General features: G+C 43.2%; 1 protein-coding gene across 2 annotated transcripts; it reads right to left on the bottom strand.

Annotated features, from left to right (window-relative positions):
- Nucleotides 1–48,178: 48,178 nt before the first annotated feature.
- B4GALNT4 (beta-1,4-N-acetyl-galactosaminyltransferase 4) lies at nt 48,179–200,761 on the bottom strand. Of its 2 annotated transcripts, XM_073604683.1 has the most exons (21): nt 200,106–200,760; nt 196,062–196,301; nt 146,555–146,658; nt 146,382–146,474; nt 142,338–142,433; nt 140,241–140,331; nt 133,371–133,471; nt 130,697–130,764; nt 116,990–117,068; nt 111,456–111,522; nt 106,870–107,010; nt 106,575–106,684; nt 96,897–96,997; nt 96,575–96,648; nt 91,406–92,558; nt 90,674–90,963; nt 69,756–69,909; nt 62,114–62,186; nt 61,882–62,035; nt 58,301–58,427; nt 48,179–52,691 (listed from the first exon to the last, which is right to left on the bottom strand). In XM_073604683.1, exons 2-21 carry the CDS (start codon nt 196,210–196,212, stop codon nt 52,574–52,576), a joined length of 3,345 nt encoding a protein of 1,114 aa, XP_073460784.1. In that variant the 5' UTR covers nt 196,213–196,301; nt 200,106–200,760; the 3' UTR covers nt 48,179–52,573. The 2 variants fall into 2 exon arrangements, with proteins under 2 accessions (XP_073460784.1, XP_073460785.1); XM_073604684.1 differs by lacking the exons at nt 48,179–52,691; nt 58,301–58,427; nt 61,882–62,035; nt 62,114–62,186 and adding an exon at nt 65,637–65,765 and having other exon boundaries at nt 200,106–200,761.
- Between the last annotated feature and the right edge of the window lie 87,597 nt (nt 200,762–288,358).

Genomic DNA, 288,358 nt, shown 5'->3' with positions numbered 1-288,358 from the left:
CAAATGAGTACAGACCCCCCACTAAGTACAGACCCCCCTCCCTCAGTATAGATCCCCCTCCCTCAGTACAGAACCCCCCAATAAGTACTAGTATAATCTCAGCTTCCCTTTGCTCGGGCTGGGGGGGGGCGGTCTCAGCTCCGCTCGGCTGTGCTCAGGAGGGGGCGATCTCAGCTCCCCTCGGCTGTGCTTGGGCGGGGATCGGGGGGGCAGTCTCAGCTCCCCTCGGCTCGGGCAGGTTTGGCTGTGCTCAGGCGTGGGGCGATCTCAGCTCCCCTCGGATCGGGTGGGCTCGCCTGTGCTCGAGTGGGGGGGGGCAGTCTCAGCTCCCCTCGGCTTGGCTGTGCTCGGGTGGAGGGGCAGTCTCAGCTCCTCTCGGCTCGGCTGTGCTCGGTCGGAGGGGCGGTCTCAGCTCCCCTCGGCTGGAGGCAGATGGCAGATGGAGCTGGAGGCAGAGCGAGTGACAGCGCTATAGTGGGGTTTGCTCGCTCTGTCAATTTCATTCTGGGACACTGTATTGTCCCGGAATGAAGGTGCCCAGGATCCGGGACAGACCTGCTAATTGTGGGAATGTCCCGGGCATTCCGGGACACGTGGGCACCCTAGTCTGTCCACATTGTAAAATTAATGGTAAACTAAAAACCAGCAATAATGGTTTAGCTACTGAGTCTCCTTATATAGAGTAGTGGTCTGCAAAATTGCAGCAAGGGCTGCTGTTAGAAATCAAGGGACGCTGTATAGTCTAGCCTACCTCACTAAAATGCCACAGCCGCAATACTATGCTGCACAGCCATTGCAGAAATGATACCTTCATCGGTCAAGATCCATTCAATTGAATTGCGCTGCTCTGTATTTTCCTCACAATCTGGGGTCTAAATAATACCTTATGTTTCACATTTGAGACAGAGAAAGGGACTAAGGACATAGATTCATCAGCCTCAGCTGCACTGGACGGTGAATGGAAAGTGCTCTGTGCTGAGTGGCTTCCTGGTTATTCGAGAACTGATTGGTACCCATCGCTCACTGTGTTTTTTCAGAAAAGGGCTGCTAAAAATGACATATTTACTGCCCAACCCCCCCCCCCCCCCCCGATTTTCCACCCTGAAACCGATCGCCCTGTGTGCCCATAGCAGGCAGTGGGAGAGGAGGGAAGCCAGGGGGCCACACAGGGGTCCCAGACAGTAGGTGGATGGGGATGCAGATCCAAGAACTGATCTAAATGCAGCACAGCTGGAGGAAGAAAGAGAAGTAGAAGCTGGCAGTACACAAGGGTGCAAAAACTGGAAAGTTATAAGACCGTCACCATGGGCAGATGTTTAAACATAAATACAGGTAGGTATATATGATGCTATATTTAAGGAGAGGGCAAAGATATGTTAGTCCATGATAGTCCATGTAAAAAGCATAGGGAAATGGAATAATGATATGGGATCCATAACCAGGGCTGCCTTCCAGGAGAACTGAAACCGAGCTCCAAAATCTGAAGGAAAAAACACAAGGGGAAAGGCGCCTCTGGGTGTAGTATAAAACCAATTTATTAAAAAACAATGTGCAAGCAACTCACATTTAGAAGATTAAAAAACAGCATGTAGTGGATTGAGGAGATGATCCATCATGAGAACAGTCCGTCAGGTCGGTCACGATACCCTCTGCTGATTTGCCGAGCGTGTGGCTTGCTGTGCACCGCTGAAGCCGGCCGCGGTGTTGGTTGAATTCAGAGTGAGGCCAGGAACGCAGATGGGAGGCAGGTGCGGGGTTGTGATGTCACTGGAAAGCGACGCGTTTCCTGAGCGTACGGGCTACGATGTCACGGTAGCCGCACTCCTTCATCAAGTAGAAGCTGGCAGTGCTGCAGGGGGATCCACAAGCGTCAGCAATAATGCAGTACAGCCATCCCTCCTGCTCGGCAGGTGCCCGCGCCCCTCTTTTGAACTGATGGGGTCCAGGCCTGGTACAGGAGGGCCAGCTGTACTGCCTTATCAGCGGCCCTGACTGCAGCTATTAGCTTACATTTAAATAGCTCTTGAGGCACGTATTCCTCCTATTGACACTGTTGGTGGGGCACATTTCCTGCCATTGACACTATTGATGGGGCAATATTCCTACCATTGGCACCATTGATGGGGCTCAAATCTCTGCGTACAGAAAAAGCAATTGATCTTCTCAAGAGGATTCAAGATATGATTGCCACTGCCAACCTCAGATTTTATGAATTTGTCTCTAACTGTGACAAGGTGATGAATGCCTCTCCTTCGGATGACCATGCTGTTAGTATAATGCAGGAGCGAGGGCCACTTTATCGACTTGGAAACCGGTTGCGGGCCACAATAAGCATAAAGGGGGGGTGGCAGGTCTGTGTCCACTCTACATATGTAGAGCAGACACGGATGCAACCCGCTCTACCCTAAGGGCCCTCTGATCTGCCCAGACAGAAGGGGACAGATCCCCTTCTGTTTTTTTTAAGGAGATCGGATTGAGTCCGTTTACATCTGCCACTCTATAGAGCTGAATGGAGAGTCCGTTTGAGTCCACCTGAAAAAGACAGGCGGACCCGATCAGCCAATCATGTGAAAGGGGCCTAAGGCTGCTTTCACACTGATGAACAGCGGTTTACCTGCTTCTCAACTGACCTCAATCTTCACTTCTTCCTCAAGATTCCTGCAGCTGGCTGGTACTGCCGGTGGGTACTGCTGACAGGTGCTGGTACTGCTGGTTGGTACTGCTGGCGGGTACTGTTGGCTGGTACTGGTACTGCTGGTGGGTACTGCTGAATGGTACTGCTGGCGGGTACTGGTACTGCTGGTGGGTACTGGTACAGCTGGCTGGTACTGGTACTGATGACTGGTACTGCTGGTGGGTACTGGTACTGCTGGCTGGTACTGATACTGGTGGCTGGTACTGGTACTGCTGGCAGCTACTGCTGGCTGGTACTGGTACTGCTGGTTTATACTGCTGGCTGGTACTGATGACTGGTACGAATGGTGGGTACTGGTATTGCTGGCGGGTACTTCTGGCTGATACTGGTACTGCTGGTTTATACTGCTGGCTGGTACTGATGACTGGTACGGATGGTGGGTGCTGGTATTGCTGGTGGGTACTTCTGGCTGGTACTGGTACTGCTGGTTTATACTGCTGGCTGGTACTGATGACTGGTACGGATGGTAGGTACTGGTACTGCTGGCGAGTACTGGTAATGATGACTGGTACTACTGGCTGGTACTGGTACTGCTGGTTGGTACAGGTACTGTTGATTGGTACTGGTACTGCTGGCTGGTACTGGTACTGCTGGTTGGTACTGTACTGTTGGTTGGTACTGGTACTGATACTGGTGGCTGGTACTGATACTGGTGGCTGGTACTGGTCGCTGCTGTCCCAGATCGCGGGTTCCTGTGTCCCAACCCGCCATCTCCGAACATAATTGTGACAGAAGAATGGAGCTGCAGTAGAAAGCAGAGCCGATGCTTCCTGTCACAGGAGGAGTACATTTAGTATCACTCTGCCTGTGCGCTATACAGTAAGCTCCATTCTTCGCACTAATGCTCGGAGATGGCGGGTCGGGAACCCACGATCTGGGCTTGCCGACCCGTCATCTCAGAGCAAGACATGGCAAGCCACATCGTAGGGCGCCCCTGGTATAAAGGGATTAGAGCTAGGAATGGATCTTCCCCTTACACAATGTAGCCTTGGAATGCTTAGGGATGTACAGTATTTCACAAAAGTGAGTACACCCCTCACATTTCTGTAATTATTTTATTATATCTTTTCAACACTGAATAAATTACACTTTGCTACAATGTAAAGTAGTGAGTGTACAGCTTGTATAACAGTGTAAATTTGCTATTCCCTCAAAATAACTCAACACAGAGCCATTAATGTTCTTAACCGCTGGCAACAAAAGTGAGTACACCCCTAAGTCAAAATGTCCAAAATGGGTCCAAAGTGTCAATATTTTGTGTGGCCACCATTATTTTCCAGCACTGCCTTAACCCTCTTGGGCATGGAGTTCACCAGAGCTTTACAGGTTGCCACTGGAGTCCTCTTCCACTCCTCCGTGACAACATCACAGAGCTGGTGGATGTTAGAGACCTTGCGCTCCTCCACCTTCCATTTGAGGATGACCCACAGATGTTCAATAGGGTTTAGTACTGGAGACATGCTTGGCCAGTCCATCACCTTTACCCTCAGCTTCTTTAGCAGGGCAGTGGTCGTCTTGGAGGTGTGTGTTTGGGGTCGTTATCATGTTGGAATACTACCCTGCGGCCCAGTCTCTGAAGGGAGGGGATCATGCTGTGCTTCAGTATGTCACAGTACATGTTGGCATTCATAGTTCCCTCAATGCACTGTAGCTCCCCAGTGGCGGCAGCACTCATGCAGCCCCCAGACCATGACATTCCCACCACCATGCTTAACTGTAGGCAAGACACACTTGTCTTTTTCCTTCTCACCTGGTTGCCGCCACACACGTTTGACACCATATGAACCAAATAAGTTTATCTTGGTCTCATCAGACCACAGGACATGGTTCCACTAATCCATGTCCTTAGTCTGCTTGTCTTCGGCAAACTGTTTGCGATCTTTCTTGTACATCATCTTCCTTCCGGCACCAGAGCCATGCAGACCAATTTGATTCAGTGTGCAGCGTATGGTCTGAGCACTGACAGGCTGATCTCCCACCCCTTCAACCTCTGCAGCAATGCTGGCAGCACTCATACATCTATTTCCCAAAGACAACCTCTGGATATGATGCTGAGCATGTGCACTCAGCTTCTTTGGTCAACCATGGCGAGGCCTGTTCTGAGTGGAACCTGCCCTGTTAAACCACTGTATGGTCTTAGCCACCATGCTTCAGCTCAGTTTCAGGGTCTTGGCAATCTTCTTATAGCCTAGGCCATCTTTATGTAGAACAACAATTCTTTTTTTCAGATTCTCAGAGAGTTCTTTGCCATGAGGTGCCATGTTGAACTTCCAGTGACCAGTATGAGAGAGTGAGAGTGATAACACCAAATTTAACACACCTGCTCCCCCTTCACACCGGAGGCCTTGTAACACATAACGAGTCACATGACACCGAGGAGGGAAAATGGCTAATTGGGCCCATTTGGACATTTTCACTTAGGGGTGTACTCACTTTTGTTGCCAGCAGTGTGTTGAGTTATTTTGAGGGGACAGCAAATTTACACTGTTATACAAGCTATACACTCACTACTTTATATTGTAGCAAAGTGTAATTTCTTCAGTGTTGTCACATGAAAAGATATACTGAAATATTTACAAAAATGTGAGGGGTGTACTCACTTTTGTGAGATACTGTATATTAAGGCACATTCACATTGCAAGTATGAACTTGTGACAAACCCTTCATGAAACAAGGAGTTTTGTCTGCTGTGAACAGCATCTGTGATTTTCTGGGTTTCATAGCACCTTTTACCATTCAGGGTAAGATACTTCTAAAACAACTTATTTCTGAAAACACAGTTTGGGATACCCTATTACCCAGAGAGAAACAAATTAGTAGGAATCTTGGAAAGAGTCTATAGAACAACTTCAGATACTGCGCTGTTACAGTTCCGCATCCCTAATGAATGCCATTAGAAAGTGTGGGTTTTGACCTCGGTAAGGCTAAGCTGACCCCAAAAATCAGCACATACAATTCCAAAGCTTAAACTCTGTGGAGCCGTGTTAGCTGTTGAAATTGCTAAGCTTATAAAATATGAATCAGACTTTGAAATAGACTCTTTTCACTTTTACACAGACAGCATGATAGTCCTGAAATACACACATAAGAAATTGCAAATTTCCCCTCTGTTTTTACTGCAAATTTCCAAAGCAGCTGTTCAGCAGTTCAGCTGCGAATTAAATGTGGTTCAGATGCAAATATTTGGAGCCGGTGGCCACCGGCATCTTTAACATTAGCTGGTTGTTAAGGAGTGGGCTGGGAAGCTGACCAACGCGTCCTTAACAACAGATGATTCATCAGCTGTCAGCGGGGTTCCCTGCTGACAGCTGCATGTAAAAAAAAAACAAAAAACATTGTCGCCAATAAAAAAACTAAAAAAATGGCATGGGGGTTCTCCCCCAATCCATACCAGGCCCTTTCAGGTCTGGTACCGATTTTGAGGGGAACCCCCATGCCAAAATGAAAAAAAAACCTTCACTTTTATAGGAAAAGTTGAGATTTGCATGTAAATGTACACTATATTGCCAAAAGTATTGGGACGTCTGCCTTTACACGCACATGAACTTTAATGGCATCCCAGTCTTAGTCTATCAATATTGAGTTGACCCACAGCCAGGGGGTGACATCACTTTCTTCAGAGCATTTAAATTAATACTAAAGGCTCACATTTTGTTTGAAATAACAAACATGTATACAGTGAGGGAAAAAAGTATTTGATCCCCTGCTGATTTTGTACGTTTGCCCACTGACAAAGAAATGATCAGTCTATAATTTTAATGGTAGGTTTATTTTAACAGTGAGAGACAGAATAACAACAAAAAAATCCTCAAAAACACTTTTCAAAAAAGTTACTAAAAATGAATTTGCATTTTAATGAGTGAAATAAGTATGACTTAACATGACTTAGTACTTGGTGGCAAAACCCTTGGTGGCAATCACAGAGGTCAGACGTTTCTTGTAGTTGGCCACCAGGTTTGCACAGGAGGGATTTTGTCCCACTCCTCTTTGCAGATCCTCTCCAAGTCATTAAGGTTTCGAGGCTGATGTTTGGTAGCTCAAACCTTCAGATCCCTCCACATATTTTCTATGGGATTAAAGTCTGGAGAGTGACTAGGCCACTCCAGGACCTTAATGTGCTTCTTCTTGAGCCACTCCTTTGCTGCCTGGTCCACGACCAATATTCAATGCCCTGGTTGAGGGAAGAAGGTTCTCACCCAAGATTTGATGGTACATGGCCCTGTCCATTGTCCCTTTTTTTTTTTTTTTTTTTTTTACAAATTTTATTTATTTTTTTCAAAGGGAAAGGTCCATGGACCCAGAATACATTTACAAACATATGTTCAGCATAAGTCAAGTAAAGGTAAATGATGTACCAGTATGTAGCAATCTGTCAAACGTCAAAGAGGAGTACAATGTCTAGTTAAATGATCCATATAGACATCCCTTATCATTTATTTTAATCAAAAAGTATCCCTGTCACTGTGTAACACAGCACAAGGTAGAAAAAGAGGAGACTAGTATAGAGAGAAAGCTGAGAAACAAAACACAAACAATAGAGTGCATAGGTGGGTAATAGTGGGGAAGAGGAAAGAATTAGGGAAGGGGAGGAGTAATGTGACATCTGAACCTATTTCTTCTTGTTTACTATTGGGAGTATATATATATTATACCTCTGGGGTGGAAGTCTGTACTTCTTTTAGGCTCCTACCGTGCTTAACCTTGATCTGCATCTGGGGAGCTAAGTAAGGTCTGGCCTTCATCTGAATATTCAAACATGTTCCAGAGTGACCACGTCTTAGAGTATTTCTCTTGTTGGTTCCGAGCCGAAAGGATAAGGTCTTCGAATTTATTGATTTCTGTTACCTTTCTAAGCCACATCCCAACCGTCGGAGATTGTGAGGATTTCCACATAAGCGGGATGCAGGATTTGGCGGCGTTGAGGAGATGACAAATAATGGATTTTTTATAGGCTTTCACTGATCTATCTGAAACATGGAGGAGAAAAAAGGCTGGGTCATCTGGTATTTGCTGTTCTGTAAATTTCTGTGTAATGTTTTTGACTTCTAGCCAGAATCTTTTAATTTTCGGGCATGACCAGAACACATGAAGTAATGTACCTCGTTCCTCCTGGCATCTCCAGCATCTATCTGATGATGCCGGAAATATTTTGTGTAGTTTTTCAGGCGTCCTGTACCACCTGGTCAAGATTTTAAAATTAGTTTCTTGTGTTTTCGTGCAGATAGAGGATTTGTATGTAAGCTGAATAATCCGTTGTTTCTGCTGAGGACTAAAGGTGTAATTCAGGTCTCGTTCCCAGTCAGCAATGTGTTTAAGTGAGTAGGTGTCTGGAGGAGTAATTAAAAGGTTATACATGTATGAGAGTGTGTGAGAGAATGTTCCTTCTGTGGAGCAGATTTCTTCCAAGGTCGTGAGGGGTCGAGCAAATTTGTTCGGTGGAGGGAGGGATCTAAAGAAGTGTGTGATTTGCAGGGCATTCCAGAACTTTAGTCTAAATGTACCCGTCGGGTTTGTAAGTTCTTGTAGTAAGGGCCATCTTTCCTGTACAAGAAAATGTGAAGCTTGGATATAGCCCGTAGATATTAGTTGTTTAAATTGATCTTCTTGATATCCCGGAGTGAAACAGGGATTCCCCAAAATTGGGAAGAGTGGCGAGTTTTCGGTCGAAATGGACCCTTTTTTGAACAAGAGAGAGCATACCTTCGTCGTATGACCGATGATGGGGTGGTATTTCAAATCTTTAGGTAGGGAGTCATAACACCAAGGTGCTCTAGTCAAGGGGATGGAGCTCAGATTCTGTTCAATCTGAGTCCATAGTTTTAGAGCTCCGTTTCTATTCCAGTCAACCAACCTACCAAGATGGACTGCTTGATAGTATTTATGAACGTCTGGGACTGCCAGACCTCCATATTGTTTAGGTAGAGTGAGTTGTGATCTCTTCAAACGGGGGGGTTTGTGAGCCCATATGAATTCAAAAAACGCTTGTCGTATGTGTCGAAAATATGTGGAGGGGGTATGTATAGGTAGAGCTTGTAGAAGATATATAAATTTGGGCAGTACACTCATTTTCAGTATATTGCAGCGGCCGAACCACGAATGTAGGCCTGATGACCAATTTTTTAGTAATGTCCTCACTCTAGAGAGTAGTGGGGGAAAATTTAACTCGTATACCTTAGATATGTGAGTCGGGATAATAGTACCCAGATATGTCAAAGCCGTGTCGTTCCATTTTAGTTTAAAATTTGTCTTCAGTTGCATCTTAAGTGACTGAGAAAGATTAATGCCCATTGCCTCTGATTTTTGGAAATTGATTTTAAGATTAGAGAGGGTTCCGTATGTATTGATTTCTTTAAATAGATTTGGGAGCGATATCACAGGATTGGTAATGGAAAATAACATATCATCGGCATAAGCTGATATTTTATGTTGGGTATTCCCAATTGTTATGCCGACAATATCTGGATTCTTGCGTACAGCACAAAGAAAGGGTTCCAATGACAGGGCGAAGAGGAGAGGAGACAACGGACATCCCTGTCGTGTTCCGTTTGAAATTTGAAAGGGATCTCACAAGACCCCATTTGCTCGGACACGAGCTGAGGGTTTAGAGTATATTGATGATATCCATTGGGTCATATGGTCTCCAACCCCAATGTATCGAAGTACTGCGAGCATAAAGTTCCAATTCACCCTGTCAAAGGCTTTCTCCGCGTCCGTTCCCAGAAGTACAAGAAATACACATGGAGCCCGAGACGTATTTACCCTTTGTAGCAAGTTAAGCACCTTGGTGGTATTGTCCCTGGCCTCTCTAGTAGGAACAAAACCCACTTGGTCCAAATGGATTAGATGTGGCAGATGTTGTTGGATTCTGTTTGCTAGGACTTTCGTAAATAGCTTAAGGTCAATATTAAGCAGGGAGATCGGTCTATAATTTCCGCAGGCGGAGGGATCTTTCCCTTCCTTTGGAATTACCGCAATATGGGCTTGCAATGTCTCCACAGCGAAGGGTGATGTAGGGTTTACTGAATTAAATAATTTGACCATGTATGGACACAGCGATGGCATAAATGTTTTGTAGTATAGGATGGTAAGTCCATCTGGTCCCGGGGCTTTCCCCTGTTTAGATGATGCTATCGCTCCCTGTATTTCTTCAATTGTAATAGGGTTCTCTAGAGCTTCTCTATCTACCTCTGGCAACTTTGACATCTGTGAGGAGGTTAAGTACTCCTGTATGTTTTCTTGCATGGGGGGGGGTTTTATCTATGTTGTATAGGTTTGAGTAGAATTTCTGAAATTCATGGGCAATATCATGAGGTTTGGAGACTTTGGTCCCCTTGGATGATAATATATGAGGAATGTATGTTGCTAACTTCTGTTCCCTTAAAGATTTCGGTTGCATCTTACCGCATTTGTTACCTGATTCATAGGACCTTTTCCTACATATCTGCATTGAAGCTTTAGCCTTAAATTGTAGAAGGTCATTAATTTGCGATCTGCGGGTAAGGAGGTCTTTCTCTATGGAAGGGGATGGTGATTGTTTATGTCTCGTCTCTAATAGTTTCAGATCTTCTAACAATGAGTTAAGTTGTTGGGTCCGTTGTTTTTTAATTCTCGATCCATGTTTTATCAGTATACCCCTTATGACTGCTTTGTGTGCTTCCCAGATAATACCGGGGTTACAATCTGTCGTGTCATTGGTCTGGAAATAGAACTGGAGCTCTCTAGTGATTTCTGATAATGCTTCTTTATCTTGTAAGAGGCTTTCATTTAGTCTCCACCTTCTAGTCTTTGAGGTTAGAGTGTCAGTGAGTGCATATGAGAGAAAGATTGGTGCGTGGTCAGACCACGTGATAGAGCCTATCGTGGCTGTTCTGACTGAGTGCAGCTGTGAGTGTGGTATGAGGAAGTAGTCTATGCGAGAGTATACCTTGTGAGGTGTTGAGTAAAAGGTATAATCTCTTTCTGTAGGGTGATTTATACGCCACACGTCTATTAATTGGGCTTGGTGTAAGGCCCGATCGATGCGTTTACGAGAGCCAGGAGGAATTGTCGGGTGTTTCGATGAGGAGTCTTCCGAGGGAATCAAAGGAATATTTAAGTCTCCTCCTATAATCAGTTGCCCTTCAGAAAAGTTCATCAATTTCTCAATAGTCCTCTCAATAAAGATGTCCTGGTGGGAATTAGGGACGTATAAATTGGCCAAAGTCACCTTAACATCTCCAATCCTGCCTTTTATAAATAAAAAGCGCCCTGCTGGATCCACCACAGTGTCCAAGCAAGTCCATGGTACCTTACTGGAGATCAAAATAGATACTCCTTTCGATTTCGCTTCTGGATTCGGTGAGTGGTAGGCTAAGGGGAATGATCGATTTCTAAGTATAGGCAGTTTGTCGCTTCTGAAGTGGGTCTCTTGCAGGAGTGCAATGTCTGCTCTCATGCGGTGAAGGTCTTGTAACAGCATGCGCCTTTTTTCTGGGATGTTTAGTCCTTTAGTATTCAATGATGTCACATTAAGAACCTCCATATTAACAACAAAATGGAGGAGAGGGGAAGGAGAATGAGGGGAGGTGGGGTAGGGTATAGAGAAAAGGTTAGAACTGGGGTGACGATGGAGGTAGTGGAGAAGGATAGAAGAATAGAAAAAAATACAAATAAAAATAGATAGAAAGACACTAAAGAATAGCAAGTATGCTAGAACGCTCGTCAGACTCACTCTGACTATTGAGCGTAGGCCTATGTAGGGGAGCGGTTAGACACAGCCGGGGACAGAGCTCCGGCCATCCCCCCCTGCCCCGACCTTATTGAGTAATGAACAAATATATAACAAGTATGCTATTAACATCTCAACTTGAGAACGGTTATATGTAAACATAGGTATATAAGGTAGATAAACATGCCATCTGTAATTTGTAGCTTAAAACAGAACTATAAATGAAGAACGCTCATGTAGTAGTATAAGCATCATTTATCAATATAACTACCCCCGTCTCCCTATTTCTCCTCTCTATGTCACAAAATGGAGGGATCTTTTTAAGTAGTTACTGAGGATTCTGTATGCTGTAACCTTCTCCTATAGGGGGGTGTCGCCAGACTATCATAGAACCCTTGGATAGTGTGTCTGATGAATGGCTTTACTGATAGGGATGGGTTGGGAGGGGGAGGAAGATGACATGAGCTAACTAGTAGTCTTCATATAAAAGAGGACGGGAGTGGGTGTTGCTCGGGGGAGTATGCTACAAAGGACTAATAGGACTGAGATATCTTATGCAAATTCTTAGATTCTAAAATCAAGTATATATCATAACAGCTGTAGATATGTATTACCGTCTAACCTATCTGGCAATATATATAAACAGTAATTCACAAATAACTCCATTGCTAAAGAGAGAAGAGACAAACGTTCGACCTAAGATCGTAGGTATATCCATGGAGTCTTGAATTCTTAACCAATAGAAGTGTACCTACATTGAATTAACAGTTCTGTAGATTTAGTCACAGGAACCATTGTGGGTATAGTGTCATATATATCCCATGTGACAGCAGAAAGGGTATCTCAGATCTTCTCCTAACCATTGTTAGAGTAGAACCACGTATGAGAACACCTGAGACACAGCAGATCTATTTCCTTGGTTCGGGTTCAGGCGGTAGGTCTAGGAGAAGCTCTACTGATCTCCAATTAACCCTAACACCCTCAGAGTACAACCAGTAGCGGGGACTACTCAGAACGTCCGCTTCCATTAGGTGAGCAAAAGGCAGAAGAAAAACAACATAAAATAAGAGAAAAAACCTGTAGTGGTGATCGATCTTCTGATGGTGAACACGGTTCATTTACGATTCCCGAGATCTTTCTCCAGATGTGGTACGTTGTCACCTCCGTGATCTTTGCGGTCGTGCTGAAAGGAAGCCTCTGGATCCTGCGGGGCCTGGACGGTTCCCAGGGTTCGGTAGGAGTTGGAGCCAATTAGGTACCTGGATGGGAGCCGCCTCGAGGAAAGAGAACAAGTCCGGTAAGTCGGTAGGTGTACGCAGGGTGAAGAACGCAGATTCTTTTTTGAAGGTAACCGAAAGTGGGTATCCCCATCGGTATGTGCATCCTTTTTCTCTCGCTAGATCCAGGAGAGGGCGGAGTCGGGCACGGCGCTGCAATGTAGCTCTGGAGAGATCCGGGAGGATCTTAACAACCGCCCCATCAAAGTCCACCTCTCCATGTTCCCAGGCTTTTCGGGATATCATGTCTTTCATAGTATATTTGTGGAGGCGGCATATTACGTCTCTATGGCGACTGGGATCTGAAGATTTCGGCCCCAGAGATCTATGGACTCTGTCCATCTCAATGACGGTCTGTGGTGAGGCTAGAACTTGCCGGAAGATGGCCGTCACTGTGTCTGGGAGATTTTCAGCGCCCGTAGCTTCCGGGATGCCGCGAAGTCGCAGGTTGTTCCTGCGGCTTCTATCCTCTAAATCTTCCGTGTGTAGCTGAATTGCGATCGTTGACTCTGCCTGCTCAGCTTGTGATCGTTCTAAGGCACCCAATCTGGCTTCTATTGTGGAGATGGAAGCTTCTCCATTATCCACTCTATCAGCCAAAGAGTGTATCTCTGTTCTCACTTCTTGTATATCTCTACGATGAGATTCCTCTAGTTTCAGTATCAGTGCTTCAATATCCTGCTTCGTGGGCAAGGCCTGCAGGATTGCTCTAAGCTCCCCATCGATGTGGGGGACATCGTGCCGGGGAGAGGGTCTATTGGCACTGACATTGCTGAGCCGGGTGTAGCGGGGATCTCTGAGAGGGAGGCTGTACTCGGAGAGTGGCTGGATGAGGGAGTTGTCTCTGCTAGTGGCCGTCTGTTTAGGTCTGTGCCGCGTGGAGCTGCAACTATGGCGCCTGGGGATGTATGAATGGCGTTCCGAAAAAAGTGGTGTATCTCACCCTGAGAGTTGCGGGGGCGACGTCCCTGAGTCGACGATCTTGTGCGGTAGCGTTTTGCGGTTAGCATACCGTTAGTAGAGGCAGCATACGGTTGGTTTCGTCAGGACAAGCAAGGGGAGGCCGGGAGCTCACAGAGAACGTGTCTTCATTCAGCCATGTCCAGGCCACGCCCCCCATTGTCCCTTTTATGTGGTGAAGTTGTCCTGTCCCCTTAACAGAAAAACACCCCCAAAGCATAATGTTTCCACCTCCATGTTTGATGGTGGGGATGGTGTTCTTGGGGTCATAGTTGATACCAAAGAGCTCGATTTTGGTCTCATCTGACCACAACACTTTGACATAGTTCTCCTCTGAATCATTCAGATGTTCATTAGCAAACTTTAGATGGACCTGTACATGTGCTTTCTTCAGCAGGGGGACCTTGAGGGCACTGCAGGATTTCAGTCCTTCGTGGCATAGTGTATTACCAATTGTTTTCTTGGTGACTATGGTCCCAGCTGCTTTGCGATCATTGATAAGGTTCTCCTATCTAGTTCTGGGCTGATTCCTCACCGTTCTCATGATCATTGAAACTCCACGAGGTGAGATCTTGCATGGAGCCCCAGGCCAAGGGAGATTGACAGTTATTTTGTTTCTTCCATTTGCGAATAATCGCACCAACTGTTGTCACCCTCTTATCAAGCTGCTTGGGGATGTTCTTGTAGCCCATTCCAGCCTTGTCTAGGTCTACAATCTTGTCCCTGACATCCTTGGACAGCTCTTTAGTCTTGGCCATGGTCGAGAGATTTGAATCTGATTGACTGATTGATTGCTTGCCTTTAAGGGAGTGCTCCTAATCTCAGCTCGTTACCTGTATAGAAGACACCTGGGAGCCAGAAATCTTGCTGATTGATAGGAGATCAAATACTTATTTCACTCATTAAAATGTATAGCTTTTTTGACATGCGTTTTTCTGAATATTTTTGTTGTTATTCTGTCTCTCACTGTTAAAATAAACCTACCATTAAAATTATAGACTGATAATTTCTTTGTCAGTGGACAAACGTACAAAATCAGCAGGGGATCAAATACTTTTTTCCCTCACTGTACCTGCTCTGTGCAATGGTTTTGCACAGAGCAGCCCTGATCCTCCTCTTCTCGGGTCCCCCACTGGCACTCTGGGCTCCTCCCCCTGTAGAATACTTGCTATGGGGGCACTTGTGCGTGCTTGTCCCGCTCTGTTTGTCCATAAGACAAACATAAAGGAGCTTGGCCCGCCCCCACTCCCTCCTCACTGGTTGTGATTGACAGCAGGGGAGCCAATGGCTCCCCTTGCTGTTTCTGGCCCAATGAGGAGGCAGAGAACTGGGACAGCAACTGTTCTCATGCACATTGCTGGATCTAGATTGGGCTCAGGTAAGTATTAGGGGCGGCTGGGTGGGGGCTGCATACAGAAGGTTTTTTACCCTCATGCATAGAATGCATGAAGGTAAAAAAACCTTTAAACTTTACAACCACTTTAATGAATACAGTAGAATAACTTCCTCACCTGCAGTCTCCAGATTGGGTAATACAGGAGCAGCAACACACTGATAAGTAATTCACTCTGCTCATCGTCAACTTGTTTATGGCCAGCACATGTGCATGCAAGGGAGAACCTCATTGGCTGTTAGTGCTGCTGTCAGGGGCAGCCATCAGAAACGTTTGGGCCCCTTACACAGCTGTAGGCCTCACCCCCCCCCCCCCCAGCCTGACTACCAATGTTCCCCAGGGCTTGCCCATGGGCCATCCCACCGAATCCACACACTGGCCACCTCACCTTTACACACTCAGCCACCCCTTCAATCCTGAATATATGTCAGCCCCCCCACACCTGTATATATCTCAGCCCCCCTCACACCTGTATATATGTCAGCCCCCCTCACACCTGTATATATGTCAGCCCCCCTCACACCTGTATAAATGTGAGCCCCCCACACCTGTATATATGTCAGCCCCCCTCACACCTGTATATATGCCCCCCCACACCTGTATATATATGTCAGCCCCACACATACACACATTTGTAAACACATAAGCCTCTGGCCCCTCCCTGTACACAAACAGTCCCCCTCCCTTTCCTTAACAGCCCCTACTTGTAAAGGAGATCTTCCTACCTAGTCCCAGCTCGTTTTCACAAAGCTGACATGTTGCTGACACAGAGGAGCACAGTACAGGCAGTAGAGGGGTGCACATGCACATAGTAGCCAGAGGTGGCAGTAAAGAACTCGATGTCTGAGCTCAATGACACAGAGAGCAGCAGAAGCTGCAAGAACATTTCTATAGTGCACAACACTTATCCCCTTCACCTGTCCTGTCTTCTTCTGGCCCGGGTGGGCCCCTCGGGCCCCGGAGCCCCTTACAGTTGTATCGGCTGTACCCCTCTGATGGCGGCCCTGGCTACTCTGCTAGCGATGACAGGAGGCTGATATTGGGACTGATGATAGTTGTATGCAAAAATACCTAATATTATTTTGAAGCAATATTCAGCTACATAAAATGATGTATAATCTACAACTAGAAAAGAGCAAAGTACACATATCTCAAGACTAAGCAATTTAAACTGAGACTATAATTTAAAATACCTAAGCATAAGTTGCTTTAAGCTCATAACAATCAGTAGGTCCAGAGATAGTGGCAGATACACTATATTGCCAAAAGTATTGAGAAGCCTGCTCTTACACGCACATGAACTTTAATGGCATTCCAGTCTTAGTCCGTAGGGTTCAATATTGAGTTGGCCCACGCTTTGCAGGTATACCAGCTTCAACTCTTCTCGGAAGGCTGTCCACAAGGTTTAGGAGTGTGTCTATGGGAATGTTTGACCATTCTTCCAGAAGTGCAGTTGTGAGGTCAGGCACGGATGTTGGACGAGAGGCTCGCTTTCATCCACTCTATTTCATCCCAAAGGTGTTCTATTAGGTTGAGTTCAGGACTCTGTACAGGCCAGTCAAGTTCTTCCACCCCAAACTCGCTCAGCCATGTCTTTATGGACCTTGCTTTGTGCACTGGTGAGCAGTCATATTTCAAAGTAAATTTGAGCCTTTAGTATCACTTTAACTGTTCTGAAGAAAGTGGTGTCACCCCCTCGACTGTGCAGTCAAAGTGTATGTTAACACAAGATCTTTGTAGACCATCCACTGAAACAAAATCAATTAAAGTATAAAACACCTTGTGACATTTAATCACATCCACATATGCAATGTAGCCTGGTGCAGCCGATCAACATTCCCTCCGCCAGGCTGCTGTGTAAGGAAGAGGAATGCAGGTGGATTTTCTCCCTCTCCCTGCTGACTGAACTGCTTCTGTGCTGCCACACTATGTTTGAGGAGCGTGCAGCACTGGGACATCGATATCCCGCTCACTTTACCCTGGGATCTATGTGGAGAGGTTGTGTGTACTTTCCCACTCGCTCTTTTCTCCCCCCCTACCTCCTTGCAGTCACATTGAATCCAATCAGAGGGTGGGAAAGCAAGAGCCAATAGGAAACCCATGGAGGATTTGCTGGGCAGGCACCAAGGATTATGGGAGCTGTAGTCTGAAAGGGGTGCTGGACCATACTAAATAAAGACTAGTGCCTGTCTGACTTGAATTCCCACCACCCTTTGCACCTGTGGGAGGAGAACCTCATTGTTTTTCCAGGCAAACAGAGATAGATTGGGGCAGTCCAGAAAGGAAAGTGAAAGGTACAGACCTACTGTCAGGGTCTGTGCCCCACATCCAAGGGAATCATAACCACCAGAGAGGAGCTGAGAGGAGCTAAGAGGAGCTGTTGCTGTGCCTGTTCAGTGTTCACCCATATTAGAAGGAGAGGACGGACCTGCATCTGAGTTTGTCAAAGCTGTCTTCAGAGACTGAATTTGAATGACAGGGCTGCTGTGTCTCCAGGATCAGAACTGAGAGACTGAGGCCTGTTTGAAGATCTGGGACCTAGCCTTAGAAACCTGCTGACCATCAGGCCATTGGGACCAGACTAGTCACCTGACAGGAGTGGTGAGCTGAACTACACATCTCAAACACTTGCCACATACAGTTAATGCAATAGAGACTGCTCTTACCCGGCTACTTGTCCACATTCACCACTAACACTGGACAGTGCACCACCTAAAGAAGGGTCCCTCTGAAAGCTGGCCAATGTTAACTATTAGACAGGTACTTAAATGATAAAAACCCATGCACTAGGAGCGCATACTCTCACCCTCTGCTGGGGTTATATGCATAGTGGAAACACACTGACCCTATTATTCTTCTGAGTTAGCTAGTTAGCTAATGTTGTTCTAGAGACTCTAGTTACACCTGTTATAGTTAAATTTAACTTGGTAATAGTCTTTTGAGTATCAGTTAGTGGGTCATTGATCGTTCATCCATTATATTGCTCTTAAGTCAGTATAATTATCTGTTCATTGATTTATGCCTTATTTCATTGCATTGCCTTAATACAATACATTAATTTACCTCCAAGTTACAAGTGGTCTATTTTTGTGCATTATTATAGGGTGGTGGCTAACTAACTCACACCAAAGTTGTGGAGTAACAGAGGACCCACCATCACCAGCTGCTCCTGCAAGGGTAAACGCTACAGAAATATATATAAAAAATATATATAAAAAGACCATGGCCTCCTTTTGTTCACCTTCATTAATTTTTTTTTGCATTTTTTCCTCGCACTTCACCCTCTCTCATAGCCACTATTGCAGTGCTGCCTAGTTTCAGATTTAATTGCGGTGGAATTTATAATGTAATATTTTTTATATGTTACCTGAGGGAGTGAAGCAGTAATATTTCACTCTGTTCTTTTAACTGTTGGTACATGCCAACCATTAATATTGTGACTAGACACACCCAGTTTTTCTGCTGTAGTTACAGTTATTCTTTTTTCTGTATAATCATTTTTTATGTTGCATGCTTTCTATATGTGCAGCAGGTAAGAAGTGTTTCTTGTCCATTGAGTCCACCCTGTAGACGGGGTTGTTTGTCTTAGATACAGCCGATCATTTCTAGTAAATGCCACCCCCCCGCCCCTCCTGTCGTGGTTCAACTTCTTTCTGCTGCGCCGGTCCGTGTTCTCCCCTCCTAGCCCCTCAGCGCAGCCAGCTAGCCTCCTCTCTTTTCCGGCTGCTGGAGAGGTAATAATAAAAAATAAAAACTACTGACACAGTTGAGCCATACTCTCCATTTATGCATGATGGATTGAACAGTGCTCCATGAGCTGTTCAAAGCTTGGGATATTTTTTTATAACCTATCCCTGCTTTAAACTTCTCCACAACATTATCCCTGACCTGTCTGGTGTGTTCCTTGGCATTCATGCTGCTGTTTGTTCACTAAGGTTCTCTAACAAACCGCTGTATTTATACTGAGATTAAATGACACACAGGTGGACTCTATTTACTAATTAGGTGACTTCTGAAGGCAATTGGTTCCACTAGATTTTAGTTAGGGGTATCAGAGTAAAGGGGGCTGAATACAAATGAACGTCTCACTTTTCAGATATTTATTTTAAAAAAAAAAAAACATTTATAATTTTCCTTCCACTTCACAATTATGTGCCACTTTGTGTTGGTCTATCACATAAAATACCAATAAAATACATTTACGTTTTTGGTTGTAACATGAAAAAATGTGGAAAATTTCAAGGGGTATGAATACTTTTTCAAGGCACTGTATAACTGAGATCAAGCCTGGGCCTCTAGACGTTCTCAGGCATATATTTTCATAAAATGTTGGAGGATTCATACCTGTTGCTTGGAAATAAGTGGTGTACAAGTGCCTAATTTGGAGGAATCCCCGACAAATTGTCCATAAATTTAAGGATGGTTGGCAACCCTGAGCGGACAGTGTGTGGAAAGTGTCAGTAGGGCAGTGGATGGTATATGGACAGTGTCAGTAAAGCAGTGATTGATAAATGACTAATTCATTTATTTATTACACTTCTCTCTCTAGGCAGGGGGCTGGGGTGTGTGGTTCCAGAACTTTTCTCTCTGGGGGGGGGGTTAGCGTTGAACTGAGTCTTTGCCCTGGGTGAAAGAATGTCTACTTTCACCACTGCATAGAAGGACTTCATGATGAATCTGCTGCAAAACATTATAAGGATACTGTATAAATGAACTAATTGCCTTATTTAATATTTAGGAAGCAATTTAAAAGATGACACTTTAGTATAAAAGTTGCTTGTTATATTATATAATACAAGGTTAATGTTCATAAAGGCCTCCCGGCCTGGATATCTTACAGGCAGACCTTTCAGTCAGTTGTTGGCAGCATCTGTCAGAACTTGGGGATATAATTATAGGTTTCTGACACAGGCCGGCTTCATATACGTCTTTAGTTATCACACACAAGCCTCTCTGCCAAGAGTATTGTTGTTAGTACAGTTTTCTGTGATGATTACCGTCATTGCTTTCAGAATGCACCCATGTTATCTCAGTGGGTTTTGCAATAATTGCTGCTGAACCTTTTTGTTTTACTGTCCCCTAATTAAAGGTTAACCTTACTTCATCTTTTACCTTCTTACCCTTTGCTGCTCTATGGAGAAACAGCAAGGTCTGTTACCAACACAGAACACAATTTCATATTTTCCACTATAACCTGGCAGCCCAGATAATGTACTACCTTCACCAAGGTTACAGTCAGGTCCATAAATATTGGGATATCGACACAATTCTAATCTTTTTGGCTCTATACACCACCACAATGGATTTGAAATAAAACTAACAAGATGTGCTTTAACTGCAGACTTTCAGCTTTAATTTGAGGGTATTTACATCCAAATCAGGTGAATGGTGTAGGGATTACAACAGTTTGTATATGTGCCTCCCACTTTTTAAGGGACCAAAAGTAATGGGACAATTGGCTGCTCAGGTGTGTGTTATTCCCTCATTATCCCATTTACAAGGAGCAGATAAAAGGTCCAGAGTTCATTTCAAGTGTGCTATTTGCATTTGGAATGTGTTGCTGTCGAATCTCAATATGAGATCCAAAGAGCTGTCACTATCAGTGAAGCAAGCCATCATTAGGCTGAAAAAACAAAACAAACCCATCTGAGAGATAGCAAAAACATTAGGTGTGGCCAAATCAACTGTTTGGAACATCCTTAAAAAGAAAGAACGCACCGGTGAGCTCAGCAACACCAAAAGACCCGGAAGACCACGGCAAACAACTGTGGTGGATGACCGAAGAATTCTTTCCCTGGTGAAGAAAAACCCTTCACAACAGTTGGCCAGATCAAGAGCATTCTCCAGGAGGTAGGTGTATGTGTGTCAAAGTCAACAATCAAGAGAAGACTTCACCAGAGTGAATACAGAGGGTTCACCACAAGATGTAAACCATTGGTGAGCCTCAAAAACAGGAAGGCCAGAGTAGAGTTTGCCAAACAACATCTAAAAAAGCCTTCACAGTTCTGGAACAACATCCTATGGACAGATGAGACCAAGATCAACTTGTACCAGAGTGATGGGAAGAGAAGAGTATGGAGAAGGAAAGGAACTGCTCATGATCCAAAGCATACCACCTCATCAGTGAAGCATGGTGGTGGTAGTGTCAAGGCGTGGGCATGTATGGCTGCCAATGGAACTGGTTCTCATTAATTTATTGATGATGTGACTGCTGACAAAAGCAGCAGGATGAATTCTGAAGTGTTTCGGGCAATATTATCTGCTCATATTCATCAAAATGCTTCAGAACTCATTGGACGGCGCTTCACAGTGCAGATGGACAATGACCCGAAGCATACTGCAAAAGCAACCAAAGAGTTTTTTAAGGGAAAGAAGTGGAATGTTATGCAATGGCCAAATCAATCACCTGACCTGAATCCGATTGAGCATGCATTTCACTTGCTGAAGAAAAAACTGAAGGGAAAATGCCCCAAGAACAAGCAGGAACTGAAGACAGTTGCAGTAGAGGCCTGGCAGAGCATCACCAGGGATGAAACCCAGCGTCTGGTGATGTCTATGCATTCCAGACTTCAGGCTGTAATTAACTGCAAAGGATTTGCAACCAAATTTTAAAAAGTGAACGTTTGATGGATGATTGTTAATCTGTCCCATTTCTTTTGGTCCCTTGAAAAGTGGGAGGTATATATACACAAACTGTTGCAATTCCTACACCGTTCACCTGATTTGGATGTAAATACCCTCAAATTAAAGCTGAAAGTCTGCAGTTAAAGCACATCTTGTTCGTTTCATTTCAAATCCATAGTGGTGGTGTATAGAGCCAAAAAGATTAGAACTGTATCAATGTCCCAATATTTATGGACCTGACTGTAACTCAAAACTCTCTTTTCCAGGTACCTGCTACTTGCTTTTACATAGCAGTGTTAATTTTGGCAGCAAATTTCGATTTAGTTTTAGTCTTCTTATGCCCTGTACACACGGTCGGATATTGATCAGACATTCCGACAACAAAGTCCATGGATTTTTTCCGACGGATGTTGGCTCAAACTTGTCTTGCATACACACGGTCACACAAAGTTGTCGGAAAATCCGATTGTTTTAAACGCGGTGACATAAAACACGTACGTCGGGACTATAAACGGGTCACTAGCCAATAGCTTTCGTCTCTTAATTCATTCTGAGCATGCGTGGCACTTTGTGCGTAGGATTTGTATACACACGATCGGAATTTCCGACAACGGATTTTGTTGTCGGAAAATTTTATAGCAAGCTCTCAAACTTTGTGTGTCGGAAATTCCGATGGAAAATGTGTGATGGAGCCTACACACAGTCGGAATTTCCGACAACAAGGTCCTATCACACATTTTCCGTCGGAAAATCCGACCGTGTGTGCATAGGGCATAAGTCTTAGGACTAAAATAGCATTTTTGTTTTAGTTCCATTTTAGTCTTCTGCAATTGTTTTAGTTTTATTCGTATTTAGTCGGCTAAATCGCCAGTACATTTTAGTCGTCTAAAATCTAATAGGTGTAATTACATTTTAATGCATTAGTTAACATTTCTCTACAATTTCCAAACTCATTATATACTGCTGGAGTGAAAAATCTAATATGTTATTATTTATGGTATTGAGGTATGAACATGCACTACAGACCAGTGTTCATTTTGAAGTCAAATTTCAATTTAGTTTTAGTCTTAGTCTTTTGACTAAAATGACATTTGAGTTTTAGTCCCATTTTAGTCTTTTGACTAAAATGACATTTTAGTTTTAGTCGTATTTTAGTCAACTAAAATAGTATTCATTTAGTCGACAAAATTAACACTGTTATATAGTCCACATTCCAGATGAATATGTTTGTTTGCTCCTGCTGTATAAGTCTGTATATGTATAGCAATGTCTAGTTTGGTTGAACTGGTTTTCATTAGAAATAATAAGCATGGTGCTGAGCATGTGCGATGTCTATCCAGTTCAGGTTATGCAAGCTAAAGCACAAACTGCTCCCCAGTGTTGAATTTCATATGTGTTTTATTCAATGTGTGCCTTAACCACTTCAGCTCCAGAAGATTTACCCCCCCATGACCAGGCCATTTTTTGCAACACTGCACTGCATAACTTTAACTGACAATTTCGTTGGCGTACGACACTATACCCAAATATAATGTTTGTCCTTTTTTTCCTCACAAATAGAGCATTTTTTTGGTGGTATTTGATCACCTCTGCGTTTTTTATTTTTTGCGTTATGAACACAAAAAAAGACACACAATTTAAAAAAAAAACAATATTTTTTACTTTCTGCTATAAAACATATCCAATAAAAATATTGAAAAAATCTAATTTCTTAAAAAATGTAGGCCAATATGTATCCTGCTACATATTTTTGGTAAAAAAAAAAAAAAATCCCAAATATACGTATATCGATTGGTTTGCGCAAAGGTTATAGCGTCTACAAACTATGGTATATTTTTATTAATTTTAATTTATTTTATTACTAGCAATGGTGGCGATCAGCAACGTATAGCACACAGGGTTAGGCAACCTGGGGCCCTCCAGCTGTTGCAGAACTACAAGTTCCATCATGCCTCTGGGAGTAATTGTACCTGCCAGCCTTGCAATGCCTCATGGGAAATGTAGTTCCACAACAGCTGGAGGGCCCCAGGTTGCCTACCCCTGGTAGAGCGAGACTGCTATATTGCGTTGGACATTCAGACACTGACACTTTTGGGGGACCAGTGACACTAATCAGTGCCCATAATGCCAATCAGTGCCAAAACAAGTGCCAATCAGTGCCCCATCTGTAATGGTTGTCAGTTCCCTTCAGATGCCACTCAGGCATGCCTGTCAGTAGCTCCTCATCAGTGCTGCCTATTCAGTGCCACCTATCAGTGTCCATCAGTTTTTTCCCCGAAATTGTCAGTCTGTCTTTGTTTATAACGCAAAAAATAAAAACCGCAGAGGTAATCAAATACCACCAAAAGAAAGCTCTATTTGTGGGAAGAAAATGAAAAAATTTAGTTTGAGTACAGTTTTGCCTGACCGCGCAATTGTCATTCAAAATGCGATAGCGATGAAAGCTGAAAATTATCCTGGGCAGGAAGGGGGGAAAGTGCCTGGTATTGAAGTGGTTAAAGGAAACCTGTCAAGACATTAATACAGTGGCTGACCACTCCTTTGGTAAATTATACTTTCCTGGCTATCATGGTAACCTGTAGCTCCAATTCTTTGAGTCGCAGGAGTAGCATGGCGATATGGACTTCTGACTTTGTGGGTTGGAGATCGAGGAAGCACTAAGGACAGGATAACAGCCAGGGAGCTAGCATTTTTTACTGAAACCAGCCCCCCTCCCATATTTTTCTTATGAAAGATGTACTTTTAATGTGCGTTTTACTGTGCATTACCATGTTTTTGCATGCATTTTGCTACATTAAAAATGCTCAAAACGCAGAACAATCCATACATAAATGCAAAAAAAAGTGGAGACATTTATTAAGCTTGTTGCACAATTGAACAGCGGAGCAGTTAGACAGATTGCAGGATAAATTTACAAGGTTACAGGTTTTTATAAATTTCTCCCTTTGCTTCTCTAAACTAGCATTGCAAATGAGTGAAACCTGACCCTGGCCACGTCCTACTTCATCTGTTTTGAGTGAAATTTTACAATTTACAGTGATAAATCAGTTGCAGACATTTCCATATCTGTCCCAGGTGGCTGTCCAAGATTACAGGTATCACATATACTTTGTTGAAGGAGAGGCAGTCTGATTTGTATCTTTCGTGTCATTATTTACAAATAATGACATAACCAATGAAACCACAAAGCTCCTGATTCACTCCCTGGTTATCTCTCGCCTTGACTACTACAACTCCCTCCTCATTGGCTTACCTTTAAACAGACTATCCCCCCTTCAGTCCATCATGAATGCTGCTGCCAGACTCATCCACCTTACAAACCGCTCAGTGTCTGCTACCCCTCTCTGCCAATGCCTTCTTTGGCTGCCACTTGCCCAACAAATTAAATTCAAAATACTAACAATAAGTTACAAAGCCATCCACAACTCTGCCCCCAGCTACATCACTAGCCTAGTCTCAAAATACCAACCTAATCACCCTCTTCATTCCTCCCAGGACCTCCTGCTCTCTAGCTCCCTCATCACCTCCTCCCATATCTACCTCCAGGACTTCTCCCGAGCCTTGCCCATCCTCTGGAATTCATAGACAGTCAGACTGTCTCCAAACGTATCCACTTTTAGGCGATCCCTGAAAACTTTCCTCTTTAGAGAAGCCTATCCTGCCTCCATCTAACAACTGCACTATTTTCTCCATTAGCTCATCCACCACAGCTATTACCCTTTTGTATAACTTGACCCTCCCTCCGAGATTGTAAGCTCTAACGAGCAGGGCTCTCTGATTCCCCCCTGTATCGAATTGTATTGTAATTGTACGGTCTGCCCTAATGTTGTAAAGCACTGCGTTAACTTTCGGCGCTATATAAATCCTGTATAATAATAATAATCATAACCAACATTCCTGGAAATGTCAGATGCAGAACATTCTTCAGCAAGCAAAGATCTACAGTGTGAGCATCAGGACAGGCAATTTGTTTTCTTTTGAAGGAGGCCTTTTTTTAATTGGTAATCTAGCAACAGTAACTTAAAATACTAAATATTTGGAACTTCCATATCTGAACACTATTAATTAAAGCTAAACTCTAGGCAGATATTAAAAAAAAAAAAAAAAAAAAAAAAACACACAAGTTAAAATTTGAATTCCACGTATGGATTTTATTGTATTGTTACACTGGTCCAGTTTGACCTGTTAAGTCAAGAGTAGGCTGCCCTTCATGTGGGGCTTTACGTATGTGGAGATCCTTTCCCTTGATGCCTTCCACTTTGCTAGGATGAATTGGTTGACTGCACATGCCTTCGTGCATATATAATTTTGTATTTTTTTTTTCACAATTGTATTTTTATTGGGTTACAAAAAGACATATATAAACTCGTTACATAATGCACAATGCACCAGTAATGAAAATGTAGTGTTAACAAACACAATGAAAAAAAAGGAGACAATGTAGAAAAAGTGAATACAGGTAAACAGTGTCCACAGATACAGGGCACAGGGGTGAACTGTATCGCTTATCAAAATTATATAAAGTAAACAACTCATAGGTAGATATTAGAATGCAAAACCAGAGAGCAGTCATTAAGATATAAAAGACAAAGGTTTTTATGGAGGGTATAAAATAAGCAATAGAAATCGAATAAGGCATCAATTGGTATATATAGAAATGTGGAAGGGAAGAGGGAATATGAACAAAAATAATGTAATGTTAATGCAATTTAGGATGTGGTGGTTGGCACAGGTGTCCCATATTCCGATAGATCCCAAGGTTCCCAAACTTTATTAAATTGGGGAATGGAATAGTGTACAGAAGCCGTTAAAGACTCCATCCTCTGGGTCTCAGCCACCAGGTGCAGAAATCTGGACCACGAAGGAGGTGTGTTGGACAGCCAGCACAATGAAATAAGCCTTTTGGCAGCTAACAAAATATAAGAGATTAGCTGGTTTGCTTTTTTGGTTAGGCCTGAAAGAGGAAGGCCCAACAAACAATTTAAGGGATATAGCGGAAGGGACACATCCACCACCTTCTGTATAAGTAGGCTCACATCATGCCAAAAGGGTTGTATCAGGGAACATTGCCAAAAAATAATAAAGAACCTGTGTCAGTTCCGCAGCGCCAACAGCGCAGTGAGACTGAGGGATCATATTTGTGAATTACATCAGGAGATTTATACCAGAACATGAGAATCTTATTGGATGTCTCCCCTTGAGTAACACATTTGGAGGTCTTAAAAATAGAGGACCAAATCCTGTCCCATACTGGTACCGTCATAGGTCAGCCCAGTAAATGGGACCATCTTCTCATGTAGTGGTGTGTGGTCTCCGTTAGAGGGGTCAACTCATGGAGGATATGGTATATATAGGATATTAAATGTCATTGGTGAGGGCCCTGAGCGCATAGGTAATTCAAAGGCGGTTGGTTTATCAAGGGTCAAGGTTGGGGATTTAGAGTGAAAGAAACGTCTAACCTGTAAATAAAAATGGAAAAAGGTGGGAGAGTATATCAAATTTCCCATATAAAGTATTGAAAGTATGTAATCTCCGCGTAATGGGATTGACCAAGTTCCGGAGCTGAAAAAGAGGTGCATTAAGCCATGGGAAAACTCTACCCAGGGACATACTGTCTGGAATGAGTGAGTTAAACAGCACATTCACAAGAGGAGGACAAGGTGAGGTGAGGGAATCATTTTTGAGACATTTACGCCAAATGGTTAGGGTAAAGGTCATTGGAGCAGTGCACTGACGTTTAAAGATGAGATCCAGGGAAGGGAGGGAGCCCCAAACCAAGGAACATGGGTGAACAGGGTATAACACTCCCTTTTCAATGGCAGTCCATTGATTCGGTGCGTGCAAAGAGGACCATGAAGTAATAGCCCTTAAATGTGTGGCGTAGTAATATTTAGTAATGTCCGGGGCTCCCAAACCCCCCTGGATCTTAGGGAGAATACCACCAAGCTCGCAATACGGTGAGCCCTGCTGCCGCATATGAATTTTATAAAGCTCCTCTGGAGTGCTTTTAATTGAGAGGAAGGCAAGGCAACTGGTAATGTTTCAAAGTGGTAGAGCAATCTGGGTAAAATAGACATTTTAAGGACATTGATTATACCTAATAGGGACAGGGGATATTTTGTCCAGGTCGACAGGGATTTGTTAATGTCTAAAATCAGAGGAGGAAAGTTAGCAAAAAAGAGGGAAGAATAAGAGGGGGTAAGAAGAACACCCAAATATTTGAGAGAGGTATTGCACCTTTTATAAGAGTATGATTCTTTAAACTGAGATAATAGGGGTGGCGGGATGTGTATGGGGAGGGCTTCAGTTTTGGAAGTATTAACTTTATAACTGGAGATGGCACTAAAAGAAGCCAATAGTTTATGCAGCGAAGGGAGGGTTAGTAATAGTAAGCAAAATGTCATCTGCAAAGAGTGACAATTTATATTCCCCCTGTCGCATGACCACCCCACGGATGTCCGCATGATGCGGATGGACTCAGCCAGGGGTTCTAAACATAAGATAAAAAGTAATGGCGATAAGGGACACCCCTGCTGAGTTCCGTTTGTCATGGGGAAACCAGGCGACAGGAAGGACGACATCCGCACTTGGGCTGTGATAGTCAAATAAAGGGCCTCTAAAGCTTTTAGGAAAGGACTATTAAAACCATATCTTTTTAAGGTGGCAAACATATAAGGCCAACTCAGCCTGTCAAAGGCCTTCTATGTGTCTAAACTTAAAATCAGTGCAGAGCGGGAGGACCTGTCCAGGAGATCTATCAGATCTATCGTACATCGGGTGTTGTCCCCCGCATGCCTGCTAGGGACAAAGCCCACTTGATCCCTACGGATCAGTTTGGGAATAAGCTTGGATAATCTGGATGCAAGGATTTTGGTAAATATTTTATAGTCCGAATTTAGAAGGGCTATGGGCCTATAGTTATCTGGAATAGAGGGATCCTTACCAGGTTTTGGAATAACTGAAATGTAGGAGTGAGAGAAATGTGAATGTGGGGATGTGCCTTAAAGCAGGGAGTCATACAGGGTTAACATGTGTGGAGACAGAATGTCAAAGAAAGTTTTGTAGTAAGAATATGGCAAGCCATCAGGGCCAGGTGATTTATGTAATGGAAGATTCTTAATTATGGACAGGTTCCTCAGCCATTATAGCCGCTACAGATCTGCTACAGATAATTTCGGAAGCTTTATGTTAGAGAAGACTCAAAGTTTTCCTGGGTGAAATTAAAGTGATTCTCCGGGGTCAAACAGTTATACAATTTACTGTAAAATTTGCCAAAAATTTTGGACATCTCATGGGGGCAATGTGCTCTAGATCTGTCTGCCTGCTGAAGAAAGTCAGGGAACGAGTTGAATGGTCGCGGGCACAATTTATTGATTAACATTCTATGGGGTTTATTAGAGTATTCGTAAAATTTCTGTTTCATCCAAAGTAGGGACCTAGCTGCCCTGTCAAGCTGTGTTGATTTAATTTGTTCTCTGAGGGAGGTCACTTTACGTAGTTTCATCACCGTGGGGTCACACAACAGCCTCCGCTCCGCGATTATCAGGGCGGATGTCAAGGACTGTATAAGTCCATCTCTATCTCTCTTCAGCCGAGAACTTTCAGCTATGCATGCACCACGAAATACAACCTTGTGCGCCTCCCACAGTGTAGAAACCTCAGACACCGACCCTATGTTAAGCTGAAAAAAATCTACCAAACTTTTTGCTAGAATAGAATGGGAAACCTCGGACTGTAAGAGATGATCATTAAGACGCCAATGACAGGATTTGGTATAGGCCTGAGAAAGCATAAGATCTAGCATAATGGGTGCATGGTCTGACTATGTAATGGGGGATATGTCAGACTCAACCACATAGGGGAAAAGTGGGGCTGAGATGAAAAAATGGTCAAGGCGTGAGTACATTTTATGAGCTGGGGAGTAGAACGTGAACTGTTTAGCAGAGGGATGCTTAATCCTCCATGAGTCGAATAGTCGATGGGATCTAATACATTTACGGAAAGCATTGGCTTAGGACGTAATCTTTTTAGATGGTAAAGTAACTAAGGAGGGTTTGTCTATCTCTAGTGGGTGACATAACCAGATGATCATAAAAGGTTGTGAGCAGTATTGAGGGGTATCAAAAAGTTTGTTGAGAAAGTCAATCTGGCCTGTATTAGGGGCATAGAGATTGACAAGAGTGAAAGAAGCAGACATATATTCGCAATCTAAAATAAGAAATCTCCAATGAGGATCGACATGAGAATTTTTGACCTTAACAGGGCATGACTTCCTAATCAGAAATGCCACTCCTGCCTTGCCCGTGGAGTCAAAGGCAAGGAAGGAGGTGGGGAAAAACTTTGAGGCAAATTTAAATGAACCTCCTGCCCGGAAGTGAGTTTCCTGGATCATTACCACGTCTGCGCCTGAGGCCCTGAAATCTTTCAGGGCCATCCAGCGCTTACTAATGGAACCTAGACCCTTGACATTATACGACAGGATCCTCAAAGCCATGGCTGTAATCTATTCAGATAGGCTAGAGTAAGGATAGTAAAGAAGAAAAAAAATAAAATATCGACAACATAGAAATAAATGTAGTGCTGTTTGTGAGTATCACTGGTAGTAGCAACTCCTCGGCATCTGAGTGTTAACAGATATACCCTGTAATGAGACCGCTTTGAAGTGAGGGAACAAAAAAACAATGCAATTTCAACCTATAAAGCTGATCTATAAACATGGACATGGGAAAAAAAGAAAACCAACAGAACGAAAAAAAGAAAAAAAAGACTTGCATTTTTGAAGACCTGAGAGGCAACTGCATCTCAGGAAGCCCTGGACATAGTCCAAAGCCTGGTAGGGGCATGCACGGACTCCCATCAGGAGACTCTAGGTAGAGAAATGGGAAGGGCCTGCTGCTCACCTTATGAACTTGGTAACATGTAAAATAAATCTGACAATAGGAGACCTGTTCACAATGAAAAGAAAAAGTCAGCAGATAAACAGGAGCAGTTGTCACCTAAGGTATGAAAACCTCTAATGAAAGTACCCCATGGGATGGAAAAAAATTCTACCCCGAACAGGGAACAGGGTAGACACAAAACTTTATGAACCAGAGCAGCAAACTTTGTTTCATCTGTAACACGAAGAAACGGAAATACTAAAAGCAATGAAGCAAGGATCCAAGTAGAAATGTACAAAAGATTCAAGGAGGTTGTTTGGAGGTGCGTGGATGTTGAGGTAGAGAGAGATGTTTCTTGGATTTGCCCCTAACGGGGGTCCAGATGCGGCTAGGGGTGTTTGGAGGCAGACGAACCTGGGCGACAGCAGGAATCAAGTCTTCTTCCGGAAGGGGAGGCAGGCTGAGGTTTTTCAGGAAGGCTTCACATTCCTGCGGTTCACGCAGGTAATTTTGTATTTTTTGATTTCTTCTATGTGTAGCACACAGACTAGTGATGGATCCTGCTGTTTCTCCTGAGTTCTATTCCCTAGTGGGCGCAAGAAGCTAGGAACACAATAGCTTCCCAGTCTCTCTATGCAAGAACCAGGCAGGAAGTGTCTTTTTTAGATTTACAGTCAGGTCCATAAATATTGGGACATCGACACAATTCTAATCTTTTTGGCTCTATACACCACCACAATGGATTTGAAATGAAACAAACAAGATGATGTGCTTTAACTGCAGACTTTCAGATTTAATTTGAGGGTATTTACTTTTAAATCAGGGGAACGGTGTAGGATTTACAACAGTTTGTATATGTGCCGCCCACTTTTTAAGGGACCAAAAGTAACGGGACAGATTAACAATCATCCTTCAAACTTTCACTTTTTAAAACTCGGTTGCAAATCCTTTGCAGTCAATTGCAGCCAGAAGTCTGGAACGCATAGACACCATCAGACGCTGGGTTTCATCCCTGGTGATGCTCTGCCAGGCCTCTACTGCAACCGTCTTCAGTTCCTGCTTTTTCTTGGGGCATGTTCCCTTCAGTTTTGTCTTCAGCAAGTGGAGTGCATGCTCAATCGGATTCAGGTCAGGTGATTGACTTGGCCATTGCATAACATCCCACTTCTTTCCCTTAAAAAACTCTGGTTGCTTTTGCAGTATGCTTCGGGTCATTGTCCATCTGCACTGTAAAGTGCCGTCCAATGAGTTCTGAAGCATTTTGCTGAATATGAGCAATAATATTGCCCAAAACACTTCAGAATTCATCCTGCTGCTTTTGTCAGCAGTCACATCATCAATAAATACAAGAGAACCAGTTCCATTGGCAGCCATACATGTCCACACCATGACACTACCACCACCATGCTTCACTGATGAGGTGGTATGCTTTGGATCATGAGCAGTTCCTTTCCTTCTCCATACTCTTCTCTTCCCATCACTCTGGTACAAGTTGATCTTGGTCTCATCTGTCCATAGGATGTTGTTCCAGAACTGTGAAGGCTTTTTTAAATGTTGTTTGGCAAACTCTAATCTGGCCTTCTTGTTTTTGAGGCTCACCAATGGTTTACATCTTGTGGTGAACCCTCTGTATTCACTCTGGTGAAGTCTTCTCTTGATTGTTGACTTTGACACACATACACCTACTTCCTGGAGAGTGTTCTTGATCTGGCCAACTGTTGTGAAGGGTGTTTTCTTCACCAGTTGTTTTCCGTGGTCTTCCGGGTTTTTTGGTGTTGCTGAGCTCACCGGTGCGTTCTTTTTTAAGGATGTTCCAAACAGTTGATTTGGCCACAACTAATGTTTTTGCTATCTCTCTGATGGGTTTGTTTTGTTTTTTCAGCCTAATGATGGCTTGCTTCACTGATAGTGACAGCTCTTTGGATCTCATATTGAGAGTTGACAGCAACAGATTCCAAATGCAAATAGCACACTTGAAATGAACTCTGGACCTTTTATCTGCTCCTTGTAAATGGGATAATAAGGGAATAACACACACCTGGCCATGGAACAGCTGAGCAGCCAATTGTCCCATTACTTTTGGTCCCTTAAAAAGTGGGAGGCACATATACAAACTGTTGTAATACCTACACTGTTCACCTTATTTGGATGTAAATACCCTCAAATTAAAGCTGAAAGTCTGCAGTTAAAGCACATCTTGTTCGTCTCAATTCAAATCAATTGTGGTGGTGTATAAAGCCACAAAGATTAGAATTGTGTCAATGTCCCAATATTTATGGACTGATTGTATTGCTTCAGAACTTGGGTAGGGTACAGGGTGAGCCTTGGAATACTCCAAATTTAGTGCAAAATGTAATAGAGGAGACAGTCTCTTTAGGGTGAAACCCCTCTTGAGGCTAGTGATAAGTAAACTACAGGTCAGGGGCTCCAATGCAAGAGTAAACCTGAGCCATCAAATCAGGGGCAGTCTCTCCATGAGTAAACAAGGACAGTCTCTAGGATCCCTTTCAGGCTTGTGCTCCCTGTGTCCTGGGTACGTGAATGATTTCCTGCAGTGTGCTGCAAGTCAGAGCCTCTGTGGACTTCCTGCAATCTGCTCCCATGAGCTTTGCATGTGGGTCCCCCCTCAGCTCTCCTTGAGTGGGGACCCAGATGGCCTCCTCTAAACTTCAGCTACATGACCCAAAGACCTCCACTGCTCTAGGCCCAACCCTATTTATATACATATCAGCACCCTACTGGTCACTTTTTCTCCCAGGGATTGAGGTTGTATAAATATGCAGATCCAAGGTCTGCCTCTTCCAACCAGCTAAATTCAAGAGCTTACTAAAAACCAGGGTGAAGTAGTTAAGCCTGCAACCAGCAGAACCCAGAACACCCAAAAGCAATCAAACTTTTTTTTTAACTGGTTACAGCGGAGCCAAAAAAAAAGTAATTTGCCTTAAAGTGGATGTAAACCCGATTCATGAAATTTGAGCTGGGCACATATCTGCAGTGTTTTGTTATCTCTCTTCAAAGCACTGTATCCCATAGCGGTCTCCTGCTCCGTTCTTCTGTTAGCCTGATAAATCCTGACCAGTTCTCCGTCACATATGATAAAAGCAGCCAGAGTTTTGTTGGGGAGGATGCTATAAATAGATTAGCACTGAGCTGAATGATTCAAGGGACAGAGCTGAAAGTCTCTACCTATGAGGAGAGGGGGTGTGCCTTTCCTCCAATCAGCTGTCTTGGCTGTATGACCAGGCTTCACTGCAGTGTTAAAGGGGTTGTAAAGCTAAAAAGTTTTTAGCCAATATGTGTTCTCTGTGCTATATACATAGTGAATATAGTTGATATTTCTGCTAATATTTAGTTACCTGTTAAATAATTATACTATTTCTCCACTTCTTCGTTCCCTCTCTTGATTCCCTCCTCAACTTCCGGGTTTTGGAGCGCGTTCACTAAAGCTACGTCACTGCATCAAAGGAACTACAATTCCCTTGAGGCTTAGCGGCATCTCGCATGCACAGTGCTGCTTTTTCGCCGTGTCACATAACGAGAACAAGCCTAGTTCTCGTTTCAATATCTGCCTATATATTGTTATATATATATATTGTTTAAATCAATGTTTTCTAGTTGCTGCTGTCCTTTCAATCAAACTCTGCAGCCGAGCCGACAATCCTGAGTCCAACTTTCAATGCAGCAAATAAGGGGGCAGAGTTAAGGTGGGGTTGTGCAGCTTAGATGGTCATTCAGTACAATAACAAGGCACGGGAGGCGGAGCTACAGCATCTTAGACACGCCCACGGATCTCCTGCCTCCCGTGCCTGTGAACGTACACAGCCTCTCCCTGCAGGGATGTAGTCCCAAGGGAGGGGGCGAGCACGCTGACTAACCCACAGCCAGAACGGCTCGGATGATGGGGCAAGCTGACAGAGGAGGAACAGGAAATGAGAAATTCAGACAAAGAAAAAATACATTTAGAAGGGAAATTGAAGGAAAAGGTAAGTGAACCAACAAAGCTACAATGTAGCTTAAAGGAACCTAATTAGAAAATAAAAAACGAACCTTTACAACCCCTTTAAGCCAGGTACACACGATCAGATTATCTGACAAATTTTCGTCCAATTTTTGTCTCATATCGAAAATGAAGAGGTTACTCACCATACGAAAATTCTTGTACGGCTTCAGAAGTGATGTACTGTGTTGAATTGTTTTGTATGTGTTCTTTCGTTTCTGAGAATGAGTAGTCTTGCTCTTACGTTTTTTTTTCGGATGAAAACTGTACTAGTTAAATGAAAATCGGACGTTGTGTTCACACGACAAAAATTTTATAGCCTGCACAGACTTTTGTTGTCTGAAAATTCAGAATTGGCTATTGAAAGCACCATACTAATGATCAGAAAATCAGCAGATCGTTAGTCGGGTGAAATTTTACTTCAGATTTTCTTAACGTGTGTGCAGGCCTTTAACCGGGAAGAGAAAATCTAACATGATGTGCACTTTCTAAACAGTATATAAAGCTGAAGACAGCAGATATACATGTAAAACTTATCTAGGGAGATTTGTTTAATCCCTGTGTATCACCTGAGGCTGTTCACTTCACTGGGTATTTGTGAGGGTTTACATCCACTTTAATCATACAGCAACATAACTAGGAGGGTGCTACTTATACTATTGCTGACATTAGAACACATGGATCTGTAAAAAAAACAAAAAACAATTACTCAAGTTCCTTTGTCCTGAAGAAGCAGGGTTCACCCAGGAAATGCATCAACAGACAGAACTTTGGTTTTGTGTACATTATTAGATCATTATCATGTTTGCGATAGTTGAAATTCTCTTTCATGGATCTTTGTATATGCCAGCAGTATGGCCTAGGGAGGAGGCTCGTCTTGGCCACATCCTGAACCATTGTGTGTGTGTGTGTGTGTGTGTGTGTATGTGTGTATATATATATATATATATATATATATATATATATATATATACACACACACACACATATGGGCTGAGTTTTTTGTTTATGACTGTATGAGTATGGTAAAAACTGGTACACAAGTACCAAAAGTCAGCCGGTTGAGCAGGAAGGGAGGGGTCAGAATATAATAGCATAGTGAAAGAGATCCCCACCTCACACATTATGTTGATGCAGGGACCTGTCAGGTTTTTTAATTCTTTTTTTATTCAACCCGCTGGTTGAATGAAAACAACCTGGCTGTGTAGATCCAGCTTTACACCCAGTTTTATCTACTTTCTGTATAAATAAATTCGAGATTCTTTTTTGTCTTTTTTTTTTTGTCTTTTGGGGTGCTGTGATTGATAATCCAAGACTACCTCAGTCTTGTGCTGTTCTTTGAATATACCATAAACACAGCTCATGAGAGTCTGATGGTTCTGTGCCTTTCCAAGTCTGAATGGCCATTCACAGAACATATTTCATTTCTCTTAATGAATACAAAGCATTGTCTGATTGGAGAGGTGGAGATTATGGCATCACTGCCCCACCTAGTTTAATCAGAGAAGGCATTAACTCATCCAGCTGGTAAAATGTAAACATGTGAACAGAAGACTAGGTGGAAGCCATGCAAATCTGAGAAACAGCTGCCATGAAGCACTGACAGATCTGGTAAAGTGTGCCCTAACATAAAAGGAGTAAAACTTTTTCTGTACCACATTCAGACAATAGAGAGAAATGTCCCTGCTGTTTCTAAGAGGGAAGAACAATGTCCTGATTAAGGTGGAAGGAAGGAGGCCTTGGCCATAATACACCCTTGTACCCATGTAACAGTTAGAAGGACTCTTTATGCCGCGTACACACGTGCGGAATGTCCGACAGAAAAAGTCAGACGGAAGCTTTTCATCGTCTATTCCTATCGTGTGTATGCCTCATCTAACTTTTTTTTCTAAAATTCTGATGGACCTAGAAATGGAACATGTTCTAAATATTTCCATCGGAACCAATTCCTATCGGGAAAACCGCTCGTCTATATGCTGTTCCGATGCACCAAAAACAACACATGCTCTGAAGCAAGTACAAGACAGAAGCTATTGGCTACTGGCTATTGCACTTCTTTTTCTAGTCCCGTCGTACGTGTTGTACGTCACCGCGTTCTGGACGGTCGGACTTTGGTGTGACCATGTGTAGGCAAGACCGCTTGAGTGGAATTCCGTCGGAGTTCCATCGGAGAAACCTTCGGAGTTTATTCCGACAGCAAAACCGGTCATGTGTACAGGGTATTATTGGATAAAGCTGCCAACTCAAAGACCCACCTTGCAGAAGGAATAGAAACAAGGAAGGCAACCTTATGAGAAAAGACAGGAAGGTGCCCCTGATAGGCCTGAAGGTTGGTTTCTGAAAAACAACAAAACCAACAAAAAAAAACAACAAAACCAGGTTGAGATATAAGTAGATAAATCCGCGCTTAGGACTATGAAAGAGCTGCTGCCTCTCCCTAATTAGTTCCCCAAGGGGTCTAATTACATGGATATAGTGGATAATATGGGAGTACAGATGGCGCTGCCCTAATATGTAAAACAATTCGTACTATTTGAAGATCAAGAGCTAAGATCTATATTCACCACATTCAAACTCTTGGGAGCTCCATCACTATGTACCTTAATACGGTCTAAACCACAAGAGTAAGTGTGTATGTGAAAAAGTGGTAATAAATATTAAATAATAGAGGGTTACTCTCCTAACACCTCAGTGAAAAAAGTTGCCTCATATGTTAAAAATTGGGCAACTTATGTGAAAATAGTGAAAGATATAGTTCTATAAGTTAATTGTTTAAATTAATATAACCCCAAAGTTCAAAAGTATTGACAAAATATGGCGCCTATTACGAGGAAAAGATACCTATTAGGTGAAAGCCATATATGGAATAAAGTGTCAAGTGCATGTGCTAATTTATCTCTACCAAATTTTATAAAGCTGATAAATAATAAATACAATTAACCCCAAAATTCATAAGTATTGTGACAGTATGGCGCCTGGTATAAGAAACATTTTTTTTTTTAAAAAAACAACCTTATGTAAAAATAAAGTGTCAATGCAGACTCCAGTGTGTGGCTCTCAGAGTTATTAACCAATGTGTCAATATTAAGATCTCTATTGACGTTCCGAAATCTAATAAATGTTAGATCCCACAGAAAATCATACATAAAATGTTATATATAGAGAATGTTTTTACAGCTGTAGTTATAAAAAGGCCTCTTAAAATATATTATCTATTCAAGACCAGAGTGTTCATATAGCAAGATGATATATAAGCAAAATTCAGTGATTCGACCTCAGGAACAGCAGTAGACAACAGTGACTTCTGTGTGTACATCTGAAACGGTGACTTGAAGTGCTTGCCCCCCAGTGCTCCCCCACTCACCAGAAACAAACACCCCTGCAGGGGTACCGAGCGACAGAGTGGGTGCCTTGGGGTGGTGTAGTTCCGATACTGCTACTCTGCCTCTGTGCTGTGTGATCCCTTGATTGGTTTCAGGATGAGCTGTGCTTTCCAGATGGACCAGGCTGCTTCACCGTTTACCACCTATATCTGTTAGACTCTTCAAGATCCCAGAGAAAGAAAAACAGGGGGCTTCCTTCGTGAAGTATGTCCAGTATTTTATCGCACATAAACATTCCAGAAATTCCAAAACTCCATAAATAAAAGGCTCAAGAGAAGATACTAATATTTAGCAGGCACCGCTATATGCAAGGATGGGACCAGGAACAAGATCTGAGCGTGCGTCCCACCTTGCGTTCCAGCCTGCACTTCCGGGTATGACGTGTGAACGTGACTCCGACTTACGCGTTTCGTCATAGGACGTTTTCAAAGACGGTGTTGACGCCTCACACATTGTTATAGTCGTACGGCTCACACCGCTCCTCCCCAAATTATGGTAGTGTCGCTTGGGGGGTGGGGATGTGGTGGAGCCGCTAGACTTTTCGTGTATACAGCATTAATGTGCATACATCCTAAACATTAGTAAACAATAACTAACCTATTACAGTCTATTAATCATTCCTTAATACTATATACCGATGCTATACATCACATGATTAAGATCTATTGCATACAAGCTATTAGTTATTAACCATTACGTTTAAGTTCCCATTTTTGTGTGCACATTAAAGATGAATTTTGTCACATTTCTTATATGTAATGGCAAAGGTGGTAAATGCTAGTAATAAACTGCAATATGCCAGTTACAGATAGAAGATAAAATGGGAAATAAAATTACAAATAAAAGTTAAAAATTAGCAGTTAAAAATTAAAGTTCTTTCTTTATTTCTACTCTTTTATTTTTACTCTTTTATCTGCTAATTTTTAACTTTTATTTGTAATTTTATTTCCCATTTTATCTTCTATCTGTAACTGGCCTATTGCAGTTTATTACACCTTTGCCATTACATATAAGAAATGTGACAAAATTCATCTTTAATGTGCACACAAAAATGGGAACTTAAACGTAATGGTTAATAACTAATAGCTTGTATGCAATAGATCTTAATCATGTGATGTATAACATCGGTATATAGTATTAAGGAATGATTAATAGACTGTAATAGGTTATTGTTTACTAATGTTTAGGATGTATGCACATTAATGCTGTATACACGGAAAGTCTAACGGCTCCACCACATCCCCACCCCCCGAGCGACATTACCATAATTTGGGTAGGAGCGGTGTGAGCCGTACGACTATAACAATGTGTGAAGCGTGAGGCGTCGACACCGTCTTTGAAAATGCCCTATGACGAAACGCGTAAGGTGGAGTCACGCTCACACGTCATACCCGGAAGTGCGGGCTGGAACGCAAGGTGGGACGCACGCTCAGATCTTGTTCCTGGTCCCATCCTTGCATATAGCGGTGCCTGCTAAATATTAGTATCTTCTCTTGAGCCTTTTATTTATGGAGTTTTGGAATTTCTGGAATGTTTATGTGCAATAAAATACTGGACATACTTCACGAAGGAAGCCCCCTGTTTTTCTTTCTCTGGGATCTTGGAGAGTCTAACAGATATAGGTGGTAAACGGTGAAGCAGCCTGGTCCATCTGGAAAGCACAGCTCATCCTGAAACCAATCAAGGGATCACACAGCACAGAGGCAGAGTAGCAGTATCGGAACTACACCACCCCAAGGCACCCACTCTGTCGCTCGGTACCCCTGCAGGGGTGTTTGTTTCTGGTGAGTGGGGGAGCACTGGGGGGCAAGCACTTCAAGTCACCGTTTCAGATGTACACACAGAAGTCACTGTTGTCTACTGCTGTTCCTGAGGTCGAATCACTGAATTTTGCTTATATATCATCTTGCTATATGAACACTCTGGTCTTGAATGGATAATATATTTTAAGAGGCCTTTTTATAACTACAGCTGTAAAAACATTCTCTATATATAACATTTTATGGATGATTTTCTGTGGGATCTAACATTTATTAGATTTTGGAACGTCAATAGAGATCTTAATATTGACACATTGGTTAATAACTCTGAGAGCCACACACTGGAGTCTGCATTGACACTTTATTTTTACATAAGGTTGTTCTTTTTAAAAAAAAAAAATTTCTTATACCAGGCGCCATACTGTCACAATACTTATGAATTTTGGGGTTAATTGTATTTATTATTTATCAACTTTATAAAATATGGCAGAGATAAATTAGCACATGCACTTGACACTTTATTCCATATATGGCTTTCACCTAATAGGTATCTTTTCCCCGTAATAGACGCCATATTGTCACAATACTTTTGAACTTTGGGGTTATATTAATTTAAACAATTAATTTTTATTTTAATTTAAACAATTAACTCTTATAGAACTATTTCTTTCACTATTTTGACATAAGTTGCCCAATTTTTAACATATGAGGCAACTTTTTTCACTGAGGTGTTAGGAGAGTAACCCTCTATTATTTAATATTTATTACCACTTTTTCACATACACACTTACTCTTGTGGTTTAGACCGTATTAAGGTACATAGTGATGGAGCTCCCAAGAGTTTGAATGTGGTGAATATAGGTCTTAGCTCTTGATATTCAACCTATCACGAATTGTTTTACATATTAGGGCAACGCCAGCTGTACTCCCATATTATCCACTAAAACCAGGTTGAGACCCCACAATGTTGCTGGGGAGTGTATAAAAAAAATCAATGTGAGCAACATCCTATACAAAGCCTTTTATCAAAGAGTGAGAAGCAAGTGCTATTTGGAAAAGATTGGGCAGGGCCTAAGTTTGACCCTTGATAGTACACAAGGCCAAATGCTGATCCAGACCAGATTAAAGAAAAGATCAAAGGCCCAAAGCTCCCTGTTTCTACTAACAATCTTGTCCCATTTGTTGGTGAATCTGTCACCACCTGTGACAAAGGTCTTGTAACACCACTAGGTGAAGAGACCATTCTGGAACCAAAAGCTGATGCCTGAGAAAGTCCTCCTGCCGTATTTCCACACCTAAAATGTGCACTGCAGACAGGCTCAGAATTTGGAGTTCCAACCATACCAGAATGAGGTCTGCTTCCATTTGTACTACACTACTTCTGTCCTCTCTCATGTTTGACGTAGGTGACTACTGTGGTGTTGCAACTATACAGCTGAGAGGTCCAGGATCGAAGAGTCAACTGAAAAGTCCCAGGATGCTGAAGCCAAGCTTCTCTGACGACCTTGTACTGAGGAGGATAGCAAGGAATCCTCCTCAGCCCAGACTGGCATCCACTGTGGGCTTCTTCCAAGATATCAGGAGAAAGGACTTCCCCAATTCCGGTGCCCAAATGAAAATCCACCATGCCAGAGTAAGACTTATCTTGCTGGCTAGATGGAAAGATGAACCAGAGACTAAGTTTGCTTGTTTCTATGCAGCCAGAATTATAGGTTGCACCAGTCTAGAGTGCAATTGTGCATACATTACTGCCTCGAAAGGGGCTACCATCAGGCACAAAACCTTCATGCAAAATTAAATGGTGGGGCATCTCCTGGACCATAGGATCCAAACTTGGGAGCAGAGAACCAGAAACTTGTCTGGCTAAAAGAAGACCCTGGACTGGGTATGTCCAGAATCAGGTCCAGATACTACAAGTGGTGGGTCATTTCTGACTTCTGGAACCTCCACAGGGTCAGCACTGCTTGATAGATTTGGACTGACTGTTCCTGCAGCATGTTCAGGTATACCACAGTGGAAATTCCCTGAGAGACCAGCATGTTGAGTCTAAAGACAGGCCAAAAGGAAGGGACAACAAACTGGTAATTTAGCATGCTCCAGCAAAACTCAGCATTGATGCAGATGGAAAATGGAGACAGAGATAAGTAAACATCCTTGACATCCACAGAGGCCAGAAGATCCTCCGGTTAAAGGGAAGCGATGAACAACCTGACAGATTCCATACAGAATTTTGAACCACTTGAACCAAAGAATTCTTTGCATATGCACCGAAAGGGATACGCAGCCTGGATATTTGGCAAAGTGTGTCTTCTAATTTATCGACACAGTAAGCCATGGGCAAGAGCTCCCGCTATTGGAGAACAGACAGACCCATCAGAATTGATCCAGGGTCTGAGCCACAATCTTGGACCAGGCAGCTAAGGTCTGACAGACAGCCATGGTCACAATAACAATTTGCATACCAGGATAAGCCAGAGAGAACAAGCCCTTTAATAGAGCTTCCAACCTTTTATTCAAAAAGTCATTAAAAACAGACATTTTATATAGTATCCTTAAGCTTGGGATAGATATCAGCGGATTGGGCCTCCTCCAAGACAGATGAGGAACCCCTCCCTTCAGGAAGCACAGAAATTATATGAAGAAGGTCAGAGATGGATTCTGAAGGAGAGGCTGAGGTAGCCTGCTTGCAGCCTCTGCTGTCTGAGAACTCGAAGGGGCTAAAAGCCTATCAATAAATTAAGACATTGTGGCTGAGAACTTCTCTTTGGATAATTAAGAGGGGAGTGCACCAGAAGGAGCTAGGGAAGCCTCTGAGGAGGGCAGCAACTCAGACTGGGGACAGCAGTCAGGACTAAGAGAATCAAGACATTTTAGGGAAAGGTGAAAAACCCGCTCAGAAAAAGTTGCAGTCCGGCACTCGATAGTAATCCATTAAGTTGGTTGTAAACCCCATGTTCCATAAATCTGAAAGACTATCTGTACTTAGTCAGTACCATAGTGTATTAGATCACATCATTGTTACCTTTGTAGATCACTCTGATTTTCGTTATTAGCCTGCAGAATATGTCCAGTTCAGTGGGCGCGTCGTCAGCCTAGAGCTCGGGGTGGCGGAGTCCTGATGTCACCGGACTCCCCTCCCAGCTCTACATGCTGAGATGCAGACCAGTCAATCCAGGGGCAGCAGGAGGAGTTTGGGGGGAGAGAGACCTGTGGATGCGGTGGCAGGAAACACGCCCACTAATCATAGGCCACATAATCACCCCTATGGCATTGCATATAGACCTGGCATACTTATCTTTACCAATAACCTGTTATGGACTAAAGGTAGACAATAGAATGTAGAACTGAAAGGTTTGGTCAACCCAGTCTAGAGCCTGCAGACCTCCACTACAGAGACTGCATGTGTCAGCACACAGGTTAGGCACATTTTTCTGCCTGGATCATGAACAATCTAAATGTATCAAAGATGCTTCCTCATAGTTCTATGACAGTCTAAGATATCTGAGATGCTTTTAGCTTCAAGCATGTCTTGGTAGCCATTCACTGCTAGTATTTTACACACTGAATATGATAGCAATAGGCAAAAAGCAGAGTGACATGCACACTGATGGCTTGAACAACAAACAAACATTTGGAGAACACATGGAATCAAGGCTTAAAACCATATTAAACCTAAAGCAAAAAAAATCATATATTGCAGCTTAGCAGTCAATAGATGTTGCGGCTTCCCCTCTGTTTTCACCTGGTGATCTGGCGAGTAACTGTATTAGGGCCATAGGTGTCAAAACTTTTTTCAAAGAGGGCCAGATTTGATGAAGTGAACATGCGTGAGGGCCGACCATTTTGCCTGACATTAAAATTTGGTCTAAGTGTGCTTGTCCAAGCACTAATACATTGCCCAACAAGAATTCTCTTGCCTTTGTGGCTGTGTGTAGTGAAGAGATTAGCTCGGGCATGTTATTTGGAGATATATATATATATATATATATACACACACACACACACACACACACACACACACACACACACACATATATATACATATATACACATATATACACACACACACACACACACAGTTGTGCTCATAAGTTTACATACCCTGGCAGAATTTATGATTTAATTTTTCAGAGAATATGAATAACACAAAACCTTTTCTTTCACTCATGGTTAGTGTTTGGCTGCTGCCATTTATTATTAATCAACTGTGTTTTCTCTTTTAAATCATAATGGCAACAGAAACTACCCAAATGACCCTGATCAAAAGTTTACATACCCTGGTGATTTTGGCCTGATAACATGCACACAAGTTGACACAAAGGGGTTTGAATGGCTATTAAAGAGACCATCCTCACCTGTGATCGATTTGCTTGTAATTAGTGTGTGTGTATAAAAGGTCAATAAGATTCTGGACTCAAGACAGACCCTTGCATCTTTCATCCAGTGCTGCACTGACGTTTCTGGATTCGGAGTCATGGGTAAAGCAAAAGAATTGTCAAAGGATCTGTGGGAAAAGGTAGTTGAATTGTATAAAACAGGAAAGGGATATAAAAAGATATCCAAGGACTTGAGAATGCCAATCAGCAGTGTTCAAACTCTAATCAAGAAGTGGAAAATGAGGGGTTCTGTTGAAACCAAACAACGGTCAGGTAGACCAACTAAGGTTTCAGTCATAACTGCCAGGAAAACTGTTTGGGATGCAAAGAAAAACCCACAAATAACTTCAGGTGAAATACAGGACTCTCTGAAAACATGTGGTGTGGCTGTTTCAAGATGCACAATAAGAAGGCACTTGAAGAAAATGGGCTGCATGGTCGAGTCGCCAGAAGAAAGCCATTAATACGCAAATGCCACAAAGTATCCTGCTTACAATACGCCCAGCAACAGCACAGATACAAGCCTCAAACCTTCTGGCACAAAGTCATTTGGAGTGATGAGACCAAAATTAAACTTTTTGACCACAACCATAAACGCTACATTTGGAGAGGAGTCAACCAGGCCTATGATAAAAGGTACACCATTCCTACTGTGAAACCCGTAGGTGGAAAGATGGGCTGCAAGAGCATGCAAGGGACTATATACAAGATTTTAGTAATTAAAACGGTATCATTAGCAGTAATCAGCATGTATTTATGAAGAATTGTTCTTGCCAAACCAATCTATTAGCCTTCTATGAGGGGGTGAGCTGCCATCTAGATAAAGGAAAGCTCGTAGACGTGGTGTATCTGGACTTCGCAAAAGCATTTGACACAGTTCCCCATAAACATTTACTGTACAAAGTAAGGTCCGTTGGCATGGACCATAGGATGAGTACATGAATTGAAAACTGGCTACAAGGGCGAGTTCAGAGGGTGGTGATAAATGGGGAATACTCGCAATGGTCAGGGGTGGGAAGTGGGGTCCCCCAGGGTTCTTGGCTGGGACCAATCCTGTTTAATTTGTTCATAAAAGACCTAGAGGATGGGGTAGACAGCTCAATCTCTGTATTTGCGGACGACACTAAGCTAAGCAGGACAATAACTTCTCCGCAGGATGTGGAAACCTTGTAAGAAGATCTGAACAAATTAATGGGGTGGGCAACTACATGGCAAATGAGGTTTAATGTAGAAAAATTTAAAATAATGCATTTGGGTGGCAAAAATATGAATGCAATCTACTCTCTAGGTGGTGAACCTCTGGAGGAGTCTAGGATGGAAAAGGACCTGGGGGTCTTAGTAGATGATAAACTCAGCAATAGCATGCAAGACCAAGCTGCTGCTAACAAAGCAAACAGAATATCGTCATGCATTAAAAAGGTGATTAACTCCAGGGATAAAGCGATAATTCTCTCACTCTACAAGACTCTGGTCCGGCCGAACGTGGAGTATGCTGTCCAGTTCTGGGCACCAGTCCTCAGGAAGGATGTACTGTTAATGGAACGAGTACAAAGAAGGGCAACAAAGCTAATAAAGGATCTGGAGGATATTAGTTATGAAGAAAGGATATGATTTCAATTTACAAATACCATACTGGTGACCTCACAATAAAGATAAAACCTTTTTGCGGAAGGGAGTTTAATAAGACACGTGGCAATCACTAAAATTAGAAGAAAAGAGGTTTAACCTTAAACTGCGTAGAGGGTTCTTTACTGTAAGAGCAGCAAGGATGTGGAATTCCGTTCCACAGGTGGTGGTTTCAGCGGGGGGCATCGATAGTTTCAAAAAACTATTAGATAAGCACCTGAACGACCGCAACATACAAGGGATAAACAATGTAATACTGACCTATAATCACACACATAGGTTGGACTTGTGTCCTTTTTCAACCTCACCTACTATGTAACTATGCAACATTTGCAATCATAAGCCAGGAAGCTGCGCATGGGACGTACTTGGACATTCCAACATGACAATGATCCAAAACACAAGGCCAAGTAGACCTGTCATTGGCTACAGCAGAATAAAGTGAAGGTTCTGGAGTGGCCATCTCAGTCTCCTGACCTCAATATCATTGAGCCACTCTGGGGAGATCTCAAACATGCAGTGCATGCAAGACAGCCCAAGAATTTACAGGAACTGGAGGCTTTTTGCCAAGAGGAATGGGCAGCTTTACCATCTTAGAAGATAGAGCCTCATCCACAAATACCACAAAAGACTTCAAGCTGTCATTGATGTTAAAGGGGGCAATACAGGGTATTAAGAACTGGGGTATGTAAACTTTTGATCAGGGTCATTTGGGTAGTTTCTGTTGCCATTATGATTTAACCACTTCCATACCAGGCCATTGTAAGATGACGCCGGCAGGAACATTTCCTCCCTCCGGGTGGCCATCATATGACGTCCTCCGGTTCTCGACGCTCCTGCGGGCCCCCATTCATTCCAATAGGCAGGGGCGTTTTCGGAGCACTAAATACAGCGCTACCAAACTGCCCCAAAGATGCTGCTTGCAGGACTTTTCGTAACGTCCCGCAAGCGCACCGCCCCAGTGTGAAAAGTAACATTTAAATAAATGGTAGGAGGTTTTCAGGCGCTTAGCAGAGGCTATTTCCAGCGCTAAAGCGCCTGAAAACCGCCCCAGTGTCAAAGGGGTCTAAGGTATTACAGTAGATGAGGGAAGGGGAGTTAGGGGGTTGAAGCAGAAGGTGCCCAAATTTACTACTGAAGGGTTAGAAGGCCTTTAATAACAGGGTCAGTGAACAATTAAAACTGCTGCTAAACATCAGATACTGCAATTGTGTAAAAGGTTAGCTTAATCTGTTACATATAATCCCCTGCTATCAATCCTAAATCATGTGTGATAGGGTGGTCTGATTCCTTGTGCCCCTGCTATTGAACCTTCTTGCTCTATGACAGGGGGGCCCAACCTTTTGAAGAGCTAGGGCCATTTAAGCAACTTGGTAACCAGTGGCAGGCCACAATGAGCAGAGCGGGTGGATGACAGATCAGTGTCCACTCTGCACAGCCGGCTCTACTCTATGGGTCCTCCAAACGGATCAGACAGAAGGGGACGGATCCCTTTCTGTGTTTTTTTAGCAAATCGGATTGGAGGTAGGCAGGTGTAAACAGACACAAGTCAGCATAGAGGTGAATAGCGGGTACGATTGGGTCCGCCTGAAAAACGGATGGGCAGACCCAATCAGACGGATCCTGTGAAAGGGGCATAAGGCTACTTTCACACTAATACGCTGTGGTTGCACCACGAGTACAGCGCAGTGCACCTGTGGCTTTCCTGCGGATTACCTGCAGTTTGCTGTAGTCTTCTATTATATCCTGCAGGTGTGGTGCAGAAAGCACACCAAACCTGCATGTAATAACAGAAGTCTATGGCTCAGTGCAGGTAACTCACAGGTGCACTGTGCTGCACCTGTGGATCAGTTTGAAAGCAGCGCAGAACTAGCACAAATATGCCCATTGCTATGTGATTTTAATTTAAAAAAAAAAAACCTGACCTTTAAACACAATCTTCACTTCAGGAATCACCCTGCAGGTATCGCTGGCTGTTGCAGTCAGGAGCCAGTGCTATACAGGAAGCATCCGCACTGCTCTCTACTGCAGCCGCATGCTTCCTCTACTACAGACTCCATTCTCAACACTGATGCTCTGGGATGGAGGGTCAGGAACCAGCAATCTGGGCTTGCCGACCCCCCATCCCAGAGCAGGAGTTTGCGGGCCACATTAGAGGGCCTGCAGGTCAGAGGTTGGGCACCCCTGCTCTATGATCGATCACAAATAAGATTTAAAATGTCCAAAGCAGACTGTTGGTTGGGAAACATTTCCTGGGACTGATAATTTGATCTATTAGGCATTTTGTCCAAGAAATAAGGGAGGATTCAAGGAGTTTTGAGAATACTGCTGGTACTACAAAAGGGCAATGCCATATTATTAGCTACATCAAAAAAACATGGACTTTAGGGATCGGCTGCTACATAATTACCCCTAGATAAAAACTAAAGCCCTGAGCGGGTAAGCAATAATCTCTTGTATAACTTATTGTAAAGAAATGCAAATAAAAACTGCAAGACAAATAAAAGCCAAACTGAAAACTTTTATTTTAGTTTAAAAAGAAAAAAAATATTTAAAACTTCTAAAAACCTCTTGCTACATTTTAATTTCACAGAAATCATTGTAAATGCTGAGCATAGCTAGATCTGAGCAGGAGATGACACTGTACAATAATCTAAGAGGAACATATTTTGGATGGGATTATTCCTCTGCCGTTATCCCATCTAGCATGCTGCAAACATAGCAACTAGTATAATGCTATCCATCACCTGGTTCCTAGAACGCCAGGGAATCTTCTGTAAACATGTACGTGAGCTTGTATCGTTTATGTAATTGTGACTTTCCAAAAGGTATTAATTTAGATATTTTTTATTTATTTTTTTACTTTTTTGCAAGATATGTATATGCTACTAATAGGCAGCATCAAGCTTGCTGTAAACAGTTTATCCAAATTGGATTAATTCAACTATGGAGAAAATGCTGGTGGGTTGAATCACTCACAGGCTACTTGTATCTGTGCTTGTCCTGTATCAACCATGGGGTTCACAATTATGAAGTCTCCCTGATCCAGCAAAACGATTATCCATCTTGCTGCATTCTTCAGAATATAAAACAAATATATAGTGAGGATCTCCTGTAATGACTGAGTGAGACAATCAGACCTGGTTTTCCTATCACAGAAATCTTGCTACTAGAGTCCCCAAGAGATACAAGCCAGATGCAATTCAACCCACAACTATCTTCTCAGCATTAAAATTTCAAGTTTGGATATATTGACCCTTTATATTAGAGAAAAAAAATTCCTTGGAAAAAGTAAACATAATAATTCCTATAATTACGATTGTCTTACTTTACCTATAATTTCAACTTAAGTCCAGATAAACTTACCAAGGCAAATGGCTTCTTACATACAAATAGGCCTGGAATGCATTTACTTTTGCGGCATGCCGAACGGTACATGGCATACAATGTTCAGGCCCCACCTGATGCTCCATGCCCAATAGGAAACTCCTGCATCCAAACCTGTGTGTATGAGGCCATAAAAGTAAGATTTCCTATTAAAAGAGTAAACCCTTTTAGCTTACATTCAGATTTATCTATTAGGCACATATTTGGAGATACATATTGGGGGTACTTCCACAAGCAGGGCATTCTCATTTTAGCATGTCATTACATTAAAAGGTATCACAGACTAACTAGGAGATAATCTGATTTTGTTATGCAGGGTGCATCCCAAGTCATATCATACAGTGACACCATGTGGTCATCTTTGCTCACTGGTAAGAACACCAGTTATATGCAAAGTGCGTACCTTTCTATAGGTGTCCTTTTGAGACACCCAGTGGTCAGTTTGTATACTGCAAGGAATTTTCCTACCCTTCATTCAAGTAGATTTAATATGATGAAGATTTAATGCTATTAAAAAAATGCCCATACTTTGCTAATTGCAAGTAAATTTGGTTTGAATTATTTTTACAACTCTCTTTTCCACATGTGTGAAACAGACCCTTAAACTTTCTGGCAGTAGGACACACTGAGTTTTATGCAATAACATATCTTAATTGAGACACAATGTGCACAAAGGAGCACAAAGACTAGAAGGTGTGTTGCCTTGCCGCTCTACATTATCTGCATGAAGTCTGTGTGGGATTATGGAACTTCTGTTTCTTCCCACAACACAGACATACAGGCAGGTAAACAGACTTCGATCTACCTTGCCCTACTGTGTGTGCTTGTGCATAGGTATGTGCATGCACGCATGGTATTAGACTGTAAACTCCTGTTAGTTCAAGTGCTGATGCAATTGGATTAAAATGTTCTCTGTAAAAGGATATGTGAATATAAATAAATATATAACCTACAGCAGCCAAACAGACATCAGAATTCATTAGTTAGTCCAGCTAAAATCTAATCTACAGTTCTACTTTGTTAAAAGGATACCAGCATTGCAAAGCTGTTTTTGTAGAAAAGGATGCCTTATGGCAGTCATCTTAACCCATTCCAAGTACTGACCAATTCACTGTCCTGAAACAAGAATGTGCTCATCAAGTGTCCCAATACTTCAATGGCTGAATGCTTTTTTCAGGTCAATGACTTATTAAGCTATGAAGATAGGATGAGAGCCCCAAACCCTGTAACTTCAAAAACAACTCATGCCCTGTACACACGGTCGGATTTTCCGACAGAAAAAGTGCGATCGGTTTGTGTTGTCAGAAATTCTGATCGTGTGTGGGCTCCATCTGACTTTTTCCGTTGGAATTTCCGACACACAAAGTTTGAGAGCAGGCTATAAAAGTTTCCGACAACAAAATCTGATCGGTTAAATGCCGATCGTGTGTACACAAATCCAACGCACAAAGTGCCACGCATGCTCAGAATAAATTAAGAGACGAAAGCTATTGGCTACTGCCCCGTTTATAGTCCAGACGTACGTGTTTTACAGTCACTGCGTTCAGAATGATCAGATTTTCTGACAACTTTGTGCAACTGTGTGTATGCAAGACAAGTTTGAGCCAACATTCGTCGGAAAAAATCCATGGATTTTGTTGTCGGAATGTCCGATCGTGTGTACAGGGCATCAATCTATTCAGATTCCCATCATTCCTAACTGTTCCATTCCCTTTATAGTGGTTCTTTAGCCTCTTTAAAGAAAAAAATACTGTAGCTTCTGATTATTAATAAAAGAGCACTCACCTGTCCAGGGGTCCAGCACCGTGCTCAATAGAACTGCTTCTTCACTGGTCTTCAGGTCACTGGTGCCCGCATGTTTACTGTGGGCAGCCAGCTGTGACTCCTTGCTGTTTCACAGCTGACTGCCCATTGTGCATGCATGAGCTGCTCTATGCTTTGTGAATGGCCCCACAGCCTTCTGGGACCTGTCACGTGTTCCAGAAGGTTGCAGGCAGGGGGAGAACTTCCAATGGATCGCTAAGGCGATCTGACCAGAAGTGGGAGCAGGTACCTGTCAAAACTAGGTACCTACTCTCCTCCCAAACCCAAAAAAGTGCCAAAGTTAGAAGAGGAGGGTATGAAGCTGAACTTCCTCTTCAGGGTTAATTCCCGCTTTAAGTTGACTGCAGTTTCTTCACAAAAAATACCCCAAAAAAACAGAAAAAGCCTTCTTTGAATAATTGACATATCAAAAGGACAAACTCCTGTCTGTTTTGCATCTCCTGGCCCCTCCCCTCTAGCCCTTTAAACCACATATACCAGTGGTTCTCAACTCCTCTCCTCAGGACCCACCAACAGGCCAGATTTTAAGTATTACCTTGGGGAGATGCAGAGTAGAATACTGCAATTACTGAGCAGCAAATGATATCACCTGTGATTTTTTTTCAGTTATCTTGCAAACCTGGCCTGTTAGTGGGTCCTGAGGACAGGAGTTGAGAACCAGTGACATATACAAAGACGTTACATACATGTAAAATGTAGTATGTTTGTACCAAACAATGCATCTATGGACACCATATTGAAGGAATAAACTATTGGTTTGTGGCCTTTCAGTATATCACATTGCTTATGTAGAACACATCACCTTACTTCTGCTGATTAAGCAGGCCTGCACTGATATTCGTGCAGCAGTAGGTGGTTTACAAGGTGTGCACCTAAATGTATTATTTGGCACCACATTTTTTAAATGTGTTACATCTTCATTTGTATATATATATGCACTATGGGGGAACTACTAAACATCCACAAAGGACCCTCACCTACCCCAAATACAATGAAATTGTGATTTTTCTAATTATTAAATAAATATCTTAATGAATAAATGGCATTTCTGTTACCATCTAAAAATCTGACTGGTGATTACTGCAACAAGCAAATGTCCTAGCTTCTTCTGTAATTCTAAAAATTCTATTTCTGTTTGTCTGCAGTTCTATACTGTATGTGTCGTTAAGAAGAATGCATAGCAGAAATGCAGGTGATAATGCACATTGCATTAGTATTACCTGAAACATTTTCCACAGTGTTAAGGAATTTGTTAAATTAAAAGAATGGCCAGAAGGTTGGTCAACACTTAAAAACATAACATAAAAACGTGCTGGCATGAAAAAGTCTTTGTGATAAATAAAAAGGCCTTTTCTCCTGTCTATCCATTCTGCTGTTTGAAAATACATAGCAACGTATCTCCTACAAACAAGTACTGGCAACTTGCACTCAGCTTGTGGGGAAAGCCAATTCCCCTATTCAAGTAGACATACTTGAATAAATTATCTTATTAGTCATCTCCTGCAGAGTATCACAACCTACTCAGCTCAACCAGAGCAGCCTGCAGTAAAGTGCAGAGCCAAGCCCTGCAGGTTTCTCTGGCGACACCATGGTTATTAAACATAACAGCCACCCCCTCTGGACGAACACAAATTGGGGAGGGGCCCAAAAAGGGACTAAAGGTCACAGAGCCATTTGGCGCCACGTCAGTCCTTGGCAGCGGTTTCTTGGCTCTGTGTGTTCCACATGCCTCTCTTGGAGTGATAGTAGTGGAAGAAGTTCCTCAAACGCAGTCGCTCAACTTCAAGCCCATTCTGTAGCACCCTGTAAAAATTTCCAGACACAGAAGTTAACAATGCATCCCAAGAGTTCCCAATCATTTTGCTAAATTATCGGGGGAAAAAAAGAAATTAAAAACACCAAAGTTTAACACTGTTAAGCTAATCATCAGTTTTTGAAGGTGACCATGAGAGAATGACACTGACAGCACGTTATAGGATCATTCTACACTCTATATGCTGGAGGATACTGATCTACCTCTATTTAAAGTGGAATATTTTCCTTAAAGCGTAACGCCACATTTGTTGAGAAAAAAACATTCCCTTCCGGGTGATCTGTGTACATTACAAGGATTATAACAAACTATGAAAGTGGTTTCATATTTACCAGTCAGCTGTGGCAGCTGCAGGACACTAATGAGGAAAGCTACTGGGCCTGCATCCCTTTAGACGTAATTTCCTATTGGGAGTATCTCACCAAAAATGACATTTTTGTTTGCAAGGGATGCCTGAAATATGACTTGTATATTAGGCAGACTTCTGAGAAAATTGGTGAGCCAACCATACAAGCAGGAAATGAAGTTTCCGGGGAGTGGTCAGTACACATTTTGTGTACAGAACTCCTCCAGGTAGCCATATTACATTGCAGTTTCAGAAAATTACAGCGGCAGCAGATTAAAAAGGAAAGTTCATTTTTAATAACATTCAATTACAATATGACTTGTGTCGCAATTGTATACACTATATTATTTTTTGTTTATTATTATTTTATTTGCTATTTTTTTTTCCCCCCACGAAAGTGGAGTTACCCTTTAATTTGTCATGTTGTGTACTAGTTCATATGGGAGTTTTACTTTTCTTCTTGTTAAAGTAGATGTAACCCGTAACTGAATGACGTAGTTTGCTAGAGCACTGTATATCAAACCGTTGCCTTTTTTTCCCCTTTTAAAAATATAGAATTCACTTTTTTTTTTTAATAATTGATTACAGCTCAGCAATGCTGTTCTTGTGCGGCCTCGTCCTGTCCATATGTATACCTTCCAGGCTATGGTATTTCTCAGGCTGGGTTCACTGATGGTGGACCATTCCTTTGTAAAGCACTTTGAAATGACCAATTGGCACCACTGGCACAGGAACAAAGTGTTGTCATCCTACAGTAAAAGGTGCCTGAACACACACACTAATTAATATATATATACACACACACACACATAGATATGTGTATGTGTATATATATATATATATATATATATATATATATATATATATATATATATATATATATATATATATATATATATACACACATATACATATACATAAACACACAGTGGGTATAGAAATGAATCACCCCCCTTAAAATAATCACATTTTGTAGCTTTGCAGCCTGAAATGAAGACAGACCATTTTTGTTTTATCCAGCTTTATTTACTAGTGTAACTTATGACATCCAAATGAAAGATAGAACACCAAACATGTCAGAAAAAAAAAAAAAAATAAATAAAAAACAGAATCACTGAGTTGGAAAAGGGATCACCCCCTAATATCAGTATTTTGTTGAACCACCCTTTGCTTTAATTACAGCCTTTAGTCTGTTGGGATATGTGTCTCTACTAACTTTGCAATATTTGTCCACTCTTCTTTGCAGAACTGCTCAAGTTCAGTTAAATTTGATGGTGACCGTTTGTGGACTGCAGCCTTCAAGTCATTCCACAGATTTTCAATGTGGTTTTAGTCTGGGCTCTAACTAAGCAATGCAAAGACATTCACCTTTTCTCCGTCAACCACTGTGTGGTCATTTTTGCTGTGGGCTTTGGGTCATTGTCATGTAGGAAGGTAAACCTTCTTCCCAATGACAACTTTCTGGCAGAGGGCAGCAGTTTTTTCTCAAGAATTTGACGGTATTTTGCCCCACCCATTTTTTTTCTATCCCGACAAGTGCTCCAGTCCTTGCTGCAGAGCAACATCCCCATAACAGGATATTACCACCTCCATGCTTTACTGTAGGAATTATGTTATTTGGATGGTGAGCTGTATTGGATTTCTGCCAGACATATCTTTTAGTGTTGAGGCCAAATAATTAAATTTTAGACTCATCTGACCATATCACCTTTTGCATTCAGGGTGGTCAGATGAGACTAAAATTTTATTATTTGGCCTCAACACCAAACCATTTGTCTGGTGGAAGTCCAATACAGCTCATCTTCTAAATAACATCATTCCTACAGTAAAGCATGGAGGTGGTAATATCCTGTTATGGGGGTGTTGCTTTGCGGCAGGGACTGGAGCACTTGTCGAGATAGAAGAAAACTGGATGGGGTAAAATACCATCAAATTCTTGAGGAATATCTGCTGCCCTCTGACAGAAAGATATCAGTGGGAAGAAGATTTACCTTCCAACATGACAATGACCCAAAGCACAAACCAAAAATGACCACACAGTGGTTGAAGGAGAAAAATGTGAATGTCCTTGCATGGCCTAATCGGAGCCCAAACTTCAGCCCCATTGAAAATCTGTGGAATGACTTGAAGACTGCAGTCCACATACGGTCACCATCAAATTTAAAAGAGAAGTATGGGTTGTTTTTCTTTTTGTATATTAATACTTACCTAGATGGATGCAGCATCAGACCAATGCTGCAGCTGTCCCCCGGCGTCTCTGCACTGAGAACCGAGCCACCGAACACCAACAAACACAGCTGATGGCTCGGTTCTCTCACATCCCCAAGCGGAGACATGCTGACTGTCAGTCAGCATCTCTCCTGCTCTGCTCCTCCACGCTCATTGGAGTGCTGAGCTGTGGAGAGGCAGAGAGTGACAGTCTCAGCGATTCGCTGAGAGGCTGATACTGCCATCTTTCCAGGCAGCTGGCGGATCCAGACTTTCTAAGTCGGGAAGACGCACTGCCTTGCCTGATTGCAATGACGTCAGCGGAGAGTGGACTTCAGACCGCTCTCTGCTGAAAACAGGTCACAGGAGTGCAAAATGACTTGCACTACTGTAACCCTTACGAGAAGCCCAGCCTAAAAAGCTCAGGGTGGACTTCTCCTTTAACCACTTACAGACTGTAAGATTTTCTTGCTTAATGACCAGGCCATTTTTAGCGTTATGACACTGCGCCGCTTTAACTGACAATTGCACGGTTGTGCGACGCTGTACCCAAACAAAATTGATGTCCTTTTTTCCCACTAATAGAGCTTTCTTTTGGTGGTATTTGATCACCTCTGCGGTTTTTATTTTTTGCGCTGTAAACAAAAAAAAGAGCGACAATTTTGAAAAAAATATATATATTTTTTACTTTTTGCTATAAAAAAAATTTCCCCAAAAATGTTTTTAAAAACAAATTTTCTTCATCAGTTTAGGCCAATATATATTCTTCTACATATTTTTGGTAAAAAAAAAAAAAAAAAATTTGCAATAAGTGTATATTGACTGGTTTTCGCAAAAGTTATAGTGTGTACAAACTATGGGAAAGATTTATGGCATTTTTTTTTTTTTACTTTTCTTAACTAATAATGGCGGTGATCTGCGATTTTTAGCGATACTGCGACATTGCGGCAGACAGATCGGACACTTTTGACACATTTTTGGGACCACTGACAACTATACAGCGATCAGTGCTATAAAAATGCAACGATTACTGTGTAAATGTCACTGGTAGGGAAGGGGTTAACACCAAGGGGCGATCAAGGAGTTAAATGTTCTCCCTCGTGAGTGTTTCTTACTGTGGGGGGATGGGACTGACTAGGGGAGGAGACATATCGCTGTTCCTACTTACTAGGAACAAATGATCTGTCTCCTCTCCCCTGACAGAACAGGGATTTGTGTGTTTACACACACAAATCCCCGTTTTGGCTCTCGTGCCTACGATCGCGCGGCGGGTCCCCTGCCATGCAGCGGGCACATGCGTGCCTCCGGTGGCTCTTGAAGGGGACGACGTACCCATACAGCATTTTGCAGGAACGTGCCACTTTGCCGGCGTATATCTGCATGAGCCAAACGGTAAGTGGTTAACTGAACTTGAGCAGTTCTACAAAGAAAAGTGGGCAAATATTGCAAAGTCTAGATGTGCAAAGTTAGTAGAGACATATCAACAGACTAAAGGCTGTAATTAAAGCAAAAGGTGGTCCCAAAAAATACTGACATAAGGGGGTGATCCCTTTTCCAACTCAGTGATTCTGTTTTTTATTTTTATTTTTTTTTGACATGTTGGTGTTATATCTTTCATTTGGAGTTATATAGGTTTCCCCAAAAAGAAGACCTACCCTGAAAATACGACCTACTGTGACTTTCGGGGAGGGCTGCAATATAAGCCTTACCCCGAAAATAAGCCCTAGTTTAAAGTGGTTATAAAATCCTAGAATCCACTCTATTACAGTATTATATAATGTAAACTGTGTATGTTTCTCTAATCTAATTGTGCCAAATACCTTAGGTACAGCGGCGCTCAGCTGACCTCCCACTGCTCCCCAACTCTTCTCCCAGCTGTCAGCGGGAGATTTCGGAGGCCCCTCCCCCCCTCTGCAGTGCTCGGAACGGGGAAGAGAGCTCTGGCGGATCACGGCACAATTATATTACTTTGGTACAATTATATTACAGAAACATACATAGTTTACAATATATAATACTGTAATAGAGTGGGATTCTAGGATCTTACAACCACGTTTACTCGGTTCCACTGGGGATTCCTGACAGGCAGGGAGGGAGAGGGGGAGAGAAGACAGCACATGACATAAGATCTACCCTGAAAATAAGCCCTACTGTGTCTTTTGTTGCCAAAATTAATATAAGACCCGGGCTTATTTTCGGGGGAAACAGGGTACTACCTGTCTCCAGGGAGAAACGTGAAGGTGATTTCTCAGCCAAAGTGAGATACAAGTAAATGCCCTACAGAGGCCCATCCCTTCCTTACTCTGTGCAAAACCAGCAGGGGAAAAAAAAAAAAAAAAAAAAGCTTGTCTGGTGCTCCACATATATTTATTTTTTATTTGTTTGGAATTCAGCTTTAGTACAAGAATGTAACAAGTTAAAGTTCTGTTTTTTTTTTTCAGCTGTCTGCAGTAAATGTAATAAAATATACTGAAAAGTCACACAATGTTTTCCAGGAACAACCAACTGCCTGGAACATTGTATAGCCAAAATAAGCATTAGCAGATGACTTAAGTTTCAACAGAAAGTAGCCTAGCAGTGGAAATACTTAAGTCTTCACTGTATAATATAGTTTAGAATCCAAGTCTATAAAAAAAAAATGGAGGGAAGTTTGCTGAATTAACTGCTTACAGTTGAGCTTGACATAACCAGGAACCAGGAGGTGGAAAAAAACAAAACTTCAGTCAAAACGTTGGTGGGTAATGGTTTACGCCTCTGGCGACTTTTACTGCCGTCTATAACAGATGGCAAGGGTCATCAAAAATGGGGAAATGGTTGGAGAGATTTTCTCAAACTTCCTATATGTGGTTACATGACCAGGAAAGAAGTGAAAAATCTCACCAATGGGGTCACAAGCAGGATTAAAAACCTAAAGAGATTCTAACCCCTCCCACACTATATCAAAAACACACACACATTTTATAAACAGTAACAAAAAAAAGCAGCAAAATGCTTTAAGACAGATGTAGCAAAAAAGCGAGACTGCCCTATAAAACTGCATCGCACCTGTCCAGAAGTTCCCAGTCTTCTCCTCCCCATCGGTCTTTGAACTCTTCTGTATTCATACCTCCAATACGATCAAAATCCGACTTGTAAATCCCAAAAAGGCCAAAGCCATTAACTTCCCAATAGCCTGCAGTCATAAAACAAGGCATGAGTACATGAAGAATGTCAATGTGATATACAATTAAAGATCAAATACCGCACAAAAATTACAGCGGGGAAGAGGATGATGAACAGTCGGAATTTTATAACCAGCCCTAGGAATCATATTTGCATGATAATAAATTTCTCATGTATACTGCACTGACCTATTCTTAAATGGAGATTGGAGATTGGAGATTAATAAATTCTTTGCTCCACACAGGGTATTCCAAAGACTATTTCATTAAAGGGGCACGAAATCAACTCTGTGTGCTGAGTTCAGGAAATTGCAATAAAAAAAAAAACATTTTCTGCATGATGCTTCACAATTAAAGTAGAATTCAATACAAAATCTAACTACTTGTAAATCTATCCCCTACCCCTCCCTAACACCTACAGGCAAGTTGGAAGGCGGCTCTTTTGGCGGGAGGGCTTGGCTCTGAGGTGAGTGGTGTTCTCGCGAGCATGTCCTAGCTGCACTCCCCCTCCTCGGTGGGGGCCTCGGGGGGTATATGACAAAATGCACGTAGGGAGGTTGACGTGCTGATGTCATCGTGCTATCCAGTGGACAGGTGTTCGCAAGCCAGCCGGCTGTTTCTCTATGATCGTTATCTCCACTTTCTTGTAAGTGCAATTTTATTAGTTTTAAATAAACCTTTGTTACGTTTTACACTATGGAGAGTCTTCTTGCTTTTCTGGGTAACGTCTGGTCCATCGTTCTGATGGTTGATGCTCGAGTCTCCCCGGTCCTTCTGGTGTCCTATTCCAGTGGCCCTTCCTGTGGATTTTCAACATCTCCCCGGATAGAGGCCCTGGCTGGGTAAATTAGCCGCAGGCTTACTAAAGCTTGCCTTTTGGTAAGCGCGCATTCTATGTGGTGGAGGTGCACTGTCTTCGAGAGGTGTATTTCGAAAGAATCTACACTGATGTTTTTTATGGACTGTTGACCAATTTTTTTTTTGTTTATTTATAGCGCTGTCACATTGAATCCTACTTTCTGTACATAGGCTTTCAGACATCCAACGCACTATTCCATAGTTGGAAGCTACGGATATGCCTCCTCCGATGCCTAGCAACCAGAGGAAACAATTATGCTGAGCCCCCCCACCTCCGAAAATGTCAAATTATATTTTCGCTGTGATGCCATGCTTCTCAGCCATGGCAGAAATTATACCCTGCGCTATCGCCTAACACTAGTTCCAACAAATATGTCAACAATATGTAAAAGTGCTGACATCAATATTGAGAAAAATAATAATAATTAAAAATAACGTGATAAACTGACAAAATTATAATATATTCCAAAACTGTATATAGAGTTTTTTGATTGCTGTGATGATAATTTCTGTGTTAAGTGTCACATTCCACAGACAAAATAAAAGTAATAAGCAAACTTTATAAGAGTTAAATATTTGGTGCCACAAACGTGAATCATGAAGTGCTATAGTGCATATAACAGTGACATTCTAATCAAACACAGATCAGTCCAACATAATCGGTATATAGTCCTTATTAAAGGTATAATGGTGACTTCATAAAACCGTGAAAATAATGTGTTGCAGTGTCCCACCCTCAGGCAATGGCCGCTCACCTTACAGCGTGTGACCTCACAATTAAGTTCAGTCAAACATGCAGGGATTCTAAGTTAGCTGTATGTATCTAGACTGCTCACTGATGCTGTGTCCACTTAGTCAAAATTCCCACTTGGTCAAAGATCCAGCAAGCAAAAAGTGCAAGCTCAAGGATTGTTGCTCATAGCACTTTATGATTCACGTTTGTGGCACCATATATTTAACTCTCATAAAGTTTGCTTATTACTTTTATTTTGTCTGTGGAATGTGACACTTAATACAGAAATTATCATCACAGCAATCAAAAAACTCTATATACAGTTTTGGAATATATTATAATTTTTGTCAGTTTATCACTTTTTTTTATTATCATTTTTCTCAATATTGATAAGACGGCACTTTAAAAGTATTTGTTGGAATTAATGTTAGGAGCGCAGCATATACATTTTTTATTTATATTTTACACGACTTTATGGGACGTAATCAGTGATAGCAGCTGTCGATCATTATTACTCGTCTATTATATTTTGTTTTCTATATATTTTGTCACTTTTAAAACAGGTAGCTCGCAAGATTCTCATAGTTTGTAGAAATGATACCGTCATTGATAATTACCCATTCAATTGAATAGCGCTGCTCTGCAAGTGCCCCGCCTCCTTGTGCAAAGCATGCAGTTGTGGTGTGCTAGTGTGGGTTTAAAGCAGGAGGTGAGAAGGCAATATAAAACATTTGAACAAGGCCTTCATTTTTTTTTAAATCAGTTTTTAGAATTTTACTTTTTTTTTTTTTTTAGAATTCAATTTTTTAAAATGTATCTATACTGCCCTGTTAGGGGGGCTTTGGTGAAATTTCAGGGGTCTAAACCAGTGGTCACCAAACTGCAGCCCTGGGGCTGGATGTGGCCCTTTCCTTACCTTTATCCGGCCCTTTTGGTACTATTCTTAGAAATGACACCAAGTATTGGGCACTATTGTTCCTAATGACACCGTCGATGGGGCAAGTATTGGGCACTATTGCTCCTAATGACACCATCGATGGGGCACTATTCCTCCTAATGACACCATCAATGGGGCACTATTCTTCCCACTAAAACCAATGATGGGGCATTTTCTACTTCCACAGGCCACAGTCAGGCCCCCCTAAATCCTCAAGGACAGTAAACTGGCCCTCTGTTTAGAAAGTTTGGAGACCCCTGGTCTAAACAGACCCCTGATGTCTCACATTTGAGAAAGAGACTGAGGACAGATTCATCAGTCCCTTTCTTCGCAGCCTCTGCTGCACTCGATTCACAAGTGTCAGCAATAAGGCAGTACAGCTGGCTCTCCTGCTCAACAGGTGACCGGGCCACACTTTAGAACCGATGGGGCCCGGGCCCAGTACAGGAGGGCTGGCTGTACTACCTTATCAGCAGCCCTGGCCACCCCCTACAGGCCTGATACCTCTAGCGAGAAGTGAAAGCAGTCAAGTATAGGACTTAGCAGGATTACTTGAGCCATGCAGTAGAAGAAGCAGCTCTTTGCAGACTGGCTCAGCTTCACCTTATGTTCCACAAAACAATCAGACAATCAGTCTTTCTAACCTTTATCATCCCTTTCTCCTACCAAGATCGGACTATGGATATCAGGTGATCCAAATCTACTGGTAGCATGCTTGATCCAGATCAGTTAGAGAGTAAAGCCAGAGACAGTCATGTAACTAGCATTTTTAGGGGTCAGCAAAAGCTGCCTCTGTGTGTTACCTATTAAAGGCTTTCTTTATGCTAATGTAGAAAAAAGCACTTCTACTTTCCAAAGGAGTAAGCATTGCACATCAGAAAAAGGTGGCTAGAAAACGCACTGATAGAAAGTAATTTAAGCAAAAATATGCTCTCACCTCTGGGATTCATTGGGGAGCTACCGCAGCTCAGCCTCATAACGATCGGAGCAAAGGCCAGACGACCCTCCACGCAATGCTTTCTAACACTGTCCAGCACTGACAGAGGGAAATGTATGTGCAGGTCACACAGGAACACAATACTATGATTGTCCTGGAAAACACACACTCATTTATAGTAGGGCAGTAATATGCTTAGGATTCATTTATACTCCCTTGAAATGTCACAAACCTGTATAGTGTCAACTCCAACCTGTAGTCCTGCAGCCCGCTCAAAGTTTCCACTTCTCTTCAGATACTGATAGCTAAGAAGTAAATTGATAGCATTAATACAGGTGGCATTGTGACTTCTAAAGTCCAGGGGCTTCAAATCTGCATTTTGATATAGACATCTGCAGATAATCAATGGCTTACTTTATGCAGTGCATAAAAAGATACTTTAATATTTGAAGAAAACCGGTCACCTCTATAGGATAGCTCTTTATGTAGTATCTTGTAGTACTATGCAAGGAGATAAAAACGAAGGTTTTCAGTGCATGGTTTGGAAAAAAGACAGCTTTTCAACAAAACAAATATCTACGCTCACGGTTTGTGTAGCATACATGCACAGTCCTGGTCACTTTGCACCCAGCTTCCAGTTTGTACAAACTATGGAGAACCTAATTGCCTCCTTTCATTGCACATATACTCCCACTTCTTGGGACAGGTGACATACAATAGAAGTGGAGTTGATACCATCTGACAGCTGTTCTAGGTAACAGGAGAAATCAATGGGCTTTCACAGGAAGGAAGAAAATGGCATCATTCTTACAAGTAGGCGTGAGTTTTTTCCTCTGCCAAGTTTCATCTAGGCATTTCTTCTTCAGTACTTACATGATATTAACTATATCGGCTTCTGCTATGCTTAAAGCAGAACTTCACTCTAAAAGGGAAATTTCTGCTTTGTCTTCCTCCCCACCTCCTCTACCACATTAAAAAAAAAATTATTATTATTTTTGGAGAGCGGGTACCAAGTTTTGATAGGCACCCACTCGGTTCGCCCCGCTCTGCCACCAGCTTTCTGGGAGACATCACAGGTCCCAGAAGGCTGTGGGACTATTCAGAAAGCGCAGCGTGGATCACACATGCACAGTTGGAAGCTGGCTGTGAAGCCGCAAAGTCACAAGTGGCTTCTCACAGTAAACGAGTGCCGATGCTGGGGACTGGAAAACTGTTTGGGGGAGGACATCGCTGGATTTCTGGACAGGTAAGTTTCCTTTTATTTAAAGTCAGCAGCTACAGTATTTGCAGCTGCTTACTTTTAATGCTCTCTCTCTAGGGTGAAGATCCTCTTTAAATGACACACTTGGTAAATAATAAAGTTGACTTACAGTATCTAGCCACACCTGCCTTTATGGCAAAAAATAACAGGACACCCCCTACCCCCTCCCCCACACACACACACAAATAACTGTGTTCAGTTTTTTTTTTTGTGAACAAGAGGACAAGGATTGTGGGGATGAGGCCCTTCTCCCCATCAACATGGGGACAAGGTGCTTTGGGGGGCTACCCCAAAGCACCCTCCCAATGTTGAGGGCATGTGGCCTGGTACGGTTCAGGAGGGGGGGCACTCTCTCGTCCCCCCCTCCTTCCTGCGGCCTGCCAGGATGCATGCTCGGATAAGGGTCTGGTATGGATTTTTGGGGGGACCCCACACCGTTTTTAAAAAAAATGTTGGCGCGGGGTTCCCCTTAAAATCCATACCAGACCTGAAGGGTCTGGTATGAAATTTGGGGGGACCCCCACGCATTTTTTTTTTTTAAACTTTGGTTCGGGGTTCCCCTGTGGGGGAATCCCATGCCGTTTTTATCAATGAACTTTTATGTGTATTGCCGGGACCGACAATTCATTATAGCCGCGAGTACTTTTAAATGACTTTTTTCCTTTAGAAATGTTATTTTGCTCTCGGACTGTTGTAAACACGGGAAACATGCACCACTTTACAGGCATACTATAGACACCCCCCAGGTACGAAATTTAAAGGAATATTACACTTTTATTGTTTCACTTTAAGCATTATTAAAATCACTGCTCCCGAAAAAAACTGCCATTTTTAAAACTTTTTTTTTGCATTGATACATGTCCCCTGGGGCAGGACCCAGGTCCCGAAACCCTTTTTATGACAATACCATGCATATAAGCCTTTAAAATTAGCACTTTTGATTTCTCCCATAGACTTTTAAAGGGTGTTCCACGGCTTTCGAATTTGTCACGAACACCCCAAATTGTTCACTACTCGGCGAACACCCGATGTTCGAGTCGAACTTTTGTTCGACTCGAACAACGGGCTCATCCCTACTGTGGATACAAAGTGCAACATTTTATTCCACAGTTTATCTCATTCATAACAAAGCGATGCTTATGAAACAATATTATTTGAAACTTTTCTGCAGCTTTTGTTTGCTGCAACAGTTGCCAGAGACCAGTTAGGTGAAGCAGTAAATGCTCTGACCGGATCCAGATTGCAAAATGATCACCTCGTCAGACCAACAGCCATTCGAGCTGGAGCACCCACAATGGAGGAGAGGAACTGTTCATATGCATATGTCCAGAAGCCTGTGAACTTGTGCCCAGCATATGCACATTTAGTCCCCATTCACCCTGGTGCAGCTTTGAAATTACGCTGCTTCATTGCAATTTCAAAGCTGCACAATAGTACGAATTGCACTGCCAATTTCATTTAACAGAAGTCTATGTAAGTCACAATGAAACTGATAAAAAGTAGTGCAGGAACCTTTTTCATAAATCGCTGAAACATTAGCTGTTAAGCCTCGTACACACGATCAGATTTTCTGATGGGAATTGTGTGATGACAGGTTGTTGGAGGAAAATCCGACCGTTTGTACGCTCCTTAGGACAATTGTTGTCGGATTTTCCGCGGACAAATGTTGGATGGCAGGCTTTAAAATTTTGCGGACAATAGTCTGTTGGATTTTCCGAGCGTGTGTACACAAGTCCATTGGACAAAAGTCCAAAGTACAAACACGCATGCTCGGAAGCAAGGACGAGCCAGAAGAGGCCGGTCTTGTAAACTAGCGTTTGTAATGGAGAATTAAGATTTGTGACGCGGCAAATTGAAATCTAGAAATGCAGCGCACATTCTCTTCTTCTTTAATGGGATAATAATAAAGTTGCTTTGCTGGTGACACCGATGGAGTTCTGCCAAACTTATTTTAAAAGGCTTTTATTTTCTAGTGATATCAAGAATATTATTATTATGCTTGTTTTTTTTTTTTTTGGGCAAGTTACCACAACACCATTATCCCATAGTTTTTAAAGATACAGCTATGTTGGTGTCCCTTGTTAATTTTACATTGCATTTTTTTTAAATGTAACTGCCTACTCCCAAACTGTCATTTGAAGTAAAACACATAGCCAAGTATTATTCTACACAATTTTTTTTTATTGTGCATTAAAAAAAGAAAACAAATAAAATTAGACATGCTATCTGCCAATAGAACTTAACCAAAAAGTGCATTCTATGAATCCAAAAATATAGAAAATATACCAAATCAAATAATTATTCAACCAAAAAATAAAATAAAAGCCTCATGCATGCGTCCTGCTTTTGGTCAACAATGCCAAGAGTTGGTGAAAGCAGGGGTCGGTCATCCGGAGATAATTCCGAAAATCATCCGGATTATTATCCTGGAGCTCCTGCAGCATAAGCATATGACATAATTGGTCACGATTAATAAAGCAACCAATTTTTGGTCCAAGAAATCCTCCTCCTCCTGTTCCTGGACTTGGGTCAAAGCAATAACTCCAAGGCCAATAATAATTAACATGTTATCTCCTCCGATTCCGCAACATGTCTGGTTAAAGAACGGCTGTTCAGAAATGAGCTGAAAAGCACAAAATGAAAAGCGCAAATCAACACTCACCAAACATCTACTAACACAAAATTAGCAGAAGGAGCCCAAAGGGTGGCGAAAAAGAGCTGAAAAAAACACGTAATTTGTCACTACGTTCGTGTTTGTTGGCTGACAATTCCTTGCCATTTGTATGCAAGACAAGTTCCTGGCCAACGCGCTTCGGACAAAAGTGCAAGGTTTTGTCTGCGGAAAATCCGATCGTGTGTACGAGGCTTAAGAAACACGAAATCTAACTGTTGTGACCTTTCAGTATTTTTGTGAATTACTTCACAGTACAAGCAGCTAATAAGATCAGTGAAATTAATAATTTAAAAATTGCTCAGAAGCAGAAAGGAAAAAAAAAAATAAAAAAAAAAAAAAAAAAGGTATACATTTTTTTTTCTTTTTGCATTAGGCGATACAGCACCAAATACCATAGTTATGTGTAATAGTAACAAATGTTGCTATGGAGAAAAGCGACACCACTCGCTCAGCTTGTTCTGCACTCTCCATCCTTCAGAGAGCTCATATTACTACTCCCCCAAAGCCCAATCAATTCTGTGAATGAATGATGAAGATCCTGTCATTCAAACTCCACCTCCATTCACAGAACGCAATGCATTGTGGGAGAGCAGTAATAATAGCCATATTAAAAAAGGCAAATAGGGCAGAGGAGAGCAGGCAAAAAAAAAAAAAAAAAAAGGAAGAAGAAACACTAGACACTAAACTTCAGCTTTAAATTTCCATAGTTTTGGCACATATGCACTTGAAGTCCTCTAGGAAGTATATATAATGTAGCAGATATACAGCAAATAAAACAAATTATTTTTCATTTTTATTTGGAGATAACAGATTCACCATGAGAATTACTATTCACTTTCCAGAAGCTGCATGGAAATTTTCAACCTCACAATGTGTGAGAGGCCACATCTATCAAAATGCTACTATATGTAATTCCTAGATGTGTCCTTGAGACACAAGTAAAATGATGTTGTAGACTAGATTACGTGACTGAAAGTAAACACAGAACTCCAGTGTTTTGGTCATTTAGCAAAAACTAGTAATGTATACATGCTTAAATGAAGTTATGGATTTGTGAACAAAATTCAGAAGATGCTACTAAAAATGATGCTGCTACCACAAATGTAATGTAATTTACACTATATCTGCTACAGCAATATCAGCTACAGTGCTGTGAAAAAGTAATCGCCTCCCCTGCTAAATCATGAATTAACTGTAATTAACCACATTTTTTGGAATGCGGAGTGAAATTTTACTTGCCACACCCAGGCCTGATTAGTACCAGACCTATTGAATCATGAAATCACTTAAGGCCCCTTTCACACTACCGAGACTTCAAAGTCGTGCGATTTTGCCGCAACTTTAGGGAATGCCTGTGTAACTCGCATCAAAGTCAAGGACAAAAGCAGTGCAAGGTCTACTTTGAAGTCGGCACGACTTGAAGTCGTACTAATATGAATGGTTGTCATTGGAAATCATGGGTAACGACTTGTCGTGACTTTGTAGTCCCAGGTCGCAGGACAAGTCATACAAGTGTGAAAGGGGCCTAAATAGAAGCTGTCTGACAAAGTGAAGCACTCTAAATGGCTTTGGGACTCCAGCAAACCACAGTGAGAGCCATTATTCACAAATGGAGAAAACTTGGAGCAGTGGTGAACCTTCTCAGGAGTGGCCAACCTACCAAAATTACTCCAAGAGCACACCGATGACTCCTCCAGGGGAATCAAAAAAGAACCCAGAACATCTAAAGAAATACGGGCCTCACTTAAAGTGGAGTTCCAGTTATTTTACAAAAAGTGTAGCTGCTGACTTTCAATAAACACACACTCACCTGTCCCATGATCCAGTGATGCGGCCGCCCGGCTGTGACAGGTTGTGGCTTCACAGCCGGGTGTGCATCACAAGTGTGGGCACCCAGCTGTGACATCTTGCGGCTTCACAGACAGGTGCGCACTGCACGCTGTGCCTCCTCAGTGGCTGGGCAATCTTCTGGGACCTGTGACATGTCCCAGAAGATTGCAGGGAGGGAAGGGGAGAGGAGAACTTCCGCTCGAATCGCCTAGGCAGCCCGAGCAGAACTGGGAGCTGGGTACCTGTCAAAACTAGGTACCCTCTCCCCCCCCCCCAAAAAAATGACATGCCAAATGTGGCATGTCAGGGGGTTGGGAGTCCTTAAAGTGGAACTTCCACTTTTGGGTGGAACTCTGCTTTAACCAGGCCATTTTTTGCGATACGACACTGTGTGTCATTTTGATTGACAATAGCGCAGTCGTGCAACGCTGTACCCAAACAAAATTAATGTCCTTTTTTTCCCACAAATAGAGCTCTCTTTTGGTGGTATTTGATCATCTCTGCGGTTTTTATTTTGTGCTATAAACAAAAAACATATTTAAAAAAAAAAAAAGTCGCAATAAGTGTATATTGATTGGTTTGCGCAAAAGATATAGCGTCTACAAAATAGGGGATATATTTAGGGACTTTTAATTTTTTTTACTAGTAATGGCGGCGGTCTGTGATTTTTAGCAGGACTGTGACCTTGCAGCTGGAAAATCTGACCCCAAGTGATACTTTTTGGGGACCAGTGACATTACAGTGATCAGTGCTAAAAAATGCACTGATCAATTTATAAATGACACTGGCAGGGAAGGGGTCAACACTAGGGGGCGATAGAGGGGTTAACTGTGTTCCCTGGGTGTGTTCTAACTGTGCCGGAGATGGGCTTGCTGGGACCACACAGAGATCGCTGTTCCAGATCACTAGGAACAGCAGATCTCTGAGTTGTCCCCGGTCAGAATGGGGATCTACTGTACCTTGTTTACATAGGCAGATCCCCATTCTGCCTCTCTGTACCGTGATCGCGGGTGGCCGGCGGACAGAGTTGCCTTGCTGCAGTATATATACGGAAGGCGGTCGGCAAGTGGTTAAGGTCAGTGTTCATGATTTAACAATAAGAAAGAAACTGGGCAAAAATGGCATCCATGGGAGAGTTCCAAGGCGAAAGCCACTACTTACCAAAAACACAGACTTACATTTGCCAAAAAACATCTTGATGATCCCCAAGACTTTTGGGCAAATATTCTGTGTACTGATGAGACAAAAGTTGAACTTTTTGGAAGGTGTGCATCCCGTTACAGTTTCAGGATCTGGACTTGCTATCATTCATGGAACCATGAATTCTGCGCTCTACCAGAAAATCCTCAAGGAGAATGTCCAGCCATCAGTTTGTGACCTCAAGCACACTTGGGTTATGTAGCAGGACAATGATCTGAAACACCAGCAAGTCCACCTTTAAATGGCTCAAAATAAAAAAATCAAGGTTTTGGAGTGACCTAGTCAAAGTCTGGACTTAAATCTGATTGAGATGCTGTGGCATGACCTTAAACAGGCCATTTATGTTCTAAAAACCTCCAATGCAGCTGAATTAAACAGTTCTACAAAGAAGAGTGGGCCAAAATTCCCCCACAGCGATGTGAAAGACTCATTGCCAGTTATCACAAACGCTTGCTTGCAGTTGTTGCCGCCAAGGGTGGCACAACCAGTTATTTTAAGGGGCAATTACTTTTTTTACATAGGGTCAGGCAGGTTTGGACAGCTGTTTTCCCTTAATAAAAACTGGATTTTGTATTTGGGTTATCTTTGTGTAATATTAAATCTTGTTTGATGATCTGAATCATTTAAGTGTGACAAATATGCGTAAAATCAGGAAGGGGACAAATACTTTTTCACAGTACTGTATATCAGTCATATAAACTAGAAATCCATGTCAGTAAATGCCTTATTAGTGTAGCCATTAAGATAAGGAGAGAGAGGTATGGAGGAGCACAGCTGGGTATTTACTTGCCAAGTCCTATTACTGTCCATCAGGTCAGGAATGTGGTATCCTGCCAAATAAAACTTTAATACTGTCTGTGCTTCTGACATGCCAACACTTGTCAAACAAGAACTATAGAAAACGGATACCTTGGCAATTTAGCATGGCGTAATGCCTGCTCTACATCCATATCGTCACTGTCGTAATCCACCAAGATAAGACTGAACTGGGCATCATGGGTCTTTAAATACAGGAACTCAAGATCATTGATAAGTTGCTGGACCCAGCGAGCTTGGTTCTTCACTGTAAAAACCAAGAAAACAAAAAAATCAATACAAAAACAAAAAACAATCTTTTCCAAGTGCTAGCAGCACTGACCAAGTGACTGAGTGGTTCCACAAGTGTAGCCAAAACAGGTTCATCATAATAATGTGTTCTTAATCTCCAAGTCCAGTTGCAATTGCTGTAGATATGGAAGTCTGATGGACGTTGAAAGCACAAAACAAAGCATTGTGAACAGGGTTAATTTGATTTAAATCAAGACGATTTAAATCACTAGTAAAAAGGCATGATTGAAATCATCATTTTTAAAGAGCAACTGGCATCACTGTCCTGCAGCGGCTTCTCCTCTGACCCGCTGTTGACTCACTGACAGTCCTTTTCACTTTAATGGGGACGGCTGGTGATGCGGCAGTGATACACCAAGGTAAGGGACGTGGCGGCAGCAGGTGAGTGGATGCCCTCTAACAGGCGCTGCCATGATGGATCTGAAATGACAGGTGCTCTTTAAATGTAAGGACTCATTCTTGCTGGTAGTTAGAATCTTTTTTTTTTTTTTTTTCAAATAACTTTTTTTTTTTTTATTATAATATTTTGCGGTACAGAAGTACAAAATATAACAAAGGTAATAGATGAAATATGTCTGTCATACAATAAAAGAAGGAGAAACAAAGAGTACAAATACACTAGGTTCTCTCTCTCCTCCCTCCTTTCCTTTAGCTCCTATTTTATTTTCATCTTCTAGGTTGCTTATAACTAAGCGAAAAACTGAAACACTCGTAGTAGAGTAGAAGGATAGTGAAAGAGAGGGGGAAAAGAAGAAATGAAAGAAGAAGGGAAGGGGGGTGATTGTATAGTTCGTTTACTTTTTTTATGGTGGGTCCTCTCGAAGATGCCACAGCTCCCATACTTTATTATGTATCTCCAACCTGTCCTGTATCCGGGCTGTCATCTTCTCCATCAACTCCACATCTTTGATTCTAGTGTATAAGGTTTCAAGTGTGGGGGGGAGGGTTTTTTTCCAGTGTAGAGCAATAAGACAACGTGCTGCTGTGAGGATGTGTCGTATGAGTTTTTTTTGTACCTTGGGGATCTTTAATTGTGAGATTCCTAACAGGAAGAATTTGGGGGTCATAGGGATCTGTGTCTCCAGTAAGCGAACCAAAAGTTGTCGAACCTTATCCCAAAATGGGGTTATCAGTGGACAGTCCCAATATATGTGGAGGAGGGTCCCTCTGTCTTTTTGACATCGCCAGCAGCGATCTGAACTAGACGGGTATATGGCATGGAGGGTATCCGGAGTCATGTACCAGTAGAGGAGAATTTTATAGGTATTTTCTTTATATAGAGTGCAGAGGGAACTTTTTGCTGCTTGTGTCCATACCGCCTGCCATTGCTCCATGGGCAGTTCCTCCCCGAGAGCCTTTTCCCATTTAATCATATAGTTATGTTTACCTTTGATTTCTAATGGATAGGCATTTAATATTTTGTAGATATCAGAAATTAACCCTTTCTGGGCCGTGCCTGCCAGGATTAGAGTTTCAAAGGGTGATGGGGGGGAGAACTGTAGGTCAGGCGCTATGGACATGGCATAGTGGCGTATTTGCATGTAGCTGTAGAACGTTTGTCGCGGTAGGTCAAACTTAGTCTGTAGGTCAGGGTAGGATAGCAGCTTGCGGGATCTGGGGTCTACAAGGGCTCCGTAATGGAAGAGATTACGTGATGTCCACGGATATGACATCTGGTGGGTGAGGCTGTCTGGAATTTTGGGGTTACAGACGAACGATGTTAGGACTGATTTATCTGAGGCCAATGTGTGTAAGCGGGATAGTTTGTGCCATAGGCGTCGGAGTTGGGTCATAGGTCCCAATAGTCTTTCGGAGGGCACCTCTGCCCCCGCACTCCATAGCAGGCTGTTAGGGTGGGTTGGGGCTAGCCATATTTTTTCTATCTCTATCCATCTGTTATAGGATCTTTGCGTGAACCATGATGCTATCGCTCGAAGTTGGGCTGCTTGATAATATTTGGTAAGATTGGGAAAGGCAAGACCACCGTCTGAGCGTGCTGCCATCATAACTGATTGAGGGATTCTGTGTCTCTTATAATTCCAGGTGAATTTAAGCAGATCAGATTGGAGTTTATTCAAGTGCTTGGGGGGGATAGGAATTGGTAATGTTTGGAATAGGTACAATAATTTCGGGAGGATCGTCATCTTAATAGATGCGATCCGGCCCAGCAGGGAGATATGGTGTTTTTTCCAGCTAGTTAGCAGGATTCTGATGGAGCGGAAAAGGGGGGGGAAGTTCTCCTGATACAGGGTGTTAAACTTTGGGGTGATATGTATTCCTAAATATTTCAGGGAAGTGTCTTTCCAGTGATAGCTAAAGTTGGTTTTTAAGTGTGCTGTTTCTTCGTCTGGGATATTGATTGGGAGGGCTTCTGATTTAGAAGTGTTAATTTTATAGCCTGAGAGGGCTCCGTAACGACTAAGTTCTGCATGTAGGTTTGGGAGAGAAATTCTGGGTTGGGTCAGAGTGAGGATCACATCGTCAGCGAATAGCGAGATCTTGTACTCCCGACCCCTTACTGAGATTCCCCGTATATTTTGGTTGCCTCGGATGGAAGCCGCCAGTGGTTCGACGCATAGTGCGAATAGTAATGGTGATAGTGGGCATCCCTGTCGAGTTCCGTTGGTTATTGGGAAGGTAGTTGAGATGGCAAAGGGTGTTCTGACCTGAGCAGAGGGCTTGAAATATAGGTGTTGTATGGCTCTCATAAAGGGTCCTTGGAACCCCACATGCTGTAGTGTTGCAAATAAGAAGGGCCACCCCAGGCGGTCAAAGGCCTTTTCGGCATCTAAACTAAGCAGCAAGGATTCTGATTTCTCTCTATTTGCCACGTCTATCAGATCAATCACCTTTCTGGTGTTATCTCCCGCTTGTCTAAGGGGGACAAAGCCCACTTGATCCTTATGGATAAGGGATGGGAGAATCATGTTCAAGCGGATTGATAACAGCTTTGTGAAGATTTTTAGGTCCGAATTCAGTAAGGCGATGGGTCTGTAGTTGGCGCATAGGGTGGGATCCCTATCTGGTTTAGGTATCACAGTGATAAATGATCGCTGCATATCAGGGGGGATGGGAGAGTCTCGATAGAAGGCGTTAAAAAGTTTGCACATATGGGGTAGAAGGATAGGGAGAAAGGCCTTATAGTATTCATAAGGCAGTCCATCCGGACCTGGGGCCTTGTGTGATGGAAGGGTTTTAATGGTTTGTTCTATTTCTTCTTCGGTAATCGGCACGTTTAAAGTTGCTAGATCCGATGTTTGTATTTGTGGAACTCCACTTTGTGCAAGGTATTGCTGCATGTGTTGATGTAGATCGGGAGGTAGGGGTTTACTAGGTATGTGAGGATTATTGTAGAGTTCTTGATAGTAATCCGCAAAAGTATTGACAATGTCTTTGGGGTGGGACATCAGAGATCCTTGTTTATTTTTAATCTGGTGTGGCGTGTTCACATGTGCATTATCTCGTAATTTTCTCGCTAGTAGGGAGTGGGCTTTGTTGCCCTTGTCGTAGTACTTTTGTCTAAGCCTAATGATAGCCTTTTCCACTCGTCCCATTGCCAGATCACTCAGAATAGATCTCAAGTGTATGATTTTCTTGAGAAGGGATAATGTAGGAGCTTTTTGCAGTTGAATTTCTAACGTTCTAAGTTCTTTTTCAGTTTGAATTTTAGTGATTTGGGCATCTTTTTTCATGGCAGATGACAGTGCTATACATCTGCCTCTAAGTACTGCCTTGTGGGCTTCCCAGAGTATGGGAGTGGATACATCAGGAGTGTTATTCTCTGTGAAATAGTGTTTCAGGGTGGTGACAAGTTCCATTTGCGATGGGGGATGCTGAAGAAGATATGTATTTAATTTCCAATTATAGGGTCTACAGTGGGGAGATCCTATTGCCAGCTTGAGTAAAATAGGCGCATGGTCCGACCACGACATCGGGAGTATCTGTGCCTCTCGTGTGTTTCTAAGCGTGTGGTTATTTACAAAAAAATAATCGATACGTGAATGTGTCTGGTGGGGGGCCGAGTAAAACGTGTATTGTCTATCGCCAGGGTGGAGGGCCCTCCAGGCGTCAAAAAGAGCATATCTTCTAGTGAGTTTACGAAAAAGCCTCGAGTCTCGGAGGGCTCGAGCTGATGTCGCCCTGGGGCTCACCACCTGGCGATCCATTAGTGTGGAGTGGAGTAGGTTAAAGTCACCCCCTATCACCAGCATCCCGTGCTCGAGTTTAAAGAGGCGAGTGAGGACTTTGGACAGAAAGTTGTGTTGTTTAACGTTGGGAGCATATAGGGCGCAAAGGGTGATTGCTTGTTGTTGCCAATGTCCCTGTAGGATAACAAAATGGCCGTGTGGATCACTGTACTGAGTTGTACAGGTGAAGGGGGCCCCGTTCTTAATGAGGATTGCAACCCCCGCTCTTTTGTGTAGACCTGAGGAGTGGTATATTTGGGAATATTGTTTAGAGGCGAATGTAAATGAACCCCCTTTATCAAAGTGTGTCTCTTGGACCAGAACGATGTCTGCCCCTGATTGTTTAAATTCTCTCAATGCCAAGTGTCTTTTTTTATTGGAGTTTAGGCCGTGTACGTTTAGTGATAAGATCTTGGCCATGATACTAAATGAGTGAGGGGGTATGCCTTACCTGATGTGGAGGAGAAGTTTCGGAGGTTGTAGGTCAATGATACGCATTCCTCGAGAGGAGAACCACACAGGCTCCACCGATTGTGGAGTATGTCATACGGTAGTGGAAGGATGGGTGGGAGAGGAAATGAAAGGAAAGAGGGTGAAAAGAAGAAAAGGTGATTAGTACATGCGAAACATTTATAAACTTGTATAGTTAACATGTCTCGACCTTGAGAGGCGAAAGGGCCTAGGTCGATGTGGGATTCCAGGGATCCTCCCAACAAAGGTCCCGAGGGGCCCGTCGGTCGGATGCACTGGGGCCCAAAATTGGTTATGTAGAACATGAATTGTAAAACAATTAACATTGCTAACATATAACCAGGAGAGGGGTGACTAGGAGTGGGAGTTCCTAATCTCTCGGGTCTCTACTGAGACATGCCCATTTTGCAGACTAAGGTATAAAACTAGGGCGCACATAAGGGGGGACTAAATTTGCTACATTGTCCAGGGCTAGATCTCCCGCGGGACCAGGCGGGAAAAAAGAAAAACTGTTCATCAATAGATGATATAGAGTGCGGGGACCTTCACTGGAGTCAACCATTCTTTTGCTTGGCACTCTTGCGTGGTGCTTCTCTGTTCCGGGATCGGTTGGAAGAAGGCACTTTCTGCCATATTGTGGGTGGTGCAGGCGGGGCGGTGATCAGATCCCAGTCTGGGAGTCGAGGGACGGAGATTCCGATGGTTTCACAAAAGGTGTCTATGTCCTCCGGGTATCTTAAGACAGCAGATTTGCCTTGGGTTTTGGCTGTAAGGCTGAAGGGGAATCCCCAACGATAGTTGATGTTTTCGTCCTGTAGTAGACGTAGCAGTGGTTGGAGTAGTCTTCGTTTTTGCAATGTGATCCATGAAAGATCTGGGTATAGTTGTACCTGGGCATCTTTATAGGTTACTTTGCGGGCTAGTCGGGCTTGCCTCATGATGTCCTCCTTCAGGGGGTATGAATTAATCCTGCAAATAATGTCCCTCGGTTGTGAGGTGGAGCCCTTGGGGCGCAGGGCTCTATGAGCCCTATCCATTTCAATAAAGTTGGTAATGGGTTCACCTAGGAGATTATTGAACACGTCTTGTAGTGTATGTTGAATGTCCTCTGGGCCTTCGACTTCTGGTATCCCCCTCACTCGTATGTTGTTTCTTCGTCCCCTGTTATCTAGGTCCTCTAGATGCCGCTGCATTTCTCTTAACATAGTGTGGTGGTCTGCTCCTTGGAGTTGGGTTCTGTGTACTGCCAGTTTAGTTTCTTGGATCTCTTCTTCAGCCATCTCCACTCTGTCTGCTAAGTGTTTAAGTCCTGACTGAAGTACTTGTATTTCTGAGCGACAAGTGGACTTTACGTCTTCTATCAGCTGTCTAAAGTCCTCTTTAGTGGGGATCGCCTGTAAATACGTTTGCCATTGCGGGGGTATCGATTGGTTGTGAGGTGGTACCAGGTGAGCCTGCTCTGAGGTTGTACGTGGTGGTAGGGGGTCTGTGAGCTGCTGTGCAGATCTGGACGGGGGATCCCATGGTTCCCACGATTCGTTCCAGAGTGGAGTTGGAGCGTGTGGGGGGGCCCGTGCTTTATCCAACCTCTGGGGGTGGGGGTCTGGTGTACTCACTTTTTTAGCATAGGTGGTCTGTGGTATTGTCTTTGCTGTGGGTGAGTTGTTAGCCCATGAGGAGGTTAATTTTTGCGCTTTTAAGGGTGGTGAGTCAGAGTCCCTGTGACTGGAGGGTGCTGGGCTCAGTGCAGGCTCTGGTGGGATTCGGGTGACTGGGTACATGGGATTTGGCAGAGCTGGAAAGTCCGCAGAGAAGTCTGATGGGGTTGGTGAGCATGGCTCTGTGCTCTGCATGCAGGGGTCCGATGCTGTTCTCAGCAGGCGAGGATATGCCTCTGAGCATTGTGTATACTGCTGCGGGGGGAGGGCCATCATGGCGTCCTGTGCGGCCTGTGGCGCTGCCTCATGGATGGCGGGTTCGGGGTTAGGACTCACCGTTCCTGACTGAGGAGACTCTGCTGCGCTGCCCGTCTGGGCTGAATCACGGTCCGTGAGCTGCCTGTGTGGTGAGTAAGGCGATGGGGGGATCTGAGCGGAGCTGCGCGTGTAGGCCGCGGATGTGTCCGGCGCCATCTTGGCTGGTCCGGTGGGAGGCATGTCCGTCGGCGAGAAGTAGGACCGGAGGTCCGTGGAAGTTCCCGGTGGGGGTAAAGATGATCCCCTGGCTGCTGTGGATCTAGTGGTCCTGGATCTGCCCATGTGCGGTCAGCGAAGCGTCCCCTATGCGCTGTAATATCTCGGGCTGGGAGAGAGCAGGAGGATTAGGCTGCCATCCAGAGCGGCTTCCGGTCACGCCCCCCCTAGAATCTTTAATATTTGCAAACAAAATGAAGGTTTCCTGTTTAGAATAATAAGCGGTCAGAGTAGTAAAACAGCGATATTAGAACCAATTTTAGGTTAATCACACATAGCTGGAGAACTACTCAAATTCTTATTTAATTAAAACAATAACAATGCCAGTGCATGTTATCTCAACTTGCAGAGCTTGGATTCATTGAACGAGTTTACCAAAAATTAGAAATTAGTGGCGAATATACAGCCTCATGCTACATAACTAAGCTCAATTCCATGCTGAATAAACCAAAATTATTAATGTATCTTAAATAGAAAACTATCAATTTTTACTCCAAAAGCAATTTATTAAAATAAATTTAATAAAAATCAAAAAAATCCGATTTAAAAAAAAATAAAAATTGATTTTTATCCACCCCGATTGTAAAGCATATTAATTGTTTATTTGGGAAGCAAGAACTTCCCATAAACATTGGTAGATAAAAATCTGGAACATTCACATATGGTGCCGCAGCTTTATCACTGCATGAGAGCATTGCAAGGCTAATGCATTTCCAGGGTCCTGGCCCCCTTCATCACAGCCCAATGAAGAAGGCAGGACTCTGGAAACCTGCCAGCCTTATTTTACATCATTAGACGTGGTGCTGATTGATCTGCTGCACCACATGTGGTTGTTACACGTTTTTATCTACCAATGCTTGAGAGCATTCCTTTAAGTTTACCTTCCATACTAACAGTTAACATGGTTTACAATACCAGTGTGCTTTGTGTTATGTTTTAGGGCCTATTCAAACTGCCTGCACATAAAACCAGAGTGGATTAGTGTGAGGGCATCTCAGTTTTTTAAATGCCCCAGTTGAAGTCCCATTGGACGAAACATGTCGGGTACATAGCCTACTAGGCACCATACACTGCGTCTGTTTTTGTCCGTACTTGTGATCACATTTTATGTACACATCTTGAGTGATGTTTTGTACCCTTTTTGTACATAAAATTTAATATGTTGTTTTGATCTGCGCTTCCTTCTTTTTTCTTCTATTACCCTTACTATTCTCTGATGGGAGGAGAACTACATGTACCAGGAACATTGTGGTTGAGTTTCTCTTTTCCTGGATCACTGTCTGGTCAGATTGCTGCAGGTGTATGCTTATACCAGTCCAACTACAGGAGTCCGTGGCCTGAGATCCTGACTGCCATCTATGCCTGTTTGACCCACCGCCACTGGCGTGTGTGTCCACCTCTGAGGGTAAGAGTACCTACCCCTTAGTGTTTAATTGCACTTTTAGCACTACCACTTATTGTGTTTTTCCCCTAGGTGCACATCTGGGGTACACTAATGTTTTTTAGCGCTGCACTTCCTCCTTTCCATCTCTCAGTTTTAGCAGCAGTGAGCTATGGTGAGGGAGCGGTGTAATGCACATTTCATCACATCACAGAGTTCCTTCTTTTTTCTTTTGTCAATTTTATTTGAAGTGCACAGCAGCGTGGTGCATTGTGCTGCTGTGCGGTGACATGCAGTGCCTTCCTGTGCGCTGTCATAAAATTCAGCATTTCTACATTTTATTGCAGCAGTAAGCATGACCTCTCCAGGCTGCAATTTCATTGCAAATAGGGAACATAGATAACAATTGTTTTCCATGTGTCCTATGGGTGACTGGCATTCTTCATATAAAGAATTAGCATAGAAATACCCATGAACATGGGAGCTTAAAGTAGAAGTTCAGCTTAAAACTAACTATCTCTAAATCTACTGGCAGCCACATTCTAAGACTAACCTATCTAGCCCTGTAAAGAAGAAATCGCTATACATACCTTTTCTGAAGCCGATCCAGTCCAGTCTCATGCTGAGCTGTCAGCGGTGGCTTCAGTGCATGGGAGTGTGTAGAAGAGGCAGCCGACAATGGAAGCCCTATAGCAGGGATAGGCGACCTTGGCCCTCTAGCTGTTTTGAAACTATAAGTCCCATGAGACATCGCAAGACCTCAACAATCACAGGCATGACTCCTAGAGACAGAGGCAAGATGGGATTTGTAGTTTCACCACAGCTGGAGGGCCGAGGTTGCCCACCCCTGCCTTATAGTAACTTTATGGGTGACGTCACTTCCCAGGCATTTCCCAGCCATTGTCGATTCTCTACTGCACACAGAATCTGCTGCTAGAGACTGGACCGGATCGGCTTCACAAAAGGTTTGTATAGTGATTTTTCTTTAAAGGGTTAGTTAGGTTAGTCCTAGAATGTGGCTGCCAGTAGATGTAGAGATAGTTATTTTTAGGTTGAACTTCCACTAATGCCGCGTACACACAGCCGGACTTGCCAACAGGCTAAACTCCGTCGGCATTTCCGATGGAAAGATTTAGAACATGTTCTATATCTGAGTCAGTCGGAAATGCCGACAGAAAAAGTCAGATGGGGCATACACACGGTCGGAATGTCCGACCGAAAGCTCCCATCGGACTTTTTCTGTCGGGAAGTCCGGCCGTGTGTTTGCAGCATAACTCATTTCAAGGTTCCAAAATCTATCCAAAATGGTTCGAAGCCTAGTACAAAAGACCTTTAAAACTTGACGACAATGTTGTCAAAGCAAATTGCTAAGATGTCCAAACCTCATACAGCCACTGTAAATCTAACTCAATCAATCTTAAATAGTACGTTAGTTCCATTATTTAAACAGCTCAATATTCCAGTCACATTACAGACAAAATATCCTTTCACAGAATCGTGAGTGAAGTCAATCCATTCATCAATCAGATGTACTTATAAATCCATATACCATTTTAACTGCTTGCCTCTAACATTCACGATCCATAGAGAGGTAGTTATGTCCATGCTTTTTCTACACAAAAATTTATACTAGACTGTATATAAACACAAATCGTGACAACATAGCAATAATAATGGTCTAGTATACAGCAGCAAGCAGGAATCAAAAGACAGATTACACGGGTGTTGAAGCAAACACAAAGCTGGCAAAGCAACACTGACCGAGTTACTTGACTTTACTCCCTATCATGTTAGTAATAAGCAGTGTGTGGGTATAAGTGACTTTTGCACTGCAATTTGCTTTTATGCTGTGATTTTAGCCTCTTTGGTGCAGTTCATATCCACAATAACAGTCCTCAATCCAGCTCATCCCAATCGAGTCAATTGCTCAACAGCTTGTGATTAATGCAGCAAGAAAGCATTTTGCAGACAAATAGTTAAAGGAGTATACAGTCTGCAGCCTTGTTAGCAATAAAGCAGATATAAATGCTGCCATCTTCAACTGCCATGCACAGGGTAATAGCAAAATAGCTTGGAGGTGTGCCCTTAATATTCATACATTTTTCGATTGATCTTAGTAATGCATTTAATGTTGAGATTTATCACCTGATGTTCCGCCAATAATTACCTTCATCAGTTCACCCTCGCAGGCAATCTGGCAGTTGTGTAAAAACGTCAGTCACCACACTGTGTGTAAAATGGGTCCTTGTACTTTAATAAATGTTAAAGCTGCTCATGCCATTTTTCCCAAAATAAACCTCATGTAGTAACCTTTCCTGGCTGGTTTTATGCACATTTGAAGCAGATGAACGACCCTTTCACTAAGTCTTTGCACATATGCATCTATGAGGAATGGCTTTTTTGTGCCGAGAGCAGGCTCTTAGTGCACTCCTAACACTAAGCTGTCACAGACAGCCCCTGATCATTGGGAGCTTCTGATCATTTGACCACAACCAATCACATGATTGGGAAACCTGCCTTCTGGCATGCAGATCCTTTGAAAGGGCTGCAGAAAGGGGAAAAGTGCCTTAATCCTTTTACGACCGCGTAACACATTTTTTTGGCATCCAGGAAGTGGCCTTTAACCCTGGGTGTCGCATATACAGTGCTCTAAAAAGCATTTTCCCCCTTCCTTTTTTTTCTGCATATTTGTCATACTTATGATTCAGATCATCAAACAAATTTTAATATACACAGAGATAACCCGAGTAGAATACAAAATGCAGTTTTTAAAATGATGATTTCATTTATTAAGGGAAAAAAGCTGCCCAAACCTGCCTGGCCCTATGTGAAAAAGTAATTGTCCCCTAAACCCCCTGTTGCATAACCAAGTGCGCTTCAGCTGGAGGTAACAAACTGATGGCTGGATATTCTCCTTCCAAGATTTTCTGGCAGAGCGCAGAATTTATGGTTCCATCAATTATGGCAAGTTGTCCAGTTCCTGAAGCTGCAAAGCAGACCCAGGCCATCACACTACCACCACCATGTTTGACGATTGGTATGATGTTCTTTACAGTGCCTTGAAAAAGTATTCATACCTCTTGAAATTTTTCACATTTTGTCATTTTGTACAACCAAATTTATTGGGATTTTATGTGATGGACCAACACAAAGTGGTACACAATTGTGAAGTGGAGGGAAAATGATAAATGTTTTTTTAAAGTTTTTACAAATAAATATCTGAAAAGTGTGATGTGCATTAGTATTCAGCCTCCCTGAGTAAATACTTTGTAGAACCACCTTTCGCTGCAATTACAGCTGCAAGTCTTGTTGGGTATGTCTATACCAGCTTTGCACATCTAGAGAGTGATATTTTTGTCCATTCTTCTTTGCAAAATAGCTCAAGCTCTGTGAGATTGGATGGAGAGCGTCTGTGAACAGCAATTTTCAAGTCTCAATTGGATTTAAGTCTGGACTTTGACTGGGCCATTCTAACACACACACACACACACACACACACACACACACACACACACATAGGAGCCGAGCCAAGGGGCTGGACTGAGAGACAAGCCGAGAACACAGGACATCCGGCTATGTCTATCTCGGCTGCGCTCGTTCCCTTCTCGGCAGGGGAAAGACTGATGTGCAATTGCCCACTAATCATGCTGCAAACAGCGGCAAATTAAAGCAGATAGTCACAAATCATGCTCCAATGATGGGCAAGGCTGCAGATGGACACTGATAAGGCTGCATTGATGGGCATTTAAAATGTAAGTTTTTTTCCTTAAACTTCCCTCCTAGACTTGGGGTGCGTGTTATACGCCTGTGAGTGTTATGCGTCGATAAATACGGTGTGTATATATATATATATATATATATATATATATATATATATATATATATACTTTGATCTAAACCATTTAATTGTAGCTCTGGCTGCATGTTTAGGTTCTTTGTCCTGCTGGAAGGTGAACCTCCGCCCCAGTCTCAAGTCTTTTGCAGGCTCTAACAGGTTTTCTTCTAAGATGCCCTGTATTTGGCGCCATCCATCTTCCCATCAACTGTGACCAGCTTCCCTGTCCCTGCTCAAGAAAAGCATCTCCACAACATGATGCTGCCACCACCATGGTGGGGATGGTGTGTTCAGGGTAATGTGAAGTTTTCGTTTTTCCGGCACACAGAGTTTTGCTTTTAGGCCAAAAAGTAAAATTTTGGTCTCATCTGACCACAGAACCTTCTTCCACGTGTTTTCTGTGTCCCCCACATGGCTTCTAACAAACTGCAATTGGGACTTCTCATGGCTTTCTTTCAACAATGGCTTTCTTCTTGCCACCCTTCCATAAAGGTCAGATTTGTGAAGTGCACAACTAATAGTTGTCCTGTGGACAGATTCTTCTCCCACCTGAGCTGTGGATCTCTGCAGCTCCTCCAGAGTTACCATGGGCCACTTGGCTGCTTCTCTGATTAATGCTATTCTTGCCTGGCCTGGTAGTTTAGGTGGAAGGGCATGTCTTGGTAGGTTTGCAGTTGTGCCATACTCTTTCCATTTTTTGATGAACAGTGCTCCGTGAGATGTTCAAAGCTTGAGATTTTTTATAACCCAACCCTGCTTTAAACTTCTCCACAACTTTATCCCTGACCTGTCTGGTGTGTTCCTTGGACTTCACGCTGTTTGTTCACAAAGGTTCTCTAACAAACCTCTGAGGGCTTCACAGCACAGCTGTATTTATACAGAGATTAAATTACACACAGGTGGGCTCTATTTACTAATTAGGTGACTTCTGAAGGCAGATGGTTCCACTAGAGTTTAGTTTGGGGTATTAGAGTAAAAGGGGGCTGAATACAAATGCAGACCACACGTTTCAGATATTTGTAAAAAATCTGGAAAATCATTTATTATTTTTCTTCCACTTCACAATTATGTGCCACTTTGTTGGTCTATCACACAAAATCTCAATAAAATACATTTACATTTTTGGTTGTAACATGACAAAACCTGGAAAATGTCAAGGGGTATGAATACTTTTTCAAGGAACTGTATATGCAAAAGCCCTGGGGAAAATCAAGTTGTTTTTTGGCAAATGTGAGATGAGCCCTTGTGTTCTTTTTTGGTCAGCAGTGGCTTCCGCCTTGGAACTCTCCCATGGATGCCATTTCTGACCAGTATCTTTCTTATTGTTGAATCACGAACACTGATCTTACCTGAGGCCTGCAGGTCTTTATATGTTGTTCTGAGTACTTTTATGACCCCCTGTTGGAGTCATGGTTGTGCTTTTGGAATAATTTTGGTAGGCCGGCCACTCCTGAGAAGGTTTACTACTGTTCCAAGTTTTCTCCATTTGTGGATAATGGCTCTCATCGTGGTTCGCTGGAGTCCCAAAGCCTTAGAAATGGCTTTGTAACCCTTCCAAGACCGATACATGTCAACTACTTTGTTTCTCATCTGTTCTTGAATTTCTTTTGACCGTGGCATGATGTGTTGCTTTTTTAGCTCTTTTAGCATGCTTCATTTTGTCAGACAGCTTCTATTTAAAGTAGATGTAAACCCTCGCATATACCCAGTGAAGTGAATAGCCTCAGATACACAGAGATGAAACAAATGTTCTTACATAAGTTTTACATGTATATCAATGGACTTCGGCTTTCTACATTCTTTAGAAAGTGTACATCGTGTTAGAAATGTTTCTTCCTCTTTCAGCAGTGGGAGGGGAGTCTGACACGGTGTGTGAGCTGATTGTAGGCAAGGCACACCCCCCCCCCCCTCTCCACATAGGCAGAGGAACAAAGAAACTTGCAGAGCTGTGCTGTGAATACATAAGCTCTCTGCTAATCTATCTCTAAGTTACTTCCCCAACACAAATTTCCAGCTGCTTTTAATCTCATGTGTCGGAGAACTTGTCAAAAGTTATCATGCTGATCACAGAGGAACGGAGCAGCAGAAAGACACGGGACTTAGGGCATTGGAGCGAGATAAGTAAACACTACAGCTATATGTGCCCAGGTCATATTTCATGAATGGAGTTTGCAACCACTTTAAGTGATTTGTGATTTCTTGATTCAACAGGTCTGGCAGTAATCAGGCATGGGTGTGGCAAGTGAAATTTAACTCAGCTTTAAAAAAAAATGTGGTTAATTACAGTTCATTCATGATTTAGCAGGGAGGGGGGGGGGGGTGGCAATAATTTTTTCATATAGGGTTAGTTGGATTTTGACAGCTTTTTTCCCGTAATAAATGAATTCACCATTAAAAAAAACTGCATTTTGGATTTACTTGGGTTATCTTTGTGTAATGTTAAAATTTGTTTGATGATCTGATTCATTTAAGTGTGACAAATATGCAAAAAAACAAACAAAAAAATACTTTACACCACCGTATGTGTTCCTCTGTTTGTGCTGGAAGCATGCTCAATCGCGCCTTCCAAGCACCAAGACCAGGCTGTCAGTAACAGCCCTGAGTCTTCTACCAACGATCAGGATCCGGATGAACCAGATCCATATCACATAATCGATGTGATAGCCTCTGAAAAGATATTACACTGATCATTCATTCTGTAGCCCTTCCCTGTGTTGTCTCTCCTCTATGAAGACTTCTTTGCTAGTGAGGAGGAAAATAAACTATGTATCTACACCTCCTTGCTATATATATATATAAAAAAAGTTGAAAATAATAATAATATTAAAAAATATATATATGCACAAAAATGTACAGCCGTGGCCAAAAGTTTTGAGAATGACACAAATATTAATTTTCACAAAGTCTGCTGCCTCCATTTTTATGACGGCAATTTGCATATACTCCAGAATGTTATGAAGAGTGATAAGATAAATTACAATTAAAGTGATTGTTAAGTCTTGTTTAAAAAAAAAAAACAAACATGTTACACTTACCTCCTCTGTGCAGTGGTTTTGCACAGGGCAGCCTGGATCCTTTCCTTTTTGGGTCCCTCTTTCCTGCCCCTGGTCCCTCCCTCCTATGGAGTGCCCCCACAGCAAGCAGCTTGCTTATAGGGGCACACAAACCGAGCTGCAGATCGATGTTTCCATTCAGACACAGAGCTGCCATTCGGCCCGCCCCCCTCTCTCTCCCGATTGGCTAACAGACTTTGAATGACAGCAGCGGGAGCCAATGGCGCTGCTGCTGTGTCTCAGCCAATCAGGAGGGAGAGTCAGGGATGGCCGAGGGACTCGCTGGACAAAGATGGGGCTAAGGTAAGTATTAGGGGGTGCTGGGGAGGCTGCTACACACAGAAGGCTTTTTATCTTAATGCATTAAGATAAAAAAACTTCTGTCTTTACAACTCCTTTAATTGCAAAGTCCCTCTTTGCCATGAAAATTAACTTAATCCCATAAAAAACATTTCTATTGCATTTGTGAAGAAGGCTTTAGGGCGCCGAAGAAAGTCCAGTAAGTACCAGGACCATCTCCTACAGTTTATTCAGCTGCGGGAGAGAGCTTGCTCAGGAATGGCAGCAGGCAGGTGTGAGTGCATCTGCAAGCACAGTGAGGTGAAGACTTTTTGAGGATGCCCTGGTGTCAAGAAGGGCAGCAAAGAAGCCACTTCTCTCCAGGAAAATCTTCAGGGACACACGGATTTTCTGAAAAAGGTACAGGGATTGGACTGGGGTAATTTTCTCTGATGAATCCTCTTTCCTATTGTTTGGGGCATCCGGAAAAAACCTTGTCTGGAGAAGAAAAGGTGAGTGCCACCATTAGTCCTGTGTCATGCCAACAGTAAAGCATCCTGAGACCATCCATGTGTGGGGTTACTTCTCAGCCAAGGGAGTGGGATCACTCACAATTTTGAACACAGCCATGAATGAAGAATGGTACAAAAACATCCTCCGAGAGCAACTTTTTTCAACCATCCAAGAACACTTTGGCGATGAACAATGCCTTTTCCAGCATGATGGAGCACCTTGCCATAGAGCAAAAGTGATAACTAAGTGGCTTAGGGAACAAAACATTGGAATTTTGGGTCCATGGTCAGAAAACGCCCCAGACCTTAATCCCATTGAGAACTTGTGTTCAATCCTCAAGTGGCGGGTAAACAAAAAAAAACCCCACAAATTTTGACAAACTCCAAGCATTGATTATGCAAGAATGGGCTGCCATCAGTCAGAATGTGGCCCAGAAGTGGATTGACAGCATGCCAGAGAGAATTACAGAGGTCTTGAAAAAAAAGGGTCAACACTGCAATTATTGACTCCTTGCATTAACTTAATGTAATTGTCAATAAAAGCCTTTGACACACTTATGAAATGCTTGTAATTATACTTCAGTATACCATAGTAACATCTGACAAAAAGATCTAGAAACACAGAAGCAGCAGACTTTGTGAAAACTAAGATTTGTGTCATTCTCAAAACTTTTGGCCACAGCTGTAATAGATCAAAGCTTGACCTAGTTTAGCGAGTGTAGGTTTCAGTGTTCGTGACAGTGTGTTTTAGGTAAGAAAAGAAAATAAACAAAAAAAAGGTTATATTGCTTTTTGGCCCTAGTACGGAAAGAAAGGATTATACACACACACACACACATTTTCACTGTTGTCAATCACAGCCTGTAAGGAGAGAGTGGGGGAGGGGCTGCGCTGCGTTCTGTGTGTCAATGGACACAGAGCATGGCTCAGGATTGAGTCCGCAAGTGTACCGCTCATAGCAAATGGCTTCCTTTAGGGCCATCGGCAGAGGGGAGAAGCAAGGAGTGTCAGCGGGGGACCCCAGAAGTAGAGGTAGACCGGGTCTGCTCTGCACAAAATCATTGCATAGAGCAGGTAAACAAACATGTTATTAAAAAAAGTATATTTATAAATCGCTGAAAGTTTAAAAAAAAAAAAAATTATATATATTTTTTACTATTTTGAGTTAGTTTTCCTTTCATAATACACAAAAAAAGTCGGTATATATTTTAACATTTCCCACCAAATGAAAGCCCAATTTGTCTTAACCACTTAAAGACCGCCCACCGCATATATACTGCGGCTCTATTGCGTGAAGCGATGTACCTGTAAGTCGTTTAATGCAATAGATAGTGTGGGCGCCCGCTGCACGACAGAAGCAGCCGATGCACGTGCCCGGCGGACCTGATGTCCGCCAACCACCCGCAATTGCTTCACAGAGAGGCACAACAGGGATCTGCTGATGTAATCAAGGCAGATCCCTGTTCTGACAGGGGACAACATGGAGATCTGCTGTTCCTAGTGATTAGGAACAGCGATCTCTGTGTTGTTCATGTCAGCACTTTCCCCACACAGTAGGAAAGCACCAACAGGGAACACATTTAACCCTTTGATTGCCCCGGTTAACCCCTTTCCTGCCAGTGTCATTTATATAGTAATCAGTGCATTTTTTTAGCACTGATCACTGTATTGGTGTCCCTGGTCCCCCAAAAGTGTCACTTAGTGTCATATTTGTCCGCCGCAATCCCGATAAAAATCGCTGATCACCACCATGACTTGTAAAAAAAAAAAAAAAAAAAAAAAGAAAAGTCCATAAATCTATCCCGTAGTTTGTAGACGTTATACATTTTGCGCAAACCAATCAATATACGCTTATTGGGATTTTATTTACCAAAAATATGTAGAATACATATTGTCCTAAATGTATGAAGAAATTTGTTTTTGTACATTTTTTTTTTCGATATATGCATTATAGCAGAAAGTTAAAAATATTGTTTCTTTTTTTTTTTTCACAATGGTTGGCATTTTTTTGTTTATAAAAATAAATAAATAAAAACCGCAGAGGTGATCAAATACCACCAAAATAAAGCTCTATTTGTGGGGGAAAAGGACATCAATTTTATTTCGGTACAGCATCGCAGGCCTGCACAATTGTCAGTTAAAGTAACGCAGTGCTGTATCACAAAAAATGGCCTGGTCATTAAGGGGGTAAATCCTTCCGGGGCTGAAGTGGTTAAAAAACACAAGGAATATTCCGCCTGGATACACTAAGTAGTTGCAATGAAAAATAAAAGTCTAAATACTGTAGCTGCTGACTTTTAAAATAACTTACCTGTCCAGGGATCCAGAGATGTCCCCACCTGAGCCGATTCTTTAATCGGCTTCAGGTGCAGACGCCAGCATCTTAGGTAAGGGAAACCTGAACTGAAGCCTTCCTGCTTCACAGTTGGTTTCCTACTGAGCATTCGCGAACCACAGTGCACTTTATGAATGGTCCTGCAGTCTTCTTGGATTTGTGTGTGTCGTAGAAAGCTGCGGGGGGCGGATAAACATCCCCGCAGCAATCTAACCAAGAAGTGGGAGCGGGTGCCTGTCAAAACCAGGTACCTGTTCTCCCCTCCGCCCCAAAAAGTGTCAAATGTGGTAGTGGAGGGAATGGGGGGGGGTTTGCAAACAACCAGAACTTCCCCTTTTGGGTGAAGTTCAGCTTTAAGGTTTATTTTGTCCCTTGTCATGAAGGGTTTAAAGAGGACTTTCCATAACTGGAGATCATAGATGCATGGTTAGCGGCTAGCGGAGCTTATTAAAAAACAAGGCTGTACTGTTTTGTGCGTTATATGTCCATCAGATTTCCTTATGTGCAACAAGAGCAGTTTAGTACAGTTTATCAGTCCTTAGATGTGATGGTTGTGCACGTTTCCTTTTGTTTGGGTTTTTTAAAACGTTATTTTCACCTGGTTCCCTGGTTGGTCTTGCTAGTAACACACTTGCGTTTACTGTACTGCATTTATGATGCCTTTTAGGACAGGAATACAAAACATCTACCCAGGCCCACGCACTGCAATATCAGTGATTTAGGAAGAAGTTGTTCTATAGTCCATATACTAGTTTGGAAGTGCTAATAACAATGTTTAGGATTTCAGTGCAGCAAAGGAAGGAAGTTAGATCTCGGAAGAAGGATCTTTTTTTGCACTTAACAGATATAAAAAATACTGAAAGGGTTTTGTAACAGAACAAAAATGAGTATTCTCATTGCTAGGGTTTTTAAAATACTGTTTTAAAGTCTGGCCTCCTCCTCAATCATTAAATTTCCCATTTGTAGCAATAACAAAGAACATAAGTCTTTGGTATGACTTTCAATTCCTTATGCCGCGTACACACGGTCGGACTTTTCGTCTACAAAAGTCCAACGGACGCTGACGGACTAAAGCTGGCTGGTAATCCGATCGTGTGTGGGCTTCTCCGGACTTTCAACGGACTTTTTTAGCCTAAAATCCGACGGACTTTAGATTTGAAGCATGCTTCAAATCTTTACGTCGTAAGTACGACGGACCCCGAAGTCCGCTCGTCTGTGTGCTAGTCCGACGGACAAAAACCCATGCTAGGGCAGCTATTGGCTACTGGCTATGAACTTCCTTATTTTAGTCCGGTGTACGTCATCACGTACGAATCCGTCGGACTTTTGTGTGGTCGTGTGTAGGCAAGTCCGTTCGTTAGAAAGTCTGCTGCAAGTCCGCCGAAAGTCCGCCGGAAGTCTGTCGGACAGGCTGTCGGACTTTTGTAGACGAAAAGTCCGACCGTGTGTACGCGGCATTAGACGTGCATTACTTCGGACTGCAGTACTTAGGTTGCGGACGATCAAGTTCTGTGTATGTTGGCCATTGTCTGCCAGCGCCTTGAGATAGGTCAGGCTATGTTATGTGGCAGCATACTTGTAAAAACGGTCCAGGTCTGGAGAAAGCAGAACAAGTAATCTTGGCTATGTTTTCCAGGATCAAATTTATCCTGGAAAACAATCTGCAAATAGATGGCTGATACTGTGATTTCCACAATTGTAGAATTAAGGAGTTTGCTGCATTTAGCGAGGTATTTGCGAATGTTTCTATGGTTTCATGATGTTGATGATAGTGTGATGTAATAGGAATGGGGCTGGATGAAAGGGCAGCGAGACACCAGTAATGTCACTTATAGGGTGATGTACTTTGGTCAACCCACGCTTTGACTGTAAGGTTTTGGTTAATGTCAGTTTCCCATTCTTGGTAATCGGGTAGGTCTTTGGGGGATGCGAATTGGGACTGGTGAGGAGTATAGGGTCTCAAATGGTGTGAGAATATGTGCATAGTGTTGTTGAGGATTTGAAAGAATGTTCACTATGTCATTAGGTCGCCCCAATATAGTGCATTATGGGTACTTGGGTCAAGAAATGTGCCCTTCCCAAAGAACGTCCTGGCCTTAAGCTCGAGAGCCAAAGGCTGTGCAGATAGGGAGGTTTTAGTCTGGCTAGGAGAAAACCCTGAATTTCATTGCAGCAGAATTAGCTCGATATGTTAGATGTTGCAAGGTTTTTGCACATTGAAGTAAACACCTTTAGGAGTACTCCTATGAGGGGTGGAGATTTATTGCTTTCATATTATCAACTAACTCACGGGCTAGAGCAGATCTGTGTGTTTATATTACTCTTGATCATGCGAATGAAGGGTTCAAGAGAAATCATGAAAGATTAGTGGGGAGGGACAGGGGGCATTTCCGTCTAATGCCACTGTGTACACTCAAGGCTTCTGACAGGGTTTTGACATGCAGTACTTTAACCAAGTAATAGCAACAAACTTACCAGGCACCACAAAGTGCACTGTAGCACGAGGGTTCCAGGTCAGGCTGACAGGCCGGCAGAGGATTGGTTTACTGAAGACAGGAGGGCTGGGAGAAATTTCAGGTGGTTCTGCAGGGGGACTTTCATCACTATCCCCTCCTGTACCACGGTGGAGAAGGAGGTACACATACTCTGCCAGCCTTACTTTCCTTCTGCCTCTTTCTTCAAGCTCCAATTCTAACAAGTATCTGTTCCCCCGAGCTGAATCCCGGCGCTTCTCCACGTTGATTATACGGAGTAAAGTATATATCCTAAAAATTTGTCACAACAGAAATGCGAGGAACAAAGGAGGTTTTACAAATCACAGTTATATAAAAGGAACTCTTGCTTGCCATAAATAAAACAGCTATTCTCCAAGCTCCCTGTCATTAGAGACTGCAGAGTTTTAATTTTTCAATCAGGCAGACTCTGGTAGACTTGCAGTGAGATATAAGAAGCAGTAAGCAACAAAGAAAGCAAAGCCTGAATCAGTAATGAATGCATACAGCAGCCCTCATGTACACAAACAATTAAAGATCCTATTCAAAATTTCCAGCTGTCCCCCCTGCACATTTCAGGTGTCTAAAAGACATTTGATAACCACAGTTATAAACCTTACCAGAGTCAGAGTTTGGAACTGAATAAATAGCATCGGTATGACTTTACATTGAATGCAATAAGGAAAAGCTCTGTTAAGGCCAACACATCACTTACCCTCCATTCTTCTCATTGAGCTTCTCCATGTACTGAGCCACCACATCCACAGTTTCAGACTCCGAGAGTTGCAGGTTACCACTCACATTACAGCGAAGGTCATTCCAGTCCGACCTCAGCATTTCAAAATCAACATTTCCAACACTGAATGTACGCTGCCAATTAATGGCATCTTCTGGCCACAACTGACGTGGCTCTGTGTCCTCGTAGCTGTAGTCCTGTAGTTCTTCTGGTGGAGCTTCTGAAGAAATGAGAGAAGGGCCACCAGGAAGACTAGGTGAGGTAGGGATGGGTAATCCTGGAACTTCGGTATGACCTTCCCAGCTAAATAGTCCTAATTCTGAGGTATCAGGTGGAGTCCAGGCTCTGGACCGTCGCCCCCCATTTGGCTCTTTTGGGGGTGTAGGGATATGAGGGTGCTCACGGTGTTTAGATGTTCTGTGTGGTTTAGGTTTGGGTAGCAGCATCCCTGGGAAGACTTGACCTCGAGTCTTTCGAACTCCAGAGAGGAGTCGCGTCACATAAACTTTATCCTGTTCCTGTTTTATTGAAGTCACAGATTTTTCCTTTGATATCTGCTTCATGGTTCCCTCTACTGCGGGGACCTCCAACTTACTTTCCTTGCTAGGCCTTGCTTCTACATCTATGTGCTTCCCTATAACATCTGATCTTGCATATATCACTTGTTCTTCCAAATTCTCATGCCGGTTTTTAAATTCTGCCTGGTCACCTTTGTTCTTGCTTTCAGACCCGCCTCTAATCTTTGCTTTACTTTCTAACCTGCTCCCTTTTGCCCGATGCTCAATTACCCTTCCTTCCCGTGTTCTAAATGCAGACTTGCCCCCTGTGGATATAGGATTACTTGTCGTTCCTTGCCCACCCAGCAAATGTGTTCGCTTCTTCCCATGCCCCCAGCGAGCTGCAGGGGGGCTATCCCTCGGTGCCCACAGCAAAGATCGAGTTCTCAGAGAGGTCTGTGTGCTGTCATTTATTATAGGCATGGAATCCCGGGAATCATTGTACAGATCATTATGCTGCACCTGACCCTCAATGCTGGGTGAAGTAGGGTCACCTTTCTCCTCTTTCCTTTTTTTCCTGAGTGACATGCCAGGTAGCAGTGCCCCCTCTTCGTCTTCATCATCATCCATGAAGTCTAAGATAGAAAATATGAATTAGAAAACATCGCATCACAAAAAGCAAAAGCATGTCTTTGATGGGTAGAAAATACGAGTAGCTTGATAAATTGGAAACTTGCCCAAAAATGAGCATGAACATGCCCAAAAATATACAATTTTTATTTGATCATGCTGCTCAGTCCAGACCAATTGTCCTCAATGGTCAATTACATGTCCAGGTATTTTGCACAGTGACCAGAGGACCAGATGAGCTTTCGATACATCAATCCCTTTGTCTAAATCTACAAAAATATAATTGTTACAGGGCAAGCCAATTTTAACTTTAGACCATAAAAAGTAAATAAATGGGTCATTTAAATACAAATTTGTTCAAGCAAAGTTGTGAGAATGAAAATTTGAAAAGCTATGTTTGCCAAACATCCCAATTTAACAGCAGTCTGTTACTAGTAAAAAATGTGCAAGCACTGGAACGGTCATCTTGGCGCTACTGCAAAATAAGCATGCTGCCAGTCAGGGGGAAATCACACACCGTATATAATTGTATATAGCAAAATGTATGACTTTACAAAATAAAAAACTATTATCACTGAGAACTATTGTCACTGAGTTAATACTAGCACTACATTTTTAGCTTCCATGGCCTATAAAGTTTTTAAGAACACTGTGAAAAAAATACTATAAGTACTGTCGACATCAACATACTTCAATATTACGGAGTTTTATAGAAAAGAAAAGCCTCATTGGGGCCACATCTTGTTTCAGTTGTAATTATTTAACCACTTCCGGACCGCCTTACACACATTTACTGCGGCAAGGCGGCCCAGCTGTGCGAATCAACGTACCCGTACATCGCTTTGTGCAGTCGCCTCTGGGGGCACGTGCCTCGATTGGACGAAGGGGGAGCGGGTCAGGCGGTTGCAAAGTCCGCCAGCCACTCGCAATCGTTCCCCAGAGAGGCAGAATGGCGATCTGCCTATGTAAACGTTCTGACATGGGAGATCAGAGATCTTGGGTTCCTGCTAAGCAGGAACACGGATATCTATGCTCTTCCAGTCAGAGCAATCTCTACACAGTTAGCAAGTACCCCCTAGGGACACAATTAACCCTTTGATCGCCCCTGGTGTCAACCCCTTTCCTGCCAGTGTCTTTAGTACAGTAACAGTGCATATTTTTAGCACTGATCACTGTATTAGTGTCACTGGTCTCCAAAAAAGTGTCAAAAGTGTCAGTTAGGCGTCCGATTTGTCCGCTGCAATGTCGCAGTCCCGCTAAAAATCGCTGATCGCTGCCATTACTAGTAAAAAAATAAAATAAAATAAAAAGTCCATAAAAATATCCCATCATTTGTAGACGCTATAACTTTTGCGCAAACCAATCAATATACACTTATTGGGATTTTTTTTACCAAAAATATGTAGCAGAATACATATTGGCCTAAATTGATGAGGAAATTCGATTTCAATCTTTTTATTGGATATGTATTATAGCAAAAAGTAAAACAGTGTTTTTTTTTTCCAAAATTGTCGATTTTTTTTTTGTTTATAGCGCACAAAATAAAAACCGCAGAGGTGATCAAATACCACCTAAAGAAAGCTCTATTTATGGGGAAAAAGGACATCAATTTTATTTTGGTACAGCGTCGCACAACCATGCAATTGTCAGTTAAAGTAACGGCGTGCCATATCGTAAAAAATGGCCTGGTCATGAAGGGGCTAAAACCTTCCAAGGCTGGAATGGTTAAATAGTTCTACACCAATCCAAACAGATACAATGCTGGAGTGGTGTGTGGCCCATACACTGAACTGTAACTCAAAATTCAACTGAATATGGGTAAACTGCACTCCTGAACTAAATAATAAATTCATATTCTGACCAATAGAATACATTTAAGCTCATACTCTATGCATGTATACATGCACACATATTCTATACATTTATATGTAGCGCAATCTAAATAAAACACTAAATATTCCACCTTTAAATAATATTATTATTATTATTAATATACGCGATTTATATAGCGCCAACAGTTTACGCAGCGATTTACAGTGTATAGGGGGGACAACACAATTACAGTACAATACAAAAGGTACAGGAGGGCCCTGCTCGTAGAGCTTACATTCTAAAGGAAGGGGGTGGTGGTACAAAAAGTAATAGCTGCAGAGAATGATTTTGTGGGGGTGGCTCGGGGATAGTTGTTAGGTGGGTGTGGGATAGGCTTCCCTGAATAAATGAGTTTTCAGGGATCTCCTAAAGGTGGACAGGGTAGGGGCTGATCGGACATACTGGGGCAGGGAGTTCCAGAGGATGGGAGAGGCTCTAGAGAAGTCCTGAAGGCGAGCATGGGAGGCGGTAACAAGGGAGCTAGAGAGCAGGAGGTCCTGGGAGAAGCGGAAGGGACGATTCGGGCGATATCTGCTGATGAGGTTGGTGATGTAGATGGGGGCGATGTTGTGAATGGCCTTGTATGTTATGGTTACCATTTTGAATTCTACATGTCGGGGTAGGGGAAGCCAGTGAAGAGATTGGCAGAGAGGGGCGGCAGTCACAGATCGATTAGTGAGGTGTATTAGTTTAGCAGCAGCAATAATATCACAAGTGTCCTCCACCAATGTGCCGTGATCTGTAATATTTCCTCTTAATGTCGAAGAAATCCCATCTAGGTGTCACATGCAATCTCCCCGTGCTCATATCACACGCTCACCTTCTTTTATTGACCCCAATAATATATTAAGGTCATAACATGCTTTTTTCCCCCCACCATGGGCTGGTAGGTTTCAGCTTGCCTTCCGAATTTTATTTTCCACAAGTGTTAATTTGCCAGCAATATCCCATTCTCATGTAGATATCCATGCAAAAACAAAATGGTACCACATAGTGCTCTCTATATATTCTTAATTTGTATTAAAACTCCCATCAAATGATACTTGCATTAAAAAAGCACCCCAAGTGCTATGTTAACAGCTTAAAACAACATCGATCATGGCCAATGTATCCACATCTCCACAATGATGTATCTCACCGTTGGCTCCTGCTCCCATAGGCGTTACACTCCTATTGCGAGCTTCTTCAGTAGGACCTTCTACCATATGCCCGTTAAATGTATTCCAACGGCCAGAATAAATTAATATTCTGACCAGTAGAATGCATTTAAGCTCATTTGTGAACAAACACGCATACATTAGAGTCATTATTTCTGCTACTCATTTTCATAGGCGCGTGTGCATGAGGCCTTATGATACCATACATAATGAATGTCAATCAACTGCATCTATCCTTGACAATGCAGAATCTTTTCAAACTTACACAACACCTTTATCATGTTTGTATCTCTTTGTTGCGCCAACCAGTTATGGACTCAATGAAGGTTATTTACTAAAACTGGAGTGTGCAAAATCTGGTGCAGCTCTGCGTAGAAAGCAATCAGGTTTTATGGTCAAAGCTTAATTGAACAAGCTGAAGTTAGAAGCTGACTGGCTACCATGCACAGCTGCACCAGATTCTGAGTGCTCCAGTTTTAGTAAATATCCTCCAATGTATGATACAATTGGCATATTCAGTGAGTGAGTATGTTAGGCACCTATTTTATTCCTTAGTGCTGGTTCACACAGGGGCTCAAAAGGCTTTCTGCTCAATGCACCTTTTGGTGATTTTTTTTTTGGTTTGGAAGCTGATCGGTTTTAGTAAATCAACCTTCGAGTAAGCAAATTCAGTGCAGAAGAGGAGTCTGCACAACTGTGTAAGACTGAAGGTAAGGCTGGAGTTCAGCTTTTAATATACAGTACAGTATTGAAACACATTACACAAGGTCATGCAATTTTTAATACATTTTTTGCTATTTTATTGCTTATTTCTTCTTTAAAATGATCTTTGTAATGAAATGGATATCCAACCTATACTGAAGTTAATAATCTAACCCTATACTTTGACAAGATGTACAGAACAGAAGTTTTGGACTGGAAAAGTCATGTGCCATCGCTAATAGTAGTTTAATTTGGTTAGAATGCAGTGCAAGGGGCTATTTTATACTTACGTCTATTGAAGAACAGGAATGGCATCTGAGGAGATTCGTCATCATCCATCTTCATGTATTTATAGAACCCAAACCTAGAGAAAGAAAGAACACAGAATGAAAAAGCTGTACTATTTTAAAAAATGACCAAAGATCAGCGAAACATGCCATGATCAAACTGAAAGCAAGTTGAATTCATTAAGCTATAACCAAAGTGCCATAACGGTTAATATTTTAAGCAATGTAATTATTACCTGTAGCTTTCATGGGCTGTCATTGTTTAAAAGAACAATAGTTATTACAATTAAACCTAAATAATAGAATGTCTAAGTGGCACACTTACTTCTCCAAGTACACCGGAGACTCTCGATAGAAACACTTGTTTTCCGTTTCCATATGTGTAAGGCGGGTGAAGTCACTGGGATAGACAAAAGTAAGATACACCTAAAAACAGAAAAGGGGCTTATAAGCAGGAAAGCAAATTTAAATGCAGTTACATTATTTCATTTAAAAGTAATTCAACAACACAAAAAATAGAGCATGTGCTCATTCAGAAGACACAGATCTCAAAGACAGTCTGCCATGCAGAAAATCCTGCTAGCTGCCACAGAGTAAATTGTACTCATCCCATTTTAGGACTGGAGAAGTAATCACCACAATATAAGATCCTGCCAATGAAAAACATTTTGTCTAGTGTAATTTAAAGTGTTACTAAACCCAGAACCCTGCATTCACTATATCTGGTCTCCCACAGAACATGGAAATGCAATTATTTTAGTACATATAAACGGCTAAATACCTTTTCTCATCAGCAGTATATAGCAGTCTTGTGACTTCTATCAGTGTCCACCCAAACACTGGTTAAAGCTAGTAAGAGGATTTTTCTGACTATCCTATGAGAATGCAAGACCCCTGAGCCTCTGTCTGGACAGTGCTGATTGGCCTTGTGCTGATCACATGCACTCTCCCAAGAAAAGAAAAACCTCTCAAGCAATATACACCAAACTGAGTGTGCAGCCTGACTCCATAGACTGTTATTAGAAAATTATCAGGGGACAGTGGAAGGAGGGGAGGATCAGCGAAGACAGGATCAAACAGCCTTTTTACACAATGTGGAGGATTACCCATTAGGTTCCACAGTGAGTATAACAAGCATGCTTTACTACATATACAGACTGATTTTACTGTTGTGGGTTTAGTAACACTTTAATACAACAGCACAACAAAGAAAAGAAATACCAATAGCTTACATAAGATGTCACACTTGACAGAATAAATCCAAATAGCAGAAAGTATTAGGCATGTAGATAGTTAAAATAACCAGAATACAGTGTAACGCTCCCAAGCTGTACAGTCTGAGGGCAGGGCCGCTGATAAAGCAGTACAGCCAGCCCTCCTGTACTGGGCCCAGTCCCCATCAATTCAAAAGGGGGGCCCAGGCAGCTGCTGAGCAGGAGGGCCAGCTGTATTGCCTTACTGCAGACACTGATCCTCTTCCATCTCGCCCTGCAGAGCTGCCGGCTTCTCGTCCACTCTCTCCCTCCAGCTGTGCTGCAGGGGGATCAGTTCCAGCATCCATGTACCCATCTCCCTATTTTCCTGGCCCCCGTGTGTGCCCCTTTTCCCGGGAGCGTATCCGGCTTCGGTCCCCTCCTCTCCCATCGGCAGCTGCTGCAGGCACATAAGGGGATGTTTCAGGATGGAGAAAGGTGGAAGGGGCCAGTAAATAGGTCACATAATAATGATTTTAAAGTATTGTTAGCAAAAAATATAAATTTGATATTATCTGGGGGGGGGGGGGGGGGGGGGGGGCGGAGCGGGGCCCTGTCATGTAGGCATTATGGGGCCCTGTGATTTCTTCCCACAGACAGCAGCCTATACTTTAAAGAATGGAAAATGATCATACATATTATATTCTGACTGTACAATCTCCTTTATGTCTACTACAAACTGTGTAGTGCAAGATCCTACAAAATGGATATAAATCAAGTTGTTTAGCCAAGTTCTCACATTGCATAGTTTGTGTAAAACGAAAATATTGTAATGATGGATTGAACAATTAGATTGTGAAGCATATGTCCAGCTTTAGAATCAAGAGGGGTGATTTACTAAAGGCAAATAGGCGGTTCACTTTGTAAGGGAATATCCTCTTAGCTTAGTGAATGTGACAAAAATTCACTTTGCAAAGAATACAGAATCAGGTATAAGGAAAATAAAAATACTGTACATTTCCTTGCACATGATTAAATGGTGAAAGTCAGCATAGCGTCCCCACATTCACAATGGTGATTTAGGCCGGTGCGAATTGTAGCGGCAGGAATTTTCAGGTTCCTGCTGCGGCTGTGAGCAGCTAGGTGCGGCCGCCAGCCCCTGTTCACTATAATGACAGGTTGCCGGCAGCTGCAGCTATTTGCGGCTTCCTGCACAGCCAGCAATTGCCTGCTACGATCACCGCTGGACGCACTTTGTGTGGGAAAGGGAGAATGCTGTTGCAACGTGCAAATTCCTTTGCAAAGTGAATAGCCAATTTGCCCTTCATAAAACAACCCAAGCCTCTGTATGTAACAGAATTCAGTTTTATAGTAAAAAGCCATAATCCATTTATGGATCCATTTATCCATTTATGGAGCCGTTGGGAGTACTCTGGGCTTATAAATTGTAAATCACTTTGTGTCCCCTTTTCAAGAACCAAAGAAGCCCATTAACTCTGATTTGTCTTGATTATGGTACATCAATGTGATCTTTATGTACAATTTCTACATTGAGGAGCCATGTACCGATGTATGATATCACAACATAAGGCAGCCCCCTGCTCCTTACATTTTCCCTTTTACCTGCTGTAATGTTATCTTTCCACTTTTGCAAAAGACATTAAAATATTGACACACAAAATGTATTCTGCATAAAAATATGATAAAAACATATGATATGCATAAAAATATGAGTGAAGATTACAAGAAAACCCCCTTTGTGATTGGGTTGGTTAACTATTTCTTTGTGCGGCCGCATGAAGAAAACTCATTTTATCCTGCTGGGACTTTACGATCTGTAGTCAGAATGTAACGGAAGATGGAAGCAAGTACCAGTTTTATACAGGCTGCAGCAGTACAATTAGAGGGTAAGTGTGTGCGTCAGTGGGGGCGTGTCCAAGATGGCGCTGGGAGCAGACGTACCTTAACAGAGCTCCCGTCCCCGGCACCAAATCCTGCTGAAATCCTGGTGATAGAGACCTGTGCGACAGCCACCATCCTGCGGAGTGCTTGCAGGGGGTTCGGGCGATGCCAGCGGGCAAACAGCACGGCAAACAGAGCGATTTAACGAACCCTGGGAGCTCCCGGCCTACGCTGCGGCCTACGACACAAGCAGCCCGCCACATGGAGGCCCAGACGGATCCCCCATCTGACAATGGCATCCAGGCCGGATCGGCAGCGTTTGATGCCCTGATGCTGGCGATCACGAACTGCCAGGCTGCTCTTACTACAAAAATTGAACATGTGCAAACCGAAACTGCCCTTTTCCGCAGGGACATGGACAAGTTCCGAGACCGCGTGGCGGAGGTGGAGCGACGGGTCTCGGAGACGGAGGACTGTCAGAGGGAACATCACACAGACCTCCAGGCCCTAAAACTATGAGTTAAACACCTGGAAAATAGGGCTGAAGACACCGAGAACCGTAACAGGCGTAACAACCTGCGGGTTCTTGGCCTTCCTGAAGGAGCAGAGGGAGAAGACCCGGTGGTGTTTATGGAGAAGCTGCTGCCAACTTTGCTACCCAGAGCTGTATTCTCTCCCCACTTCTCTATAGAGCGGGCTCACCGTATTCCGGCGTCAAGAGGCCCCCCAGGGAGCTCCACCGCGCACTTTCATATTCAAACTGTTGCACTACCGAGACCGGGATACAGTGCTGCGGGCGGCTAGGCTGCAGGGGGTACTCAAATTCCAGAACACAAAACTCCTTATTTTTCCAGATTACACGGTGGAAACAGCGCCAGCGGAAGGCTTTCGACCATGTCAGGGGTATGCTGCGCCAGAAGGGAGTAAAGTATAGCATGCTATTTCCGGCACGGCTGAGAGTTCAAGACGGGGAGAGGATCCAGTTCTTTACATCACCCAGAGAGGCTGCAAAGTGGGCTGAAACACTCCCCGGTTAGCTTATCCCAGGTATGCTAGCCTTTAAGCAATGGCTCAGAGTTCCCCTCCTTATATGCTTGTACACTCTTCCCCGCAGTGGCTACCCTCTAACTGAATAATCCGACTCAGCGGGTGAGTCATAACTTTGCTTTATATAATACCATGTATAGCTGACCAATCTTGGGAATAGCCTACTCTTGTGCAGGTGCTGCTCCTCCATGATATTCCTGCTCTCCCTTCAAGTCCCTTTTAAAAGAGAGAGGAGGAACCAAATAATCCCCCTATCGCGGGGTCCGAGACCTAATTGGGAACCCTCCTCTCAGGCTGACACATACATACACCTCTGGAGAGGTGCACAGGGCGATTATTAACTAAAACTTTTATGGCAGCCCTGCAGATCTACCTTTCCCAAGATATGCTCGTCTGAGCTGGGGTGGACCGGTGGGACTATTCTTCCTATCCTGCTCCCCCCCCCCGCTACACCGTGGGGCGGGGGATGGGGTTGGCGGGGACTGAGATTGACTTCTCACTATTATTTTGACATGCCATTCAGGGAAGAGACTAGACTGAATACTTTTGGAGCCAACGTTCGTCATGATCCAGGTCGGATGGTTACAATTTGCAGCGCCGAGACCTAAGCTTGTGCCCCCTGGGATCCGGGAGATCTACACCTGTTATCCTTGCCGAACTACAGACCTCTTTTTCTTTTTGTGATTTTTTGTATCACATTTTGTTTCCCCCCCCCCCTTTTTTTTTTTCATTTACAGCCAAGCCTGTAGTAGGAGGTTGAGCGCCTCTTGCACATTATCCTCATGTTTGGCTGGGAAGCCAACTTTTGTTTGGGAAAGGAAGCCCTCCTGCTGGACTTTGGGATGGGCGGGGTGGGGGGTGGGGTTGGTGGGTTAAGTTGGTTTGCAGTTGCAAGCCCTGAGTTATCACTTTTTTGTTTTTTTTGGGTTACGACAGTACGATTGGTGATTATCTTGACCAATGTTGCGAAGTGCTTAATGTTTTTAGTGTGCCTGACCGGATCTGGAGGTTTTGATGGGAGAGGCCTGATTCACATCTATTACCCTTTAACATTTATAGACAGTATCTATGTCTTCCCTTAGGATAATTTCCTGGAACACGAGGGGATTAAATTCTCCTATTAAGAGATCATTAGTATTCCAATTTGTTAAATCCTACCACCCCCACATATGTGTGTTCCAGGAGACTCACCTGGTGGGGAAAAAAACTTACAGCCTTAAAAAACCGTGGGTAGGGTATCACTACCATTCTACCCACTCTGCATTCTCTAGAGGGGTAAGCATTCTAGTCCTAAAATCACTCCCCTTCAGGCTTCTCGATCTGGCTCTAGATCCGGAGGGCAGGTTTGTGGTGATACATGCCTTGTTATACAATGTGACATGGGTAATTGTGGGCCTATACCTCCCGCCCCCGGCCTCCCTTCAAGTATTAAATCAGATTACAGCCAAAATAGCCGAATTCTCTACTAATAATGTGCTTCTACTAGGAGACTTAAACCTAGTCCCTGATGCGGGACTGGATAGACTCCTTAGTGCGGGTACGACCAGACAGGGTCTGTCGGACTGGGCACTTACCTATGGTTTTCATGATATTTGGAGGTGGAAACATCCTCAGACCAAGGCATATACCTGTCACTCAGCTTCCCATAGAACCTTCTCCCGCATTGACTTGGTTTATGCGGGAGGTTCGGTTCTTCCTAAGGTCCGGGATGTCAGGATCCTCCCACGAGGAATCTCAGACCATGCCCCGATCCTCCTCGAGCTGGATGCTTCCATAGCCCAGTCAGACAGGCTCTGGCGACTCTCTAGATTCTGGGTCTCGGACGCGGATGTGGAGCAGAAATACACGGAAGAGTTAGAGTCATACTGGCGGATAAACCCCGACTCTGCCTCAGCCTCTTCGGTTTGGGATGCCTTCAAGGTATTCTCCAGGGGACAGTACCAGACCATAATAGGGCTTGTCCGTAGATCACGTAGAGAGGAGCTAACAACCCTTGAATTTGAGGCTCAGAGACAGGAAGCCCTATACGTTAGAGCCCCTGACCCACTAATTTATGCCAGGTTGCAGTCTCTTTTGGGGAAGGCTCTCCTCCTGAGGACGGCGCTGACACAGAAGAGACTTCATCAAAAGCAGAGGATATTTGAGCAGGGAGAGAGATCAGGTCGGTTCTTGGCCTGGCTCTCCAAGGAAAAATCAATGGGAATGTCTATAGGTCAGATCCAGGCTGGGGACGGAACTCTCACCTCCACGCCCAAGGGAATTAATAGGGAATTTGTCTCTTACTACCAAAAGTTATACAGCTCCCAGGTAAACTACGAGTCAACAGAACTACTAGCATATCTTGAGGATATTGACATACCAACCCTTACCCAGACCTATGCTGCCAAACTAGATACCCCTATCAGAATAGAAGAAATACAAATAGCACTTAAAATGATGCAGACGGGTAAGACACCAGGACCGGATGGCTTCCCGGTGGAATTTTATAAAACGTATGTAGAACATCTGGCCACTAGACTCCTCTCTCTGTTCAACAAGTCCCTTAACGACGCACACCTCCCTGACTCCATGAGTGAGGCGGTGATTGTAGTCATACCTAAACAGGGCAATGATCCGACCCAATGCGCTTCCTACCGTCCCAAACCCCCTCCTAAATGTAGACGCAAAAATCCTCGCCAAAATCCTTGCAAACAGGCTGAACATGGTCCTCACGGCCTTGATACATCCAGAGCAGACAGGATTTATGCCAGGTAGGGGAACAGACATAAATATCCGCAGATTGCACACACACATTGCCATTGCCTCACCCGATAATCCGGGAATAGTAGCCTCACTCGACGCGGAAAAAGCTTTTGATTCGGTCGAGTGGGGCTACTTATGGGCAGTCCTCTCTAAATTTGGATTTGGTCCGAAATTCCTGACTTGGCTACAGATGCTCTACGCCCAACCCAGAGCTCGTATCCGCACTAACAGGGTCCTCTCAGAGGGATTCAAGCTGGGAAGGGGTACCAGACAGGGGTGCCCTCTCTCTCCGGCCTTGTTTTCGTTGGCACTTGAGCCATTAGCCATCCTCCTTAGAGCGGATGAGCACATTAAGGGCATTCAGGTTGGCCCAGTGGTGGAGAAGGTTTCGTTATACGCGGACAACTCTATCCTTTACCTAGCAGATGCCTCTGGATCACTAAGAGAGGCCCTCGTGGTGTTTGATAAATTTGGACGTTTTTCGGGCATCCGAATAAATCGATCCTTTTCCCCCTCTGCCAGTCGTTGTCGCGGGTAGATACTGGAACCCCGTTGAGATGGGTGGATGAGTTTACCTATCTGGGGGTAAAAATAGGGAATGATTTGTCAGGTTTCCTAAACAGAAATGTACTCCCCCTGTTAACTCAGCTTCAACAAAGATGCTCTGCATGGAGATCCCTTCCCCTGTCTCCGGTGGGTAGAGGGAACCTCTTAAAAATGATTTACCTACCAAAATTCCTTTATTATTTCAGAAATACCCCAACCTCCATCCCCAGATCTTTCTTCCGCTGGTTGGAAAGTATGGTGATCTCCTTCATCTGGGCAGGGAAACCCCCAAGGATAGCAAAAAATACACTTTATCTCCCATTGTCCGGTGGTGGTCTGGCGCTGCCTAACTTCCTGATGTATTACTGGGCGGCAGTCCTGGTGACAGTGAGATGGTGGTTTTCACAACCTAAACTGAACCCTGCAGTCACCTTAGAGGCGGCCATACTAGGATCGTATGCAGCGCTATCTAATTTGCCATACAGGGGACTGAGGGCTAACCCTGCAGTCACAAGTCTTATGAAGACTACAATTCAGGTATGGAAAGCATCCAGAGCTTCCCTCCTGAACACAAATCTCTCCACATACTCCACTATAGGCCAACCCTATGCTTCCTCATCTCTTTACTATCCCGGATCCGGCAATTTGGGCTGAGAAGGGTATCACCGCGATAAAACATGTAATGCCTCAAGGGGTTATAATTTCATTCAGGAAACTACAACTAGCTCACAACCTTCCGAGGTCTTTTCTGTTTAGATATTGGCAGCTACATCACGCACTAAGGGCCCAATTTCCCTCTCAGATGACATTGGAGCCCGACCCAATAGAGCGCCTTCTGACCTCGGGGATGCTGGACAAACCTCTTTCCTCCCTATATCTTCATCTAACAATAGCTCACGAGGGTAAGAAGAATGGATCATTGACCAAATGGCAGGTAGATATCCTGTCCCTGGGTGAGGAAGAGTGGGAGGAATGTTTAACCACGTTTATACCTTCCATGATATCAGCTAAGGATAGATTTATCCAATTGAAGTTTATACATAGGGCCTATTATACGCCGGAGAGGCTAGCTAGAATCTATCCTACCCTCAGTCCCAAATGCACCATATGCGAACTAGATACGGGCACCTTTTATCATATGGTCTGGTCCTGTCCCAAAATCCGCCCATTCTGGAGTTCGATTGCAGACACTCTGGAGAGGATATGTGGAGTCGAGACACCTCTAGACCCAGTAACTTTGCTGTTGAGTCACTTAGAGGACATAGAGGGAGACCGTTATACTAAATTATGCTTAACATATTCGCTATTCTATGCGAGAAGGGAGATACTCCTTAAATGGAAACAAAGAGAGGCCCCAACTAAAGAGACATGGCAAAAGAGGAGTGTGTTACCATTATACCGTATCACCTATGAGAGCAGAAACTGTCCACAGAAATACGACAAAGTGTGGTCGAGCTGGATTGATGCATGTGGTTAGTCCTAGATCGCGAGTGTGTTTATCCGGAGAAACCCGCGTGGGGGACTCACTCTTTAAGAAGAGAGAATCCGGGAATACCCTATCCCCCTTGTTCTCAGGGCCATATCCTAGTTAAATTGACCGGGGGATGGGGGTTTTCCCCTCACCCCCTTGCCTGTGCCCTTCATACCCCCCCCCGGGACTTGGGGGGGGGGGGGGGGCGGGTGTGGGTTGGAGTGGGATATCTGCTCCTATCTCAGTGTGATACACGAGGGGATCACCCCCCCGATTCAAAATGGTTAATAATAATCCATCGAGCTACACCCATTGACTTCAACAATCTGTACTACACCTTGTAAGATTGGTTTAACTTAACTCATACTGAAGCATTGTTAATGTTATATAATTAATCACCTGGTGCTTGATCCTTTGTACAATACTTTTATGATGTACTGTCTTGTTTTGTGTTCAGAAATAAAAAACTTCTCTGTTAAAAAAAAAAGTGTGTGCGTCAGTGAAGGTGCTGAAGTACTAGATTTTACCAATAGGGGGTGAAGTTAGGATTCACACATCATAGAAATCAGCAAAACAACAGCAGTGCTGTGTAACGGGAGTCCCTTTCAATCATTATGGAGGCCTATTCACACCACATGTTTTGGGCTGTTTTGCTCAATACAAACCCAACACAAGTGTAAATCCATTGTTTCTAACAGGGCCAGCTCACAACAGAACTCTGCATTTAAACGCACCATAACACACTGCAACATATTACAATGCATCACAGTGTACTACGGTTAGGATTAAAGAAAGAAAAATAAAAGTATTTTGGCTCCTGCTGTGAAAAAATAAAAAAAAGACACACACCAAAAGCTCATAAAAAAGACATTTCAATGCACATCGACTTTAGTGCGTTTAACTCACAAGGACGCATGATAAACACAATGCCAGTGGTGCTGCAATGCCAGCCTATGTGCGTGTTTGTGTGTGTGTGTGTGTGTGTGTGTGGGGGGGGTCAGTGCAGGGGGTCTAGAGTTAACATTATTAGAAATCTCCCTTTGAGGTTACAGTCAATTTAGCAAATGCTCTTTTTTGTCATAGTGATACCACATCCACTTACAAACTGCAGGCCTTGATAACGTGCAATGGGAAAATCCTTGACAACATAGGTGGGATTGTACGCACAGGGAACTAGCACATTTTCTACCTTGGATTCCTCGATCATTGGGGCTGGAAATAGATAAACAGATCAGACATTACATTCCTCACAGCCAGTGAAGCGCTCAGATCTACACAGCAGGACAGGAATAAAGCAGACAGCTGGTTAGTCACTAAACAGGTTTGAACACATTTGCCCTGATAGGCGAAATTCTCCTCCTAGCTTCCACAATCTTCTTAACATTTAGCATACTTACTCATATAAAAAGTGTCTCGAGGGTCTGGTTTTAAAATATCAACAGCAAATTCCTCCCTCCCCAGTGGCAGATGGTGGCTTGCAACACTGGAAAGAGTGCGTGGGATGTGGGAAACCTCGTTCATCTTGAGCGATGTTTCATCTGGAAAAAAAGACAAAGGGTAAACCTTTTCGGAAGCTCATAAAAAAAAAAAAAAACAAAAAAAAAAAAAACAAAACTTAGAGGCACTATTTCCATCTTGCTTTTTTATTAAATTACGACTAGCATTACTGTCTGCCTCTAGGTGTGCAATAAATTATAGTGGACCTATAGCGAGACCTCAGATGAGGACAAGGGTTAAAAGTACCCATACGTGACTGTTTACAGAGTTCATTCCCGACTAGCAGATCATATCCTATACTTGCATAGAGTTTCTCTTATGTCACTCAGAGATTACTCAACAAAACATAGTATTCTGTTGAACAGGTGACTCCATTTCAGAAGTACAACTCTATGACTTTTATAATTAGGTCTTTTTTTCTGTAGGCATCTATATAATGCAATGCCATGGCACTGGTCATAAGGTCTCTGCCAGGGGATCTTCCAGACTGAAATTAGTAGTCCGTTTAAGAAACACGACAGTTGTTTTGCCTGTACACTTCTCCGATGACAGCACCCCAAGAGCCATACTATCATTATTATTATTATTATTATACGTAGTTATATAGTAGGTGAGGTTGAAAAGAGACACAAGTCCATCAAGTCCAACCTATGTGTGTGAATATATGTTCAGGTGCTTATCTAATAGTCAATTTGAAACTATCGATGCCCCCGCTGAAACCACCGCCTGTGGAAGGGAATTCCACATCCTTGCCGCTCTTACAGGATTAATATAGTGCCAACAGTTTACGCAGCGCTTTACAATATAAAAGGGAGACAATACAGTTAAAATACAAGAGGATTAAGAGGGCCCTGCTCAGAAGAGCTTACAATCTAATAGGATGGGGCAGGTGGTACAAAAGGTTGTAACTGTGGGGAATGAGCTGATGGAAGTGGTAAAAGATTAGTTGGAGGCGTGATGGGCTTCCCTGAAGAGATGAGTTTTCAGGGATCGCCTGAAGGTAGCAAGAGAAGGGGATAGCCAGACAGGTTGAGGTAGCGCATTCCAGAGGATGGGAGAGGCTCTGGAGAAATCTGCAGACGCGCATAGGAGGGGGAGACGAGAGAGCTTGAAAGTAGGAGGTCTTGGGAGGAGCAGAGAGGACAGTTTGGGTGATATTTGGAGACAAGATTGGTGATGTAGCTCGGGGCAGAGTTGTGAATGGCTTTGTATGTTGTGGTTAGTATTTTAAATTTAATTCGCTGGGCGATTGGGAGTCAGTGTAGGGATTGGAGGAGAGGGTTGGCGGACGCTGAACGGTGGGTAAGGTGGATAAACCTGGCAGCGGCATTCATGATAGACTGAAGAGGGACATACTAGCAGAAAGCTCATGGCCATTAATTACTATTATAACAGAACTGTAAGTTTTGAGGCTGTTTGCACATCGGTCCACTTAGGAGTAAGATTTCAGCTATAGGTGGGTCTGCTTCCACCCGCCTTGAAGTTTTGTGTGTTCCCCATCTACTGCTGCATTATCTATTTAATAAAATCCCTTAAACACCCAACATGGAAGGATGAACTCCTGGATTATGACCACAGAGGAGTGCAAACAAAGGAATATAAACACAAAGATCTTACCACTGGAATCCACTGAAATGTAAGAAACCAGTAAAGTAATTTTACTCTTCAGTTTCTACCAAACAAAATATCAAGTTTGGGTGGACTCATGCTTTAAATTTTACTGCACCAGTCATATAATTTAATTTTGTGCTGCACTTTCTGTAGTAATACTCCCTGCTATTCTCTTATAAGGCATTACATTGGTCTACTATGCATCAGAAATGAGGATTAGGTCACATATGGGAGAATCAGAGCTCCCCAAGCCTAGTCTGCATTACTCATTGGGGTTGATTTACTAAAGGCAAATACAGGAAGTCCCCGAGTTTAGAACGACTCTTATTTATGAACGGACCTCAATGCCGGCCGCTTGTGCTCCATGCTGGTCCTGGATACCTCCAAACAGCTATCTTTCAGCGCCGGACACATCCCACACTGCAGTACTTCATGTACTGCATGGCCAGAAGAGCCCCAGATAACATAACTGCATGCCCAGAAGTGCCCGAAACATCCCTGCACAGGCTGAAGTTACACTTAAAAATGCACTGTTCCGACTTACACACAAATTCCACTTAAGAACAAACCTAAAGTCCCTATTGTGTTCATAACTCGGGGACTGCCTGTAGACTGTGCACTTTGCAAGTGCAGTTGCGCTAATTTTCCCCAAAGCTTAGTGAATGTTGTGACACTTCACTGTTTTTCACGTTATTCTTTAGAATAACCAATAAGGTGCAAGGAACATAAAAAACAGATGATAGAAATCAGCAGAGCTTCACCACATTCACTAAGCTCTGGGTAACATGCGTGCAACTGCACTTTAAAGTGCACAGTCTATCAGCCTTTAGCAAATCAACCCCATTAAGTAATATTCAAGTCTTCACACAGCAACATGTTATATCCTCAGACAAAAGGGGAGGGAATTTAGGGTGGCCAGAAGAGTAGATCCTTTATTGTTTCAAAGATCTCAGACCAGCATATTCCTGAGAGACAAGTTATATATTTAAAGTGACTGTAAACAGGTAGAAGTGCTGCAATGGATCAGTCTTCATAAATTGAATTCAAATTCTGTTCTCCTTTTTATTTTTCAATTGCATGTCTAAAATACTGTTAATCCTGCCAATTCTGGCTTGCTCCTAATGCCCTGGTAGCTTGATTACTCCACTGTGTGTGCTCCTGTACAAGAGCTACACATAGCATGCTTGCAACGTCCTGTAGTCTCAGTTCTATGTCACAAACAGCCCAGAAGAATGACTGGCAGAGAAGCCTGGGATTTGAAATCAAGAAGCTGACAGCAATGCTACTAGCATTTGTGACCTGCTACAGCTACAAAGAGGAGCAGTTTACCAATTCTCAAATGTGGTGGCTGCATTCTTCAGTAACACACTTCCTGTCTTAGGGTGTCTCCATTCTGGATGGAGAAGCAATGCAACCACCGTTGGACACATTTTTGTTTTTAATAATGTTTTAAAGTAGCAGGGTCCCCAACTGATTTACCAGCCCTAAAATTCTGATAGAAATACAAGTAATAAAAAGTTAGAGAAGTGCCAATTAGCTATCACATGTTAAGGAACTCTAGCCAAAACCATTCTCTTTTAGTTTTGGATAGAGTAGGGGGGTCTCTAAACAGACCCTTCGCTTACCTTTATCCAGCCATTGGGGCACTGTTTCTCCCACTAATATGGGGCTTAAATCCTTCCACTATCACCAAAAGATGAGGCACAATTTATCCCACTGACACCAACGATGAGACACTATTCCTCCCACTAATACCAATGATGGGGCCAGGGGCAGACTGACCCTTCTCTCACTTCGGCTGTAGTCCCAGAGCCCGCCGCTGAAGGGGGCCCGCCAGTGCCACCTGCTGGAACTCTCAGGGCTCCTGGCGACTATCTTTTCAGGCCCATTTGGGCCCCAGCGGTGTCTCGGAGGGTAAGGGGGGAATGCGATCACACAGAGCAGGGATCTCCTGCTTACCTGGCAACTGCTGTCTTCCGACGGCCCACCTCCTGGCTCCTTTGACAGATGTCACACTGGCTCAATGCCGGGGGACATGTGCTGTCTATCAATGGAGGCGGGACATTAGATGACAGCAGCCGCCAGGTGTCACAGCAGGAGATACCTGCTCTGTGTGATCCGGCAGCTCTCCTCTCTAACCCCTATGCACTAATCAGGCTGCATTGATGGGCACTGGTGAGGCTGCATTGATGGGCACTGGTGAGGCTGCATTGATGGGCACTGGTGAGGCTGCATTGATGGGCACTGGTGAGGCTGCATTGATGGGCACTGGTGAGGCTGCATTGATGGGCACTGGTGAGGCTGCATTGATGGGCACTGTACTTTGTGCAAAATGTAGGAGTGGGCCATGGGCGAGATCAGGGGTGGGTCATGGGCGGGGCCTGCCAGGGGGCCCTTGCTTTATTTGGTCCGGGGGCCCTGAGTGTTGTAAGTCCGCCCCTGGATGGGGCAGTATCCCTTCTCCTATTGATGGTCCTTTGTTTTGAATGTTTGGAGACCCCTGGGATAGAGTATGGAAAGGACAGAACCACTCACTTTTTACTGCTGTCATGTCTCCATTTGGCGAAATTTCTTCTTACTTTCTGTTCTGGTGACATGACACTTCTCAACAGGGACACAATCACAAATACCTGGCATGGCTTCTAACCCTTCCTTACTTTGCTAAATAATGTACTTCTATAGTTAAAGATTTATATATCGTTTGAAACATTGTGAAGTAGACTGACATGTAAGAATTAAAAAAAAAAAAAAAAAACACAACACACAACAAATTTTATTTTTTTAATACTAAATAAGTAAGCATTTTCCTTGTTTTAGTAACTGTTCCTTTAAAGAAAAAAGGTTACAAGCTCAACCATAAATAGTAGATTTCTACCTGTATAGAGAGACAAGTATGGGGAGTCCACAATCTCAAATTTCATACCAGGGAGAGCTAGACGCCACTGAAATAGAGACAAAACACATTTTAAAAGGAGTACAGGTACGGTGCACGCAATTTACCTATATTCAACCTTCCTTCACATTACTCAAAGTAAAACACTGAGGAATATCAGGTCATTTTGGACAAACACACAAATGAAACTTAAACCGAAATCTTACAATGGTCTAAAATTGTTACACCAATTCTTGTAATACCGCAACTCCTGCTGTGATATGAATCCTTTTGGGATTACTACAGACATGCTAGTAATGACCATCTGAACAAATACATGTTTAAAATGTAAAGCTCACCTGTAATCAGATTAAACTACCAATTTGACCACAAGAGAGGAACCCAGGGGTTTCTGAGATAAGGTTTTAGGGAGACCCGTTCAAACCTCAAATTCAGTTCCTGAAACAGAATATAGCCCTCTCCCACCCCATGTCACACTAATGACTAGTATTTTGGATTGATTGCCTCCCCGGACTAGGGCCCCGTACCAGTGTTTATGTCAGTCTGTCCAACAGAAGCCGGCCGTGTATGCTGGAAAACCTGCAGCTGACCGACTCCCGATCAGAACACAACAGCTGAGTGGGGGAGATCATTCAAATAACCAAATAACCTTGCATGGTTAGTACAGGGTCTCTGACCAGAGCTGTCAGAACTGTTATGCCCCGTACACACGGTCGGATTTTCCGATGGAAAATGTTTGATGGGAGCTTGTTGTCGGAAATTCCGACCGTGTGTAGGCTCCATCGGACATTTTCCATCAGAATTTCCATCACACAAAATTTGAGATCTGGATCTCAAATTTTCTGACAACAAAATCTGTTGTCGTAAATTCCGATCATGTGTACACAATTCCGACGCACAAAGTTCCACGCATGCTCGGAATCAAGCAGAAGAGCCGAACTGGCTATTAAACTCCATTTTTCTCGGCTCGTCGTACGTGTTTTTACGTCACCGCGTTCTTGACGTTCAGAATTTCCGACAAGATTTGTGTGACCGTGTGTATGCAAGACATGTGTGACCAACATCCGTCGGAAAAAATCCATGGAGTTTGTTGTCGGAATGTCCGATTGTGTGTACGGGGCATTAGTGTGTACCCGGCTTAAGGATTGATATCAGGAAATTAACACAAAACACTAGATATAAACACTAAACACTTTATCTCAACCGTAAAGCATGGTGGGGAGGGAAAGGGATAAACTTTTCTCCCACAGGGTACAGCCTGCCTGACCTCATTGAAAGACCAATGAAAGCCAAATTATAGCAGATTGTCAAGGTGTCTATGAACTAACAAATTAACTGTCTCATGTCACAGGAGTAAGGCTCAAAACACAGGAGTGACCAATTCTGTATCGGAAATGAAAGAGCCCTGACCTCATTCCATTGTTTGGATATTTTGGCAGCTGGCGAGTCCGACTGTCAAAAATACCATAGGCGATTTGGCCATCTGCGGTGTAGTGTAGATGAAGAAATCGGTTATAAAATCTATACATGTATAGCCAACTTAAAGTGGTTGTAAACCCCATTCATGAAATCTGACCTGGGCACATACAGGTACATCTCAAAAAATTAGAATATCATCAAAAAGTTAATTTATTTCAGTAATTCAATTCAAAAAGTGAAACTGATTTAGGTCAGGCGAGTTTGCTGGCTAATCAAGCACAACTATACCATGATCATTAAACCAGGTATTGGTACTTTTGGCAGTGTGGGCAGGGGCCAAGTCAAGTGGAAAATAAAATCAGCATCTCCATAAAGCTGGTCAGCAGAGGGAAGCATCAAGTGCTCTAGAATTTCCCGGTAGGGCTGTGCTGACTTTTGACTCGATAAAACACAGTGGAACAACACCCGCAGGAAATATGACTCCCCAAATCATCATGGACTGTGGAAAATGTTGCATTTCATTTGGAAATTAAGGTCCCAGAGTCTGGAGGAAGAGTGGAGAGGTACAGAATCCAAGTTGCATGAGGTCCAGTGTGAAGTTTTCACAGTCAGTGATGATTTGGGGAGCCATGTCATCTGCTGGTGTTAGTCCACTGTGTTTTATCAAGTCCAAAGTCAGCTCAGCCCGCTACCAGGAAATGCTACAGCACGTCATGCTTCCCTCTACTGACCAGCTTTATGTAGATGCTGATTTCATTTTCCAGCAGGACTTGGCACCTGCCCACACTGCCAAAAGTATCAATACCTGGTTTAATGATCATGGTATCACTGTGCTTGATTGGCCAGCAAACTCACCTGACCTAAACCCCATTGAGAATTAGTGGGGTATTGTCAAGAGGAAGATGAGAGACACCAGACCCAACAATGCAGACGAGCTAAAGGCCACTATCGCCTCCATTCCACGCCGCAATGATACAGTAATTCAGTAATGCAAAAGGAGCTCCGACCAAGTATTGGTATAGTGCATACCATAATGTACATGGACATACTTTTCAGTAAGCCAACATTTCTGTATTAAAAATCTTTTTTATTGGTCTTATGTAATATTCTATTTGTCTGAGATACTGAATTTTGGGTTTTCACTAGCTGTAAGCCATAATCATCAAAATTTAAAGAAAGAAATGCTTGAAATATATTACTCTGTGTGTCACGCATCTATATAAACTATATAAGTTTCACTTTTTGAACTGAATTACTGAAACAAATGAACTTTTTGATGATATTTTAATTGTTTGAGATGCATCTGTAGTGTTTACTTATCTCTCTCCAAAGCTCTGAGTGCCATGTCTTTCTGCTGCTCTGTTATCAGCTTGATAACTTTTGACAAGCTCTCTGACAAAGGAGATAAAAGCAGCTGGAAATTTGTGTCAGGGAGGGAACTTTGAATTGACAAGCTCTCTGCTTATCTATCTCTGACTGCAGCTCTGCAAGTTTCTTCTTTCCTCTGCCTATGTAGGGGGGTGCCTCTCCTCCAATCAGCTCACACACAGTGTATGCCCAGACTCCACACCCACTGCTGAATGAGGAAGAAAGATCTGTAACATGATGTTCACTTTCTAAAGAATGTAGAAAGGGAAAGACAGCAGATATACATGCAAAACTTATCTAGGGAGATTTGTTTAATCTCTGTGGATCATCTGAGGCTAGGTTATGCACTGGTCACTGCACTGGTTATAGGAGAGCATTTACAACCACTTTAAAGCAGATTTTGGATAGTATTTTCCTTCACTTGCTGTCCCATAGCCAAAACAGGAAGCAAGATAAAATCCATCCAAAATGAGTGAATCCCTGGCTTTTATCCCCATTGGGATTTTCCTTCACTTTTGAATAATAGAAAATAAAACAAAAAGAGAAGGTGAATCTCCATATAGGGACAAAGACAGCAATAAAAACTGACAGGTGTTCTCCACTCTGTCCAAAACTAAAAAGTTTTGCCTTTAGTTTTACTTTAACTGCTTCAGCCCCGGAAGATTTTACCCCCTTCCTGACCAGAGAACTTTTTGCGATTCGGCACTGCGTCGCTTTAACTGACAATTGCGTGGTCATGCGACGTTGCACCCCTTTTTTTCCCACAAATAGAGCTTTCTTTTGGTGGTATTTGATCACCTCTGCGGTTTTTATTTTTTGCGCTATAGACGAAAAAAGAGCGACAATTTTGAAAAAAAAACGCATTATTTTTTACTTTTTGCTATAATAAATATCCCCAAAAATATATTAAAAAAATATTTTCTTTCCTCAGTTTAGGCTGATATGCATTCTTCTACATATTTTTGGGAAAAAAAAATAAAATAATAATAATAAAAAAAAAAAAAAAAACGCAATAAGCGTACATTGATTGGTTTACGCAAAAGTTATAGCGTCTAGAAAATAGGGGATAGTTTTAAGGCATTTTTATTATTAATTTTTTTTTTTTTACTAGTAATAGCGGCGATCTGCAATTTTTATTGGGACTGTGACATTATGGCGGACACATAGGACAATTTTGACACATTTTTTTGGGACCATTGGCATAAATACAGCTATCAATGCTATAGAAAATGCATTGATTACTGTAAAAATGTCACTGGCAGGGAAGAGGTTAACACCAGGGGCGATCAAGGGGTTAATGTGTTCCCTAGTTTGTGTTCTAACTGAAGGGGGGGGGGGGACTGTGCAGGGGAGACGACAGATCACTGTTCATACTCTGTCTGTTCTCCCCTCAGAGAACTGGAAACTGTGTTTACACACACAGATCCCGCTTCTCCGTGTGTCAGCGACGATCGCGGGAGCCCGGCGGTGATCGTGACCGCTGGGCACTTGCATCGGCTAGGGGGCCAAGCGGTGGGGCGTGCGCCTCCGGCGGCGCGCACCCCCTAGTGGCCACAGGGCATAGCGACATTACATAACGTCGTTTCGTCCAGCCGTGAAATTCTGCCGCAGAACAACTGCGGCCGCTAGTCAGCTAGTGGTTTAAAAGGTGTTGCACTTTTGTTATCCTAGCCACATTTTAGAGTAAATCAGGTTAAAAAAAAAATATACATTTTGTCATTATAATTATGGATTAGAGGAAGATCTAATTGCATTTTAGGAAGATCTACACAAATCCAAAAATATCCGGCTTTTTAGACAAAAAAAAAAAAAAAAACTTTAGCACAAAAAATGTAGTCTGTTTTATTTTCAAATTGTTTTTTATTGAAATAGTGTTTGCTGCTTTACAAAAACAAGAAACAAGTACACTGTTGCAAATATGGTCAAAAGAGTGAGGGCCTACATGAATGCTATCTACGTGTACTGTAATAAAAGGAATAGGCCACCCTGTGTACTTTAAGCTTTATTTGTGAACGTCACAAGAGGAAGCCCATAAATTAATGCATACACGGTATTGTAGACGAAAATGGTGCAACATGCTTTAGAGCAGTGGTTCTCAACCTGGGGGTCGGGACCCCCTCGGGGGTCGAATGATGATTTGCCAGGGGTCACCGAATCCTGGGCTGTTCCTGAAGCTCGCACCGCTCTCCCAGCCTTTTTGCAGCCGCCCAGTAGGGCTCTCCCTGGAGCCCGCGGCCACCCACTCAGCCTCTTTGCAGCTGCCCATTCAGTTCATGGCATGGCTGGGGGGCAGAGACCAGAGGTCAGCTGACTGGTGAGGAATGTGAAGTGGGAGGGGCTGGAGGAGACCCTATCTCCTAATTTCGGCATAGGTGTCACTGCTACGAGACACCACAAAGTCGGAGACACAGTGAAGCCGGAGACACAGTGAGTAACACTACCTGTGATTATAGTTGTCACTAAAAGGACTGAGGGAGCGATAACTGTCTCTGTGGGTTAGGGGCGCAAATTACTTGTCTTGCCTTTGGTGCTGACAACCCACACTACGAAAATAATTTTACTGTTAGGGGTCCCCACAACTTGGGAAATTTTATCAAGGGTCACGGCACTAGAAGGTTGAGAACCACTGCTTTAGAGCAAAGGATATCGATCTGAGTGATCTTTAAAATTCCCCTGAACCTCAAAGATTTCTCTTTTTGCCTGTTTAATGCATTGATCATTGTACTTACTGCTACTTCCACGTGGTCCGAGCCATGGTCGTCCTGCTTGTGAAGTAGCTCAAAGTAATAGCGTCTGGAGCTCATTAATCTAAGACAGAAAATAAGCAGCATTCACAACATGAATACAGAACAGCTCATAAAATTGATCACTCTTTTTGTAGAAGTATTGTATGAACTTTACACACAGCGGTTACATGACATTTACAAGATGTGTTGCTCAACCATGTCTACTGTGAAGGAGCAATTCATAATGTCGCATCAACAACATCAGGGCTTCCAAATACATAAATGAGTTGTTCTCTTCCATTAGTTTTTCTTAAAGAGGAAATGCAGTCTACTCACATAATTTGTAATAAAAACATCTTTGCCATTCTAAAGCTTCCCTCCGACCACTTTGCATATTTTATATATATTTTGATTCTGTGCTTGCCAAATATGCTGCAGAAATCTCCCTCCGCTGAGTCCGGCTGCATCCATTTTAATTGTGTGCAGCTGAAGCTGCTGTCTGTTCACTTCCTAGATTCCTAGAGGCACATCTCCAGATCTGCAGCTCTCATTGGCCTTCTTATGACTCATCCCCTCTCCCTTCCTGGCAAACTCTCAGGAGAGTGAGAGAGAGAGAGCTGTGTATGATGTCATAAGCCTAGGATTTTTTACCAGACAAGGAACAGGAAGTGGGCTGTATAAGGTATTTACTGGCAGAATTTTTTTTTTTACTATCCAAAGTTAAAACAGGGGCAGAAGATTAAATAAATGGAAAGATGAAAAATGACTGAAGTTCCACTTTAAGCTGGCTGTGCTCGAAGTAATACATTGAAGCATTTTTATTCTTCTATTGCAGCCATTCTCAACCACGGTTCCGTGGAACCCTAGGGTTCCTCCAGAGGTGGCTAGGGGTTCCTTGAGCTGTGGCTGATTTACCTCCTGTTTGATGGTGCCTACATACTTCAGAGCCATTGCCACTTGGAGGAGCCAGTGGTATGACACCATTGATCTTTATAGCTCTCTGTAAGAGGGCCATTTTTACCACCACTGTAAAAAAGGCCATTCTTCTCACTGACCACCAAAGTAAGGGGCACTGTTCCCACTCAGCCCCAATGAATGGGTTTTATCAGGGGTTCCCCGAGACCTGAAAATTATTTTAAGGGTTCCCCTGGGGTAAAAAGGTTGAGAAAGGCTGTTCTATTGGGTCTTTGTTGTGCCATTCAAGTGTCACAAAAATAGATTAGGTTATTTTAATTGTATGCGATACAACATTTTACAGCAGCAATAAATACATGTATACTTGTTCACATCTACAGTAAATGCACCAATAAACATACAGTATAACATAACAGTAAAATGTAAGCAAAAGCCTGTGCAAAATATATAAAAGTATTTAAAGTAATGAAAATATTATAAAATTAAGAAAAAGATACAAATTTTTGCATAGAAAAGAAAAAATACCAAGGTGCAGTAAAAAGAGGTATGGAGTTTACAAAAAAAATTATATACACACACACACACACACACACACACACATACATATACACACACACACACTCTCTTCTATACCAGGCACTTTCCCCCCTTCCTGCTCAGGACAATTTTTAGCTTTCAGCGCTGTCACACTTTGAATGACAATTGCATGGTCATGCAACACTGTACCCACACTAAGAGCCTTTTCACACTCGGGTGGTTTTCAGGTGCAATGAGGTGGTTTTAATTCTTTCTCGGCCTCTAGCGGGGGTAAACCCCCCCCCCGCTAGCGGCCAAATACCGCCGCTAAAATGAGTAGTGGCGAATATCGCCACTAATAGCGGCGCTTTACCGCTGACGCACCTCCCGCCCCAGTATGAAAGGGGCCTAAATTTTTATCATTTTCTTCCCACAAATAGAGCTTTTTTTTTGGTGGTATTTGATCACCTCTGTGGTTTTTAATTTTTGCGCTATAAACGAAAAAAAGGAGCGACAATTTTGGGGAAAAAACCTGATTGACACTGATAGGCAGCACTGACGGCTCTGATAGGCGGAACTGATGGGCACTGATAGGTGGCACTGGATAGGCAGCACTGATGAGGAGCTAGTGACAGGCTTTACTGTGTGGCACCGATTGGCACTTTGATGGGGCACTGACAGGCATCACTGATGGGGTACTGACTAGCACTTTTTTGGGCACTGACAGGCTTTACAGAGGGGGATAGGCTGGCAGGTGATGGGCATTGCTTGGCAGCTGATGGGCACCTTTTGATGGGGCTGTACTGATAATCAATGCGCTGCGTCCGATCAGGATAATTAAACTACTTTGCAGCTCTCATTTTGATATACGGCGGGCGGCAAGTGAATACATATACATTATATATATATATATATATATATATATATATACATATACACATATACACATATCTGTCCCTCCAGCACTCACTGGAGCACCGGGATTTGGAGGGGCTGGCTGAGTCTCCCAGTGGATCGCTGAGAGGCTGATCCAGCTGCTGCTCCAGGCATCTGGGTGAATAATGATTGTAATCTGTGACTGAGTGACGTCTGCGGACTTTAGCTTGCTGTTGGCTGAAAACGGGTCACAGAAGTGCAGAACGAAGTGCACTCCGGTGATCCATAGGAGAAGTAGGGTCAAAAAAGCATTGGTGATACTTCTCCTTTAACAGTTTTGGAATCTTGTTATGGAATGACTAATGGATAAGGACTGGGAAAGAAACTTCAATCCATTTATATATTTACATAGTTGGTAAGGTCGAATAAAGACAACAGTCCATCCAGTTCAACCTGACATTTACAAGATGTGTAGCACAACAAAGTCAATTTGAGGCAGGGGCATAGATTTAAACAGCTGAAAGTATATGTAAACCCAATCAGTAAAGTCTCATAAGCTTTATCCCACATTATTGTCATTTTAAAAGTAATTTTCACAATGTTTAAAAGTACAGCATTTACTACAATATTTGGTGATCCTGGTATGGAAGCCCTTGTTCATGTATTTCCTGTTATAGGGCAACAACGCTCTTCCCTCAATCTCCCCATTGTGCTCCTGTGTTGTCAGCCTATTTCACAGGATTATTGTGGAGGCTACAACTGGTCATCTCACCACATCAGGAAACCCCAATGAGTGAGAAATAGTAGGTGACCCTGCGCTACGGTATCTATCAAGTAAAAAAGAAAGTGGCCCTAGTATTGAGGTCCAGTAAATGGATGCCACAGTAATCAAAAAATAAAATTAAAAAAAAAAAAAAGTGTTGAAAAACTGTAGTAGGAAATATATAAAGAAATGTATGTATATATATATATATATATATATATATATATATATATATATATATATATATATATATATATATATATGTATATGTATATATATATATATATATATATATATATATATATGAGAATTATAAAAAAAAAAGTGCTCCAGATGACGTCTTGATGACGAAACGCGCAGGACGGTACCGTACGTCTTTGCATCACTTCCGGTCAGAGCGGCGATTGTTTGTATACAGCGCCGGCTCCATTTTTACTCTCTCACTGCTGCATGTATAATTCTGACTCATTGTGGGTATACATCGACATACTTTTATTATAAATAAAGCTTTTTTAAAAACAATATCACGCTATGGGCATTCCTCTCTCCTGCATGTGACAACTTGGGGGAAAGCCAGCTTTTGATGTGCAGACCATCCAGAATGCCCCAGAGAGCCACACAGTGGCTAAAACTGTGAAGGTCTAATACCCCTGGAGGGTAATGCTATCTGGGGAGTGCAAGGTATTACCAGCACGGAAAAGTCACTTGGCACTATTGTCAATTGAGAGAAAATAATCAGCACAAAATTTGAACAGTCACTGAACACAGTCTGAAGCACAAAGTCACTTTAATCAATGAAACTGTATATCTTCTAAAATAGTTGGACTATTTTTTCACAATCTTTTGTATTCAATATTCAATTGTTTATTATGGAATATTCACTATTTATATTTGTGGTTATATGTTTTGAATTCTGATGCAGAGGATCAAACACACTTATTATTTTGCTTGCAAAAAGTTTTTCTCTAAACATCCTCTAATCCCAGAGGGTGTAACACTCCCAGTCCACTTTTTGCTGCATGATTGTAGTTTTTCATAGTTTTACCTCTCTGACACCCACCAGAGAGTGTAACACCTATTCATTTTGTGGTTTTTTTGGTATTAATTTAATTAGTTTATTACACATATTTTATAATACTAAGAATATTAAATTGCACCATTTGCACACATTTCACCTGTTTTTTTGAAAGGCAGGGGGTGTAACACATTTTACACCAAATTTTCTAATTCCAAGTTGGTTTGAAATCCGAAGTTCACCATATTCTCCAGGAAGAGTAACATCACTACATCATTTTTTTAGCCTAGTTGCCTGACCCAATAAGGCAGAGGGTGTAACACCGGTTTTCAAGGTTCACCTTTTTCAAATTCTGTTTTATTCCTATATTTTGTTTTGTGACATCTCTATTTCTGTACAGAACACGTTAAGCCACAGGGACAGTTAAATTGTTGTTAGGCACTTATTTTTCATTATATTATATTAAGAGTAGAATAGCGCCATTTCTACACTTCATCCTTCATCAGGATACCCACCCATAGATATACTATGTGGCCATCACTGGAGTAGATGCATGTGGGCCGGAAGTAGCTACAGAGGTGGCAGGAGATTATCAAAAAGGGGGTGGGGGGGGATGGAGTATGACCTAAGGTGGAAGTAAAAGGCAAAAACTAACTCTAAATTTACTCCCATCCACATTCGCTACACTTACCTATTTTCAAGCCGCTCCGGTCCGATCTCCAGAGGCGCACTCTTTGTGCAGGAGAAAGCCAACAGCGGCTTGGAAATGCCTGGGAAGTGAAGTCACACATAGACTAAGGGTCCTTTCACATGGGCGGTCCAATCAGGTCCGCCTGTCAGTTTTTCAGGCGGTTCTGATCGAACCCTCCATTCACCTCTATGGAACGGCAGATGTCAGCAGTGACATGTCCGCTGACACCTGCCGCTATCTGATCCGATCCTGTCTGCCAAATAAAGACGGATGGTGGCCCTATTTTCCATCCGTCTGGAGGATCGGATCGTATAAGATCAGGTGAAAACGGACAGGCGGTCCGTTTTCACCCTATTTCCCCATGGGGAGAGCAGGACTCTTTCTGTCTCCGCTCTGCACGGTGAGGGAAGACGGACCAGTCATCCGCCTGTCCAGCGGGGATCAGCAGAGCGATCCCCCACTGAGAAAAGCGGAGTCCGCCGAACTAACACCCATGTGAAAGGACCCTTGCTATAGGGCTTCTGTTGTCAGCTGCCTCTCCTATACACTGAAGATGCCACTGACAGTTTAGACTGGGACCAGGCTGGCTGCAAACTAGGCAAGTATAGCTATCTTTTCTTTACAGGGCTAGACAGACTAGGCTTAGAATATGGGTGGGAGTAGGTTAGAGTTAGTTAAGTTTGACACTTGTTTGACACTCCAGTTAGCTTTCACAGCAGGCTTGTGGTGCCACAGTCCTTTCTCACTCCTCTCATTCTCACAGTAAGCACTCTTCCAGCACCCACTTCCAATGAAGCTGCAAAAAAACAAGGAAGGATATAGATACTGTACAGACAGAACAGTTGGAACATTTTTTTGCTGATAAAGAAAAGTTCTGGTTTAGATTTGCAATTTAGCACACACAGGTAACTCCAGTCCAGTAGACAAAATCATAGACTATTTGTTGCCCTGCTCTTCTCTATAACCCATCTACAAGGTCACATAATAAAGGTGAGCATGTACTGAAATCATTACAAAGTAGGAAAGTACACACTGAAAGCCAGATAAAAGTCAGTGCGTTTGAAGACCTCTTGCATATCCTCTATCAGCATCCGTATGACTCACATAATCGGGTTAAGAGGATTTTATGATTGTAAATAATACCTAGGCAAGGGCAAGGAAAATGGAGAGCAGCAGAAACAGAAAAATAGTAATAAGAGCAGGGAGGGGGGCCAGGCGAGATAAAGCCATTGCCTTTCCTGCTGGGCTATGGGTACATTCTGCTTAGAGACTGCCACAAAGGCTCATTAATCATGGAATTAGATGCTCTGATCGCAACTCCTCATGCAGAGATGGAGGATTTATACTTTCACAAAAATTCTGTAGACACGGGAGATGAGGAAGAGGACAGAGAAATGGATCCGGTCATTTCTGGCCCCATAAAGAATGATGTGAGTGCTAAGAATGCAGATTCAGCTGTCACAATTGACTGGAAGGAAGCAAGTGACATTTTTGAACACAGCCATGTAACTAGAACTGATGATACTGCATTATTGAGTATTACAAGTTTTGCTCTAAAATCAAGGAATGCTTTAACAGAGGAGGACAAGTCTTTGCAGCCAGAAAAAACTGATGAAAAAGTGACAGCTGAAGAGGTTTTGTCTCTTGCAATGGAACAGAGGGATCCCCAAGAGGACAATGCTGCAGGTAGGAGCACTGAATCAAATGAATTACAGCTGGATGGTGAATGCTGGGAACATATAAACTGGACAGAAAATAGCACCGAGCAATGGGATACAGGAACCAGCATGACAGGAGATTTCAGTGATTCATCCACATTATGTGCTGGTTCTCTAAATGTAAGCACATATGACACTAACTCTTTACAAAGTGACTCATGGATAATGCAACGACAGCTGATGGAGCCAGAGCTGCGAACCGATGAAATAAATTTGGTTTCATGTGATTCCTTATCTCCAGGAATAGGTTATATGGAAACATTTGATGTGGGAACTGCAGATATCAGATTGGCGCCGATGGAATCGCTGCACTTGTCCTTAGTAAGCAACAGCAATCTTATCCTTGGTGCAACTGGTACAGGTTCTTCATCTTTACGCTCAATGAATTTAGCCATGGCAGGTGCTGATTGGCACATGGGATCTGTTCCTGTCAAATGCCTACAACTGGGTGCAGTAAACATTGCTTCATTGACACTTGGAACAGTTGGCATCAGCGTAATCCCTATGGTGTCAGCAGGCACAATAGATATAAACCCTTTTAAAGAGAGCATAGGGATGGTGTCAATGGAATCACTTGAAGGGGAGACAATAAGTACAGATTCAGAGAACCTCGTTACACTTTATGCAGACCACGTGAATGTAGATTCAATAACCCCTGAAGGTGTAAGGGAACGCTGGCACCCTCTAGAGGATCGTCTCTTTGCTCTGGGAGAAGCATTGACAGCCCTTGAAAAGAAACTAGAAGGCTTTTCCCCATGCCTTCAAGAAGCAGAAATACTTCTCAATAACATGGACTGCTCGCTTACCCAGCATGCCATGCACATTAATGACATTATGAATGAGAACACTGCCTTGGCACAGCGTATCCTGCAGCTAGAGGAACAGATAAGAGAAGAGAAGCAGCATCATCTGTTTGACAGGGAAAGTGAAGAAGATGCCTAAAGACTAGCAGACTGGAGCTGCATTTGTAGACTAGAATTCTAGTGGTCATATTAAAGTTTTTGTACACCCTGCACAACCACTTTTACCTACAGGTAAGCCTATATTAAGGCTTACCTGTAGGTGCTGGAAATATCTCCTAAACCTCTACGGTTTAGGAGATATTTACAAAAAAGCTGTGCGTCGATGACTACGGCGCATGCAAACTATAGAAAGGGCAGATCGTGCCGTTTCTAATAGGGGTCATGACGTGACTGGCGGCTTTCGCACACATGTGCGGGAGTGACATCACGCATCTCCAGCCAGAGCTGGAGTTCGCAGCCCCAGAAGGAAGAGGGGTGAAGATGGACGCTCGCTGCTAGTGGGGACAGTGGTGACATCGCAGGCTTCGGTTTTAGGTAAGCGACACATAGTAGCCCATTATGCTTTACCTTTGCAGGGAAATAAAGAGGAAGTAAAACCCACCAGGGTCCTTTAAACCCAAAGAAAACTTTATATTGCAGCTTACCAATTCTTAGATGTTATGGCATTTTTTTTATTTTAAGCTCTCTTTTGTTTGTTTTCACCTGGTGATCCAGCTAGTACGTCTGTTTTTCAAGACAAACCATTTAAACACTCACAGGGGTGATTACAATCCAAACCTATCTCTATTGCTCCTTCATCCAAAGTGGAGGCACTCTAATACAAGAGGTGTGTCACTGGCCATATCACCAGGTGAAAACCAAGGGGAAAAAAGCATAAAAAAAGAAAACCAATGCATATATTACATTACATTTTTGGTTTTAATACTTTATTAACAAACTAGAAAAAAGGTTGGGCAATGATCTATATAGGGTCAAATTGTATGCTTTAAATCAAAGATGAAGCTCAATTTTTAAATATTTTCTTTTATTGATAATTAGTGCCAGGTAAATGACTCTTGTTGCTCTTTAGAATTGTGGTGAAAAGATCATTAATCAGAAACGTCTTTCCCATCACTAACTCTATTAGTAAAGGATCTGAAATGTTGTGTGTATTTGTGACCCCTGTCTGTGTCTGTTTTCTACTGAAATTGTATGTCCATTTTTGCTTTGGATACATTAACATTAGGAAAGACTCAGAACTCCCACTGGATTTTTAGGCTTAATGTACACGGGCCGTTTTGAAACGTCTCCTGAATGACTTAACTTGACAGATAGTAACCGACGTTTAATCACTTGCTTACTGGGCACTTAAACCCCCCTCCTGCTCAGACCGATTTTCAGCGCTGACGCACTTTGAATGAGAATTGCGCGGTCATGCAACACTGTACCCAAATGAAAATTTTATCATTTTTTTCCCACAAATAGAGCTTTCTTTTGGTGGTATTTAATCATAGCTGGGGTTTTTATTTTTTGCTAAACAAAAAAAGATGGAAATTTTTGGAAAAAAAAAAATCATGTTTAATAGTTTGTTATAAAATTTTGCAAACAGGTAATTTTTCTCCTTCATTGATATGCGCTGATGAGGCAGCACTGGTGGGCACTGATAGGCTGCACTGATGGGCACGGATATGCACAGATAAGGCGGCACTGATAGGCACAGTTATGGCGGCACTGATGGCCGCTGATGGGTGGCACAGATAGGTACCACTGATGGGGGGCACTGATGGGCACTGGTAGGTGACACTGATGGGCACTGATGTGCAGCACTGCTGTTGCACTGATGTGGACGCTGATGGGTGGCACTGTGGGCACTGATGGGTGGCACTGATTGATGGCACTGTGGGCACTGATGGGTGACACTGATTGATGGCACTGTGGGCACTGATGGGTGACACTGGCGGGCACTGGTAGGCAGCACTGCTGCCTATTGCTGTGTCACTGGCAGGGGCAGATGATCGCCGTGATCAGGACTGATGTCCCGATCACGGCCACCGGTGATCTGTTTTTTTTTTCCTCCTCACACTGTCAGCACGAGGAGGAAAAATAGCCGATTACCGGCTCTGTTGATGTCACATGATCAGCTGTCATTGGCTGACAGCTGATCATGTGGTAAGGGGTCAGGACTGACCCCTTACTCTGATCTGTGATCAGGCAAGTCTCACAGACTCACTGATCACCGAGCGCGCCGCGCGCCCCCTGCAGGGGGCGCGCAGGCCGCTCGTGCACGGGACAACGTCAATAGACGTCGTCCCGGCAATGTAGATCTGCGCTGTTGCCATCATTTGGCAATGGCCCGGATCTGAAGTGGTTAAAAATGTCCATTTTGACGCGTTTAGAAGCTTTTTTGTTTGTTTGTTTTTTCTCAAATAGTCAAAAATTTATCTCCATGAAAAACACCTTTAATTGAAACGCGGCTAAACGCGAGGTACCTCATTTACAAGCGGTTACAGGTATTTGGCGTTTCAAATGTCTCTGAACATCTGTCCTGAACGCATTTTTTTGTTTTCCAAGAAATGCTTCTAAACTCAACTGCCTAGAAACGACTATAAACAACCCTGTGTACATGTGCTCGTAAGATAACAGAGGAGAGTTCAGGGGCAGCTGAAAAAAACATCCAACTGCTCCTAAACGTCTGTTTACCAGCAGCATTGTACATGAAGCCTAACTGCTATTTGCATCTCTGATGGAGATTTACCCTCTCTTCCTGTCAGGGTGACAGCAGTTTCATTAGATACAAACTGAAATAAAATGGGCATCATGGACACCGCAATAAAAAGCTGACTTATATCCTTGCAAAACAGTGAAAATATCCAAACTGTAAAAACAAGATGCATTTAAACATTTTCTGCCTCGTCAGTTGAGATTTAGCCTAGGTTCACACATATGCGATACGGCAATCAGCGTGATATTAGCGCCGGTTCCTGCATCGCATCTCTCCCGCAGGCAGTTCACACTGCACTATTTTCCTGCGAATCCAATGAGATTTCAGCCACAGTCATCGCATGTGATCGGCACTGCAGTGCAGGTGCGAATCACATGCAATGTCTGTGTTCGCACAAGTGTGAACCTAGGCTTAAACTAAAGACTTTAAAAATGATTTTACCTGTAATGTGTGTGGGAACACCTAATGTTCCCACACACATTACAGTGCAGCTTTAGGACAATAAAATATATTTACATGTGTTTTTACAACTAGTATTATGGGTGTATTTTTTAATCATTTTTACTTTATTTTCTGAAAATGGGGCTGACATACCCCCTTTTTTGGGAGGTATTAGAGATGAATTGGCTTCAGTTTGAGGCAAAAAAGTTTTGTGAAAGTTATTGGGTGTTTTTCAGATTTCCAATCAAAAAAAAAAAAAAAAAAAATTCTGACACAAGAAAGAGGTTTTCAATCTTCAACAGTGGAGCATGGTATGCCCATCATTTACATCCTTTCCTGCCAACATGGACTGAAATGGTATCAGATAACTGTGCAAACTGAGGAGCAAGGGGTGAAACCTATAAACCCAGTTTTTTGGCCATACTTGTCTTTTTGGGTCACAGAAGTATATTTACTTTTGTTTTCCTGTGACTCAGATTCAGCTGGTAGTGGGCTATTGCTGACTGGAGAATCAAGAGTGGAGAGTAATGACTGACAGTCACTGTTCTCCATACTAGGAGACCAAGAGCTGAATGAACAACGGTCTTAAAGCGTTACTAAACCCAGGACCCTGCATTCACTATATTTGGTATCCCACAGTACACAGAACATGAACATGCAATTATTTTAGTGACTATAAACTGCTAAATACCCTTTCTCATCAGCAGTATATAGCAGTCTTGTGACTTCGATCAGTGTCCAGCTGAGCACTGGTTAAAGCTGGTAGCAGGAGTTTTCATTCTACTCTGACTGTCCTATGAGGCTACATGACACCTGACCCTCTGTCTGGACAGTGCTGATTGGCCCTGTGCTGATCACATGACGCCCCCCCCCCATCCAAAGAAAAAAAAAAACTCTAGCAATACACACCAAACTGAACATGTGTAGAGTGCCCCCCAAGGCTCTGTACTATCAGGAGATGGACGGGGGACTGTGGATGAAGGGGAGGATCAGAGAAGACAGCCTTTTCACACAATCCAGAGGATTAACTCCTTAGGTTCCACAGTGAGTATAACAAGCATGCTCTACTTCATATAAAGACTGATTTTACTGTTGCAGGTTTAGCAACACTTTAAGCTGGCCATGGATGGATCAAAATTTGGCTGGATCAGCAGGAAGCAAGCAAATTTCGATCAATCTATGGTCGTTCCCAGCAAAGAGAATATTGGGAAATTCACTTGATCAACTGCTTGGCTGATCAAGACAAAAAAACAACCCATCTATGGCCAGTTTTAGAACTGGAGTGGGATAGCTGCAGTGTCAGTATGTATTGTGCAGTATAAATGATTTTCTCCTTTAATAGTGAAGTGCAGCTCACCTATTATTATTTAGTCATTCTCATATAGACACATTCTTTTTTTTTTTCACCATCCTAGTGCTCTTGTACAGCAATTTGAATTAGGCTTTTCAGTCAATAGCAGATCAAAATTAAGAAAGTGCTGGTAAAGCAATGCAATCACTGTGGTTATCTATCCTCTGCTGACAGGTCATTACATGCTGCATCATAACATATGCAGTCATGAGTAACATTTCAGAAATACAAGATGCTTTACAAACACACACATACGTATATATACACACACACTATCTCACAAAAGTGAGTACACCCCTCACATTTTTGTCAATCTTTTATTATATCTTTTCATGTGACAACACTGAAGAAATTACACTTTGCTACAATGTAAAGTAGTGAGTGTACAGCTTGTATAACAGTGTAAATTTGCTGTCCCCTCAAAACAACTCAAAACACAGCAATATGTGGGGTGTACATGTGAGGGGTGTACTCACTTTTGTGAGATACTATATACAGTGCCTTGAAAAAGTATTCATACCCCTTAAAATTTTTCACATTTTGTCATGTTACAACCAAAAACGTAAATGTATTTTATTGGCATTTTCTGTGATAGACCAACACAAAGTGGCACATAATAGTAAAGTGGAAGAAAAATGATAAATGGTTTTCAAAATTTTTTACAGATAAATATCTGAAAAGTGTGGCGTGCATTTGTATTCAGCCCCCTTTACTCTGATACCCCTAAATAAAATCTAGTGGAACCAATCGCCTTCAGAAGTCACTTAATTAGTAAATAGAGTCCACCTGTGTGTAATTTAATCTCAGTAAAAAAAACAGCTGTTCTGTGCAGCCCTCGGAGGTTTGTTAGAGAACCTTAGTGAACAAACAGCATCATGAAGGTCAAGGAACACACCAGACAGGTAAGGGATAAAGTTGTGGAGAAGTTTAGTTTAAAGCAGGGTTAGGTTATAAAAAAATATCCCAAGCGTTGAACATCTCACAGAGTACTGTTCAATCCTTCATCAGAAAATAGAAAGAGTATGGCACAACTGCAAACCTACCAAGACATGGCCGTCCACCTAAACTGACAGGCCGGGCATTAATCAGAGAAGCAGCCAAGAGGCCCATGGTAACTCTGGAGGAGCTGCAGAGATCCACAGCTCAGGGCGGAGAAGAATCTGTCCACAGGACAACTATTAGTCGTGCACTCCACAAATCTGGGCTTTATGGAAAAGTGGCAAGAAGAAAGTAATTGTTGAAAAAAAGCCATAAGAAGTCCTTGTTAGCAGAGAAGCCATGTGGGGGACACAGCAAACATGTGGAAGAAGGTGCTCTGGCCAAATTGAACTTTTTGGCCTAAAAGCAAAACGCTGTGTGTGTGGCTTCACACAAAGGAAGCAATGAAAAGAAAACATGATACTTTTTTTTTTATACAAGTACATGGTAAAACAGACACACATCAGAAAAGAAATGGGGTACCATACACTTAATGAAAAAAAAAAAAAAATAAGAGAGTTTCAGCTGAAACCAAAATAAGCTGTTAACAACCAAGAGACTTTTCTTCCCTTTCATCTCCTCCTTAAAAAGTGTTATAAAAATGATCGGATATTGGAGGCACATTTCTATCATTGCCAAATGACCAATATTCTGCAGACCTTTAGAACACATTTAGAAATACAGATCACAATGGCATGAGTGCAGTGAATGTCACATTATCCAGGTAATAAACAAGATGACAACAGCAGGCTCCACCAAACCCCAGAGAACAGTTGGTAAGTGTTACTCAATTTGGCGACTGTGCAGGTGAACTTTGACGGAAACGAATTTAAAATGAAGTCAACGATTTACCAAACAATGGCTAGTGAATGTCACATTCAACCCTTTAAGAATGTAGCACAAATTACAAATTTTACATATACATTTATCATTCTTCTTTACCTGAAAGACTTAGACATCTGAGAACTAAACTTTGTAAATTCCCCTGGAGCTGTCCACTCCGAACCAACCTGAAATGTAAATAAATATCTTTTTAGAACTTTTTTTTCCCATTTTATAAGTAATTGGTAAACATGCTATACAAAAACTCCAAGCAATGATAAAAACTCCATTAAGACCTGTTTCACACTAGTACGATTTCAGATTCTACTTGAGTCGCACAGAATGGCATAACAAGGGAAATCACGTTGTTTTCAATGTCATCTGTTCACATCAATGCACTTTAGCATGGAACGAGTTTGGAAAAGGTTCCTATACTACTTTGGTGCAATTCCAGTTTGATTTTGGCCCCACAGAGTATACAAACCTTATTAAAGTTGCATCTAAGCAGCACTACAAAAATTGCACTGAAAGTCAGATTAAAATCATATTGCAGTAGTGCAAACAAAATCTTAACTGCAATGAACAATGCTGTTCTGTGTGTTCTATGCCTGCAGTCTTAAAATTCGTATATTAATTTCTACCAATGGCTGCACATCAACAAAATCACAAATAAGAGTGACAGTAAAAGTGAGAGAAAGATGGGGCTTTGCTTATAAAATAGTTGCCTACCTATCGCTTGCATCAGTATCTCAAAGTGTGTGGAAAAGAGTGCCAAGATACTGTTATAAGGCAAGTTCTTATTCAGTACAGTTGAGCTCAATTCACAACTAAGCACTCTGGATGGTGGGTGGAATCGCTGCCTTTGTGCCTGCCATTCCAGAATCATGGCAAAACACGGAACACGTTTGCGATGCCATCATTTCTTAATGGCACCCCAAATTGTGATTTGTCGAGTGGCGCAATCGTGATACAATCTCGCCAAAAATCGCGACTGCAAATGCTCCTGGCTCTGTGCTAAGATTTGGTACATGAGCTTCTTTTGGAGCGGAGGGAGGCCAATACAAATGAATGGTGCCGCTCCAAAAAAAAAAAACCACAAGCGGCTGCAGCTATCACTGCAGATCGCTCTCAGGTGTGAATGGAGCCTCAGGGCCATTTCATACTGATTAATTTTTCAGTTAAAAAAAAAAAAAAAGCTGAAGAAAAATGCATCCCTTTAAGGCCTCTTTCACACGGATGATCCGTATGTCCGTTTTTCATCCATCCGTTTTCGGATGAAAAACGGACATACAGTCATCCCTATGGAGCGTCGGATGTCAGCGGTGACATGTCCGCTGACATCCGACCCGCTCCGATCCGAAAAGTGTAACGGAGGAAAAACCTACTTTTTCCTCCGTTTTCGGATCGGATCGGATGACGACGGACACTACGGACCGTCATCATCCGATCCCCCCATAGGGGAGAGCGGCGCTCTGACAGGTCCGTCGCTGCACAGTGTGCAGCGATGCACCTGTCATCTTCCTGCTCAGCGGGGATCGGCGGAGCTATCCCCGCTGAGCAAGCGGATGTTCACGGGGCGGATCATGACTGATCTGCCCCGTGTGAAAGAGGCCTTAGTCCTATGGAACTCTTCACACTGGTCAGTTGTGTTTAAGTTGCCTTTTTAACAGTCCTGCTTGCTGCATTTTAGGTGCATGTTAGGGCCCTTTTACACCGATTTTTCAGTTAAAACAGGCAGAAGAGTCTGTATTTTTGCGATGGAGCAGTGTGAAAGCTGCCAAAAACGCGACTGAAATGCAACTGCCCAGAGATCCATAGGATTTAAAGGGATGCATTATTCATGCATTTTTCTTCTAAACTGAAAAACTGTTCAAAAACCTATCAGTGTTAACGGGCCCTTAATTAAATTAAAATGGCCAGCACAGTTTAGGGGTGCCAAGGTCACCTTTATCAGAGTTTGAGATTGTCAGACTGGAAAAGAAGGTCTGGGAAAAAAAAGTATGCTAATACACTTTATCAAGGCCAGTCCTCAGTCATTGAACAGGAAAAAAAAGATTAGATAGTCCTTATCTGCATACCTGTTCCAGGTTGATGCCTCAGAAAGTATCAAAGCCTCTGGATCAGCACGATTGCTAGAAAACTGTAATTTCAGCAAGGCTGGCTGGTGCAATGGGCCATTTCACAGTACTGCTATTCGCACTGTGTTGTTATCTAATCCCAAAGACCTTAAGGCCCCTTTCACACTGGGGCGGTTTGCAGGCGTTATTGCGCTAAAAATAGCGCCTGCAAACCACCCCTAAACAGCCTCGCTGTTTGTTCAGTGTAAAAGCCCGAGGGCTTTCACACTGAAGCGGTGCGCTGGCAGGAGAAGAAAAAATCTCCTGCAAGCCGCATCTTTGGAGCGGTGAAGGTGCGGTGTATTCACCGCTCCTAAACCGCTCCTGCCCATTGAAATCAATGGGACAGCGCGGCTATACCGCGCTATACGAGGGGTTTTAACCCTTTTTCGGCCGCCAGCGGGGGGTTAAAACCGCACCGCTAGCGGCCGAATACCGCGGTAAAACAGCGCTAAAAATAGCGCTGTTTTACCGCCGACACCCCCTACCGCCCCAGTGTGAAAGGGGCCTAACAGAGGTATATTTGCAAGTAGCAGGAGTATGTTTTTGTGGCAATTTGTAAGTGAAGGACAACTTTAACTCCAAGCTACCAGTACAATATGGAAAACAAGGTACGGATTCAACTTTCCCAGAGAGAGCAGAAACTTTCTACTCTTTTTTCATTTATCATAACTCACCCTTCCCACGTAGGCTATTAGCTGGGCACTGGATGGACTTTCCTCAGTGCTAAGCCAAAATTCTGAGTTATCTTCTGATGCCACAGCAAACTGGTAATCACCTGAGACAGAGACAGACCGGATACAGAAGAAGATAATACTAAAAATGCTGATGTGTGCAGGGAACAAAGTTGCAAGATAAGAATGTATTATTTATATATGCTTCATCCTTATATAAAAAAAAATGGAACACATTATCAAAGTTTAACAATGTCACAGAGGAGGGAAGAAACTGCAATAATTGTATACAGCTGGACATGCAGACACAAAATAAGCTGACTGTAAGATTCTATAATAGATCAATATAAAAAAATGGAATACATCAGTGAGGTAATGTCAAGACTCACCCTAAATTATGTTATTTATTAAAGCTGAACTGCAGGCTCAAGAAAAAGGATGCGTGTGCATTGTTAGAGCTGCAGCATGATAAATGTGTGCTTTAAAGATCGGAGGCCTAGGAGGAGAGATATCTTCTTCCCTAGATGGTAAAAGACAGATCAGTTTCCTCCAACAGCTCAGGCAGGAGATGGTGTTCTGCAATCCACACCAGTCACTCGCATATCTCACATTTTCAGCTCTCAAGGTGAGGCTTTATAACAGAGAAGTGTGCTTCAAATCATGGTACAAGCCAATTATGCCCTTGGGCCAGCGGTGGTCAACTCTCTTTCTTGGCGCTGGGGCCTCAAGTGTTGCCCCAATATCACCAAAGGGTCACAAATAGCATACAGTAAATGTAATGCTACAAAAGGGTGTCAGACATTGCAGAAAACAGGAGACTGTTCAGGACTATGGGCATGCTGCAAGTGATGTTAAAAGTCTTTAAACATGCTATAGGAGTTGTTGAAGACTCAAGAATTAAGCCTGGTACACAGTATGGAAAAAAAAAAACTGAGCAGCTCGTGAGGAGGTCTCTGTACTAACTATTCGATTCTCCCCACTACTGTTTTGACAGGGGGACTAACCACCCCCCACCCCCGCCAGAACACACCAGTCAGCGCTCACAGCCATTGAATGCCAGAGCTGCTCGAATGCTGGTTTTCCAGCATGCTTGTTCGACAGAAGCTGGTTGTAAGATCAGCTTCTGTTAAACAAGGACCTGTACACACGGGCCAAGCGTCAGCCAGTTTCTACTATACTGGCTGATTTCGGCTGATATTCAGCCCGTGTGTACGGTGCTTTATAGAGGAGAGACATTACATGAGACTGCTGGAGATCACTGCTAATACAGCCTATTTACCAATTCATGTTTCCATATTTGTGCTCCCTACAGCCCACTTAAAGATACTTGTGCCACATCATCTGCCTGCTCCCTGACATGCATGACAGGTACCTGGTAATGAGCATTATCAGATATCAGCTCCATGCGGACAGCAGTCTGTACATCCCTACTGCTCACAGACCCAGCCCCTGTACCAAATACCATTGGGGAAGTCAATCAAAGTGTGTCTGTTGAGGGACAGCCCAATCCTGAAGCGATCTGGAGATAGCATGGGAGAGTGCTAGGAGAGGCCCCCCATACCAGCAGCGCCCACCCCACACTTGCATGGTTTCTGATACATTACTATTGCATTTTTTTGCATGTTTTCTTGTGCCTTCAATTGCATGTGTAATCATGCGGTTTCATTTACTATTTGCTATTTTGCTTGCTATTTAGACATCTAATCTAAAAGTACCATAAGTTTATTTTATAACTGGTAAAATGTCATTTAGGATTTGGCAACTTTTTACAAAAGGACAACCTATGGAATAAAATGAAATCTTAGGGGACACCAGTCATGAGAAACATGCTAATTGCCTGGCTTTCCTTGATATTGAAAATATGCCAGAAAATAAGTCAGAAAGCCTAAATAAACATGAAGCTAGTGAGGTCAGATGTTCTGCATATATTTCCCGAATCAGTTAAAACCATAATTTTTTGATAAAGCTCGATAGTTACTTTATTTTCTAAATTCTTCAAATATGCTAATGAGCCCCTGTGGCAAGGGATGGATTATATGCGAATAGGCCGTTTGGTTATTGACCCCTATCTGCTAGAGTCTGTTTATAGGTCCTAATGTCTACAAGATCACCACAATACAAGCAGTATCAGAGGGCTACCACCACGAATACTGCCCACACACAAATACATAATGTATGCCCATGGCGCGCGTGTGTGTATGTGTCCTGAAAATTTTGCACCCACACTCCAGCAGAACAGAATTAATGGTTTGCCCCACTGAGCAGGACAGAGATCATTTTAATACTTTTAACTAGCCGCTGCAAGGATCCTTAAAAAAAAAAAAAAAAAGTGACACATTTTTTTCAGCTGACTTTTGAAGATAACCGCCATTTGGTAAAAACCCCTGGTAGCTTCCTCAGCGGTAAAGGAAAAGAGGGTTTAGTTCCATTGTCATCAGGCAGATTTCCCTTTACTCTTGTACAGTCCAAGAGGGAGTTGTATATAGGAGTTCACATCCACACTCTGGTGAAGTTGTGCATGGTAGCCAATCAGCTTGTAACTTCAGCTTGTTCAATAAAACCCTGAAGCTGATTGGTTTCTATGCAGAGCTGCACCAGATTTTGCACTCTCCACTTTTAGAAGCTCAACCCCACTGTGTATAGTAATGCCCTTGACCAGACATCCTCAGTAGTTTCCACCCTGAAGCATTGCCTTTTTACATGTTTGAAGCCGATTTGTAAGTGTGTGTTTTTTAAATAGATACTACTATGGGTTGATATGTTGTCTTTAATAGTTGCCATCACGGGTTGACATCACCTTCTTGTCAAACGTATGCAATATCATTACTATCGTTTACTTTTATGTCACTACTTCATAAAATACCCTGTCAGTAGCATCCCCTCCTGATGAAGTGAATGAGTATTCATGAAACGTGTTAAGATTTGAGATGTGCCTCTACTGGAATGAAATAGTTATGTGAATGCAATTACAAATTTGTAATAACATTACTTGGTACATTGAGCATATTAACAATAAATAAATCAGCTTCTTTTTTAGGCAAAAAAAAAAATTCCAACAAGATTTTTCATTTATTGTTTATTAATAAAAGGCTATTTCATTTTAGCTTGTCATTGATAAACCTTAGTTAAAAGTCCCATGGGCAGCTGAACTCTTTTTGTATGTCCATAACCATGCACTCTCTAGATGCTTTTAAATTAGACCTGTACCAACTGAAAGAGGCTGACCCCCTTCTACAAACACTGACTGAATGATTACCAGTGTATGTGGATACTATTGGCAACAAATTGCTTTTAGCCATGCTGAGATCTCATTTATGCCCAGCTAAGCCACTGCCCACTGAGCTGGGGTCATCTGTCTAAGACATGTGATAATTAGTACTAGTTGAGATGAATTCACAAATCTAAAACTATACAGAGCAAAGATCTTTATTTAAAGAAAAAAAGTGCATTATTTTCTGCTATGATTCAAAAATTCCTGCCACATGGCTAAATCTCATCATCAGTTTTTATTTTTTGCCATCTGTGTGTCATGGGAGCCCGTGAGATTTGCTTTCACTTTTTCAAAGGAAATGAGAGGAAATTTCTCCAAAGTAAATAAAAACCCCTCTTTCACAGCTGTCACCAGAACAAGTATTTCCACTGGAAGATTTTCTATTACTGCTCTGGTAGCAACTCACAATTCTGGATTTTGAGCAGGCTCAGGTTAGCAGAAAACTGACATATGTATTTTTTTGAGCAGATTATAGGGAGAGAAAAGACCATTTGAAAGGGTTACTACCTGCCATGTCTATTATGAACAGTGGTCCCCCTTTCTATTATAGACCATAGAGACTTATTTATAGGGATCAGGGATGTGATCGTATGGGACAATGGGTAAGTCGGCATGTTGGAATCTACTTAAAGGCTTGATTCAGTTTTGGGAAAATCAACCCTTTTGGCCTATCTAGATAAACTGAGTAATTCTTCTGTTCTCTAAAACATTAAAGTGTTTTTAAGATTTTCTTTTAAGATTGTTCAAATGTTTGCTGAGTGTCAGCAAACACAAGCAAAGTATTATTACATATGAATGAGGGGGATCCCAGACAGCGCAAAAGACATTCTGGACTATTTCAAGGATCTGACCATATAAAATCCTTTTGGAGGTCCAATCCTTGACGATTTAGACATTTACACTTGCTTGCTGAACGGTGAAGGCCTAAAGTCACTAAAACTATTTGTAGAGGAGAAATACGGGAAAAAAAAAAACAAATAAAGACGCAAGAATATATGCGGTTACAGCAAGAATGCAGCAAACTATCCACAGCTAAACTGCTGTGTGAATGAAGCCTTATGATGCTCTACTGAATTAAACCACTCAACAGTATCCTTGCTCAATTTCAACTTCTGGCTCATCTTCACAGCTGCCAATCAAACCTTAGCCAGAGCCTGATTTTCTGGTACTCTATTACACAGGTTAAACAAAAAATGCAATGGAAATTTAAAAAGGATCTGGAAATCAGTGAATCTCTCATTTATTTAGTGGAGTTCGAAAACTCTCTGTGGACAATTCAACCCTTCATAGTACTGAGGGTAAATGCGTCACCTCATGTGCAAATGTCCATGACAGCCTGACTCCAAATTCCTTCCTAGATCCCCTACCTCCCCTCCTACCCCCCCACTACTTTTCATAGTCTATATGCCATCTACATGCTATATGCACATCCTTTTTTCCTCAGTTCTTCTCCGCTTTCAGTTTTATTACCCTTCTCTGTGGTATACATCTTATTTGCCTAGAAATGGGACTGTGGGGCGGTTCCTTGACAGGGGCTTCCCGTATGATGGCTACAACATTTCTATAGCGGTGCTCCAACTTAGCGGTCAAAAGACAAAATGACACTTCATTCCACACTATGCAATGTGCTGAGGTGTATTTTACCAAGTAAAAATGCAGAAATGCTTTCAATGAACAGAGAATAGTTTTTTAATGCACCCTTGCATTGAGCCTGCGTTAATCTAGGTCAGCGGTGGTCACCTTTCTTGACACATGTGACCTCAAGTCCCAAAATATTCAATGAATGTAAAGCTGGCTATACATTATTCACTTTTGTGATCAGCCAGGTGGCTGATCGAAAAAAACTGGACAGATTCCCCATCCTTGAATGTGTGGATGGGGAAATATTTCCCGTTGAGCTATTGTATTCTGACTTCTGGAATTCTTGGCTGCCAGAATACACTGATCAGTGCTGCAGCCGATGTGTGGAACAAAACACAAATTTTCAAGCAGGCCAGTTCCAGAGGAGTTGACCATTAAAAACGACTGCTCTCGAATTAGAATGGCCATAGATGGATCCAAATTTGTCTGTGCTGAACCAGCCAAATTTCAATTCATCTATGGCCAGCTGAATGCTACAGAAAGGTGTTAGACATGCGACAGAAGACGGTCAAAGTCTATTGGCATGCTACAAGCAATGGTCAAACAATGCAAACAAGCTATAGAAGTTGTTGGAAACTGAAGAGTCCTAGGCTGGAGACATATTACAAGAGGCTGCTAGAGATCACTGCTATTACAGTCCTTTACTAATGCCTGCTTTCATATGTGTGTTCCCTACAGCCCCCATAAAAGATACTTGTGTAACATTTTATATTCCTCAGCAAAATCCATTATAAAAGATCCGGGGGGGGGGGGATGGCATTAAAAGGCAAAAGGGACTTTTAGCACAGAAAAAAGCAAGACAGTAGGAAAGAGATAAACAACAGGCCATTTACTACCAGAGCTCAGTCCCTAAGGCCACACCATCAATACCTTAGGCTGTAAATAATTAAGAAATCATTACAATTCCCAGACTGGAAGAGGGAAATACAGCACTAGAGTTAGAGCCAGAAAAAAGGTAAGTATACTGATCTTTCTTACACAGGTTACTTTAGAATATGTGTTAGGAGGAGGAGGAGCATTTTTAGGACTAGTTAGATAAAGATCAGAATTCTACTTTAACCACTTCCTGCCCGCCAGCCATCATATGACGTCCTTGACTTTGTGCAGGTATATCTGAATATATCCGCTGCTTCAACTGACTCACCGCTTCCATCAGTGAGTCGGAGACAGGATCCGCCAGCCCCGGATGTTTACCATAGAGATTTTCGGCGGACAAGATGGTCGCTGGAGTCTCTGATATTTTCGACCGGGCGCAATGTTATGACGTCACGCCTGGCCTCTGCATTCAAACAAACAGCGCTGCCTAGGCTGGAAAGAAAAATTTAAAGCGCCCCTGTCCCTGTGTGCTCACACACAGAAGCGAACGCATACGTAAGTCCCGCCCACATATGAAAATGGTGTTCAAACCACATATGTGAGCTATCGCCTCGAACGTTAGAGCGAAAGCAATAATTCTAGCCCTAGATCTCCTTTGTAACTCAAAACATGTAACCAGTAAAAAAATTCAAAGCGTTGTCTATGGGTATTTTTAAGTACCGAAATTTGGCGCCATTCCACAAGCATGTTCAATTTTGAAGCGTGACATGTTAGGTATCCATTTACTCAGCATAACTTCATTTTTACATTATGCAAAAACATTGGGCTAACTTTACTGTTTTTTTTTTAAGCACAAAACTGTTTTTTCCCCCCAAAAATGCGTTAGAAAAATTGCTGCGCAAATACCGTGCGAGATAAAAAGTTGCAACCGCCATTGTATTCTCTAGGGTCTTTGTTAAAAAAAAAACATATATAATGTTTGGGGATTCTATGTAATTTTCTAGCAAAAAAATATGATTTTTACATGTAGGAGAGAAATGTCAGAATTGGCCTGGGTGGCAAGTGGTTAAAGATGGCTTTGCGACAAGATTAAGGGAACGCATGTTCAAGGGTTTACAGTATAACATTTTAGTGGGTATGCTCACCATCCTTGAAGGGGTGTAGATACCCAAAAATTCTGAGGCCATAGTTCTTCCACTTCGGTGAAACAGCCAGTTTGGTAACAGTGGTACGCATCTGTAAAAAGGTAGAGCATCACATTATCACAGAGTGAGGCACTGGAAAAAAGTGATTAGTAAGTGGTGCAACAAAATGAAAACTTTGATGCCGAAACCCAAAATTCAGGATGCACTTGGCCAAAATCGAAACTGACGGTAAAAAAAAAAAAAAAAAAGAAAATTATATATATTGTAAGTAATGGTTTTATATTTGACTTTTTAATTAAGATCATGACTTTAAATGAATATTAGGGCTGCAACTAACGATTATTTTCATAATCGATTAGTTGGCTGATTATTGTTTCGATTAATCGATTAGTCGGGTAATAACCTTTAAAAAAGTGCGGTGTATAATTTAATATGTAAAGTTTAAAAAAAGGCAATTTATTCTTAAAAATCTATATGCAGTGCTAAATATAAATAACCAACTATATGATTAGGGAGCAAAATCTCTAATCAACTCTGAGAATAACAGACAGAAAAGATATACTGTATATACTATTGGAGGTTGAATCTGGTAAATATCATCAGACTCAGAGATCACATTTTTTATTTAGACCCCTTTCACACTGGGGCGCATGTAATGTGTCCTGCTCCCATGTAATATGCCCCGCCTCCTTGAAATGTGCCCTGCTCCCACGTAACGTGCCCTGCTCCCACGTAACGTGCCCTGCTCCCACGTAACGTGCCCTGCTCCCACGTAATGTGCCCTGCTCCCACGTAATGTGCCCTGCTCCCACGTAATGTGCCCTGCTCCCACGTAATGTGCCCTGCTCCCACGTAATGTGCCCTGCTCCCACGTAATGTGCCCTGCTCCCATGTAATGTGCCCTGCTCCCATGTAATATGCCCTGCTCCCATGTAATGTGCCCTGCTCCCATGTAATATGCCCTGCCTCCTTGAAATGTGCCCTGCTCCTGCGTAATGTGCCCTTCCCTCATGTAATATGCCCTGCCTCCTTGAAATGTGCCCTACTCCCACGTAATGTGCCCTGCTCCCAAGTAATGTGCCCTGCTCCCAAGTAATGTGCCCTGCTCTCAAGTAATGTGCCCTGCTCCCACGTAATGTGGCTTGCCTCCATGTAAAAGTTTACTTTAAATGTAATAGTAATGCCTTCTATTACCTCCAGTCTATCAGCCTCCACCTTCTCTGGGTTCAGATGCTGATCTTCCCTGCACAGTCTTTATAGTAATTTTCTTTTTAAAACAAACATGTTATACTCACCTGCTCTGGGTAACGGTTTTGCACAGAGCAGCCCCGATTCTTCTCTTCTGGGGTTCCCTGATGATGCTTCTGGCTCGTCCTGCCTTTAGAGTGCCCCAATAGCAAGCTGCAAATTATAGTATAGCATGCCCCTATAGCAAGGTAAAAAAACTTCTGCCTTTAGACCCACTCACTTCCTGCCCAGGACTACATGTCCCATGAGGCATTGCTCCTCACACATTCACATTCACAAGTTCTCAGGCACTTACTGACATGTATGGACGGTGTACTGAGCTGTATGTGTGCTGCACTGTATTTCCTGATATGTAAACAATGAATGCATTCTGTATGCAGGCCAACAAATCAGCTGGCCGATTAATCGATTATGAAAATAGTTGACAACTATTTTCATAATTGATTAGTTGTCGATTAATCGATTAGTTGTTTCAACCCTAATGAATATAAATTAATTGTAGGCCATTATCGGTACCTTTTGAAGCAATGTTAAAAATCCTGCTTGCTGCATTTTTGGTCAGAAAAACAAAACAAAAAACAAAAAAATGCACCAGAAATGTACCTCCCAAATGAAATGCTCTGAAAGTGCAGCAAGAACGCATAAGAAAATGCACCCGTGTTGCGTTTTGATTATGAAAAACACACCATAAGTAAAATTGCTGCAAAATTGCAGGCGTTTTCGGCAGCCATTATCGGCACTTTTTTCTTTCGGCACAATGCTGAAAACCCTATTTTCGACCAATAATTTTCGTTGGCCATAAATTCGGTGCATCACTATGAATAAGGATAAAAAGTAAAATAAACTTACATGAGGATACAGGGGGAAATGCAGGTTTGTCTTGAGGTGCAACACAGACCCACCACACCAGTCCTCAAACACATGGAGGTTGACCTTGCCTTTATTCTGCAAGGGGGAGGAGAAAAAAAAAAAAAGGCAAAATATAAGTAAGCTCCAGTACCATTTAAATAGACAGAAGATATAAAGAATAATCACACCATGACTCTAATTTTCACATAAATTCCTGCTCAGCATGTACTAAACCTGCAAACATACAGTCCAGATAGTTCCTAGTACCACCTATCTGAAAGCATGCAGAAACACAGCTGTACAAATTATACACAATCTTGGTCATCCCAATCAAAATATGTAAGCCTCCGATTATTTGGAAAAGTAAGGTGTCATACACACCCACTTCAGTTTCCAATAGGAGCTGCATGCAGGAAACTGTATTGTCTAGGATAAGAGGCTGCAGATCACAAAATCATTAAAAACAGATTGCCGTTTCAGAGGAACAGTGAAAGCCCTGCTCAAATTGCAATTTTTGGAAATCTATGTAAAATTTAAGATAAACCAGGTAAATGTGCGTTTTTTTACTGACAGAGACAGTGTTTCCAGGCTTTAAGCTCAGTGAAAGATTTTTACTTGTGTGGGCGTTTTATTCACCAACATTTTAGGCAACAGAGATCCTCTGAACTGCTTCCAAAAAAGCATAATGCTGCTTTAGCTGCATGGACACAAGGAACCAACAGTACTGTATGAGGGATTCTTTGAGGTCTACATAACTAAAGGACAGATGCTGTAATTTGTAAGTACAGCCCAGAAACTATGTACAGAAAAATTAGATTCTTACATGTGAATACCAGTTAAAAGACCAAAAGCAACTACTGTAGACCACAATGCACACTTTAATGCTCCACCGTTTATATGTAATGAAATATTTAAAGTTTCAATTGCTTCTTTGAGAGTTTGCAAACTTGTACAGTTCTTGAAAAACACACAAACCCTTTTGCAGAGCCAAGACAGGGTCAATTTTTAGCAGCACTTCAATGCACTTTGCGAACGTGGTATGGAAGTACTATGTGTTTTGGAGTGGAATAATTAAGAAAAACAAAACAAAAAAACAAAAAAACAAAAAAACAAAAAAACAAAAAAAAAAAAAAAAAAAAGGAGGGGGGTTGTTCAGCACTGCAGTGTTTATTTAGACGTTACACTTCTATTTAGTCATAGCCTTGACTAAAATGCCATTTTAGCTTTAGTCATCTGAATAGTTTTAGTTGTATTTTAGTCGACTAAAATCTCCAGTGCATTTCAGTCTACTAAAATCAAATAGGTTCAAAAGAAGCATTTCTCTAGAATTTCCAAACTCATATACTCCTGGAGTAAAAAAAACATCAACATTTAAAAAATATTATTTGGACTATACTGTCCAACAGAGGGCATTATGCTTTTAAGAGCAGAGCCACCATTCTAAGACCCCTTTCAGGCAGTTTTCAGTCATTTTAGCGCTAAAATTAGCGCCTGAAAACTGCCTCCCATTCAATTGAATGGGTGCTTTCACACTGGGGTGGTGCGCTTGCTGGGCGTTAGAAAAAGTCCTGCAAGCAGCATCTTTGGGGCATGTTTGAAGCGCTGTAAAAAATTACAACAAATGGGCAGCGCTTCCAAAGTGCCTTAAAAACGCAGCAAAACTGGTCTTTTTTTGGTTTTCTTTTAAGGTCATGTTGTCAGGTGACCTTAAAAAAAAATGACCAGCTAGCGGCCAAAAAGTTCCGCTAAAGCACGGCAAAAACAACCGGCGCTTTAGTGGCTGTATTAGCAGCACTTCAGTGTCAAAGGGGTCTAAAGTAGCATGAATTTATGTTGCCTAGGCTTAAGGCCCACACACTGCTAATGTAAATAAACTGATTACCATCACCAAGGAATTACAGCAAGAATTTAGGGAAAATTAAAAAAAAAAAAAAAAAAAAGAAGAAGATGGGGAAATTCAAGAAAATGAAGATTCAAAAGAAAAAAAGCACTAAAAACTAAAAGTGCAGAAGAAGAAAAAAAAAAAGAAGATTAATGAGTCGGAGTAATAAACAACAACACATCAATCAGCATTATGGATTACTATTACTAGACGTAAACACAGAAATAATCCTCTTTAACATCTTGCTAAGGGATTATTGTTTATTAATATCTTTTGTCATGCTTGCATGGCTAGATTCAATAAAGCATTACAAAGAAAAGAGGTTTTACAGCAACCAGTTTCCTGTACTGAAATCAGGTAAACTGTAAGCTCCAGTCATAACTGAAGACTTGAGGTGCATTCATAGAATACAGCTCATCCTCTAGGGACAGCTGTAGTGCACCATTCCAAAACCTGCAAGGTGGATTTGATTTAAATCAAGTCACTTTAAATCACGATTTAAATTATGATTTAAATCACTAGTAAAAAGGCTTGATTTAAATCCTAATTTTTAAAAAGCAACTTTCATCTCTGTCCCGCAGCTCCTCCACTGACTGTTGACTAACTGACAGTCTCATTCACTTTAATGGGGACGGCTGGTGATGCGGCAGTGACACACCAAGGTGAGGGACGTGGCGGTAGCAGGTGAGTGGATGCCCCCTAACAGGTGCTACCATGATGGATCTGAAATGACAGGTGCTCTTTAAATGTAAGCAAAAACGTGCCCCTGGACGACGTAACCTATTACGAAACGCGTAGGGCGGGCGACGTGCTTGCGTCACCTTGCACCATCGTGGTTGTCCCAGCAGGACAGGTTTGTCTGTGTGTTCACCGGCCGGAGCACCAGACATCATAGGCGCTTTATCCACTGTTTACATGTGAGTGCAATACATGTCTACAATAAATCAAAGGTTTTACACTATTGGAGCTTTATTATCTTTCATGCTATATCTATCATTTATGAGCTGGGTAGACATGAAGGGATCTGAGTTCCAATAACTTTATTCGGTATCTTTGGATGTCCAATGACCACAAATAAATTGGTAGTGTACATAAATTTGCAAAACAATGGGATAAAGGAATATTCCCAAACTTTGTTTTTTCTCATGATTACTGTGAAATTGTGTGAAAGCCTCAATGCAGTGCATGTTATCTCAGCTTGCAGGGCTTGGATTCATTGAATGAGTTAACCAAAAATGTAAATATTGTAGACTATACAGACTCATGCTATATAACTAAGCTCCATTTCATGCTGAATAAACTAAATTATTAATGTATCTTAAATAGAAAAATATCTTTAGATAGACTTTTACTCCAAATGCATTTTACTAAAATAAATTTGATAAAAATAAAAAAAAAAATCTGATTTAAAATAAAAAAAATCCTATTAAAAAAAAAAAAAAAAAAAAAAAAGCATTTTACTCCAAAAGCATTTTTTTCCACCCTGCCTGCTCTGCTTACCAAAGTGGCTTAAGTGGGGATGTTTGGAAATACCCCTAAAACATGCAGTGTCTCAGATCCTGAAAGCCTGACTTTAAAAGATGGTTCGAGCTAAGAAGTTGTCAATGAATTTTAAACTCTACCTTTGATGTAACTAGCGATATCAGGAAAAAAAAAAAGAAGCAACATATGTACAAAAAAAAGGTATCACAGACAGTACTCAATTTTCTCTGCTTAACACAACAAACTTGGTGAATTTCGGACAGTTGCAGTGTTTGTTGGCATGCATCAGTAGTGTACTGATTGGTTTCACTTGTCTAGATTAGCCCTTTTGGAAAGCATTCCTGATTGGTTGCTATGGATCACTGCTCTTGACTCTGCCTTGTTTGGTTTCCCTGGTAAAGCACATTCACTTTATAGAATAGAAACAGTATTTTACACAGTGAGGAACATTTATTAAACTATAGCATGGGCTGAAAATTATGCAGTTTCTATCTTTGGCTAGAAATGTACAATTTGTGATAGTTTGCAAAGTAGTAGACATGTAGTTGTATTATTATCATCAACATGAACTTACCAAATTGCTATAGGGATGGGCGTAAAGCATGGAAACTGCTGTTTCTTTACACTGTATGTGTTATAAATGTCCCTATGCATTTTATTTGAGGTTTGGAATTACTGACCTTCTTATCCCAGGGCAAGGGAGTATCCGTAAGATTTGCCTCCTCTAGGTTGGCATGCAATCGCTGGCTCCTCTTCCAGCCCACAGCATCCAACTGTGGATTATAATGAAAGTTCTTTAATGACACTCACAAGCCTTGAATTCGCAGAAGCCAATACACAGTAAAGTTCTTACCGTGGAAAGTTCCTCACTGGAATCTCCTGCCTGAGAGTGAGGAGGAGAAGCCTGAAGTCTCCCTGGTTTGCGGGCCGGGTCTGTTCCTTCAAGTCTATCTGCATCTGATGATAAAGTTGTGTTAGAGTCTGCATATAGTCATCTCGACTAATCAAAAGCCAAAGAACCTAAAAGGTTCTGAGCGCACAACTCAAAAACTGCCACAATTTTATTTTGGCCTCTTCAAACTAAAGACACAACCTAATTACTTCCACTCATGCATTTACACCAGTCTTCCTAGCAATATAACTGAAGGACAAATCCTAAGGTTCAGTCTCCCATAGGCAGAAGATGTAGGGGGCATTCAACACACCAACTGCTAAGATCTCCTCCTTGCTCACAGCAAGGACTCCAACTTCTTAGCTGGCATAACATGAATGTGGAACACTGCTCTCATACACTGGCAAAGCAGCTTCTCATCAAAACCCTTCAAGTCACTTCAAAATCACCAAGTCCATATTTGGCTCATAATGTCTCTCCACAAAGTCACTCCTGAGGTGACAAAACAAGTCATACAAAGGGTCTCTCTCTCTCCGCTACCACGAGGGACAGCTGACATTCACAATGGGGATACACCCATTACTCTCTTGAATTATTTCCTGGACTTGTTTTCGATCACATCGATCTACGATTGCTGTAGACTTCCTCCTGGCCATATTTGCTTTCCAGTACTGCTGATCAGCGCTCTACGTAATAAAGTTACTCTACCGGCTTCTGCAAATGATGCCTGTGATCTGAGATAATTCATGGATATGGATGCGGTCTGCTATGAATAGGCTGGTTAACGCTGACAGTATTAGACATCTTATAATTGTATATAAGTTCACATTGCTACTGGAGATAATGGGGCTTTACTAAAGGAAAAATGGAATGATCACATTACAAGGAAATTTCTCTTTGGCCTAATGAATGAGATTAAAGTGGTTCTAAAGGCATGAAGGTAAAAAAAAAAAAACCTTCTGTGTGCAGCAGCCCTCCCGATCCTTACCTGAGCCCCCTCAGAGCCCCCTCTAATTTCCATTTTACTAAACATGTGAATTACAACCTTTCCACCTTTTGTCCCAAATTACAAAATGGTCATGGAAGTTTACTGGATAATTTAGCAACCACCCATTAAAACTTTTGTTAAAGCACAGAATTATACATCTGAGATTAGGCCATAAATTACTTTGTTATAAACTTCTAAAAACGCTGAATATAGTTAGAATTTCCCAGATGAACACGAACAACAGTCATTTTCACAATTCTAAGCGTGGCAGTTTAGTTTTTATTTGGTTTTTAAACTTAAAGCGGACCTCCAGTAATTTTTTCATCTTTCCATTTATAAAATCTTCTCTCTTTGTTGTTTTAACTTTGGATAGTAAAACATTTTTTTTCTGCCAGTAAATACAGCCCACTTCCTGTTTCTTGTCTGGTAAAAGGCCTCATTCACACCTGAGCATTTTGTAGCTTGAAGCCTCAAGCTACAAAATGCTGGAGGGGAAAAAAAATCTATTATTCTCTATGGAGATGGTTCACATCTCCACTCCAAAATGCCAGAAGCCAAATGCCTGAAGCCCAAAAAAGTTCTGGAGCTTTTGTTGTAGCTCAATTCGGGCAGATTTGGGAGTTTTTCTTCTTTTTTCATTGGTGACCTTTTGACCTACACAAAAATCGCAGAACTTTCGGCCTGAAAACGCTACACTCAGATGTGAATGCAGCCTAACCCTCATAAGAGTTTGCCAGGAAGGGAGGGGGGGATGAGTCATAAGAAGGCCAATGAGAGCTGCAGAGCTGGAGGTGTGCCTCTGTGTGTCTATAAAAATCCAGGAAGTGAACAGGCAGCAGCTTCAGCTGCCCACAGTTAAAATGGATGCAGCCAGACTCAGTGGAGGGAGATTTCTGCAGCATATTTGGCAAGTACAGAATCACAGTATATATACAATAATATACAAAGTGGTTGGAGGGAAGCTTCAGAATAGCAAAGATGTTTTTATTACAAATTATGTGAGCAGACTGCAGTTCCTCTTCAAATACTTTTTTGCGCTACACATTACTTTTTGCTAATTAGAATTTATCTATTAGGTATGACTTTCCTTTTGTTTGTTCCCCTTTTTGAATAATTATGCGAGATACCTGAAGCTTCGCTCATGGTTCCCCAGATACATATAAAATTATACCACTTCCACATCTGTCAAGGCAATCATACTAGTGACAAGAGTTCTCTATGTCAAACCCCTACTGGGAAGATACACCAAAAGAAATGTGTTCTCAGCGGCCAACACCATCTATGCTCCCTGGAACTTTGACTAGAATCTGTACGATGTTGTACATTTTCTCACTTAGCTGGCAAATCTCTGTTTGCACTTTTGATCATTGTAAGAGTCTGTCAATTTCCACACAGTACATGACCGGATTTTCACAATAGGCTATTGAATGAACAAAGAACAGGGCTGTGTATAGGCACACAAAGGCATGCTAGTGCTTGAGCCCAACAAAAGTACTGTGGGTTCTGTATAGGGCTGTTCCTTAGTTACTGCAGGCAAGCCTTCCAAATAACCCACGTTCTTGTTTTTCCACTGCATATCATGGGTGGGCACAAGTCACTGCTTTAGGAGCCACTAAATAAAGACACCAGAAGGAAACAGACTGGTTGATCTGAAATATGAAGACCCCACTGCTAATTGCCCAAAGCTAAATTTACGTATTTACAGAAAAAAATTAAAAATTTGGCAACAGTGGATAATCTTGAAAACAGGAGGCAATGAATGAATCACCTTAAAGGGGTTGTAAACCTACATGTTTTTTCACCTTCATGCATCCTATGCATGAAGGTGAAATAACACCTGGCGGTGACCGGCCCCCCAGCCCCCCCGTTTTACTTACCTGAGCCCTAGAACTTGACCCAGGGGGACACGCTGTCTCTCTGCCCGGGCTTCCTGGCTCTTGATTGGATAGATTGTTAGCAGCGCAGCCACTGGCTCCCGCTGCTGTTAATCAAATCCAATGACGCGGGTGCCGGGGCCGAGTTCTGCATTCAGCCTCTATGGACACCGAATGCTGGACTCGGGAGCATGCCCGCAAGGTAACCCCCCCCGGGAGAGCGCTTCTCCTAGGGGGTTATCTGATATGGGGAGGAGCCGCGAGAGCCGCTGAGGGACCCCAGAAGAGCAGGTTCAAGGCCATTCTGTGCAAAACAAGCTGCACAGTGGAGGAAAGTATATGTTTGTTATTTAAAAAAAAAAAAAAAACCCCTTACAATCACTTTAAGACTCTCCCCTGCAGAGACTGGGGGTCTTGGGCGAACCTGCGAACCTTACTGTGTGTGTCTATGGACACACACAGCTTGGCTCTGGAGGGCGTCCACATGGGTGCCCCAATAGCACATGACTTGCTAGGGGGACACTAGGAGGAGAGGAGAGCGCAAGGGGGAGGGGCTGTTAAAGAAGAGGTAAGGGACTGATCTGTGCAATATCATTGTATCAGAGCAGGTGTGTATAAACCTCTTTTTCATTCATAGAAGCGGACGTATGGCTTCTACGAATGGAGCAGCTGGGCAGAAAGTACAGACATAGTTGGACTTTCTTGATGAGCGTCATTGACAGCCCCTTAGTTCTATTAACTAGCACCGCTCCAGAAGATTATGGCGGCAAGGGTGAGGGGGCATGGATGGAGGATAATTTCACCTAGTAAAAGAGGCATCAGCACAAGGGACACATCCTACTGACTGAAAGTCATGTCCCTTGTGATGATCTTTGTTTTTCATTTTGCCTGCACTTAGGGCTCTTTCACACGGGGCGGATCAGTGATGATCCACCCCGTGAACACCCACTTGCTCAGCAGGGATCGCTCCGCCGATCCCCGCTAAGCAGGAAGATGACAGGTCCATCGCTGCATACTGTGCAGCGATGGACCTGTCAGAGCGCCGCTCTCCCCTATGGGGGATCGGATAATGACGGACCGCAGTGTCCGTCGTCACCCGATCCGATAACGATGGAAAAGTAGGGTTTTCCTCCGTTACACTTTTCGGATCGGAGCGGGTCGGATGTCAGTGGACATGTCACCGCTGACATCCGATGCTCCATAGGGATACATGTATGTCCATTTTTCATCCAAAAACGGAAGGATGAAAAACGGACATACAGATCCCCCCGTGTGAAAGAGCCCTTAGGCTTTTGAACTAGAGATGTGGCCAAAAATGGGGTTTACAGCACTGTGCCGATAGAGAAAAAGGTGCAGATAATGGTGCAGAAAATGCGTACGATTTTGCCGCGATTTTACTGTGCTTATGGTGTTTTTCATAGGTCATGTGAATCAAAAACCGCATCAAAAACGTAACACGTGCGCTATTGATGCATTTTCAATGCATTTTAACCTGGAGGTGCATTTTTGGTGCAGTTTTTTTTTTTTAGCAGCAAGTAAGATTTTTAAAACCACAACAGGAGCGCAACAGACCAGTGTGAAGGCATACATAGAATTTAACGGGATGCATTTTTCTTGAGCTTTTCTTGTCCTAAAGGTGACGATATTGGCTGACAAATTCATATTCATATTAATTTAAATTTATGATATTAACCACTTGCTTACTGGGCACTTAAACCCCCTTCCTGCCCAGGCCAATTTTCAGCTTTCATGCAACACTGTACCCATATAAAAATGTTATCATTTTTTTCCACACAAATACAGTTTTCTTTTGGTGGTATTTAACCATCTTGCACGGTATTTGCACAGCAATTTTTTCGAATTTTGTGCTTTAAAAAAAACAAAAACAGTAAAGTTTGCCCAATGTTTTTGCATAATGTGAAAGATGAAGTTACGCCGAATAAATAGATACCTAACATGTCACGCTTCAAAACTGCACACGCTCGTGGAATGAAACTTCACTACTTAAAAATCCCCATAGGCGAAGCTTTAAAATTTTTTATTGGTTACATGTTTTGAGTTACAGAGGAGGTCTAGGACCAAAATTATTGCTCTCGCTCCAACGTTCGCGGCGATACCTCACGTGTGGTTTGAACATCGTTTTCATAAGTGGGCGGGACTTACATATGCATTCGCTTCTGCGTGCGAGCTCACAGGGACAGGGGCGCTTTAAATTTTTTTTTCTTGTTTATTGTTAAATTTTACTTTAATTTTAGCCTGACACTTTCTTTCCCCAAAAAAATTTTTTGATCACTTTTTATTCCTATTACAAGGAATGTAAACATCCCTTGTAATGGGAATATGGCATGACAGGTCCTCTTTACAGTGAGATATGAGGTCAATAAGACCCCACATCTCACCTCTAGGCTGGGAAGCCTGGAAAAAAAAAAAAAAGATCCTGGCTTCCCAGCTGAATCGGCGCCATTTGATTGAATGCAGAGGCCGGGCGTGCCGTCACAACATCGCCGCGCCCGGCCTCCGACGATCATAGAGACTCCAGCGACTATCTGGTCCGCTGGAATTTTTTATGATGAACATCCAGGGCCGGCGGATCCTGTGCCTGACTCACCGATCGTATCGGTGAGTCAGCAGAAGCACCGGAGGGCGGCGGGAGACGTCCCCTCTCGCCTCCCGTAAGAACGATCAAGCGGCAGAACAGCCACTATGATCATTCTTATGGTGCACAGAATCGCTGGCTCTAAAAGACGATATCTGAATGATGCCTGTAGCTACAGGCATCATTCAGATATCCCCGCTCAAAGCTGAGGACGTCATTTGGCGTACGGCGGGCGGAAAGTGGTTAATCACTGCTGGGTTTTTTATTTTTTGCTGCAAAAAGACCGAAAATTGTTTCATAGTTTGTTATAAAGTTTTGAAAACAGGTAATTTTTCTCCTTCATTGACGTGCGCTGATGAGGCGGCACTGATAGGTGGCACTGGTAGGCAGCACTTATATGCACTGGTAGGTGGCACTGGTGGGCTCTGCATAGCAGCAGTGGCACTCTGATCGTGTCGATGACCCCCGAAGCTGCTAATCAGTTTTTTTCTCTTCACACTGTCAGTGTGAAGAAGAAGAAAAAAGGCGATTACGATCTTCTGTTTACATCCCGTTATCAGCTGTAACTGCCATTTTCGGTTTTCGGCCAAGTGCATCTTGAATTTTTGGTTTCAGCATCAAAATTTCCGTTCGGTGCACCTACTTTAAAAACTTTCTAATGTGGTGTTATTTTTAGGCCCCGTTAACAGCATACATGCATAAAAACTGATGGAAAAAAAAACAAAAAAAAAAAAAAAAACACACATGCCGATTTGATCCACATAGAATATTTTGTGCTGGCTCATATCATGCGAAGAGACGTGTATTTCCAAGGTAGGTCTCTGCAAGGACACAAAGAAATCTATGGTTTTCTACTGCATGTGCCCTATTTACACTACAATGTTGATGTCATGTATTTTTTTCTGCATACAAGTTACAGAAAAATACATACGACACCAATGTTGTGGTGTGAACATGGCACATAGAGTACAATTGGTTTCTTTGTGCCCTTGCAAAAACAGGTGCAAAAAAAACAACTCATGTTTCTGCACAAGGTGTGAGGCTGGGTTCACACTGGTCCGACAAACGCTCCGACATTGGGAGCTCATGTCGCATGACGTGTGAAATTTAATGTTTCCCTATGGGAGCCGTCCTAACTGGTCCGACACAAGTCGTTCCGACTTTAGAAATGCTCCCTGTACTACTTTGGTCCGACTTTGATCCTACTTCAGCCTATTGACTATCATTGAAGTCGGATCAAAGTCGGATTGCCGTCTTGCATGATCCGACTTTGGCACGCGACTTGTGCTCAGATGTTCTTGAGGGGGAACTCCGCGCCAAATTTTAAATAAAAAACCGGCATGGGTTCCCCCTCCAAGAGCATACCAGGCCCTTGGGTCTGGTATGGATCTTGAGGGGAACCCCCTACGCCGATAAAAGCGGCGTGGGGGTCCCCCCCAATCCATACCAGACCCTTATCCGAGCAAGCAGCCCGGCCGGACAGGAATGGGGGTGGGGACGAGCGAGCGCCCCCCCCCCTCCTGAACCGTACCAGGCCGCATGCCCTCAACATGGGGGGTTGGTGCTTTGGGGGAGGGGGCGCGCTGCGGCCCCCCACCCCAAAGCACCTTGTCCCCATGTTGATGAGGACAAGGGCCTCTTCCCGACAACCCTGGCCGTTGGTTGTCGGGGTCTGCGGGCGGGGGCTTATCGGAATCCGGGAGCCCCCTTTAATAAGGGAGCCCCCAGATCCCGGCCCCCCACCCTATGTGAATGAGTATGGGGTACAGCGTACCCCTACCCATTCACCTAGGAAAAGTGTCAATTTAAAAAAAAACACTACACAGATTTTTAAAGCATTTTATTAGACAGCTCCGGGGGTCTTCTTCCGACTTCGGGGGTCTCTCCGGTTCTTCTCCACGCTCTCCGGATCTTCTGCCGGGCTCCTCCGCTCTCTTCTGCTCTTTTGCCGCTCTTTTGCTAAAGCGGAGGAGCCTGGTCTTCAATCTTCTGCCTTCTGCCTTCTGCCTTCTGCCTTCTGCCCTCTTCTCCTGATGTTGACACGACGCTCTCCCCGGCTGGAATGCTCTCTGTGCGCTCTGCTCTGACTTATATAGGCGGTGACCCCGCCCCCTTATGCCGTCACAGTCCCTGGGCATGCTGGGACTGTGACGGCATAAGGGGGCGTGGTCATCGGGTGATGACCACGCCCCCTAAAACGTCACAGTCCCAGCATGCCCAGGGACTGTGACGGCATAAGGGGGCGGGGTCACCGCCTATATAAGTCAGAGCAGAGCGCACAGAGAGCATTCCAGCCGGGGAGAGCGTCGTGTCAACATCAGGAGAAGAGGGCAGAAGGCAGAAGGCAGAAGGCAGAAGATTGAAGACCAGGCTCCTCCGCTTTAGCAAAAGAGCGGCAAAAGAGCAGAAGAGAGCGGAGGAGCCCGGCAGAAGATCCGGAGAGCGTGGAGAAGAACCGGAGAGACCCCCGAAGTCGGAAGAAGACCCCCGGAGCTGTCTAATAAAATGCTTTAAAAATCTGTGTAGTGTTTTTTTTTAAATTGACACTTTTTTCCTAGGTGAATGGGTAGGGGTACGCTGTACCCCATACTCATTCACATAGGGTGGGGGGCCGGGATCTGGGGGCTCCCTTATTAAAGGGGGCTCCCGGATTCCGATAAGCCCCCCGCCCGCAGACCCCGACAACCAACGGCCAGGGTTGTCGGGAAGAGGCCCTTGTCCTCATCAACATGGGGACAAGGTGCTTTGGGGTGGGGGGGCCGCAGCGCGCCCCCTCCCCCAAGGCACCACCCCCCATGTTGAGGGCATGCGGCCTGGTACGGTTCAGGAGGGGGGGGGGCGCTCGCTCGTCCCCACCCCCATTCCTGTCCGGCCGGGCTGCGTGCTCGGATAAGGGTCTGGTATGGATTGGGGGCGACCCCCCACGCCGTTTTTTCGGCGTAGGGGGTTCCCCTCAAGGTCCATACCAGACCCAAGGGCCTGGTATGCTCTTGGAGGGGGAACCCATGCCGGTTTTTCATTTAAAATTTGGCGCGGAGTTCCCCCCTAAAGATTCATACCAAACACAGTGCCGGCATTGGCGGGGATCCAAGTCGGATCCCCGTTCATTGAAAGTCGGACACATGCCGGCTTCATGTCGCAGGGCAAAGTCGGATCCAAAGTAGGACGGCTGTCGTGTCGCACCAGTGTGAACCCAGCCTGAACGACGAAGCCTTAACGTTTTAGATTTGCATGGGTACTAGGCTTTCTGGGACAAAGTTTATCTGCTACCTTATACAAATTTTCTGGACATCTTGTTAAAAAACAAAGAACAAACAAACAAAAAACAAACAAACACACACACACACACAACACACACGTGAATAGAGGACATTCAACCTACGCAATACAAAGCCCATTTCACCTTCAAATAATCTTTTCAGTTTAGCTTAGAATGATTATGGATTAACGCAAACTTGCTATAAAAAAAAAACAACCCCTCTGTGTAACTTTATATACAGTTCTCCAGGATTTGATCGGCGTTGTTAAGGCCAGGCCTTAAAAATCCAAAATAAATTTACAAGTCTGCCTGACAGAGGTACTGTGGAAAATACTTGCTGTGTTACACGCTATCTAATGTTTTCCCTAGAAACCCAAGTCCATTACAGTGACATTTATCATCATTCTGACAACTTAAAAAGTATCTGAGTGGCTTAGAGAAGTGTTTTTTTGTGTGCAGTCTATTGATTGTTGTATGTGCTTACCATGTGCCAATGTCCATGAAGACTGGTGAGATATGAACCCTTTTAGGACTTAAAGGGTTACTAAACCCACAAAGTAAATTGTGTATATGCAGTAAAGCATGCTTGTTATACTCACTGTAGAACCTAAGGGGTTAATACTGCGCATTGTGTAAAAAGGCTGTTTGATCCTCCCCTTCTTCCACAGTCCCCAATCCATCTGCTGATAGAAGAGAGCTCTAGGAGGCATTCTGCACATGCTCAGTTTGTGAACAGCACAGTCCAGACAAAGGCAGGAATCGTGCAGCCTCATAGGACAGTCAGAGGAGAATGAAAACTCCTCCTACAAGCTTTACCCAGTGCTCGGCTGGACACTGATAGAAGTCACAAGACTGCTACTGTATATACTGCTAATGAGAAAAGGTATTTAGCGGTTTATATTTACTAAAATAATTGCATTTCCATATTCTGTGCACTGTAGGATACCAGATATAGTGAATGCAGGATTCTGGGTTTAGTAACACTTTAACTTGTTAAAAAGGTGGTCAAAATGTTCAGATCAGTAACAGTGCTGATTGGTCTGCAGTTTGAGGAAAGGTGATGTGCACTTGAAAACACTGATGAAAGGGATTATTATAAAGGTAGCATGAAACCGGTACTCACAGTATGTCCTTATCCTTTTATACTGAACGATGCTGGGTGTAATTCAATCCACAAGTCTGAGAACATCTTGTGGCAAAGGGGAGGTGGTGAATAATGCAGCCATAGTGTTTGTTTTTTAATACTGCTGGGGGGACCAGAATGTAAAAATAAATAAAATCCACCCTTCAGAAATACACATTTAAAAAAAGAAACTGATGCACATTAGTTAAAGCGGAGTTCCACCCAAAAGTGGAACTTCCGCTCATTTGTCTCCTCCCCCCCCCTTCCGGTGCCACATTCCGGGGGGGGGGTAGAGAGAGTGGATACCTGTCTAACAGGTATTCTGTCTTCACTTCCGGGAGACCGGGCCATGTGGCGCATTATGTCAGCGGCTCAGCTCCCTTCTTCATCCCCGGCCAGTAGGAGGGCGGAGCGGTGATTCGCGCATGCGCAGTAGTGCTTATTACCAGATTTCCTTACCGGCAATGGTGGGGGTGGCGGCAGCACTCGACAGCTGATGGAAACATCAGCTGCGTTCCGACATCGCTGGACTCGAGGACAGTAAGTGTTCTATTATTAAAAGTCAGCAGCTGCAGTATGTGTAGCTGCTGGCTTTTACTTTTTGCAGGGGTGGGTGGACCTCCTCTTTAAGGAATTAAATGCATCTCATTAATGTCTGCTTTAGGACTGGTCCCTCCTTTCAGTAGAACTAAATACATCCATACATGTGATTACTGCCATTTGGCTCCCTCTTCCCTGCATTTTTCTTTCCCTCTTCTTGTTGCACCTTTCTGTTTCCTCTTCCCCTCTCCCTGCCCCTTTCTTAATAATTAGGTTTATTGAGGAGTCCCCTTAGGATTTTTTTTGTTCATTGCCTAACACGTCACTCAGAAATATGCCTTTATCTGTCTTTGTGTTGCGGGAGCGGCATTCAGTAATTTCCCATGCTGTCCTTTTGCTCGATTTGATTGTATACCCATGTTCCACACCAATGTAACTTAAAAGTGGTTGTAATGCCAGTGATCCCAATCCCTGCCGGCCTCTCTGTGATAATAAGATATACTACACAGAGTTTGTGTGTTTTTTGAAAATTCGGCAGCTAAATACCTTTTTCTCACATCGCCGATGTGCGGTCACGTGACCACCCGCTGCTCTCCTTCCCTGATCTAATGTCTACAGTAGGAGGGGCTGAGATCTCTCTGATGTCAACCAGATGGTCATGTGACGTGAAAAAAGGGTATTTTCCTGCAGAATTTTCTGGTACAATAATATTTTATTGAAAAAAAACAAAGCCAGAATACCGCCTTGAAGAAAAGGAAGGCAAAGTTGTCCCGCACAGGGAACAAAAAAAAAAAAAAAAAAAAAAAAAAAAAAAAATCACATCTCACGTAAATACAAACTAACACACACACACACACACAATATATAAATATCTATATTTATGTAGAGGCAAACAATAAAAGCATCCGGCGACTGAGCCGGAAGTGGGAATGAGTAACTGGACTCGGAGGTCCAAGACATAGTAAGACTAACAGACAAATCAAAATGGGCAAACAAAATAAAGAAAGGAAAAAACAAAAAAAGAGGGGTGTAGGGAGGATAGGGTGGGGAAGGGTGAAGTGGGGAGAGCGAAGGTAAGAGGGAGCAAAGAGAAAAAAGAAGATGTAGAATTAGGCCAGACGTGAGGAGGAGAGACAGGCTAGATAAAAATGGGAAAGGAGGAGGTGTAGACTTAGACAAGAAAAGAGCTCGGGGCCTGCGGGTTGGGTAGTATATTGGAACTGTCTGGAATACCCAAGCTGGCTGGGGGCAGAGCAGGAGAGCACATGACCACCATACTTTGAGAAACTTAGCATGGGTGTCATGAAGTACACTGGTCATCTTTTCATGTAACATGAGGGTGGTCAAAACGCTCTTCACTTCTGTAATACCAACAGAGGGCTTCCGCCAGGCTCTAGCAATAACACGTTTTGCAGTAATGAAGAGGTAGGTGGCCAGCTTTTGTTGATAGGAGAAGAGGCCAGGGAGCAGGCAATGGAGTAAAGCATGCCGGGTGTCTTTGTGGAAAGGTACATAAAAAAAAAAGGGTTGACAGGAGCCATGAGGCCATAAACCCTAGACCAGAATTCCACCAGTTGTGGGAAGGACCACCAAATGTGTATCTTATCTCCGCGATGGCCACATCCCCAGAAGCATCTATCATTGTACAATGGATTCACATGAGCTATGCGGGCTGGAACCCAATACCAGCAGAAGAGGACCTTGTAGGCCGCTTCCATGGTAACCGTATTAAAAGAACATTTGGCGAAGGATGACCAGGTCTTGCTCCAATCCTCTAATTCTATAAAGGTCGTCAAGTCTCGCTCCCATCTGGAAATGTACGGGTGTGAGTGGGATGAGCCGCCCCCCCCCCCCCCCCCCCCCCGGATAAAGAGTAATAGATAGAGGAGATAATGCCCCGGGTTCCAGGTGAAGTAAGGCAGATGCGTTCAAAAGTCATCATCTGGAATGGGAAGGAGGAGTTACAATGGAGAGTTGAAATCCAGTGTCGAAGTTGGAAATAACGAAATCATTCCGTGGGGGGTGTGTCATAGGTCTCACGAAAGGAAGCTCAAGATGGGAATCCTAAAAAGTGACATACCTGTGAATAGCCGTGAGAGCGGGCCACCAGGCAAAAGCCAGGGGTGGGAGTGGGGCTAACCCCCCTCCTCCATCTATTTCTCTTTATCCCACTACCACCTGGGGGGGGGGGCTCGTCCTGCTCCCACCCATTCAGGAGAGGAAGAAGTGGGAGAAAAGGGGACATTAAATCTCCCGAATAGAGGACCAAGCCCCATAGACGCAAGCTATGGGTCATGAGAGGGCTAAGAGAAGGGGGGCGCAAAATTGAGGGAAGCCATAAAAGAGCCGAGACTGGAATAGGAGCGCATTTGGGGATTTCCAGAAGTACCCATAAAGGAATGTCCAAGGAACAGGGGCGTTGCTAGGTGGAAAAAAGACTAGAGGCTTCAGCTCGATGTCCGAGCCCAATACCGATGATGGGGGGGGGGGGTGGGGGTAAGCTCACTTGCTGGTTGCTACCTGGCTTACCAGTGCCCATCAATGCTGACCACTAAAAACTGACCTACCTGACCCACACTGACATACACTGACCATTACACTGACCTATCTGACCATTACACGTGACGTCAGACTTCATGTGACCGTGACCTCCGGCTCCTCCTACAGCTCAGCCGTAGTGTGCGGCGCCGGCTCGCCCATCCCAGTAGACAGCAGGCAGCCAGAGACAGGAGAGGAAAGCCGCCCGCGTGCTGAGTGGGGAATTCCCGTAATATTAGGGTCAGCACGGAGGGCCACCACCAGAGGCTCCAGGGCCAGGATAAAGAGGGCCAGGGTTGAGAGAAGGGCAAAGAAGAGGGAGGGGACAAGGAGGGAGGGAGGGGGATGGAGGGAGGTCATGAACAAATAGCACTGCAGGAGTGGACCACATCCTCGGTAAGGACACTAAAGAGGGGGGAGCTCTGCCGCCGGACACATGGCTGCACTAGGTCCGTAGGACCATCTGAAAATGAGGAGGGTCACTCAGGGGAAGAGAGGAGAAAGAGAAAAAAAAAAGGGGGGGGGGGGTAGGGCAGAAAACACATGTCTGCAACCCCCTCCCTCTCCCTCAGTCAAGGGGAGGAACAGAGGGGAAGACACTTGCTGTTATCAAAACATTTAACATTACATACCATTAACAAACTAAGGTAACAAAAGCGGAGGAGTAATCCCCGGGAAACAAGCTCCTCTTTGGAGGACGCTACAAGAAAAAGTTTAATTCAACACCCGCGACAGGAAGGCCCCACCCCGCAACACTGGCGAAGAGGATCCTCTTGGGGGGAGGCGACGAAAACCTCGCCAACCGCGTGGCAACCACTGCTAAAATAGGGAAAAGGACAACAGGAGACATATCCAAGAAACCGGAACAAACCCAGCATTTAATCAAACAGTGCACATGTAACAGAGAGCATAGCATAGTGGAAAGGCATGGGGAGCTACGACATTTGCCCATGGGGAGAATATGTACACAAGCCCCCATGCCAAGACCACAGTCACCTAAGGATCAATCATGGTCCTTAAACAGTATTCTAGGTCTCCCTCTCTCCCTCCACTCCCCTCAAAGGGGGTTGGAGCAGGCTCCCATTACTAAGAAAGGGTCGGATAAAAGTGCAGGATCCTCAGGTGGGGAAAAGGGGAAGGGACAGGGCGACATCGATTAGCCACTGAAAGGTCAGCGGGGGGCAGAGGTGGGCGTCTGGATTCCAGGAATTGTGGGGTGAGAAGCTGAGGCTAGAAACATGTGAAAAACTGAGTCAGTCTATAGCGGGTATGTTCTGCAGTAGCTGTCCAATACAACTAGGGTGCAGCATGCTAACTGAAGGACTTAGGCCCAGGTTGTCCAGGGGCTCCAGGCAGTTCAGGAGGATTCGGCCTAAGCTGCCCCGTTAGGGAATGCATGGTTGACAGTCCAGTGTGGATCCAGAGGGGGACAAGGGAGGAAGGGATGAGTGGGCAAAGGGAGGTTGGGTGGGGAAACCGAACCTGGGTGTCAACCAATAGAGAGGTGGATGGCATGTGGTGGAGCACGAATGGGAGTAACATCCCAAAATCGAGGGTGGGGCTCAAAGCAACATAAGGCCTAGTCAGGCTGGGGCAGTAGTACTCACTACTACTAGGGACAGAGTTTATCCAGGGTCAAAACGAGGAGACCCAGTGGCAGATGGTGAGCTGGGGAGAGAGCGCCTCTCCCAGGAAGGGCTTGGCAATTGCGCAGGAGACTTCGGTACGTTGGAGCCAGTCGGGCTCTCCGGAAGACAGCAAGTGAAGCGTATACAGGACCAATTGAGCTTCATCACCAATTGAGGACCAATTGAGCTTCATCTGGGGAGGTCACTACATAGCTGCGGCCTTTGAAGGAGAAAGAGAGCTTGAAAAGGGAAGTCCCAGCGATACCTGATCCGATAAACCAGTAGGGCAGAAGTGTAGGGTTTCATTTGTCTTCGCTTCACAATGGTAGTTTGCGACAGGTTGGCAAAAGTCTGATATTGGTGATCCTGGAACTTCAGATCAGCTCTCTCCCTGGCTGCCCGTAGGAGGGTTTCTTTGGTGTGGTAAAAGGTGAACTTGATGATGATATCCCAGGGTGTGCCCTCAGACTTCTTAGGGCCGAGCGAGCGATGGATCAGATCGAACTCCAGGCATTCTATGGGTATTGTTGGTACCAACTCCTGGAAAAGAACGGTGGCTGTGGAGGTGAGGTCAGTGACAGCTTCTGGGATGCCTCTAAGGCGGAGGTTTCCCCTGCGAGAGCGATTCTCATAATCTTCCAGGCGGAGCAAGGCCATCTCCAGCTCTTTTTTAATGTCTGTGGAGTCCTGTTCATGGTTCTCCAGGACTGTAGTGGCTGCCTCTATTTTGTCTTCCAGGTCACTGGTGCGGGATCCGAGGTAGCTGTGGACAGCTCAGCCTGCAGCATTGTTTTAAAAAGGGCCAGATCAGCATCTCGGAGCGCTAGCTGTGGCTGCATTGGCACGTGTTCCTGGCTGTCACACATGTCTGGGGGCAGTATAGAGTCCTCTGATGGAGACAAGGAGAAGGGATCCAGGCTTGTTGCAGAATTTTCAAAAAACACACACACTCTGTATTATATCTTATTACAGAGGAGCTGGCAATAATTGGACTCACGAATTTCACTGCCGCACAGAACAGCGGCAGGAGGGGAGGGGCGGGTTTTTTTTTCATCACCTCACACACTAGGAAGAGACTGGGAGGGGGAGAAGCGGGATGACGGAGGCACGTAAACTGACCACAGTATCATGGATCAGCAGCCATGATTACCGTGGTCAGCACACTACAGGGGACACAGAACTGGCAGGATTAACCAGATATATTACAACACAGGATGGGACAAGTTACACAGCACAAGCACTATGCGGTTTAACATGCTTTAACCACTTGCCGACCACCCGCTGCAGATGTACTGCGGCAAGGTGGCTAGGCTGCGCAAATCGCCGTACTGGTACGGTAATTCGTGCACTAGCTTTCGTGGGCGTGCGCACTCCTATTGGCCAGCATGGGAGGCAATCAGCAGGTCCAGCGGACTCGATGTCCGCCGGCTGCCTGTGATTGTTCCCCGCAGAGACAGAACGGGGATCTGCCACAGTAAACAAGGCAGATCTCCATTCTGTCAGGGGATGACACTGAGATCTGTCTTCCTGCTAAATAGGAAGATGGATCTGTGCATTTCCCCAGTCACACAGTCCCCCATACAGTTAGAAAACACAAACAGGGAACACATTTAACCCCTTAATCTCCCCTGATGTTAACCCCTTCCCCGCCAGTGTCATTAGTACAATGTCAGTGCATATTTTTAGCACTGATCACTGTAATAATGTCACTGGTTCCCAAAAAAAATGTCAGTCAGGTGAGGTATCCGATCTGTCCGCCGCAATGTCGCAGTCCCGCTAAAAATCACTGATCACCGCCATTACTAGTAAATAAATAAACAAATGGCATAAATCTATCCTCTATTTTGCAGAAGCTATAACTTTTGCTCAAACCAATTAATATACGCTTTTTTTTTTTTTTACCACCACAACCCACAAATATGTAGAAGAATACATATACATAAAACGGATGAATACATTTTTTTTTTAATTTTTCTTTTGGATATGTATTATAGCAGAAAGTAAAAAACATTGTTTTTTTTTTTTTTTAAATTGGCGGCCTTTTTCTGTTTATAGCGCCAAAAATAAAAAATGCAGAGGTGATCAAATACCACCAAAAGAAAGCTCTATTTGTGGGGAAAAAAAAGGAAATTAATTTTGTTTAGGTACAACGTTGCACGTCCGTGCAATTGTCAGGTAAAATAACGCAGTGCTGTATCACAAGAAATGGCCTGGTCATTAAGGGGCTAAATCTTTCCGGGGCTGAAGTGGTTAAAGGAACAGGATTTTTTTTTTCTAGTGTTACAACCTCCTTAATAACATTTTTGTGAAATAACATGTCTGCTTTAACTAGAAAATTACCTTCATAATCAGTAAACAGGAACTTTTCAAAAACATCCCAATAGGAACAAAAAACGTACAAGAACTTACACCAGAATAATAATGTACTCTCTACAAATGGCATCAAATCTGCCATTTTGAACTGTTGTACATGGCACACAAAATTAAAAACCTACCTGGAAAATATACAAAATAGAACATAACTATATAAACAAAATTGTTTCAAACGACTTCCTTCAATTTCAGGGAAAATGGGAAAGGTTGTTATTGCGAGAGACAAAACAAGCTCCGAACAAGCTGGCATCACAATAAGTCAAGTTTATAACTCTCTGAAAATACATAACCCCTATAATCCTGTTCTTACATCCCAACATGCACACAAGAGCTTTATACATCCTATTTGAATTTATCTTTTTTAAGCGTCAATCCGCAATCAAGATTTTCCTAGAGAGCATTTGTCCATCACAGCTTTCCCTAGACAACCAAAGTAGTTTAAATCAGGCCATTACAGAAGAGGAAGTAGGTCACACACAATACCCTCTCTGGAAAACAAAACCTTTTAAAAGGTTTTAAATAGATGATACTTGCAGGCACCTTTGGTTACCTGTTTTATCACATAATTTTATATACACACACATATATATTATATACATATACACACACACACACACACTTTTTTTTTTTTTTTATTATTACTATATACACACACAATCTCACAAAATTTGTAAATTTGCTGTCCCCTCAAAATAACACACAGCCATTAATATCTAAACCGCTGGCAACAAAAGTGAGTACACCCCTAAGTGAAAATGACCAAATTGGGCCCAATTAGCCATTTTCCCTCCCCGGTGTAATGTGACTTGTGTTACAAGGTCTCAGGTGTGAATGGGGAGCAGGTGTGTTAAATTTGGTGTTATCGCTCTCACTCTCTCATACTGGTCACTGGAAGTTCAACATGGCACCTCCAAGGCAAAGAACTCTGAGGATCTGAAAAAAAGAAATGTTGCTCTACAAGATGGCCTAGGCCAGTGATGGCGAACCTTGGCGCCCCAGATGTTTTGGAACTACATTTCCCATGATGCTCAACTACACTACAGAGTGCATGAGCATCATGGGAAACGTATTTCCAAAACATCTGGGGTGCCAAGATTCGCCATCCCTGGCCTAGGCTATACGAAGATTGCCAAGACCCTGAAACTGAGCTGCAGCACGGTGGCTAAGACCATATAGCGGTTTAACAGGACAGGTTCCACTCAGAATAGGCCTCACCATGGTCGACCAAATAAATGGAGTGCACGTGCTCAGTGTCATATCCAGAGGTTGTCTTTGGGAAATAGATGTATGAATGCTGCCAGCATTGCTGCAAAGGTTGAAGGGGTGGGGAGGTCAGCCTGTCAGTTCTCAGACCATACGCTGCACACTGCACCAAATTGGTCTGCATGGCTGTCATCCCAGAAGGAAGCCTCTTCTAAAGATGATGCACAAGAAAGCCCGCAAACAGTTTGCTGAAGACAAGCAGACTAAGGACATGGATTACTAGAACCATGTCCTGTGGTCTGATGAGACCAAGATAAACTTATTTGGTTCAGATGGTGTTAGGCGTGTGTTGCGGCAACCAGGTGAGGAGTACAAAGACAAGTGTGTCTTGCCTACAGTATAGCATGGTGGTGGGAGTGTCATGGTCTGGGGCTGCATGAGTGCTGTCGGCACTGGGGAGCTACAGTTCATTGAGGGAACCATGAATACCAATAATGTACTGTACATGTACATGTACTGTGACATACTGAAGCAGAGCACGATCCCCTCCCTTCAGGGACTGAGCTGCAGGGCAGTATTCCAACATGATAATGACCCGAAACACCTCCAAGACAATCACTGCCTTGCTAAAGGAGCTGAGGGTAAAGGTGATGGACTGACCAAGCATGCCTCCAGACCTAAACCCTATTGAGCATCTGTGGGGCATCCACAAATGAAAGGTGGAGGAGCGCAAGGTCTCCAACATCCACCAGCTCTGTGATGTCATCATGGAGGAGTGGAGGAGGACTTCAGTGGCAACCTGTGAAGCTCTGGTGAACTCCTTTCCCAAGACGGTTAAGGCAGTGCTGGAAAATAATGGTGGCCACACAAAATATTGACACTTTGGGCCCAATTTAGACATTTTCACTTAGGGGTGTACTCACTTTTCTTGCCAGTGGTTTAGACATTAATGGCTGTGTGTTAGTTTGAGGGGACAGCAAATTTACACTGTTATACAAGCTGTACACTCACTACTTTGCTACAATGTAAAGTGTCATTGCTTCAGTGTTGTCACATGAAAATATATAATAAAATATTTACAGAAATGTGAGGGGTGTACTCACTTTTGTGAGATACTGTATATCTGTAGAGTTTACTTCTCTCTACAAAGCCCTAAGTCCCTTGTCTTTCTGTCTAACTTCTGACACAAAAGATAAAAGCAGCTGGAAATTTATGCCAGGGAGGTAACTTAGAGACAGATTAGTAGGTTTGGTCTGTTCACAGCTCTGCATATTTCTTTGTGTATGAGCAGACTTCCTTTCCACTGATGAAACAGGAAGAAACATTTCTAACACCATGTGCACTTTCTAAAGAGTCTAGAAAGCTGAAGACAGCAGATATACATGTAAAACGTATGTAGGGAGATTTGTTTTATCTCCGTGTATCACCTGAGGCTGTTCACTTCACTGGATATAGTGCTCTTAAAGTGGATGTAAACCCTCACCTATACTATAGCTGAGGTTTTACATCCACTTTAAGAGCACTAAATGTCATTTACCTGCTGCTTCCTTCCTCTACTATAAAGCAATCACTTCTTACCAGGTTTCCTGACACCAAGAGAAAAAAAAATAAGATAAGATGACAGGGGACTGAGAGAAGGAACCTCCAGCTGACTGACAGCCTCAGCTCTGTTCTGGTGTGCAGAGAGCTGTGTCCCTTCCCTCCAATCAGCTCAGAGCTCTCCGCCCCCTTTTCTGACAGCTCAGACAAGCTGTCAAAACTCTGCACTTTGTGCACTTTGAATGGATGTAGAGAAGAGAAAACTGCAGATAGACAGGTACATGTTATGTAGGAGGATTTGCTTCATCTCTGTGTATTACCTGAGGATAGTCATTTCACTGGGTATATGTAAGAGTTTGCAACCACTTTAGAAAAGCAATTTTTCTCCCATTATCACTTTTTTTTTTTTTTAAGAGAGAAGGGGAAGGCATTTGAAACTTGGCTCCTGTGTACTGACAAACATCACCCCCCCCCCCCCCCCAACCTTTCTTAATTTTGCTTTAAAATTTCCATGCATAAATAGTTGTAGGCCTCATGCACACTGGATGTTTTTGCAGCTACTGTTTTTGGATTTAGGCGTTTTTTTTTCCTGCAGCCAGTAAACTCCCCAGCATGTTATCCTATGTGTCCATATACACATATGCTGTTATAAGCGTTTTTGGCAGAGGTGTTTTCTAGCTAGAAAAAACCCCAGAACTAGTGGGGTTGAAGAGAAGTAGTTGCCCCCATTTACCAATGAAGTCACTCATATCTACTAATACATGTATCTCAAGTATCTCAAGTATGTCTTTATAGCTTAATTGAGTTAATAGGAATACTGGGCCAAAATGATAAACTCACTTTAGTCCATTTATGTGTTCATTAAAATAATTACATGCAATTTAAAATAATGCTAGTTTTAATGTCAGAAATCATATTCTAATGGTATCCTTTCATAGGTTAGCAGACAGAAATAAAACAAAAAGCAATTCCCACACTGAGAACCAAACCAAACTACAGAAGTGGGCAGTGTTGCCAATCCAATAGGTAGGTAATGGGGATCTGGAAGGGAGAGGTTTTAGGAAACAGTAGCGGGGGGAGGGGGGGGGGGGACGACTGTAAGCAGGGTAACACCAGTGATGCTGCATTTTCGAAGTGTCAAACTCCGGCCTATTCAGTGTAGTAGGACTATGTAAATCGCAAAAAAAAACCATTTGGAATGGTGAACCAGTATATTTTTTATATAAGTATTTAGCTGTTGTAGACTCATAAGTCTGCATGAATATAAGGCTAATCCTTTTTTTTTTTTTTTAATTATTTTTATTTCAGATTTATGAAACAAACAATACAATAACACTTGGTTGCATACAGATCATCGGTACCACGGCAGAAACATATGAGCATCAATCAGCATGAATTGCCCAGTTAAATAACAACGTCAGAATTATTAACACAGTCCTCCTCTAGAAATATTGTTCACATAAAATCAGCAATCAAAAGATGCCTAAGATAACAATTGGCTAAGTCAAGAGAATAAATATTCATTCGAACACTGTAACTTGGTGTCTATTATAAATCTATATTCATTGTGCAATGTTCATTATTTCCATCCATTTGCGCCAGACTTTGTCAAATTTCAAAGGGCATCCTCTGTTAGCATAGGTATCTTTATATAGCGGGAGGCTATCGTTAACCAGGCGTTTCCACTGTACAATTGAAGGGGGGTTAGGTTTTTTCCACTGCATTGCAATGTTTTTCCTAGCATAGAATAGTAACAACCCAATCATCGTGTGTTTGGCTATTGTTGGAAGAACATTTTCTATTAGTCCCAGTATGCATATTTCCATCAATAATGGTAAGTTGGTTGATGCAACTTTGTTTGCTAAATTAAGCACCTCTCTCCAATACTGCTGTACCTTTGGGCAATGCCAGAAAATGTGTGAGAAATCCCCTGGAGCATCTCCAGCATTCCGAGGAATGGTCAGGGTTCATCACATGAAGTCTGTGTGGGGTGAAATAAGCCCTATGCACAATTTTGAATTGCACTAATCTGTCCTGTATGGAAACCAGTGACCGGAAAGGAAAGTCCCAGACATCATCCTAGTCATCGTTATCCAACGCAGGAATATCGCGTTGCCAACGGGACAAGAGCCCATCCAGAGGTGGCAAAGACACATAGACTAGATGCGCGTATAAGCGCGATGTAGGTTTCTCAGCGCAGCCAGATCTAAGCGTCTTCTCCAGCTCGGATTGAGTCAGGATGCAGGAAGAGTGAGGAAATTGTGCCGTGAATGCATGTGCTAGTTGGAAATAACGGAACTGATAATGTTTTGTTAAGTTGTATAGAGAGGAGAGCTGGGAAAAAGAAAGCAAGGAAGTCTGCGACACAACCTGCGATACTAATTTAATACCATACTTGGTCAAGGCTAATCCTTATTATATACAACACTACACCACAAAATAAATGTGTTCATAAATAAATATCATCCAAAAAGTGTTCATAAATGTGAAATGACTTGATCTCACATAGTATAAATACTATAGAATCCCGACATTATATAGAAACAGTATAACTTTTCAAATAAACTGTATCCTTAATTGTTAAAAAGCAACTGTGGCTCCCAACAAGTGGCTTTGCCTAGGCTGCTCTCCCCAGTTGATCAGATTTTGCAACAATTTAACTGAGGAAAAACACAGGGGAGAGGCTGCAACAGAGGGTCAGTCTTCGTTATGAGCAAATTCAAGTACTACACAGCAGATCTGCACGATTCTGGAAAAAATGAGAATCACGATTCTCAGCATAACATCATCTTTCACATTATACAAAAAAAAAAAAAAAAAAAATTGGGCTAACTTTACTGTTTAGTTTTTTTATTTAAAATTACTTGATTTTTTTCCCCCCAAAAAATATGCATTTAAAAGACAGCTACGCAAATACAGTGTGACATAAAACATTAAAAGAAAGAACAGTGCAGCGCTAAAACAAAAAATCATAACACTAAAAATACATTAAAATAATAATATCTGGCAAAGAAGAGCTATATAAATAGTCTCAGTTCATATAATATTAGAGTAAAGGATGACGTAGAAAGATGACAACAAAAAGGTAAATATATTCTCCTCAGTAGATCTCTGATTCAACAGATAGGTCAATCAAGTGTTTCCCACAAGGGTAATTAAGGGTGAAAAAATGCCTCTAAGGGATCCAAGAATCAAAATCCAGCCCCTTCACAGCAGCAGCAGAATGACACTCTCATAGACAGTAGATAGGAACGTGGTGACCATGTAAAATCAACAAAAAGTACATACTGTAGTGCTCTCTCTGACTAAAAGCATCTTTTATTCATGTTAAAAGGTTGCTCTGCTCACAAACACTTTTTATCTCAGTGCTAGGATGCAGAGCGTATATCGAACGTCTCATCGAGATAGAGAAGGTGGCTGCACTGACGTCACGGAGTCCTCCCGCACGCGTATCATCCCTGTGGGCGGGACTTCCTCAGCAATTACGGAGGCTCATGCGTCAACTTTCTTTCATACACACCACCTTGCATAATTAGCATCCGGAGCATGCCCCCCATTGCGTACATTGCCATAACAACAAAGACGCCCAAGAGGCATGATTAGCATCCGGATCCCGCCTCCTCATTGCATACATTGCCATAGCAACAGACGTCCAAAGGGCCAAAAGCATCGTCACATGATCAGCACGCTAATCCCGCTCTGCAAAGAGAGCACCAGAGCTCATTCCTTTGATCTAAAAGAATGTTATATGTTTCATTCATGTAACTAAATGTTATAATGTTTCCTTTTATCTCAGCACTGAACAATGCGGTTTTTTTTTTTGTGAGTGAGTGAGCAGAGAAGGGCTCTACATTTGTTGCATGAATGAATCCTGGAAATGCTGGATTAAGATCTTGAGGTGGGTTGAATCTAAATTGTGATTTTTTAACGATTAATCGTGCAGCTCTACTACACATAGACAAGGTTTTACACGATTACATCCACTGAGCCAGCACCTTCGTCCAGGAAATATGTACTGACCCTGGATCATGCCTGAACAAAAAGGATTCCTCCCCTCCTATTTGAGAGAAAAGCCAATAAAGGTTTTGCCAGGGGAAGTACCGGGATCCTTGAGAGAAGTAATACAACTAAGTAAAGCATTTACAAATTAGTCAGCATATATGCATATACATGTATCTGATATATAAGGTTCACTGTAAAGAGAAATTGCCCGTTTCTTTTTTTTTTGTGAATAGGTATAGTCACCAGTATTTCTTGGGGTCTCCCTGAAACTGAACAATCTTTACCAATTGGATTTTAAAGGTTTTGGGTTGTCATGGAAACACGGATTGGTGATAAAGTGATAAAGCTTCAGTGGAGACCTTTTACCCATGATAACTCTTACAGGAGTGAATTTCCCTTCCTAGGGGTAGATCTCCTCTCACTTCCTGTTGTCTCTCTCTGTTTGTAAGTTTGAGTCATATGTAAGTCGCATTTATGCAAACAGTGGCGGCTGGTGCTCCATTTTGGGGATGGGGGGGGGGGGATAGAAGAAACCAAACCAGTAGTCTGCGCCCCAAGCCCACCCTTTTTTAACCTAATTAGAGCCTCCAGCTCTAATCATGTGCTTCAAGTAAATAAATTTAAAAAGCCCCATTGGAATCCATGTGCCTGGCGCCCTGCATGTAGATTAGGGGCCGGACGCATGGATTGGGAGGGTGGCGCCCCTGTGCTCTGTATGGATGGGCCGCCACTGTATGTAACTCAGGGACTGCCTGTAGTGACTTAGCATACTTTGATGTGCACTGTGTATATGTAGAGGTAGTCCATCTTGGTAGATGGCATGACATTGTTTTCTTACTGCAGTCCAGAGCCTCCAGAAAAGGAACATATTGAGCAGCATAGTAGTGATATCACCAATCTCCTGACACTAGCAGAGTTAGCAGTGCTGAAGATTTCACACTGCAGATATACAGCTAAAAAGGGCATAGGCAGGAGTGTGCCACTTGTTCTACTTGTCCCCTCTTACATGAAAAAAATGTAAATAATCACCATGTAAAACAGCCCATTTAGTTTAACATACAAAGGTTTCATTTCTATACAGATATAAAAAGTGAAAAAAGCAATTATAAATACCCTTTTTCCTCCTCTTATTTTATAAGTGATCACATTCTCTGTTCTCAGCTGCATAAGAGCTAGGGGAGGAGAAACAGCAGGACACAGAGCTTCCCAGGCTCCCGGCTGTGTAGGGAGGGGGGGATGTATTAGAACAAGTCTGATCATCGGAGGAGAGGAGGGCGATCATAGCTGGTCAGTGTGTTCTCCTGCTTAGTGTGGTCAGTTTTAGAATAGGAAAGCAAAGGGAATGACAGGAACACCTGGGATTTCACATAAAGGAAGTAATACAAAGAGAACAGGATACATGTTCATACAAGTACATGGTACAGCAGGCATAGATCAGAAATATGATTGGATTTTTATTTATTATCAGGTCCACTTTAGTGTCTGAGTCACTGTCCAAGGACATCTCTGTTTTGTTCAAGGTTTAGATTTAACCTCCCTGGCGGTATGATTATTTCGGATTTTAGGTGCTGAAAGCGGTATAATTATTTTGCATGGAAATTTGGCGTTTTATATTGTAGGCCTGTAATTCTTAGCAATAACACACTTAAATCTGTCCAAACCAGAGTCTATCCCGGGTATGATGAAGTTTGAAACACAAAAACAAATTATAATATAATAAATAAAATTTAAAAAAATAATAATAATAAAATAAAATTTCCCCACGATTCACTATCGCTCAATTCTGCAAGTGTTCTAATTTACTATCGCTGTTTTCTAGCTGATCTAAAGCCACTTTTGACATAAAGGGACACTTTTTGGTTGCTATGGACAATCTCCAGTTTCCAGGCAGAAAGAACTGTATATATCATATAAAACTGCATGCAGGGCATGGGCCAAAGCACTGGGGACAAAAGGGATGTGAAATAATTTCATACAGTACTGTAATCTGTAAGATTACAGTACTGTATGTGTTATGATTTTTAAATTTTTTTGAATTTGCCGCCAGGCTCCACCCCCGTGCGTCACGCCGCTCGCATGGAACGGAGCCTGGCACAGAGAGGCTTCGGAGGAGACAGAGCCCACGGACACTGCGGGGGACATCGCAGGATCCTGGGGACAAGGTAAGTAACCCAGCACCAGGATCCTGCAATGTAATCCCGAGTGTGGCTCGGGTTACCGCTAATGGGACTGGAATTTAACCCCGAGCCAAACTTGGGATTACCGTCAGTGAGGCTACATCCCACGTTATTGGTGTTTTTTGAATCTACAGCTATAAAGGGTTCATTGTTTCCAAAGGTCCAAAGCTGGGACAGTTACGTGCACAGTTGATCACAATCCATTGAGCAATTAAACTGCTGAAGGAGTATTTGGGTTTCTGAGCTGGGGTGAGCAGAGGACTATAAGGACTTTACTTTCATAAAGATACATTTCCAGGGCCACAGCTCTACAGTGCCTAATGGGCTGAGAAGCTCTGCGCACTGGAGTAGCCCTTTAAACAATTTTTCCTACTCCTCACAAACAGCCAGCTGGGGGTCAATATATAAAGGACCTCCCCCAACCAGTCCACGTTTGCATGTGAATGGAAGGAGAGTCTTACTTTAATCATGAGAAAGTTCTGACCAACTGAAAAAGGACAAACGCAGATTCCTATATAGCACATAACTGGTCACCATAGATATACCTATATACATAAATTCAAGGAAGAATACATAATACATGAATTTGGTTTAATGCATGCTTAAATAAGCAGTACAGAATGAGTTAATAAGCAATCTAAACACATAGGCGGTTTCTTCCTGGCACTCCACAAGAGTGTGAGCGTGCCCAGACTAAATACAGACTGCTCTGAATGAAGCCTTTCATCCAGAGCCCCTCCATTTCCACTCTTGGAGACCTGTATCAGGAGCCATGAAACCCATCACATCTGAATGAAGATAAATCCTTTTACCAGCCTAAGCTTAAAAACACCATATCCGGCCATTCTAAAATCCACAACGTACTTAAAAAGGGTAATTAAAACTCATATCTTCTAGCTAGCTGTAACCAGGTCAGCATTGCCGTCAGTCACTTTGAAGAAACTGTGGCTGAAATAGAAGTGTAGGCGCTCTTTTTACAGCATGCTATCTGCACAATGCATCCAAGTGATCAGAGGCCAATGTTCCTTTCCTGTAACATATCCTTCCACCAACTGCTAAAAAAGGTAAAAACTTTCCATAGTTTACAGACACACCAAAGGCAACAAAATGGTTTCCAAGTAGTTCCAATAGTCATACGATTGAACACACTGCACACAGTGCAGGTTTCTGTCTTTAGTCTCTGGCATTCTAGATATATTGCTTTTTCTACCAATAGTCGCCATTTAGTTTTAGAATTTAGCCCCCTCTCCACTCTGCCTCCTGACACATCGAAGCCTAGCCTTACCTGTGTGTGCTAGAATGTGGTAGAAAAATAAAACTGCGCCATTTTGGAAAAAAAAAAAATGGAAAAAAAAACTAGAGCAGCTACATATAAATGTGACTAAAATTTATAAACAGGAGGTGAATGGAAATGTAGCGCTAATGAGGGCTGTGTGAAACAGCTACACGGTCTAAAAAACGTTAAGAAATAAAAAACATGTAGATAAACATATATGAAATCTAGACACGTGAGTCTTATGGAGTGACAAAGCACAAGTGAAACAGAAAATTAAGGGGTGAATCTCAGATGAGAAATAATGGTAGTGACAACAAATAGTCCGTCAGATGATGGGCAACTTCATGTGAACAATCAAGGACAAGGAAGGTGAATGTCTTGACAACTGGTATCCCAAAACATGAAGAATGTGAAAAAACAAGGAGTCCGTCAGATAGTGGACATCTTCATGTGGGCAATCGGAGACATCAAATATAATGTTGACAGCAGATATCAGAAAGAAGGAATGAAATGGGTACTCTTACCGGAACATGTGGATCTGGATGTCAGCGACACCAGATCAAACAAGCATGGATGGGAGCAGCACAAGGTATCCTAGGATGATCGACAAGGAAACTGGAGCAGGTTCAGGTATCCACAGAAGACGATATTCATCCAATACGTTCATCGCAGATGGAGCAACCCATTATGAGGTTTTGAGGTTTTCGGGTTTAAAGGGATGAGGTGGCAACTCTAAGTTGTAGAGCACTTGTGGCACAGCCCCGTTCACTTGAACTTGGTAGTAGGACTGCCTGCCACACATGACTGTAGTATCATTTTTGCCACACCACACTCATAATGGGTTGCTCCATCTGCGATGAGCGTATTGGATGGATATTGTCTTCTGTGGGTACCTGAACCTGCTCCAGTTTCCTTGTCGATCATCCTAGGATACCTTGTGCTGCTCCCATCCATGCTTGTTTGATCTGGTGTCGCTGACATCCAGATCCACATGTTGCGGTAAGAGTACGCATTTCATTCCTGCTTTGTGATATCTGCTGTCAACATTAAATTTGATGACTCCGATTGCCCACATGAAGATGTCCACTATCTGACGGACACCTTGTTTTTTCACATTCTTCATGTTTTGGGATACCAATTGTCAAGACATTCACCTTCCTTGTCCTTGATTGTTCACATGAAGTTGTCCATCATCTGACAGACTATTTGTTGTCACTACCATTATTTCTCATACAAGATTCACCCAATTTTTTGTTTCACTTGTGCTTTGTCACTCCATAAGACTCACATGTCTAGATTTCATATATGTTTATTTATTTTTTTTTTATTTCTTAACATTTTTTAGACCATGTAGCTGTTTCACATAGCCCTCATTAGCGCTACATTTCCATTCACTTACCTGTGTGTACGCTTTGTAAACACAATGTCACTACTTGCAATATGACTGACACTACTGCAAATCCTATGCTGCATGATCAACCCCTCCGTACTTTAGCATCTAGAAAATGAATTCTTGCTCTTGCTTGTCCTAGGAGGATTTATGTCTTTTCTTCAGCTCTGCTGTGGGAAAGACTAACCTATTTTTTTTAATAGCACATTTTTCTTCTGTTATTTTTATCTTCAAATTGAGGCTCATCACTATAATCACTGCTAGAGCTGGTCTCTTAGATTGCAGCTATCCAGCCCGGGTGTCCTCAGCCTGCTTTTGGAGTTACAGGTCTGGATCTCACTGAACTGTATATACACACACACATGCACTGGGTTTCACTAAGGCAGGCCATAGATGACTCAATTTCCTTGCCTTCAACCACGGGTGGAAGGGAAGAAAATCGCTTGATTCCCCCCATCAACACAGTCAGTGGGGCAATGGGGGACATTTCCCCTCAGAGCTTCCACCTTCCTACAGCTAGGTCTGGGCCAGTGTTTGATTCTCAGCATCATCAAAAAACAGGTTTCTGCTCTTGCCATCTTGCTTTCAAGAGCGTTGGCCTCCCATATCTCAAGACCTTTCTATAGGGAGTCTCTTATGTAGCACCCAACGTTTGTTCTCTTGTGACTTCATAAGATCTAGGTCTGGTTCTCTCTGCACTTCAAAAAACACAGTTTAAACCCTTAGGCTGGGTTCACACTAGAACACTCAGCGGCTTACAACAGGAGTCCGATGCATCCCCATTCACCGTTTCAGGTCCGATTTCAGCCCGAATTTTGGGCTGAATTTGGATCTGAAATGGACCAAAATCGCACTGGAGCCGCTGCGGAGATGTGTGAACCAGCTCCATAGAGCTGCTCACACTCTCCTGCTATACGAATTGGATGCGAGGAAACCCTCATCCAATTCGCATAAGTGCAAACCCAGCCTTAGAAAAATTCTCTCTGCTCCTAATCTACAAGGTGGTCTTCCTCAAAGCCATCACCTCTGCAAGATGAACTAGTGGCCATATCCAGGAAGGAACCTTTTTAGTTTTGCCTAGGGATAAGGTGGCATTGAGGGCTAGGACTCACTTGTTACCCAAGGTAGGCTCTACCTTTCATCTCAACCAGGAGGTTGTTCTTCCACCCCACTGTCTAGCTCCAGTTCACAAAGAAATTGTGAATTGTCTGGATGCTGTTTAGGTGATTAGTTTGTTTCTCAGCCACTGCTTCTTTGAGAAAGACAGGTTCCCACTTTGTAATTACGGACGGACCCATAAGGTGGCCTCTCAATGGCCTAGGCAGACCATCATCCAAGCTTATAGTCTAAATTTTGAGTTGCCCCAGAACAGGAATAGTGGGGAAATCTTTCAGTGTGGACAAACATTTCAGTTGCAACTGTCTGAGGAGAATTTTCCTCACATTGGAAGATATCCTCTCACATTCTGTCCAAAATAAGTTGTTTTTTTATTTATTTATTTATTTTTTTTTGCACAATATGCATAAAAACAGGATGCAATGATTTGCAAAATCTCTTAAACCCATGTTTTATTAATAATACAAAAATAATAATAATAATAATAATAAAACAAAAACACCCCACACAGAAAACCATTTTAGGGTACTGAGTACAATGTTAAGAAAAAAAAACGTAATTTAAAAAATATTGGCAGCAACACAGCTCAAAAAAGTTGGGCCATGTATACCACAATGTAGCATCCCCCCTTCTTTTAACAACACTCTGTAAACATCTAGGAATGGAGGAGACCACTTGCTGGAGTTTTGGGAGAGGAACGCTTGTCCCATTTTTGGCTGATATAGGATTCTAACTGCTCAACAGTTCTGGGTCTTCTTTGCTGTATTTTAGTTTTAAGATGCTACAAATATTTTTTATTGGTGAAAGATCTGGACTGCAGACAGGCCAGTTAAGGCAGTAGTAAACCCATCCTGTGCTATTTTCACCATATCAAGCTTTCATACCTAGTGAACTTGTTGCTCTGTGTAAACCGCTTCCTACCTTATCCCTTTCTCGGTTATCTGTCCTTTTCTAATCAATGACGTAACCGGCGCATGCGCAGTTAATCCCGTTTTTCAGGCAGGCTCTTATTGCTGGAAAATAGTGTTTCCACGTCATTTCCATTTGCCCGACGCCAGCTCAGAGATCCCACGAGACTGTTTCCTGTTCACAAGCTGAGCCTCAAACCGTCAGCGAGCGCTTGGCTTGATAAATACAGCGCATGCGCGAGGTTTGGGACATGGAAAGGGAGTGAGGGCGGAAGAACTAACAGTATTGAACACGGTAGACAGAAGTCAGCATGGCAGTGGCTGCAAAGGAAAAAAAGCTTTACGAAATACAATATTTTTATTAGTAAGAAGCCTTCATATACTATATTTATCGGCGTATAACACGCGCTGGAGTATAACACGCACCCCAAGTTTAGGAGGGAATTTTAAGGAAAATAACTTAAGGAAAAAAAAAAACAGAAAAAAAAAAAAAAAAAAAAAAACTTACATTTAAATGCCCATCAAGCCTTATCAGTGTCCATCTGCAGCCTTGTCAGTGTCCATCTGCATGCTTGTCCAGTGTCATTTGCAGCATTTCAGTGTCATCTGCAGCCTTGTTGGGTCATCTGCAGCCTTGTTGGGTCATCTGCAGCCTTGCGCCGCCGAGAGACACAGAGCCGGTCCTGTGTCTATCGGCGGCTCTCGGTTGCTTTCGGCTCCTCTCGTAGTCCTGTGGGCGGAACCGAGCACCGCCGACATTCATACATAGCCGAGTGTACTCGGCTAGGTTCGGCTAGCTCCGCTCAGAGTCATGCCCAGTCCCTGTGTTACATCCATCTTAGGGCGGGACTGGGCGTGACTGTGAGCGGAGCTAGCTGAACACACTCGGCTATGTATTAATGTCGGCAGCGCTCGCACCTCCGCTCACAGTCAGCGCGGGATCGGCGTATAACACGCACCCGCGATTTCCCCCTGATTTTAAGGGGAAAAAAGTGTGTGTTATACCGATAAATACGGTATTTTCCCTATATGGTGCTTTGATTTAAAGTAACTTAATGAACTTTGTTCTGTGTATTTTCAGGTAGAAGTACGAGAGAGTTTACTACCGCTTTAAGCACCCTGACTATTACAAAGCCATGCTGTTCTCATAGATGCAGTATGCGGTTCAGCATTGTCCTGCTGAAATATGCAAAGCCTTCCCTTAAAAAAACATCTTCTAGTGGACAGGAGCATACGTTTCTCTAAAACCTGGATTTATCTTTTAGCATTGATGGTGCCTTTCCAGATGTGCAAGTTGCCCATTCTATACACACTAATGTACCTCCATACCACCAGAGATGCAGGCCTTTAGACTGAGCACTGATAACAAGCCAAAAGGTCCCGCTCCTCTTTTAGTCCAGAGGACGTGGAGCCCATGGTTGCTGAAAAGAATGTCAAATTTCAATTCATCTGACCACAGAACAGTTTAACACTTTGGAACAGACCATTTTAAATAAGTTTAGGCCCAGAGAAGATGATGGCATTTCTGAAAAATGCTCAGATATGGCTTCTTCGCGTGATAGAGCTTTACCTTGCCTTTTTGGATGGCACATCGAAACTGTGTTCACAGACGGTGATTTTCGGAAGGATTCCTGAGCTCAAGCAATGCAGATGATGATATATTTCAAGTCTTTGCAAATTCCCTAGGAACATTATTCTGAAATTGTTCAAGAATTTTTAGAGATAGCTTTTCACTGATTGGTGAACCTCTGCCCATCTTTACATCTGAGACACTGACTCTAAAGGCCCGCGCACACGGTCAGAAAATCTGAAGTTAAATTTCGTCCTATGAACAATCTGCCAATTTTCTGATCGTTAATATGCTGCTTTTCACAGTCGATTTTCGGCAGACAAAAACTGGATGTGGAGGCTCCAAAATTTTTCTCTGATGTGACCACAATGTCCAATTTTCTTTTCATTAGTACGGTTTTCTGCACAAAAAAAAAATCTGAAGAGCAAGACTAGGCATATTCAGAAATGAAAGAACACATACAAAACAATTCAACACATTACCTCACTTCTGACGTTGAATTCTGTCGTCCGAAAATTTTCTGATGGTTAGTACCCTCTTCACTTTCGATTTGAGACTAGCATCCAACAAAAAACTGACGAAAATTTGTCCAATAATCTGACCGTGTGTACAAGGCTTTAGATAATTTTCTTATACTTAATCCTGTTTCTGGCCTGTTGCCAATTACCTAAATTATGATCTCCCAGCTTTTCCTTGTTAGTACCTCTTGTTGCCCTGTCCCAACTTGTATGAGACTTGTTGCTGCCAGCAATCATAATATTACCTTATTTTTTTCTTAAAATGGTACATTTTTTCAGTTTAAACCTGATAGGTTTTCTATTTTCTGTTGTGAATAAAATATGGGTTTATGAGATTTGCAAAATCATTGCATTTTGTGTTTATGTAGATTTTACACAGCGTCCTAATTGAATTGGGGCTGTACATTTGTGAACTGACTTTTACGGCCCATTCACACCACAACTTGGTACTCTGCAACATACAGCCCACGCAAATACATTGGGCTGAAATGCACCACACGTTTAGGAAGAAGAGTGGATTTTTCAATAGTTTAGTGCAAAACAAAGGACACTGGGCATTTTACAAGGCTATGTTGAAATGCACTATTTTTTTTAAAAGGTATGTTGGGGTGTTATTCACAATGAATGAAAGAAGGGTTGAAATTTAAGTGCTACACTACTGCTAAGAGGTCCAGATACAACTTTATTCCATTAAAGGTCGGGGGTATAATTAAAAAAAAATAGCCAACGTGTTTTGGGGGTCTAAGTGCCCCCTTCATCAGGGCTTGACTGGCAACAAAGTGATACAACTTTATTCCATTAAAGGTCAGGGATACAATTCAATACAGGACCTACAATGGTATTTATTCCAGTGCGGGTTGAAAGCACAGGCCCAATCAGCAGCTTGTTGTGCATGTAGGCTGCCAAACAAGCTGCTGATTAGACTTGTGCTTAAGGCTGGGTTCACACTGCTGCGGTGGCAGACATCGCATGTGATTCGCAGCGCACTGCTGTTCACATCACATGCGATGTCTGTGCTGTGCGATATCAGCCATACAGATAGTATGGCTGATATTGCACCGCATTCGGTCCAAACTCGCACAGGACCCTTTTTTTTGTTCGGACCAAAATCGGATCGCATGGGTGTTCACACCTATGCGATCCGAAAATGTACGAATTGTCAGTTCGCATTGCGATATGCGGGCTGAACTGGGGGTGTCATTAACATTGTATGACACTCCCCAGCAGTTCGCATATGGCAGTGTGAACTGCCGTGCGAGTTGGTGCGATGCGGGAACCCGCAGTAAATTCGCTGCGTTCCCGCACCGCAGCAGTGTGAACCCAGCCTTAAACTCACACTGGAATAAATACCATTGTAGGTCCTGTAATGAATTGTACCCCTGACCTTTAATGGAATAAAGTTGTATCTGGACCTCTTAACAGTGGTGTGGAGCTTAAATTTCAACCCTTCTTACATTACACCACAAGCCAAGGAGAGTGTGGAGATCCTTGGGGTGGGGGGGGGGGTGGAAGCTCAGGAACCAGATCATTTACACCAACATTAATTCCTTTAAGACAACAATACTAGTAAAATAATCCTACGGGTCCAGAGCCATCTATCCACTTTCCTCAACCATTCACAATGACTGGTAAAATAATCCTACGGGTATAGAGCTATCTTTCCACTTTCCTCAACCATTCACAGTGAATGGCACTGCCGTGCACATACGATGAGGAAAAAAAGTATTTAATCCCCTGCTGATTTTTTACGTTTGACAAAGAAATGATCAGTCTATAAATTTTAATGGTAGGTTTATTTTAACATTGGAGAACAGAAGAAAAATATCCAGAAAAACGCATTTCAAAAAACGTATAAATTGATTTGAATTTTATGAGTGAAATAAATATTTAAACCCCTAGCACTCACTTTTAAAGGGAGTGCTCCTAGTCTCAGCTTGTTACCTTTATAAAAAGGCAACTTCCACAGAAGCAATCAGTTTTTAATCTCACCACCATGGCCAAGACCAAAGAGCTGTCCAAGGATGTCAGGGACAAGAGTGTAGACCTACACAAGGCTGGAATGGGCTACAAGACCATCGCCAAGCAGCTTGGTGAGAGGGTGACAACAGTTGGTGCCATTATTCGTAAATGGAAGTAACACAAAATAACTGTCAATCTCCCTCAGTCTGGGGCTCCATGCAAGATCTCACCTCGTTGAGTTTCAATGATCATGAGGTGAGCAATTAGCCCAGAACTACACGGGGGAATCTTGTCAATGATCTCAAGGCAGATGTGAAAAATTGGTAACACACTACGTTGTGCAGGACTGAAATCCTGCAGCACCCGCAAGGTCCCCCTGCTCAAGAAAGCACATTTAAAAGGTCCGTCTGAAGTTTGCTAATGAACATCTGAATGATTCAGAGGAGAACTGGGTGAAAGTGTTGTGGTCAGATGAGATCAAAATCAAGCCTATGACCCCAAGAACACCATCCCCCCCATCAAACATGGAGGTGGAAACATTATGCTTTGGTGGTGTTTTTCTGCTAAGGGGACAGGACAACTTCACCGCATCAAAAAGGGACAATAGATGGGGCCATGTACCGTCAAATCTTGGGTGAGAACCGCCTTCCCGCAGCCATGGCATTAAAAAATGGTTTGTGGGTGGGTATTCCAGAATGACAATGACCTAAAAACAACACAGCCAAGGGAACAAAGGAGTGGCTCAAGAAGAAGCACATTAAGGTCCTGGAGTGGCCTAGTCAGTCTCCAGACCTTAATCCCATAGAAAATATGTGGAGGGAGCTGAAGGTTTTGAGTTACCAAATGTCAGCCTCGAAACCCTGATGACTTGGATAGGAGTGGGACAAAATCCCTCCAGAGATGTGTGTAAACCTAATGGCCAACTACAAGAAACATCTGACCTCTGATTGCCAACAAGGGTTTTGCCACCAAGTACTAAGTCATGTTTTGCAAAGGGGTCAAATATTTTTTTCAATAAATAAAACTAATGCGCAAACCAAGCTACAAAATCAGAGAGCGGCTGCCAACAATAAAAAGTGTTCTCACACAATAAGCAATGAATCAATTAAGTAAATGTGGCGCTTACTCAATAAATCACAAAGTAAATAAGTAATCACAATTCATGAGTGAAAGCAGTGAATGAACATAATAACCAAACATTTCATCAATAAATGCAATAATGCGAATAACAATCCATACAAAAAGTGCTTGCGCATAAAAAAATTGTGCACGAAATAATAATAATTCAACTGGAAAAATCTCAGCAAGATATCTTGAAGTCTTCAGTGGTAACTGTGCAAAAAAGTGTAAAAATCAGTTCACAGACGCGTAGTGACAGTTGCTTCCACCATCCACAACACATCAATAGTGTGCCTCAGCCTCTCACCTCAAATTAAGACCCCTACAGGTCTAGTAGCGCCTTTGTTGTTTGTTATCCTCAATGGCAAATTCAGCTATCTCTTCTCCTTGAAGAATGCGGCCAGGCAAAATATGATCCAATAATCGGGACAGAGATTCTACTTTAACAGTATATCTTCCTTAATCTCCTCCATTCAAAGCTCTCACCCGGAACTTCCTGTCAGGTAGCTAAAATTGCTATTGAGGATAACAACAAAGGCGCTACTAGACCTGTATGGGTCCTCATTTGAGGTGAGAGGCTGGGGCACCCTATTGGTGTATTGCAGATGGTGGAAGCAAAAGTCATTACACATCTATGAACTGATTTTTTTTACAGTTATCACTTATGCCCTGTACACACAATCGCACATTCCGACAACAAAATCCATGGGATTTTTTCAGACGGATGTTGGCTCAAACTTGTCTTGCACACACACGGTCACACAAAGTTGGTCGGAAATTCCGAACGTCAAGATCGCGGTGACGTACAACACGTACAACGAGCCGAGAAAAATTATGTTTAATAGCCAGTGCTGCTCTTCTGCTTGATTCCGAGCATGCGTGGCACTTTGTGCTTCGGAATTGTCTGCACACGATCGGAATTTACGCAAACGGATTTTGTTGTCGGAAAAGTTTAGATCCAGCTCTCAAACTTTGTGTGTCGGAAATTCCGACAGAAAAAGTCCGATGGAGCCTACACACGGTCGGAATTTCCGACAACAAGCTCCGATCGCACATTTTCCGTGGGAAAGTCCTACCGTGTGTACGCGGCATTAAGAGTTTTTGCACAAGCACTTCAAGATATCTTGCCTAGATTTTTCCCGTTGAATTATTATTATTTCATGCACAAGCACTTTTTATATGGATTGTTATTCGCATTATTATATTTAGTGATGAAATGTTTGGTTTTTATGTTCATTCACTGCTTTTACTCATGAATTGTGATTACTTATTGTTTGCATTGTGATTTGAGTAAGCACCACATTTACTTATTTAAATACTTATTTCACTCATTAAAATGCAAATCAATTTATAACTTTTTTAAAATGCGTTTTTATGGACTTTTTGTTCTTATTCTGTCTCTCACTGTTAAAATAAACCTACCATTAAAATTATAGACTGATCATTTGTCAGTGGGCATATGTACAAAATCAGCAGGGGATCAAATACTTTTATCGTCACTGTAAGATGCATTACCACATATAATGTGAAAGAGCTCTTAAAGTGTGTGGGTAGTAAATTCAGTAAGTTGGGGTGGAACTTCCACTCAGATCAAGGTGGAAGTGGAGCGGGTACTTGTCAGAATAGAAATAAACACTCCAAGGAAAAAAAAAAAAAAAAAAAAAAGAAAAAAAAAAAAAAAAAGGGGAAGAACAAGCTTCTTCAAGCTTTTATAGGCATAAATAAAAGCTCAAACGCCTGTAAAAAGCTGTTTTTTTTTTTAGCTGCAGTGTGCATAAGCCCATAGGCTGTAAGATAATGCATTTTACTATCAGTTTTTACCATCTGCTAATCTGATTCAGACTTGCAGGTCTATTTGCTGTACTTGAGAAATGCAACAATTATCTGTAGACTGCGTGACAACCTACAGAGTGATACCACTGACACATCAGTTTACTGTGAATACTCCATATGATCACTAAAATGCGTCACAGAAAAAGGTTATATTACTAGAAAAATATGACTGTAAAATTTTAAGTACTGTGTAATGTTTGCTTAGTTTAACATTTTAAAAAAATGGAAAAAAAAACTAAGACAAATTGGGCTTGCATGCACTGCCTGTGTACATGTGATGGGAAAGATTCTAGCATATTTGAGCAAAATTCACATAAAGATTGGTTTATGAAAAAAAAGATCATTTCTGGTTAACCATAGTAATGTGCGCGTGATGCAATTTTTTCTTCAAGGGCTCAATCATCACAGCCACTATTGTGGTGTGCTGATAATGGTGCCAAACTCACTGTAAAACAGCTGTTTTTTTTCTTCTTTTTTTGTGCATACCGATATTTCCAAAAGCAACATTTCATTAAAGCTGGACTCCAGGATTCTTATCGGTATTGCATGCTTACATTGATCCAGCTTGGTACAAATAAGTATGCATTACTCATGAGGTCAATGCCTCTTCTTTCCACCTTGCCAATGAAAGAATGCCTTGTATTCACTGAAAAAAAAAAACCCCAAAAAAACAAAAAGTAAAAGTAAAAATTTTGAGCATTCTATAAATGGGCAAGCAAAGCGGCTGCTTGCATAGAACCTGAGCTGGAGATGACAGATTGATGTTATCACTGTAGTAGGACCAACTTCTACAGTGATTTACAAATTCCCCAGGAGCCCATCAGGCATGAGCTATGCATAACAAGAGAAGGGCGCATTGACCTAGCACATTACCAAAATATTTTTTTCTATTAAAAAGGATAAAAACAACAAGTTTTAAAATGTGTGTGTGTGTTATATGTGTTTGTGTGTGTATACACACAGAGTGCCTTGCAAAAGTATTCACCCCCCTTGGTTTTTTACCTATTTTGTTACATTACAGCCTTTAGTTCAATGTTTTTTAATCTGAATTATATGTGAAAATTAGAAATATACACATAAAATTATTTTTCAGAAATAAAAAAACCTGATAATTGGCATGTGCCTATGTATTCACCCCCTTTGTTACAAAGCCCATAAAAAGCTCTGGTGCAACCAATTACCTTCAGAAGTCACATAATTAGTGAAATGATGTCCATCTGTGTGCAATCTAAGTGTCACATGATCTGTCATTACATATACACAACTTTTTGAAAGGCCCCAGAGGCTGCAACACCTAAGCAAGAGGCACCACTAACCAAGCACTGCCATAAAGACCAAGGAACTCTCCAAACAAGTAAGGGACAATGTTGTTGAGAAGTACGAGTCAGGGTCAGGTTATAAAAAAAATTATCCAAATATTTGATGATCCCTAGGAGCACCGTCAAATCTATCATAACCAAATGGAAAGAACATGGCACAACAGCAAACCTGCCAAGAGACGGCCGCACACCAAAACTCATGGACCGGGCAAGGAGAGCATTAATCAGAGAGGCAGCACAGAGACCTAAGATAACCCTGGAGGAGCTGCAGAGTTCCACAGCAGAGACTGGAGTATCTGTACATAGGATGACAATAAGCTGTACGCTCCATAGAGTTGGGCTTTATGGCCGAGTGGCCAGAAGAAAGCCATTACTTTCAGCAAAAAACAAAATGGCCTGTTTTGAGTTTGCGAAAAGGCATGTGGGAGACTCCCAAAATGTATGGAGGAAGGTGCTCTGGTATCACGAGACTAAAATTCTACTTTTTGGCCATCAAAGAAAACGCTATGTGTGGCGCAAACCCAACACATCACATCACTCAAAGAACACCATCCCCACAGTGAAACATGGTGGTGGCAGCATCATGCAGTGGGGATGTTTTTCAGCAGTCAGGAGTGGGAAACTGGTCAGAGTTGAGGGAAAGATGGTGCTAAATACAGGGATGGTGAAGGGAAGATATTTTATGTTTAAAGCGTTGAGCCTTGACCTGTCAGGCTAGTAAGGCTCTAGCTTTATTGTCTAAGGCATAGTATTTGGCTTTAGTAAATTTAAGGTTGTTTTCAAATTTAAAGAGTAAAAGTGAGCGGAGTTTTTGTCGCTGTTCTAAGAGCTCACTGGCTAGTTTGTGGGAGGGATTCAGTTTATTTTGGTTTTCACGAAGGGTAATTTGTGAAAGGACCCCGTCAACTTGCTTAGACCTCTGGTTTTTAACATTACTATGGAGTTTAATTAGGATGCCACGCATGTAGGCTTTATATGCCGACCAAAGTACAAACCTATCAATGTCCGGTTGATTGTTCGTTTGGAAATAGGAGTGGTGTTCGATATGGAGCTTTTGAACTATGCTAGGATCAGAGATGAGGGAGGCGTCAAGTCTCCATATTCGGTGTGTTCTAGGTCTGCAGTTTCCCACAGTAAGGGAGATGGGTGCATGGTCCGACCATGTTATGGTTCCAATTTCAGAGTTAGTCACATCCTGGAGGGTGAGTTTGTCAACAAGGAAGAAGTCAATACGGGAGTAGGAAGGTTGAGAAGAGGAGAAGTAGGAAAAGTCACGCTCATTGCTGTGGTGGCATCTCCACGGATCATAGAGATCGTTTGCTTGGAGGAAGGGGTTCAGAACAGTTCGATGGTTTCTAGTCGCGGAAGTAGTATCCAATGTGGAATCTCCAATTACGTTGAAGTCACCTCCAAAAAGAAGCCTCCCCTTTCTGAGTCGTAGTATTTTTTTGTAGAGTTGTTTGTGGAATCGTATTTGCTGTTTGTTTGGTCCATAGACGTTGACCAGAGTGTAGGTGATTTGATTAATGTCGCATAGAGGATCAGGAAACGGCCGTGGGGGTCTGCGATGGATTGATGTAGTTTAAATTGTAGTGTATTCTGTATGGCAGTGAGGACCTCGTTTTTCTTCTTCAGGCCTGAAGCTGAGGAAACTTGGTCGTAGTTTTTCAGGATGAATCTGGGAGTTTTAGCAGAGGCAAAATGGGTCACTTGCACTAAGAGGATATCGGCTTTTTGGGTGTTTGGCTTCTTTGAGAAGTGCAGTTCTTTTCTGTGGAGAGTTTAAGCCCCTGGTGTTAATAGAAACTATTTTGAAAGCCATTCTGGGGGATTAAAATTAGGGTGGATTGATCCCAGGTGAAGGTGGCAATTGGTTGGTGTGGATCAAATCGCTAGCCTTGCTCTAAGTGGTGTGGACAATGTGATTTGTCGCTTGTGTAAAGAAATAGAGATACGGGTGTAGTTTGGCGGAAAGGTTAGTGGGGATGTGCTGGTGCTAGGTTAGGGTGAAAGGTCTTTGATTAAAAAGGGAGAGTTCAGTAACAAAGAGGCCCTGGACTCAATGTGCAGAAAATACTGCAAACAGATGGTGGGGGGAAGAGAACTTATGTCCACAACGTGGGACAGGGATCTCTTAGCAGGCAGGTACTGCATAAAGCCGCTGCAGTATCCCAGCCGTTTGGCTTGTGCAGAGAAGGATATATATTGCAGCCTTCAGGCATCTGGAGGTTCTCCTCCTGTCTCCATGAGGGTTGGAAGGTGAGCGGAAGGGCACGGTGCTTCCTCTGGTATGATATGCCAATTTCTCAAGAGTGTGAGACCCATAGGGAGGGTGCGCACTGCGTGAGTTTTGTTTTGGTGCGTAATGATTAATTTAGTGGGGAAGCCCCATTTGTAAGGGATTTTATGGTTTTGAAGCACTTTGGTTATAGTCGCTAGCTGCCTGCGATTTTCCATTGTTGCTTTGGATAAGTCAGCATACAGTGCGATGTTGGTGAAAGGGTCAGGGAGTCTTGTTGCTCATTTGGCTGCGTACATGACTTTTTCCTTTGTAGTGAAAAAATGAATGCGGGCTAAAACATCCCTGGGAGTGGAGGCAGGGAGGTGAGATGGCTTGGGGAGCCTGTGTGCCCTGTCAATTTCCATGTCACGGGTTGTTAGGTCAGGCAAAAGGGGCCCGCATCAGGGATTGCAGAAACTGAACGGTATCAGATTGTTGGATCGACTCAGGGATATTACGGAATTTAATATTATTTCGTCTGGAGCGATCTTCCAGGTCTGCGATTTTCAGATTAATTAACTGGAGTTCATCGTCATGATCCGCAAATCAATCTACCAGTTCATTATGGGCAGAGAGTAAGTCTCCCATTTTAGTCTCCATGTGTGTAATAATTTGATCATGTTGATTTACAGTCATGGATAATGAGGAGACAGCAGAGGATAAGTCAGTATATAGAGTTTGCCTCAGTGATAGCAGCATATTCTTCATAGTGCTTTCAGAGAGTGGCTGGTCAGAGGCAGGGAAGGCATCTAATACAGATGATGGCTGCGGTGGGGGGGGAGAGAGAACAGGCAGGGAGCTGTGACATGCAGGGATTGCTGAGGCTCATCCGTTCTGAGCCTAGTCTTAGCAGGGCTGGACGTAGTGGGCGAATTGGGGGGAGAGCACTCACCCTGTGTGTCAGATGAACGGTGGAGCCTGGAGACAGCGCAGGGCTCTGACTGGAATGTGAGGAGGAAAGCCGCGCCGTTGTTTCTCAGCCGCTGCCGGCGCCATTTTGGCCGCTTGCCAGGTCTGACGAGGGATAGTAATCCGTCAGTTTCCTGGGGATTTTGGAGGATTTCCTTCGCTTCAGCATGGCCACTCACTGTGTGGGAGTGTTATGGCTGTTTGTGAGGTAACTTCTCCTTCTCTGGAGCCGCTGGAGATGTCGCTGTGGCCGGTTATACTGCGGAGCTGTGAGTCTAGGCAGCCATCCGCACGAGCCTTCAAGCCACGCCCCCCTAAATACAGGGATATTCTTGGGCAAAACCTGTACCACTCTGTATGTGATTTGAGGCTATGATGGAGGTTCACCTTCCAGCAGGACAATGACCCCAAACACACTGCTAAAGCAACACTTGAGTGGTTTAAGGGGTAACATGTAAATGTGTTGGAATGGCCTAGTCAAAGCCCAGACCTCAATATAATAGAAATTATGTGGTCAGACTTAAAAATTGCTGTTCACAAGCGCAAACCATCCAACTTGAAGGTGCTGGAGCAGTTTTGCAATGAGGAATGGGCAAAAATCCTAGATGTGGCAAGCTCATAGTGACTTATCCAAAGCGACTTGGAGCTGTGATAGCTGCAAAAGGTGGCGCTACAAATTATTGACTTTAGGGATGTGAATAGTTATGCACATTGACTTTTTCTGTTATTTTGTCCTATTTGTTGTTTGCTTCACAATAAAAAAAAAAAAAAAAAAAAAAAAAAAAAACACATCTTCAGGAGTTGTGCGCATGTTCTGTAAATTAAATAATGCAAATCCTCAAACAATCCATGTAAATTCCAGGTTGTGAAGCAACAAAACACGAAAAATGCCAAGGGGGTGAATACATTTGCAAGGCACTATATCTATCTATCTATCTATCTATACACACACACACACATACAGTATCTCACAAAAGTGAGTACTCCCCTCACATTTTTGTGAATATTTTATTATATCTTTTCATGTGACAACACTGAAGAAATGACACTTTGCTACAATGTAAAGTAGTGAGTGTACAGCTTGTATAACAGTGTAAATTTGCTGTCCCCTCAAAATAACTCAACACACATGAATGTCTGAGGCACTGGCAACAAAAATGTGAGTACACCCCTAAGTGAAAATGTCCAAATTGGGGCCAATTAGCCATTTTCCCTCCCCGGTGTCATGTGACTCATTAGTGTTACAAGGTCTCAGGTATGACTGGGGAGCAGGTGTGTTAAATTTGGTGTTATCAATCTCACTCCCTCATACTGGTCACTGGAAGTTCAACATGGCACCTCATGGCAAAGAACTCTCTGAGAATCTGAAAAAAAAGAATTGTTGCTCTACATAAAGATGGCCTAGGCTATAAGAAAATTGTCAAGACCCTGAAACTGAGCCGCAGCAAGGTGGCCAAGACCATACAGCGGTTTAACAGGACAGGTTCCACTCAGAACAGGCCTCGCCGTGGTCGACCAAAGAAGTTGAGGGCACGTGCTCAGCGTCATATCCAGAGGTTGTCTTTGGGAAATAGATGTATGAGTGCTGCCAGCATTGCTGCAGAGGTTGAAGGGGTGGGGGGTCAGCCTGTCAGTGCTCAGACCATACGCCACACACTGCATCAAACTGGTCTGCATGGCTGTCATCACAGAAGGAAGCCTCTTCTAAAGATGATGCACAAGAAAGCCCGCAAACAGTTTGTTGAAGACAAGCAGACTAATGACATGGATTACTGGAACCATGTCCTGTGGTCTAATGAGACCAAGATAAACTTATTTGGTTCAGAAGGTGTCAAGCGTGTGTGGCGGCAACCAGGTGAGGAGTACAACGACGAGTGTGTCTTGCCTACAGTCAAGCATGGTGGTGGGAGTGTCATGGTTTGGGGCTGCATGAGTGCTGCCGGAACTGGGGAGCTACAGTTCATTGAGGGAACTATAAATGCCAACATGTACTATGACATACTGAAGTGGAGCATGATCCCCTCCCTTCAGAGACTGGGCCACAGGGCAGCATTCCAAAATGATAATGACCCCAAACACCTCCAAGGCGACCACTGCCTTGCTAAAGCTGAGGGTAAAGGTGATGGACTGGCCAAGCATGTCTCCAGACCTAAAGCCTATTGAGCATCTGTGGGGCATCCTCAAATGGAAGGTGGAAGAGCACAAGATCTCTAACATCCACCAGCTCTGTGATGTCGTTATGGAGAAGTGGAAGAGGACTCCAGTGGTAACCTGTATAGCTCTGGTGAACTCCGTGCCCAAGAGGGCCACACAAAATATTGACACTTTGGACCCATTTTAGACATTCTCAATTAGGGGTGTACTCACGTTTGTTGCCAATGGCCGTGTGTTGAGTTATTTTGAGGGCACAACAAATTTACACTGTTATACAAGCTGTACACTCACTACTTTACATTGTAGCAAAGTGTCAGTTCTTCAGTGTCGTCACATGAAAACATATAATATTAACAAAAATGTGAGGGGTGTACTCACTTTTGTGAGATACTGTGATAGATAGATAGATAGATAGATAGATAGATAGATAGATAGATAGATAGATAGATAGATAGATAGATAGATAGATAGATAGATAGATAGATAGATAGATAGATAATTAGGGCTGGGGAAAAAAATCGATTTAAATCTTGAATCGAGTTGAGAGGTCAAATCAATTCAAAATTTAAGCAAATCGATTTTTTTTTTTTACCGAGCCAGTCCTGAGGCTCTGCGGGCAGAAGTTTTTAGGCGAGGCTCCGGCTTCGGCCCAGTCCGCGAGGCCGGACGCTGCGGACTAGGCCAAAGCCGCGGCCTCGCCTAAAAACTCCTGCCTGCAGCTCCTCAGGACGGGCGCGGTGTCCAAAAAAAAAACAAACAAACAAAAAAAAAAAAAAAACACAACTCGATTCCAATTGTGAATCGAGTTTTTAGAAAATCGCCCAGCCTTATATATGTCTCTCTCTCTCTCTCTCTCTCTATATCTCTACATGAGAGAGATTAGAATTAGATATAGATATATTACACACACATGTCATAAGAAGTAGGAGGAATCGCCTCCAGGTCTGCTGTGATCAACCGATAGTATGGGAAGACCAGAAAGTGTCTGTAATGGCTGACACATTTCAAGGGAGAACCCTCTTCATCAGAGCCAAAATAGTGAATGCATTTGCTATTTTGGATCTGATGAAACAGATCAGCCATTAAGGACGCCATCTGGTCTTCCCATACTATTGGTTGATCACAGCAGACCTGGAGGCTATTCCTCTCACTTGTTATGACACACATATATATGCTTTGTGTTTGTTGAGTAGAACACTTGTATGAAAAATGTATTTTAGTAATGCGCTAGGTCAGTGCGCTTTTCTCTTGTTGCTGTTTTGCAGTATTACAAGGATATCCATTGTCCTGAGGGTGCAGCAAAGCTTCTGGTGCGGTTGAAGAATTGATACACTATATATCTCTAAGCATTCCCCTCGACCGCAGGAGAGCGTTTTTTGGATTACATGAGATATGCATACTTACATTGTGCCAAGCTGGAACAACGCAAGTGTGCAATTCAAGTAATAATTACTGCATGCCATACTTTTTTTTTTTTTTTTTGTGCACACCAGCACAACTCGGTGGTTTGAGCTAGCATGATAGGAAACAAGGCTTCTCGGTTTCAAAGCACTTGGTCTGAATGGGCACTTAGCACATTTTTCATTCACAAGACAGTAAAAGGAAAATAAAATAATTGAGCCCTCCGAAAGAATACAACATGCTGTTTACAGAATAAAAACATGGTTGATATTAAAGGTCATGTTCCCAGAGAAAAATAATGATCCTTTCACCACTCTAGCAATTTACAAAGATCTCATGATTGGACCAGGAAAGTCTACAGGATGTTTTAAATTTGTATGACAGACACTCATCAAATTCAGGAATCCTGAAAGCATATGACTAACAAGAACAGAAAAATGCAGTCAAATTTTGTTGGATATTCAAGCCGCTGCTTTGAAACGTTAGTCCCTTCCAAAGAGTCAGCAGGACAGATCAGCAGGGCTGCACGAGTCTCTCCTGGGCAAACCCACCCCTCTGTCAGTGAGGGGATCCCATAGCCTCACCTCCTCCCAACGGATTCTCCTCTGCCAGCTGGAAGAACCCCGCCTGACTCACAGGCTTGGGCGGGGAAGGCAAGGGGCAAGCCAAGTAAATGTAATAACAAGCCACTGAGACTTCTAATTAGAGGACTCCTCCCACCGCCCAGACCTCTACCAAAAACTTTACAGAAAGCCCATTCTCCAATTATGATCAAAGATCTGCAGAGCTACACAGGCAGCTGCTAAATAAAGTGCTGAACCTGAAACTATAGCTGACCATACATGAGAAGTTTGAGCTGCTTGTCCTTTCTCTTTTAGCTGTGGGTGGCCTACTATATACCAGATACAGCCACCTAGGATGAGAGTCAGAACTGACAGATAGGGATGTTTGGTACTTGTGCCAAATGTCCAATGGAGGGACAACAGCTGCAGTCATATGAGAACTGAATGCAGTCATGTATTAATAAAACAACTTGTCACATGCTATCCTGTACCTTGGAATTAAAGTGTACCTGTGGCTTCTTACCATGGCAAGTTAGCACCCCAAGTATACACCAGGCAGACCCAGGTGCCTGTATTTTTTTTTTTTGGTTTATTTCCTGAAAGCCTAAGTCGAGGGGAATATGTCATACAAACTACCACCAGTGCTCTGATGGTTGGCTCTCCCCAATATTCCTCCCTACTGGCCATTAGGTGTTATGTATGGTCCCACTGGCCAATAAAGTGACATGGGTGGCAAGCCAGAGCCTTTCACAAATGCTTGCCCAACATTCAGGGGGTCATAATAATATACTGCCAGAGGCCACAGGCTTGCTTTGACTATTATCCAATAGACGACAATTCTATAGAAAACACTGGGGGGGGGGGGGGGGGGATTTACTAAAACTGGAGCACTCAGAATCTGGTTGCAGCTCTGCATATTAACCAAACCAACTTCAACTTGTTAAATTAGATTTTGATAATAAGCCTTTTTATGCACAGCTGCACCAGGTTCTGCGTTCTCCCCCGCTATTTCAAACTCAAACACAATCAAAATAATTTACAATTCGATTCAATCTTCTGTACAAACCTCATAACACACAGTGATAAGGCAGCATTCGTATTATAGTGCTTTGTTAACGCATGCAAAATCACGCCACATGAATGTGTATGGTTGCGCCCAAGGTAGACTATTTATTATAATGGTCACTACATGTAATAAATGCAGTAAAGTAGCTCATGCACATTTTTGTGCTTCACGCATTTTTCTGTGTGAAAACCATCTGGGTGCCATAGACAATGAATAGCACCACAACATTTGTTTCTTGCACATTGGGTGAATGCAGGCAAAATCACAAGCAGTGTAAATACCTGAATATGATTTGGAATAATTTGCGTACTAAGATCGCTGTACAAAAGAGCTCAGACTTGGAGAAGAAGAAGCAGAACAAGGAGCATGGTGATAAAAGAGTGGAGTGAAAGAGGGATGAGCTCATCAGTCTGCTGATTCTTCTTCCATATTTCAGTCCAGGACAAGATCTGTGTGTAACCTAAATACCAACTTCACCCCAAACCCCTTTTAAAGCAGAGTTCCACCCATTTAATAGTCAGCAGCTACAAAAAGTGTAGCTGCTGACTTTTAATAATCAGACACTCACCGGTCCAGCGATGCAGGCACACAAAGCATCACTCCTCTCCCCCTCCTCTCTGGGGCGCTGGCATTGTAACTGTGGGTGCCCGGCTGTGGCTTCACAGCCAGGTGCACACTGCACATGCGCGAGCCACGCTGCGCGTTGTGATTGGCCAGGCAATCTTCTGGGACCTGTGACGTGTCCCAGAAGATTGCAGGGAGGGAGTGTGGAGAGGTGAACTTCCTTTTGGCGTCAGGGGAGGAAGTGGGAGTGGGTGCCTGTCAAAACTGGGTACCCGCTCCCCCCCCCCAAAAAAAAAAAAAAAAAAAAATGTCAGGGGGTTACCCCAGTTTTGGGTGGAACTCAGCTTTCATTTTTAATTTTTTTTTTCAATCCAGAGATACAAATCCTTTGGCACATAAAACACCTCCCATATATACATTTCATCTGTATTTAGCATTCTGCCTGGAGTTCAGCTTTAAGTATAGCAATTCACAATGACCATTCCATAAGTAAAGTCACCCATAGTAGAAGAGAAGAATCTGGTTGGCCGCACATCCAAAAGAATCACATTTGGACATATTCAAGACTCTCCACACATACATACAAGGGACATAGCACTCCAGCTAACGCATTTCACGCCAACATCAGCACTTAGTCATAGCTAAGTAACCCATACCTAGCAGATTCCAGCATACCATGGCGCATACAGTAAAAGGCAATGGTATAGCTATGGACTAATGAATGCGGCACAGTGTGCGCTGCCTTTTAAAAGATCTGTTGCCCAACGCTGCCATTTACAGTTGAATGCCCCGCTGCTTAAAGTGGAACTTCAGTCATTTTTTCATCTTTCTATCTATTAAATGTTCTGCCCTTGTTGTTTTAACTTTGGATAGTAAAAATTTTTTTTTCTGCCAGCAAATACCTTATACAGCCACTTCCTGTTTCTTGTCTGGAAAAAAAGCATAGACTAATGACATCATGCACAGCTCTCTCTCACTTGTGAGAGTTTGCCAGGAAGCGAGGGGGTAAGGGGAGTCATAAGAGGGCCAATGAGAGCTGTAGAGCTGGAGGTGTGTGTCTGTGTAAATCCAGGAAGTGAAAGGGCAGCAGCTTCAGCTGCCCACAGTTAAAGTGGTTGCAGCCACTCAGTGGAGGGAGATTTCTGCAGCATATTTGGCAAGTACAGAATCACAGTATATATAAAATAATATGCAAAGTGGTTGGTGGGAAGCTTCAGAATGGCAAAGATGTTTTTATTACAAATGATGTGAGCAGACTGCAGTTCCTCTTTAAATTTGTGCGTTGTAAATACAAACACATTAACAGGCAGAGTCTGAATACTTTTGCCTGCAATACAATTTTCTCTCAAAGGGACCATTGAGTCCAAACAAATGCAAAGTAACGCAGGTCGAATATAGTCTCAGAACGGCCATATGCATTACACCTCGTAAGTAAATAGGAAGCTGCTAACCTTTATTTGACGTGTGCTTCAAACACCACAAGTCATTCCTAGGACAAAATACTTGAAATGCAGGAATGCACTGACCCTTCATGTATCACATCACTCAACAGTAAGATAACATACCACTTAGCAAGAGGAGTGGGTCGTCCCCCCCCCCCCCCCCCCCCAAGTTGTGTATATTACTGGTGGAAAAAGAATGTCAGTCAGCGACAGAACAAAGGAATATTTGGAAAAAATTACCTCTACCGTAGACGAAGGGCAACCTCAGAGCTTTGCCCTGTCTTGCTAGACTGATGTGCAGGTAGGTGACCCAGACTGCTGAGGTAAGTAGCACCAATAAGAGCAGAAGTTTAAACTGCCTGCGGATCTTCTTCAATGGCAACCAAGGCATCCTGCTGGCATCATCACCAGGCACAGTGGTGGGGCCACGGACAGGGCTCCCTTACACACTTCCAGGGCGCATGAAGACAGAGGGGGTGTCTGTGAATATGAGAAGGTAAATACGGTCAGCGACTTCTTTAAAGCAGACAGACAAGAATGTCACAGACTTACACGGGGGACAACGGAGGTTACAATAATATGTAGCAACACAATTTGCTTCTCACTGGATGACTCTAAACCCCTAAAGATCACTGACAGACCAGACACCTGCACACATCTGTCAGTGGCACCTGTTGAACTGGCTTCGGCAGAACTTCAAAATTAATAAAACATCAAAGGAATAGAACTACTAAATATGCCACCAGAAATCTCCAGTCTGGATATCATTTTTTTTGCATTGTAATCTTTAAACATAACCCCCCCTCCCCCCAGCAAACATACACATGCCAGACTTCAAATCAAGACCACAATCAATACCATCAAGGATCAGTCCACCCAAAACCCACTGTCACGGAATATTTCTTTATCGGATTATAATTGTGGGGGCCAACACAGAGTCTCACTTTTCCTGCTGCATTCCCAACCATGTCACATAAATGTAAAAAACACAAGTGAGACACCCCTTTTGATGGCCACAGCAAATGGATGGTCATGGGCGATTAGGGGTTGATCCAGCATTGTCCCACTGAGATCCTCCCGGCTTCTGCCACCGCTCAGTCTCACGCATGTTGTTTATGATGTCATCGTCACGCTCGCTGGCTTTTCTGGGTTCAGCAGGCGGTCCTTCCCCCTCCACTTTTGTGAATTAAGGAGCTATAGCTTCCATCACAAAGTAAGGGAAAATTAAAACCCTGTAGGATGGGATGATGAGTTAAAGTGGACGTTAAGTCAACTTTTTGAACTTGTACCTACAGGTAAGTCTATAATAGGGTTTACCTGTAGGTAAAGTGAATATCTCCTAAACTTGCACTGTTTAGGAGATATTCACATAGCATGTAGCTAGAGACATCACCGACGCATGCGCTCTGAAGGGACGGCATACCCATGCTGTACTTTCAAAGCTCTGTGCCAGTGCCATCACAGCCCTTGTCATTCATACAGCTGGAGCCCGCAAACCCGTAAGGAAGACGGGTAGAAGATGGAAGCACTGAGGAGTCATAACATCGCTGCTCTAGAGCGCTTCCTGTGCACGCAAGTCTGCCATAATGTGCTAGACATGGTTGTCCAACCTGTGGCCCTCCAGCCCCTGCGGAACTACAGGACCCATGAGGCATTGCAAGATTGACAGTTGCAAGCATGACTTCCAAAAGCAGAGGTATAAAGGGGGAGAACACTGGAAGCACCACTTAAGTGTAGTATTAAAAGCTGATTTTAATGGCAAGGCGGTAAGAAAAGTATAGTATTAGTGGTCCCAGGGGCTCCTCATGTCCGGAAGGGGTTCCGGGTGCATGGCTGTGTTGGTAGCAGGTCTGCAGCCTGTCCTGTGGGCACGCTGGTTCCAGTCTCTCTCCTGTAGCCACAGGATGTGCTGCGGACCTGCTACCAACACAGCCATGCACCAGGAACCCCTTCCCCCTTGGACTAATGTTTTTCCTATGGACTAATGATCTCCTTATGATACAGACTTAGTAATAGTGATTTTAAATATTACTATTATTCCTCTTTCTACTACACTGTACCTTGCGCTCACAGTTACGGTTACCATTGTCTCTTTGTAAAAGGAGAGGTATGATGGGACTTCGCATCAGCTGGAGGGCCGCAGGTTGGACACCCATGATAGTGCACACTAGTACATTATGATCTAAACCTGCAGCGGAGCACAATTTTTTCTATCTGGTGGTTTACTACCACTCTAAAGTGTTACTAAACCCACTACAGTAAAATCAGTCTGTATATGTAGTAAAGGATGCTTGTTATACTCACTGTGGAACCTAACAGGTTAATCCTCTGCATTGTGTAAAAAGGCTGTGGGATCCTGTCTTCTCTGATCCTCCCCTCTTTCCAATGTCCCATAATAATTTCCTGATAACACAGCCTATGGCGTCAGGCTGCACATGCTCAGTTTGGTGTGTATTGCTAGAGAGGTTTTTTTCATGGGAGGAGTGCATGTGATCAGCACAGGGCCAATCAGCACTCTCTAGACAGTGGGTAAGGGGCCTTGCAGTCTCATAGGACAATCAGAAAACTCCTCCTACAAGCTTTAACTACTGCTTGACTGGACACTGCTAGAAGTCACAAGACTGCTATATACTGCTGATGAGAAAAGGTATTTAGCAGTTTATATTTACTAAAATAATTGCATTTCCATGTTCTGTGGGAGACTAGATATAGTGAATGCAGAGTCCTGGGTTTAGTAACACTTTAGGCTGGGTTCACACTATTACGAATTGAAAGTGGGTTTCCCTGCATCCAAGTCGCATGTCAGGAGCCTGTGACCAGCTCTCAATGGAGCCGGTTCACACATCTCCAGGACGGCTGCTGAGCAAATTGCACAGGAGTCCTGGGCGTCTATTGGTTGGTTTCATATCTGAATTTGGCCAAAAATTCTGACCAAAATCAGACCTGAAAATGGTGAACAGGGACGCACCGGACACCTGATGTGAGCCCTCCACACAGAGATGTGGACCTAAGGAAGGGGGTGGGGCCAAAATTACATTTTACCTGGAATGGAGCTTTAGACTGGGTTCACACTAGTGCGAATTGGATGTGGGAGGCCAGATATAGTGAATGCAGTTCGCAGGAGATTGTGACAGCTCTCTATGGAGCCGGTTCACACATCTCCACAGCGACTCCAGTGCAATTTGCACAGTAACTGTTTGTCCCTTTTCAGACAAAAATTTGGGCTGAAATCGGACCTCAAATGGTGAATGAAGACACACCAGACCCCTGCTGTGAGCCACTGCATGCTCATATGTGAACCCACCCTGAAAAGAATCGTGGATGATCCTGCCACAAAGCTCCTTGTTCAAGCAGCTACTGCTAAGCTACTTGCACGCCTGGCATTTATCCTGTGTGCTCTCAATTCCAGCGTTTAATGCGTCTGGGGGACACAGGTGCAGGATAGAGTATGCCCCCTCATTCCTTTAACCCCTAACACATATTACACAGGTTCCAAGGCTAATTTAATGCAGATATGACACTGGGTTTAATTACCACCTTAATCAGACACAGAACCTGTGTAATTCATATGTGTTCAGGTTTAAAGGAATGAGGTGGCAACGTGTCCAGCCCAGCTTCCCGCAGCCTGTCAAAGCCTGTGGCCGGATGAAATACGCTGCAGCTGAACCCGGCTGAATGCTGAGTGGTACTCACGTTTAGCAGCGCATCCATTAGCGGGAGGCAAGTATTTTGCATTTCAGGCATTGCAGAGTCCTAAATGTGAGTAGCACTCTGTACAGCAGCATATTTTACCCGGCCACAGACTTTGCCAGGCTACGGGCAGCGGGGCTTGTCGCTGCCCCTGTGACTTCAGGAATTGGACGCACAGGGGATAAACGCTTAGTATGTAAGCAGCTTTATAGGGTGACAACTGTGTCTGAGTAGTTGTGCTCCTGCGTTGTCACCTGTATACATGCACCCCCCACCCCCCGTGGAGGCTGCAGACCGTCATATAGGCATGCTACTGTTTTTTCGATCAGGAACAACGGTTTGCAGTGGATGCCGTTGCGATCACACAACAATCAGAGCTTGTCAGACAGAGGCACCAGGGTGCAAAAATATGCTAAAAAAAAAAAAAAAAAAAAGGAATAAACATTGCATTATGAAAAGCACACATGGCATGAGATGAGACAATGAAGGAAGTATCCAGTGAGGGTTAGATGGAGAAGAGTGTGTGGAATGTCAGGTTTGGGGTGGACTGATCCTGGAAGCAGAGAAAAGATGGAAGGTAATAGAGGGGACCACCTTCAGCAGGCGATCTCCATAGAACACAAGGAGATGAGATAATATCCAGAGACAGATCCTCCCAGGAATCCAGGGACAGAAGACTTCATGAAAGGCTATGGAGGGGACACGCTCCCTTCATCCCCGCACTCAATACTGTCACTCATGTGATGGATGGCCGCCAGTGGAAGGTCACCGAGCTCTCCGGTCACACCGTCTCCCTCACATGATTCGCCCACACAGGGGACTCTCCTCGTCATTCCACAGGTGTCTCCGCCGTCTCTTCCCTCCTCCTCCTCCCTCCCTAGACGTCTCTTTTCTCCTCCATCCTTCCCTCCTCTCCCGCTCTCTTCCAGCTCCTTCCACTTCACAGCGAACCCTTCTCCCCGGAGACTGTGCCGCCCTCCTCCGCCCTGGGTGTCGTCTCCCTCAGCGACCGGCCTATAGCCGTCTCTCGGCACCCCCAAGGCCGTCTCTCCTCAGGAGCATCAACGCTGCAACGCAGCCCAGCTTGAATCGGGACCAATCTAAATACGGGCACGCTTCTTCCAATCAGAGTGCGCGGGTTTGGAAGCTGGCCAATCAAGGAGGCAGCCTAACGGGACCGCAAAGGGCTAGGTTGCACCCCGGCGTCCATCTCCACGCCAACGCGCGCACACCTTGCGGGAAAAAACATTCTCTATGGAGGGGGGGAGAGAAAGGCGACGATTATGCGCAGAAATTCCAGTTTCATTTAGTTTTGCTGTGGATAGTGAAGGATTGTTTAAAACAATATGTAATGAATAGATTTTTTGCAAAATAGGAGTAAATAAGGAAGCATGTTGGTTTTATTTTATTATTTGGGTTATAGGGCCCCCCTATTGAGTAGGATGGTTGTGTCCGAGTGGATGGAAGGAGCCTTTGTGTTTGCAGTGATGCTTACAGCTGATACAGGATGCAAGGCTGTGTGTTGTGTGTGAGGGAAGGCTGTGTGCTGTGTGAGGGAAAAGTGGAAAGATAGTCCTGAGCCTGCTGAAAAAAGAAGGGTTCTGTGCCCCTGGCTTCATTACTGCTACCTCCATACTGTTATTCTGAGTTTCCTAACACTAATCAATGCATATTACAGTTTAACCACTTCAATACCTGGCACTTTCACCCCCTTCCTGCTCAGGCCAATATCCAGCTTTCAGCGTTTGAATGACAATTGCACAGTTATGAAACACTGTACCCAAACTACATTTTATATCATTTTTTTTTGCACACAAATTGCACTTTCTTTTGGTGATATTTAACCACTTCAGCCCCGGAAGAATTTACCCCCTTAATGACCAAGGCCATTTTTTGCGATATGACACTGCATCGATTTAACTGACAATTGCGCAGTCGTGCGGCGCTGTACCCAAACAAAATTGAAGTCCCTTTTTTTCCCCACAAATAGTTTTCTTTTGGTGGTATTTGATCACCTCTGCATTTTTTATTTTTTGCACTATAAAATGGGCGGCACAGTGGTGTAGTGGATAGCACCTTCGCCTAGCAGTAAGAAGGGTCACTGGTTCGAATCCCAACCACGACACTACCTGCCTGGAGTTTGCATGTTCTCCCTGTGCCTGCGTGGGTTTCCTCCAGGTACTCCGGTTTCCTCCCACACTCCAAAGACATGCTGGTAGGTTAATTGGATCCTGTCTAAATTGTCCCTAGTATGTATGAATGTGAGTGAGGGACCTTAGATTGTAAGCTCCTTGAGGGTAGGGACTGATGTGAATGTACAATGTATATGTAAAGCGCTGCGTAAATTGACGGCGCTATATAAGTACCCGAAATAAATAAATAAAGAAAAAAGGAGCGACAATTTTGAAAAAAAAAAAAAACACTGGGGGAGGAGACTGATCATTGTTCCTATATACTGGGAACACACGATCTGTCTCCTCTCCCCTAACAGGACGTGGATCTGTGTGTTTACACACATAGATCCACATTCCTGCTCTGTCAGGAGCGATCTCGGGTGCCCAGTGGACATCGGGGCCGCCGGGCACGCGTATCGGCTCCTCGGTGATGCGGCGGGCGCGCTTCCCTTATACCGGTGGGAAGCACTTCATATGACGCCTGCCCAGGATGGGAGACCCCATCTGTGGATATAATTCTACTCTACAGGGGTAATGAAGTGGTTAATCATCACTGTGTTTTTATTTTTTGCTAAATTAACAAAAAAAAACAAAAAAAATTAAAATTTGGTAAAAAAAATTCTTTGTTTCTGTTATAAAAGTTTGCAAATAAAAAATAGTTTTTCATAAATGTAAGCCAAAATGTATTCTGCTCCATTTCTTTGTCGAAAAGAACCCGAATCAGTGTACATTATTTAGTCTGTAGGAAAGTCCACATACTATGGTGTATATACAGGTGCATCTCATAAAATATAGATTATCATCAAAAAGTTCATTTATTTCAGTAATTCAATTCAAAAAGTGAAATTCATATATTATATAGATTCATTACACACAAAATGATATATTTCAAGCATTTCTGTCTTTTAATTTTGATTACAGCTAGTGAAAACCCAAAATTCGGTATCTCAGAAAATTAGAATATTGCATAAGACCAATAATAAAAAGGGATTTTTAATGCAGAAATGTTGGCTTACTGAAAAGTATGTCTGTGTACAGTATAGTATGTGCTCCAAAAAGATAGGGTTTCCATCCGACAGAATATCCGTCGCTCCATACAACTGTACGGAGCATCTGTTCTGGTCCGCCTAAAAAAAACTGACAGGCGGACCTGAACGGTGCACATGTGTGAAAGGGGCCTAAAGCTGGTCAGCAGAGGGACCCATGAAGGGCTCTCTAGAATTTCCTGGTAGGGCTGCGCTGACTTTGGACTTGATAAAACACAGTGAACCAACACCAGCAGATGACATGGCTCCTCAAATCATCACTGACAAGTGGCGGCCCACCCATTAGGGGCGCCCGGGCACCGCCCCCTCTCTCTAGGCCACCCCCTATATGCCATGGATAGATTTAGGCATAGCCTGAATATACCGACGGCCGCCACAGCTACCCCCTATTCATGCGTCCGACCCCTTTCAGGGCACCAGGCACCTGAATCACAGCAGCCAGGGTTTTTTTTTAAACACCTGAGGCTTCAAAATAGGGTGGGCTTAGGTCGCAGAGAATTCGACCGGCGCCCACCCAGGTGTGTTGCAACAGTGAATGAACATTCGCTGTTGAAATTTTGATCCTCAATCCAGCCAATCAGAAGCGGGTGTGAGACCCGTTTTACCGATTGGCTGAAAAGAGAAGACTCCCGATTGTTTGCTGAGAAGGAGGGAGGAAACGAAAGCCACCTTGATGATCGTGAAAAGCAGGAGAACGGGAGGCCAACGAGCAGGGGAAGCCACCGGTGATGGGGTAAGTGCTACTCCGGGGGGGGGTTGCATACTGTTTGCTGCCCCCCCCCTAAAAAAAAATTCCACCAGCAGCCACGTCACTGACTGAGGAAATATTTGCATTTCATATGGAAATCAAGGTCCCGGAGTTTGGAGGAAGAGGCATAGAATACAAGTTGCATGAGGTACAGTGTATTTTATGAAGTCAGCACAGCCCTATACCACGAGGTGCAATCCTGGAGGACGTCCACCCGGATCAATGAGAGTCCTGCCCAGCTCGTCATTTTGCTATAGGCTGCACAGGAAGTGGTTAAAGTGTGTTTAAACCCAAAAGCAAATATTTATTACATTGCAGCTTACTAGTTCTTAGATGTGATGTATTCATTTCCTTTTTTAGGCTTCCTTTCTTCTATTTTCATCTGGTGATCCAGCCACTAAGTCTGTTTTTTTTTTCAAGAGCACAAGCTCTCCAGAAGAATGTATCAGTTTAGAGACAAACCATTTACCACTGACAGAGGTGCTTACAATAATCAGCTTTTTTGTATTCATGTAAAACCTTTATCCCAAAAGGGGAAAAAAATGTTGCTGTAACTGCTGGTGTTAGGCTGGCCATACATTATACACATTTCTTGTACAATTTTCCTTTAGATTTACCAAAACCATACAATATGAGGTCAGACCTAAACACTTTCAATTTGTATGCAGTCAGGCAGGCCCTTGCACTACATAGCTGAATGGAAATCTAAAGGGAATTGAATAAGACATTTGTATAATGTATGGCCATCATTACTGCAGTGTGAGCTGGAGTTTGGCTTCAATTTGTTAGTGCTTTTAAATCTGTTAGTACATTTAACACTCCCTCATCTCAGACTGAAAATGCTGCTGTATGCTGTGCCTCCTGTGCTCCTTCATCCAGAGTAGGGGCACTCTAATACAGGAGGTGTGTTACTGGCCAGATCACCAGGTGAAAACAGAGGGGGAAAAGCCCAAAAAAAAAGAAAACGAATGCAAGCACCACATCTAATGAATGAGAAGCTGCAATATATTACATTTTTGTTTTGGGTTTAATACTGCTACTCCCTTCCATGGCACTAGGGAGCATTGGTCCCAATGGCTGCTCCATCTCTGCAATAACTCAGCACGAAACCAATGCTGGTTTAAGTGGATTTAAAGAAGGCTTCTTCTAAATTTAGTTTTGGACCTTATTTTCTAACTGCACTGCTACACATGCCCAAAAAAGTCATCATTGTGCACAGGGTGTGTGTAGCACGACCAGTCTCTCTGCTCTGCTTCTGGGAGCCCCCCCCCCCACCCCCACTCTCATATACAGGAACTGTTGATTGTGATTAATCATAACCAGCATTAAAGTATACATAATAGCTCTAGCTGTCAAAAAAGTAATCTGAGGGCCCATTCACACTAGGAACTGCATGTGAATCGCACAGGAACATACTGTACTGTGTGATTAACATACAGCTTAGTGCTGTGCGATTTCAGCTCATTCATTTTGAATGGGCTGAAATGGCACCACAGCAAAAGTAGAGCATTCATTACTATTGGAAATGCATTGCAACTTAATTGCACGGTACTTTTGTACAATGCGATCTGGTGCGGACAAATGCACTGCATTTGTGACCTGCGTTTAGGGTGTTGTCATTTTTGCACTGATACCCACTGCAGATCTCAAGGGCAGGGAGATTTGAATGCGGTGCGTGAAACAGGCATGAAACGCGGGTTTCCTGCATTGCATTATAGTGTGAACGGGCCCTTAAAGTGGTTGTATACCCAAATTTGACATTTTTACCTACAGGAAAGCCTATAATAAGGCTTACCTGCAGGTAAAATTCCCTTTGCATGAAGCCGCTGATATTCCCTTTGCATGCAGCTGCTGACGACAGCAGCGCATGCGCTCTTAATGCTCAGCTAAAGGTCTGGCAGATGCTGCCGGACCTTGCCGGGAAGAAAACTCCCGCATGCATGCGTGGGAGTGACCTCATCGCGGCTGCGGCCACTCACAGCGCCGGAGCCGTGAACCCGGAAGACATGCCAAGGGAAGATGTCAGCTCCCTCGGCGTGGACCGGGCCCACGATACGGGGGCTTCGTTCTGAGGTAAGTATTTCACAATGAGCTAGTATGCACTGCATACTAGCTCATTGTGCCTTTGCCTTGCAGGGTTTTTTTTTCTTTTTTTTTTTTTTTTTTTTTAATGTGACGCTTTAATCAGTGTTTATAAAAAACACTGCTCCAGACTGCGATTATACGAAGGGGTAAAGTCACTAAAGGTTACCGAATGCAATATGAAGCCGTAAAGGTCAGGTGACCCATTTTTCGAAATTTACGCGTGAGATAATAAAAGAGTCAATTCATCAAAGAAACATTTTGAATTTGAGGTAAATACCCTAAAAAAAATGAGATAAATCATTAAAGTCAATTTACTAAAGAACACACACATTCATAGTTCATTATCTGCCGGTAGTCAGTTACTATTTTAGCAATGTACAAAATAACAATGAGTGGGAACTTTGTACCTGCCAGCAAGTTAAAAGTATGCAATGGGGGAGATTTACTAAAACTGGTGCACTAGAAATCTGGAGCATCTGGCAATGGTAGCCAATCAGCATCTAACTTCAGCTTGTTCAATTAAGCTTTGGCAATAAAACCTGGAAGCTGATTGGTTTCTATTCAGAGTTTCACCAGATTTTGCACTCTCCAGCTTTAGTAAATAACCTCCAATGCATCAGTATGGAAATGTTCTGCTCTGAGTTCAAGAATGAGAATAAATTGTAACATTTCTCCAGAGGGAGATGGTTCTGTGAATGAAAGAATGCTAGAATGTTTTCACAGTTTTATAGTATTTCTGTGTGCATTTATTTCTTCCTCTGGTGCAGTGTTGGCATGTAAAAAAAAAGAAATAGTGAAAAACGCAAAAAAAAAAAGTGATACTTATCGCAAAACATAAATATTTAAAACATTCGGTAAATAATGTCCGCCTCCAGGACTTCTCCCGAGCCTCGCCCATCCTCTGGAATTCCCTACCCCAATCTGTCAGGCTGTCTCCAACTTTATCCACTTTTAGGCGATCCCTGAAAACTTTCCTCTTCAGAGAAGCCTATCCTGCCTCCATCTAACAACTGCACTATTTTCTCCATTAGCTCATCCCCCACAGCTATTACCCTTTTGTATCACTTGACCCTCCCTCCTAGATTGTAAGCTCTAACGAGCAGGGCCCTCTGATTCCTCCTGTATTGAATTGTATTGTACTTGTACTGTCTGCCCTAATGTTGTAAAGCGCTGCGTAAACTGTCGGCGCTATATAAATCCTGTATAATAATAATAATAATAATAATAAAAATAATGCATGTTTTTTAGTAAACTGGCTACTTTTGAGATAAATACCAAATGAGTTTATTTTTTATTTACCCCCTTATTGACAGGCCATTTTTTTGCGATACGGCACTGCATTACTCTAGCTGATAATTGCGCGGTCGTGCGACCTTGCACCCAAACAAAACTGATGTCCTTTTTTCCCACAAATAGAGCTTACTTTTGGTGGTATTTGATCACCTCTGCGGTTTTTATTTTTTGCGCTATAAACAAAAAACAAACGACAATTTTGAAGTAAAACCCAAAATGTTTTACATTTTGCTATAATACATATCCCCACCAAAAATGTAAAAAAAAACAAATGTATTCATCAGTTTAGGCCAATATGTATTCTGGTACATATTTTTGGTAAAATACATCCCAATAAGCGTATATTGATTGTTTTGTGTAAAAGTTATTGCGTCTACAAAATAGGGGATTGATTTAGGGACTTTTAATTTTTTTAATTGTTCTTACTGGTAATGGCAGCGATCTGTGATTTTTAGCAGGACTGCGACATTGCGGCGGACAAATCTGATCCTAAGTGACACTTTTTGGTGACCAGTGACACCAATACAGTGATCAGTGCTATAAAAATGCACTGATCACTGTAAAAATACACTGGCAGGGAGGGGATTAACACTAGGGGGCGATCTAGGGGTTATGTTTTCCCTAGGGAGGTGCTTTCTTATTGTGGGGGAGTGGACTAACAGGAAGTAGAGAGAGATCGCTGTTCCGGATCACTGGGAACAGCAGATCTCTCTCTCCTCTCCTGTTGGAATGGGGATCTGCCTTGTTTACAGTGGTAGATCCCCGTTCTGCCGCTGTGACATCGAGTCCATCGGACCCACGCGCGTGCTCCCCCCATGTGCAGCGGGAGCGCGTGTGCACCCACATGATCACATGTTCGGACCGATGTACGAGTACGTAGGTTCGCATAGCCGAGCGTCTTGCCGCAGTATATCTGCGGTGGGTGGTTGGCAAGTAGTTAAAGTGTTTATTACAGTAAAAAAAAAAAAAGATCCTGTTCCCTTAAAGCATGTTATACAGCACAGTGCTTGTGCTGTGTAATTTGGCCCCCTGCAACACCCTAATTACCTGGCTGATCCTGCCTGGCTATACCCTTCCCCATTGTAAACTGACCACGGTGTATCATGGCTGCTGAGCCCTGATACCGTGGTCAGTTTACGTGCTTCCATTATCTGCTGTGTTCCCTCTCTGCTCTCCTCTGTCCTCTCTCTCCTCCCCTGCCTGACTGTCAGCTCTAGACACTGCCCGCCCCCCCTCCTGCTGCTATAAAAAGCTATATCATCTGTATACCATCCCATCTGTTATAAAATTCTATGTGTCCCAGTGCCTGTGCTGTATAAAAAAAAATGCAGATTTCTACCTTATCTTATAGTGTCTCCCAGCGCTCACGTGACACCTTGGCTCTCTTCTCTTCCCCCTACTCCTGACTGACATCAGTGGGGGATTCTTGGCACTGCCCGTTATAGCTGTCAGCTGGGGAGAGGAGAGAGCGCAGGAGACTCTCTAAGATAAAGTAGAAATCTGAATTTTTTTTATACAGCACAGGTACTGGGACACATAGCATTATATAACAGATGGGGTGGTACACAGATGATATAGTGGCTTAAAAACCACTTTGACTCAAAAATTCATGCGGTATAACAGCATAGTGTAATTTTTTGTAAAGCTGAACTTACAATTTAAAGTGGTTGTAAAGGCACACCTTCTGTGTGCAGCAGCCCCCCAATACTTACCTGAGCCCCCTCTCAATCCAGTGATGTTCTTAAGATCCTTGCCTCTCCTGGGACTCGCACTCACTGCTGTATATCACAGCCAGTGGGCCAATCATGAGACGGAGGGGGCGGAGCCGAGCCACTGCTCCATGTGTGACTGGACACACAGAGCCACTGCTCGGGAGTGCGCCTGCTTGGGTGCCCCCAGAGCAAGCTGCTTGCTGTGGCAGCACCCAGCAGAAGGGAGGAGCCAGGAGCGCCGGCGGGGACTCAAGAAAAAGAGGATCTGGTCTGCTCTGTGCAAAATCACTGCACAGAGAAGGTAAGTATAACATTTTTGTTATTTTATATTTTAAAAAACAAGGCTCCTATCTTATATTGCAGTTTATGAACTTTCCCAGTGCCTTGCCTCTCCTGCACTGCCATGTTGCGTAAGGGCATATCTTGATCTGTGCTGCCTGCCAATCATGCTCAGCCTAGTGCCCTAGTAACAGCGGCATGTTAACCAAATGATTCCCTGCTAAAGTGCTGGGTGTGCGTGAATGGGGCAGGATTGGAGGCCATTACTATGGCAAAGTGTAAATCAAATGATACCTTTCTGGAGTGCCAGGTGCACATGTGTGGGATTTGTGGCACACCCAGCGCTCTCATGGGAAAACATTTGTTTTATACTCTGCCATTAAAATGGCACAGCAGTGCTAAAAATCTCATGCATACCGTACAACCAACATCATTCTCACCTAGGTGAAAAACAAGGAAGTACAGGGAACATGAGCAGTACAAAAAATAAAATTACTGGTGTTAGAAGGTTTTTTACTTTAATGCAGAAAATGCATTAAGGTAAAAAAAAAACTATTTCCTTTACAACCACTTTATAACAAAGAAATGTGGAAAACGAGGATGAAGGTCTTCTTTAATTCCAGGCAAGCAGGCAAACACACAGATAAAATACATATACAGAATTAGGGGTGGACTGGCCCATCAGAGGATCTTCAAGAGGGTCCTGAGTATGTGGTTGAAAAATGCATTTACAAGTAACTGGGGTGAGGGGCGGGGGGGGGGTCTGCTATTGTATCTGTCCATGTCATGCCTACCTCTCTACACCAATCAATTCACCCCCAGACACATCATTCCCATCAATTTTCACTCTATACAGCAACTTTTGCTTGTCACAAAATGATTGGTGGCTGCTGCCTAGCTGCAATCTGCATCCAAGGCAGCAATTTACATGCAATAAAAAAGACAGTTTTTGGAGCATCAAACCTCCTCTTCTCATCAGCACCCTCTGCAGTCCAAATAAAAATCAGCCCAAGCATGTGTGGCTTGGGAGTTGCAGGAGACTGCACTGCTGGGCTGGCTGGCTGTGTGGGATTGGTGTCCAGGAGGAAGAGAAAAGACATGTGCCGTGGCAGCCAGCAGACCATCTTTGCTAAGCAAGCAAAACAGAAAAGCATAAACTAATGTTATTAATTGCCAAAACGTTAAGAAACTGTATCCTTGGCACAGTAAGAATGATATGAAGTCACTCCTGGACTGTTAATGCTGGGTTTTGTGTTATTTTTGCAGCCAACTTCTTTAGCAAGGGAAGCGTAACAGCCTAATGTAATCTCATAAATTGACTCAAGCCTCGTACACACGGTCTGATTGTTGGACGACCGAGTGTCTGATTTTTGTCAAAAGGGCGTGTAAAGGATTTTGTCTAGCATACTAACTATCCGCAAATTGTTGTTTGACAAACACGATCGTAATGACGTACTATGAGAGTATTAAGAGGAAGTTCATTTTTCAAGTGCCACCCTTTGAGCCCCTTCTGCTAATTTTGTGTTAATAGAAGTTAGTAGAATTTTGGTGAGCGTTGATTTGCGATTTTCAGATCATACAAAACAAATGCCTTTTAAAATACATTTGCCATATAACTACATCAGTATCATAGAAGAAGATTCATTATTATCCCATTAAAGAAGATGAGAATGTGCACTGCATTTCGACATTTCATAAATTGCCGCATCACAAATGTTAATTCTAGATTACGAACAGTAGTTTACAAGACCGAACTCTTCTCAGTTGTTCCTTGATTCCGAGCATGTGTGGTTGTACTTTTGACTTTTGTGTGACGGAATTCTGTGCTGACCATCTCGAAAATCGGATGCTGAGTTCACATCAGACAAAAGTTTTATAGCCTGCACATCCAGCTTTTGTCTGATGTAATAGTCAAATCATCTGTCGAATGCACTGTGCTAACGACGTGCAGACAGCTCGTCTTCAGACTTTTCCCTTCTGATTTTCGTACGTCCTTAACTGATGAAAAATTAAGAGCCTGTATTCTGGGGCAAAGTAAGGGGTCAAGTCCTGCAGGAATGCATGGGAATGGTGTTCCTGTCAGCTGTGGCCTGTCCATAAGGGGTACCGCCCCCCCATCCATGCATCCAGCTCCCTAATATTCATGTGGGGTACTGGACGCATGGATTCCAATGGGGTTTTTTTTTTCTTTTTGGAAGCACGTGATTAGAGCCAGAGGCTCTAATAGGCTTCAAAAAAGAATGGGCTCGGGGAGCAGAGCCGGCCAACCTGGGTGGGTGGTTGTTTGCTGCCCCCCAAAAAACTCGGCCCTGTTCTGCAGGAAGGGGAGAGCGTCCGTGCCAATGGGGGGTGGTACGTGCCACACATTGGGGAGGGGAGTGTCATCCCGGCGCGCCCGCCCTCCTCTCCCTCAGTCCTCCTCCTCCAGTGGCCACTGTAACAAAGTCCCGCCTCCTAGACCAACTTCAGTGATAGGCGGAACCGTGATCCAATGCCGGCAAATTGAATCAGTGCGACGTGTATTACAGGAGGCGGCACTTTGTTACAGCGGCCGCTGAAGGAGAAAGACCGAGGGAGAGGAGGATGGGCGCCCTGGGATAATCAAATCCAAGATCTGTGACACAGCGGGAGATCGCCGCTGTTTGTTATCCATCTAGACACTGCTATGCTGGGCTCTGGTAAGGCTGAATTGATGGGCACTGGTAAGGCTGCATTGATGGGCACTGGTAAGGCTGCATTGCTGGGCACTGGTAAGGCTACATTGCTGGACACTGGTAAGGCTAAATTGCTGGACACTGATGAGGCTACATTGCTGGGCACTGGTAAGGCTGCGTTGCCGAGCTCTGGCAAGGCTGAATTGGTGGGCACTGGAATGGCTGCATCGCTGGGCACTGATGAGGCTGCATTTGCTGGGCACTAGTAAGGCTGCATTGCTGGGCACTGGTGGGGCTGCATTGATGGGCACTGATGAGGCTGCATTTCTGGGCACTGGTAAGGCTGCATTGCTGGGCATTGGTAAGGCTGCATTGCTGGGCACTTTTAAGCCTGCAATGTTAGGCACTGATTAGGCTGCATTCCTAGGCACTGGCAAGGCTGCTTTGCTGGGTACTGGTAAGGCTGTATTGCTGGGCACTGGTAAAGTTGCTTTGGTGGGCACTGGTAAGGCTGATTTGCTGGGCACTGAGGAGGCTGCATTTGCTGAGCACTGATCAGGCTGCATTGATGGGTACTGGTACTGGGAGAAGCCTGCAGGACCTCAAGTTCTCGACAGGCATCTCCCCCCAGGCTCTGGGTATCATTATCCCAGAGACCTGTTCTGCCATCATCCAGGTCCTGCAGAAGGATTATATTAAGGTAAGATTTATACTTTTATATCACATTTTATTGTATTTAATGTTTGATAATATATTGTATTTCTTTCCTCATTCCCCAATTACCAGGATTGTAATATGCTGTGAATGTCCCCTTTGTCCTCATGCATGCTGGATTTTTATGTACTTATTTTTTTTGTCCTTCATGCATATTTGCCTTCACTTACCTCCCCAGCATGCTCTCCTGGCCCTATATTCACCTCATGTAGTCACTTAACAATGTATTTTGTCAGCTCCATAGTAGTGCTTTACCCAAAAAAAAACCTAAAATGTTTAAAAATGTGATTTGTGCTTTAAATTCAGGCAGAGTGCCAGAGGCTTTTTTTGGGGGGGGGGTCCCCAAATCATTTGGAACCCTCCCTTCCCCCAACTGCTAAGTCAGCTGATACCAATTCTCTATCTATCCTCAATCATCTATCTGCTGACTTTGCCAAACCCATACACACTATACCCATCTCTTTTGTGGTCATATTTATGGATGAATTCCCCAAAGCATGTAGTGCAAGGGCCTGCCTGTATACTTTCAAATGGTACTGTTTAAAGTTTCTGTATACTATTATTATCTTGATAGGTAATAGCAGAATGTCCAAATGTGCTAAAATGTGTACAATGTGCATTTATATCTTTGTATTATGACACTTCTTACCTGTCCAGTGGGCTGTCAATAGTGTAAGTAAGGAGGGGCTGGCCAAAGTAATACACATTATTTAGGCATTCATCTCTCAATGAAGTGGAGAGGGTTACCTGTCCAAAAGATCCCCCCCTAAAATGTTAGAAATGGCCCATGGGGGGGGGGGGGGGTATCTGATAGGTGGACCTTATACCTTGGTCTTTCAAAACTCCCTAAAATAAATGTTATACTGATGTTGGCCAAGAATGTTTGTGTCCAATCTGTTTTCCCTGTTTAGGTGCAAAATGATTAATTTTTTTTTCTTGTTTGATTCCACAGTTTCCTTCCAACCCACAGGAATGGCAGACTCCCACTTTGCCCAGCGGTGGGACTTTCCTAACTGCGGAGGGGCAATTGATGGGAAACACGTCCACATCATCCCACCATCCAACTCGGGGTCATACTATTACAACTACAAGGGGTTCAATAGTATTGTGATGTTGGCGGTGGTGTTGGCTACTTATGAGTTCCTGTATGTAGACGTGGGGAAGAATGGCCGGATGTCCGATGGTGAAGTCATCGCCCAGACGGAGTTCTACAGGTGTCTTCAGAATGGCAGCTTGGACTTGCCACCTCCAGAAGACAATGTGGAAGGACTCCCATTTGTCTTCATTGTGGATGAAGCGTTTGCCCTTGGGGACAATCTTATGCGGCCATTCCCTATGAGGACCCTCACCCTGGACCAGAGGGTTTTTAATTACCGGCTGGCCAGAGCCAGAAGAGTGGTGGAGAACACATTTGAAATCATGGCCAACCGGCTCCACCTATTTCTTACACACATACACATGGCAGAGTACAAACTGAATCATATCATCCTGGCGTGCTGTGTTCTACACAACTTTTTAAGGCAAAATTCTGCCAACTATGCTGCCTCAGTTGGGCCTGAGGCCGGAATTTATAATGAACCAACCCTGGCGGCGCTTGAAAGTGGCCGTCCTGGCTTGCCCCCCCTGAGTGCCGTGAGGTCCGTCTTAGATACCTTGATTACTTTGCGGGTAGGGGGGCCATCAATATGCCAGACAATGTCTGAAACATTTTTAAAATAAAAAATCATTTTAACTACTAAAATCTTTGGTGACATTTACTGCTTGTGTTTCTTTTAACTGACCCTGACAGAAATGTGGTGAGTCCTGAAAATGGCGTGATTGTGTAACATTACAAAGCACTGTTGGGTGTTATTTTCTAAAGGCAAAGACACTTTGCACTACAAGTGCACTTGAAACTGCACTGAAACTGCACTTGTAGTGCAAAGTGGATTTTCCCTTAGGAAATAACCCCCATTGTCACAGAAAACACCAATTTGAGCACAACAAAAGTTTGGGAGCGTTGAAACAATAATCCACACATTCTTGATTATCAATCTTTTTAATACCAGCACAATCACATGTGCATTTATCAAAGGTTTTTAAAACAAATCAACATGTTTGTTGTAGAACAATTTTTTGGGTCACATTAATAAAAGTAGAAATGTCCATTTAAGGTAAAACAGGCATATTTAAAACCAACAAGAAAGACACAAATCTGGAACTTACAAAGTTCAACTTTTAAAGAAATTGAAGGCAATATCAGACCTGAATTACAAATAAATACTAAAGCGCTTATGGAGCCTAGTGACGTCATCCATAGTGCGAAAGTGTCACTCGCAGTACAGCGCGAAGAGGAGATTATCGGTGGAAAAGCTGACTGCTCTATGCGCCAATACTGGCTTGATTTAAATGTGAGTGCATTCAGTTTCTTGCAAATAATGGCTTAAAGCATATTGCGCAATGAATGTTTTTCCTGTTTATATTGCATGACTGAGACATAATGTCGGAGGCAACAAACAGCGGATCTCCAATATAAAAGGGAGCTGACTGAAAGTGCAATTGCATGTGGAACTCCATCTGCAAAAGGGGTATTTATTCAATCTGAGTTTCAGTGGATTATACCCCATACCTATATGCATACCTAGCAAGCGGACCTGTCATTTTTTAAGAACACTGCAAGATTGTTCCGTGGATCCATATTTGTCACAATTTAAGCAATTTAAAGTTTATGTATGTATTTATTCATCTTAAGCACAATATAATTTATTTCACTTATCACTTTTAATTATTCAATTATTTATAATTCAGCACGAGATCTTAGAGTACTTAGCACACCTTTAACCCTATATGTAAAAAAATATCAGATCTGAGTATTTAAAAAAAGTGTGTTTGATATTGCGTTCAGATGGGGTGAAGTCACCCCTGGAAAAGCCAAATTTTAAAGATGCACACAAATTGCCGAATGTCAACATGTGCTAGCTGCCATCACAGGGGATCAAGGGACGTGTTTTGGGGGTGCAACCCCTTCCTCCCAGCTACTTTATTGTTGAGGAAGTGGTTGCACCCACAAAATGCATACATTGATCTCCCGTGATGGCAGATAGCACATGTTGACACACTGTGTGCATCTTCAAAATTTGGCTTTTCGAGAATATGTAAAAAAATGTGAGAAATTTTTAGATTCCAAAAAGCACAAAAAAGGAAGGGATATGGAGGGGTTTTAAACTCGCCCTAAAACATCAATGATGTTCTTCATTTTTTTTTGAACATCATTGATGTTTTTCTGGATGTTTTCCAAGTCCCTATTACATGCACTTTCAGAGGTGAAATGACCTGGATCCACAACATCACGATCACCTAAAAAGATAGAAACAAAAACACACCATGTATTATAAATATGCCGGCATCCATCCTTTACCTGAGCCTGTGGTCGCAGACACCTGTTGTGGTGACAATTTCCACCACATCTCCTTCCGCCTCCTGTTGTCTTTGGTGGGTCTCCACTTCTTCCTGAGGTGAGAGGTCTGTGGTCTCCTCGGATGAGGGGTGTCCTCCAAATCTTTTCTCCCCTATGTAAAAAAAAAATAGGTATACTTAGCACACAGATATTTCATGGCAGAAATAGGAATATGAAACATTGCTTGGAAGTGGGGTACAATTGTCTGTTTGGGCAGAGTTCCAAGATGAAGGAATATTTTTTCCCTTTGTCAAGCTTGAATACTTACCTGTTTTGTACAAGCTTCTCAGATGGAGACACCCCTATAGTATACACTGGAGCACCTGTGTGGGACCCCCTAATAAAAAGGGTGTTCTTGTGTCCCACACTAGTGCTCCAGTGTCCAGATGTGAAAACTGCTGCTGAGTGTCCTCTCCTTACACAGAATCTAGTTTGCATTACATTCTACTTACAAACCCATCTAGACAACAAAATTATTTGAATAGAAGTAGGGCCGAAAAAATGTATTCAAATGCATATGGCCAAAACAATGGTGTTTTCTACGCCGAACGAACAATGTTTCATACGAACAATGTGCCCATGAACATGAAAGTTGCCATTTTCAACTGTACAACAGTAAAGAAAAGCACATGGAGCAGCACGAACGTAATAAAAAGAAAGAATAGGAAGACAGGACAACTACTTACTTTTTTGCAGCACTCTCCTGATCCTTCTGTACTGCTCGTGCTCCCTTAATTTCAGGTCCGACCACCACTTCCTGAGCTGATCCTTGGATCGCCATACCCCGAAATTCCAGTGCAGACTCTTGACTACTTTTGCCATGATCTTGGCCTTTCTGACATTGGGGTTGGGGTAAGGTCCATACTTCCCGTCATAGTCGGCCTTCTTCAGGATGTCCACTATCTCCAACATCTCCCCAAAGGTCATATTTGACGCCTTAAATCGTCTCTTTCTGGATCCAGACGTTTCAGGCTCCGGGCTTTCCTCCTCCTCGTTGGTGTAATTATCAGACACCTGCTGTGTCTCCGCCATGTGCTCTTCCCCACTGCGCCGAACAAGAAGGGGCGGGGAATAGACTAGAAAGAATGTCAGGGGCGGGCAGAGTTTCACGCATGCGCAGTGTATATAAAGCGTAACACGCGAGTGTCTTACGTACGGTCTGTGAGCGGAGGAAGGAGTATCAGAGGCGCCGATCGTGATAACGAAGGTAAGATTTAAAATTGGGCCTATACTGTTTCTAGATTGAGGCCTGTATTTGGACAAGTTTAGAAGACTTTAGGCTGACATTAGGGTTTGTCTTGTGTTGTGTCTTGCAGTTAAAATGGATATCTTGAAGGATCATGACTTTATGCCAATCTTCATAGATATGTTCAGGGAGCTGCCCTGTCTGTGGCAGATAAACCACCCTGATTATAAGAACCAAACAAAGAGGAAGACAGCGCTGGATAATTTGCTGCAATTTGTGAAGTCGGTGATCCCCACGGCAGACATCACCTATTTGAAGATCCTAATTGGTGGCCTGAGCAGCACATATCTAAGGGAGCGCAAGAAGGTCCAGGATTCCTAGAGATCAGGAGCTGCAGATGCCATTTATGTCCCCAGGCTGTGGTACTATGACAGGCTGCATTTTCTGTCAGACCAGAGTGAACCCAGGCCAGCACTCTCCACTCTTCCTTCCACGCTTCCTTCCCCCCCAGCTGAGGCTTCTGACCCCCAACCTGGGCCTTCCAGGCAGCAACATGTGGAGGAGCCCAGCTTGAGTCAGGTATAGCATTCTTCTAAATATTGCTGGTTGTCCAATCAATGATGTTAAATATATGTTAGTTTGGAGTACTAATTTATGATTGTAATTGATGAAGCAAAAACTAAAACGATGTCCCTTTTTCATACACAGGAAAGTCTCAGCCAGGAGGTGGCTGAGCCAAGCAGGCTGCTCGATACCCAGGTCCCTACCCTCCGCCTTCAAAGAAAAAGTGGCAGGAAGAGGAGTAACCTGGAGGAGGCTGCCATAGGCCTATTTTGGAAGGCTACTGAGGCCCTCAGAACACCCCACAGTGTGGAGGAGGACCTTGCTGCCATAACTGCATGCAAAATGATGCAGATGGAGGAGGGCCAACGACTCTTATGTGAGTTTTTAATTTTGGAAGCTCTAAATAAGGGGTTGAGGGGCCAAATCACATGTGCAACCCGCATTTGTTAGCTCACCCATAGTCCTCCTCCTCCTCCTCCTCCAGGTCCTCCTCCTCCTCCTCCAGGTCCTCCTCCTCCTCCTGCCACACCTCCAACACCAGAGCCACAGCCGGGAAGGAAGCATGGAAGGAAGACCAGAGAGTGATGGCCTGGGTTCAGTCTGGTCTGACAAAAGATGCAACCTCTTGTATGACCACAGCCTGGGGACATACATGTCATCTGCTGCTATCATGATCTCTGGGACTTCTGGACCAGACTGCACTCCCTTATATATGGACTCCTCAGGCCACCAATTTTGTTGTAAAATAATTGATGTGTGCCCTGGGGGTCAAAGGCTTCGCCAATTTATGATGTTTCTCCAGCGTTGCCTCCCTCTTTGTTTGGTTCTGAGCCCTTAATAAAGGAATTTTTGTTTCAATTATACTCTCCTATGTGTGTTTTCCTTCAAAAAGGACAGTTTTTTGTGAGGAGGCAGGTACATTTAAAAAATACAATGTGAAATTAACAAGAGACACCAACACCAAGCAATCTTCTTGAGATTAAATAATACACGATAATAATGGTGTTGTGGTAACTTGACACACAAACCACACAAAAATATTCTGGAGTAAAAAAAAAAAAAATTAAAAACCAAAAAAAATCAGCCTTGTAAAAAAGACAAACCAAAATAATAATAATAATATATATATTTTTTGTCAGATGTGACAAATCAAAATATATTGAGGGAATCACGATAAATAATAAAGAAAGAAGTTTGTGAGAACTCTGTGTGAATATGAGCAGCAAAACTACTTCATTCTTCTAGCATTATAAAGAAGAGAGTGTGCTGTATTAAACTACTAAACCTTGCAGCCTGACGAAAGTGCTCTATCCATTCCAAATGCTAATTTTACCAGACTGAGCTGTTCCGTCTCGGAATTTCTTCTGAGCATGCGTGGCACTTTGTGCGTCGGAATTGTCCACACACGGTCGGAATTGACGCGATCGGATTTTGTTGTCGGAAAATTTTATAGCCTGCTCTCAAACTTTGTGTGTCGGAAAATCCGATGGAGCCCACACACGGTCGGAATTTCCAACAACAAGCTCCGATCGCACATTTTCCATCGAATAGTCCGACCGTGTGTACGGGGCATTATAGTGCTTCGCTCACCTCAATATATTGACCCATGTAGTCACAGATAGGTGAAAAAGAGCAGTTTTGCCACTCACAGGGGGAGATGAAACCAATGGCTGATACCCTTTCACACGATCTCTCGGATGATACCATCATCCCGGGGTCATAAAAACATTAAAAAACACACAATCTAAGTGTCAAAAATTTGTAATTTTTATGGGCTGCACCATTTATCATTATATTGTTATTTTGGGCTTTAGAATCTCCTAGGTGTTCAGCATGCGTATTTTTAAACTAATATAAAACTATTTATGTACTTCAGTAAGGTTTGCGCTGATTGTACCCCTTTTTACATTCACTGGTAAGGCTGCTTTGCTGGGCACTGATCAGGCTGCATTGCTGGGCACTGGTAAAGCTGCATTGCTGGGTACTGATGAGGCTGCATATGCTGGGGACTGATGAGGCTGAATTGATGGGCACTGGTCAGGCTGCACTGATGGGCACTGGTCAGACTGCATTGATGGGCACTGGTAAGGCCGTATTGCTGGACACTGGTAAGTCTGCATTTTATGGGCACTGGTAAGGAACAACAAGTTCCTGAAGCGCTAGAAGGTGTCAGTCATGTATGGATATACATGGATAAAACAAATACCCAGTGCAGCTGCCAGCCACTGGAGAAATGGGACCAGCAAGATCGACTGGTAAGGCTGCATTTGATGGGCACTGATCAGGCTGCATTTGATTGGAACTGGTAAGGCTGCATTTAATAGGTACTGATCAGGCTGCATTTGATGGGCAGCACTGATCAGGCTGCATTTGATGGGCACCTATTAGGCTGCATTGTTTGTCAGCATCCGCTGGTCTATATAAGGAAAGCAGCTCCTCCCACAACGTGCTTGATTATCGTCAGCCTTGTATCCTATTCTGTGCTTTGTGCTTCTGCTTGATTACACGTTACCGACCCGGCTTACCCCCTGACCTGCTCTGGCTTTTCTCATGGCTCTAAACCAGGCTTGCTCCACGGACCTTCTTCTGCCTTGTTCCTGATTGCCATCCTGTGTTTGACCCCGGCTCGATCTCGACCACGCTTCTGCCTCTGCTCTTGACTGACTTCTTGTGTTTGACCCTCGGCTTGGCTTCTGACCTTGCTTCTTGCTTTACCCATCTGTCAAGATCCACCAGCACCTCCAGAGAAAGGTGTCCTCACATCTGGAACCATCAGGCAGCTTCACCTCCAGGCAACCTGTGCATCTTTGGGCATAGCAGCCTCTGTCTCCACCTTCAGGGGCACTCTGCACGTAGCCGCAAAGGAAGCACTCTCATAACCTCAGCCTCCAGTCAGGTACATGACAACATGTATGCATGTGCAGAACACAGGCACAGCGGAAAAGGAAAGGGGGAAGGTCTTAGCCAGACAGCAGCTCTTAATCATTTTAGTGGGGCAGAAATTGCTGTGCACAATTATGTAGTTGGGGACCCAAGGGGTAAAATTAACTGTGCCGAGAGGCAGACATGGTATTGACAGGCATGGCAGATAGAAATTAATCATTAAAAGAGAAGTAAGGGTTTTTTTCTTTTTTTTTTTAGGAAATCATACTTACCTAAGAGGATGCAGCACTGGTCCAATGCTACAGCTGTCCCCTGCCCGGTCTAAGACTGAGAACTGAGCAATCAAAGACCACTGATCGCTCAGTGCTCTGTGAGCAGAGAGCTGATGACTGTCAGTCACTGCTCTCTGCTGTGTCCCCCTGGCACTCACTACAGAACTGGGCTGTGGAGGAGGCCTGAGTGCTTGAGCCAGGTGCTTGTCCAGGCTCCTGGGTGGATCCCAGCCATATGGTCATAATCTATCCCGAGCCTGGACTGGCTCTGTGACGTCAGCCGACAGCAAGCTTTATCCTACTATCTGCTGAAAACGGGTCACAGGAGTGCAGAATGAACTGCAGTCCTGTGATCCAAAGAAGAAGTACAGACAAACAAGCTTTGGCTGTACTTCTCCTTAAAGTAAAAATCAAACTAGGTAATTGTTATTTGAAGTAGAAGTTCACCCTAACACTAAAATCTGTAAAGCTACAGGCATCCACGATCTAAGACTAACCTATCGAGCCCTGTAAAGAAGAAGAAGAAGAACTCACTATATATACACCTTTTTTTGAAGCAGCCGGTCCCACGCTGAGCTGTCAGTGGTGGCTTCATTGTGGAGGCTGGTGCAGAGGAGGCAGCTGACAACGGAAGCCCCATAGTAACTCTATGGGTGACTGCCTGGGTGACTATGGGTCACTCCCTATTTATTTCCCAGTTATTGTCCTCGGCTGTCTCCTCTGAAAAGCTTCCACCACTGGAGACCAGAGCGGCTTCAAGAAAGGTATTTATAACGGTTTCTTCTTCACAGGGCTAGATAGGTTAGTCCTAGATCTTGGATGCCTATTGATTTAGAGATTTTAGTGTTAAGGTGGACTTCTATTTAATATTTTGACCTACCGAGACGTGGCCCAATGAAGGCACCTTGGTGGGCAAATCTGAGTCTGCATGTGTCAGGGAACATAAGGAATCTGCACAAAAACAAGCATGGCAAATACATATCTATCTGCAGAAAACAGGGTAGATACTGGAACTCATAGATTCATTTTCAAACCTAACTACACTATTAGAGCAATTTGTCACAAATTCAAGCAGTACCCTTCAGGAGCATTCTGGTTAATAGTGCAATTGAAAGCCATTTACCTAAGAAAAGGCTCACAAGGAAAAAGAAACTGCCTGGAAAAATTATCAGAGGATGAACCCCTTGCTAAGTTGTTTGAATGCTTTCAACTTCAAAGCATAGAACGGAACGTACTGGCATAGTGCATATCTTCTTTAAAGGAAATGAAAACTATATTTACAGTAGCATATATAAAAAGGCACCATGAAATCAGGAATTTAATAGAAATTAATAAAAAGTACTACATGCACACATTAAAATCCTCATACAGTAGCATATAAATTTGGCACCATGAAAACAAAAAACAGGAAAACAGGTAGTAAATTATTAAAACAACTATATTTTTTTTTAAATTGTGCAGGTGCGCTTCACATAAATATAAACTATCAAACACAAAATGATGACAATATTAATGCCAAAAACTATCCAAAAATTATATTGACAAACATTTTTTTAAAGTATGCATGAGGTACACATCAAATGTGCAATCAGTGCATATGTGACTCACAACTCTGTGAAAGCTGCAGTAAATGTGAACACAAAATAGTTCATACAGTATATCCAAACGACAATGTGATAAGCATGTGCCAATTTCAAACAAACAAAAAAAAAAGCATGTTGCATGCAGAATATATGTATATAAAGGCACCAAGTCAATGGGGATATATCTAAACAGTATGCAAAGCAAATGTACCGCCACCTTGAACACATTCAGCCTCTTACCAGAAGGTGTTAATCTCTTTTCACATCAGAGATCAAAACCGCTAAAAGTGTGTATGCCTTTAAAAGCCACCTATGGGTGCAAATGCAGTCCTCCCGAACTCCAGCCACCCAGACAGCAAGAGGTTAAAAACTCATCACATATGAGATATTCAACCTCAGAAAGGAACAAGAAGAGCTGACAAAGGGGTTAATTTACTAGACGCAAATAGACTGTGCACCACTTTGCAAAGTGCAGTTGCTCCAGAGCTTAGTGAATGAGGTAAAGGTTCAATTTGCAAAGAGTACCCAATCACATGCAAGGAAACTTAAAAAGAAAGGCATTTTTGCCTGCACATGATTGGATGATGGTAGTCAGCAGAGCTTCTGCTCATTTACTAAGCTCATATGTAAGTATGTAACTATGGAATAACTGCACTTGCGTAGTGAACAGTCTCTTTGCCTTTTGTAAATCAACCCCATAGCGTCACACCACCACACGAGTTTTGTTTCGCAACTGCACAATAGGCTTACACTTACACAATCCGGGAGACAGAAACGCACAAAGTAATATTATTATTGTCATAATTTTTTGAGTTTGGTAATTTATATTTGTGGGAAGCGCATCTGCACAATTTAGGCCCCTTTCACACGGGACGGATCCGTGTTGATCCGCCCCGTGTTTATCCGCTGCTCAGCGGGGATCGCTCCGCTTTCCCCAGCTGAGCAGGCAGATGACGGGGCGGGACCCGCACACTGTGCAGGGACCGCCCTGTCAGATCTCCGCTCTCCCCTATGGGGGATCGGAGGAACACGGACCGCCTGTCCGTGTTCCTCCGATCCGCTCTGCAGACGGATAGAAAAATAGGATTTTCTTCCGTCCGCAGGATCGGACGAGAGCGGAGGCGGACGACATCGGGTGTTAGCGGATGTACATCCGCTGACACCCGCTATCCCATAGGGATGCATGTATGTCCGTATTTCATCCGAAAACGGATGGATGAAATATGGACATACGGTCCGCATGTGTGAAAGGGGCCTTAAAGTTATTTGCTAGTTCTTGTGATCCAATTATCAGGGTGCTGCATCCTAAATTTACACTATATGCAGAACATTATCTTATCACAATATTAAAACAACTATACCCTGTGGCACAGTAATAATAATATAATTTATTTGGGGGTCAGTCACTCACTTATGGAGTGGTACTGCTGGGACTTGTGCAGCCATATTCTTTATTAATCCAGCCATACATGGATTGAAATTCTGCTGGTTCAGTAGGAACCGTATGAATTCCGATGCATGTATTGGCACTGTGGTTGTACAGAAGTAAATTTCATTTTTTTAAAGGGTAATTTTTTAAACTTTTTCCAAAGATAAAATAAAGGCACAAATAGGAAGGCACATAGGTATACAGCAAGGAAAGCACTACAACACAGCGCAGCACAATAAAAAAAACTCAGTTCAGATGTCAAGTACATTTTCTATATATACCAATACTAGATCAAGTATTTTTAGTATACAGAAAAAAAAAAGGGGGGGGGGGGGGGTAAAAAAAAAAGGCAAAAACCCAGAAGTGAGTCTACACATAGTGGCTCCATAGAACAGTCATTAGAATAACAAATATTTCAGTCCTCTATATACCTGGATACCATGGACATCCAGCCTGACCAGATTTTTCCAGCTCCATGAGGCGCATGTCATTTTATACATGGGAAGAGCATCGTTTACAAGGTCTACTCAGAATTGAAGAGTAGGGGGAGCTGATTCCTTCCATTTTATTGCTTGAGCTTTTTTTTGCAAAACAACAGACACTGATTAGGGGCACAGATATTATTTACATACATAGTTACATAGTTTTGTTGCCCTTCTCTGGGAGTGCTAACTTCTAATATTAGGGACTTCTAAATATTAGGGAGTGATAACCAGGAATTTCGTAATGTTGGCCCAGAAGCTTCTAACATCTAGAGACACCCAGATCATATGAAAAAAATCCCCATAGCTGCAATGACATATTGGGCATTCCGGAGGGGCCATTCCCCCATTTTATGCAGTCTACAAGGGATATAATTGCTTCTGTGCAAGTATTTAAGCAGGATCAAATTGTCTCCTGCTGAGATGACCATCTCCCAGTGATGGAATGTAATTTTGCCATTGTGTCTTTATTTTCTCAATCCTTGAAGAGGAGGAGGAGAATAGTGAAAATAGTATCAAGAGATCCATTTGGAATGGTCATCCTCAATCAAAATTCTTTCAAGACTGGGCTGCAAGGAAACATCCTTGAGCCCAAACTTCGAAGCAATTGTGTGCCGCAGTTGCATATACGGGAACAAATATTAGTCCGGGACTCTAAACTTTGTCTGCAGGGAGGGACAGGCATGGTTTAAAAACATTATTAACAGCCGGTGGGCATAGTTAAGGTCATACCTCACCCAGCGACTAGCCTAGACCTAGTAAGTGACAAGCCATTCACCTTTCGGTTGCACATATGAAACCAGACCGGATTGCTTTATTGGAGGAATATAGTAGCACATGACATGGCAGAAAAGAAACAAACAATCTGACATGGTAATATAGAACAATCAAAACTCCAAAAAAACATTAGGTACAGCTTTCAACAAAATAAGCAGCATGATCAAAGTAATTACCTGTAGGTCATACAGAAGAATAATCAGAGAGGTCAAATCGATATAGCTCTCAGTGAGACCCAGACCTCATTTCATAGCGCCGATCAGCGCTCACGTGACTGGCCACCTTTCTCTTCTCTTGATCTGACAGCTACAGAGGGCGGGGCTGAGAAACCCCCACTGACATCAGCCAGGGGGAGGAGAGAGGCGGCCGGTCACATGAGCGCCGGTCGGCCCTATCTATGAAATAAGGTGCACAGCGGCATTTAAAAAAAAAAAAAAACATGCACGGGGGACATTATTTAGTATAGCAGAGGGGATTGTAGCAATGTTTTTGTGTTATGATAGCAGCAAGAGGGGAGGGCTGGGGAGTGGATGGAGCTGAGACAGACAGGGAGCAGAGGGGGGGAGGATGGGAAAGAGCAGAGAGGAGAGCTGCGGATGACGGAGGTACGTAAACTGACCACAGTGTCTCAGTGGCTCCGCAGCCATGGTAAACCATTGTCAGGTTTCAGGGGGGAGGACATAGCCAGGCATGATCAGCCAGGGTTTTTAGGTTATACAGGGGGCCAAATTACACAGCACAAGCACTGTGCTGTATAACTTACTTTAAGAGCCCTTTCACACTGAGCCGCCCCAGGCGTCGGCGGTAAAACGCTGCTATTTTTAACGGCACTTTACCGTTGCTTTTGTGACGTTATTCGGCCAATAGCGGGGCACTTTTAACCCCCACTAGCGGGCGAAAAAGGGTTAAAACGGGTAAAACCAAGGGGTTTCACACTGGAGTGAATGGAGCCGCTGTTTCAGGGCGCTTTGCAGGCGCTATTTTTAACGCTATAGCGCCTGCAAAGCGCCTCAGTGTGAAAGGGGTCTAAGGGAACAGGATCAATTTTTTTATTTTTCGGGTTACAATTTTTAAATTAACAAACTATATCCTGTGGGAGTCCAGACCACTCCTCTCTGGGCAAGCATGGGGGCAGATATATAAGCCATGTGATATCTGTATATATACAGCATATGTGGTTGTCAACATCAAAGTTGTTTGCGTAACAAAGCACCCACAAACAAGCCACAATGATAGATAACACTCAAGGGAAAGACATACATACCAGGCGAATCCCAATTCTAGATTTAAAAAGAAGCTAGGCGAGGCATCAATAGGTGAACACCACAGGCAGCAGTTTAAGCAGTATGTCAATCAATCCACCGCGGGCATTTCCATGCTGGCATTTCCAACCAGGTACATAATGCCTTTTGTCAATTCTACTGTATTTCTGTCCATCCAGTCTTAAGATTTAGATACTTACAGGTCCTGACCCACCCCCAGAGCAACTGACTGGCTTCTTGTGCTGCTTCTCCCACCCCCAGTTTGAGTTTTGCGGGTATTTACACTGCTTGGATTAAAAAATGTATTAATGAATACAGAGCTGTATTAAAGTGATTGTAAATACTCGTTTTTTTCTTGATTAAAAAAAACAAGCGTGTCATTCTTACCTGCTCTGTGCAATGGTTTTGCACAAAGCAGCTTTGATCCTCTTCTTCTCGGGTCCCATGCTCCTGGCTCCTTTCCCCTGCTTAGTGCCCCCATAGCAAGCTATTTCCTATGGGGGCACTCGTGTGGGTTTGCTTCCACGCCCTGCTCGGTGTGTACATAAGACAAAAAGAGTGCGTCTCGGCCCTGTCCCCTCGTCCTCCCCACTGGCTATGATTGACAGCAGCAGAAGCCAAGGGCTGCTGTATCTGAGTCAATGAGGAGTGAAGGAGTTGAGAGAGCCTCTTCTTGGGCTCAAGTAAATATAAGGGGGTACTGGGGGGGGGGGGGGGTAACTGCATGCAGAAGGTGAAAAGAATGCATTAAGGTAAAAAAACATTCTGCCTTTACAACCACTAAAACTTGTATTTGTCTTTTATATCTGCCCACAGTTTAGCTTAAAAGCTGATTGGTTTCTCTGCAGAGCTGCACCAGATTTTACACTCTCGAGTTTTAGTAAATCCCAATGTATTTATACCCTTATAGTATTTTAAATGTATCATAAATGATAATTGATTTACAAACATAAATACAAATATCCCTTGATTAGGATTTAGGTAAGCACTGGTAGAATGCATTTAACACTTTTTCTTTTTTTTAACAGATAGGAGAACCCAATGTCAATCAGCAACCGTTCTGCTTGTAAACAGCTCACCAGTGCATGAACAGCGATCAAAATCTTTGCTCCAGTCGATATCCAAAGATTCTATTATTCCCTCGATGCCCATTTGCCTCTTGCAAAGCACAGAGAAGGTTAAGCAGGCTGTCAATCACAGCCTGCACATCAAAAACAGCTCTGCCCTTTCTGTGCTGGTCATATGCCGCTGTTGTTAGCAAATATCAGAGGCCAGAAGGAGTGGTTAGAGATGGAGATGCTGTTGACTTTTGGGAAAAGGTCAATATCTGCATATCAATGACAGCACTGCTTAGTCCTCTTAGACTGATCATACATGATTTGTTTGTCAGTAAGCGAGCTGAATGAAAAAAGACTAATAGATTCCCCATCCACACAAATGAAGTGGATGTAAGAATTTCCCCCCTGCTGGGACATTGTATTCTGACAGCAGCAACCATCGCTGCCATAATATACTAATCAGTGTGTAAGGGTAGGTGGGTGACACCCCCTCCATGCTTCCCTCTTCATTGGGCGCCAAGCAAGGGTCATATAGGGGGCCTAACCCGGGGTTGCTTCTTCTGGGCTATAACTGTATTCCAGTTAACTCTCTTCATGTTAATGTAATGTACATCTTCACTGTCACACAGTGTTAATTTTGACATCAAATTTTGATTTAGTTTTAGTCATAGTCTTTTGACCAAAATGCCATTTTAGTTTTAGTCGTATTTTAGTCATTTGAATTGTTTCATTTAAATAGTATTTTAGTCGACTAAAATAGTGTTAATTTCGTCTACAAAAATATTTTCATTGGGAAAATTAACACTGCTGTCACAGCTGCTTTTAGAAGGGGCATGCAGAGCTGAAGCCCTCTCTGCCTGTCAAGCGTATCTCTCCTACCTCACTCACAGTAACGCAATTGGGCCCCGCCATGTGCCTAGCGTGGGCTCCATGCGTGCACTTACTGTACCTAACTTTTGCTCTACCTTACCTGGGTACAGGCTGGTGACCTTTGCACTGCAAGTCTGCTCCCTTTACTATTGGAGACGGACCATTCATGGAGAGAGTGCCTACAACAACTCCACCTTCAGAGCACTGCGCCCCGAGCCCACCCAGTTGTGTGACAAAAGCTAACTTTTATTCGCTATTTTCTTCCTGATTCTCCCCTCGGCCAATCAGGAAGCAGGTCCTGAGAGCCGGCACCCGCTCGGCCGAGAGGAAAAGCGATCCTATTGGCCGCCGAGGAGGGAGGAGAGGAAGGGGAAGCTGCTGTGAAGCAACAGCAGGAGAAGACGCAGGGTGAAGCCGCCACCCGCCCCCCCCGGAGGAAGCGCTGCCCGCGACCTAGATGGGGTATGTGCGGGACTGTTAACCGACCGATCAGGGAAAGCCACAGGGATGTATGCTGGACACTGAGCATGCTATATACTTAAAGGGGGCCTCGAGTCCCTGGCTATAAAAGGGCTATTGCTAAAATCTGACTGAGTGTTTTTGTCAGATCTAAAAACAGTGTGCCAGCTGGAGTTCTGCAAGCAAGCTAGTGCTGGAGGAAGTGAAGGACTGTATATAGACTGTATACAGCTGGAGTTCTGCAATCAAGCTAGTGCTGGAGGAAGTGAAGGACTGTATATAGACTGCATACAGAAGAAGTTGTTTGAAGTCAAAAGAGCATCCCATAATTTCCCATTCCTTATCCAAATTCTAATCCCTAAATAAAACAAAAAAACAAAGCGCTGGACTGCTCTCTGGCTCTGGAGTGCCTGTGAAGATTCGGTATGCCTGGCTGTGCAGGGGGGGGATCCCATTCTACTTGCGGCTCCTTATGGGGTGTGCTATATTTATTTTTGTTACATGTCCCCATTCACACATAAAAAAATATTTAAAGCGTAACACTTTTGTTGAGAAAAAAAACATTCCCCTCTGGGTGATCTATGTACATTGCAAGGATTATAACAACCTATGTTGCAGATTCCTACCTTTTGTTATTCTGAAGAAATCACTGTTTGTTCCACTGTGATGAGTGGGTCTAATGGGAGTGGTTTCATAATTATCTATCAGCTGTGTACCTGCACAGCACTAATGAGGAAATCTGCTGGGCCTGCATCCCTTTAGACTAGTTCCTACAGGGGGTATCTCATCAAAAGTGGCATTTTTGTTGCAGGGGATGCCTGAAATCTGACTTGTATCTTAGGCAGACTTTTGGGGAAAATTGGTGAGCCAATCACACAAGCAGGAAATTATGTTTCGGGTGGGGGTGGTCAGTACACACTCTGTGTACAGAACAATTCCAGGTAGCCATATTGTATTTACAGAAAATTACAGAGCTGCAGATTGAAAAAGAAAGGTAATTTTTAATAACGTTCAATTACAACATGACTTGTGTCGCAATTGTATATGCTATATTATTTTTTCTTTATGTGCTATTTTTTTTCCCCACAAAAGTGGAGTTACCCTTTAAAAATCGCAGCTTACCTTTTTTAAAATTTCTAGGTACTCCTCTTTATTTATAAAGGGGCTGGGGAGCTGTGTTTGCCATAATTAACCCTGTATGTGCTGTGCAGACAGGTCTTCATTACAAATTGTAAGTAGGTTTGAGTACTGTCTGTCCTAACAAAGGGTTAAAGGTGTAGAAGCTAGGCTTCTTGCATTGTATATTAATGAGGACAGACCTGGGACAGGTTCACTCTTGTTCAAAAACCTTGCAGTCAGCCATAATACCTCTTCCTGAGAAGCATCTAAAATGTAAGAAACATTTTTTTAAAAATAGGCATGGGAGCACATAACAAACATATAGTGGGGTTTTTGAAAATGTAACTGCAAAAATTGGAAATACACTTTACATTGACACAGTAGGGGAGCTAAAACTGGAGAGTGCAAAATCTGGTGCAGCTCTGCATAGAAACCAATTCGCTTCCAGGTTTTAGCCCCCGTTCACATTGAGTGATTTGACATGCAATTTGACATGTCAAATCATATGCTAAATCGCACCTTATTGCCGGCAACAGTACTGTCCCTGTCAACTCTGCGGCACCAATTTCCAAAAGTAGTTCCTGCACTACTATTGGCGACTTTGGGGACAATTTCAATAGATATCTGTGCATGAACCCGCACAGATGTCTTTCAAATCGCCTCTGAACTCGCACTGAAATGCAAGTTTGAAATTGTGCGAGTTCGGCTGATTGTAAACCTGCGTTCAGTGTGAACGAGGGCTTATTGTCCAAGCTTGATTGAACAAGCTGAAGTTAGAAGCTAATTGGTCACCACATCTGCACAAGATTCTGAGCTCCAGTTTTAGAAAATCTCCCCCTGTGTTTGCTTCTGACATGCACATTGGACGTTTTCAAAGGGTCTGTACACAGCACTATTCTCTTACATTTTAGTTGTTTTTGCCATGCTTTGTATTGTACTTTTGTAAACTCAGCATATTCTTTTTTGCATTTCAGCTGCTTTAATTCCTATTTTTGTACAAATCAGTGGCAACGCATTTTAATCGCATGGTACACATGTTTAAAATGCGTATTATTTGTAAGCCAGTTTCCTGAAAGCACATTGAGTTTGATGTACTTCTTAGTATGATGTCTTTGTACATCAAACTGCATGTTTTCAGGAGAAATATCTTGCAACTGTACTAACCCTCAGATCTCAGTTACACTGGGTGTATTTCTATACATTTGATGTGTTTTCCAACACAAAATTTATAGATGTCAGAGGTTGGGGTGATTATTCATGCCAGCATAGCAACAGTGCTGCGTGCTGTATTTTGATGTTTTGTTCTTTTTTCTATTCAAGTTAAAATGTTTGGTACCCCAGCAATTCATATTCTTGATATGTGGTTGCTGTACCATGTACTTGTATGAGAAAGTATCCTCTTCTCTTTGTATTGCTTCCTTTGTGTGAAATCCCTGGTGTTCCTGCCAGTCCCTCTGCTTTCCTATTAGAAATTGACCACACTAAGCAGGAGAGCATGCAGTGGTTAGTTCTCTAGCTATGCTGGGAACTCAGCCTGCTCTCCTCCAATGATCAGACTTGTCCTGGCATGCCCCCCCACCCTCCTGCACAGCCATTCACTGGAGAGTTCAGTGTGCTGTTGTTTCTCTTCCCCTAGCTGTTATGCAGCTAAGAACAGAGATTATGTTACAACTTATAAAAAAAAGTTATTTGCAATGTTTTTTTATATCTATACCCAAATGCTTTGCTTTTCATTTCAATTTGAAATTGAATGGGTTGTTTTACAAGGTGATCATTTACAATCACTTTAAATTTAAATAGGCTCTTTTAAATATGCAATTGATCTGAAAGGCTGTGATCATGCCAATGCAAGGCACATTCACATTCTAGTGTAAACAAGCCCTTAAAATGAATTTCCTGTAATGTGGAAATCCACAATAGGCACATTTTCTTTTTAAGGATAACTGTTGTAACGGAACGCCCCACACTCCACTAGAGTGCTTCTGTCAGCATATCGCTTCCTAAGCTCTGGAACACGAGACCAGTGGATCTGGCCAAGTTACCCCAAGAACTAGGCAGTACCAGTTTTGGAGTAAACCAGAATAAGAACTCTTTATTTGAACAAGTATATGGGCTTTTATACACTTGAGAAGGACATTCCCCCCCTTCTGATCAGATTAACCTAACAATACAAACTGCACACGGGAATATAATTACAACAACAGACATCTACTATAAACATGATGTTAATTAATGCCCTGGATGACTCAGAGGTTTGACTTTCCAGGTCAGACTTGCTGTCTCCTAGCTCACAAACTACAATACACATTATCATAAGTATAAACACAGAACACCTTCAGACAATAGCAGAGTTAATAAGCAACAACAATGAATGAAAGACCTTTAGGCGGCACACTAGACCTACTTACAATAAACACAGTATGACAGGAGGGCCCAGACAAGTGGCTTGTTGATGACATTAACATAAGCTATGAGTCCCCAAGCTGGCAGAGACAATCATGGCCTCCTTAATAATGTCCTTTTGCATTACAAAACAGAACAACTTCCCAAATGTTTGCAGCTCCCTCAAATGCCAGGGCCCATAGTTGGTAGGCAAGAGGCTAGCATTCAGTCCCCTCCAAAAGCCTCTCTCCCGGGTGAGTCTATCACAACTGTGTCCCACTGCTTATTGCTTTTTGGAAAGTGTGGTTCACATACAGAACTAAGAGCATTGTTTCAGTTCACTATCAGGTTCACACCAGTTGTAGCTTTGCTGGAGGAATTTGACATTATACATCCAAGTTCCAGTGAAATCTTGGAGCGGTATAGTGGGAAGACCACTCTGTGTAAAATTTTGGGGTTACAAACACAGGGAATACAAAACTGACAATTTGTTCTTGGAATAAGAAATAACATTTAAAAAAATATTTGTTTTAGTGAAAATGGCAAACTGCTTATACTTCCTGTGCATTGCAGAGCTCTAGCTGTAATTAACAGAGGTCATCGGGCAACGGCCAAGAGATGGCTCTTCTGAGCAACGGCCAAAGGATGGCTCTTCTCAAATAGAAAGCAGCAGTCCTGTGAAGCCTGCATCTATGAAGGAAGGAATTTCATCCAGCACCATCAGTTGGGCTTGAAAGTCACCTTGTCAGGTCCAAAAAAATATGCTGCGGTCTGCAAGTGGTTTACCGAGGTTATGGCTGAAGCTATCAGCCATAACCCCAATATTTTTTTCCAGCCGGAAGCTGGCTTTCTCGCGACACATTACCCACTGGAAGGCTTTCAGAAGCGGCGGGAGGGGACGACCTTCTCCCGCCGCTTGCCAGTGTTTAACTTACCATTCCTCCTGATGTGCTCGAGAAACGATCTGATGGTGCAACCGGCTGGTCACAGGCGAACAAAGACCAGATCATCTTTAAATGTCTCTATGGCCTTGGAGGACTGAAGCAATGTCATGACGTCACTTCCTGTTCAGGGTGGAAGCAAACAATTTTTTTTAAAGCAAAAGATCAAAATGTTTTTTATTTTATGTTTTGCTTTTAAAGGTAAAGGATAGATTTGGAGTCTTTTTGACCCCAGATCTCCCTATAAAGAGGGCCTGTCATCCCTTTTCTATTACAAGGGATGTTTACATTCCTTGTAATATAAATTAAAGGGATTAAAAAAAAAAAAATTAAATAAATAAGAAAAAGACATTTAAAGCTCCCCCATCCCTCTGTGCTCACACACAGATGCAGACGCATACGTAGGTAGCGCACGCATATGTAAACAGTGTTCGCACCACACATGTGAGCTATCACAGCGAACATTAGAGTGAGTGCAAGAATTCTAGTGCTAGATCTCCTCTGTAACTCTAAACAGGTAACCTGAAAAAATTTTAAAGCATCACCTATGGAGATTTTTAGTTACTGTAGTTTGTCGCCATTCCACAAGCGTGTGCAATTTTACAGCGTGACATGTTAGGTATCTATTTACTCGGCGTAACATCGTCATTCATATTTTACAAAAATATATATTGTGTTTTGTTTTTTAAATTCATTAAAGTGTTTTTTTTCCCCCAAAAAAATTGCGTTTTAAAAACTGCTGCGCAAATTCCGTGTGACATAAAAATTGCAACGATCACCATTTTATTGCTTAGGGTGTCTACTAAAAAAAATATATATATATATAATGTTTGGGGGTTCTAAGTAATTCATCTAATTTTGGAGGCTTGTGTCTTCTACCTCCGTTCCAGCGCTGCAGCCTCCTTTAGTTTTTTCGGCATTGGACACTTCCAGGAGTGTCAGATCCCTGTCCCCCCACCTTGCACCATGACTCCATCATCTGATCCCTGCATCACTGCCAAGTCTTGTAGCGAGAGGGGTTAAAGGAAAGAAGCACAACTTGCAGCATGTAGTTCTGAAACAAAGGGGAGGTAGGAGACAGAGGCCACTGGAAATGTGATTATAAGAGATATTATCTTACAGAGCACAGTTATTTGGATTTTAATTTACCCTGATAGGGTCACTTTAATGGTTCGGAGGTTTTCACATTTCCTTCATGACAGTCTGGAGAAAATGAATAGCCCCCCATATCCTCCCAGTATTCATGCGTTTGGGGCACACATCTCTAAACACATATAGCCCCAAACACGAGTACCGCTCAGTACAACGTCCAATTGTGGTGTATTTCAGCCAAGCATGGATTTTGAAAGACTGGTGGCGGTGGCGAGTTTTATATCCCTTCTAGTCACCCTGAAACTATAAATCTAAATTGTCTTCCTCCAGGACTTGGTGGCCTCAATATATTGTAAAATACATATTTTTATGTCCAGGCATTGAAAGTTCATTTTATTTTTTATTAGCAGTTTTCTGGCAAAAGAATAGAAACACTATTTCATTATTCTTATGAGTCAGCTTTTGGTAAGAATACCTTAAAGGGGTTGTAAACCTCCGTGGTTTTTCAGCTCAATTAATTCTATGCATTGAGCTGAAAAACCTCTTGCAGTGCAGCAGCCCCCCAGTGCCCCGTTTTATTTACCTGAACCCTCTTTTTCTCGTGCCGGGGACGAACACCCCAGCTCTAGTCGGTGTCTTGTGTCCAGATTGGCTAGACTGATAGCAGGGCAGCCATTGGTTTCCACTGCTGTCAATCAAATCCAATGACGCGCGCCAGGGGGCGGGGCCGATTCATACATTTGGCGGTTATGGATGCTGAATGCTGGACTCGGGAGTGCGCCCGCAAGGTAACCCCCTCGGGAAGCGCTTCTCTGAGAGGGTTATCTGATGTGGGGAGGAGCCGCGAGAGCCACCGGGGGACCCCAGAAGAGCAGGTTCGGGGCCACTCTGTGCAAAACGAGCTGCACAGTGGAGGTAAGTATGATATGTTTGTTATTTTAAACAAAAAAAAAACTGAACCCTTACAATCACTTTAACTGACTCAAAGTAAACTTGAGAAATACAAGAGTTTCTATTGTTAATTTCCCTCTAAAATGCAATTTACCTTACTGATATACTAAACCTCTGGCTTTAGAATGACACAGAACATGGGTGCGTATCAAAAAGGTTAGGATGAAGTAAGCAGTCTGCAAAAGTTAGAAGAAAGAACCTTGTAAGGGCTCCTTCACACTAGCTTTTGAAGAGTCACTGCCTGCTTTAGCCCCTTGAACCCAGGACTAGTGCGCCACAACCGCATGCTTTTTTTCTCCCTGGTGTCTCTATGCAGCAGCGGCTGGATATCTTTGAGGAGCTCCTGTGTCAGATGATCTAGTACTCTGCTTGTTTAGGGGTTCTGTTTGGCAATATATGGTACCCCTAATTATGGGCTCTAATTACTATAATGCGAAGACTCTGGGAGTGATTCCCTCTTGCCATTAACCATATCTATATTGGCTCCCCAAAAAACTCTCCCTCTCTCATATTTGTTAGCTACCTTGGAGTTTGATTGTCTATATCTAAATTATACTCACTGACTGGACTATTTAACTCTTCAGCAGCCGCTCCTGCTTCTTGTTTTTAGCTGCATTTCATATCTTCTTACTATAATATTACCTTAAATCTCCTGAAGAAGCGCATGGCGTGTAACATGTAGGACAAGATCAAGTTTACATCGCAACACTGCATCATAACAGCACTCTGGGATTCACTGTATCATAAAATAAGTTTTTCTCTTGTCCATGTAGTTGCATAAGTGTTATATACAGTTGCAATATTTTAACCACTAGCTGGTGTATTAGTGTGGATTTTAATATATGTTTTTTCTTTGTTTTTCTACAATAAAATAATATTTTTTTACATAATTTTTTGTCGTGCCTAAAAAGTCCAAGCTCTCTATACCAATTTTCTCTTCAATTTGAATGGGACGTGGCACTTTCTACTTTATGGAGTATCCACAGTACCACTCTGCATGGTACGCGGATGTGGGGCGCTTGCAGAGCAGCCCAGTTCAGTTGAATGGGTCCCATTTGGTGGGTGCTAGGCCCACTAAAAGTGACAGGGGATGTAATTCCTGCTGTGGTCGTGAAGCAAGGAAGCATGGGAACATCATTGGCCGCTGTATCTGCAGCTAAAGGGGGAAGTAGTTGGGGGGAGGTCAGTAAAAGCTTAAAACCACCATACCCCACCATACTCCACCATACCCCAACAGCTAGGGTGAATGAGCCCTCTTTAGCCTTCATTTATGTGGCCGTCAATGGCTGTAGACCATCTCTTGCATTTCTGTGGGTGGTGCGACCAGGTGTTTGCAATTAGCTGGGGGCAGAGATTCTCTACAAATCAATGACAGGCTAATGCTCCCCATGGCTTTTTACATGTAATCACACAAGGAGTGATTACATGTGGTTAGGGACAGATGAGCTGCCCTGCCAAGTAATTGCTCCACAGGTCATTACATGTGAACAGCAGCAGAGCCCAGGGCCAGGGCAAGGGGTGGGCAAGAGGGGAAGCCAGCCAGGGCGTAGTGGTAGAGAAGGATTGCCCCCTCACTGCATGCTCCAGATCTGCTGTCACTCCGTGCTACAACATGTCCACTCTCTACCCCATCCAACCACAGCTGACACGAAAAACACACCGTGCATGTGCAGCTACCTTCTAATTGCTAGAAAGCAAGCGATTGACTTCAAATTTGCAGTGCACACTCTATGCTAACTTTGGGAATCTGGAGCAAAGAGGGCATAGAATTTGTGCAGTAAACCCATTTTACGTCACGTTTTAGCAGTGGGTGAGGGGAGCGCAGTTCTGCATCCTTGCCCTGGGTGCTGGACCAACCTGCCCCCGTACTGGCAGAGCCTGTTACCCTTTCATTGATTTTGTAAAGGCTGAATGTCCACAGCTGATCGCAAATACCTGGCCACACCCAGTGCAGAAATATATTGATCTAGATGGCCATGTGTGAGGCCTTCCAGCGTTTATTAAATCATTCAAACAAAAAGTCATATTTTATCCTTAATTCAATGGGGCCCTTATAGAAAGAATACTACACTAACATGTATATCATACATGGTTAGACAATGATGCACAAGTTGGCGATGGTGCTGGATAATACACCTGTGCTTTCTGGGTGCCCCAAAATCCTGGGATTTGACACTGACGGGCCAAACAACTCATGTGCATGAGATCTTACTAGATCAAATCGTATTCTGCATGGAACCAAAGACCAGGCAAACTTTGATCAAGTATTTTTTTTACTTTTATTCCCTGTTATTTTATTGTTTGGTATGTTTTCTAATATCTTTTCTGTAAATATTTCGTATACCATTGTTTCTTTCATTAAAATTATATATTAAACTCATTAAGCTGAATCTCTGAATGCTCCAATTAAAAATTAAAAAAATTTGTCTCTGTGAAGAGATTGTAGTGTTAACCAGTGGAGACTGGTGCTCAATATTGGGGGGGGGGGGGGGGGACTCGCACCACACCACCCCCCAGCACTCCTCGATGGATGATCCACTTGCGCCTGACACCCCCCGGTGCGCGATTGTTCTAACGGGAATGCGGCGATCGACTCGCACCCCCCCTCGGCATGCGCTCCATGGCCTTACCTTATGCTGCGGTACAGGTGCGGCGAGGAGACCGATGGCAAGCTGAATCTGGGGTAGGGCTCCAGGAGGCCATTGCTTCTCCTCCCAGGCCGAACAGGAAGCGGGTCCTGATACCTGATTGGCCGTGAGTCCTAAGACTCAGGACCTGCTTCCTGATTGGCTGGGAGAAGAAGCAGGAAGACACAGAATATTAATTTGCTAATGTCACACAACTGGATGGGCTCAGGGCACAGTGCTCTGCGCCCTGAGCCCACCCTTTCTTGAAGCCAATTAGAGTCTCAGGCTCTAAAAAAAACCCCATTCAAATCCATACTTCCGTCGCCCTGCATGGTGATTAGGGGCCGGGCGCATGGATTAGGGGGGCGGCGCCCCTAATGAGCGGGTTGCCATTACATTCCCATTTGTGAGTGAAAGTGAAAGATTGAGATATTGCCTTTAAAGATCAGAATTGGGAACGGTGCATGCTTTTGTAAAAACTTGTGGTGGCGATTGCTGTGTATATGTGTAAATGGTTAACTACACAGTTAAACTGCTTCAGTGACTTTCACTCCCATTTTGCTGGTGCTTGGATTGTTGTTCTGCAAACTGGAAAAGCTCTGCACAGCGTGACACTGACAGTGTGTAATGCATCACATTGTGGTCACAGCAGTGAGATCTGGGAGTGTAATCATCACACCATCTGTTCACAAGTCCTTATATATTATTTATTGACTTATTACAAGTACTTATATAGTGCTGTTACTTTGTGCATCGCTTTACACATATATTGTGCATTCACACCTGCCCCTCCCCTCAAGGAGCTTACAATCTAAAGGTCCCTAATTCACATTCATACATACACATACTAGGGCCGATTTAGACAGGAGCCAATTAACCTACCAGCATTTCTTTGGAGTGTAGAAGGAAACCACATTACCCGGAGGAAACCAATGCAGGCACAGGGTTGACAAAAAAATCAGCCACTAAAGCCTCGTACACACGATCGGGTTTTCCGCCAACAAAACCGTGGAATTTTGTCCGAAGGGCGCTGGCCCAAACTTGTCTTGCATACACACAGCCACACAATTGTTGGCCAACAATTACAAATGTAGTGATGTACTAGATGTACTACGTTGTTTTTCAACTCTTTATCGCCACCCTTTGGGCTCCTTCTGCTAACTTCGTGTTAGTAGAAGTTTGGTGAGTGTTGATTCGCGCTTTTCTTTTCGTGTTTTTCATTTAGCGCTTTTCAGTTCGTTTCTGAATGGCCGTTCGTCAACCAGACATGTTGCGGAATCGGTGGAGATAACGTGTTATTTAATACTGGCCTTGGAGTTATTGCTTTGACATTTTTTTTGGTTGAATAATGATTTGATTTGTTATATTTTCTATATTTTTGGATGCATAGAATGCACTTTTTGGTTAAGTTCTATTGGTAGATAGCATGTCTAATTTTATTTGTTTTCTTTTTTTAATGCACAATAAAAAAATTGTGTAGAATAATACTTTGGCTATGTGTTTTACTTCAAATGACAGTTTGGGAGTAGGCAGTTACATTTAAAAAAAATACAATGTAAAATTAACACCAACATAGTTGTATCTTTGATCTTAAAAACTACGGGATAATGGTGTAGTGGTAACTTGCCGCCCCCCCCCCCCCCCAAAAAAAAACATAATAATATTATTCTTGATATCACTAGAAAAAAAAAGCCTTTGAAAATTTGTTTGCAATAACTCCATCAGTATCACCAGAAAAGCAGCTTCATTATTATCCCATTAAAGAAGAAGAGAATGTGCACTGCATTTGAAGATTTCATAATTTGCCACATTATGAATGTTAATTCTCCATTAGTTTACAAGACCGACCGCTTCTGGCTTGTCCTTGCTTCCGAGCATGCGTGTTTGTACTTTGGACTTTTGTCCAACAGACTTGTGTACACAAGCTCGAAAATACAACAGACATTTGCCTGCAGAAAATGTGAAAACCTGCAAGCCAACATTTGTTGGCGGAAAGTGCGACAACAATTGTCCGATGGAGCATACACACGGTCGGATTTACCACCAACAGCCTGTCATCGAACATTTCCCGTCGGAAGGTCCGATCGTGCCTACGCAGCTTAACACTTTTGATAATTTCCTGCTTTCAAGCAATTCATGGTTTGAAATGCGAAATTGATCAAAAATACCTTTTGAGTGAGATCCTTGGTGGTTCACACTACTGCGCCCCTCCCCACATTTGAGGGGGTCTTTTGTTATTCTTCTGTCAGCTGGGAGCGCTATATATTTAAATTCTTGAGGTAGGAATTCCTGCTGGATTACTTGACTCCTCATACATAAGTACCAGTACTTTTATCTTAGCTTACAGTATATCTGATACACCTTTTCTACTTATCAGGAATCCTGAGGCCAGTGGGCTGGTTTTTATCCCTTGTGCTTTGGACACATATGTAGCGTGCAAGGCTTCAACACCCTCCTTTATCCTCTTCTGTTCCCCTGTGGACTTCCATCATCATAAAATATGTACTTTTTTGGAAATTATAATCATGTAAGTGCAATGCAACAGTATGATATATTGTATTTGTTATCTCTTTTTCCTTTTATGCATACTTACTATATTTTTGTACTTTAGAGAGCGTGCTGATTTGCTAATCACTGCCATCATTCTGAGGAAGACCGCAAGGATCGAAACGTGTCGGGGCTCTGGATTCATGCAATCAGGACTACTGTGTCATGCTTTACAAATTATTTTTAATTGTTCAATGTGTTTGAGATTTTCATATTTCCCCTAGAATGTACTCTAAGGGGGTGATTCTTAAAATGTTTCTAATAAATACTTGATTTTATCATTTATACATCTGTCTCATACTTCGCTGGTATCACAAAGTCCCTTGGTTGCAACCCATGTTTCCCTTGTGGATCTTATACCTTTTGACTGTCGTGCTGGTTTAAACAGATTTCCCCTGCAATTTTATTTATTTGTACTCTCGAAACTGAGAAGATATTGCAACAGAGAGTGGGAAACTTGAGTGGACTATCCAATTCCAAGCAACCATGTTTTCAAATAAAAACTTCCAAATTGTCTAGTGTGTGGCTAGCATAAAAGTAATAATTTAATTCAACTTCCTCATCTATAGAAGCCCAGAGGAAAGTTTTATAGGTGAAACCATTAAGCCCCACTACTGAATAGAACTTCTAATCAAAAGAAAGGTGCAATCATTAAGACATATCTAGTCCGCAGTGTTTTGTGAAGTATGAACACTTGTCCAAGTGAATTCTCTACTAACCTGCGGTATTGTGGCTGAAGTCTTCCTAGTGCAGGATGATGAGACTGTTTAAGTAGAATGAGCTTTGAATTTTTCCAGAGGGGACCTATTCCAGCAATTGCAAGCAAAACAAATTGCTTGTCTAATCCACCTGGCAGTAGAGGATTTTGGAGTTTTATATCTCTTCTATTCACCCTGAAAATACAAACATAAATTGTCTTCCTCCAGGCCTCAATATATTGTAAAATACATCTTTTTATGTCCAGGCATTAAAAGTTCATTTTATTTTCTTTAGCAGCTTTCTGGCAAAGGATAGAAACACTATTTCATTATTCCTATGATATATTAAATTAAAGGTTACCTGCACAATGATTTTGGCGAATCAAGGTGGTAACAGATTAACCCCTTGTGTGACAATATTAAAATAAAAATGAAAATAAAATAAATGAAGTGTAAACCTCGGGTAGCTACTGCCTTAAAGGTATATGTTAATATCCGCACACCATAAACACATATAGAAAAAGAAAGGGATGCGCTCACCCTATCAACATTTAAATTGAATACAGTGCAAAGCTATCATACGCTCAATATACACTATATTGTCAAAAGTATTGGGACACCTGCCTTTACACACATACAACCTTTAATGGCATCATAGTCTTAGTTTGTAGGGTTCAATATTGAGTTGGCCCACCCTTTGCAGCTATAAGAGCTTCAATTCTTCTGGGAAGGCTGTCTACAAGGTTTAGGAGTGTGTCTATGGGAATGTTTGACCATTCTTCCAGAAGCGCATTTGTGAGGTCAGGCACTGATGTTGGACAAGAAGGCCTGGCTCGCAGTCTCTGCTAGAATTCATCCCAAAGGTGTTCTATCTGGTTGAGGTTAGGGCTCTGTGCAGACCGGTCAAGTTCCTCCACCCCAAACTCTCTCATCCACACTATATTGCCAAAAGTATTGGGCCACCCCTCCAAATTATTTGGTGGAGGGGGGATTATGGTGTGGGGTTATTTTTCAGGGGTTGGGCTTGGCCCCTTAGTTCCAGTGAAGGGAACTCTTAAGGCGTCAGCATACCAAGACATTTTGGACAATTTCATGCTCCCAACTTTGTGGGAACAGTTTGGGGATGGCCCCTTTCTGTTCCAAAATGACTGCGCACCAGTGCACAAAGCAAGGTCCATAAAGACATAGATGAGCGAGTTTGTGGTGGAGGAACTTGACTGCCCTGCACAGAGTCCTGACCTTAACCCAAAAGAACACCTTTGGAATGAATTCGAGCAGAGACTGTGAGCCAGGCCTTCTGGAAGCATAGTCAAACATTCCCATAGACACACTCCTAAACATTGTGGACAGTCTTCCCAGAAGTTTTGAAGCTGTTATAGCTGCAAGGGGGGGGGGGGGGGGGGCAACTCAATATTGAACCCTACAGACTAAGACTGGGATGCCATTAAAATTCATATGCGTTTAAAGGCAGGTGTCCCAATACTTTTGACAATATATTATATATTGAGCGTATGATAGCTTTGCACTGTATTAGATTTAAGTGTTGATAGAGTAAGCGCAGCCTTTTATTTTTCAATACAATATTGTTATGAGTCAGCTTTTGATAAGACTACCTTAACTGACTTGACGTAAACCTGAGAAATACAAGAGTTTCTATTGTTAATTTCCCTCTAAAAATGCAAGTTGCCTCACTGATATACTAAACCTCTGGCTTCAGAATGACACAGAACATGGGTGCAGATCAGAAAAGTTAGAATGAAGTAAGCAGTCTTCATCTGCAACAGTTAAAAGAAAGAACCTTGTAAGGGCTCCTTCACATTAGCTTTGGCTTCTGAAGAGCGATCCTGCTTTATTCACTTAAAGACCAGGTCTTTTCTGGCACTTTTTGTTTACAATGAGTTTAGGTTTTTTTCTGAAAAATTACTTAGAACATTATACATTTTTGAAAGCAGAGGCACCAGAGAATAAATTGGTGGGTTTTGCAATTTTTTTATGTCACACAGTATTTGCGCAGCAGTTTTTCAAATGCAAATTTTGGGAAAAAATACACTTTTTTGCATTGTAATGCAAAAAAAACACAATACATAACCCATTTTTTTTGTGAAATATAAAAGATGATGTTACACCGAGTAAATAGATACCAAACATGTCCGTTTTAAAATTCCGCACATCTGTGCTACAACGACAAACGACGTAAATTTTAATATCCATAGGCAACGCTTTAAAAACCTTTATAGGTTACCACTTTAGATTTATAGAGGTGGTCTAGTATTAGAATTACTGCTCATGATCTGACATTTGTGGGGATACCTCACATGTGTTGGACGTTCGCTGTTTGCGTGCATGCAGCACCTTTGTGTGCTAGTGTAGCACCCTCTACCTTAGGTAGGTAGGTGCTAGAGTAGTGGGTTTGTTTTGTAAGCGCAGGTAAATTTAGGCAGGCCTATGCTGTGAGGTAGGCCTGTTTGTTTTGATCTGGGAGCAGGGGAGTGGTTTAGTGTAGCAGCAGGTGACTGACATGTGCTTCAGCTCTTGGGCGCCTCCTCTGGTTTTCAGAAGGTTCTGGAATAGAGGCAGGGCAGAGAGCTGGAGTGACATGGGGTATATGTGGGAGCCCTGACCAATCCCCAACTAGGATTGGCAGGGGGCAGGCCTCCTATATATACCCATGGTCAGCCTGTGGTGGGAGGAGTTGTCGGGTGGAAGAACTGAATGATGGAGTGTTAGACTGTTGCATAGCTCCCAACTGTCCCTGATTTTGAGGGACTATCCCTGATTTGGAACAATGTCCCTCTGTCCCTCATTCCTCCTCATTTGTCCCTCATTTTGGTCTGATCTATATATTATATATAAAATGTACTATTTATCTTTCAAAAAGTGTTTCCCAGTGCTAAATCTTTCATCCAATTTCTAAATTGCTGTATTTGTAAATACCAAAAGCCAATATAAAGGAATAGTAGTGGTAAAAAGCACTTATGGGTTTAACCAATTTTTTTTTATACAATTCTCCTTTAAGGAGGGTGTGGCAGGGGGTGTGTCTTATGCCTACATATTTTTGCTAATAGGTGTCCCTCATTTGCATTTCAGAAAGTTGGGAGGTATGCTGTCATGGTCTGAGGGAACACCCTTTCTGGGGGAGGGTCATTGAGAGGTGTCCTGGAACAGGATAGTTGGGAGCACTGCCAGGAAAGTCATTCAGGAGGGATCCATGCCGGGGTCGGTGAGTGAGAAGCACAGTGAGAAGCTCTGGGAGAAACATGCCAGGATTTGGATGTGGAGCCAGAGGGGGAGACTGTGGTGTTGTTTTGAAGTCAAGTTGTTGCAGCCACGAGGGTTGGCAGAATTTCTATTGGACGTGCTGGGATCAGTAGTCCACCAAGTGTCAGGTAGCACATCTATTCTTCTCAACTAAAACGGTTGCTACCACAAAGGGGACTGCAGACCCCTGCCTATAAAGGGCTACTAGGAAAACGTTAGGACTTATTCAGAGTGAGGCCTAGACATGTGCTAACGTTGACAGGAACCTAGATTTGGACAGTGAAGTGAAGCAAGTAGTGTGCTGGAGGAGATGTGTAGAGGAAGAGACTGTAAAGTTTAGACTAAACCAACATTTATTTCATTGAGAAGTATTCATCATTAGGGCATCCCATGTCCCTTTTGCCATCCAAGTTTAATCTCCTACTAAAAACAACAAAAACAAGCAAGAGACTGTTCATTATCTGGGAAAGTGTGCAAAATGGATGTCTGACCAGCAGGGCGAAATGTGTGCATGCTAGAACACGTAGTGACCCCTCGGGGGCACTGCTACACTAGCAAGGGGGAACAGGGGCATTTAAAAAAAAAAAAAACATTTTTTATATATACATGTTTTTAATTTTTTGCTTTACATCTTTTTTTTTTTTTTAATATATTTTTTTCTTTAATTGCTGTCTCAAGGAATGTAAACATCCTTTGAGACAGCAATAGGCGCATGACTAAAGGGGGTAGTGGTTGCGGGGAAAGCAGTAAAAGCTTAATCTCAGCTTAACCACCGGCGCTTCCCAACTGCTAGTGTGAATGAGCCCTAAAAAGATTCTTTAGCCTTCATTCATGTGGTCCTCAAGGGCGTAGACCGCCGTTGCATTTTCTATGGCTGGTGCAACCAGGTGTTTGCAGTTAGCTGGGGGCAGGGATCCTCTACACAGTGATACAAGTTTATATAGATAATTGCAGTACTTCGTACTGTATGCCACACATTGCATCCGGAAAGTATTTACAGCGCTTCACTTTTTCCACATTTTGTTATGTCACAGCCTTATTCCAAAATTTATAAAATTAATTTTTTTCCTCATAATTCTACAAACAATACCCTATATGGACAATGTGGAAGAAGTTTGTTTAAAATCTTTGCAAATTTATTAAAAATAAAAAATGAGCAAAATCACATGTACATAAGTATTCACAGCCTTTGCTCAATACTTTGTTGAAGCACCTTTTACACCAATTACAGCCTCAAGTCTTTTTGAGTATGATGCTACAAGCTTGGCACAAATATTTTTGGGCAGTTTCCCCCATTCTAATTTGCAGGACTTCTCAAGCTCCATCAGGTTGGATGGGGAGCGTCGGTGCACAGCCATTTTCAGATCTCTCCAGAAATGTTCAATCAGGTTCAAGTCTGGGCTCTGGCTGGGCCATTCAAGGACATTCACAGAGTTGTCACGTAGCCACTCTTTTGTTATCTTGGCTGTGTGCTTAGGGTCGTTGTCCTGTTGGAAGATGAACCTTTGCTCCAGTCTGAGGTCCAGAGCACTCTGGAGCAGGTTTTCATCAAGGATGTCTCTGTACATTGCTGCATTCATCTTTCCCTCTAACCTGACTAGACTCCCAGTTCCTGTCACTGAAAAACATCCCCGCAGCATGATACTGCTACCACCATGCTTGACTGGTATTGGCCAGGTGACGAGAGGTGCCTGGTTTCCTCCAGACATGACACTTGCCATTCAGGCCAAAGAGTTCCATCTTTGTTTCATCAGACCAGATAATTTTGTTTCTTATGGTCTGAGAGTCCTTCAGGTGCCTTTTTGTAAGCACCAGATGTGCTGTCATGTGCCTTTTACTGAGGAGTGGCTTCCGTCTGGCCACTCTACCATACATGCCCGATTGGTAGAGTGCTGCAGAGATGGTTGTTCTTGTGGTAGGTTCTCCTCTCTCAACAGAGAAATGCTGGAGCTCTGTTAGAGAGTTACCATCGGGTTCTTGGTCACCTCCCTGAATAAGGCCCTTCTCCCTCGATCGGTCAGTTTGGCCAGGTAGTTCGTTCTAAGAAGAGTCCTGGTAGTTCCAAACTTCTTCCATTTATGGATGACGGAGGCTACTGTCCTCAGATCTGTGCCTTGATACAATCCTGTCTCAGAGGTCTACAGACAATTCTTTGGACTTAATGGCTTGGTTTGTGCTCTGACATGCACTGTTAACTGTGGGACCTCATATAGACAGGTGTGTGCCTTTCCAAATCGTGTCCAATCAACTGAATTTACCACAGGTGGACTCCAATCAAGTTGTAGAAACATCTCAGGCCGGGTTCACACTGGTGTGACACGACAGCCGTCCTACTTTGGATCCGACTTTGCCCTGCAACTTGAAGCCGACATGTGTCTGACTTTCAATGAACAGGGATCCCCGTCAATACCAGGCACTGTGTTTGGTATGAATCTTGAGGGGGAACGCCCGCCAAATTTTAAATAAAAAACCGGCATGGGTTCCCCCTCCAGGAGCATGCCAGGACCTTGGGTCTGGTATGGATCCTAAGGGGAACCCCCTACGCCGAAAAAACGGTGTGGGGGTTCCCCCCCCAAATCCATACCAGACCCTTATCCGAGCACGCAGCCCGGCCGGTCAGGAAAGGGGGTGGGGACGAGCGAGCGCCCCCCCTCCTGAACCGTACCAGGCTGCATGCCCTCAACATGGGGGGGTGGGTGCTTTGGGGAAGGGGGGCGCCCCCAGATCCCGGCCCCCCACCCTATGTGAATGAGTATGGGGTACATCGTACCCCTACCCATTCACCTAGGAAAAAAGTGTAAAAAAAAACACACTAGACAGGTTTTTAAAATAATTTATTAGGCAGCTCCGGGGGTCTTCTTCCGACTTCGGGGGTCTCTTCCTTCTTCTCCGCGCTCTCCAGCTTCTTCTCCGCACTCTCCGGTTCTTCTCCCGCTCTCCGGTATCTTCTGCCGGGCTCCTCCGCTATCTTTTGCTCTTTTGCCGACTCTTTTGCTATTCCTGTCCGAATCCACAGTTCGCACTGCGATCTGTGAACTGATCATGTCATTAACATTGTATTGACACCCGCAGCGGTTCACAGAGGGCAGTGTGAACTGCCTGCGGGAGAGATGCAATACGAGAACCGACACTGGAATCGTGCCGGTTCCCGCATCGCTATAGTGTGAACCCAGTATGAAGGGGTCTAGGCAAGAGAAGACTGCAGTTAAACAAGTAAAACCTATGTAGGAGGATTTTCTTCATCCCTGTGTATCACCTGAGGCTATTCACTTCACTGGGTATATGTGAGGGTTTACAACCACTTTAAAAGCCTTTACAGGTTACCAGTTTAGGGTTACACAGGAGGTCTAGAGCTAGAATTATTGCTGTCACTCTGATGTTCGCAGAGATACCTCACATGTGTGGTGCAATCAATACATATGTGCATGGGACCAACGCACACTTGCACATTTGTGCGCAAGCACGGGCAGAGGGTCGGCGCTTTAATTTTTTTTATTATTATTATTTAGAAATAATTTTTACACTTTCACTTTTTTTAAATCAATTTTATTGAACATCTCTTGTGACAGCATGGGCCATGACAGATCCTCTTTATGGAGAGATCTGGGGTCTTAGACCCAAGACCGCTTCTCTGGCCTCCAACGTGGCTGATCAGACACAGATCAGGCTGATTGTCTGCTTCCCTGACCGGTAATGGCCAGATAAACAAATAACCGGAACCGGAAGTGACAAAATCCTCTTCACTTCCAGTTTCTGATGCCACACAGTGAGAGGAACAACATCAGTTCCTTCCTCTATGTGCCTGGAGCGAGATGCTCAGAGGCTCCCCGATCTCCCTGTTTTTAACGCATACTGTTAGACAGGATCATTTGGTTGGTTGCAGGCAGGTTGGTAAGGTTGTACTGATGGCAGTGATCAGTTCACTGGTATGGGGTATAGTGGTGAGCAGGATGCTGGATTGGGATATAGTGGTGATAAGGATGCTGGTGTGACATATAACAGTGATCAGGACGTTGATATGAGGTATGGCAGCGATCTGGACCCTGGTATGGCATACAGAGGTAATCAGGATGCTGGTATGGCGTATGGTGGTGATCAGGATGCTGGTGTAGCGATGTGGACTACAGTGATAATATTGTGCATTTCCCTGTCATTCTTCACCTATAGACATATTCCTCTAGTCCTCGGTGCCAGTGACTCTCCTGTGAGCCCAACCAAAAGGATTGTGGGACTAGTAGTCTATCAGACTGGAGATTCCATTGTGTGACATTACATTTGGACTACACATCCCAGGGATCCTTGCTACAACCCGAGGAGGTTGGGAGGGACTATAAAAGAGTCAGGAGATTCGCCCCACGCTCTCTTCTTCCTGGGCCTTGGCGTGTGCACATCTCCCTGTGTGGTAAGAAAGGCTGTGGCCTACCACCTGGCGATCGAGTGATTCCGACCCGGCCCCGGAGAGCATAACCCTGCCTGCTGTTTGCCAGACATCTACGTGGCACCCAACCAGCAGATCTACACTACGGTCGCCCGCATCCAGCACTGTGGGTCATCGCTGATCGCTTAGCTGAAGGACGTCTCTTTCCAGGTTGCTGTCTGCAAGGCGTTAGCCGGTCTGGTCATTGGTGAGAGGGCAATTGCCCACCTTTTGCAATCCTTCCCTGCAGGGCCGTCTTTTCGCATGGGCATGCTGGGCAGTTGCCCGGGGGCCCCACTTACCCGGGGGCCCCCACCTGCCCAGCGTCCCCAAAAAGCCCTGGGTCTTGTATTTCTCATGCCCCGAGTGTAAACATCCAGTGATTGGTGGGCAAGCCGGGGGATTGCGGCTGTAGTGAGAGTGGAGCTGTCAAATCTAAGCACTGATGTCGGGATAGGCCCGACATCAGTGCTTAGATTTGACAGCCCCAAACTTCTGTCCAGACACACTGATGGAGGAAGCTACCTCTGATCAGAGTGGCACTCTCTCCCAGCTCCGCCCCCCCGACTCCTGGCTACAATTTGCAAATGTAAGGTAAGAGCAGGGCTGGGACAAAGGCTAGACAGGTTCCGTGGAGGCAGAGTTTACATGTGAGAAGAAGGGGGGGGGGGTCACATGTTAGCCAGTCTAGAGCACATCGGGCTGTGCTTCCTATAACACCTCCTGTCCCTTTGGCAGCACAAGTGATTGCAGATCCCTTAAGAGCCCTTGCACACTGGGGCGGTTTGCAGGCGCTATTGCGCTAATAATAGCGCCTGCAAACCGCCCCGAAAGTGCCGCTGCTTGTATTCCAGTGTGAAAGCCCCGAGGGCTTGCACACTGGAGCGATGCGCTGGCAGGACGGTAAAAAAAGTCCTGCCAGCAGCATCTTCAGAGCGGTGAAGGAGCAGTGTGTATACCGCTCCTTTACCGCTCCTGCCCATTGAAATCAATGGGACGGCGCGGCTATACCGCCGGCAAAGCGCCTCTGCAGAGGCGCTTTGCGGTGGTATTTAACCCTTTCTCGGCCGCTAGCGGGGGGTAAAACCGCCCCGCTAGCGGCCGCATACCGACGGTAAAACGCCGCTAATAATAGCGGCGTTTTACCGCCGACGCCGCCCCCCGCCCCAGTGTGCAAGGGCTCTTAGAGCTGCCCTGTGATTTCACTCACTGAGCTCTCCTCCTGGCTCCTGCTGGCTGAATTCACTAAAGAAAGAAATCCGCCCCTTCAGTCTCGGCTCAGCCACGCCCCCTCCCCCATGTGTAGCAGAGAATGCCAGAGGTGAGGGGTCTACACAGAAGTTCAGCAGGTCAGTTTACCATGCTGAATGTCTGTGTATGGGTGTGTATGGATTTGTATGGGTCTGCATGTGAGTGTGTGTGTGAGTGTGTATATGATGTGCTGTATCCCACAATGAAGCCTGTTGATTTACTTCCTGCTTCTGCTGTAAGAGCCCTTGCACACTGGGGCGGTTTGCAGGCGCTATTGCGCTAATAATAGCGCCTGCAAACCGCCCCGAAAGTGCTGCTGCTTTCATTCCAGTGTGAAAGCCCCGAGGGCTTGCACACTGGAGCGATGCGCTGGCAGGACGGTAAAAAAAGTCCTGCCAGCAGCATCTTTGGAGCGGTGAAGGAGCGGTGTGTATACCGCTCCCTTACCGCTCCTGCCCATTGAAATCAATGGGACGGCGCGGCTATACCGCCGGCAAAGCGCCTCTGCAGAGGCGCTTTGCGGTGGTATTTAACCCTTTCTCGGCCGCTAGCGGGGGGTAAAACCGCCCCTGCTAGCGGCCGCATACCGACGGTAAAACGCCGCTAATAATAGCGGCGTTTTACCGCCGACGCTGCCCCCCGCCCCAGTGTGCAAGGGCTCTAAGTCTAATCTATGTTTGCTCTGCAGAGAAAAGTTATGTTAACTCTTCACTTGCTGCCACTTAACTGCTCTGCGGGCACTACCTTCTATTCAATTCCTAGCCTGCTCATACCTAAGGATAGTGAGGAGTGACTGTATGTAAACAATTTTTGAGCATAAGTTTTTTTTCTATTACCAGCCCATTCCCCACGTGTACTTTTTGAACAATTAATTTAGGTAGGTACAGTCCCTATCTATTGAAGTATACGTAGGCGTGCCATTATTAATTTCTCTTCTCTCTCTTCTTCTTCTCTTAATTGCTCTTCTTTTCTTTGATTTATGTGACGGGAGAGGGATCAGTGTATGTGTCGGGAGGGGGATCAGTGTATGTGTCGGGAGAGGGATCAGTGTATGTGTCGGGGGGGGATCAGTGTATGTGTCGGGGGGGGATCAGTGTATGTGTCGGGAGAGGGATCAGTGTATGTGTCGGGAGAGGGATCAGTGTATGTGTCGGGAGAGGGATCAGTGTATGTGTCGGGAGAGGGATCAGTGTATGTGTCGGGAGAGGGATCAGTGTATGTGTCGGGAGAGGGATCAGTGTATGTGTCGGGAGAGGGATCAGTGTATGTGTCGGGAGAGGGATCAGTGTATGTGTCGGGGGGGGGGATCAGTGTATGTGTCGGGGGGGGGTATCAGTGTATGTGTCGGGAGAGGGATCAGTGTATGTGTCGGGAGGGGGATCAGTGTATGTGTCGGGAGAGGGATCAGTGTATGTGTCGGGGGGGGGATCAGTGTATGTGTCGGGAGAGGGATCAGTGTATGTGTCGGGAGAGGGATCAGTGTATGTGTCGGGAGAGGGATCAGTGTATGTGTCGGGAGAGGGATCAGTGTATGTGTCGGGAGAGGGATCAGTGTATGTGTCGGGAGAGGGATCAGTGTATGTGTCGGGGGGGGATCAGTGTATGTGTCGGGAGAGGGATCAGTGTATGTGTCGGGGGGGGATCAGTGTATGTGTCGGGGGGGGGGGATCAGTGTATGTGTCGGGAGAGGGATCAGTGTATGTGTCGGGAGAGGGATCAGTGTATGTGTCGGGAGAGGGATCAGTGTATGTGTCGGGAGAGGGATCAGTGTATGTGTCGGGAGAGGGATCAGTGTATGTGTCGGGAGAGGCATCAGTGTATGTGTCGGGAGAGGGATCAGTGTATGTGTCGGGAGGGGGATCAGTGTATGTGTCGGGGGGGGATCAGTGTATGTGTCGGGGGGATCAGTGTATGTGTCGGGGGGGGGATCAGTGTATGTGTCGGGGGGGGATCAGTGTATGTGTCGGGGGGGGATCAGTGTATGTGTCGGGGGGGGGATCAGTGTATGTGTCGGGGGGGATCAGTGTATGTGTCGGGGGGGGGATCAGTGTATGTGTCGGGGGGGATCAGTGTATGTGTCAGGAGAGGGATCAGTGTATGTGTCAGGAGAGGGATCAGTGTATGCGTCAGGAGGGATCAGTGTATGCGTCAGGAGAGGGATCAGCGTATGCGTCAGAAGAGGGATCAACGTATGTGTCAGGAGAGGGATCAGTGTATGCGTCAGGAGAGGGATCAGTGTATGCGTCGGGGGGGGGGAATCAGTGTATGCGTCAGGAGGGGGGGATCAGTGTATGTGTCAGGAGAGGGATCAGTGTATGTGTCAGGAGAGGGATCAGTGTATGTGTCAGGGGGGATCAGTGTATGCGTCGGGGGGGGGGGGAAATCAGTGTATGCGTCAGGAGAGGGATCAGTGTATGCGTCGGGGGGGGGGGGAAATCAGTGTATGCGTCAGGAGGGGGGGATCAGTGTATGTGTCAGGAGAGGGATCAGTGTATGTGTCAGGAGAGGGGTCAGTGTAGGTGTCAGGAGAGGGGTCAGTGTAGGTGTCAGGAGAGGGGTCAGTGTAGGTGTCAGGAGAGGGGTCAGTGTAGGTGTCAGGGGGGATCAGTAGTGTAGGAGTCTGGTAGGTCAGTTTAGTGGCCAGCATGGCAGCAACAGGCAGCAACCAGCAAATGAGCCTAACATCCCCCCCCCTGCTGCCGCCGCCGGTCTTGGACTTTGGGCTGAAGCCCCTGGTCTTTTTCACACCTAGCAACGCCCCTGGTTCCGCCTATCACAAAAGCCGGTCTAGGGGGCCAGGACCTTGTTACAGCACGGCCACCGAACACAGACCCAGTGAGCTCCGTGATACACAGGAGGAGATGCCTGCTGTGTGTGTGTTACCAGGCGATGGTGAGCCTGTATTAATTGGCACAGTGATGCTGCATTCATGGGCACAGTGAGGGTGCAATTGTGGGCACAGTGAGACTGCATTCATGGGCACAGTGAGGTTGCATTCATGGGCACAGTGAGGCTGCAATGGTGGGCACAGTGAGGCTGCATTTGATGGGCACAGTGAGGCTGCATTTGATGGGCACAGTAAAGCTGCATTTGATGGGCAATCGTGCATGATTGTGCACTGTATTGCCCGGGGGCCTATAATGCTCTTAAGATGGCACTGCTTCCCTGCTGCTTTATCTGAACACGGTGTACAAACACCGTTACCTTGGGAAAACTTTACTGCAATTCTGTTTGGAACACTGTACATAGACACCTTTACCTAAAACCACTTCAAGCAGTATCACTAGCCTGTTTAAGCCTTTCAGCTTACTATCACATCACTATGCCTTATTGGATACAATCTAATGAGCTCCAACTGCTGGTGAAGACTATCTTGGGCATTGCTGTTATTATCATTTAAAGGGCCCTATTCTGTCCCTATTTTGTCTGATCTCTCATTAGGATATAAAGGTTGAATAGGCCAGCCTGGGGTTCCCCTTTAGTTTGTGACTGCCTGTCCTAGATAGCTAACCCTTTACTGTCCTTATAGGTTATGCTCCAGGTGGTACTTCATTGTACATATATGTAAATTATGCTTTTGTGCTGTTGAACTGCTTCTAAGCTGTCTTTTCGGGAAATTATTCTTCCGAGTCTGGACTGTTATCCAGAACTCGGTGTACCTCTTTGTGTATCAATACCACATTACTTACTTCAGTAAAAGCTTAGATAATATAAACATATTTGACTTGTGTGTCGTGAAATTTAAAGGTATTGTGAAAGATGTCTGAACCCAGAATGTCAGGTGGGTTGGAATGTTCACAGGGTCATGGCGATGCAGAAGAACAGGTAAATATAAGCAGTCCCCAAGGGGGCCATGCTACACTGGTATGGCATATGGTAGTTATCAAAACGCTGGTCTAGTGTGTGGCGGTGATCAGGGAGCTGGTATGGTGTATGGCAGTGATCAGGATGCTGGTATGGCAAATGGTGGTGATCAGGACATTGGTATGGTGTATAGCAGTGATCAGGACATTGGTATGAGGTATGGCAGTGTTAGTAGCAGCACTGGTAACACTAGGACTGGCAGAGATTTATATTTCTACTGGTGACCATTGTCACCAAGAAAAGAAAATGAGGGTTAATCCAAAATTTAAGAGTTGTCCCCAGAACAAAGGATAATGGGAAATTGAATGGGCCTGTTCTGGGGACAGCTGTCTAAAAGGGAAATTACTTTTAGAGATCTCTAAAGCAGGGTATACATCGAAACTCAGCCAGTTCAGCAGGAAGGGGATACATTTTGATGTGTGTATACCCCTCTCTAATCAACAGAACCTGGTCTAACAACCAACTTCTGTCGAACAGTCCTGCTTGAAAACCAGCATTCGATCAGAACATGCAGCCAATGGCTGTAGTGCTGATCTGTGTATTCTGAAGGGGGGGAGTCTCTGCTTTCAGACTACATTAATGCAGCGGGTTGGATTCTTGCACTCACATTCCTTGTACGGATGCAAGAATCTGTCAGTTTTTTTTTTTTTGTTGTTTAACCCCTTGGTTGAAAAAAAAAAAAAAAAAACTGTCTGTGTATACCCAGGTTAGCCCCTTGTGCTATTTTCTAGGACAGGAAGTAAAAGGGGAATTTCCCAAATTATACACAGACAGCAAAAAAAAACTTGGCAGGGTGGTTAACTCTAGCCTATTCTATCTAAACCTAAAAAGAAGGTTTGCCTATAAAAACACTAAGATTTAGAAAAGTGTGACATTTCTACAATGCAATACACTTATATTGAACCTAGAGCAGTTTGTAAAATGCTGCCTCATCTGTTCAATTATCAGAGCTCAAAGCCTACACCATAGAATACTACAGCCCATCCTACTAAAAAAGGTTGATTTTGTTAAGTCTAATAGGCTTGATCGCTTTGCAAGAGAATTTTCTCTTAGCTTAGAGAATGAGGTGAATCTCTGCTAACGTCTGTCATTTCGATCATGTGAAAGATAAAAAAGGTTTTGTTTTGTTTTTTTTTTCATTTTCCTCTCATGTGATTAGGTATTCTTTGCAAAGTGAATTTTCACCACATTCACTAAGCTAAGAGAAAATTCCTTTGCAAAGTGAATATTCTCTTGTAAAGGTATATGTGTTAAGACCTGGTCAGAAACATGCTTGAAAATAGCACAATACGACTTTGAACTGCTTGAACTGAAAAGTCATTAAACATACTGGAACCCATCATAGCTCAAATGTCTATAAGCAGCATCTTTTTTCTTTGGAATAAGACAGGGTTCAATCCACCACTTGTTTTTACTTTTTTTTAAGGCAAAAACAGAAAGATATCTCTTACAACCATGACCAAGACAAATCAAGACATTTTCCAAAATCTGAGCTACATGTGTCATCTGCCTATGTGTTTTACATATATTGTATCAACTAAAGGGAGATGATATAGTATTTTTATGCTGTGTAAATGCTAAGCAGCACTGGTTAAAAAAAAAAAAAAAAAAAAAAAGCTCAGGTAATCTTGTGGTCCTGTTGGGTCTCATAACAGTTGATAATAGGTACACGTTTTACTATTGGTGTAAAGATTCCCTTGGCTGGAAATAACCTGCGTTAACATGCTGACAACTAGAGTTGCCACCTGGCGCTTATTTGCAGCAACATCCATTTTTCATATTAAAATTCATGTCCTATTCTTCTCTATTCTTAAAGCCAAAATCCTCAACTAATTAAAGTCTTTGTAGGAATCCTGAACAGGGTTGCTAATATTTAATGTTTTTTTCATTCTTTCTCCCTTACTCTATGAGGTTATAGCTCAGTATACTGGAACCAAGTCCTGAATAATGAGACACTAATAAGAACTGATTACATAGTTGAAGGGGGGCTCTGTTATAAATAGCTCATATCCTTACCACAATTACTGACAGAGCCATCCAAATTTTAAAATCATTTTTTTTTCTGTGTCCTCGTATTCTCATTCTCTACTTGTCTGCTAAAAGATCACTTATAACTCAATGAGTCTCTAAAGTTCTAAACTGATATATTGGTTTGCTCTGTTACAAAATAATAGATGTTTATGTATTTTGTAAAGTGTATATTCTAACTAATATGAAACAATATACCCTTTTTATGATTTTTGAAAGGTAAATAGTAAAATTACATTTTATCCACCCTGTCAACCCAAACAGAAAGATTGTCCACCTACACAGTACAGAAAAGAGTACTATAGAAAAGTAAAATCCTCCTCTATAGTCAGTTATGCAGTGCTTTTCTTCGCCTTATTGTTTTGCTTTGTCTCTTTTAGATTACTTTCCTGGGGACCCAAGAGCAGAAAAAGGACTTGCAGCAGGTCTAAGGATCCCTACTCTGAATAGTTCTTGAATAGTCTCCCCAATTTCTTTCTGGCCTCCTCAAAGTCGACATGGCTTAAGACAGACTGGCTTTTCTGGTGGAGGAATTTAGACAGGTCCAGAGAGGTCCATTTGTCTGACCTCTGACCACAGTCTTCACCGCCCTTACCAAATACAATTTGTCAGGGTAACTTACAAATGTACCCTGTTCATTCTCAATTGACTGACCTTGAAGTACATCTATTCCAAGAATATTTATGGTTAACTCTGATCCCAAAACATTTGTCCAAAATCCTGGTCCCTTGCTAAATGTTAATTTCACCCATGTCCTGACTGCTAGTATGGTTTGCCCAGCCAAACCTTCTACATGAATCACTTCTCCTTTTTCATGAGAAGGATTTCTCTGCTTCTGTGTTCCTAGTATAGTAACCTAAAAGAGACAAAGCAAAACACAAATATGGTTAGTTATTTTTCAATAGTACCATAAGGTGGGTCCAAGAAGGACTTAAAGCTGGGGTCCACCTATCTATCGTTTTTTTTTTTTTGGAGTTCATTCACAAACTTTTCTTCTCATGATTATCTACTCACATGTTCTGTGTAATAAGTCCGCCTGTGTCTGATTTCGTTGTAAAGAATAACTTATAAAATCCACTGAAGGCGGTTTCCATCTTCATTGTGGGCATTTGAAGCCCACAAGCATGTATTTCCTGGATGCGGTGAATGCTGTGCTCCCAGCATTCACAGAGATGTTGTGATGACGCTGTTGCACAATGCATGCTGGGAAGCCTGAGACTAGCTCCCAGGGGACTGTGGGAGGTCTGGGAGAGGCTAGAAACACGCCTACTCCCATGGGAGGAAAACCAGGAAGTGCAAAGAAGATTAGAAAAAAAAAGGTAATTACGGCGATTTAAATTTTTTTACACAGCATGTCAGCATCTAGGCAAGGAAAAGAATGCATAGAGATAATGTTCAAAATTTGGGTGGAACCCCGCTTTAAGTTTCTTTCCGATGTCTAGTTTTTATGTTGTTACAACCCCATGGTCATTCTAAATTTTGTTTGTTGTTTAGGAGATCAGGACTGTGTTTTGTACATCAGAACCAGGGATGAGGACTCTACCTTCAAACCCTTAATACTGCCAGGATTCATTTATATTGGCATCTCCCTTTCCATTCCTATGAAAACTGTGGTGCTATGCAAAGAGGAAGATTACAAATCCCATAACTGCAACCAGGCGATTTCTGTCTGCTCAATTTTACACAGTCCAGAAAAGGGTCTTGACAGTCTCTTTTTAAAGAGACTGTACTAATTAAAACATTTCTAAAAATGGTAGGTCAGTTATTAATTTCAACCAGGTAATTCATGCCTCCTAGAGACCTAAGTTTAGCATTTTCCACTCTTACCCAAACTTCCTTCCAACCATTTTAAGCAATAAATGCTGATTTTTTTTTAACCTTTGAAGTGTACGTCAAGCTTAAAAACGATACTGCATGAATACATCTGTTTATTACACCAATGTCTCAGACATGCTGCTGCTTGTGTCACATCAGTCCCATTTATATGTTACTCTGAGCACACCAAGCATGTAAGCAGATCCCTGCTGCCATGGTCAGCTTGTGTGCCTGAGCTTGCTGATCAGAGCTACTGAACACCATGCCACCCTCCACATGTACCTGTACTCCTGTAGTTATGTTTGCCACTATGCCCCCTGTCCAGCCCTCCTCTGCTTGGATGATAACAGGGAAACCCTTCTGGAACACAGCATAGACAGATGGGGAACACATGTCTGGTATTATTTGGCAGCCCACCCTCTGACAATAAAGATATGCTCTCTAAACTTAAAAGAAAGATGAGAAGTGAAGTTGTGCAGTCACGTGACTGCAGAATAAAACAACTAAAATGAGGTATTTAGTTTTATTTTATGTAAAAAAGGAAAAATTCCCCTCCTCTTTATGTCAATATAAAGATACATTTCCATTGCCTGGCCTCCTGACTGAGGCATGCAGAAGAGGTGGAATTGTGCTGTGGGTGGAGTGTTTATTCTTGAAAAATAAGAATGCTGCCTACTGGGATTGGTGGGGCAAGGTATCTGGGAGTGGTCCAATGTATGAGAAGAAAAGACTGAACTTTATTGACTTCAGTCAGAGATTTGCCCCTAGGCTTATTGAGCCTCTTAAAATAGGGAAGGGAAGAAAGCGCCAAACTGGCATAGTGTACCACAATTTATTAAGTAAAAAACCATATAAAACAAATAGAACTCACAAGCAGGTGAAGGGGAGAGAGAGGATGACAGTCCACAGTGGATTGTAATAAGCTGGGAGCTGTGTGGTAGTCCTTGGTGTAGAAGAGAGCTGGCTGTGGTGGGGAGCAAAATGAGAAGGGAGTCCATGCTGGAAGACTGGCTGCCCTGTGTGGTCATGATGGTATATCCAGAAATCGGATGTCCGCCCAAAGACGATGTGTCCAGCTGGAGTAGTGAGAGGGGCTGTCAGTCCAACCGCTGTGTGAGCCAATCGGGACGCGTTTTGAAAGCTTAACCACGTCTCCTTCATCAGCCAGGGCACGGACTCCAGGCTCATCTTGCTCCCCACCACAGCTGGATCTTTTCTTCACCAAGGACTACCACACAGCTCCCAGCTCATTACAAAACTTAATAAATTGTGCTACATTATGCCGGTTTGGCGCTTTTTTCCCTTCCCTTCCTAATTTATAAATTGTGGATTTCCAGTCCACAAATGAAAGCAGCCTTACCAGCACCACAGTGTCACTCATTTTCTACCAATTGACATTTTTATTCCTGTACCTCCGGTAATAAGTATCTTTCAATACTTCATTTTTAACCTGGTATATGACATTTTATCACTATAGGATGGGCACAGTGTCAGCGCTGTAGTGTTTTTGGTCATGTCTTATTGCGCCTCTTGTTTCTATTGGTTTTCAGTATTTTGGGCGGATTTTTTGATTTTGGGGCACCTGCTTCGAGAATCTGGTCTTTTTGTTCCCATGTCATGGCAGCGAGCAGGGGTCTATGGGTCTTTGAAGATGGAGTTATAGAAACATTTTGGAGGATTATGGTTGGTGGTTGTATGGGATGTATGGGTTGGGCCCATCTTATGTTTGGCTGTCCCTTCCCAAAATTAAGGTTACAGTGGTAACAGTGGCTTTATTGGTTTGTATTTGGGAGTATGGAGGTGGAACATGTCCCCGAATATTTGTAGTTGCGGCTGGGATCCTTCTCATTGTGTGGCAGATACAACCAGTTTTTTTGGGATCGTTAGTGCCTTCAAAGACCTTGGGCCTGGGTAGGAAAAGTCACTGTTATTATTTTAATGTATTTTGTACATTTGTTGTATTGTTATATAACATTGTATTTCATGTTATTTAATATGTTAAATAAACGGAAGAGGTGCTGCTATGGCTATTTTTTGCTCCAAAAATTTTAGATTTTCTTGTTTGGTTATTTTAAGATGTGGTCATGTGTTTTATTAGGGTTGCAAGGTCAAGGGTAATGGAGCCTCGGTATTCTGCAGTCCCTTGGTCATAGTTTGGGGTTTAATTTTCTGGTAATCTGATTGGTGTGGTGGTGGCCAGGAGCACTGGATTAGTGGAGGTGGTGCAAAGGATACACTTCGTAGTGGACTTTTTTTTACATACAGTATCTCACAAAAGGGAGTACACCCCTCATTTTTGTAAATATTTTATTATATCTTTTCATGTGACAACAAAGAAGAAATGACACTTTGCTACAATGTAAAGTAGTGAGTGTACAGCTTGTATAACAGTGTAAATTTGCTGTCCCCTCAAAATAACTCAACACATAGCCATTAAAGTCTAAACCGCTGGCAACAAAAGGGAGTACACCCCTAAGTGAAAATGTCCAAATTGGCCCCAATTAGCCATTTTCCCTCCCCGATGTCATGTGACTCGTTTGTGTTACAAGGTCTCAGGTGTGAATGAGGAGCAGGTGTGTTAAATTTGTCGTTATCGTTTTCACTCTCTCACACTAGTCACTGTAATTTCACGATGGCACCTCATGGCAAAGGTTGCTCTACATAAAGATGGCCTAGGCTATAAGAAGATTGCCAAGACCCTGAAACTGAGCTGCAGCATGGTGGCCAAGACCATATGGCGATTTACAGGACGGGTTCCACTCAGAACAGGCCTCGTCATGATCGACCAGAGATGTCGAGTGCACATGCTCAGAGTCATATCCAGAGGTTGTTTTTGAGAAATAGAAGTATGAGTGCTACCAGCATTGCTACAGAGGTTGAAAGAGTGGGGGATCAGCCTGTCAGTGGTCAGACCATACGCGGCACACTGCACCAAATTGGTCTGCATGGCTGTCGTCCCAGAAGGAAGCCTCTTCTAAAGATGATGCACAAGAAAGCCCGCAAACAGTTTGCTGAAGACAAGCAGACCAAGGACATGGATTACTGGAACCATGTCCTGTTGTCTGATGAGACCAAGATAAACGTATGTGGTTCAGATGGTGTCAAGCGTGTGTCGGCAGCAACCAGGTGAGGAGTACAAAGACAAGTGTGTCTTGCCTAAAGTCAAGCATGGTGGTGGGAAGGTCATGGTCTGGGGCTGTATGAGTGCTGCCGGCACTGAGGAGCTACAGTTCATTGAGGGAATCATGAATGCCAACATGTACTGTGACATACTGAAGCAGAGCATGATCCCCTTCCTTCGGAGACTGGTCCACTGTCACGTACCTTACAGCGGAGCCCGAAATGATCGAGCACCCCTGGTGGTGGGTACAGGGAGTGCGAGGGCAACGAAAGGGTGCAGGTGCCTGCAGCAGGAGGCTGGAACTTGGAGATACAGGAACCTCTGCTGAGGAGATGTGGAAACTGATCACCAGACTTGTTCAGCAGGAGCCAGATCAGGATCAACTGTAGAATCAGGAACAGGCAGGAGTCGGCAACAGGCTGGCAGCGGGGTACCAAATCAGAAGGCAAAACCGTAGTCAGGAACAGGCAGAGGCTGGCAACAGATGGTCAGCGGGGTACAGAATCAGAAGGCAGAGCTGTAATCATAAGTCCAAGCCAAGGTCAGTATTGCACGTAGAGGCAGTTTCAGCAGGCAGGGAAGATCCAAGAGAATGGTCAGGAGATAGCCGGATTTTCAGTAACAAGGTCAATCAGGCAGAGTAACAACAGAAACACAGGGACAAGCTGAAGAAAATCCAGCACTAATGCTAGGCAGACTCTGTTTATATAGGGTGCTGTGTGCCAGGAATTGCGGGAGCGTATTGCGCATTAGCACCTTAGCACATTGGAGCGTGCGTGTTAGCACATCAGCTCGTTGGCACTCGCTGGTGCGCGTTAGCGTGTTCGCATGGAGGTGCCATTGTGTATGCCCACTCTGGATATCATTTGTCTCTGGCATTAGCGAAATGAGGGTTGGCAGCTGCTTGCTGTGTGAGTTCTCTGACAGCCGCAGGGCAGTGTTCCAACATGATAACGACTCCAAACACACCATCAAGAGGACCACTGCCTTGCTAAAGAAGCTGAAGGTAAAGGTGATGGACTGGCCAAGCATATCCTCCAGACCTAAACCCTATTGAGCATCTGTGGGAACTTGGAGGAGCGCAAGGTCTCTAACATCCACCAGTTCTGTGATGTCTTCATGGAGGAGTGGAAGAGAACTCCAGTGGCATCCTGTGAAGCTCTGGTGAACTCCTTGCCCAAGAGGTTTAAGGCAGTGCTGGAAAATAATGGTGGCCACACAAAATATTGACACTTTGGGCCCAATTTGGACATTTTTACTTAGGGTGTACTCACCTTTGTTGCCAGTGGTTTAGACATTAATGGCTGTGTGTTGAGTTATTTTGAGGGGACAGCAAATTTACACTGTTATACAAGCTGTACACTCACTACTTTACATTGTAGCAAACTGTCATTTCTTCAGTGTTGTCACATGAAAAGATATAATAAAATATTTACAAAAATGTGAGGGGTGTACTCACTTTTGTGAGATACTGTGTATATACATATACCGTATATATTTTTTTACTCATATCAGAACACATCAGTGGCATGTATGCCCTTAATTGTTTATTGAATTTATAACAGCACAACACATTATTTGTTTATGTTTAGTGTGGATATTGGATATGCTGAGTGCTGCTGTTACCTTCATATGTTAATTTTTTTGTTTGATTTACAGTAAGCATGATTTGTTTGCTAATTTTGGTAACATAGATACATTTGTCTTGTTCTTTGTGCATATGATCCTTTGACAGCAGCACTCAGATTGGGAGAGGGAGTGGCAGATAATCAGGCTTTGTTGTTTCGCACAGTGCTGGCAGCCTATCAGAGGGAACATGCTTATTAGAGGGTATAACCTAAGTATTGTGCTGCTCCTCCTACAGTGTCCAATCACAGACCATGCTGCATCCTGGAGCAGTCTGCATTGTTTGGCTATAGTCCTTTATCCAAGAGCAAAAGGAAGGGGGCAAATTCAGCTTCAACATCTTCTCCATCAATAGATCTGGGACAAGCCGAACTATAGTCAATAAACAACACTGACGTAATTGCCAGAGTGTTCCAGATGACTTAAAGCCACATGTAGTGCAAGAGCAATAGTGTCCTCAGTGCTTCTATTGGCTCTGTACGCAAATTAATGAGAGTCAAAACTACCTGGTAAAGCTGCCTTAATATGTTGTAAAACCAGACCCTCAAAGCACTTCATTATTACTGGGGTAAGTGCAATCGGCCTATAGCCCTTCAAACTATATTTGTTTTTCTTGGGTATCGGGGTAATAAGAGTAGATTTTAAGCAGGTTGGAACTGTGGCCAATAATAATGACCAAGTAAATATATTAGTAAAAACCCCTGCAAGTTGCTGGGGCACAGGCTTTAATAACCCTCCCTGGGACCCCACCTGGACCCGCCAATTTCCTACCATTAATGGACTTACCTGACTCACCTCGTGTTCCTGTACCACAGGTGCAGCATCTCCTGTACGCGGGCTTAAAAGTTGTGTTTGCTGGGGTACTACTACTTCAAAATGTGAAAAAAAGCTGTTTAATTCCTTAGCCAATTAAATATTAAAGTTTATACTCTGGTGAGTGTTCTCTTTATGATTTAGGATATGTTGTATCCCAGTCCAAACTTCACGTTTATCATCCCCTCTAAAATACTCTTCAATTTTACTTTTTTAAACTAATTTGATCTCTTTTATGCCCTTATATAAATTAGCATTAGCAACACTATACTTAACCTTATCCCCATTCCTAAAGGCACTATCCCGTTCTCTCAAACGACAATATACTCTCTTGGTCATCCAGGGCTTCTGAATGGGAAAAACCTTGATCCGTTTCCTTTCTGGAACAATGTCTACACAAGTACTAATGGAACTCAGTACTGTTTCAGTGTGCATGTGTAGGTCATGTTGTTCAAAAATTTCCCAGTTGGTTGCCGAGGGGCAGAGCCAAGTGGAGCAGACATGCCTGCCTGAAGCTCTGCTCTCTCAGAGAACGATAAAGCCGAATAACGGCGGGTGTTCGACAAACACCCACACATAAAATATATCAATTTGTGCCCACAGCACTCCTGAATTCGGGGGTCTCAGTCCCGGTGTCGCTGGACAGAATATGGGTCTCAAAATCAACAAAACAGCGCCGCCTCACAGCACAGCCAAAACAGGGCTGCAGCAGTCTGCCTCAGGTACCTCCAGCGGTGATGAGATCAACTTAAAGTGCCCCCCCTGGAATCAGGGATCGGATCAGGAGTTCCCCATTCGGTCTTTATCCTAGTGGCGGTGGCCGGCACTGCACGTACCTGTACACAGTTTAGCAGGGCCGGTGACAGCTGGTTTGAGGAGCAGGACAGCGAAGGCCTCAAGGAGTGGGCAGGATGACATCACCCAGGCTACATAGTGCGAGCGAGCGGCCCAGGAGATGGAAGCCACGGAAAAGGAGAGCAGCAAGACACCAGGAACAGCGAGCACAATGTCCCTGGCGCCTCCCAGAGCCTGGAACCCCTGGACTCCTTAAACCTCCTCACTGCTCTCAGGCCTGAAGGACAGACTGACCAGGGGTTCAGAGAACAAGAACGGGCAGGAAATGCAAGCAGCCAGGGACCGCTCCATGTCACATCATAGAACCGATAGATGGAACAGAGCACCTCCTGTCCTCACCCACAATGAAAACGGGTCTTGCCAGCTGCTGGCCATCATGGACATCCTACTGGCATGCAAGGTACCGTACTAAGCATTACACACACCACTGGGACATAGGGGCACTTGAGGGACTGCAGACTGGGCTAGGGGGTCCCTCTCTCTGACCCCCCATTACCCCTCACTGTCACCCCCTCTCTCTCTGTCACCCCCTCTTTCTCTCTCTGTCACCTCCTCTCTCTGTCACCCCCTGTCTCTCTCTGTCACCCCCCACATGTATGTAGTCTTTTAGAGTCTCTTGTACCATGTCCACAGTCTCTTATAGTCTCTTGAGCCATGTATGCAGTTTCTGGTCATCTCTTGTGCCATGTCCGCAGTCTCTTACAGTCTCTTGAGCCATGTATGCAGTCACTTACAGTCTCTTGTGCCATGTCTGCAGTCTCTGACCATCTCCTGTACTAGGTCTGCAGTCTCTAAACCATGATAATGTGATAATGACATTGTCGAAAAGGGTCAGAGCATGGGTGACCTTAAAATGATGCCCCTCCCTGAAAAAAGTTCTGCGGACGCCCATGTCTATGGACTGAAGATTACTATATACTCATATTTCTCTCTCTACTTGATGAATAAGTTCACTAATCCTTACTGTCTATTTCACATTTTGCATCTAATTAATTCTTATTATATTTAGACACACTCGGTTATGATAATGTGAAAATGAGCTATCTTTTTCATAACTTCATACTTCTAGGATCCATTCTTCATCTATCTCTTGATTAATAAGACAGCTAAACAGTCTTATTATCTTTATTATCTTTTTTTTTGTCATTTATAGCCTCAAGGAGATACTTTAACTGTCTTAACAAGTTCTTAATATAACATATTGTAACAACTGCTTTACTCCAGATCCAAGATAAATGGCTTAATGGTCAAAATGGATACATTTTCAATATCCATGTTTCTTTTCAATTATTTGTCCCCCGGTTCCTGCTAGTGCTAAAATATTCTCGTTACTTATATACTTATCTAAACTTGCTACTAGTAGGCTTTGTTGTTCTTTCGGGAATGTTTCTTGCGCTCCCTTTTTGCTACTCTTGGTTAGTTCATTGATATAGTGGACAATCAACAGTGGCCAATGTACCCTTGGGGGGAGTTTTTTACCCCCCCAACGAAGGGTTATGAGATTATGTTTTATTTACTATTTAAATCTTCTACCCTTTACTTTTCTATCCTTCCCTATGCCCCCCCCCCCCTCCTTCCGGAGGCAGATCTATCTACACAATGTTTTGGAAAACATGATATCTTACCTCATGCATTCTTAACCCTATGGCTCCGTTAAATAGTTACATAGTGGGTGAGGTTGAAAAAAGACACAAGTCCATCAAGTCCAACCTATGTGTGTGATTATGTGTCAGTATTGTATTGTATATCCCTGTATGTTGTGGTCATTCAGGTGCTTATCTAATAGTTTCTTGAAGCTATCAATGCTTCCCGCTGAGACCACCGCCTGTGGAAGGGAATTCCACATCCTTGCCGCTCTTACAGTAAAGAACCCTCTACGTAGTTTAAGGTTAAACCTCTTTTCTTCTAATTTTAATGAGCGGCCACGAGTCTTGGTAAACTCTCTTCTGCGAAAAAGTTTTATCCCTATTGTGGGGTCACCAGTCCGGTATTTGTAAATTGAAATCATATCCCCTCTCAAGCGTCTCTTCTCCAGAGAAAATAAGTTCAGTGCTCGCAACCTTTCCTCATAACTAAGATCCTCCAGACCCTTTATTAGCTTTGTTGCCCTTCTTTGTACTCGCTCCATTTCCAGTACATCCTTCCTGAGGACTGGTGCCCAGAACTGGACCGCATACTCTAGATGCGGCCGGACCAGAGTCTTGTAGAGCGGGAGAATTATCGTTTTATCTCTGGAGTTGATCCCCCTTTTAATGCATGCCAATATTCTGTTTGCTTTGTTAGCAGCAGCTTGGCATTGCCTGCCATTGCTGAGCCTATCATCTACTAGGACCCCCAGGTCCTTTTCCATCCTAGATTCCCCCAGAGGTTCTCCCCTCAGTGTATAGATTGAATTCATATTTTTGCCACCCAAATGCATTATTTTACATTTTTCTAAATTGAACCTCATTTGCCATGTAGTCGCCCACCCCATTAATTTGTTCAGGTCTTTTTGCAAGGTTTCCACGTCCTGCGGAGAAGTTATTGCCCTGCTTAGCTTAGTATCGTCTGCAAATACAGAGATTGAACTGTTTATCCCATCCTCCAGATCGTTTATGAACAAATTAAATAGGATTGGTCCCAGCACAGAACCCTGGGGAACCCCACTACCCACCCCTGACCATTCTGAGTACTCCCCATTTATCACCACCCTCTGAACTCGCCCTTGTAGCCAGTTTTCAATCCATGTACTCACCCTATGGTCCATGCCAACGGACCTTATTTTGTACAGTAAACGTTTATGGGGAACTGTGTCAAATGCTTTTGCAAAATCCAGATACACCACGTCTACAGGCCTTCCTTTATCTAGATGGCAACTCACCTCCTCATAGAAGGTTAATAGATTGGTTTGGCAAGAACGATTCTTCATGAATCCATGCTGATTACTGCTAATGATATCGTTCGTATTACTAAAATCCTGTATATAGTCCCTTATCATCCCCTCCAAGAGTTTACATACTGTCGATGTTAGGCTAACTGGTCTGTAATTCCCAGGGATGTATTTTGGGCCCTTTTTAAATATTGGTGCTACATTGGCTTTTCTCCAATCAGCTGGTACCATTCCAGTCAGTAGACTATCTGTAAAAATTAGGAACAACGGTCTGGCAATCACTTGACTGTGTTCCCTAAGTACCCTTGGATGCAAGCCATCTGGTCCCGGTGATTTATTAATGTTAGGTTTCTCAAGTCTAATTTTAATTCCGTCCTCTGTTAACCATGGAGGTGCTTCCTGTGTTGTGTCATGAGGATAAACACTGCAGTTTTGGTTACTGAAGCCCCCCGATTCACTCGTGAAGACTGAGGAGAAGAATAAATTCAATACCTTCGCCATCTCCCCATCCTTTGTAACCAGATGTCCTTCCTCATTCTTTATGGGGCCAATATGGTCTGTCCTCCCTTTTTTACTGTTTACATACTTAAAGAATTTCTTGGGATTTTTTTTGCTCTCCTCCGCTATGTGTCTTTCATGTTCTATCTTAGCTGTCCTAATTGCAACTTTACATTTCCTGTTGCATTCTTTATAAAGTCTGAATGCTGAGGATGATCCCTCAACCTTGTATTTTTTGAAGGCCTTCCCCTTTGCTTTTATATGCATTTTTACATTGGAGTTAAGCCATCCAGGACTTTTGTTCGCTCTTTTAAATTTATTACCCAATGGGGTACATTGGCTAATGCCCTTATTTAATATGCTCTTAAAGCAAACCCATCTCTCCTCCGTATTCTTTGTTCCTAATATTTTATCCCAGTTTATGCCTTTTAGCAAGGTTTGTAGTTTAGGGAAGTTGGCTCTTTTGAAATTCAGTGTCTTTGTATTCCCTTTATGTTTCCTATTTGTGTGATTTATACTGAAACTAATTGACCTGTGATCGCTGTTACCTAAATTGCCCCGCATTTCCACATCTGTGATCAGGTCTGTATTGTTGGTAATCAGTAGATCCAGTACTGTTTTATTTCTAGTTGGTGCATCTACCATCTGACCCATAAGATTGTCCTGCAAGACATTAAGGAACTGGCGAGCCTTAAATGAATGCGCGGTTCCCTCCGCCCAGTCTATGTCTGGATAATTAAAATCCCCCATTATGATAACACTTCCCATCCTTGCTGCTACTCCAATTTGTGATAAGAGATCCGTCTCCACTTCCTCCCTCAGGTTAGGGGGCCTATAGCATACTCCCAGTATTATTTTCCCCTTAGCTTTATCCCTTTGGAGCTCTACCCATAAGGATTCCACCTCCTCTCTAGCTCCCTCAGCGATGTCATCTCTCACATTCACTTGTACATTATTCTTGATATATAGGCATACCCCTCCCCCTTTTTTACCCTCTCTATCCTTGCGGTATAGGGTATACCCTTGAATGTTTGCCAGCCAATCATGAGAGCTGTTGAACCAGGTCTCTGAAATTCCCACAAAATCCAAATCCTCCTCGTACAACAGTATCTCTAGTTCACCCATCTTGTCCGCCATGCTCCTGGCATTGGTGAACATGCCACATAGTTTAGACCGGTCGCAACTAGGACTTGCTACTATACTCACCTTGTGTTTTTGTGCTTTTTTTAACCTACCACTAATGCCCCCAATACTACCCTCTGGAATATCTTCCGCGCTGGCTATCTCTGCCTCTGGACCCTCCCCCCCATCGCCTAGTTTAAAAACCCCTCTAACTTTTTGGCCTAAATATACTATGCCTGATTGTTCAGGGCCTGAAAATCCCACAAAAATGCACCAAAGCCTTTCGCTCCTTTGCCACTAGAAAAGCACATACCTTATGCCTTCAAGAAACCCACTTCACACCACAATCCACTCCTAAATTTTTCAGCAAAATGTACTCACAGGTCTACACAGCCTCAGCTTCAACTAAACAGCGAGGCATACTTATTGCATTTCACCGCAATAACCCATTACATTATTAAAGTGGTTGTAAACCCTTAAGCCCTGTACACACGGTCGGACATTGATCGGACATTCTGACAACAAAATCCATGGATTTTTTCCGACGGATGTTGGCTCAAACTTGTCTTGCATACACACGGTCACACAAAGTTGTCGAAAAATCTGATTGTTCTGAATGCGGTGACGTAAAACACGTATGTCGGGACTATAAATGGGGCAGTAGCCAATAGCTTTCGTTTCTTAATTTATTCTGAGCATGGGTGGCACATTGTGCGTTGGATTGGTGTACACACGATCAGAATTTCCGACAACGGATTTTGTTGTCGGAAAATTTTATAGCAAGCTCTCAAACTTTGTGTGTCAGAAATTCCTATGGAAAATGTGTGATGGAGCCTACACACGGTTGGAATTTCCGACAACTAGGTCCTATCACACATTTTCCATCGGAAAATCCTATCGTGTGTACAGGGCATTACAGACCACTTTGACCTACAGGTAAGCCTAGATTAAGGCTTACCTGTAGGTCCAAGAAATATCTCCTAAACCTACACGGTTTAGGAGATATTTGCAAAGATGTATAGTCCAATAACCCAAGGAAAATACTTCAAAAGTTTAAAACACATTTAAACACTTTATATTCTTCTGGCACTGAGCTGGATAAATCCAAAGCAGATGAGTTCTTTTCCCACATTTCCCTCCCCCCATTATCCACAACACAGTTATGCCCTGTACACACGACCAGTTTTGCCGTCGGAATAAACTCTGAAGGTTTTTCCGATGGAATTCCGACGGAATTCCGCTCAAGCTGTCCTGCATACACATGGTCACTCCAAATTCTGACCGCCAAGAACGCGGTGACGTACAACGCGTACGGCGTCTCGTACTTGCTTCAGAGCATGCGTAATTTTTGGTACATCGGAACAGCATACAGATGACTTGTTTTCCCGATAGGAATTTGTTCTGTCGGAAAAATATAGAACATGTTCTCTAACTAAGTCCGTCTGAATTTTCTACGTAAAAAGGCCAATGGGGCATACACACGGCCAGAATATACGATGAACAGCTCCCATCTGACTTTTTCTGTCGGAAATTCTGACCGTGTGTACGGGGCATTAGAGCTACTAGAGAAACCTGTATCGGTTAAAGAGGTGTCCACTGCTATCAAAACACTGAAAATAAACAAAAGACCTGGCCCTGATGGATTTTCCGCACTATATTATCGTACATATATTAAAACATTATCACCCACCTTAACTGATGCCTTCAACTCTATACTATCAGGTCACTCATTTAGACAGGAAACATTAACAGCAATTATTTGTATGCTTCCCAAACCAAACTTAGACGATAGCATCTGTTCGAACTATCGTCCTATCTCTTTACTAAATGTAGATATTAAAATATTAGCCCAAATCCTTGCTACCAGACTTAATACATTCATTGGTAAAATTATACATAAAGACCAAGCAGGATTTATCCCTATCCAACAAGCAAGTGATAATATTTCACGTGCCACCCTTCTATCACATGCTGCGAAATTACACCGCATCCCAGACTGTTTCCTCTCCTTAGATATGAAAAAGGCATTCGATTCCATTTCATGGTCCTATATGCACTATACTCTTAGTAAATGGGGATTCGGCCCTCATTTCATACAATGGATCTCAGCACATTACTGCAAACCTAAAGCGTACATTAAATACACAGGTTACAAATCTGAAACATTCAACATAGAAAGGGGTACACGTCAAGGATGCCCACTCTCACCTTTGTTATTTGCTTTGCTTATTGAGCCTTTAGCACAAAGAAGAAGACTGGAACCTTCTATAACAGGCATAGAAATGGGAGGTTGTCACCACAAGATATGTTTGTTTGCGGATGACATCCTTCTATTTTTATCTTCACCTCAAATTTCAGCCCCTAACCTTAATGAATATACTAAAAAAACTATTCAATCATCTCAGGCCTTACAGTTAATACTAAAAAATCGACAGCACTGAACATTTCGTTAACCACTGCAGAAAAACTAATTGTACAAGAATCATTACCCTTTAACCACTACCTGACCGCTGCACGCCGATGTACGTCCCTACTTTGGGGACGGATATCGTTGTTACGGCAACAGCTAGCTGCCATAACCCCGGTATCCCTGTGTTGGACCGGCGGTCCGGTACAAGATAAAAGTGGTCTCTGCGGTGGATTCGCTGCAAGATCACTTTTATCGAAGGCGGGAGAGGGCCCCCCCTCCCACCGCTTAAAATTTTTTTTTCATTGCATTTTAGTGTAAATATGAGATCTGAGGTCTTTTTGACCCCAGATCTCATATTTAAGAGGTCCTGTCATGCTTTTTTCTATTACAAGGGATGTTTGCATTCCTTGTAATAGGAATAAAAGTGACATTTTTTTTAAAAACAGTGTTAAAAAAGTAAAAGATGAAATAAATAAGAAAAAAAAAATGTAAAACATGCCCCGTCGCCGCTGAGCTCGCGTGCAGAAGCGAACGCATACGTGAGTAGTGCCCGCATATGAAAACGGTGTTCAAACCACACATGTGAGGTATCACCGCGATCGGTAGCACGAGAGCAATAATTCTAGCCCTAGACCTCCTCTGTAATGCAAAACATGCAACTGGTAGAAATATCACCTATGGAGATTTTTAAGGGTAAAAGTTTGTCGCCATTCCACGAGCGGGCGCAATTTTGACGCGTGACATGTTGGGTATCAATTTACTCGGCGTAACATTATCTTTCACAATATAAAAAAAATTGGGTTAACTTTACTGTTGTTTGGTTGGCATATTTATCCCATGAATAAGGCAGCCCCACGGATCGTCTGGGAGCATTATATTAGTTATTTCCCCGATTATTTGCCTTATCTCGTCCCAATATTTTCTTAATTTCCGGGCATTGCCACCATATGTGGGACATCGTCCCAATTTCTTTGCACCCTTGCCAGTAATATTGCGACTTTTCATCTTGATATTTATGTACTTTATCTGGGGTAATATGCCATCTAGCTAAACATTTGTAGTTTATTTCTATCATACTATTGTTTACTGTGGTAACATAAACCCGACGCAATATTTGTCTGATCTCCTCTTTTTTCAGGGATGTTCCGAGTTCATTTTCCCATTTTTCAATATACGATGGTATCTCCGACCCTGTCCTCTCCATAAGTGCTCTATATATCCTTGAAATCACCTTCTTCTTTCCCTTGTCAACACAGATTTTCTCTAAGGGGAGCAAATTTGCCTCAGTTCTTATTGGCTGAGGCAAAGATTCTGTGAAGTGTTTTAGTTGGTTATACTGCCATTCATCTATCGATCTCCACTCCCGTTTACCCTTTAAGTCATGGTAAGTGTAAATTTTACCTTGCTCCGTGATGTCTTTTAGTTGTGCATTAGCTAGTGTTATCCATTTCCCGAACCATACTTCCATTCCGGGGATAAAATATTCTGTATTTGTTAGTGGTATTAATGGTGAGTTGTATTCCCATTTTTCCTTTCTATGTAATTGGTCCCATATTTTTAGTGCGTTTCTAATGATATTGTTTGTACCATTGCCAAGCTTTCTAAATCGTGGGGGAATCCAAATTATTTTACCCAAATTAACTGTGCTTATTGTGCTTTCCATCTTAACCCATCTCTTTTCTCTATTTTCTTTTACCCATTCTACTAACCGTGACAATATTACAGCATTATAATAATTCCTAACATCTGGTGCTCCCCAACCTCCTCTTATCTTATCTTTAGTTAACTGTGTCAAACTTATTCGTACTTTTTTCCTGCTCCATATAAATCTTAAAAATAAACTTTTGTAGTGTTTTGAAAAACACCTCCGGGAGTGGGATCGGTAGCATCTGCATTTTGTACATAATTTTGGGGAGGATGACCATTTTAAAAATATTAATTCCCCCCCCCCCCCCCCCCAAGATAAACGTCCTGTTATGATTCTATTTAACTCTGTTTTAATCTCGTCCAATAGAGGGAGGAAATTTGCTTGATATAGGCTTACACTAGTTTTAGTTATCTTAACCCCTAAGTACTTCATTTCTTTTTTACCCCATACAAATGGAAAGTTTTTTTGGAGTAGAAGTTCTTCCTTTTTTGGTATATTGAAAATTAAAGTCTCGGACTTAGATGGATTCACCTTAAAGTTTGATATCTCACCTTACTCTTTTAGGGTTTTCATTAAATTTGGCAAGGATATCTTGGGGCTGGTTACTTAGAACAAAATGTCGTCCGCATACGCCGCTAACTTATGAATTTCCTCCCAAACCTTTATCCCCCTTATGTCTGGGTTCTGTCTTATCCTAGTTAGGAGTGGTTCCAGCGCCAACACGAACAGCAGGGGGGATAGTGGACACCCCTGTCTCATTCCGTTGAGCATTTCAAACGGTGTGGATACTGTCCCATTTATCTTTACCCTTGCTGTAGGTCTATTATATAGGGCCTTTATGCGTTTTATCATTTTCGCTCCCAATCCTATTTCTTCCCAGGTACCCTGCATGAGGCCCCAGTCTACCCTGTCGAATGCTTTCTCAGCATCAATCGACAGGAGTAGTATTGTTGTCTTATTTTTTAATTCAAAAAAGTCTTTTTTTTCTCAAAAAGTGCGCTTGTAAGACCGCTGCGCAAATACGGTGCAACGATCGCCATTTTATTCTCTAGGATGTTAGAAAAAAAATGTATAATGTTTGGGGGTTCTATGTGGTTTTCTAGCCTAGAAAACTGTTTTTAACTTGTAAACAATTAAATGGGCTACACATAGCATTCCTTATTTGGGTATCCAGCTCACTGCCAGCCACTTGGATTTGTTTTCCGCCAACTATCCTTCTTTACTAAAATTTACTACAAACTTGCTTTTTTAAATGGTCATCTATACCGACTTCATAGGAATATATATATAATAAAGATGGCCATACTTCCTAAATTCCTGTACCTTTCAGAGTTCTTCCAATACACATCCTGGCATATTTCCTTAGAATAATACAACAAAAATTTATAAAATTTACTTGGGGGAAACTCAAACCACGAATATCTAGAGAAACCTTATTCCTTCCCAAAATCCATGGGGGCCTAGGATTTCCAAACATTTCATAATATTATAAAGCCACTCAACTAGCACAATCCATAAAATATCACTCCAAAACTGAGATTCCCCTGTTGGTTACCATCAAAGCAATAGATTGTGACCCTCTCTCTATGCACAATATTTTATGGTTACGTCCCATAGATAGTAAAACTTTAAAAAACCCAATCACTAAATATTCTCTAGCTATCTGGGATAGACTCAAGAACTCTCATGGTCTGCAATCCAAACATAATCCACTTCTAACTTTTCTCAAAAACCCAGCTTTCTATCCAGACTTATCCCAGATCTTTTCGGGCTTGGTCCAAAGCAGGTATAACATGTTTACATCACTACATACAACAATCCGTCCCTTCCCAGACTTATGCAAGTCTTTTGGGCTCCCCCAATCAGAAATATTTTGTTACCTTCAAATTAAGAACTTTTGTATTCCTTTCCTAAGCATTGACGACTCTGTAGATGATTTTACTACGTTTGAAAATATATGCATGAAAGACCCTCGTGTCAGAGGTCTCATATCAACAATATACTCCACATTGCTAGTTAAATCAGATGTTAAATTACCATCTTATGTGGTGAAATGGGAAAAAGATCTTGATCGAACTATAGATAAAACAGAATAGTCTACAATCTGGTCCAATATCAAATCTTTTTCTCCTAATGTGACAGATATCGAAACCACCTACAAGGTACTCTCATGCTGGTATTTGGTTCCTGCTATAATAGCTAAATTTGCGCCTGATTACTCAGGTTTCTTCTTTTGCAGCTGTTCAGAACAAGGAACATATATACACATGTGGTGGAATTGTTCTATTATAAAAAAAATTCTGGAAAAAGGTTTTTTTACTTGCTTCAGAAATGTTTGAGACACAATGTACAGGGATAGGGACAATTGTAGACACTCACTCAGGTTGAACTGGATGGACTGGTGTCTTTATTCAACCTTACTAACTATGTAACTATGTAAATATGTTTGAAATAACAATATTACCAGATCCAGAAATTGTACTTTTAATTATAAAACTTGATTACATGACTCAAACAATTCAAGCTATTCATACAACTTAATACGGCCGGGAAACAGACAATAACTAAAGCGTGGAATACTCCCTTACTAAACATAGCAGAAACCACGCACAGAATGAATCGGTCCTTGTTGCATGCAAAAATGGAAGCCCTAGATAAAGAAAATCTGAAAGGATATGAAGGTCTATGGAAAATGGAAACCATGAATCATACATTGTTTACCTATAAACATTTACCACGTTTACCTATACCTATAAACGTTGACTACCAGGTACTCCAGTCATGGTAACTAACATTTTTATATGCAACAATGATAAAACTATAAGAATAGATTATGCCTCCGGAACATCCCATGCCCTCTGTGCCCCCCCCCCCCCTTCCTTACCCTCATTTTCTTTCTTTCTTTTTTCTCTCTTATTATCATTTCATAAAGTATCTAACAGCAACAGGTGATATTGAATATATTTAAAATATCACACTCAATAGTTTGATACACATACTTTATTCAAATGTTTAACGCACATAAGAACTCAGACACAAATAGACCTAATTTTCTTTCATTAACTGATAATGATCCTCTAAATATTAATGTAAGCTAATATTGAAACAGTCTGAAAACTCTATCATTTTGATAAAAAGGGAACTTATCTAACATTAATTTTACCATCTGTGTGTTATATTAATACAGTGCCGCAACCTGCTTCTTTAATTTACATGTAACTACTAAAATACCTTTAATTGATACATTATACTTGTTACCATATGTTGATATTTCAATAAAAACCTTTGAATGAGAAAAAAATACATTTCCCAGTTGGTCCTCTCAAAGTAGTCCTGTAACCTGCTCAAGAGAGCCATCTGGCCAAATCCTTATCTCCTTGCTCTTCTGAGCAGTTCTCGGCCTAATTGTAATGTACAGTGGAAATGCTTCCCTAACATTAGCGTAAACCATATCAAGTGTATTTACATCCCTGGTTGCCACTTCACAAACTGATGGAATCCTTGGAAAGCGGACCTCAAATTTACATGGTTGAAGTCACCAGCAATCACAAGCACCCCATCAGGATGTGCACACTGGGGTTTGTTTATCACTTTTGCCAAAGTATCCAAAGCTACAGCAGCATTCGCATCTGGCAGTACGTATAGCCAAGGATGAAAACTGCCGTGAATTCCCTTGGCAAATAAGAAGGTTTACTATTTACAACCAATAATTCTAAATCTGGGGAACAGTGATTGTCCACAATCCTGCTGTCTGAACACCAGGCATTCAGAACATAGATACATAGCCCCCTGCCCCTTTTATCCATCCTGATAGTTGCATCCGTAATGGAATTATGAAGCCATGTCTCTGAATATCATAAAGATCATAAAGATCATCACACAGCAGTTTTGAATCAAACTGTGTGTGGCGATCTGCAATTGCAATTCATTTATTTTGGGAGCAAAAGATCTGGCATTTGATAGAAGGAGGCTAGGCAAGGGAGGCCTGTGAGCTTGCTCCCTCAGTCTTGCCAGCTTTCCCGCTCGACAACCTTGCTTCTCTTTTCTCTCACGTCTTTTCCTTCAGTGCTTACCAAACGTAACAATGGGAGTTCACTCCCACTTTACTTAAATGTAATTGGTTATCAGAGACACGTTTTGGTTGCTCAATCAGCGTTTATAATCCCATTGTGGACAGAGAGAGGTACAATGAATGCTCTTTACTTATATTTCCCACCTGTGTGCCCACATTATGATATAGAATAACATATTATTGTTTCTTTCACATTCTTTACCCCTGTACCACTTGTTTTTCAGTACTGTATTACTAAAAATACACTACTCACTAGTACAGTTTCTCACTGGCCTGTGAACATTTAAATTGCAAAGACCCTCCTGTGCTATTGAAGGATTTACATGTTCTTATACGTACGTGGAAAAAACGCGTTGTTGGCAGCAACATGAGAACATATTTTTAGGCTACTTTACTGGGAAAGCATACTCTCTAATTACACAGTGTGCGTCTGTGCATTGTCTTTCCTATGTCAGTTGTTTCTAGTAAATCAGTTCTGCTGAGCTAGAGAAAGATCTGAACAAGTGTACATGTATATTTCCAGAGCCAGAAATAAAACGATTGACAAGGGATGTATCGTCACAGGGCTGCCAGAAAGCAAAATATCTGCAAATGGGGAGAAAAAAAAATCTAACTACAACACTTATACAAATGGAAAGCTGGCAACGGTGGAGAATGTTTTAATTATGTGTGCTTTAAATTATTCAGGCATGAACTAGAGTAATGTGATTAGCAGTAAAGATAAAAGAGATCCTGTATGCTTGTGGGACTACTAGATTACATCAGTGCAAATAATTGAGACGCTAAGTAGGGCGCTCATTTCAACATATTTTGATCATGTACCTGTAACAGTGAACTCAAAAATATTTCCTGATGATGTATGTCTCAGATCTTCCATTGTGCAAAACAAATTTAAAATGTATTTCCACTTTTGCAGCCAAATTGGTATAACACTTTATATCTGCTCTCATTCACATAGCATAACTTAAAGCAATAGTAAAGGCATTTAAAAAACAAACAAATCAAAAACAAACCCTGCAAGGTAAAGGCATAACGTGCTAGTATACTAGCACATTGTGAAAGGCTTACCCTAGAACAAAGCCCTCCAGCGGTGCTCTGTCACCACCACAGAGGCTTCCATCTTCACCCGGTCTTTCTTCCGGGTTCAGGGACTCCAGCCATCTGACATGCGAGTCTTGGCCATGGCACACAGGATTATATGAGAATATCGTTTAGGATTGCTTTGATTTATGATGGTTGGGAACATATAATTCAGGTTTCTGTTATTAGTAAAAGCATAAGTGCCCAACATGGTGCCAAGAACTGTATAATGCTAACTTGTGATATGTGTTTTCCTAAGAGGTTTACAGAGGATCCTACTAATGAGTAGGGATGAGCTTCGCGTTCGAGTCGAACACATGTTCGACTCGAACATCGGCTGTTTGATCGTTCGCCGAATTGTGAACGTTATGGGCCATTCGCGCCAAATTCGTGTGGTGCGTCACGGCCCATAATTCACTGCCTCATCGCAGTGCATTGCTGGCTGATGATTGGCCAAGTATGCACTATGACCCGCATGCTTGGCCAATCACAGCGCCGTCAGTAGAGAGAGCTGTAATTGGCCAAAGCCAGGGTGGCTTTGGCCAATTATGGCTCAGGGGGTTTAGAACACGCCCCACACTATATAAGGCCGCCTGCACGGCAGCCCTGTGTAGTGTATTCCAGCTTGGATAGAAAGAGAGGCAGTGTCATTTCATTTGAGTTAGATTAGGCAGGACAGTCAGTGAGTTAGCTGCACTTACAGTGTATTGTGTATATATATGCATCCCAGATGTTTTATATAATATATATATATATATATATATATATATATATATATATATATATATATATATATACATATACATACATATACATACATATATACACACACACACACACACACACACACACACACACACACACACACACATATACACATACACTGTATTCAGTTTAGCTAGACCTGTTCCTGTTATCTTCCTACTGACAGGCAGGCTTGTCTTGTTACAGTATTTGAAAAGAAAATTGCTGGTGTTCTTTTGATCCTATTAGTACCACAGTCAGGCAGCTAGACTATTTAGAGTTAGTGTAGTGCGTCCTCCTCACAGTGTTCAGTTAAAGCTACAAGCTAGTTTAGTGTGACCTCTGCACAGTATTCAGCTAAAGCTACAAGTTAGAGTAGTGCGTCCTCCTTACAGTGTTCAGCTAAATCTACAAGTTGGTGTAGTGCGACCTCCACACAGTGTTCAGCTAAAATTACAAGTTAGTGTAGTGCGTCCTCCTCACAGTATTCAGCATAAACTACAAGTTAGTGTAGTGCAGTAATGTGAGCACGGACAGAGGGGGTGCCCAAGAAGGACAGCAATCTGGCAGTCATGCTCCCGCTGCTGCAGCATACTGCCAGGTTTGCTCCAGTGATGAGGAGGGAGGGGATGATATGGTCACTGACTCAACGTGGGTGCCTGATAGGAGGGAGGAGGAGGAGGCACATCACCAACGAGGCAGGATGCCCTCCAGGGGCCAGCCTAAGGCCAGCACACTGACTGTATCACACCACAAAGCTCCGCATGTGCAGGGCGCTGCTGTCTCTGTGCGTTATTCCAAAAGTTCTTTGGTGTGGGCCTTTTTTGAGATGAGTGCATCAGATCGCACCTCTGCTATTTGCAACATATGTCTCAAACGTATCACGCGTGGCCAAAACATCTCCCGCTTGGGCACCACATGCTTGACCAGACATATGTTGACTTGCCATGCAGTTCGTTAGCAAGTGTATCTAAAAGACCCACACCAAAGAACAAAGAAGACCTCTCCTTGCTCCTCATGAGCTGAGATCTCCAACCTCACTATACCTTCAGTCCTCTCTGAGACCTGCACTGAGAGGAATGAAGGTGTAGAATTAGGGGTGTATTAGGTGTGTCACAGCCAAGTACTTGTGGGCAATCTGCTTTCGGTACACCAACGCCAGATTGTACCAGGCAAATTTCCCTGCCCCAGCTGCTGCACCGCCGAAAGAAGTAAGCTCCCAGCCATCCACATGCCCAGCGGTTGAATGCTAGCTTGGCAAAATTGCTAGCACTTCAACTGCTGCCTTTTCAGTTGGTAGACTCTGCCCCCTTCCGTGAGTTTGTGGAATGTGCGGTTCCTCAGTGGCAGGTACCCAAACGCCACTTTTTCTCACGGAAGGCGATTCTGGCTCTCTACCGGCATGTGGAAGACAATGTCTTGGCCTCGCTGGACAGGGCGGTCAGCGGTAAGGTGCATATTACCGCTGACTCATGGTCCAGCAGGCATGGACGTTACCTAAGTTTCACCGCGCATTGGGTGACTCTGCTGGCAGCTGGGAAGGATGCAGGACAAGGTGCAGTAGTGTTGGAGGTTGTTCCGCCACCACGCCTCCAAAATGCCACTACTAATGATTGTGACACACCTCTCTCCTCCACCCCCTCCTCTTCTTCTTCCTCCATGGCCTCTTCCTGTGCTTTGTCCTCGGAACCAGCGGTGCTCCGTAGCCGTTCAAGGGGCTACGCAAGTATGCAGGCCAAAAGATACCATGCGGTGCTTGAGCTGGTGTGCTTGGGGGACAGAAACCACACTGGGGCAGAGGTTCTGTCAGCTCTGCAGGGGCAGGTTCAGAGGTGGTTGACGCCACGCCAACTTAAGGCAGGAATGGTGGTTTGCGACAATGGCACCAACCTCCTCTCTGCCTTCCGACAGGGACAAATGACCGATGTGCCCTGTTTGGCTCACGTCCTTAACTTGGTGGTGCAGCGGTTCTTGGGCAGGTACCCGGGCTTACAGGATGTCCTGAGGCAGGCCAGGAAAGTCTGTGTGCATTTCCGCCGATCATATAATGCCAGTGCTCGGCTGGCAGACCTCCAAAAGGAGTTTAACCTGCCCAAGAACCGCCTAATCTGTGACATGCCTACCAGGTGGAACTCAACGTTGGCCATGCTGCAGCGGCTGCACACGCAGCAGAGGGCCGTCAATGAGTACCTGTGCGACTATGGCACCAGGACAGGGTCAGGGGAGCTTGTTTTTTTTCCCCATGCCAGTGGGCCATGATCAGGGATGCATGCACTGTCCTGTCACCATTTGAGGAGGCCACGAGGATGGTGAGCAGCGACAGTGCATGCATCAGTGACACTGTCCCCCTTGTCCACCTGTTGGAGCACACGCTGCGTGGAATAATGGACAGGGCACTTGAGGCAGAACAGAGGCAGGAAGAGGAGGACTTCCTTAGCTCTCAAGGCCCCCTTTATCCAGACAGTGTTCCTGCGTGCCCGCCGATCACACAGGAAGAGGAGGAGGACCAGGATTGTGTCAGTATAGAGGTGGAGCCTGGTACTCAGCATCAGCAGCAGTCTTTAAGGGATCAGTCCCAAGAAACACATGGACTTGTACGTGGCTGGGAGGAGGTGGCTGCGGACCATGTCGTCCTTAGTGACCCAGAGGACTCCGGACCGAATGCCTCAGCAAACCTACGCTGCATGGCCTCCCTGATCCTGCAAAGCCTGCGTAAGGATCCTCGTATTTGTGGTATCAAGGAGAAGGACCAATACTGCCTGGCAACCCTCCTTGATCCACGTTACAAGGCTAAGGTTGCGGACCTTATCTTTCCATCAGAGGGAGCAGAGGATGAAACATCTTCGGGAGGCCTTGCAGAAAGGTCTGTGCAACGCGTTCCCAGAGACTGGGAGTTTACAAACTCCTGTTTCTGGACAACGTGTTGCTGAGGCTTCGATCAGTCAAAGAAGGAGCGGTGGAGAAGGTGGCCATCTGACCGATGCGTTCAGACAATTTTTTGGTCTGCAGCCCCAAGGTATGATCGGTTCCAGCAACCATCGCCAGCGTCTGTGTTACATGGTGCAGGAATACCTAGGGGCAAGATCTGACTTGGACACCTTTCCCACTGAAAATCCTCTGGGTTACTGGGTCTTGAGGATGGATCACTGGCCAGAGCTTGCACAGTATGCAATTTCCGAACGCACATTCAGTGCTGCTGGAGGCTTTGTAACCGAACACAGGGTGCGTCTGTCCACTGACTCGGTCGATCGACTGACCTTCATAAAAATGAATCAGTCTTGGATCACCACCAGCTACCAAGCACCTGATGCTGAAGTAACCGAATAATTTTTTTGAAATCTCAGGTCCCTTCAAAGACTGCCTATGCTGATGCTGAGTGACTATCCTGAGTAATTATCCTCTTCCTCCTCAATGATCACGCTGATAGCTTGTAAGAACATTTTTGGTTCTGGGCGCCACCACCAGTGCCTAAGGCCCAATTTTTCAGGGGCGTGTAATTACAATTTTTGATGCAATACTTTGCAGCAGGGCTTGTTTCTGCGTTTCAACTAGAGTATCTGTGAGGGGTTGCAGTGTTGTGGCACCAGCACCAGTGCCTAAGGCCCAATTTTTCAGCCCCTGTTCAACAGGGGCATGTAATTATAATTATTGATCTAATATTTCACAGCAGGGCCCTGTGAGGGCTTACAGTGTTGTGGCCAAAACAACAACTAAGGCCCAAATTTCTGCTGAGTATATAGGGCAGGCCCCTACTTTCAAACATCCAATTTACAAATGACTCCTACTTGCAAACGGAAGGAGACAACAGGAAGTGAGATGAAATCTACCCCTAGGAAAGGAAATTCTCTCCTGTAAGAGTTAATATGTGGAAAACGTTTCTCCTTTCCACTGATGCTTTATCACCAATCCTTGTTTCACAAAAAAACCCCAAATTTTCAAAAAACCTTTGTCATTGGGACAAAAAGTGAGGTGAAATCTTCTGAAGAGGAGCACAGACAGCAAAACAAATGTCACAGGGGTGATAACCCTTCCCTATGTTTTCCAAAAAGCTTTTTGGCTGGAGCTAAACACGTTAAAAATGTACCAGTTCAAAATTACAAACAGATTCTACTTAACAACAAACCTACAGTCCCTGTCTTGTTTGCACCGCCTGCTGTTCAGAGTATATAGGGCCTCGTGGCCCCACGCCTTTCATTTTTTTAATTTAGGTGCGGGATTCCCCTTAATATCCATACAAGACCCAAAGGGCCTGATAATGGACTGGGGGGTACCCATGCTGTTTGTCTCACTGATTTTCATCCATATTGCCAGGACCTGACATTACATTAAAGCCGCAAGCAGTTTTAAATGACTTTTTTTCCTTTAAAAATGATATTTTGTGCAGGGACTGTTCTAAGCACGGGAAACATGCTCCACTTTACAGGCATACTATAGACACCCCCCAGGTACGATATTTAAAGGAATATTTCACTTTTTTTTAACTTTAAGCATCATTAAAATCACTGCTCCCGAAAAAACAGCCGTTTTTAAAAGTTTTTTTTGCATTGATACATGTCCCCTGGGGAAGGACCCGGGTCCCCAAACCCTTTTAAGGACAATAACATGCAAATTAGCCTTTAAAATGAGCACTTTTGATTTCGAACGTTCGAGTCCCATAGACGTCAATGGGGTTCTAACGTTCGTGCGAATTTTCGGTCCGTTCGCAGGTTCTGGTGCGAACCGAACCGGGGGGTGTTCGGCTCATCCCTACTAACGAGCTATTTGCTATTAGTATGTCTTAAAGCATTTACTCACTTTTTTCCTGGATAACGCAACAACATTAAACACATGTTTATGCCAATTGTACTGTAATTAGTATCATACAGTTGTTTATGGATATACTGCTGCATAGAAAAGACTATAAGTGCCACCACTTTGTCTTCAGACAGCCTAGGACAGGAGAAGATTTGCAGTCAGTGAGATCTCCACTGCTGTCCACGTCATCAGCAGGAGAGGGACTTCAGTGAGGGAAAGGGTTTAAGTTTTGACTTTGTCCAAAGTCTAAATTTAAGTTAAATCTGCAAGTCACCTTTTCACACACAGACATCAGATGGAGAAAATGGAATGAATGCAGTAAGCTTAATTATTTATTATTGTAATTATTATTATTATTAGTGCAACAAACCTATCTTCAATGATGTCTAGTAGATTTACCTTTCCTGGGTAGTAGTTTGCCTGGGACAATTTGTAGTGTTTGTAATTTAGTTTCTCCCTTGTTTGAGATTGCTCTAGTACCCTACTTTCTAGGTGCCACTAGGTGTCAATAGCACTTAGGGCAATAGTTATGGGATGGTAACAAATCTTGTGCTATTGAGCCTTTATGCCCTCTCTGGCTACCACTAGTAGTTTTGTGTCAGTGGTGCATTCTGGGGGAGGCTTTAGAAGCTTGTGGGGGGGGGTGGCCTGGAGAGTTCTGCCCCCCCCCCCCACCAGGCTGGGGCCTGGGGAGGGTGCGTGTAAGGTGTTGCACGGAATTTTTTTAACTGCCCTGCCTAGTCGAGGAGGGTAAGCCTTTTAAGGTAGAAGAGACCAATGAATGTCTGCTGGAGGGAGATTGGTGTTCACTCTCAGAGGATCCTGGAACTTCCTTGGACTAATGGAGTCTGAAAGTCCTTGGATACCTAAACCTCAACTTTCTTTCAATGTGAAGCTGGAGCAATAAAACGTTGAAAATATGGTACTTAACTGACTGGTGCCCCCATTGTTGTGTGACACTCTCTACTGCAGCCATAGATCCCCCCTGGGGTAAATGCTAGCCTTCTCACTGCTGGAGGTGAGTCCACTCCTCCACCCCATGCAGGAGGGGTGCTACATTATTATTATTATTGTTATTATTAGTACTTTTTATTTCAGTAAGATTTATTTTGATTGAGAAATAGAAGCTCATTCAGTACACTTTCATTATGCCTTAATAAAGATATATAACTAGCATCACATAAATGAATGTGAAACACCACATCTTTCAGCATCAGCTTCCTTTGTGGCTTTCGGTCAGATGATATCTAAGAGTAGCAAAGGAAATTTGTGCTGGAAGACTTTCCTCTGCCAGATGCTGTCATTGCAGGTCTGAATAAGGATCGGGTAGCAACATAATGCCCACCATGTCCTACTGACTGTGCAGCTGCTCTGATTGATTTGATGATCAGTGTCTGAATTGTGAATTAGTATTGGCCAGGGGTAAATAACCCCATTATGTCTTTGTCCTTGGTAAAGCCCTAAGCATGACAGGTAATTATGGTTTTCCTTGCTAGGCTTTCTTAAAGAAGAATTCCAGGTATGGTAAATTTTTACATAGTTACATTGGTCCAGCTAGGAGCTATGTCTATACCATACCTAGCTGATGCTCCTGGAAGCTGGAAATTACTGAAGTAGACACCACTAGTCCAGTGATCCCCACTTACTTCTGGGTCCCATGTCCAGTGGCTGCCCTGCTACATTCTGAACAAAGAAAGACAGTTGCTCAGCAAGGGCGCCATTTAGAAAATGCAAAGCATTCTCTGATTGGACAAGGTGGAGAGCTTGATGTCACCATTCTGCTTCAAAATTGCCAAAGCTTTCCCTGAATGGTGCCCATACTGAGCGGCCAACCCCCTGTGTTCACAATGCATCAGGCCAGCCACTCAGCATGGACACAGAAGCAAGTGGAGATCACTAGAGTAGTGGTGTCTACTTCAGAGATTTCCAGCTTCCAGGGGCTTCGGCCAGGCATGGTATATACATAGTTACATTGGTCCTACTTATATCCTCTGTACAAAGTAAGGATCCTAGACTGCTCTCTTCTAGACACCTTTAGTTGTTCAGGATCAGCGGCAAAAGGTCCCTTGAGGACTAGGAGCTCTTAGCCCCCTTCAGAAAAATATCACAGTCTGTTGTAAAATGAATACAGGAGTATCGCCTTTGTAGAACTGCTCCCAACTCCACTGCCTGCAGAAATTACCAGCCCCCTGGCTGCTCCGAAGATCTCCCAGGGCAAGGGATAGAAAGGGTTAAACACAGTGCTGTCCTTCAGAAATCTTGCTACATATGGCAGTCTTTCCCCTTATGAATCCCTGGGTGTGCTGATTTATTCACTGTGTGCTCCTTTCTCCCTACTGCTCCTTAGGCAAGATTCCTCCCCAAACCGAGACGCCGATATGATCTTCCCAAGCCAGCCCGAGCCCAGCCTGGAGGGAGAGCCCCCCAGACCCAGGGGTCCCCTCCTAGGCCACAGACAGCCTCTTCAGCACTCTATCTTTCACCTCACTTCCCTGCTGGCATTTCTGGCCATCTGGTGAGTGTAAAGATTGGTGGAGGGACTTCACGGTGAAAGAGCACTTCGTAGAACTTTTGGTCTAAATGTGTATACCTTAAAGCAGGGGTCTCCAGACTTCCTAAACAAAGGGCCGGTTTTCTGCCTTCCAGACTTTAGGAGGGCCGGACTGTGGCCAATGCGAGTAGAAAACTCCCCAGCTTTGATGAGAGTCCACAATGTCTCAGGTTTTTGGTGATCAGTGCGATATTTAAAAAATGCGGTCAGTAGGAGGAAGAAAAATGCCCCATCATTAGTATTAGTGGCAGGAACAGTGTGCCATCATTGGTGTAAGTGGAAGCAATGATTCGGGTCGGACAAATGTAAGTAAAGGGCCACATCCGGCCCTCGGGCTGCAGTTTGGAGACCACTGCCTTAAAGTGATACTAAAGTCTTTTTTCTTTAAAAATAACAAACACGGTATACTTACCTACTCTGTGAAATAGTTTTGCACAGAGCAGCCCAGATCCTCCTCTTCTCGGGGGCCTTCAGTGCTCCTGGCCCCTCCCTCCTATCAAGTGCCCCCATTGAAAGCAGCTTGCTATGGGGGCACCCGAGTCGCAGCTCCCTGTGTCCATTCAGACACGGAGCTGCGGTTCAGCCCCCTCTCTCTCCTGATTGGCTAACTGACTTTGATTGACAACAGCGGGAGCCAGTGGCGCCGCTGCTGTGTCTCAGTTAGTCAGGAGGGAGAGATTGCCGAGTCACTCGTGCACATTGCTGAATAGAGAGGGAGCTCAGGTAAGTATCAGGGGGATTAAGGGGGTCTGCTACACACAGAAGGTTTTTTATCTTAATCCATAGAATGCATTAAGTTAAAAAACCTTCTGCCTTTACGACCCCTTTAATGCTGGAAATTATCTACTCTCTGGTGAGTGGTTTGGGCACACTGCACTAATACAGCAGATTTTGGATATTCTGGATTCATAGAAGATCTATTTTGGTCCTGTCACATTTTCATTGATGGTACTTTTTGTATTTGTTTAATATATAAATATAAATATATAATATTAAATATATATATATATTTGATTTTGCATGACTATTTGGGAGGTTGTATATTCACATTTTTATGTGCCAGCTGCTACCAAATCTATTCAGCGCTTACTTTTATTTTATTTTATTGCTGCTATTTGCGGTTTTTATGCTTTTTTTAAGGCAAATTTGTGTTTAGGCAGATTTAAAAATGCAAAACGGAAATCGTGGCAAACTTGCAGTAAAAATGCACTACATGCTTTTCTGCAGCTTCTCCATTAAAGTCTATTGAACCAAAATAGCAAAAAAAAAAAAAAAAAAAAAAAGAAAAAAAAAAGCACAGGCACCAAAATGCATTGATGTGAATGTGTTCCACAGAAACCCATGTTGAAAATAATGTCCTGCATTTTTGCAAAAGGCATGAAAAAAAAACACATTGGTCTGAATGTAGTCTAAGTGTAACTTAACTGGAGAAGAAAAAAATCCATGAGATCATAGATTTTTTTCCCCCGATCTCATGCTTTCCAGGCTGGAGGAGAGATGCGGGGTCTTATTGACCCCGCATCTCTCCATAAAGAGGACCTGTCACGAACGATAAAAAAAAAAAAAAAAAAAAAAAAAAAAACGGTACCTTCAGGTTTCAGTTGTCACAGTAACAAAAACGTGGTTGGTGAACTCATACGAAATGGCATTGGCATTGTCTGGGGACAGCCCGATATCCAAATACTGCACCGCTTGATCATTTTTACAGGCAACGGGATGGGACACCCCCCCCCCTCCCTCCGCCATCCGGTGCTTCTCCAGGCACTCCCATGCCATCGGTGACCCGCAAAAAGAATCGTCCGCCACCGGATGATGACCATAGAGATTTGCGGTGACCAGATGGTCACCAGTCATCTCTATGACCGTCGGAGGCCCGGGCGCGACGTTATGACCTCACATCCGGGCTGCAGAAGTAGACAAAGCCGCAATCGCGGCTGGTAAGCATGAGATCATGAATTTTTTTCCCCGATCTCATGCTTTCCAGCCTGGAGGAGAGATGCAGGGTCTTATTGACCCCGCATCTCTCCATAAAGAGGACCTGTCACGAACGATTCCTATTACAAGGGATGTTTACATTCCTTGTAATAGGAATAAAAGTGATAAAAAAAAAAAAAAAATGTAAAAGAAAGTGTAAAAATAAAAAAAATAAAGTGAAGTAAAAAAATAAATAATAATAAAAAAAAAATGTAAAACGCCCCTGTCCCCGGTAGCTCACTCTCAGAAGCGAATGCACATGTAAGTCCAGCCCACATATGTAAACACTGTTCAAACCACACATGTGAGGTATCGCCGCGTGCTTTAGAGCGTGAGCAACAATTCTAGCACTAGACCTCCTCTGTGACTCTAAACATATAACCTGTAAAAAATTTTAAAGCGTTGCCTATGGAGATTTTTAAGTACCGAAGTTTGGCGTCATTCCATGAGTGTGCGCAATTTTAAAGCGTGACATGTTGGGTATCTATTTACTCAGCGTAACATCATCTTTCACATTATACAAAAAAAAAAAATTGGCCTAACTTTACTGTTTTGTTCATTTTTAAATCATGAAACTGTTTGTTTTCCAAAAAAATGGTACCTTCAGGTTTCAGTTGTCACAGTAACAATAACATGGTTGGTGAACTCATACGAAATGGCATTGGCATTGTCTGGGGACAGCCTGATATCCAAATACTGCTCCGTGCACTAGAT

Source organism: Aquarana catesbeiana, linkage group LG11 (genome assembly GCF_042186555.1).
Source record: "Aquarana catesbeiana isolate 2022-GZ linkage group LG11, ASM4218655v1, whole genome shotgun sequence".
Classification (NCBI taxonomy): domain Eukaryota; kingdom Metazoa; phylum Chordata; class Amphibia; order Anura; family Ranidae; genus Aquarana; species Aquarana catesbeiana.
The sequence above is the reverse complement of the archived record's forward strand: the minus strand, read 5'-3'. Positions and strand labels throughout refer to the sequence as shown.

Coding starts and splice junctions, on each gene's coding strand:
- B4GALNT4 (XM_073604683.1), bottom strand. CDS start 196,212: ATGCCTTGGTTGCCATTGAAGAAGATCCGCAGGCAGTTTAAACTTCTG. Junction 117,069..130,696: donor CAGATGTCTAAGTCTTTCAG/GTAAAGAAGAAT, acceptor TTTCTGTCTTAG/ATTAATGAGCTCCAGACGCT. Junction 96,998..106,574: donor GTTATCAAGGCCTGCAGTTT/GTAAGTGGATGT, acceptor TTCTGTTTTTAG/GTGTATCTTACTTTTGTCTA.